Source organism: Crotalus tigris, unplaced genomic scaffold (assembly GCF_016545835.1).
Source record: "Crotalus tigris isolate CLP2741 ecotype Arizona unplaced genomic scaffold, ASM1654583v1 scf7180000018838.1047803, whole genome shotgun sequence".
NCBI classification, from domain to species: domain Eukaryota; kingdom Metazoa; phylum Chordata; class Lepidosauria; order Squamata; family Viperidae; genus Crotalus; species Crotalus tigris.
The window spans coordinates 1-288,358 of NW_024097227.1; the positions used below are offsets into that span (position 1 = coordinate 1).

At 37.2% G+C, this 288,358-nt stretch overlaps 3 protein-coding genes across 16 annotated transcripts in view; all 3 read right to left on the reverse strand.

Moving 5' to 3' along the window:
* Positions 1-2,275: 2,275 nt before the first annotated feature.
* Positions 2,276-125,439, reverse strand: LOC120314142 (synaptotagmin-6-like; the record flags this gene model as incomplete). The annotated part of the gene is made up of 4 exons (XM_039356928.1): positions 125,009-125,439; positions 56,651-56,987; positions 50,729-51,287; positions 2,276-2,396 (listed from the first exon to the last, which is right to left on the reverse strand). Coding segments are annotated over exons 1-4 (1,162 nt in total), but the record flags the coding sequence as incomplete, so codon positions are not given.
* Positions 125,440-175,696: 50,257 nt separating this feature from the next.
* Positions 175,697-277,063, reverse strand: TRIM33 (tripartite motif containing 33). Of its 13 annotated transcripts, none has more exons than XM_039356940.1 (21): positions 276,529-277,063; positions 256,403-256,521; positions 256,118-256,265; positions 254,999-255,131; positions 252,684-252,800; positions 247,979-248,093; positions 242,074-242,220; positions 231,551-231,668; positions 228,113-228,360; positions 227,745-227,915; positions 227,084-227,284; positions 225,445-225,577; positions 224,406-224,469; positions 220,119-220,278; positions 219,257-219,603; positions 216,908-217,031; positions 215,883-215,957; positions 215,363-215,515; positions 213,339-213,389; positions 213,048-213,256; positions 175,697-175,745 (listed from the first exon to the last, which is right to left on the reverse strand). In XM_039356940.1, the coding sequence occupies exons 1-21, from the start codon at positions 277,046-277,048 to the stop codon at positions 175,727-175,729; spliced, it is 3,372 nt and encodes a 1,123-aa protein (XP_039212874.1). In that variant the 5' UTR covers positions 277,049-277,063; the 3' UTR covers positions 175,697-175,726. The 13 variants fall into 13 exon arrangements, with proteins under 13 accessions (XP_039212874.1, XP_039212873.1, XP_039212879.1 ...); XM_039356939.1 differs by lacking the exon at positions 175,697-175,745 and adding an exon at positions 181,863-182,888; XM_039356937.1 differs by lacking the exon at positions 175,697-175,745 and adding an exon at positions 202,479-204,555 and having other exon boundaries at positions 227,754-227,915; positions 254,999-255,128.
* An 8,724-nt stretch (positions 277,064-285,787) lies between these two features.
* BCAS2 (BCAS2 pre-mRNA processing factor) overlaps positions 285,788-288,358 on the reverse strand; it is a 7,041-nt gene continuing 4,470 nt past the window's right edge. For both annotated transcript variants that reach the window (XM_039356925.1, XM_039356924.1), the window contains 2 exons: positions 286,873-286,953; positions 285,788-286,558 (listed from right to left, as the gene is read on the reverse strand). In XM_039356925.1, the coding sequence (XP_039212859.1) occupies positions 286,432-286,558; positions 286,873-286,953 (208 nt within the window). In that variant the 3' untranslated portion in view covers positions 285,788-286,431. The remainder of the gene's footprint in view (positions 286,559-286,872; positions 286,954-288,358) is intronic.

Here is a 288,358-nt window from a genome sequence, read left to right on the forward strand (position 1 = left end):
CATTTGTAATCAGCACAACTGCGAATGTCCCCATTTGCCTTTAGAGGCGTGACAATGGGGGTCTCCCACGGGCTGGAATCAACAGGTTATAGGATTCCCTGTTGGATTAGTTTGTCTAGTTCAGTGTCAATCTTACTTTTTAAAGCAAAAGGGACCCTTCTTGCTTTAATCCTAATGGGAGTGACAGTGGGGTCTAGCTTAAGGACACAGGTGGTCCTTTGAATGTGCCCAGCTGGGGGCTGAAAACATCTGCAAATTCTTTGCAGACTTCCTGTAGGTCGAGTGTTTGTAAACTGTTGAGTCCTGTGACGTGTATCCCCAGGGCCTCAAACCAATCGAGTCCTATGAGACTCGTTCGTTCACCCACTACTACTAATAAGTCTAGTGGACCTTCAAAACTCTTGTATTGCACGTTAAGGGTGGCCTCCCCCTTAACACACACTCTTGAATTTTGAAAATCTGTTAACACAATGGCAGAAGGCCTTAACGTTGGTCTGAGTTTCCCACTACCGGAACAATCTTCCTAAATGTATGCAAGGAGAATGATTGAAAAGGCATAACCCTGGTCGATTCCTGATACTGGAACCCCCTTGTAGCTTCACGTTGAGTGACAGCTTTTTCTTCCTGGGCTTGTGTGTGCCTGTTCTACAGATGCTTCGTCGCGAAGCGCAAAACCCTACCCTATTCGGGCTGGGGAATCTGGTACCTTTCAGGCGTTCTTCTTGGGGTTGTGCCTTTCGTCGGCTCAGACACACAGCTGCAATATGCCCTTGTTTGCCGCATGCCCGGCAGGTAGCGGAGCGGAACTTGCAGTCGGTTCTCCTGTGGCGACCTCCAAGCGATTGCACTTGGCGGAGCTGAAGAGCTTCCTTCTGATTTTCTTCCTTCGTGTGGTGAGGACGGTCGACTTCCCCTTGTCCGGATCCTCCTCGATTTCCTTTGGATGTCTTCCCTGGTGCACGGATGCAACCTCTGGACTGTTTCTGATCGGGCCGGCGGCCGCTGTTCTTGACAGCGTCGCCTGCTGCTTCTTCTGCGGTGACTTCCCTTAAGGCTCTTGGTAGGTACATTCTTCTTTAGCGAAAAGTCTCTGTTTGTAGATCTCGATGCCTTAACCCCGCACAGCGAATCGGTCCCTCAGTCGTTCTTCGAGGTCTTTGAACTCGCAGTGCTTGGCGGCCTTCCGTAATGCGGCGATGAATTCTTTGGCCGACTCGCCGGGCCGTTGATCCCTCTGCTCAAAGGTATGGTGCCATGCGATGACGGACATTTTGGGGTGGAAGTGCTCCTTCAGTAGCTTCTTCAGATCTGCGTAGCTGACAGACTCTACTGGAACAGGTGCTGCAAGGTTTTCTGCGATGTTGAAGGCGTCTTGACCGCAAACACAAAGCAGGGTGGCAGCCTTCAAGCTCTCTTCCCTCACTTGGTTTGCCTTGAAATAGTTCTCCACCCTGGCTACGTATGACTCCCACCGCTCTGGATGTGAGACGTCGAACTCCGAAAGCCTTCCGATTTTCGCCATCTTCAGGAGACGGGTCTATCAGCCAGCCTACCCCCGACTGCGCACTGGATTGGCGGGTAGCTGCCGAGTCGACGCCGTTCCGCTGCTCAGGACTCACTTGGGTAAGCTTACACTTCTTCCTTTCCAGGCGATGTAAGGCAATCCCACCCTCGTCGCCAGTGTTGAGTCCTTGGCGCAAAACAGACACGAGAAGCAGTTGGAGTTCTCAGTTTTCTTTATTCTGCGTTCAGCTTACAAGTAGATGGCTTCAAGGCTTCCCAAACGCTCGCAGCCTCTTATATAGGCAACTCCCGGGGAATTGTGTTACTTTTCCCGCGCCAGCACCCGCGCATGCGCATGGCGCTGGCGACAGCCTGTCTGGTCCCGGGCAGCTTTGCACCTGCCCGGGACTGCCTGCAAACGCCCGAGCCGTTTGCAAGGCTCGGACATAACACTAAGGAAATTTGTTTGATTAATAAGTGTGTATGTGTGTATGATAAAATTTAAATCAGGTCTTTTTTTCTTAGACTTTTATGGAAAATATTTGATTTCCAATCAAATAGCACTAAGTAGCCTATTTATGCATACCACTATTTTCTGCATATTTCTGGAAAATATTTATATTAACCCAGGAATAATCTCATCAGAATCAAACAAATCAATCCATATAGTAATATATAGGACATTCCCTTGAGTCTTAAAGGAATAATAGTGTCACAGAAACATCACAGATATCAAATACAACCACCTTGTTCGGAGAAAGGAAGCACCTACCTGAGTATCCAGTTATGTCCATTGCTTTGAGATTCCTGCATTTAATGACTGTTAGAGTGAGGCGACCTGCAGTTGGCAGGTAACAAAGCGAAAACATGATCTCTCCCAGGTCCACACTTTCCTTTAATAAAAGAGAAAACATAAAGCATTAGAAATAGAAAATAATTTCTTCTCACTTGCATTTTTTGCCTAGACTTTCTACAGCTCCTTGGTTTTCTTTACCTCCTTGGTTTTCTTTACCTCCTATCTTCTTGAGGCAACACCAAGACTTTGTTATTTAATAACCTTTGACAATGTTTCATATGTTGATAAGCAAAGATGCTGAGATAACTATTTATGTGCCAGAAAATACATATGTAAAGTCTGCAGCAGATCTCTGAGCAATATTCGGATCACCTTGGAAAAGTCCTTCAATGATAGACAGCTTCCCAATCCATACTCACTGGAGTTTGGTTTCATTGTAGATTTTTGGAGTCATATCCAAACTTAACCATGAATTCTTCAGGTGAATCAGGAAAGCTGGCCTTTGAGACCTTTTATCCCCTGTTTGTAAAATGAGATAAATTATGCTCTGCTTCATAGGATTGTAAGAGTGGCAGAGAAAAGAAAATCAGCTTGTTTATGATATATAAATATTCAATATATAAAACTTGTAGTCTTCAGAGCTACCTACCCCCGTTGTGCTACCTGGAAATGTAGCCTGAAGCCACTGAAAGCAGCGAAGAGCATGATCTTAAATAAATGGGAAAACAGGAATAGGTTGCTAATTGGCAAATTAGAGAGGGCAGAATTTGATCCTCATGCCATGCACTGAGCAGGATGCAGAAGCAGAAGATCACATATAGCCCTATAAGATGCAGCCCACAATGTTCAGAGGATTTACCAAATGAATAACAATTTAAGGAGCTGCAGAGTTAGGAAACAGAAGGTTCTGTGCTATGAATTGCTTTCCACTCATAGAATATTAAAATTCGGAGAAATCAAAAGGAACTGAATATTTAGCTGTGGGTTCAGCAGCACTACATATTGTATTTTTGTTCAGGAGTGTGTTCCACTGCATTTAATGATGCTTATTCTGAGTCTCAGGTACATGAAGACTTAGCCTCAGAGCCTTAGGCTGAAAGGCAAGCATATGGGAATATGTTCCACTGAATTTGATGGGATTTATTGTTGAGCAAACAAACAGCAGTTGGTTGTATAGCTGTCAACGCTGCTAACATCGGATGTTCTTGCTTTGACAACAGATGGAAATGCAGCCATTTTCCTCTATTGCTTTTAGAGTTAGTTGATGCTGGGAGGGAGAATGTGGATGAGACTCCAGCTAGTCATAACAATAATAACTCAGCCGGGGAACCCAAGGTCATTGGGCCCAGTGTTGATAGAGTTTTAGGGGGCTGAAGAGCTGGGGAGAAAGCCGGCTGGGGAACGTGATTTATGACTGTTCATTGGAAAAGGGAATTATGCTTTGTTACTTTCTATCCAGGGGAGGGGAAATTAGTTTTTGGTTTCAACTATGTAGTGCCAATACTTTGTTTCTTGAATAAAAGATTCTTTAAGGTCTTTTGAAGAGTTTCATCTGTTGGAACCATGACAATAGCAGTTTTTACTCTTGTTAAACATGAAAGCAGCACAATTCTCATATGAGTTTAGATAAATGAAAGGACTTTAAGGAGTTCTAGTATATAGAGAACAATGGAAATCCTACTATATACCAGACAGTTCAAGTTATATGTCAACAAGGTAATTCAAAAAACATATGAACTATACATAACATAGACCTGAGCTAATAGGAGTTCCATTTTGCCTGCTTATCTTTACTTGTTTTAGAAGAAACTCAGTGCAGTGCATGATTAGTGGTGTACCTGATGTATTTTGCAATCAACAGTGGACAATCTTCCTTGTCCTCTACTTATTGCTCACCTACAGTATTAATCTGTCAAGCCTCTACTAGATCTGCCTCCAAAGCAACAAAGGCCTTTACGGATGTTTTGGCCTCTTCAAATGACTTATTTTATCTCTTCATTTTCTGGTAATGGAACAGTAGAAAATGTCTGCTGAAATGAGGCTTAAACTAACCAGGGTTAATTAATGTGCTTCAGTGTGAACACTTACTAGTCAACATGACTTTTGGGGAAAAACCTTTTAGAAAATACTGACAAGTTTAAAATTGCTAAATTGTGTTGTGACCTGACTTAACAAGCTTTCCAGGGTCTGATAGGTCATTTGAACGGTTTTTACTTTACTTTAACCTGTGATTTCTTGTAAAACTCACCATTGTGACATCTTAATGTTAAGAGGTTGCTTTTCTTTTGATCAAATAAAAATTAGTTAAGGTATCTATGCTATAACATAGAAACAATAAAAAGACCTATACTCATATTTCTATTTTGCCAAGTGTCAGCCAATGCTAGGTGTCAGACAACTAAATCTAACTGGTCCTTTGAAGATCCAGAGATAATAAACACACCAATGAGTAAGGAGAGTTCAAGCAATGGAGATACTCCAAGACTCTGGGTATAAATTGCTGCTGAGCACTCAAGCCTGTGCTGAGAGGCTCCCAATCTTGCAATGTTTATAGATCAGAAACCACTGCCTGGTACCTGGCCAGAACCTGACACTTGGTAAAACAATTTGTTTCTTCAAACTTTTCATTATTTCATGAAACCTTTTTCTGAAGACAAGGCATTCCACTAGAGCTATCTATTGTATTTATATTAATCCTTAAATTTAAATCTAACTCTAAAGGGAAAAAAATTCAAGGTCTTTTGCATAACCCTAGGTGGCGCCCTGTAACCTTGCTGAGATAGGTGGCATCTCTACTGATAACTTTAAAATGAGACAGAATGGAGGCCTGTTGATTGCTGCCCAATTAAGTGTTAACTTGATAAATACATTTATTTTACTACCAATATCTCACATTAATTGCTTCACAAATAAAATTTATCAAGGATCATAGAGAAATTTCATAAAGATACTTTACTGTTTTCATTTTATAATGACAGCGCTAACTCTTATCTAGCAAGGATTTCAGTTGTCCAGCATGATAAATTTGCATTTATATAAAATTTATGTACGTTGCATTAAATCCTTTATTTACAGAATATTTACATCTGGATTGCAATATGTTCCTTGACACTGAATTAGTAAGCAAAGTTTTTTTCCTCTCAGTTTTAAAATATCAAATGTAGGATGTAATAGAAAGGGGAAAAAAACTCTGTCCTTGGAATGTGTCCTGATATATCAGTGCTACCAGCTCACTAACTTGAATCTTGCTGTCAGAATCCAGTATAAATATTGACTATATCATAGAAAAAATATTAATTCAACTGAGAATATATAATCCTATCTCACAATACTGTATTTATAGATCACAAGCACAGCACACAAAGGATAACCTGATCAATCACAGCATATTCTTAAGATGATCTTTTAGGAAAGGGCTGTTAGAGTGAAAGCTAGAGCATCATATATCCCTGTGCCCTCCAATTGTTGATGTATGGCTGGAGCGATTAACATAAGATATATTCACACATGAGATTAAAACCAGTTTTTAATCAGTCAGTTCATAATGCATATCTAAAATTCTGCATTGCCTAGAATATTCCTTAGGCTTTTATTTGCTGCATCAGCAGCTATCAAATATTGTTACTTCAAAAGTAGTTTTAAACAAGCTTTACATATATAGATTTCTATGTGCAGAAATCACCTCATGTTTCTCTTCAGTTAGAGCCAAATGGTTATACAATATTATTGGCAGAAAGTTCTACTTCATCTAGAGGGAATGTTCTTTTCAGAGTAACTAGGTTGTGCGGACATACTAGTTACAACATGCTCAGATAGCTTTCATTTACAGCATCGGATATAATGAGCCTGGCTGACCAGCATGTGGCTGAACTGAGACAACCATTATATATTTCTAGTATATTCTAATGAGAAATATTTGAGCTTAATTGAGATTAATATGCTAAAATTTTGCTTTAGAAGAACTGAATCCCTTCTCATTACTTAGTGGTGACAGCTGCCAAAGCAGTTCAACTTTAATCTGGGTTGCAGTCAGTTGAACATTACATATTTACTTCCAGATAAACTTTTGGAAGCCTACACAATGTGGCTGACTCATCATTTGATTTATGTTCATACTACTCCATCTTCTTTTCCTAGCACTAAGCCCAATGAGATTCAGTTCATTTAACAGTAGAAAAGAAAATGTTGCTGAGGAGTCTGTAGAGCTTTATACATTGGATGTCAGTGAGAACAAAGTTTGAGCTAACTATTTTTGTCTGATCATTATGCAGAAGTGATAAAACGGCAGTATGTAACAATAGAACTATTGTAAAGTGATAAGTTAGCTCATCTCAGGCTTAGTGAACAAAGGATGCGATTGAACTGAAAAGGGTATTTATGCTTTACCCTTTTCAAAGATTATTCCCAGTTCATCCATGACATTTTATGTCCATTAACTTCTCAGACACTTCTAAAAAAGCCACCTTGATACCCTATTAGTTAATAGAATTATCATAGTTGCTTTTCATTTTAACTTATATTTTTATGTTCCCTCCTTCTTACACTTCAAGAAAAAATGAAAAGATTTGGCACAAGAATACCAAAATTATTGGATCTCAAGCTATATCACCAGCAATGTGTGGTTTGATTACCTCACCAGATTTTTTAGCATGTTTTAATTTTGACATTCAGTACAGACCATCCATATTAGCCTCACAGAGCATCTGTGGTCCCTGGACTGCATCTTGGACCCAATGAACTATTAATGAGCTGTTTATCTGGAGTTTCCAGCAGCTAATTCCCATTGCCATTAATAGTAAAAAGAAAGAGAAAGGGCAGAAATGAAATACCTTTTTTCCTCTAGGCAACAGCATTATATTACTTTACATATTGCATCTTGGGAAGTCCAGAAAACAGAATGGAGTAGAAATCCATAGCAGACCTTGCTGAAAACATGTTTGGACATTAGTTTGCAACCTTCGCTATTGTTCAAGAGAAATCCTGCTTAATGATCATGGTTTTCAATGTAGAAACTGAGGTGAGATAATAATTTTTGAAGAAAATGGATGTGATCCAGACAGATTTAATTGTAGTAAGATCATTCTGATTCAAAAGAGATTTAAGAGAATTCTTCCAATAAAGGTTTTCATGACCTGATTCTAAATATTCAGAAGTCCAATTGCAATTAAATGCGATTACTTTTTATTTTAAGATGGCAGTTATAGAGATACATAATGCTTTCTTATTATTGTCTTTTCTTTACTCTTGCTTTTAAAAGAATGAGAAAGAGGCCAAAGATCAAGAAAGCTGATTTCAAAATAATTCCTAGAATCTTAATGTATCAGAAATATATAGTCTAAATGTTTCCTGCATAGTATTTCTGAATGTAGCCTGTATGTTTGTTTTCTATATATTTAGAGCAGTCTTTCTCAAATATTTTACCCTGAAAGAAGTCCTGAAATAATTTTCCCTGAATCCTTGAAATAATGTCAGGAAACATTTGTACAAAACTGACAAATAAATATGAAAACTTCAAAATGCAATTTAATTCTAACCTACACGATCCATGTTTCACAACATTTACAATGGCAAAATGGCAAATTGGCAGCCAGGTCACAGATTCTTAGCACGGCAAGTGCTAGCATTGTGCAATGAGCAAAGTAAAGAAAATATTTTTACTATACTATCTAGATCATCAGCTTTAATTTGTACCAGCAAATTAAAGAGTTAAGTTCATTCTACCATCTCTTTTCTCCTATGAAATTTGCCCTATATTGACGCTTCCTTCCAATTAATATGTGGATCTCATTGTTCTCTCTCTCCTACAATTGCATGCTGGACAACATCATCAGTATCAACAAAGGAGAATTATTTGTAGCTCAGGGTTGCCATGAGGGGTCCTTAGAGCTTCTGAGGTTGGTGTTTTTTGAAGATGTTTCATTACTCAAACTACATAACATCATCAGTGCTAGTCTGGTGATGTTATAATCCTGTCTGATGATGTTCTAGCATACCTAGCACTGATGATGTTACCTAATGTGGTAATGAAACATCTGCAAGAAAAACAAGCAAGCTCAGAGAGCACCAAGAACCCCTCAACATCATCAGTAGTGGTGATCAGTTGTGTCCATTGTTTGTTTATTACTACAACTTATATGTTGTTCTTTTTTGAGAGACTCTGAGCACTTTATAGTGTTGAAACAATGATTAAAAACAAAACTCAACAAATAATCAATTCATCATTTAGGAGTAGCACGGTCTTATTGGTCTTTAAATGCATTTATGAAGAGCCATGTTTTTATGGCAACAGTTTTTCAATAGTTAAGAGTTATGCCAAACTGGGAAATAACAGTAATTAGCTAAAAAAACTACCTCTGAATAGGGCTATTTGTTTGGATGATTAGCTGGTTGGTTGGTTGAGTTTTTTAAAAGTGAAGAATTCAGTGCTATAGCAATTTTAAATCATCAAAACAATTAAAAAATAAAAATTAGAATATTTTAGACATGTGATGCGACACCCAGAAAAATATGGCATACTCCATTTAATCCTCCAGGGAAAGATTGAAGGCAAACGAGGTCCAGGCAGAGGAAGAACATCATGGCTTCAAAATCTAAGGGATTGGTTTGGACAAAACTCAGCAGCACTTTTTCGTGCAGCTGCTGATAAAAACAGGATCGACAACATGATCGCCAACGTCCGATAACGGATATGGCACAAGAAGAAGAAGAAGCAATTTTAAATAGGAAAGCATTTAAATTTCTGTTCTCTGGAAGGAAAGAGTCACCTAACATGTTAGGACTGCTAAGGGATACATGGATCCCTTACATGGATAACATTTATGTCAGCAGTATAAAATGTATTATTGCCGGAAGTAGTGTGCTCACAGATTTGGAGCCTAGCATTTTTTTAAAATTAACATTCTTTTAATTTTAAAAATAAATAAATAGGAAATACTCTTATAGCCAATAGGTGGTCTGAAATCCCAGTCCTAGTCCACTGGTCCAGAAAATAAACACAAATTTAAGCTAGTGTGATAGGAAGCATCCTGGGGGACTAACCACCTTTATCATTTTTCTCTATTGTAAACCTGCCTCCATTTATGAGAACCATTACTTGTTCTCTGCTACAAAAGAATGCCATCATTTTCCTTTTCACTTTCTGCCTTCTTAAACAAATTAATTCTGCTGGCATGAAAGGAACATTGATGGTATATTTGGAATTAGTGCTACCATAGATTGATTTGGAATTTGTGTGACATACTCATCCCAATCTGTGTTTTCTTTTTCTACTCCTACTCTTTGTCTGCAGAGAGGGGTTGTAAATCAAAACAAAGACTGGAGTTCATTTCAACTATAGACTTGGAACCCAGGCTTGGTTAACCCAGATAAGTTTGCTTAATTTCAAAGAGGACTGGATCAATTTGGATCTAAATCTAAACATTTCTGAATTGATTGGCAATTAATTAATTTTGTTGTTTGCCTGACATGTTTAACTTTCCCAACAGTTAAGCATGTTGTACAAATAGAGCCAGAAAGTATTAGTAAATCCAGCAAGTAGACCTGATTTGGCAAGATTTGGCTATACAACATGGATAAAATGCTGAATTAGTTAATCCTGTATTAACTACAAAAAGGACATAATCCAAATGGAAGCCCAGTAAATACATGCAATAATATCCTTGTTTTGCTTTCAATAAACCTGCCCTTTAGAGAAGGGCCATAGTTCAGAAGATAGTTTGGCAGTAAATAGAGCTGCTGTGAGTTGTTGCCAAGCCTGTTATTTGCAACTCTAAGAAATAAATGTCTTTGGTTCACTTTCTATTTTTAGGGGGAAAAGAAAAGAGCTACAAAGAACACTACTGTGAATAATACTCTTGTTTAGCAGTTGCTTGGCTTCCTGGGACTTTTAAACTAGTGTTTAAAAAAATAAACCTGGAAATCTTTATGTTAAACCATAACAAAAATGTACAGCCACATAACATCATTTTTCTTTAGTCACTTGCGTAAAAAATATATTTGTTCTACCTAACTCTATTAATTGACTTGAAATTATAGGAACTGATTTGGCTTCCAATTCTGAAAAGCTTAAATGAATCTGTGCCTTGCAAAATTTCCACGGAAAGGTAACTTTTTGAGAGATGGGGGGTTCTGAATGAACAGAGCGCTTTCTCCCAAGGGTACCAAAATATAATTTAAACAGTGAAACTGAACTTTAATTGTAATATGAAGAAAAGGTTAGGTTTGAAAGCACATCTGCAAAGCTGATAAAAACCTGACAGGAATTTCAAGAATCATGAAACACATTACCTTCCTTTATTAACTATTAGTTAATCAAGACACATTATGCTATTGGAAGCCATCAAAAGGCCAGGCTGCTGCCAGAGCTTCAAATATCAGCACTCATATTATCTTACGAAAGGATTTGATGACAAGACTTCATTGTATAGGTAAATCAACAAGAAAAGAAATCCCATGAGAGGAGAAAATGAGCAAAGAAGGTAGGTTGAGGATTATGCATTTTTGCTTCTTCACGGTTATTTTTTTTTAAAAAAAACTTCAGGAAAGAAGGAAGGAAGGAAGGAAGGAAGGAAGGAAGGAAGGAAGGAAGGAAGGAAGGAAGGAAGGAAGGAAAACTATCATTTAAGCATAGTATACTTAAGTTTAAGATGCTGTTGAAATAAAGGAATTTCTATAATAAATGCTATTATCCAATTTTTAAAAAAGCATTGTTAAAGTGCCAACAGATCTAAATACTATTACACATAGTAATATTGAACATTATACTACATTCCATTGCTAAATTTTGCTCTAACTTATTCTCATATCCTAAAACAAGATAACCTTTTCATTTCAAGCATTTGTATGCTGTTCTCTTCCCCTCTATTCTAACCTCTGAAGGCAGGGACATGTTTGAGGTCATAGAATGATCTATCCTGGCAAAAGAGATGCTTCAGATACATCGATCCCAGGCTGCATGGCTCTGTAAGTCAAAACCAGCATTTCAACTTGATTCTAAGAACACTCTGAAAATAATGTGCCTCCTTGAGCAACAACAAAGAATATGTTCAATACATTTATCTGTGTTTTGTTTAGGTTGGCTTTAATGGTGAGTTCCTGATAAATGCCTCCGTTACTCACCAGGAGCCAGAACAAATCACAGAACACAGTAAAACCTGAAGTGGTGGCAGCATAACTTTGCCTTGCACTGATACAAGCACATCATTTGGAAATGAGAACACTTTTAGGGAGATAGACTGGCTCTATTTAGTGCATAAATAAAAGGCAGTATCATGAATAGAAAGAAAAGAAATAATATGTTTCCAGAAAAGGGAACGAAAAAGTTTAATTTAGTCAAATGCATTTCAATAGGTTTAATGTAATAATAAGGTTTGGTGATCAGTGCTGTAAAAGAAAGAATACACTATTTTAAAGGAGTTTTCTGACCTTCTGATATTTAAAATTGAGTCTTGAGTTTGCAGATTTTAGATGAGAGAGAGAGAACACAGGTATCATTAATGTAAAATGCTTGATCCTATATAGTCCTTCTAAGAAACTGAGAATGTACAACATTTTTGGATTGAAAGTTTTACTTGGCTTTTGAGTGATTTACCAGAGCCAAGAATCTGGTGGGAAACATACAAAAACGATATGTAATTTTATTTAAATCATATATACAGTATGATTGTTCCCCACATTTTTACTGTACTCTCCTTTCATTATATTAAAAATTAAAATCCAATGGAAACTTTTGGAAATACTCTGGGGGCTACGAATAAGGCTTCGGAAGGTCTTGTGTTGCTTTAGGGTTTGTGTGCATGAGACTTGCACATGCATGCTGCTGGGAGGCTTAATACTGAAGTAAATAAATAGTGCAGAAGAAAATACTTTGGCTTTTTGAAATAAAGTAATTCCATAGTGAGGGCAAAAGACTGCTGACTGCCTTCATTCATCTATGGGAAGACTGAGAGCTAAAACTTTCTTGATGATACCAATGTCATCAAGAGACTTACTATGTTTGATATTTTCTCATGCAACTTAGTTATGATTTTTATTTATTGATTGGATCTGTATATCTGCCTATTTCATCAAAACAACTGTCAGATAAAACCAACAAATACAAAAAAACTACCTTAAGAAACAAATAGTATAAAAAAACAAATATATAAACTCATAGGCAAAGAGAAATTATAGTATAATACTTCTGTAAAACCTGAAGTACTCAATGTTCCATTGTCAAATGCAATTTAACTTATGTATCAGTGTTAACTAATATCATCTTATCTAAAGGACTGAGATGCTGATTTTTAACAATGAGTACCATTTAAATTTAATATTTTATTTTATCATGCAATCTCATGTACAGCTTAAACAGAGAGGCAGAACTTATATGTCTACAGAAAAGGTGTTTGCTACTTGAGATTTTATCTAAAAGATCTGCCCATGTGGGATTCTCAAAATACCAATTAAATTTGAAATCACTATTCGTGTATAAAATATCTTTTACCTATATTTGTGAAATGAGGCCAAATGGAAAAAAATGGTTTATTTCTATATAAAACTAAAACATTTGTGTGTGATATTTTGTAGCCTTAAATTAGGTGAAACACCACATCATAGGGCAACAAAGGTACCTCAAGTGGCTAACATACGGAATACCAGGACATATTATTCCTGAGGAAATGAAATTTGGGAAGGAGGGAGAGAGCCACTGACCTGCCTGCTGGGAAGGGAAGGGAAGGGAAGGGAAGGGAAGGGAAGGGAAGGGAAGGAAGGAAGGAAGGAAGGAAGGAAGGAAGGAAGGAAGGAAGGAAGGAAGGAAGGAAGGAAGGAAGGAAGGAAGGAAGGAAGGAAGGAAGGGACTGCCGTCTTCCTATAAAGAAAGTCAATGGGAATAACAATAGAATGTCAGAAGTTGCTCTCGCTTCTACTGATATTTTGTCTGCCCATGATCATTCTGACTTTCATTTTAGGGAGGGAAATATCTCTGAAATGATGACCTACAGTTCAAGGTTGTCTAGTATATACATATAAAATGGCTATCAAAAGCATTATCTCTATATAGTAATCAGAAATTACATCTCTGCAATCCTCTTTAGGTATGAATTTAGCTGTCAAAAACCAGGCTTTTCATATGCTTATTTATGGTTCCCTAGCTGACATTAAATTAGCATTTATCACTTTTGTTAACTCATGTGTTTATATTACAAATGAAATGTTTTATGTAAATCTGACATTTGTAGAGTAAACAGAAAAAACAGAAAGATCAGAATCTCATTCTAGATTGTCTGTTGAACACATGTTCAATGGATACATATTTATTTCAAAAGATGTAACTATAGATTGGCCAATCTTAAAACATAACCACAACAATGGCTGCATAAACTTGAACCATGGGTGTAATGTGACATCCCTGTTTCCTTCCTCTCCACCTCTATTAATATTTTCTATTGTCTTCATTCTTCTCCTTGGATGTCAGATCATCATATAAATTCAACCTGCTGGAAAGAAATTCACTTTACCAATTTTTTTTCCTTTTTATTTAGCAACATCAATCTTCTCAAGTTGTGCCATCCCTGATCCTTCTTTTCTCCATTTTACAATTCTATTCTATAGTAACTAAGGATTCAAATCCCTTTTTTTATCATTTTATATATTTCTAATTCAACCTATTTTTCTTCAAAGTAACATGCCCACGAAAACATGCAGCACATCTACAACCATTTTGTGCCCCCTAAGTACACCCTAGACTCGCAAGGGCCCTAAATTTAAGCCATTTCAGCATTTTGGTAAGGAAGGAGTTAAGGTTTAGAATATATAGTTTTTCAAATCTTAAAACCTCTCCCAAACAGATCTTAGACATATCAATTTTTGCAGTGTGACTCTTGATCTGCTGTGCAAAGGTTGATGGGGCTCTCATGTAAGTGGTGTTAGAACATTGGGTTAATATAGTTTTAAAGATGAAAAAAAGACAAAAATACAAAAAAATGAAGACTATTCCATGACCCCACTCATATTATATTACAGTTCTTCCCTCATTCGTGCTGCACGAACCTTGTAGTCCAAGCCATCTAGTTTACATTTTAGGCTTATTCAATAAATCATGGACTGATGTATAAAACAATGTTTTAGAATTATTCTAACCTTGGCTGAAGAACAATATGCAAGGTCTTTTTATTTACATGCTTGAAGTTTGTATAGCTTATTCTTCTTGTGCCTTCATTTCTTTTTCTTTCATGCAATATTGTTCATTTCCTAGTTTTATTCAATTTTATAACTGTTCTTCTCTCCTTTGTTATATTTGTATTCTGCTTGAACTTGCTACTCCATTCTTTCTTTAATTTTTTTTCTTCTAGACACCTACTATCAGTTAAGGATATTAAGTGATCCATAATGCTAAAGTAGGAATATTCAAAATTATATTAATGTAAGGTCCTGGAAGATGTTGTAAGCTGCTAAAAATCCCTTGATTGCTGTGGATGACAAAGTAAATAAATAAATGTCAACCTTATCAGCATCTCATTCTGTAATGAATTTGATTAATCCTGATTAGCTTTCCAGTATTAGCTTCCTTCCAAAGTCCTCAGGACATGTTGAAAGTGAAGATCATATGACTGCAACTGCAGCTTTCATTTTAAAGAACATAGATTCTATTTCGGGTAGCTACTCCATCTTTCAAATAGGTGTGAACTAATAATTCTCTAGATCCTGTGGCACTAGCCTTATGTGGTTGCAAAAATCCAGATAAGTAGAAAACTCAACTTTTGCTATCATCTAAAGTTTATTCTGACTTTTTCCAGCCCAGATATTGTTATCGTGGAATAAGAACATACCACACATACATACACACCCACACACAGAGAGAAAAAAATTGATTCTGCTGCAAATTTAACATAAATCAGAACTGTGATCTTCACTTAATTTGATATGTGAAAAGTGATTTGTAGTGAATTGTCTTAGCACTGAAGCTGGCCAAAAATTTCACAATAAAACTTCACAAAGAGCTGTTTTATATTGCTCTAGGAATAGACACTGTTTACTGGAAAATAATTGACTGCGATAAATTGATTATGCCACAATGAATTAGATAGTAAAACCATCATGTTACAATTTTGTTCTGAAATGTGCATGACAAAATGCTGCTTGCCTCTTCCCCCTCTCTTTATTTTGTGTTAAGTTAGCCTTATCTGTTCAGTCTGAGAGGGGTACTTCTAAAGCAAAAACTGAAATCCTCTATTATAGAACCAGTGACAAGTTTTGACAGCCAAAAATAAACCTCCCTAACATTGATTGCCTGCTACAACCAACCATGCCCCTTACCGCCTTGTCTGTATTTCTGGAAAATGGGCTCATATGAGATTTCTCTTTGCCTTCCTCAAAATCATGGTTTATGACTCAGTTAAAATAATTTTGTGCTGCTAGAGCCACTTGTAAGGATCTATGTCCATATGAATGTATGAGTATGTTATGAATATTGTATGAATATGACTAATATGTTATTATTTTCAAAAAACATAGTTTAAATAAGTAAGACACAATATCTTTACAGATGCTTGGAAAGAAACAGTACATATCATCATCAGACTTGGATGCCAGCCAATCTGGCCAAGTGAGGTGACAGAAGTACCAACATGCAAAATTAGCTATGATCAGTTTCAGCTTATGAGTCCAGAGGAAGTGAATCCTATAAACTGATTACCTATGTATTGCATCATTTTCTCTCCTGGCTGGTAAAAATAGGAAAAGTCCTGCGAGTCCTTTGGACTGCAAGGCGTTCAAACCAGTCAGTCCTGGAAGAGATCAACCCTGACTGCTCTTTAGAAGGCCAGATCCTGAAGTTGAAACTCAAATACTTTGGTGACCTAATGAGAAGGAAGGACTCACTGGAGAAGGGCCTAATGCTGGGAAAGATTGAGGGCAACAGAAGAAGGGAATGACAGAGAATGAGGTGGCTGGATGAAGTCACTGAAGCAGTAGGCGTGAGCTTAAATGGACTCCAGAAGATGGTAGAGGACAGGAAGAACTGGAGGAATGTTGTCCATGGGGTCACGATGGGTCAGACATGACTTCACAATTAACAACAACAACAATGAGAGTGTAGGTCAATACATCCCTAAGAATAGGGCATTTACACTCAGCCTTGGAAAAAGTGATGGTACATCACTTCCTCAAGAAACCATCATTTGACCCAGCTATTTTAAACAATATTCTTCTGGATTTGCTGGATTTGTCAGAAACCTTTAATACCATTAACCATGTTTTCCTTTGGGAATATGTTATGAGGGTTGGGAATGGGACATTATATTATAGTGTTTTTCTTCCTTCCTGAGCACCAAATACCAATCAGTGGTAGGAGAGAGGTCAAGCTCTCAGATGTTCTGAATTACTGAAAGGCTTGTCCATTTCCCCTACTATTCAACATCTATAGGAAGCTACTCAGTGAATAATTCATTGATACTGGGTGAGGTATCAGCAATGAGCTGATATTCTTCATCTCTATCCTGGGATGGTAAAAGTCTTGAACAGATGCTTGGAGATGGCTAGGTTCTGATGAGGAAAAGAGTAATAGATTGAACCATGGCAAGATGTAGTGGTTGCAGATACAAAAGTCTTCTGAATCCAGATGTTCTATCTATATCTTGGATTGAGTTATGCTCCTCTATCTGGAGCTGGTTCACAATCTTGGAGTTTTGGACTTGTGGCTCCTGCTTAGATACCATGTGGAGGCCAAGCAGGAGAGTCTTTGTATAACTACATCTAGTGTGCCAGTTGCTTTGTTTTCTGGATCAGAAGGCACTGCGCACAGTAATAGATGGACTATCACTCTATACAAGGCTGTCCTTGAAGACAGCTCATTGTCACATCCTTCAGCTTTCCAAGTAGTTATGTAGGTGATCTAAATTTGGCCAAGTAATACCTCTGCTTCAAGAGCTGCAATGTCTGCTAGCCAATTACCAGATTACAATTTAAGATGCTGATTATCAGCAAAACCCTACAGGGTTGACAGCTGGGATATTTTCAAGACCACCTTCTTAAAAGTGGATCAGCCCATTCAGTGAAATCAGGAAAAACTTGATGTCAACACTGCTAATATTGAATATTCTTGCTTTGATAAAATATGCAGAACTGTCTGGTATTTTTAGAGTTAATTCAGATGACAGAGAAAAGGGAGGGGAAATAACAAAAGCCACTGAAAAGGAACGGAAGTGAGTCTCTGCCCTCTGGGCTAATTGGAAGATGTGACTTGTGACTGCAAGATAACGGAGGGGGTTAGCAAGAAAAGTTAGATGCCAGCAAGAGGAATTCAGATTCTGGCATAAACCTCCACGATGTGCCGTCAATTTGTAACACTGGTAATAAAGGCTTTAGGATAAACATGCCTGGAAGTTCTTTGAAGTGTTTCATTAGTCGGAACCATGACACTTGTTAAATTAACTGTTCCCGAGGCAATTCTAACCGATCCTTTTTAATGGAAGGAACAAGTTGCTCTTGCACAAATGGACACCATCTCTCTGCTGAGTTTCTGCAGAGCTGATAAAACAACTCTTTTTGACACAGCACCTGGGAGAGATATGATTTGACTTGATCTTTATATATAGTGCTGTTATTATAATTCTGTGGTATTCTTAATCCCTTTTCTAAGGATTGAAGCTGCCTACAGGAATGGAGTAACATCAGGTACTGCTACTTAATACATTAATAAATTTAAAGCTCAATCTGAATTAAAAATTCATGTGCAAGTAATTTTCTTACCCACCTAAAGTTTTTTACTGAACTGACACTGGTATACAACTTTGGAATTTGACATCATTAATCGCAATTTGCTAACAAACTTTGCCTAAATTCTACCACATATAGAATTATTCCTTCTATATATAATACAAATATTCCATTACACATTCAAAAAGATTCCCATGTTGTTATTTTATTCTCAGTCATTCTGTTTTCTTTTATACAGAACTTCTCACTTCCAAGAAAAAAATGTAAAATGAAATCCTAAATGAAAGCGATTATGAAATTCTATGCTGCCTATCCATCCAATTAAAAATTGTATCTTCCTTTGCTAAGCACATGTCATATCCACTTTGATGTCAATGACAGAGTACACATGGAAGATAACATCTGACATGAAAAAAGGGCATTACGTAGTTAATGTTGACCTTATTTCAATGATATTTTTAATTGGATCATGGGGAAGCATTAACATGTTGTGCATAGAGAAAACCCAGGTTAATGGGACCATTTAATTACCCCTAAAGTAATTAAATTTAGCCCCAGCTTAAACAAAGTCTATGTTGTTTGAGCAGCTAACTGGAGGGTTTGTTTATTCATGTATAACAAGTATTTGAATACTGCTTACTCTAAGAATTCTAAGTGACTTACACAAAGGTGGGATCAACATGATTTCAGGAGGCTGCCTGTTCCAAAGTAAGGGGTCTACCTTTGAGAAAATTATTCTCCCTGATCACTTGTACATTTTGTATTTATTTTATATATTAAAGCTATTATGACCACCCATTCCAAAAGACTCTGGGTGTGTTGCAATATACAATTAAGACAGTTAAAAAGCATGGACATCTGGAGAATCCAGTCCCTGCTAGTCCATGTTGGATGGGTGTATTCTATGTCAACTCAATTCAGACTTGATTTAACTTTTGACCATGCTGATACTTTTAAACATGTTCTTTGAGGAATTTTCAAACCTCAGAGTTCTGCTTTATTTGTCTGTTGGAACCATGACATTCTACCAGGAGAGGCCCAGCTTTTGCTTCATAACAGCAGCTGTTTCTGTTTTTACTCTCTACAACTACACAAAGCATGAAAAGGTGACAAAAATGGTTAAGGGTGGATATGGGTCCCTGACTTGTCTGTATTCATATCAGTGTGGATTCCTGCCTTGCTTCTGTTCTTTCCATTTCCTCTAATCAAACATGCAAGCATGCAATTCTACAGAAAGCAGAGAGAAAAATGCTTCCTTCCCTGCCTTCTTTGTAGCAGCCAGAAGACTAGAATCTCAGCCAATGGATGACTAGTTGGAACATGATCCATGTATTTAAGTAACAGGGGAAGAGGATTCTTGGGGACCTGTTTCATTTAAACATACTTTCCTGGTCTTATTTTTCTTGAAACACCTTTAATGATGGAAAGTAAACACATTTTGTTTAGTGTGAAAATTGTTAGCTAATATTTATAAAACAGTCAGCACATTTTAAAGCTGCTGATACAATATAAACAAAAAATACATGCCCTCAGTGTCAGATATTAATGTCTGTACTGTTTACATTGCTAGAGCTGAGTTACAGGATATGTAAAGTAATAAAGGAAAATACTCCAATGTATATTCAACAATGAGTACAACAAGGCAAATAGAATTCTCCTAAACTCTTAAAACAAAAGTATGGGATTTCCAGTAGGGCTCTAAGGCAGGCTTAAAGAGCCCTCATGGGAGAACTCTTAAAAAGCAGAACTTAACAAAGAATACTTATAAAAGACTGGTGTTGCTGCAAATTAATTCTACTGGTGCTGTTTGAAATGGAAAGTTTTATAAAAGCTTGCTAGGCAAAGCAGCAATGGGACAGCTCCCTTTGGAAATATAAGAATTGGCCGCAGGCTCACAGGTTTCCTGCAAGGAAGAGAAGTATATTTGTACTAAAGGGTAAAGACACCCTTTAGAAGAGCTCCACCTTTTCTTTAGGCATGAGCTTGGCCGTGTTAGGAAGGTGCAGGTGCATCAGCCACAGCCTTAACTGAACTTGAAGCCTGCGTCACAGTGACTCTGCTTTCAGCACTACAAATTGAAGAGCACTGTTAATATTTCCAAACAACCTGAAAAATACTGTTGGTATAAAATGCCGTATAAGGTAATGCTAATTTAACAGCCAGTGCATGGATTACCACTAGAATTTCAGTTCCAGTTCAATGTGTGATTTTTAACCTATAAAGTCCTCTGCAGCTTTTAAAAAAAAGTTTTTAAAAAAGATAAAAACTTTTTTAAAAATTTGAAGTTCTGTGTTGGTGTTTTGGCCAAAAAGGAATTGATTATGATTGTTTCATCCTTTTGAATGATATCTGCTCCACAGAAAACAACTTTAATCTAATCTATGCTCTTACATCTGGAATAGAATGCTTTTAAATGTCAACAGCTATGATGAATATTAAAAGATTCATTCAGCTGGAAGAAATAAATAAAATTGATTCTTTACATAAACTCACAGCAATGAGAAAAAAGTACATTTGTCCTTCAAATAACAGTTTTTGTGGCCTGGATCTCATCTATTCCTACCTACTCTTCTATTTAAGCAATCCTGAGGCTAGCTGACATGTAGCAGCAGCCTTTGTAAGCAGACAATAGCAAGTCAATAGAATTTTTAATAGAAATAAAACTGTCTGTTTATCTAAGAATATTAAACATACCGATTTACCCCCTAGACACAATCCTGAAATAAATCTTAGATCTCAATATAGTTCACTGGGAAAAATAAAGAAGAGAGGGGCATAATAGTTCTTAGGGCAATCTTAATAAGATAAAGCTCTGCAGAGTTTAATAAAATGTGGATTAAAATGTGATAAAACTATTGAATGTTTAAAGACTGCAGTATAAGCTCTAAGACATTTGATAAAGCCTGAAACCAAGGTTTTATGGTCACATATGTGTAGAACTATATACATATAATAAGTATATGACTGAGGATTATTGACCTTGAATCTGGCACATCTGGAAGGCATTATTTGGACACATTTAATCTTAATGTATTACAGGCTTGAGTAACTTGAGTAACTGCACACTACCAAACTACATTTCTCAACAACATCAGATTGCTAGCCAATAATGCTATTTACAGGTCTGCTTTTGAGGAACATGGTTCCCTGGAAAGTATAAAATCATAAAAAATATATGCACATGTTTACAATTTCAACAATGGCCCGTTATTCAAGCAACTATTGAATCTGGCCAGATACAGAACAATCATTGACAGAGATCTAATTGAGAATCCTCTTATTCACTTTATTAACAGAAAGTTAGATAGAAATTCTGAATTTATTTTTTTTATTTATTTTTAAAATTTATAAGCCGCCCCACTCCCGAAGGACTCTGGGCGGCTAACAATAAAAAACACATAAAACATAACAAACAACAATACAAAAACAATCATCCAGGGGTAAGGTTTTATAAACCCCAGGCCTGCCGGAAAAGCCAGGTCTTAAGTAGCTTACGGAAGACCAACAGGGTGGGAGCGGTCCTAATCTCCGGGGGGAGCTGATTCCAAAGCGTGGGCGTGGGCGCTGATTCCAAAGCGTGGGCACCATCACAGAGAAGGCCCTCCTCCGCGGCCCCGCCAAATGGCACTGCTTGGCCGACGGGGCCCGAAGGAGGCCCAGCCTGTGGGATCTAACCGGACATAGGGAACTATGAGGTAGTAGGCAGTCTTGCAAATAGCCTGGCCCTGAGCCATATAGGGCTTTAAAGGTAATGACCAACACCTTGAATTGGACCCGGAGACCAATAGGCAACCAGTGCAGCTCACAGAGGATAGGTGTAACGTGGGTGTATCGAGGAGCACCCATTATCACTCGCGCGGCTGCATTCTGGACCAACTGTAGTCCCCATGTAGAGCGCATTGCAGTAGTTCATAGTGTTTCCATCTGTTCTTGCATCCTGCCTTATCTCATTCAATTCTTGGCTTTAAGTGTCTACCACAAGCTATTTCTGAGCAATTTGGGAAGAAGAAGCTTGACATTACCTGTAAGTGTGGTTCATAGTGCTTTGAGTAAGTACACAGTTTGGGACAAAATATTGACAAGAATACTGTATTAAACTTGTGCTGCATTTAATATTTTAAATTAATTCCTCTCAAATGTAGTCTTACTTTCCCTGTGCTTATGCCCCTTGGTAGCCTTAAAAAAGGAGATTAAAAGTGCAGGCTTTGCCTGCAAAAAGATTGTCTGCTTTGATATATTACCATAATATATGTGGTTTAATGTGGCAAATGGTTGAAGTGTCAGATAACAGCTAAGTTCTGCAAGTAGAACAGAAATGTATTAATTTACAAAAAACAATAATGATAACAGCTCAGTATTATAATACGTATATATAAGTAAGTTCAAAAATGGATTTAGATATGGCTTATAAGAATGACAAAACAGAACAGAAGCATCAAGATTGGAATGGAATAAGAAAGGCTCATGATGCAACTCGAAATGAAGCATAATTGGACTCAGGACTTAAAAGCTCAAGAAGTTAGTGAAACAAGGATGTAATAACAAGGAGAACACCTACATTGCCAATTCCTCAACATCAGTGATACTCATTCCTAAATTGATTGCAGACAAGAATGAATAATGAAATAGCCAAGGTTAGAATACATCACATTTTCCAGGATAGAAAAATACCAATTAAACTACAAAAAGTTCTATGAAGATCTCTTAATAATAGATAATAAGAGAGACATAGGAAAACATTCTTTTTTAAGTTTAGTCTTCTTTTAACATTCTTATTTTCTAGTGGGATTTAAATTGACAATATTTAGGCATAGAGCTCAGCTAGCTATATGGGAAATACTTGAAAAACTAATCATCTGTGCCCCAGTTCAACAATGGCTGCACATTTCTTCTAAATATATGTTAAAGACAATCTTTCCATTTATTTCTAACAGGAAGAACTTTCTTTCTTCATTTCGATCTCTTGCAAATAACTCCTTTTACACTTATATTGTTTTCCTGTAGTTAAGAATGAAATCAAGGAATCACATTTGTCACACCAATTCAGAAGAGTAGAGAACAATTGCCCAGGTGACAGTAGTTCTCTGCCACACTAGTAATTATGTAGTTCAGTAATAGCATCTTTTTTCCCCATTAGGTGCTGAATCAGACCCATTGTATTCCTTGGAAGGGAGATGTTAATCAGCTATTAGATGCAGCACTTTTAGCAAGTAATAAAGTATTGGTTAAGCTGAACACAAAAGCAGTATAAAGTGTTTGAATTGTCTTTTCTCATTTCACTTAATGTGCATTATTTGTAGGGAAGGATGGAGCTGTCAATTTTAGATTATGTCTGAGGATTTTCCCCATCTTTCTTCATCAGGTGGTAAATTTGCCAGTTCTTTTGCAAAACAAAAACAAAAATCCAAATTTGAGTGAGGTTTGTAAACAGAGACCTTAGAATCATTTTTAGGGACCAATGAATGGGATGCCATGGGTTCATCATTTTCATCACTGTCAACTCTGAGAATTGCACTTGTTTCACCCCAAGAGTGTCTTTGCTGCTACCTGCTGTGCAGTTTCCTGAACTGACCAGCTGTCCTTCCCCCTGACTATTTGGGAAGTGTAAAAATTGACCTTCCAGTCGGTAACAAGCTCTCCTGCCCTTTCTTTCCTTTTTCATTTGCTTTGCATCATAAGAGGGTAAGGAACAGCAGCAAAGTACCTCCACATGGGAGAAGGGGGAAATCTGAGAAGCCATGGCCTGGCTTTTCTAGCAAATGTGAAACTCACCTCTGGCATTCCAGAAGAAATATTGCAATATTGCCTTTGCAAGCTTTTCTCTGGGGTAAATTTCCTCAGTCTCCCATTTTCCAATGTTTTGTTTTTACATTTTAAAAAGAGTTTGCATAAACATATTCATTCATATTTGCTAACATTTCTCCTAATGTGAATTTTAGTCTTTAATTTTGCATAATATCTGTATTCATACAAGCAAATTTCAGAAATAATTCTTTTTAATGTTTACTAATACTTTTCCATATATTTCCCCAGATATTTTAAACATGAACCACATGAATTTTCATTCAACCATGAATCTTAAGCAAAAAAAAAAAAAAGTATATAAAATCACTATACTATAATCAACAACACAAAGCACATTCTTTTATGCCGGTCTTATGTGTGACCCTTGTATACAGCCTCCGGAGCTTCTCTAAAAGCTTGTGCTAAGCATTAAATTTTAATGTAATATAATTGGAAATTATTAACTATATGTGGAGTTATACTAACAATATATGACTGTTTTAAATATATTCTACAAAATGAATATTAAATTAATAATAAATGGGGAACATTTAGCATACATCATTGCTCACCTGTTGGCAGAAAGAAAGAAAGAAAGAAAGAAAGAAAGAAAGAAAGAAAGAAAGAAAGAAAGAAAGAAAGAAAGAAATTATCAAAACGTCAGTGACTTGCCATCTGTCTCCAAGCATACAATAATAGTTCTATTTATACAGTCATAAAAAGAGACACCATTTCTAAATTTTTAACAATCTCTACATATCTAATCAGGTTTGCATGGGATTATTGCAAGTAAGAATTTACAATGATGCAGCCTCTTCTATCTTTTATAAATGCATACCAATAGAAGCTTGAATAGTTTAGAAGTCATCTAATAGTTCTATGTCTATGTTTGTCCTCTTATAACAAACTTCACTGGATTCTGTAAGATTTAGTCCCAAGATGCAACCTGAACAGCATACAGAATGAGCAACTCCTTAGTAAAAGGGATACAAAATCAGAAACAGACTTTCATTTGTATTCCTTAGTACAACTACCAGGTTGAACTAGATAGAAACTGGGTACTTGCAATATTATTTTATATTAAAATAAAAGATGAATTGCATACCATAAATCTGAAAACTTATCTACCTTACACTGCGGATGATGAAAATCATTCACAGTCATACTCCTTGAATTCTATGCATTATTATATCAGCAGCACATATTTATTGACTTCTTATCCCACAGTATTTTTAATTTTTCTTTCTGAATTATGAGTTCAGTGCTTTTGCAAACTGATTATATACCATTCTGGTATACTAAAAAAAAAAGACCTAAGCAGGGAAAGTTTTATTCTCAGGGCACCATCTTAGTGCACAACAAAGATCCCATTAAAATTCAAGCTTTTTTTTTTCTTGTCCTGTACCAGCAAAATATTTTGCTAACAAAATATTTATAGTAAGAAGTTGGCAATGACAGGAATGGAATACCCCAGTGAAAAATATGAGTCACTTAATAGGTCATAATATATGTGTAGATTCCCCACATTTTTATGTGATATATAACACAATTCAAAATAGAAAGAGATATTAAATGGAAAAAATGAAAAGTGGTAATTTGGAACTTCTGAAGTCTAGCTGTCTTATACTTGGGAAATACAGGAAGGAAAGAGTTTTTCTTCTGGGCCTCAATTTCTTCCTCTGTAGATCTTGATAATTATTTTAGGTGAAAATGAGCCATACCAGCCATAAGGTTAGAAACATAACCAGTTTCTCCCTAGCTCAAAACCTGGCCCTGTACTTAAAGTTGGCAGGCAGCAAAACTGGCCTAGGATATAGTGGCAGACCGTCCATTCTACTTATCCTCTATCAATCTGTCTGTCATTCTGAAAGCAATCATGATTTGCATTTTCTTGCTTCCTGTTCAAAAATACGTTTTCCTCCTTATGTCAACTTACATTCTCCTATTTTGGGGGACCAATGTGTTTCATTTTTTCTTTAGTTTAGCCTCAGGAGAGATCTGGCTACCTCTTTGCAGAGGAAGACCATCTCTTCAACTAAGCGAGTACTTTGCATTAGTTCTAATACCTTTTACATCTCTCCTGCTATCGTCATTGCTATAATATAAGAATCAGGAAAGCTTCTGTCTTGTAACCCAAATGTTACTGTTTTAAAAATCAGTAGGGACTTGTTTTATTTTAAATTACTTTTTCCTTTCTTTCTGAGCTTCCTTTTCCACTGCCTTTACTTATTTATTGTTTCTAGTAGTCTAGTTTCATTATGTCACCAAATTTCCAATCACCTGAGGTAGAATGCTGTTACCATCAGCTTTCAAGTAATCCAAATAACCCACTGGCAGTTTGAAAACTAGGACAAATTCTCTGTACTTTTGATAATTTAAATTTATAAATATAAATTTAATTTAACATTTGATTGCACTTGTATGTGAATCTCAGGTTAGGGACAGATAGATTTTCATGGAGAAAATCTGTATGGTCACTAAGACTTAACACCAACTTGATCTCTCTCTCTCTCTCTCTCTCTCTTTCTCTCTCTCTCCATATAAAACAAGGGTTGAATGAAAGCATATAAATATTATATAAATATGAAGCAAGGGTTCAATGAAAAGTAATACTTCCATCTCCACAATTTCCACATCCATAACTTTAGTTTAAATAGGAATATTCTAATAAACAAAACAGGACACTGGTCCTTGAAATAAGCTTTTTTCTTACCTGTATTTACCTCTCCATGTAATCACTATCATTTACTATATTTCTGCCAATAACAGGCAAGTTTATTAAATCCATCACAAAAGAACTCCACATTTTGATTCTTCAACAAAGCCCTGGTAGTCTTTTCTACTACTTCATTTGAGTTAAATGTGTATTCTTTCCATTTTGGGAAAAGATGGAAGTGGCATAGATCCAAATCTGGAAAATGTGGTAGATGGAGTAAGACAATGAAATCCAAGTGTACGACTATTTCTTGGACGGCTTAGAGAAATTTTAATTGTCATGTTGGTACATTTCAATTTGCTTCCAAATTCTGCCTAATTATTTTTTCAAAGTACTGAATATTATAACGAGCTCATGTTTCATCAGCAATCATGAAGTTATGAAGAAATCCCTTAACTTCATTTTCATAACATTTGTTATGAAAATTGTTGTTAGGACAACAATTGTTGGCAAATTTCAGTTCTTGAAGCTTTTGTCTCTGCCATAAGCATGTGGGAACCTATTTTGCACAAACCTTCTGATATTGAAAAACATCAGTAATGTGACCCATACATTCCTATGAAATGCTAAAGCTGACAGCAATTTCCCTCTGAGAGATCCATCAATTGTCCTTGATCAATTCATCAGCCTTTATAAAACTGATTGGTAGTTTGTCACAAGTTGCCTGCATCATTCTTAATTATATGAATCTGTTCTTTTGGTTCATCACCTTTACATTTTTTGGCCCAATTATGCACATTACTTACATCAACACTGTCATCTTACAACAATCTGAATTTGGCATTGAGTTTCAATTGGAGGGAGTACTTCAGCAGTCAAAAAACCTCAATTACAGTGCATTTATTGAAGCATGCTGATGAATACTCACTGCAGGCTTCCATTAACAATAAACAACCTTTTTCAGGCAACTTCCCACCAATTGAAAGAACAGATATTAATTAACAGAGCATCTAGCTTGTCAGTACTGCCATCTGTTGATGACTTCTAACTAGAGCATTCTTTTTCATTCAGTCCATATATGTACATATGGATTGTGTGTGTGTGTGCATACATGCAAATGTTAAAAAAGCTAAAATGAAGAAATAAACTATGGTTGATAAATGATAAGAACAACAATCAAGCAATTCAGTTATGTTCAAAATAAAAGAGAGACAATACAATTTCTGCAAAAAGAAACTGGCAAAAAAGAACTTTCAATTCTCATGTTGGTTCACCTTTTTCTAACAAAAGAACATGTTTTGCCCCAGGAAATTGTGAAGAGCAGAATAGAAGAGCAGGTGGAGGCTTAAGAAACTATTTCCTGAGTTAAATCTCCAGAGCAAGATAAATTTCATTGCAGAATGTGAAAGAACATGCTCACAGCCCAGCCTAAGGTGTATATATCTTTGGATGGCCATTGGATAGATGGGTAGATTTTGTCCTCATCTTCTCAAAGAGGAACAATGAAGTTTCAGCAAACTACTGACCAAATTGACAATACTACAAAGCTTCTACAACAAATCACAGAGCACATGTAAATAAGCAAGCTGCAAACAATATATTTATTACCCCAAATTTAGATGGATTGATCAAGAAAAAGACTTGCCAACTAAACTTGTTTCTTTTTTTTGGATTTGTCCAAAAAGGATAAGAAGGGTAAGGGTTTTTGAGACATAATATATACATTAATTTCAACATTAATTTGACAAAGAATTTCATGACGTTTCAATTGATATTTTACTTAATTGAACTTGGGAAGGGGCATCATAATTAAGTCAATACCCAATTAACTCAAAAAATATACTAAAATGTGTAATAGCCTCAATAGTTCTGCCTTTTGCTGGATATCAAGTAGAGTATCATAATAGAAGAATATAGAATGTAGGATGGAATAACGTTTAATGCTTTCAATTTCCACAAGCATGGACTCCAGAAAGAATCTTTGGGGATGTGTCAGGATATGTTGCATTTGAAGGGCACCAGGAGTTTATGTTGGTTTTTTTTTTTCATTTTTGTTTTCCTTTGTGAGCCTCCGAAGGTTATGTTACATAAGTTGGGCAAATATATAAATCCTTTATAATATGAAGAATATAATATAAATATAAAGTGAATGCTTCTTAAATGTTTAGATTACACAAAATTGGATGGGACAGCTAATATCCTAGAAGACAGAAATAAATTCAAAACAACCTGGAGAGGTTAGAAAAACAAATAATCAAAAATAACAGTATTATATTCCACAGAATATGAACAAAATGTAATTTTCCCCACTTAAAAAACAGAAATCAAATACACAGAGGGCTTTGGGGAACATTCATTATGGACTAGACACCTCTGAAGAAGCAGAGTATTGCTGTGATGACTGGATGTCAGTCAATGTCAAATTCTCTCTGGTAGAGCCACTCTGGACAAGGAGAGACTGAAGATCACCAGATGGCGGCTCCTTATAAGTAGGCTGTAGGTACCAAAGGTTCATGTGGTTGACTCATGAGTCAAGATAGGAGTCAGGGAAGAACTACAGTGCAGCCTTTTTAGAATACTGGGCTTGCTCAAAGCCTCAATTTCTTAGTTACTTTTGGCTGTACTCAATTTACAGTTAAAGAGATCTTCAGAACAGGAAGAAAAAAAGGAACATCTGGTGAATTAGCCTTCATTCCAGATTGAAGAAAGAAAAAAGAAAATAATAATTTAAATAATTTTAAATTAACAGCAAAAAAAAAAAAAACCCTAATAAGATTCTGACCTAAGAAAATTACAAAGATATAAAGGGGACACTTTAAATTTGAAAAAATAATATTTTGGAGAAAGTGCTTTTCTTACTATTTGGATATAATTAGACCATCCTTTTGTGAAAATGGAATGCTGATTATGTAACATCAAAGGAGAAAGACAATTGGTAGAGTTTATGAAACAAAGTGGTAAATGTAATTTGAGAAAGACAGTGTGACCAAAAGTATGGATAGCCAGATTGGACTAAGGACATATAAGAGGCAAAAGAGAGGGGGGGGGGGAGAAAGGGAGGGAAAGAGAGAGGGAGACAGAGAGAGATTTGATAATTTGAAATGGAGTTTTTGTTTAAAGTTCTTGAAGACATGGACTTTGGAGAGAACTTTATTAAATGGGGGAAATTGATTTATATTTTACAAAAGATACAAATAATTGTTAACAGAGTTAACAAAACCCTATGCAATACAAAAAAAGGACAAGACAGGAATGTCTTAATTCTCACTTTTGTTTATTCTAGCTCTTGAACTATTAAACAGAAATAATTGCTGGAAGGATTAAAATAAATATATAAACAAAGGGTGTTTATTAATAACTTGGTGGTAATTTTGGGAAACCCTCTGGAGGGAATAGAAATATTACTAAAAAAATTAAAGGATTTTGGTGTGCTAACTGGACTTAAAATTAATAATGAGATAATAAAGATCAGCAAAAATATGAGGCTGGAACTGTAAAGCAAATTGATGAGATAAACTGGTTTTCAGATGGAGAAAAAAATAAAATACTTGAAATAGCTATGATTGATATGAATTTCATGTTGTTTCAAAATAATTATGTTATCAAGGTACAGAATAAAATTTATGGTTCATTTATCAAGGTATAGAATGAAATTAAGAAGAATATGTTAAGAAAGGAAAAATTATAGTTGTCATTATAGGGGGAGAATTTCTGTGAATGAATGTTTTATCAACAATGATGTTTTCATTTCAAAGAATATCTATTTTGACAACTGGTGTTTCATTTAAGCAATGGCAGAATTACATAGTTTTATATAGGATTTGGGAGCAATTTAGGTTAATGTTGATTTTAAAAATTATTATCTTTGAAGTATCATATTGAAAATACAGAATAAATACATATCCACAAAACTCCTTTGTGGATCTGAGCAGAAGAAGAATTTTATAGAAAAGAAATAGCAGACAAAGAGAAAAAATGTTGACATATTAAGATTTATTAAAACAAGAAAATGGAGAATATAAAGTGAAGTTAAAAGAGCAATTGACTGCAGGGGAATTTAGTTTTCAATGGTTTTCATATGTATGGTTAAGAGAAAGATTTAATGTAGATAAAAGAACAACATAAGACAGAATTTGAAACTGAATTCTGTGCAAATGATGAACATGTAATTGCTAAAATCTATATTCTTTCACTGAAATTTGAAACTGAAGAACAGGTTAAAAATTTTATAATAAAATAAGTTGATCACAGATGGATCAATGGGGAAACACGTGGCTGAAAAGACTGAAATTTATATTATGTTAAATTTTAAAAGAGAACTTTTATAAAATGATGTACCATTAGTATATGGCACCAGAAAAACTTTCTGGAATGTATAAAGGGACTTCAAATCTATGTTGAAACTGTGGAAAAGATGAAAGTGATTTTGACATGCTTGGTAGACTTCTAAAAAAGCTTTTAAAATTGGTTTCAAATATACACATTGGATACAAATAATTTAAAGATTAGCTGAATCTGAAATGGCCCATTTCAGAAATATTTCTTACTGTACGTAAACAGAAAAACAGAATGGCCAGAGGTGTGCAAAAGAGCAGTGGGAGAAAGAGTGGTTTCTGAGTTCCTGCCAGCTTCCCTACTGAATTTCCTTGTGAAATCTGCCATGGAGCATCAGAAATTTCCCTTCCTTTCTCTTCCCCTTTCCTTCACAGCAGGCAGGTAAGTGACTTCTGCTGTGTGAGGGAGGGAGTAAGGCATTATGAGACTGACTGGGAAACTGTCATGGAACATTGAAAGTGAAGATCAGATGACCTGAAAAGCAGCAGCCAATCTCACTGAAGCAGCCACAAGTTTTTCCAAACTTCATTCCCTTGGGAGTCATGGATCCCAGATTTCAGAGACATTCTGTAAATTAGCACATTTGAGGTACATTGGTTCAAAACTTGTTGCCCTGTGATGCACCATTTTGTCCAGTTAGCGGTTACGAAAAGTTTTAGAAGTACACAGACATTCAATTAGGACCAGAGGTTTTCTTATTAGGACTAATGCACAGACAATTAAAAAAGATTTATGGATGACTGTTTTTCTAAATAGTAACTAAAGTGAAATTATTGTATTCACAAAGATGGAAAACTTTGAAATACCCACAACAGAGGAATTTGCAAACATAGCAAAACTGACTTGCTTGATTAGAGAAAAGACAGTAACTACATTTGTCAGTGACTGGAAATCCCTTATGGGCTTTTTGCTAAAAACAGAAATACACACACACACACACACACACATATATATATACACACACACACTTGGGACTTATGGATTTGATGATTAGTAAGGGTGGAATATGGAAATAAGAGGGGCATGATATAACCTTAGAGAAGATAAAATATAAATGTAGTTATAATTACTGTAGAGAAACCATTTTAATATCTTTTTTCTTTTCTTCCCTTTTCTTTTTTTAAATTTTCTTTTCTACTTATGGTTAACTTTTCTTCTTTACTTTCCTTTAAATTTGTGTAATTTTTACTGTGTAAAAAATTCTTTCATAAAAATTAATTAAAAAGGATACACAGACATAAGAGGTGAGATACCTACTTAATAATAGGTTTGCTCTAGGATCAAGATAAAATCTACTTATTTTATTTTCAGTTCGGTTATCAAATCTCTGCCAATAAAATCCAGTTTATTGTTCAGCCTCATCATCCAAATTCAGTCTTAGATGACGCAGAATGGTTTCCCCCTTCCAACTGATCTGCTGGGATTTCCATCTGTATGTGTTCCCACTGCTTTAAATTAAATCTGGACAAAAGTGAACTTGTTGTTTTTCATCCTAACTGTTGTTTCCTGAGCCTGCTGAAGCATTCAGCAGGCTCAGAAATGTTGCAAATGGTCCTGGGCAGACCAAAAGCTGCCCGGGACCAGACTGGCTGTCGCCAGCCTTGTGCGCACGCGCAAGGCATGAAAACAGCCAGATTCCTATTGGCTGATGCTGTTTGGGTTCAGGACAGTATAAAAGGCCTGCATGCCTTTTAGGTGTTAGTTGGTTATAAGGAGGAGTCAATAAAGAAAGCTTGATGTTCACCATGTGTCTTCGTTTAATGCCTGCGACCCGAAAACATAAAACTGGCGATGAAGGTGGGATCGCTGCAGGCAAGCGGAAGATTTACAACTGAATCGAGGACTCACAGAAGGTCCTGAAGCGTGGGAAGTCGGCGTCCAGCTCTACAACTCAGCCTGCCAGTACAGCATCGCTGGAGGTGAGCTTGGCAAATGGACCCCTTCCCCCCAGTAAGACGAGCCTTGCAATGAAAGGCATTAATGAAGCCTGTGAAGACTTAAGATGTCGAAGATTGGCCGCTTATTTGACTTTGATGTCTCCCACCCAGAGCGCTGGAATTCATACGTGGCGTGGATGGAGAACTTCTTTAGAGTCAATCAGATAAGGGAAGACGGTCTTAAAGCAGCAACCCTGCTGTGTTTTGTGGACAGGAAACGTTCGACATAGCAGAGAACCTGGTGGCCCCTGCGCTTTTAGAGTCAATAACTTATACTGACTTGAAGAAAATGCTTAAAGAACATTTCCAGCCTAAACTTTCTGTAATTGCTTGGAGGCACGCATTCGAGCAGAGAGACCAGAGGCCGGGTTAGTCTTTATTGCTGCCTTAAGACAAGTAGCCAGGCCTTGTGAATTCAAGGACCTGGAAGAGAGGCTGCAAGATTGTTTCATTTGTGGCCTACGAAGTAGGGAGCTGCAACAGAAAATCTTGCCAAGGAAGAAGTTTCATTCCAAGATGCATTGAGAGAGGTTGCAGCTGAAGAAGCAGCGGGCGGAGCTGTGAAGGCTTTGCAGCTCACCAGAAACCCTCCAGCCATCGTGACCGTCCATCAAGAGGTCATTAGAGAAGATCTAGAAATGGATCCTGAAGAGGAGGTGGATAGGCTACACCAGCCAGCTGAGAGAAGGCCGAAGGAGGGTCCAGACAAGGCTTCAGCATCTCCTCAGTGCTTTGGAGGCACAAGTGAGCTGACTGCAGATTCCGCTCCGCCATTTGCAGGGCATGTGGCAGGCAAGGCCACATTGCCTCCATCTGTTTGGGTCGCCAGACGGTCCAACTTGGGAAGAGTTGCTTCAGAAAGTTACCAGGGTCCCCAGCCAAAACAGGGTGGGTTTCTGCACATCGTGTAGGAGTATGCTGAGGACAGGGACACACAAGCCCCTTAAGAAAAAACTTTGCATTGACGTGAAGTTGCAAGGGGTTCCCTTATCGATGGAGTTGGACACAGGGTCCGCTCTATCAATCATTTCACTTGACACTTTCAAAAGGATTTGCAGCAGTAGTGGCCTTCGAGTGAAACTCAGGCCATCAAACTTAATCCTCAGTGACTTCCAGAATTCCAGAGTCAGTGTGAAGGGGGAGGCCACGCTCAAGGTGCAGTGTAAGGCTTTTAAGGGCCTCCTAGATATGGTGATAGTTGGGGGTGAACGCACAAGTCTTATTGGACTCGATTGGTTCGAGGATCTTGTAATCCAAGTGACTGGGCTTCACAGCCTGCAAACGTTGGCCCTTGCAGAAGTCTGCAAGGAGTTTGCTGATGTTTTTAGTTCAGAGCTTGGCTCCTACAAGGGGCATCCCATTGCATTACTTTTAGACCCAACTATCACGCCCATCAGGATCAAGCCTAGAAGGGTGCTTTTTGCCCTCAAAAGCAAGATAGATGCAGAGCTGGACAAGCTGCTCCAGCAGGGCATCTTAGAACCTGTGGACTCTAGTCCATGGGAAACCCCCATTGTAACACCTTTAAAGGCTAATGGAGAAGTCCGCATATGTGCAGACTATAAGTGCACACTGAATAAAGCATTGCAACAGGACGCATATCCAGTGCCTGTGGTAAGCCACATTCTGGCCTCCCTCAAAGGGGGGCACCTTTTTGCAAAACTTGATTTGGCAAAGGCCTATCAACAGCTACCTGTTGATGAGGCAACTGCAGAGGCCCAAACGATTGTAACACATAGAGGGACCTTTAAGGTTAAAAGACTGCAGTTTGGGGTTAATGTAGCCCCTGGCATATTTCAAAGTGTCATGGAGCACACACTTCGTGGTATTCCTGGGGTCTGTCCCTATTTCGATGACGTCCTCATTGCTGGGGAGTCATCTCTAAACTTAGCTGAGAGATTAAGGGCTGTCTTGCTTCATTTCCGCCAAGCGGGTCTAAAACTGAAGCAAGAAAAGTGTAAGATTGGAGTCACTTCCACTGAATTCTTAGGTTTCAGAATTGATGCTCAAGGCATCCATCCTGCTGAATCGAAGCTTCAAGCGATTCAGCAGGCCCCAAGCCCCAAGTCCAAAAGCGAGCTGCAAGCTTTCTTGGGGCTCTTAAATTTCTATCACACATTTCTTCCACACAAGATTGCAGTGGCAGAGCCATTACACCGGCTCTTAGATAAACAAGCTCCATGGCAGTGGACTAAAGTCCATGAAAGGCGTTTCAATGAGGTTAAGGCCTTGCTCTCTTCAAATGCTGTATTAGTGCATTTCAATGAGCAACTGCCTGTATGCATCGCATGCGATGCATCTCCTTATAGGGTGGGAGCAATACTTAGCCATCTGAAGGCTGATGGGACACAAGTCCCTGTGGCCTACTACTCAAGGACTCTGTCATCTGCAGAGTGGAATTACGCTCAGATTGACAGAGAAGCCTTGGCCATAGTGGCTGGCATAAATTCCATGATTTCTTATATGGCCTCCACTTCATGGTCTACACAGACCATAAGCCTCTGCTGGGTTTGTTTACTACTAACAAACAGACACCACACATTATTTCTCCATGTATGCTGAGGCGGTCCATTTTCCTCTCAGCATATGACTACACTCTAATTCACAAACCTGGAAAAGAGATGGGCCGTGCAGATGGCCTCAGCAGATTACCTCTTAAACAGATAGAGGCACATCCTGCTCCTGCTATTAATATTCTTTCCATTCAAGAGTTGCCTGAATCTCCCCTCAATGCTAGGGACGTGGCTGCTGAAACTGCCACTGATCACACGCTCACACACGTGCTGACATGGGTGTTGTCAGGATGGCCTGACATGTGTCCAGACATGTAGTTTCAAAACTTCTGGCAAAGGAAGCATGAACTTTCCACTTTCAAAGGGTGCCTGTTATGGGGTAGTAGGGTAGTCATCCCAGCCTCATTGAGGTCTAGAATCTTGCTCTCTCTGCATGAGGAGCATCCCGGCATAGTAAGGATGAAAGCGCTTGCGCACAGCCATCTCTGGTGGCCTGGGCTCACTAAAGCCATCGAGGCTCAGGTGCACGGGTGCCAAGTGTGCCAACATTCAAGGCCTGAAATGCCTCAGGCCCCAGTACATAGGTGGGAGGAAACACAAACCCCGTGGTCAAGGGTACATATAGATTACGCTGGGCCCTTTCAGGGGCAATTCTTCCTTCTCCTCATTGACAGCCATTCCAAATGGCTAGAGGTTGTTCCTGTTTCCTCCACTACTACTGCCAGGACCATCCAGGTGTTGAGAGCAAATAAATGAAAATATCATCTTGGAATGGTAGATGATTACAATCAACAATGAGTCAGCAGTGTGATCTGGATCCAAAAGGCTGAATTAAATGTTAGGCTGAGCTGAGCATGACTGGTGTCTGAATCACGGTAAGTAATGACACTTTATTCTGTATTGTTAGATTAGATTCCAGTTCTGTTTCCAGTTCTCTGTCCATATTTTAAGGCTAACTTTAACATACTTAAAGACATACTTTAAGAGAAACTGAATGTGATTCAGAGAAATCAGAGCAGATGATCAAAGGATTAAAAGCTAAGCGCTATGATGTGAAAAGAGAGTAAAGCATCCAGGAATGTTTAGCCTTGAAAAGAGAAGACTGTGGGGGCACATGATAGTACTCTTTAACTACTTGAAAGGATGTCAGGCAGAAAAAGGTCAAGACTTGTTCTTTATTACTCCACAGAGCAAGACATGGAATAATGGATTTAGGTCACAGGCCATCAGATTTGGACTGAATTTTTAAGGAAGAGGAATTCAACAATCAAGGCAATTGCCTTTATTGAAAGAGTTCTAGTACTAGCTAAATAGCCATATGTCAGGGCTGCTTCAGTCTGAGTTTTTGCCATGAGCAAGGACAAAATGGCTTAAATATCCATTTCTATCTCTATAATACTATGATTTTTTCCCCAAAGGTTGGATGTCATGACTTTTATTTATTTGGATGTACATTCCAATGTAAAAAAATCCAGTTGCCTTAATAATGGGAACTTGCTCCTTTTTCCACTCTCCCATTTTCTTTCACTCCTTAGTTAAGGGTTTCAGTCATTATGGGAAGCTCAGATATCATTGCTTTTTTATTCTTGTTAGGTACAATCATTGGAAGAAGGAAGTGGCTCACACCATAAAGTAGTGGTAAGCCACATAAAAATAAAATTCCTAGAAACCCAAAGACTGCATTGAAATTCATACATTGTTAGAACAGAGGTTTAGAACAGAGAGGAAAAATTTGCCATGAATTTCACTGGAAACAACTTGTAGATTTCCCAATACAGCAAATACAAACATGCATCAAATGTCCAAAACCTACAGAAAAAGTGTCTGAAAAAGGTGTTCTCCTGCAAGTTATGTACAAATACTAAAATGCATCATAGACATTTATGAAAATTGGAATCAAGTGATTTATTTTTTAAAATAAAATATTTAAATTTATAGTAAATATATACTTTGTGAAGGTGCATAGAGGTTTCCTCATATTGAAATACCGCAAAAGTAAATGGTTAGTGTTGAGTCCTCGGCTAATGGCAATGACGACGCGAGACATTCTTGATGTTCAGTAACCTTCTTTATTTCTCTTCAGCAGCCCCATTACAACTCAAGGCAGCATGGACTTCTCAGCCTCTCTTAAGGATCTTTTTCCCCGGGCCAAAAGGCAACATTTAGGCATGCGAAGCGCCTCGCGCATGCGCGTGAGCGCTGGCGCCAACCAGTCTGGTCCCGGGCAACTTGCAGCTGCCCGGAACCGTTGCAACGTCCCGAGCCTGCCCTTTTGCAGGCTCAGGACATAACAGCCCTTCCCCCCCAGGCTAAGACTACATGACAATTTTAACGCGACCTCAACACGAGCGTGGTGTACACTCTTGTTAAATGGTACCACGCTATAGTGCTGGGGATTAACTCCAGTTTTCCCATTTCTGGCTTCCACAGAATGCACTTAAGTCTTCTGCCTGGCCAGTAAGGTTATAAAATCTTCAATATATTTGGGAGACCTCTTATCTCTCTGTGACCTACGTAGGTCTGGATTATTTACAAGTACACCTTGTCCTGTGGAGGTTATAGGTTCACCCCCCTTCTCAGACCCTGGTGGCCCCCGTGGACTATGCCCTGATGCCTGGCCTGCTTGCTTGCCCACCGGGCTCATCAGGCCAGGACCTTGCTCTCTCTCTAACCTGGTTGACCTGCCTAGTTGCAGGTGATCTGACCCTTCTGTTAAGTTGCCATTGTTGGGTAGCTCTGACTGGCCTCTCAAGCCCACACTGGACCTAACGGGAGGCTGGCTTCCTCCACTCCCCAGTTCCATAGCAGGATTGTCTGTTATTTCAGTATAGTCCCAAAACTCAGTTCCCCCCTCCGTTGAACCAGAGGGTCCACTGTCTAAAATTGGCTCTTCTCCCACTTCCCTGTGGCAGTGTCCTTCTCTGGGGACTGTGGCTGTGTTGGGCCGATTGTATTGATTGTGTGCCAGCTCTCTTGCAATGTTTGAGTTATTAGGATGCTCCCGGTTATTCTCCCTGACTGGAGTGCTGAAAGGTGTACGTGTGTAATGATTATGCCCCCGGGGTGACTCCCTGGCTGGAGTCTGCGCTGTAGCTTGTGCGCTAACTGGTTCCCTTGAATTCCTGTTTGGAACACTCGCGGAATCATGCGACAGGCCATCTGTGGCCTCACTGTGAGAGTCTGAATGCTGCCAACACCCTTCCCTTTGCCCGTAAGGGTCCCCCTCCCCCCCTGGAAAAGAACCAGGAGTCTCTGCAGGTGAGTCTAGCCTTGTACGCAGCTGGTCAATATGCCTTTGCAGGATGCGGCCGTCTTCCAAGGAGACCTCATAAGACAAAGGGCCTGTAACCTTGCAAACAGCGGCAGGAACCCATAAATGGCCTGGCCCATAGTTACGGGTCCATACAGGGGCACCCACTTGCAATTGCCGCGGTGCCCTGGGCTGTGAACCCCTAGACGGCAGTCTGTCTGGATGCAACCGGTCAAGTTTAGTAATCAGTTTGCGCCCCCAATGAAGTTCAGCTGGGCTCCTCCCGGTAGAAATGGAAGATGTAGTGCGGTAGGAAAGGAGGAAGTCAGCCAACCTGTGATGCCAGTCCCCATAGGTAAATCTCTTTAGAGCATCCTTGGTGATGCGGACTATCCGTTCAGCCATCCCGTTGGTGGAAGGGTGGAAGGGAGCAGAAGTGGCATGACGAATCATGTTGGCCTGTAAGAAAGCTTGGAATTCGGAAGAAGTGAATTGCGGGCCATTGTCAGACACCAAAACATCCGGAAGCCCATGTGCAGCAAAAATTCCCCGCAGTACTTGGATACTCTTTGCAGTGGTGGTGGACGAGACAGGTACAACCTCAAGCCATTTTGAATAGCTATCAACCAGGACCAAGAAGAATTGACCCTGAAAGGGCCCAGCGTAGTCAATGTGCACCCTAGACCATGGGGACTGTGTTTCCTCCCACCTATGTACGGGAGCCTGAGGCATTTCTGGGCGTGAGCATTGACAAAGGTGACAAGCATGCACCTTAGCCTCAATTTCCTTGTCTAACCCAGGCCACCACAAGTGGCTGCGCGCAAGCGCCTTCATTCGAACAATGCCAGGATGACCCTCGTGAAGGGACCCTAAGACTCTAGACCTCATTGAGGTAGGAATGACAACTCTGCTACCCCACAGCAGACAGCCCTGGAAGGTGGACAACTCGTTCCTTTTTAACCAGAAACTCTGAAACTCAGTACCTGGACAACTCTCTGGCCATCCAGACAAAACCCAGGTTAAGACTCGAGAGAGTGTAAGATCCGTGGCTGATTCAGCAGCCACATCCCTGGCGTTAAGGGGTGACTCAGGCAGTGCTTGAATTGAAAGAATATTGATTGCCGGGGCAGGGTCAGCCTCAACTACCTGTAAGGGTAATCTACTGAGGCCATCAGCATGGCCCATTTCTTTGCCCGGTTTGTGAATTAAAGAAAAATCATAAGCTGACAGGAAGATTGACCATCTGAGCATCCTGGGAGAGATAATGTGAGGGGTCTGTTTGTTAGTTGTAAACAATCCCAACAAAGGCTTATGGTCAGTGTAGACCGTGAAATGTCTGCCATATAAAAAATCATGGAATTTTTTGATTCCAGCAACAACAGCTAAGGCCTCCCTGTCTATCTGGGCATAATTCCTCTCAGCAGAGGATAAAGTTCTGGAGTAATATGCAACAGGAACCTGAGTTCCATCAGGTGTGAGATGGCTGAGTACAGCTCCTACGCCATAAGGGGAAGCATCACAAGCAATGCACACAGGGAGTGTTTCATTAAAATGTGCAAGCACATTGTTAGATGTTAGCAAGGCCTTAACCTTATTGAAGCTTGCTTCGTGTGCTTGTGACCATTCCCACACAGCTTGTTTGTCAAGAAGCCTATGAAGTGGTTCAGCTACATCAGCCTTGTTAGGAATAAATGAATTGTAGAAATTCAAAAGTCCCAGAAAAGCTTGCAGTTCAGCTTTGGACTTAGGTCTGGGAGCTTGTGTGATAGCTTTTAATTTGGACTCAGCAGGATGAATCCCATTGGCATCAATTCTGAACCCCAGAAAATCTGTAGAAGACACCCCAATTTTACATTTGTCCTTTTTGAGTTTGAGTTCTGTTTTCCAAAACCTCAGCAGGACAGCCCTCAATCTTTCAGCCAGATTTTGGATAGACTCTCCAGCAATTAAGACATCATCAAAATAGGGGCAAACCCCTGGAATAGCCCTCAAGGTATTTTCCATTACTCTTTGGAAAATTCCAGGAGCTACGTTTACTCCAAATTGCAGTCTCTTGACCTTGAATGCCCCCCTATGAGTTACAATGGTTTGTGCCACAGCAACAGCTTCGTCCACAGGCAACTGTTGGTAAGCCTGAGCTAAATCAAGCTTTGCAAAAATACGCCCCCCTTTGAGGGAAGCCAGAATGTGGCTGACAATAGGCACAGGATAGGCGTGTTGTTGTAATGTCTTATTGAGCGTGCATTTGTAATCTGCACAAATGCGAATATCCCCATTAGCCTTAAGAGGCGTTACTATGGGAGTTTCCCATGGACTGGAGTCAACAGGTTCTAAGACTCCTTGCTGAATCAATTTGTCCAATTCAGCATCATTTTTCCCTTTTAAGGCAAAAGGTACCCTTCTTGCCTTTACTCTGATAGGAGTGACAGTTGGGTCTAATTTCAAAGACACTGGGGGACTCTTGTATGTGCCCAACTGAGGGCTGAATACATCTGCAAATTCCTTGCAGACTTCCTGTAAGTCTAACGTTTGCAAGCTGTTGAGCCCTGTAACTTGTATTCCCAGGGCCTCAAACCAATCGAGTCCTATGAGACTCGTACGATCACCCCCCCCCACTACCAATACATCTAATGGACCTCCAAAATCCTTATACTGCACGTTAAGGGTGGCCTCCCCCTTAACACACACTTTGGAGTTTTGAAAGTCTGTTAGTACTATGTTAGAAGGCCTATTCTTGGCCTGGAAACCACTGCCAGAACAAATCTTTCTGAATGTGTGAATGGAGATGATTGAAAGTGCAGACCCAGTGTCTAGTTCCATGACCAATGGAACTCCTTGCAATTTCACCCTAAGTGACAGCTTCTTTTTAAGTGGTCTGTGTGTGCCTGTCTTAAAAATGCTTCTTCGTGAATCACAGAAACCCACCCTGTTTTGGCTGGGGACCCTGGTACCTTTCAGGCGCAATTCTTCTTGGGGTTGTACCTTCTGTCGGCCCAGACACACAGCTGCTATGTGGCCTTGCTTCCCACATGCTCTACAGATTGCAGAACGGAACTTGCAGTCGGTCCTCTTGTGGCAACCTCCACACCCGAAGCACTTGGGTACAGGTGAACACTTTTCTTTGCCTTCCCTCTGCTTTCTTTCTTTGGTTGGGTAGAGATGATCTATTTCTTCATCAGGCTCCTCTTCTGAGCTTCCTTGAACTCCCTCGTGATGCACGGAAACAGCTTCTGGAAAGCTTTTGATGGGCCTCATATTCTTGATTGCCCCACTTGCTGCCTCTTCTGCAGTAACCTCTTTCAAGGCATCTTGGAATGATATGTCCTCTTTGGCAAAAAGCCTTTGTTGTACATCTCTGCTTCTCAGTCCACATACAAATCTGTCTCTCAGTCTTTCCTCTAAGTCTTTAAATTCACAATGCTTAGCTGCCCTTCTTAATGCAGCAATGTACTCTTTAGCTGATTCACCAGCCCATTGATCCTGCTGTTCAAAATTATGTCTCCAAGCAATAACAGACAACTTGGGTTGAAAATGCTCTTTCAGTAATTTCTTAAGATCTGTGTAGGTAACAGATTCAAGAGGTGCAGGGGCTACTAAGTTTTCAGCAATTTCAAATGCATCTTGACCACAAACGCAGAGTAGGGTGGCGGCCTTTAAGCCCTCTTCTCTTACTTGATTAACTCTGAAATAATTTTCTGCTCGGGCCACGTAAGATTCCCATCTTTCGGGATGTGTAATATCAAACTCTGAAAGTTTTCCAATCTTTGCCATTTTAGTAAAGCAGGAAGGGTCTATCAGCCAGCTTACCTCCAACGAAGCTGTATTGGCAGGCAGTTGCTGAATTTAATGCCGTTTCCTCACTGTGCTGGACTCCAGGGTAAGCTTACAATTGTTTCCATAATTGCAAGGCCATCCCACCTTCGTTACCAGTGTTGAGTCCTCGGCTAATGGCAATGACGACGCAAGACATTCTTGATGTTCAGTAACCTTCTTTATTTCTCTTCAGCAGCCCCGTTACAACTCAAGGCAGCATGGACTTCTCAGCCTCTCTTAAGGACCTTTTTCCCCGGGCCAAAAGGCAACATTTAGGCGCGCGAAGCGCCTCGCGCATGCGCGCGAGCGCTGGCACCAACCAGTCTGGTCCCGGGCAACTTGCAGCTGCCCGGAACCATTGCAACGTTCCAAGCCTGCCCTTTTGCAGGCTCAGAACATTAAATAAAACCACAGCAAGGGGGGTAGAGACAGATTGAAATGCTACTTAGCTGATCCATTCCATAGGATCAGCAAGATTGTTAGCAATTTATGTATTCAAAGCAGCACCAGCATTCTTGAAGAAACACTATTTGACTCGCAAGGAGTTAATCTTGCTTCTATTTCTCTCAGTTCTGTATCCTCATGAATCATAAACAACCTCATAACAAACTTTCCAGGACATTTCAGCCTAACTGCCAGACTCTCATTGCCAATATTCAGTAATGTGATAAGGGAAAACAGCAGCATTGCTCAATATTTTTAGTGCCCATTCTTTGTACTTGCTGATGAGTCCCCAAGGAGCTGTGATGCCTGGTTTCAATGAATATTAATAAGATACCACATTAAAGTATCTGAGAGACACTGTGCATATCATTTGGAGCCTTTGCAAATTCTGGGTCCTACATGAATTCCAGCTAATCCTATTTGTCAAGATGGAGCCGTCAGATAGCTTAGAAGTAATAGTTGTTTTAGAGGCAAGCTGCAGGTCTCTGAGATAGATGTGAACGTAAAATATTGCAGCATAAGCACTTAGGAGCACAAAAACATGTTGATCATTCCTGTTCCAGATCCTTCCTGATATGAATATTATCTACTGAAGCAGCTGAGCTGATATTTGGCTTAAGCTTTCTGTCCTCCCTCAATATTTATATCATTACTGTACAATTTAACAGCACTTCGAACACTCTCCTAAATAGGCTATCTGTGGTTACACTTCTGCATTAATTATATTTTGGAAGAATTACTTGTTACTGTAATATCCACAGATTCACAAGATGATGAAAATCTGATGCTGTTACACACTCATCTTTGTGACTGTTCCTGTTCCATTATTAATAAACCAGAATATACACATTTACTTCTTTAGCTAGTGCTTCACAGCTGAGCTTGGGCTTACTTAACTGCTGAAATGGGAGTAGAGGATAAGTTTTTATTCATGTTTTTATTCCTTATGACAGCCTCTATTCCATGGTAACTGATAAAAAGATGTATGGTGGAAAAGCAGGGATCATCCAGTGCCAATCCTAAACATGAGTAGTTAAAATTCCATAGAGTTGAGGACAAAGAGCTACAAAAAGCAAATGTAGCATGACAATAAAAATGCAGCTGTGGCAACTCTGTGTTGTTTACTTGTCCTTCTTACTAATACAGACACAAAAATGCCAGCTATCATTCTGTTGTTTAGTATTCAGCCAATGTCAAGAGAGTGAGGGCAAGGAAATGTATTTTGTAATGATGTGCAGTGTATTACATTATGTTGTACATTAGCTTTAACCAGCCTAGTTAATGTATGTGGCACATTAGCCATACTGGGTGGGTATTCTGAGTGATGAACTTCAGAACAGTGAGAGAGCAAAGCTGCTGGAAACTGCTTTATTGTAATTACAAATTCACATTTACTTCCATCCAACAATAGTGAGAAAGGGAGAGCCACAGCTCCCATTAGCCAATTCTATTCCATGACACCTATTGTGAAATAAGCAATTCAAATAGTTAATAGTCTTCTCTTATCTTCTCTATATCTGAGTTTAGCTATTACAGATTTTTTTATCAGTGTTGCACAAATATATCTGAGTTAGGTACAGATAGTCCTTGACTTACAACTGTTCATTTAGTGACCATTCGAAGTAGAACGGAACTGAAAAAAATGACTTATGACCATTTTTCACACGACCACATGATCAAAATTTGGACTCTTGGCAACTGTCTCAAACCTATGATAGTTGCAGTGTCCTAGGGTCATGTGATAACCTTTTGAGACCTTCTGTCAAGCAAAGTCAATGGGCAAGCCAGATCACATAATGACCATATTTCTTATTTGAACCTAAGCTTCCCAATATATAGGCATAATAAGAAGAGTGTAGTTTTTACAAAGAAATATTTCACCGGTGAGATGAAGATAGGTTGATCCTAATGGATCAGTATGAGGATAACTCTGAATGCAGATTTTACATAAATGAGCATCATTTTTTTCAATGTGACTCATTAGTAGTTTTTTAAAAGCATGGCAAGTTTCAGAATATCCGCTAGAATTTCAAAAGCAGAAGGGATAACATTACACCTCACCAATCAAATATTGATTTCACTGTTGATTGGAAGTCAGTGCTTTAGTAGTCATTCCATTACACCTGAAAGCAAGTGATTAGATACCATTATATATTAGTAGTACTTATATACTACTATGCCATATCCATCTAGTAGAATTATACAATATACAAAATTATGAATGTCAAATTATGAAATATCCATAAAATGCAGCATAGTTCTAATATTGTTAGACAACATTTTCGTACCTTTATAAAGTTGGCAACATCTTGCAAAAACAACCATCTGGCTAGTCAAGACACAGCCAATCCTATACTGAATGGTGAGCAGGATGACTTTCTGAAAGATAACTGGAGACTTTCCAAACAATAAAATCTAGAAGTGCAATATTGGCTTATTCTGGTCCATAGAGGGTAGTTGTCTATTCTCAGAAATTGAAGAAAATTTGCTAGGAAACAAATCTATCAGAAGCAGAATTAAGTTTTAAAGATTTTTTCCTCTGGAGAAGTTGAATAAGCAGCTAGTACAACATATTCTTAGCAGCTTTTCACACTTAGGACATTGAAGAAATTAAACTTACCATAGGCAATTTATTTTATATCATAGTATTATCATAATCGATTTATTCCAAGATATCCAACTGACCAGTTGACAATGAAGAAACATGAAATAAGATCTGATTAAAATGGCAACCAAGCCAGCAGATTTCATGAAAACTTTGCTTGCTGTAACCTGGAAGTGCTTATCATAGTAAAAACTGGCAATATAACTTTGCAGAAAACAAAAGCCTGCACACAATATCTGATTATCTTGATGAAATTATGACAGTAGAAGGGAAAGAGCATTTTAAAATATTCCTCCCTGAATATTGGTGATGCAAGATTAATGTTCATTTGTCTATTTCTTTGGGACTCTCTTAATAAAGGTATCCATTATGCTGTATCTTTACTTTACATGTTCCAGAAATGTTGCTCCCAATGATATGTATGAAATTTCTGTAATTTATGGTACTTCTTAGAGGTATCACTATGCTGGCATTTTTTCCTAGATACAATTGTTGCTAGGTGAGCACCACTTAATTAATGAGTGTAATATCTTCTGGGTTTATAACACAATCAAGTGCCATATGCTAATACATAGGGTTGCAATAGCAGGAAAACTAGACTGAGTTTAATCACATGTGCTTTATCATTCATACTGACATCCCAGACTGTTGCCTTTTTAAAAGTCTATGCTATGAAGATGCACAGAAGTGCAGTTTTAAAATAAAGATGTATAACCTGGTTGCTGCATAAGTACAAAATGAAAAAGACCCATGGAGTTATCTTTCTACCTGCCCAAGGTCAAAAGAAACAATGTTTCCATACTGGTTTTGCATACTAGCATCGTTACTAACATCACTAACAAAACATTTAAAGCCCCAAGATGTAACTAGTTTGGTGCACTCAAAATTGTTTTTGCAATTGTTATTGCCATTGCAAGAAATTGTATTAATATAAAAAGTTGTAATGACATAACAACTTGGTAAGCATTGTTTTAAGGGAATAAAAGCACCAGTAGAACGGAATGATGCCATGGGCTATATAAAAGATTTTAGGACAATGTATCCTGATGGTACAGACGCTAAACATTTCTCTTAAATAAGCATGAGTTCAAAACTATGCCTTTTGTTTTAAATGTAAGTTTCCTAATAACATAGAAGGCTGTGGAAAAGCAGCAGATGTTAGGGAAAATAAGTAAAAAATAGAGAAAGTTTTTGAAGTACTGATTATATCTCTAGAACCAATGAGGAAACATGACTACACCAAATGCAATATAAATGAATATTATGGTCACAGCTGACCTTTGTCATCAAGCCTATCTAGTAAATAGTGACTGGAAGGATTGAATCTGTCAATGCAGTCCATCAGAACCTCTTTTTTTTAATCCCAGAAGGCTTCACTCCTTGAAACAATATGGTGAACATAGTATATTCAGGTGAATATATATTCACATTACATTATTCAGGATGCAATGATCAGAGCTCTTTCTAGCCAAAAGCCTCTAAAATATGTTTTCCAGTCAAATACCTTTCATATAGGTTAGAAATATAAGTCTCTGAATTCTTAGAGTTGTACTTTCTGCACATATAAAGAGCACCAGGTTGTAGAAAACGGGGCTAAGATATGTCATGTCTATATTTAATTTTTCTTTTCTTTTCACCTACTTCCTCTTTTAATTATTTTCCCCTTTACTCCCTATTAATTTTCTGTCCTTTGCACCAGAACATTGCTTATCCCGAAAGGAGCTGTGTGATAGCTATATATGTGTATATCAAAAGTATGTGTTCTGTTTCATTATCTGCACTTTCAAGAACTGTTTCGGACTTTAACGGTATGAAAAGGCAAATTTTCAGGGATAGATGATTCAAATTTTACAAAATATAAATACTGATTGTAGGTCAGAAACAAGCCTCATTATAGTAGATGGGAATCAACAGAAATTGGAGCAATGATACAAACAAGTGGACTCTGTTGTATACATAAGCAGGGTCAGGAGGTATGATTCTTTGATAGTGGGTTTCTTGGTTTAAAAATTATATTCATGCATTAGAAAGACTTTAAATAATTATTGTCATCTTGCCAGAAAGAGTCATTGGCAGGAGAGCTCTAACTGGTGCAAAAAAGTGGCTTAAACCATTCATGTGGCCTCAGTTGCTAACCTCTGTTTAGCCATAGAAATAATACATTAATTGCATACTTTAATTCGGTGATTATCAATCTCAATTTCTTCTTCTATAGTATTACTCTAGTAATGTCTGACTACTTAATATTGTCAACGATGAACTATACCAATGCCAACGTAAACTTTCAACATCAATCTGATACAGGTTAAGAATGTAATTTTTGGTCTCTAAATGCAGGGGAGATGATATTTGCTAGAAAGATCAAAGATAATTTCAATGAGGAGAGGCAAAAATTAGAAATCTTCACAGATTCTTTCCACTTAGGAAAACCTTTCACTTTGGTTTATTAATGCCAATTTTCTCCCTATAGTGAGTCCTAAAATGACTGTTAAATTGGAGATCTGGGATATGGTGAAAACTATTTATTAGTAAGCACTATACATTTCCATAGGTGGAAACAAAATCATTTGGAAAGATCAAAATAGGGGAAAATAATTTATTCAAAGAATAGTATAGAATAAAAATGAAAATCTACATATAAGATTGTCCTTTTCAAAGTCATCTTGCAATTGAAGAAAAAAAAGCTTTTATATATCCATCCTTAAATATTGGTATTTTCACAGGGGATAATATCTCTGCATCAGCATTATGAAAAATGAGTTTTCACTTTCTTAGCCACAGTAATATTCTAACTTGGAGTGATTAAGAACTTCATTAGGGGCAAGCAGAAACATCCTTGGGTGAAGTCTGGCTAAGACATAATGCATATTTATGATGTCAATTAGAGAAGCTAGGCTACTCTCTGAAACCAAGCGAACTTGTAAAATTAGCTGCATCTGTACCGGAACTTTCTGTTTCCTGAGCTGTTAGCAATCACTACAGCATTACAACAGTTGTTTGCTAACCTGTGTGACAGTTATACTAATAGAATGAAAAATGGTAAGATTTACATAGGAATAACGAGGCTCTGCTCTTGGAGCACAGCAATTGGCATGCTCCTTCTGCTTTCTGCTTCTTCTTAGAGAAGAAAAGGTTCACAGGGCAGGAATATAAGAAAAGCCTTCAAGTAATATGGCTTTTCCAAGACTAATTACCTGCTCAGAATCTGGACAGATATGCTGCCACGGCACGATCATTTCCTTCTGCCTGAACTATTAAAATTTTCCCAGGCAGCCACCTTAAAGCTCAAGTCAATGTGTTTACCGGGCTCAGTACCTCTCCAAGAGGAAAATCAATTGGCAAATTCTGTGTCTCTTCATTTAATACAAATTTGGTCAAGCTCTGTTAAAGAAGATTTGATAAGACACATTCACTTAAATAATGTGAATTGTTTTCAAAGTCAGGCTTCAAAGCAAGTTGATCAGCTTCCTTCTAGGAGAATATGCAAAGATTAGATAGAAAAGTCTAGGTAAAGGCAGAAGAAAATCAAATGGTCTCATTATATTGGGGAAAGCAATTTATTTCTCTGTAATAGTTGAAATCCAAGAGAACTAACAGGATTCCAGGTTATTTCTTGGGGTTACACTATAGAAAGATGGGAGACATGAAAGCAACAACTTCCTGAGACCATGCTAGAGAAAAGAATAAACTGTTGGAGGTCAAAATCAACAGTCTGTATTTTTCTCAAGATCGCTCTATCAGTCTAGAACAGTTTGAATGTATCTTATCTCCTATTCTGATGTAAAATGAATAAATATAACATTAAAGTTTTTTGGTTTTATATTGATTTCTCTCTCATTATCATCTCTTATTTTCCTACTGTGATTTCCATGAAAATGTGCCTCCTGGAGCAGCTACTTGCTGTAGAAAAGAGGCCTCCAATAGGAACTTTCCTCTTTCCCTAAATTAATAGTGGTTTTGGCACGGGTGAATATATTGTGTGTTTATCATCAGGTCTCTGGGGGTTGAATTACTCCAGCCCAATGAACTGTGATCCTGATGAAAATTGGAGGAGTCCACTCTCAATAATATTAGCAGCTAATTTGGCTCTCAAGACGGATTCTATAATATTTTTCTCAGAAAAAGAAGTGCATTGCCAAAAAGAGGACAAAAGAAAGTAGATCATTCATATCTTAAACCAGCTATTGTTATGTGGTGGGTAAGGTATATATCTATCACTTAGGAGTTTCAGGTCCAGTTCACTCCCGTCTGTGGTTATCACAGGATGACTATGGTCCAGTAGTCACTCAGTCTCAGCCTAACCTACTTCATATGTTGTTGTTTGTTGTGAGGATATTATGAAGGGATTTCCCCATGGGAACTGACTTGAGAGCCTAGAGAAAAGGTGGGGTATAAATCTAACAAACAGTAAATAAATAAATAAAATAAAAATACAATAAATAAAAATACAATATATTTCACTAGAATGAGAGAAAATTCTTGTAAATAAAAATACAATATATTTCACTAGAATGAGGGAAAACTCTGGTCAGATCTTCCAAGTTTAATTTAAAGATCCATTAAATAAAAGTAAGATCTTACTTTCATTTCTTATTTTTATTTAATGGCTCTTTAAATTAGATTTGTAATGGAAATCTTGAAATAGAGAATGACATCTGTAAAGTAGGACACAGGACTACCCAACCAAAGAGGTTCTGGTCAAAATGAATCAGGATCATAGATTAATTTGAATAGAATCACACTGCCTATCCTGAATAAGGTAGTCAGTTTAGAACTGTTCCTTGAGCCATCTTCGTAATAGGACCTTCAGAAGAACAGGATCTTTCTCCATTCGGAGAAAAAGGACTTGGTTTGTGTGCCACATGCCTTAGTTTCCTCAAAATGAAACTGAAGTTCAGCCTTATTGTTACAGTTTTATTATTCTGCTTATACACAGAGTCAGAATGTAACAATAGAGTATAATATTTATATTTAAAAAATCTAAACTGCCCAAATTATGGTGGTAAGTATAATGAGCCTCTCATTTGTGTATTTGCTTTTTAATCCAAACAGTTATGAGAATGTAAAATACACTCCAAGATGTGGAACCCAAGATAAATTTGATACATGTATTATTTCCATGCAGAAATAAATCTTGATAAATCAACTTCCATCATAAATAATATTACAGATTATAAAATGTGCAAAACTTTCTAAATTATGCTAGTTTAGTGGAAGCCTTCTGGCTGCTTAAACAAATTAATAGAAGGACAACAAAATGTCAACCTCCAAAAAACCATTGGTTCATCTGCTTCTGACAAATCTTATTACTTTTGTGTAACATAGAACTACATCAACCCATTCACAACGGTGGTCTGCATTTGCTTTCTACATTACTAGTAACAACAGATACTCACAGTTGTAGCATACTGAATATCCTTCCAGATGGAGGTCTCCCGAGAGAGATCTGAGGCTTCAAAGAGGTTCTCTAGGATCACCTCCCCAATCATGTCATGCCGGGAAAACCTGTCGAAGTCAAAGACACTAAGATGGAGCTTTCTATTGGCCAGCTCTTCATAGGGTACAGGAAATTGAAAGCATTCATCAAAGGTGGGATTGAGAGTCTTCCTGTGCACTCGTGTTTGGAACTTGCGCTTTCTGTCAGGCAAGAGGTAGATCTTAACATAGGGGTCAGAACTGCCACAGAGATCCTTAGCAGGCAAGTCAAAAGCCTTGAGGATCCGCACAATCAGAGTCTCATTTTCATAGTCGTATTTCAAAGCAAAATTTATTTTCCCACAGGTTTTTTCAGCCTCTTTCTTGGGGTCCTCAGAGTCCACTGATTTCTGTTTGTACAACTCAGGCTTGATCCGGCCAATGCAAGTGGGCTGCTCTGCTGCAAGTGGTAGATCTGTGCCATAGTCCACACTGGAAACGTGCATCTGTCTGGGCAGGTGCCTCTTGAAAGAAATGTGCCTGCAAGAGTTAAAAGGAAGAGAACATATTGCATGCCTGGAAATAAATGGCATTCATTGTATGAACCACTGTGAGAATATCAAATTAGATCATGCACAGACCAGAAATAGAGAGCCAGTCCTCTCCCATCTTCAGATTTTGAGATTAATCACTATTTCCTGGTTAAAGAAAGATGAACGTCTGATGTTAGCAAATGTCTACAAATTTATCTTACATAGATTCGAACTATTAAAATAATTATCATCCAAATAACAGCTTACAAGAACCAGAATGTTTGAAAAAAATGTTTTAATCTCATCCATCCTCCCTATGTAGTTTTAAATTTCAGTTCAGCAGTTGAACAACCTCTGGAGAGCTGTATTTCATTCATTTACTTTTAAGGAGAAATCACTGTACTTTCACTGTACTTAAAAGATAACAATTTTTAATTAATTTTCAGAAAAGAGAATTTTAAATCTCTTACAACTTATTTTTTTTTTCTCCAAGAAAAACTACTATGATTTGAATCTCCTGGGAAATGAGGCAGGTCATCACTTGTTCCTTTTGCTCCCTAATTTGTCCCACTAAACATGCTCCAGAGAGCAGGGTGATTTATTAAACATGTCATAATTTGTTGTATCATGAAAGAGGAAGGAGGAAAGGGAAGGGATTGTTATAATATATATCTAAGGGCTCTTCCTCATGCACACTCCTTCAGTCCTTGAAGTGACAGAAAACTACAGTGACATAAATTGTGTCACCCCAACATCCAACACCTATTCTGTTTCAGTGCAACAGATGCTGTCCTTGCAGTTTAAAAGCAGACAAATTAAGGGCAGTGATTAGTGGATTCTCCTAGTTGTGTTTTCTCTTCCACTAATGTCACCTGCCAGAAAGAAAAGTAACTACCACTTTCCTTAAAATGTGATGGGGAAGACTTAAGTTCCTGTGGGTGGCGTCTAAGATGGAGGCTTAAGTTGCCCAAGTGACAGGTGAGTAGCAGGGATGATGGAGATATCTGGTGTTTTTTTGGAAATTCCCTTCCTGCTTCATCTCTTATCTTTCCTATCCTCCACTCACTTGTCAGTGCAACTATTTTCTAATACAGGTTTTATACATTTTCAGAAGAGCAATAGAGCCTTATTCAAAAGTAGCCTGAGTAAGAGGTCACTGGTGCAGTGAAGATACTAATGCCAGGGGCATTGGATTATTTCCTTTTCACTTCATTCAAGATAATAATACTGCAACAGCTGTAAAATAATCAAAATGGCACTGCCCCCAAAGTAATGAAAACTGTAGAAACTTCAGTTTCATGAATTCCCTTGTGGGCAGAAGCAGTAGAAAAACAGTTCTGCCCTAATTTGAAACAAAACCGACAAAACTCAGCTGGCAGAATGTGGCTTTCTTTCCTAATTAAATCCCACTCTTTCAAGTTAGTTAACAAGCAGGTCTAGCAGTAAATCTTGTGCTGTTTTCAAAGTACCAATCACGTATTAGCCAGGTGTCTGGTCACTTTCTGCAGTCTGAGCTAAAATGGCCATTAGGCAGTGCCCAACAATTGGTAGAAAGGGATGGAGATGGGGCAAAACAGTTTCAAGTAGCCAACAGGACCTGCACAAGTTCAAATCTCTGACTTTGTAATCATCAATATTGTCAATGAAGTTTCATAAATCCATACAGCAAGATTTGTGTCAGGAGAAGAGCAATTACAACAGCTAAAGACATTGTAAGGTGTCTCAACAATGGGCAGGGCACGAAAGAAAGGAAATAACACAGAGATAGGTCCCTTAAAAATGGTCTGCCTGCATTTTTGTGTCATGATTAGTAGAATGTAAGAATGAACTCTAAGGAAAGTATTCACTCTCCTTCCTTCCCAACTACTGAATCAGAACTTATGAGAATTATAATAAAAGGGAAAGGAAAGAAGATAGCCACCATATATTTACCATATTCTATTTATTTATTTCCAGTACTTGTTGACCATCCCATTCATGCAACTTTGCTGGTGTACAAGATCAGAATTGCTATTAAAACAAGCAATACCAAGCAGTTCATAAGATCAGTTAAGGTCAAAAGCATAAGAGAGTAAAAGTTTAAATAGTTTGTGGAATTCAAGAAGGAGGATACTTTGTGTACCTCTTGGAAACCAGGTTGCTGAGCACATGGGTCACTACAAGAAAGGCCTGCTGCCTGATGCAGGACTTGTCCACTTCCCATGGAGAAAAATCTCTTAGCAAGCCTCTTGAAAAATTGAGACTGGTTGGGCAGCATAACTTTGGCAAGGCAGTGTAACATCATATATGTTTTTAAGTAATTGCATGTTTTTTTTTAATTGAGCTTAGCAACATCGGAGTAACCACTGCAGCAACCTGAAAAGTACTGTTTATCTGCAGAGGCAGAGTTGACCTGTCAGTGGTCTGGACATATGTTCTGGATCAGTTGCAGCATCTGAGATTCTCCAAAAGCCTACAGTCAAATCATATAGGGTGCAGAGCAGTAGGCTAATCTTGAGATAGTCAAAGTATGAACAAAAGCCTTCTGGCTGCTACTTGTTTAAACAGAAGCATTGGGCCCAGGAAGACCTCTAACTTGCAAACCCTCTTTGTCTACAGTCAGTATTCTAGCATACAGCTTAGTGCATTGAGGTGGGAAGATGCACTAATCATATTTCTTTCTATATCTTATATAATTGGTTCCCAGGGGAATTTTTCTAATTGAATTTCTTAATGTGTTTCCCTTTCTGTTTTCAGTTAATGAACTTAATGGACATGAATAAGAAAATCTTAAACTAAGAATGGCAGGCAAATATCTACCAAAGGGACAATATTTACTACCTTGTTCAGCCTCTCCTACCAAGACTTTATAGATTTGCATCCCTGACAATATGCTTGGTTAATATTCCAGAGAAAGAGCATCACTGTATTTCCTATGAGTCCTTTTATGTCTGTGCTTAATTTGTCCATTACACCATATCTTTCTTCTTGTTTTTTTTTTTTTTTGATATGGGAGTCACATTTATATTATTACAATCACTTGGACTTTTTCTTTGGTCACTACATATTTTAATATGAGGTTATGAATTATTTGCTGATACTATAATCTCATTCTGAATCCAAAGAGTCTGGAAAAAATATTATTTTTACTGTTTGGGTTATGCCACCAGTGTACAAGTACTTTCAAAATATAAAAACTGCTTCCTGCCTCAAGAAATTTCAATTCAACACATGGAAGCCACAAAGGAATTGGAAACAAAGGAAGTAGAACTAAATAATCCCATTGCAGTCCTTTCATTTCTCAACAATCAATCTCAATTTAATAACCATCACACCACCCTATGCACTGAGCTGGAGGATATTATATGTACTTCCTATTTGAATGCATTCTTAATAGCGGGACCAACTTGCACTGTGAGGTTAAAGTAGACACTCAATTAAAATGCTCATTGTCTAAGCTGAGACATAAAATTAGTATCAAAGAATGAGCTTATAGAAACAAAGATGTTGCCTTGAGATTAAGGTAACATCCATAATTGAGCTATATGCCATCTCCAAAAATCTCCAATGTATTCCAATGACAGCCTTCTGCTTATCTCTAGTATATTATCTCCCATAAAAGGAAATAAAAACAATTATATTTTTGTTGCAAGTAGAATTTTAAAAAATCAGACCAATTTCTCCTCACTGTGTGGAATAAGCAAACCTTGGAAAAAATTCAGAGAAGAGCAACTAAGATGATCAAAGGCCTGGAGACTAAAACATACGCAGAACGGCTACGGGACTTGGGTTTGGCTTGTCTAAAGAAAAGAAGAAATAAGGGAGACATGAAAGCAGTGTTCCAGTATCTGAGGGGCTGCCACAGGACAGAGTGGGCCAGGTTGTTCACCAAAGCACCAGAGGGAAGGACAAGAAACAATACTGGAAACTGATCAAAGAAAGAAGCAACCTGGAACTAAGGAGAAACTTCCTGACAGTGAGGACAATCAACCAGTGGAACAACTTACCCCCAGAAATCATGGGCACTCCATCACTGGAGAGTTTTAAGAGGAGACTGGTCATTCACCTGTCTTGAGATGGTGTAGGTTCTCCTGCTTGAGCAGGAGGCTGGACTAGAAGATTGCCAAGGTCCCTTTCAGCTCTATTCTATTCTATTCATGATTAGGCCTATCCACTGAAGAAATATAGATCTATAAATGTATTCATGTGGTTGATGCATGTATATGTGGGAGGAAAAAACTGTGTGTATATATTTATGTACATTCTGGCTAATACAAGATATGAATGCAAAAGCCCAGAAAGAGCATCATTAGGCTGTAAAAGACTGCATACTCAGGGAAAGCTGAGAAAGGGAGACCAATATGTAGAAGAGCCATTCCCAAAAGCAGCTATAGGATCTACAGGTTCAAAAGTATCTCTGTGTGATATTTCCTGCCTGAGTAGAATAAGGAGAGGACATCAACCAAAGAAATGGAAAATAAAATAGACAGACAATAGATGTTCCTTTATAGATATTGCTGGCTGAAAGTGCCACTGTTCTTCACTATTAACCATCATACTTAGAAGTGATGGAAATTCAGTGCCTCACTTCTATGGGAGAAACTGATAGACACCTGAATTAATTTACTATATATCCAACAACCACATTAGTGCAATCATTCAACATCTCAGCTGAGAAGATTATATGGGTGAGATATGAGTATCAGTGGCCTCTGGGCAAAAAAGTTTCAGATTGTCCTCAGCATTCAGTTTTCTATACCCTTCCTTTCTTTGTAATGAATCTTCACGCATGGATTATTCCTCCATTTAAGACTAGAGTGACCCTAAGGCAGTAGCTCATCTTAAACACTAGAATGTAGCTTCCTCTAAGCCAATGCAGTGAGTGATATGTCAAGTCCGTTTATCTAATTATTGTTGCTTGAGCCACACAAGCAAGAAAAAGTGCAAAAGGCTGTAATTCCATCTGACAGTATGCCATGTCACTGATACATCTCCTTGACTCCCTAAGTTCTAACAAAATTAAAGTAGCCACAAACATATTGACAATTTGACACAATGAGGTCAAGTCACAATAATAAGGTTTGAATCTTTTAGTTCAGATTAACAGCCCTCAGGGAGTTTAGTGTAATACCTGAACTGGTTTATTATCAAGTCAACCTTTGGCAAAGACCAACATTAAATAAAGACTTTCCTTCAGTTCAGATCTAGGTGGTTCACGTCAGCCAAAAGTTCAGTTTAATCACCTTTTTGCTTAGTGATTTTTAAGTGTCAAGAATATATTTAAAAGAAAAAAGTTGCTACTTCAGATAATGGATATGGCAGAATTAATTTGAATCTGGAGACCACAACTTAAAGAAATGCAATAGATAACAGTCCAAGAATTGCTCTTACCTGGTGGAAGATGCAGGTTCTGTTGTTTGTCTCTGCATTCGTGTGCGTCGCATTAGATGATCTTTCATGGACATCTGAACTTCTGCTGGGATATCTGGTGAAGTGCGACTGATTTTTACTGCTGCTTCCAAGAATCCAAGAGTCCCAGTATCCTTTAGTTTGTCAGCCATATTGTCTTTGTCGTTCTCTGCCAAAGTCTGAGCGGTGGGGGTATTAGTTGAAATAGATTTGTTCCTCCAAGGAACCCAAAACAGCTTCCAAAAAAGGAATAGAAAAACTGCCACCAGAGCCAGTCCACATACAATTACTATCACTGCAAGAAGACTGATGGAGAGTTCTGAAGGACAAGAAATGGGGGGGCCAACAGGGCAGGGGAAAAGGGAAAGGGGGGAATGGTAGGAAAGAAAGAACAAACAAAACAATTTGATGAGAAAGATGAAAGAACAAGAACAAATTCCCAAATGGTGTGTCCCATTATACCTGCACATGTATTACATTTACGAAGGTAATAGATTTCTTTCTTTCCATGTTTCAAGTCCTTTCAATGCAACTTTCAAGGATGTTTTGCAAAGGAAAATCACAGTTAAGGCACCATGTATCTCCTGCTTTAAATAAGAGTACATTCTATACTATCCTTCATCAATCTTAAATAAAAGAAATAAATTTTATGCTATCCTTTGCTCTCCAGATGTGTTGGATTTCAACTGCTATAGCAGATTAAAATTAGTCTGTGATAATTTGTAAAAGTAGAACATACATTTTAACACAGCCACTAAATAGTACTTCAGTTATGAGGAGGCTTTCAATCCAGAGATTATTCATAATTTCTCTTCTCTATTAATCCTTTGTAAAATTTGCATCTTTAGAATGCCCCTGGGCTTTTGTGCTTCTTTCGTGAACTGAGCTAGCAGTTATCTATTTGTCAACAACTTAACATTCATCAGAAAGAAAATCCACTTTTCTATGTTCCACCTTAATCATAAGCAATATTAATTTTAAATTTATCATAAAGGTTGCTATATATCAGACATGTCAAACACAAAGCCCGGGAGCCAGATGCGGCCCGCGAGGTGGTTTCATGTGGCCCGCAAGCCATCCTGGAAACAGTGAGGGAATGGCCACTTCTGCCTTGACCCTGGCCCAGGCCTCCTGGGAGCCAATGTACAATTTTGTGGTGGCCATCTATGCTGAAGCGCATTCAATTTTAGCTCCACAAAGCCATCTGGAAACAGCAAGGGACCGGCCCCTGCCGCATTAGCCCCACCCGGTGGGTGCATGCTGGGGAGGTGTCACCCTTCGTGAAGAATGAAGAAATGCACCATTGCCTGGAAGTGGCCAGCAAATGGCCTTCACCTACTTCACATATCCGACAATGGGCTCCAGCAGAAGGGTTTCTGCAGGCAATGGGGCGCTGTCCTCACAGTGCCAAGAGCTGAGCTGGGTGGCGCGAATCTGATGAGAAGTGCAATGCTGCCTAGTCCCCAGCCTGCCCAATTTCAGCAGGCAGCAAGTTGCAAAGCTGGCGAGCTTCGCATTGCCCAGCTCAGCCTCTCGGCATTGTGAGGAGAACGCCTCGCTGCCTGCCGAAACCAGGCAGGCTGGGGGCTGGACGGCATTGCACAGGTAAGGTCAACCCTCATGTTGCTCATGGCATCCCCTCCCCCAAAGCCCACTAAACCCGATATGTGAAGTAGGCGAGGGCCATGTGCTGGCCACTTCCAGGGGATGGTACATTTCTTCATTCCTCATGAAGGGTGATCTCCCCAGCTGCGTTTCTTGCCTGTTTTTCTCCCTCCCTCATCTCAAATATTTTTCCACCACTCTGTTGTTAGGAAGGAAGGAAGGAAGGAAGGAAGGAAGGAAGGAAGGAAGGAAGGAAGGAAGGAAGGAAGGAAGGAAGTCCTGCCTTAGTCCTGCCCTGCTGCCCTTTCACCATCCCCTTGCCCCCTCCTCCTGGCCTATCTTGGGGGTCTTGCATCCTATTGCTAAGGCAGCCTCCATCTGACTTTGCCCTCATGCCCATCATGAGCAACCTGGCTAAGGAGAGCAAGCACAGCAGCAGCAGCCTTGAGGAGGAGGTAAGTGCAGCTGGGCACCCCCTTGGGGTAGTGGGGCTGGGCTTGGTGCCTCTGGTGCTTGAGGGCCAGGCTGAGCATTTGACCTCTGTTGCCCAGGGCTCCGGGAAGGCCGTGGCACCATCCAGCCCCCCCTCACATGGCCTGAGAGGAACAGTGAGGCTCTTCCATTGGACCATGCCTTGACGCTTGCCCTGGTCCCACCCCCTTCTTCCAGAGACCTTCAGATTAGTCCTACTCCTGCCCAGGCCCCCACAGATACCCTTGACATGAACGATGAACTGCTGGCCATGCCCACTCAGTAGGACACACCCACTCCAGCCACACCTACCCAGTAGACCATGCCCACCCTGGCCACACCTACCCAGCTCCCCGAGGACAACTGCAATGCTGATGCGGCCCTCAGTGAAATTGAGTTTGACACCGCTGCTATATATGTAATTGAAGGATGCTGAGCTACATCTTAGATATTTTATCAGCACATGTTCTATGCACATGTGCTGTAAGGGAGATATATTTAGATGGGATTTAGTATTTGAGCATTCCTTTAAGATTCAGTCAGGGCTGCTGTCATTTATTATTTGTGTGAGTCTTATTGAGTAGATCCATAATAAGCAAATGCTTAATATACAGTATAATGCAAAATACATATATGTATATACTATGCTAGAAAAACAGCATTTTCAGTTCAGGTATACATCTTAATATGTTTATACTATTTGATATTCTCACACTGCATCTATTTCTTAAGCTGGAGTCTGGGTCCAAGATTACAGTCAAAGGACAGTTAGTAAGGTAAAAATCTTTCCTACAAGAAGACTGAAACCACTGAAAAGAATGCCAAAGTTTAGTCTTATAAGATCAAAACATCAAATCTGGTGATAATGAAGGCTGTCAAATGATGCAGGAGATCCAGCAAGCCTAATGCTCCCCCTGCCTAGATTATCCAGAGAAGCAAAGGACGCTCAGTTCTAATGCTGCTCACTTCACTTCATGAGTGCAGATTTAAATCAAATCTGAATTAGGATCCAGATCTAGCCAGAGTGATTTCTGTCTCTTCCTGACAACTCCTCCTTAAAAGAAAAAAAATTGGATTCTTTAAGAAGCAGCTGACAGGTAGAGAGAGATAAAAGCAAGCACCTTATCCACTTTATATCTAATCATTTACAAATAAACATTTCAATTGTGCATACAAAGTTGGAAACTACAGCTTATTTTGATTATCTTCATACACACATACTTGTGCTAAGTGCAATGTGTGTGTCTGCAGAAAGACACACACACACACACACACATTCCTCACCCTCGTGGGTGGTCTGTATCTTCTTCAAACTCGGGTCTTCTTATAAGGTATGGAGTTTGAGGGTTGGGTATCTTAAATGTTCCTAGCACTTCCCTCTTCTGGACAGATATCATTGGAGCCATTCTTCCAGCTTAGGAGTCACTGTCACCTCTTTAGCCTTTACTTTCCACTTTCTCTTCAGTTCCTTCTTCAGGAAGTGCTTCTCCAGTTTTTCATACTCCTTCCTGATGTCACTGTCACTTGGCATTGTTACATATATCACTACTGCTGTCTTTTGGTCCTTGTCTACTACCACAGTATCTGGTTGATTGGCCAGTACCTGCTTGTCTGTCTGGATCTGGAAGTCCCATAGGAGTTTAGCTTTCTTATTCTCAATCTTTTGTGGGATATGGTATGCTACAAAAAGGGAGTAACATGGTCTTTCTGTTCAGCTATACTTCTTAATGTGTTTATGAAATTTAGTATACTAATGTGTGTGGGATGGGTGGGTTGTATTTTGGATTGTAAATGAAACCTTCTGATAACTGGGGTGAAGCAGCAGAGTTTGAACAAATGAATTGTGACACAATCCTTTCTTTAGATAATTATTGAGGGGGAAAAAAACTACTCTTAATGTTGGGTACAAGTCACCTTTCAAAATACTCCACCAGATATTGGCAGTTATTTTTTCCAAAGAAATTGCATAATAATTTCTCAAAAGTAGGGCTTCTTTAACAGTGGTGGAACTACTAAGTCCATGGGGAGGAGGGGGAATGGTGTCTTCCCTTGAGATATATTTGAAGTAGGGAAGCTACAGTCAACTGGAAAAATTATTATATAATGAAAGACAGGATATTCATATGTGCCCATTGGTCATGTCACAACTAAGAGCAAAATGCACTGTGATGAACCAAGGAGACTTATTTTGAGTGACCTCGTGGCTATCTAAAGTCTCTTAAAGACTCTCTAAACATAGTAACTGTCTCTCTAAGGAGCACCAGTGGGTGGAATTCAGGGGAAGAGGAAATTGGGAGCTTATTTGGCTGATATTTTCTGCAATAAAAAATATTCTTAGTAGTTTATCAAATTTCCATAAAACTAATACAAAATGTCAATAGTATAACTACAAAAATAACAAAATAAAAATCAACCCATCATAAAGTACACATAAAATCATACATAACCGATGTCACTGTTTTGTGAATGAATGTCTCTAAGTCAGTTTTTAGTAACTTATGGAAAGCCAATTGGGTGGGGCTGCCTGAATTATGTGAAGACTCTGTTCTGAAAAGCAGGCCCACTTACAACAGATCTGAACCTCTACCCTACTGCATAACACAGAACTGGGGAATTGCAAACAGGTTCTTCTGGGATATATGAGTCAGTAGGTCAAAAGCAGTTCTACAAGCACTCCAGTGCCAAATCATGTATGGCTTTAGAGCTAAAAAGCAACATTCTTATTTATGGTTGGAAGCTAACAGGAATCCAGTGTTAGTAGTGTCTGAGGAGAAGATTTACTATGCTGATGTTTGCAGGTACTTGTCAATAATGAAACTATTGGGTCCTGAATCAGTTGAAGCTCAGGATGGGCTTCAAAGGCAGCCCCAGGTAGAATTTGTTGCAGGGGTGATGAGAGCATGAAATAGGATTATCATGCTCTAGGTGAGCCTGGAACCTGCACACCAGCTGAATCTGGATAAAGTACCCCTGTTCAGTGGCTCCACTTGCTCAGCTATGACTGCCACAGTCCAGATATATACCACAAGCCACAGGCTCTTTCTACCTGCCAAAGCAACACCAAAAATATCAAGATACTTAAACTGATTCCCCAGTGTAAAAAGGCAGTGAAGAAAGGATAAAAGGACCATAAGGAAGCAGCCGTTTGGCCAGTCTATACCCCCACCACCCAAAATGTCATAAATAGTGGAATAATTGCAAAACAACGCCTCCAAATTTTAAATCATGTGAGGGTTTCAAGATACCATGAAAACTACAATAAGGATGCAGTAGCCCCATTTAGATCCACACAAAGGTCATCAACAAACATGACTAATGCCTAGGTCTGAATCCTGACTGAAATGGTTTAGATAATCTGCTTCCTCTAAGGTACTGATACACTGATTAATAATAACCTTTTCCCAGAATGAGAGCTTAGAAACATGGCAATAGTTGTCAGATACAGAAAGTTCCAAGAAAAGCTTCTTAAGAGGAATATATTACAATCTTTCTCAAGGCTGCCAGCCTTAGTCCTTTCAAAGAGGTCTAGATCACCTCACAAATCCAATATGTCCCACTTTCTCCAAACTACTTAAGGATCAAGAGAGGGAAGAGATCAAACCCAGGGACAGCTGAGATTAAGCATTCTATTTACTTTATCAGAGTCACAAATGTGGCAAGACATTGCCTCAGTTACCATGGTTGACTCCACCCCATTAAGAGTCAAAACTTTGGAAAATGTGAGTGATTTATTGGCAATCGTTGTGCTAACTGGTCACAGCAATCAGGTACGAGATTTATTTCTTGCCCTTTCACTAATATAAAATTGCCCACCTTAAATCAAGGTCATTGAATGATAAACTATCAATGCTTTACCTCTCTTATTGCCACAGTATAAGCTCAGACTTGATTCATACCTGTGCCCAGTAAGATTCACTTTTCGTTTTCCTTCCACTGGCTCCCTAAGCATCTTTTCTACTGTTTCATTTCCTGGAGGTCCTCAGCAAACCAATTAACAAGCCAGGATCAGTCAACAAGGAGAAACTGCTCAACGGAAATCAATTAATGTTCTCCAATCTGGAGTTCTTAAGATGTATTGTATTTGATAATTTATAAAAACTCTGGTCAATATGGATGTTCCAATTCAATACTTCTGGAAGAGACCCAAATGAGAAAGAACATGCCTTCTATCTGTGTACAAAACTCAGCCATATTTTCGGTACAGGTTTCTCCATTGCACCTTTGGAACTGCTTTAGAGAGCATAGGGCAGGCAAAACCAGTTTTAGTAATTTCTTCTATAAATGAAATTACTAACACTTCTATAAAATGTTGGTCACAATCCACTAGCAATAAGACATTTGATTTCTCAATTCTCTCTTTTTACCAAACCACAATATTTATTATAATCTTTATTATAATAGTAGAAATTATTATTTGTTTGGTCAACAAACAAAAACACACAACTGTTGCTTGGCTTACGCCTCTGCTGATTATGTACTTAAATTAATTAGCAGCTTTCTTTGTGTAGAAGAATAGTGAAAAAGAATAAATCCTAACCACACTTTTTATGAAATGTATCCTTTGGCATAGTAATGAATTTTACTTTTTCTGTACTGTTCGTATTTCCTACTCTTTTATAAGCCATGTGGGACTGCTGATAAAATATTGAAGGCTGGGATATTTAGAATGCAATTAATCTAAAGGTTATGACTAGTGTGTGTAACTATACATCCTCTTGAAGCATAGTTGATCAAATTATGATACTCGGAGGATTCACCTGGAGGACCCTAAGCTATTTGTTGACAGATAGCCATCTGGAAATGGTAATTAAGAAGCACTTTTAGGATTGTAATGCTATATGAAGAGGATATTTTCCTTAATGTATTTATTCTCAAACTATTAATACAATTTTACAACATCTGTTAGCAACATGTATGGATTTTACTCAATCAAAAAAGCTTCCTTGAACTCTGATATAGTTCTTAGGACAAATTTAAAGAATCCTTATCAGATAGCTAAGCTTGATCAGCTATCTAGACAACTCACATCAGTTCTTTATTAGAGTTGCAATGAAGAGATTCCATAAAATGCAACCCCCCTTTAAAGGAAAGCCCTCTATATCAGGCTTCAAAGCCCTCTCAGGAACTTTGATTTCACTTCAGGCCTATACATCATTAGGAAGGGAAAGAGAAAGAAGACATGACATAAACTTAAGACATGACATTCATACACCTATTGCAGAGAAGTGGCAGAGAACTTGCTTTGATTGCTTTCATCTAGCAGAATTAACCAACACAAATAATGTAAACATGGAGAGGGAACTTAAAACCACCTGGTTCAAAATGTGACCCTGGCATAAACCAGTTTGAAAAGGGAAGGAAGGAAGGAAGGAAGGAAGGAAGGAAGGGAGGGAGGGAGGGAGGGAGGGAGGGAGGGAGGGAGGAAGGAAGGAAGAAGGAAGGAAGGAAGGAAGGAAGGAAGGAAGGAAGGAAGGAAGGAAGGAAGGAATTAATTCCACCCAGTTCATCTATGATCTGTTAAATGCTCTATGGTAGATACCAAGTAATGTGTTATTTGCTTTTATCGTGTTTGGAACCCAGCAAATGTTCATCTGTCACTCCCAGCAACTAAAGCCAGCATGTCCAATGGCGAAGCATCTGCTGAAGGCATACAGGATCCCTGCTAACAATGAGAGACTGAATTTGATTGGCCCCTCTGTAGCTGATCAGTTGTACTTTGCCTACAGAAATGCTTTAGTATTAAACCACCCATCTATTGTGGGTCAATGAGGGAAAAGGGTTTTGTTGTCTTATTTAATAATGAATTAGGCTGCACAAGATAAACAATAAAAGTCCTGAGAGATTTGACTAATTGCATTCTCAGCATAGCAGAGGCATGACTTTGTAGTATAGAAAGCTAGCTCTGGAAAGCTTCCCAGTATTCTTTGTATCAAAGCTTCACAAAATCTTGGCAGAGCAGGTTGTTTCCCTTATTTTCCCCTGCAAAACATCATTTGCAATTGGGATGTGTTTCTCTTTGTCAAAAGTATATGCTTCTAATGCCAGAGGAGGAGGCAGGCACGTTCTGGGCCCCTCCCAGAAAGCATATTTATCCTCTTGCAATTAGCCATATGAATTGTGAATGAGAAACAAACACACATACACACACACAAAAATAGAAGTCTGAAGGGGTAAACATTAGATATTTAGCCACTGATGCAAATATCAGTACTGAGGCTAAGTAACTCTATCAGCCTAGAAGCATAAGAAGGAATGACTGATTTTGTCCTCTTAAATCTCATCCCCCTGGGCTAGATTCCCAATAGGAAGTCAGTTTTAGTCACTTGCATAAGACTTAATTAGTCAACCACATTGCCTTATCAACTTAACTGATCACCCAGATCAGTGTTGAAGAATGCATAATGCATAGTACCGTAGACCTACACTTTGTTCAGATGTTTGTCTGAACATGAGAAGGGCTTAACATGGAGAGAAAATGGGGATTTTCATGCATTCTGCCCAACTCTCCTCAATCTCCATATATTTAGTCAAGACATGAAGGGAGTTTCACTTGTATTAGCTTGAATGTGAAAATAACTAAATATCTCTAATGCATTTTCAAGAGATACAATGAATATTGATATGTTTCTCCAGGAAATGGCTGAGAAACACATTAATTCCTTAACCAGTGACTCACATAGTGCTGGTGCTCCATATCCATGCAGCCAAACAGCTAGAATATAGATACAGTCGATTTTATTATACTTTTGGACTATTCATGAAAGCATCAGAGTATTCCTGCATTTGGAATATAGTTAAGTCTCTGAGAAAGTAGACCAAGACTGTTGTGTCCTGAGCCTGCAAAAGCAGGCTTGGGACGTTGCATTGGTCCCAGCCATTCCAAAAGCTGCCTGGGACCAGACAGAGTGGTGCCAGCCTTGTGCACATGCGCAAGGCGCGAAAATGCTCTATTCCATTGGTTGACGTTGTCCAGGTTTCTGGCCATATAAAAAGGCCTGTGTGCCTTTTGTTGTTGTTGGGGTGTTGTTAGAAGAAGAATAAAGAGCTGTTTAACATCGCCATGTGTCTTCATCATTTGCACACGAACGAAGTACTTAACAAAGACTATCCCTTTTTTTTTTTAACTTACAATAGTTTCACAGAGTGGTGTCTTCCAGTAATGTTAGACTATGGAACAAAACTGTTTAGGAATAGTGTGGATTTAACTCAATGTATCTACAATACAGACAGCTAAATTGTGAAAACATTTGACTGTTTATGTAACTGTCAGTAATTATTTTTAAAACCATACCTAATTAGATTGATTCAAACTCAGGAAATATGCAAAAGCACTGGCAGCAGTGGTTTCTTTAAATCTCTCTAAAATATAAAAGTGATATGTGAAACGTACAAATGTATATGTAAGTGCTTCTATTGCCTCTATCCTATATTTTGTTCTATCACTATTTCTATACTACTATACTACTATTATAACAATCACTATACTACCTAATATTATTGTTGCAATATATTCTCTATACCATACTTTATAAATTACTATTCTATTACAATTACAGCTGCTTGATCACCTAGGCTAATCACCACTTTTGGGAATGCTTTGGGTGGGTTGACTTTAAGCCTCCATAAGAAGTAGGGGGGTAAGATGATAGAGAAATCTTAGACTGTGTTTTGTTCAATGGGAAATGTACTTCTGCCTATTGTCTAATAGCACACATTTCTCCCAGTCTTGTCATGTTTGTCCAGTTGGTGGTTTACCAGGTGTGATTGTTCAAAATTAAAATTAATAGAGATAATCATTGGTTTCCATCATCAGGTTGACCCTTAGGTTCCCAATTTCATTCATGATTACACTTCATTAAAATTGTTATCTTTATCCAGCATCTGATGATACTTTTTTGTCTTATTGGATAAGCAGGTGAACTAATTCTTTTAGTTCCATTGTAAAAATTCATCTTAGTTGACTACAAAGTTTGGTTTGTAAATATTTGCATGCGATATGCATCTTTTTAAGAGAAAGTAGTCTGAGATGACACACACTGTATGTGTATGTTCATTTTGGTTGTATTAAAAAGAATTCAGGCTGAATCAGTTCAACTTCCTGATTATGTTTGCTTATATTTGGTAACCACAAATTCTACATGTTTTTCTTTAATACACTTTATCATGCCTATAATTTAACATGTTTAAAAATAGGGTTTTTTTTTTTTTTTTTTTTTTTGTTATTTTGCCAATCTGTGTGTGGTAACGATTAATGGATTACAAAGTTCAGGCCTTCAGAGATATATGCTGCTGTGTCTTATCTCTTCCAGCAGTAAACACAAGGCTACCCTGTCAGAATACTAATCAGAGCTTTGGCTCAACTCATATATCAACTACACTGTGTGTTTTTTCTAGGAATGTGTCTTTAATGATTTCACATTTCACATGAAGAGTTCCTGCACTCTTCTTTGCATTTCTTTATCTGTTTTAAAGCAGTGCTTCTGTGGTTGGTTAACGTATACTGTATGCACACTCAAATTGTCTTTTAATCAACATGCTGTGTAAGCTTTTATGTAAATATTTGGATCTTGCTCTTTGCTCATTTGGTTACAACAAACCAGTAACTTATTGCAACCTGCTAGTTTTGGATCTGAAAAAAGGGATTATATAAATAATCAATAACTGTTTCTTTTGGGATGAGATTTCCATTTCAAAATAGGGAGGTTCTGAGTCTTTGTTTTATTGCAGACTAAAAAATTGAAACATTAATGTAGAATCTATCATTCAATGAGCAAGTTGCTATGTTGTATGATTTTTTTTGCTAAGATTTTATTTTTCCCCATTTTTTTCCATTTATGTCACTGAATTATGTATTATACCAAAATGCACGATCATAACTTTAATAAAAAAACATTCAGCTGTGATCTCAGTGAATTATGAACAGTATAATATATTCACTTTTGTAAATAATAATAATTGAACACGTCCCTAAGTATTCAGTATTCTTTGATAAATTCTCCTATCGTAATATTTCATATGGCAATGGGAAATTATATAGGGGCAATCTTGTTTGAAGGAGATTCAATCAAATCCCCCCTTCAAATTGAATCTTCATATATTAAGTCAAAGATATGGACTTAAACTGGGACCCTTCAGATGCTTTGAAGAGATTCAAGGGTTATTTGATGGCCCATTCCACACAGTTGCCAGGACATGTTTATGTACATTGTAGTACTCAAGCATCCTCATCTCTCCCTCTTCCCCTACACCAATCTGCCAGAGCTCGTTTCAGCAAGCCAATAATGGAGCACTAGTCCTTGTTTTCCCCTCACATGTTTTACTACATTGTGAGGGAAAACAAAACACTAGAAATCCATTGGGAGCAAAAACAGCAAAGCTATTTCTCAGAGTAGCCAGAAACAATAGAATGTGATCAAGGCATTTTCACCTCAGGACGGGAAAGTAAATTCCAGGCCCAGAGGGGAGACATACATTTCAATCAGAGTAAAACTGTCCATCTTAGAGGTTCAAAGGAAAGAGCCAATGTACCTTTGCTGCATTTCCTCTGAAGCAGAAGGTAAAGCATGAAGTTCAATAATGTCAGGAAAACATGCAAATCAGTTGCCAATACTGCATATGGGACACTCCAAATATTAACTAGGCTTTCTGGCTTGTAAAATCTCCAGCATTGTGACAACATTCCTTCTAGACATGGATTAAACTAAGGAGAGGGTTTAGGTTTATAATGGGTTCACTAATATTGATGTGAATCAATACACTTTCTTGCTCTACCATCTTCATGAAAATATTTGGATGTATGCTGTTCTACTGTTTGTCTCTCATTCTTGTGCCAAGATTTGTTTAAGCACATTTGCTAGTGGAAGAAAAAAGGGGGGAAAAACCTCAAGAGTTATTATCCCTTCTTTTTTTTTAAATCTGATTTGACTTTTCTTGATCTTCTATCTCTTTTAAAAAAATTATAAATCTTTATCCTTCTCAGTCAGAAGTCAGTATTTTCTCTTTTCACTGGACCAGTGGTTTGTCTTAACATCAAAGATACAGACAAAGAGCATGATTCAGCAAAGAATTAGCCAGACAAAATTACTTCAGTGGCAAAACAGGTTACTTTTGAGTACTGGAGATTTATAGCAGGCAAGCAAAGGGCAGGGTAGAAGCTCAGGCAAGCTATGTGATCTAGCAAGTTAAGATGGCAGACATACTCATTCCCCAAATTTTCTCATACTAATTTTATAAAGTAAGATGGACTTGAGACACAAAATCACTGAAGGAGCTTCCAAAAATATGGGCCTAGACTAACATTTTGATTATTTATTTTTGAGCCATTATAATAATAATAATAAAGTTGGAAGGGACCTTGGAGGTCATCTAGTCCAATCCCCTGCTCAGGCAGGAAACCCTATAATATTTCAGACAAATGGCTGTCCTTCTTAAAAACTTCCAGTGTTGGAGCATTCACCACTTTTGAAGGCAGGTTGTTCCACTGGTTAATTGTTCTAACTGTCAGGAAATTTCTCCTTAGTTCTAGGTTGCTTCTCTCTTTGGTTAGTTTCCATCCGTCGCTTCTTGTCCTGCCTTCAGGAGCTTTGAAAATAGCTTGACTCCCTCTTTTTTGTGGCAGCCCCTGAGATATTGGAACACTGCTATCATCTCCCCCCCTTGTCCTTCATTTAACTAGACATACCCTATTCCAGCAACCGTTCCTTATATGTTTTAGCCTCCAGTCCCCTGATCATCTTTGTTGCTCTTCTCTGTACTCTTTCTAGAGTTGAACCATTGTTGGTTCAAATCCAACTTCTGATTTTGAGCCTGTCCTATGGAAGGTAGACTAAAGTCTACTAACTCATCTGACCCCAAAACCCTTTGCAATGTTCAACTTTTATTTATAAACAAATGCTTGTGATTATGCTGGAAATGCAATCATTTGTATTATTTGTTTTTGTCTTGGAGGGATTGTGCATAAAACTAAGGTCCTTTAAGGATATATTTTAACTGCAGAATAGTTTATCCCTATGACATTAAACTACATGGGATTTTTTTTCAAATAATGAATTTGAGAACCATCAAAGCAAAAGGGAAAAAGAAAAGGAGAAGGGGATTAAAAAAAAAAAACAGTTTTGAGGCATATTGCTGTAAAACAAGAAGCAACTTGATACTGAGGGAAAGAATGGCCTCTGCTGTCACTATGCATTGCAAACCTTATGAGAACAGCTGATTTTAAAAAGGTTCAGTTTTATTTCACATTAGGTGAAAATTCAGAAGAATATAATAAAAATTCTGGATTCTTCCCCTATAAGACTTCATGCTGCTACCTATGTTTGAGTAACCTATAGAGATAATTAGGTAAATTGAAACAGAGAATGAATTAATGCCCCTGAGAATGCTGTGCTTTTGATGGGCTGTTTGCCATCCAGCAATACTATGCTAATTATGGTAGCATTGGTTTTTATTACTAAGCAATGTTCACAGTCATTAAAAAGATTCATAGATAACACTGACCCATTGTAGAGAGCACTGTTTAATAGATCAAAATATCATTTTCCTCCAGAGATCACTTTAAATGTTCACACAATGCAGTAGCATCTCAGAGTCACTTAAATATAAATTTAAAAATCAGTTTTAAAATCAGAATTAAAATAAAATCAGTTTTAAAAACATTTTAAAATCATTTTTAATCAAAATATATTTTAAAATCAGAATACAGGGACAAAAATGGGAATCTAATTACTTTCCTTTTCCTCTTTTGCTAGCTGTAAGTATGTCCTGATATAGTAGACTAAGAATAAAAAACTTTTGGAATGCTGAAAGTACATTGTAGCACTTTGATAAAATGCTTACTGTGGGACAGGTTTCTGCATTCACAAAATGTCTGCTACAACTAAGTACACCACTACACTAAAACACCCAGTGTTCTGGATTGGATCATGTAACCCTGACTAGAGTATGTAGATCTGTATGTTAGAATGTTTGGCATTTATTGGGTTAAGTGCTGTCTCCTTAAGAAATGGCTTATGGGTAATGTAGTTTTAGCTAGTCAACTATACCATGTTAACAGGTCAGTAGGAGGAGGAGCCTCTAAGCTCATCTCAGGATATCTTGGCTACATGCCAGTTTGGAATGTCCTTGTCTGAGTTAAGCATGGGATCAACGGAGGACACAGACGTGCTTCTCATTCGCGCTAGAAGTTTGATGTGGAGAAATTAATGATTTTACCTAATCAAGATGGACAGATATGCGATACCCAGAAGAAACCCCAACAATTGCAAATATTTCCTTCTGAATCTGTTTTGGAATCATCTTTGTTTGAGTTATCTGTCGTGATTGAATTATAAAGGCATCTTGATTCACGTCACAGAACACCCAGTTAGCCTTAATAAAAGTAGTCCTTGCTTACCGACTACCTCGTTTAGCAACCGTTCTATGTTACAACAAAGTAAAAAAATGTTCAACCATTGTAGCATCCCACAGTTATGTGATCGCTATTTTGGGTGCTTCACAACTGGCGTGTACTTATGACCATCACAGCATCGCATGATCACATGATTGGTACTTATGTGTTTCTCAACCAGCCTGTGATCAACAAAATTAATGGGGAACAAAGAAGTAAAATCATAAGTCGTGGTCATGAGATGTTTTACTTAACAACCACAGTGGTTTACTTAATGACCAAATGGAAAGTGAGTCTGCTGCAAGTCTGTTGTGGTCGTATGATTTTCTGCTTAATGATGTGGTACTTAGTGACAGAGTTTCCAGTTGCTAAGTGAGAACTATTTGTAATTCTACCAGGATTTTCTATTGTCTTTTTTTTTTTCCCTGGGCAGGCAAGCATGCTTCCAGACAATACTTCAGCCATCTGCCATTTTTATTTTTTAAGAATTCCTGAAGGAGCTACACAAGGCCCATAGTTGTTTTTGAAAGTGGGCTGGGACCTTGGGGAAAGGATTCAGATTCCTATATCTTATAGCAAACAATGCTAGAATGGACCACTTTAATACACATGATTGCTTTAATGGAGTGCTTGTCAAACTAAGCAAATTTATATGTTTTGACTTCAACTACCAGAATTTGCCAGCCAGCATGCCCATGATGGATTACCATATTTATATTATTAAGCAAAAAGTGAACTAAGTCCAGTGAGGGTGAAAAGGAATAAGCTTCAATATTTACCATTGTTAATGTAACAAGTCAGGAAATAAATAGATTGAGCTTTCTTTTGTGAGACATGATATCATTTTGTGATCCAGATAGGCATGGCATTTTGTGTCATGACAGGTAATCTCCAACTTACAACAGCTTGTTTGGTGACCATTCAAAGTCACAACAGCACAAAATGGCTTATGACTGTTTTTCACACTTATGACCATTGCAGCATCTCTATGATCAAAATTCAGACGCTTGGCAAATGGCTAATATTTATGTCCCGGAGTCATGTGATCACCTTTTGTAACCTTCTGACAAGCAAAGTCAATGGGGAAACCAGGTTCACTGAACAACTGTGTTACTAACTTAACAGCTCTCGTGATTCACTTAACAACTGTTGCAAGAAAGGTCACAAAATGGGATAAAACTCATTTAACAAATGTCTCACTTAACAACAGAAATTTTGGGCTCAGTTGCGGTTGTAAGGGTAAGGACTACCTGTAATGAAGAAATGCAGATTATCTCATCTAAATGCAATAGATAATGTGCAGTAGAAGTAACATGCAGAAGCATTTCAACCCAACATGCACATTTTTGGTTCTGGGAGTTGGGTTAGATAAGATTTTTTTTATTTTATTTTTTGGTGTCTTTGAGTCAGTTTTTGACTCTGGATAACTGCCTGAACTAATCCCCGCAGTTTTCTTGGAAAGGGTTTTTTGGGGGAAATGGTTTGCTATTGCCTGCTTCCTACAACTGAGAGAGAGTCACTGGCTCAAGGTCACCCAGCTGGCTTTCCATCTAAAGCAGGACTATGTATTCTAGCTAACTCTCTAACTCTCCAGGTTTCTAGCCTGACACCTTAATTACTACGTCAAGTGGCTCTACAGACAAGATATACGTTGCATTTATATAATTAATATGCACATTTCTGCTATATCAAGTATCAAGAAGGCTAAGAATCCTCATGTGTGGGTGAGTTTTTTTATTTATTGTTTGCCATCATTCTAACAAATATTGCCTTTTTGAAGCTATGATTTGCTATGAACTGATGGAAACTTGATTTGAAATGGAATTAGTAACCTTTGAAAGGAAATATAGAAGAAAAATAGCAAATTTAATTTGTCTTTCTCCCTGGTCTTTGGGTTGCATAATACATAGCCCTGCTACGAATATAAAAATATTCAGGAACATAATGCATAGTCACACCACCAGCACTTCCAGGTCTCCTCCTATTCCACAAAGCAGTTCTAAAGCAGTCTATGATTCTACTCAAGACAACCTTGAAAGTTCTGTAACAATGGAGATAAGATTATGAACAATTTACTGATCTTCTTGAATTGACCAACAGAATATTTATCAATGTCTAATGCCCTGAGTGTCCCATGTGCTGACTTTACCACAGATCCTGGAGCAAGACAAGACATTAGTAAAATAAATTGTTAATGCCCCATGTATATTAAAAAAAACACAATAATATGCCTTTTAAATCAGAATAAAAGAAACTGCTATGTGAATTATTTTGTTGCTAATTCTGCAAAAATTAATTCTGCTACATTTAAAAGCCTCTTCCAAGCTGTGGTGCTAAAATTATAGCATGTCATCAATTTTTCAACCAGGCACTTTTCCCCAAGACCTTAAGCATGGTTGCATGTTTTACAACAACTATTAATTTATTCTTTGACTTACACCCCAACATTCCTGCCTGGATGAGCACTCAAAGTTTCTAACAAAATACACTGCACTTTTAAAAACAAAAAAACAAAAAAGTACTAAAATATATTAACTATTAAAAGCCTGGCAACGAAATATGTCTCCAGATAACTGTGATAGCCAAATTCAGCTATTGAAGAAGTAGATAGTATAAAACTGAAACCACAAGAGAAAGTCCCTGTTTCTGACAGTAGGGTGAGGAAATATTTTCAGTTGGGGCTCTCATATAGGTCTGTAAAGGAAGAGGCAGTCAGACCTTAAATTGTTTAGGTTTTTTTAAAATATAGATAGTCCTCGATTTACAACCATTCATTTAGTGACTGTTCAAAGTTACTACATGACTTATGCCTGTTTTTCACACTTGGGACCGTTACAGCACCCCTATAGTCATGTGATCAAAATTTTGATGCTTGACAGCTAATATATATTTATGACGGTTGCAGTCATGCCAGGGTCATGTGATCACCTTTTGCGAACTTCTGACAAGCAAAGTCAATGGGGAAGCCAGATTCACTTAATAACCATGTTACTAACTTAACTGTAGTGATTCACTTAACAACTTGGCAGGAAAGATTGTAAAGTGGGGCACTAAACAACTGTCTTGCTTAGCAACAGAAATTTTGGACTCAACTGTGATCGTTAAGTCAAGGACTGCTTGTACAAACTTACTAAGTAATTGGGAATCAGGGCAAATCTTTCTGTCCGGAGAATACATGATCCCAGTGCCTCCTCTAGTTAGAAACTCAGCTCCATTTTTTGTGTCAACTGATATTTTCAAAGATCTCACATATAACATGTTACTGTGGTTAAGATGAGATGTAACCAAATCATACATAATTAATTCAACATAATCAGGAAGAATCACAACTGGAATCACAAGAGTTAGAACTTGCTTTTCCAGGGATGTGCACCCCAACAAAAGCATGTAAAATCTGCTTCCCAATTCCAGTTTTTACTTACCCAAAGAATCTTTATCTTAACTGGATTAATTTCAGCTTTTGCATCCAGCCTAGTGGTGGGATTCAACCAGTTTGTACCACTTCAGCAGAACCGGTAGCTAATTTTTTGTTGCCCAGGCCCAGAATGGACTTCCGGAAGCAGCATCCACACAGAGAACTGGTTGTTCACATATTTGAATCCCATCACTGATCCAGCCAATTATCAAGTGTAAGCAAGATTCAAAGCTATTGATTGGAAGCCCACACTCAATTTCCAGCCTACAGTTAAGTACATAGCAGTATTCTACCTCATCCAGATGTCCATCTGAAATGGGTCCGAACAATCAGTACAATTTAAATATCTCTGAGCCTCCTAGACATTCTCAACAATCTATGTCTATGGAGATTCTCAGTCATCCAGGTCATAGTTATCCCAAAAAGTCCCTTTTCACAAGGCAACTGGACTTTCTTGTTTTTCTTTGAAGATCTTTCACTTCTCATCCAAGAAGCTTCTTCAGCTCTTCAAAGAAAAACAAGAAAGTCCAGTTGCCTTGTGAAAAAGCAGTTTTGGGATTCTCAACAATCCCTACCAAGGACAGGAGACTTATTTATTTATTTTATTTTCAAATATTTATATGCCGCCCAATCCCAAAGGACTCAGGGCGGCGTACAAAGTTAAAACAATGATAAAACAATAAAATAAAACAGTCATACCGTGAGTCCGATCATATCCCGGCCCCCCGGGGACATCAGCCCCAGGCCTGCCGGAACAGGAGGGTTTTAACGGCCTTCTTAAAGGCCGGCAGGGTGGGAGTAGTTCGAACCTCGGGGGGAAGTTGATTCCACCAGGTCGGAGCCACCACAGAAAAGGCCCTTCCCCGAGGGCCCGCCAGCCGACATTGTCTGGCCGACGGGACCTGAAGGAGGCCCAATCTATGGGACCTCACCGGTCTCTGGGAACTGTGCGGCAGTATGCGGTCCTGTAAGTAACCTGGCCCTATGCCATGAAGGGCTTTAAAGGTGATAACCAACACCTTGAATTGCGTCCAGAGACCCACAGGAAGCCAGTGCAGCTCGCGGAGGATAGGTGACACGTGGGCGTACCTTGGCGCGCCCACAATCGCTCTCGCGGCTGCGTTCTGAACCAACTGCAGCCTCCAAACGCTCTTCAAGGGTAGCCCCATGAGTGACTGTGAGTAAAGCCTCCCGGTCCAAATAAGGCCGCAACTGGTGCACTAGGCGAACCTGTGCAAAGGTCCCCCTGGCCACAGCCGATAGATGTTGTTCCAGATTTAGCTGTGAGTCCAGGAGGACACCCAAGTTGCGTGCCTGCACTGAGGGAGGTAAATTTGCCCCCCCCAGGACTAAAGATGGACCATCCAGTTGGCCTTTGGGAGGCAAGACCCAGAGCCACTCGGTCTTGTCAGGGTTGAGTCTAAGCCTGTTCACCCCCATCCAGACCCTCACATCTTCCAGGCACCGGCACATCACGTCGACTGCTTCACTGAAAGGACACGGGGTGGAGATATATAATTGGGTATCATCCGCGTACTGATGATACCTCACCCCGTGTCGCCGAATGATCTCACCCAGCGTTTCATGTAGATGTTAAAAAGGAGGGGGGACAGGACCGAGCCCTGAGGCACCCCATGATCGAGGCGCCTAGGGGTCGATCTCTGTCCGCCCGCCAACACCGACTGCGACCTGTCAGAGAGGTAGGAGGAGAACCACCGCAATATGGTGCCGCCCACCCCCACCTCTCCGAGACGACGCAGAAGGATACCATGGTCGATGGTATCGAAAGCCGCTGAGAGGTCAAGAAGCACCAGGATAGAGGAATGACCCCTATCCCGGGCTCGCCAGAGGTCATCGGTCAGTGCGACCAAAGCAGTCTCAGTGCTGTAGCCGGGCCTGAAACCAGATTGAAAAGGGTCCAGATAATTGGTTTCATTCAAGGATCGCAAGAGTTGAGACGCCACCACCTTCTCTACAACCTTCCCCACAAAGGGGAGGTTGGAGACGGGATGAAAGTTCTTCAAAACAGCTGGGTCCAGGGAAGGCTTCTTGAGAAGGGGCCTCACCACCGCTTCCTTTAAAGGTTGCGGGAAAGACCTCTCCATCAAGGAAGCATTGATTATCGCCTGGAGCCAGCCTCGTGTCACCTCCCTACTGGCAGAAACCAGCCAGGAGGGGCACGGGTCCAATAAACAGGTGGCGGCATTCATTGCCCTCACGGCCTTGTCCACTTCATCAGGGGTCACAGGCTCAAACTCGCTCCAGATAACATGACTAAGACCAGCCCCTGGCAACTCGGCTGGCACTGCCCAGTCGGAGTCCAGGTCTCTCTGAATCTGAGCGATTTTGTCCGAAAGAAACTGAACAAACTCCTCAGCTCTCCCCTGCAAGGGTTCCTCCGCCTCCTCCACTTTAAGAAGGGAGCGGGTCATCCTAAACAAGGTGGCCGGGCGAGATTCTACGGACGCAATAAGTGCGGAAAAGTGAACACGCTTTGCCGCCCTTATCGCCACTAAATAAGTCCTAAGATAGGCTCTTAATAGTGATCGGTCAGATTCAGAGTTACTGGCCCTCCAACGTCGCTCTAGACGTCTCTTGTGGCACTTCATCTCCCGGAGCTCCTCAGTAAACCAAGGCGCCCTCCGGGGACCACCACCACAGAGAGGTCGCAAAGGCGCAATTCGATCCAGGGCCCCAGATGCCGCCTCATTCCAGGCCGCAACCAGGGACCCGGACGAGTTCTGGACAAGGGAGTCAGGTATTTCCCCAAGCTCCTCCTGGAACCGATCTGGGTCCATTAGGCACCTGGGGCAGAACCACCTAGTCGGCTCCCTCTCCCTGCGATGGGGGAGTGATGCTCTGAAGTCCAGCCTCAATAGGAAATGATCTGTCCATGACAAGGGCGAGATCTCTATTCCCCTTAATTCCAGATCATGTCTCCATTGCCCCGAGAGAAACACAAGGTCAAGTGTGTGACCACCCCTATGGGTCGGATCCTGAATTACCTGGGTCAGGTCCATGGTTGCCATGGAAACCATGAACTCCTGCGCCACCTCTGAGCGATCGCCGAGTGATGGTAGGTTAAAGTCCCCCAGTACTATAAGTCTGGGGAACTCCATCACCAACCTGGCTACTGACTCCAGCAACGCAGGCAGGGCTGTTGCAATGCAGCTGGCAGGTAGGTACGTCAGCAGCAAGCCCAACTGAACCCGTGAACCCAACTTCAATAAGAGGGACTCACACCCAACAACCTCCGGGGCAGGAATCCCACGAGGGATTCCGAGCGATGACTGCCACTCCCCCACCCCTGCCCTGATGTCGAGGCTGATGAAGCACCACAAACCCGTCCGGGCACATCTCCGAGAGGGAAACACCCCCCTCAGGGCCCAGCCAGGTTTCGGTTATACATGCCAGGTCCGCCCCGCTGTCCAATATTAAATCACGGACAAGGGGGGCTTTGCTGACAACGGACCTGGCATTAAGCAACAGCAGCCTACAATTAGGGCCCTGTACTCCCCTGTCACCAGTACTACAGGATGAGCCTTTTGAGGGACCGGAACAAGGAATCGCTCTAACATAGCAAGTCCTCGTTCCCCAAAGATGGCCTGCCCCTCGGCTCCCGCCATATCTGCCCATCCCAGTCATGACCGGGATGCTCTGACCTTCTCCCCTCCCCGGAGTACCCCCACCCTCACCAGCCTTCTCCCTTCCTGACCGGACTCGCTTTCCATACAGACCAAGCCCAAGGGTAAGTCCTGCCCCCCTACTTTTGCTATTGCACTCAGCAGAGGGGGTACCAGGCTCCACCCCCGACTCCACCATTCTCATACCCCAAACACTCAATACACATTCACACTCAATTTATATACATAGAGAATAAAAATATTCACATTCATATGCCCTAAATACAATAATAAAATTTATACATAACAGGGCCACCATTCATCTACATGCATACTCACACCCACAACATTCTCTAAAAATTAGTATTAGACTGACATTGTGAAGGGGGAACAGTGGGAGAGTGGGGAGATGATAATGGCTTCTTTGAGCACAAGAGCCAGGGGATGCTGTTCACACCAATGAAAAAATGATACACTCACAAGTTTAGCAAATCTGTAGCATTACAAAGGGAATGTTGTTCAAGTTGGAAATAAACTGAGCACTCACAAATAAGTCAACTTTATTTCCCATACTGTGAGATTAGTTATGTCCAGAATTGCTTTTGTATAGAAGTGTCTTATGGTATGTTCATGGCTTTTGCTTTCCTCCTCTTGAATAAAAAAAAGGACTATATAAATTCAGTCATGTAAATGACAAGAATTACAACCTGGAAGAAAAGTCTAATTTCACATAGTCCTCAATACCTTCCAGCTTTCTGTCTGCTGTGGACCCATTCTTCTTCTCTGAATTCACCTTAGGCAAAAGTCTTCCTTTTCTGCTTTTATGTTCATTGGTGTATGAGGCAAAGAAGAAAGAAAGTGGTAGCATAGAGACATACTTCTGATTACCAGCCTTTTTGATTCCCAACCCTTCTGAATCCAATTTTAAATATCTTCAACACTGGTGCAAGACATTGACTATTTTTGGATCTTTTCAGACTTCAGGATTTGCAAGTCTAGAGCTTGCAAAAAAATCACCAGCTGGTCATTGCTTCTCTTTACTGATCAACAACTGAGTATAGAGAACTGTCAGTCAATGCTTGCTAGTACTTCATTCTGTCCCTTGGGTTTGGTCTAAACCTATATCCCTTCATCCTTTTAGAAAAATAAAACAGAATAGTTGCTAATAACTTTCCATATTTCTCTACTTGCCATCATGTTAACCCATCATTGCCTTCTAAACTCCTAATGTTGGTATGCTGACAATTCTATACTAGGGTTCCCTGCTTTAACTATGCCTGCAAAATGGTTCAATTAAATACTAAGCGACAGGCAGTGGAGCAAGTCAAGCATCCATTCCAATCTCCTTGTCCCCTTTCTAAAATAGGTAGTGATACATTGCTGTTTCAGAAAGACCATTTGTTGCTTTGAAATACCCATGAATACAATGTAATAGGCCCAGGAATACAGATAGTCCTGGACTTACAATCACTTACAACCAGAACTTCATCGCTAAGTGATGGAGTCACTAAGTGAGTTGTGTCGAACTTTACTATCGTATATACCGGCGTATAAGACGAATTCCGGAAGCACTAAACTCGGCGCCAAAGATGGGGGTCTTATACGCCGAGTCGTCTTATACGCCAGAAATACTGGTAGTTTCCGGCGTATAAGACGACGTTCTAGGAAGGCGACTTGGCGATAAAGACGGGGGTCGTCTTATACGCCGGGTCGCCTAATACGCCAGCATATACGGTACCTTTTTTCACTGTGGTCATTAAACAAATCACAGTTGTTACATGAGTCTGGATTCCCTCATTGACCTTGTTTATTGGAAGACCCTTAAGAAGGTTGCAAATGAAAATCACATGACCCTGAGATGCTGCAACCATTGTAAATACTTGCTGGTTGCCAAGAACCTGAATTCGGATAATCTGATCACAGGGATGCTGCAATACCTGTAAGTGCTTATAAGTTTCTATTTTCTTTTTGTAACTTTGAATAGTCATTAAATGAATGGTTGTAAGTTGAGGACTGCCTGTATATTGATTTTGATCACAATTGCAAACTACCAGTTATGAGATCATTTGATTAGTGTCCCACTTAGAAGGTGACAAGATGATACACAGTACTGCTGTTCTAACTTCCCATTAACTGTCTGGTTCAGCTCTGTAAGAATGGAAAGAGGGGGGAAAAAACTCATTACATGTACATCTATTGAGAAGCTGGTTTTTAAACAGCTACATATTAATTATATAGCAAGGAATAATTTCACCTTGAATAAAGTGAAATGTATTGACAATATATATACCTAAAATAGAGGGATATGAAAATAAGGTATTATTTTTAATTGTATTATTGTTGCAAAACTATGACATGGTGCTGCACATTTTAATTTGATAATTGCTGCACTTACCCTGTTGCTTAGAATTGAGTTGTCCACAGAGAAATAATTGAAGTGTTTCACATCTGACACATCAGAGAACCATTTCAATGGGCTAACTATAAAGTGGAGGATTAGAACTTCATATGCATCTTTGGACAAAAAGACTTTTTGATAACGCTGACTGAGTTTATTTGGAATATTTGAATATATACATATATCTCTAACTTATACATAATTCCAAATTTTAATTTAATATGAATACGTAGATAGAGTTACAATAATGTTGCTTCCCTATTTACTCTTAGCTTCACCACCTTGTACCACTTCCCATGAGTTAAGGGCAATTCATAGAGATAGGGTTATCAATTCCTAAACCATTATGATTTAGGAGAGCCTTTTCTGCTGCTGCATCCACCCCATATCACATCATCCTCCCCCCCCCCCGAGGTCAGACTGGCTTGATAACTTTCTGGAAGGGCCTGAGGCATTGCCTCTGGCCTGAGATCAGAGAATAATGGGGAGCCCCTAAAATGGCTGTTTTCTTCCAGGGATTGTACTGAATATCTTTAATTCTTTAATTGTTTTTATATTTGTAGTATTTGAATGGCTGTTTATGTTTTCATTGTAAACCGGGATATAAATTTCAGCAACATCTAGATTACTGGGTTGTATTATAAACAGAAAAATTACTCAGGGCCTAAGACATATTCTTCATTTTTACCATTGTCAGTTCCACTTTTCCTCTACCTCCACAGTGATGTGTGTGTGTATGTAATTCTGTAAAACGGGAGACAGTTTGGTCTAGTAATTAAGGCACCATGCTAGAAATTGGGAGATCAAGAGTTCTAGTCTCACCTTAGGGACAAAGCCAGATGGGTGACCTTGGGCTAGGTCTTCTCTCTCAAACCAGGAAGAAAGTAATGACAAATCCTTACAAAAACCTTGTCAAGAAAACTGCAGGGACTAGTCAAGGCAGTTGCCAGGAGTCAACACTGATTCAAGAGAACAAAGCAAGAACATGTATAAAATACATTAATATTATTCATTCACTTACTCTCTTGGGTTATATGCACTTTACCAGTGATGACTGACTAAGTGACTTGCAGAGAAAGGAAAGATAACGGCAACATAAAATAAATGTTTCAGTAATAGGATAATAATAGTAATAGTAGTAATAATAATAATAATAATAATAAAATCCTGCATAGTTATGGACATGAATTATGTAATCTATTCAAGTCAAATCCAAGCTGGTAAATAAAGACTATAATTCCACCAATATTTGTATGAGGATGTGGTATGAGTGAACTGAGGGAGAATTTTTCCTACTTCCCATTATTACCATCACTATAAAATGTTGAACTCCAGATTGGTAGGCAAAAGGCTTAATTAAATAGCCACCTATTAAAAATATAATTGGCCACTAAACCAAGGCTCCTACAAGGGCAGTGTTTCCTAGAATACAAAGCTTCCACTTCAAAAGCAGGGATAAGTTTGAGTATTTTGAAATTTACAGTAGACAACTCAACCAGGAAAACTGCTGTCTGTTCACAACAGCGAGCTCAGTGGGAGCAACAGCATGATCCTTCCACCACATGCCCCAGTGTTGTCCAAAGAAGACAAAATAGTGCCGGTAAGTGGAAATTATCCTTCAGCTCAGAGGAAGAGACAGATCTTTAGCTCCTGGGATGATCAGAAGTATTTTCACATTCATGATTCATGAAACCCTTCCGGAGCATCTACATAGCATAATATTAAAAGGAAATTGGAAAAAAAAAACTTCACACAAACTCTCAGAACTTCATCAGTTTACAAAAGGGGATTCATTATTCATGGCTCATGGCTAGAACTGAATGTTAATTGATTCATTCTCCTGGCTATTTGTCCAACTGCACAATATTTTGTTGGCTATTTTTCTTCTAAATTAAGCCTATTCTTCCAATAGGAGACACGTTGCTTGTTACTTAATTTAGCCAGCACATTACAAAAGTACTGCACAAAGAAATAAGTGCCAGCCATTAAAATCTGGAGATTCTTTTAAAGTCCACTCTAATTAGAATCAACATTCCTACCACATTTTATTAACATCAGTAGAATACACATACTCATCTTCTTGGGACAAATACATAAAGGGATATGGAGCAGTCTATTTATTTACTTGCAGGTGTTCTGTGGTAAAATCAAGCTAGAAGAAGTTTATAAGAATCAAATGAAAAAGAACATGTTTTCATAAATGTATATATTATGCAAGTAAAGTTTAAAATGATTCTAATACAAATACTGAGAATATGGTCATAGAAATAATAAGAGCAGCTACATGCACATTTTATTTGGAAATAATTCATACTATATTCATTGATGGTTTGCAGATAATAGAAGTGCAAGTATCTCCAGATTTGCCATAGAGGAAAAAAGACTTGCAGTACTGAAAAATTAACCTCCGCTTGTTCCTGCCCAGTTCTACTCCATCTTGATAAGCGACTTGAAAAGGACTTGAAAAAATTCACTGGACAATCTTTTTAGCAGACTGCAGCCTTCCTGACTTCCCATACAGTATTTCAATGGATGAGGCCAGGAGTGAATTCATCCTATGGAGCTTCCACAGAGAAGGAAGCCTGGGCAAGCCAGAGAACCTGCAGAGTTATGAAAAGTCACGGAACTGAAAACATCACCACCAGCAACAATATAAGCTCAAAAATGTCAAGAGAACAAATGTCAAGAGAGAATAAAATGTTTTATAGATGGCACCTTGACCCACAAAAAATGTCTTTCATGTACCCGGACTTACAGCCTAAATGTTGGAGATGTGGTTGCTTGGATGCCACCTATTACCACATTTGGTGGTCGTGCAGAGAGATAAAAGCATTTTGGATTAAGATATGGTGGAATATTCAGAGAATTTTCAGAAGGAGGGTAAAATTTACTCCGCAGTTATTTTTGTTGGGTATAGTTACTGATTGTGATACAAAGGAGGTTATATTGATGTTAAATTTGATTACAGCCGCAAGGCTGTTAGTAGGACAATATTGGAAGAAGGAATCCTTGCCTACACTGCAGGAATGGTTTTTTAAAGTGTCCCATTTGGCGGAAATGGCAAAGATTTCGGCTTTCTTAAAGGAACAAACGCAAGAGAAATTTCTTGCTGTTTGGGATAAATGGATAGAATTTATACAATTTAAATTGGATATAAAAAAATATCATATTGCTTTTTCATAATTTTTATTTCTATATACATATACATATATTTCAGTCTTAATTTTTTTTCTTTTTTATATATAATTTTTTTTAATTCTTTTTTAATTAAGCCTATATTCTGCTCTGGGAAGCTCAGGGGGGGGGAAGGGGGGTGTTTTTTTTGGGGGGGGATGGGGAAGGGGATGTTATGTTTAGTTTCTTGTATATGTTGTTTTCTGTTTTTGTATTGTTGTATTTTTTTCTGTTTTTTTGTAAAAACTTATAAAAATTTTCAATTAAAAAAAAATGTCAAGAGAAATCATTTAAACCATTCTAAAACACCCTGAGAATAAAGTAGAAAAATGGAAACCTCCTTCTTCAAAAGGAAGAAAAGGTTTAAGAAGTTGGTGGAATCTGGCATAGCTTTATTTACATTAAGCTTTCTTGCCTGAAAATCGTCCCCATATCCAATGATGCTATATACGTGCTTTTAAAAACCTGCATGCTCAGTGCAGTGATGCATTAATAATGAATACAATACTCATTCAGATGAGGAGCACTAGTGAAAGCAAGGAATTGTTGATTTCTTGTGTTGTGTTGATTAACATGATGATACTTCATTGTTTAATATTTTATATTTGTCTCATTCTTTCTATTAAAGGCACAAATCCAGAGCACAAAACTTTGGCAGTGTGCTAGCTATGAAAAACCTATACTTAAAATGCCTCAGGACCTCATATTATCTGAAGGAAACTGTAAGTATTTTACCATACTGTTTCCATAGATGATTGCATTAGGAAAGGTTAATGAAGCTTTCCAAACAGAGCATTACTAATAGAATGAATTAAAAAGCAATAAAAAGGCTGTTCTTCAGAAGCTCGTTGCAGCCTGGATATGACAGGAAGAAAGTAAGTAAGCCTAAAGACATTGTTTATATAAAGAAGCAACCATGCAACTCTTCAGGAAAGAAATACTTGAAAACTACAGCAGGCAGCAGCAAAACTCAAAGGTAGCTTAGGAATAGGAACTGGTCAGAAATAAAAGTATCTTTATGGAGAAAGTAGATCACTAAAGTAGCTGATAGAGCCATTAAATGACAGGGTTAAGGTGATACCATTTAAGAGCTTGACAAACTTTAATATACTATAGAACTGCTAAATGGTAAACAAAACAACTATTGTGCTATTCTAAAGGTAGCACTATTTATCAAGCCCCTTGTTAGGTTCGTCCTGAATGCTGCTTTGTCCCAACCTCCCATGATGTTAACTTTGCAGATAAACAGTTAAAGACACATTTTGCATGTTTAATACCTTGAGACAAAAAGGGCAATAGCAATAAAACATATACTGCTTCATAATGCTTTACACCACTCTCTAAGTAGTTTATACTGTCAGCATATTGCCCCCAACAATCTGGGTCCTCATTTTACTGTCCTCGGAAGGATGGAAGGCTGAGTCAACCTTGAGCTGGTCAGGATTGAACTCCTGACAGTAGGCAGAGTTAGCCTGCAATATTGCATTCTAACCACTGCACCACCATTATTATTTTTTTTGAAGCATTATTTTTATCTCATTTCTCAAGCACAGTTTGTTCAAGTTGAGGTTTCTGATAAAAATGTCACAGATTTATTAGACTGTACATTTTTATCTCTACATGAATGGGTCAATAGGGGTGGGGATGAACTTGAACCCAGCTCTTCCTGATCCTGATACTTTAATGAAGTTTTCCTATAAAAGTATAACAACTCAGTGGCCTGTTTTCTGGTCTGCCTTTTTATAAAGATCTGGTGCCAATGTTCAATTTATTAAGGCAAATTTTGGATTATAGAAGCATTACTGGCAGCACATTTTGTCATAATGAATGATTTTCAGAGTAACCAATATATAAAAAGCCATTATCATGAACCTATCAAAAAAGGAGAGAGATTGGAACTTTCCAATTATCACTGTTTCCTACTTGCAACCAAGAAGCTTTCTGATAGGGTCGTACATATTAATGTAAATCAGGTTCTTTTACTACAAGACTTCAACTCTGGCAGCTTTATGTTTAGAGTTTTAATAAAATATTCCAATATAAATGTAATGGAAAGGGAAAGGGTAATACTTTCTTTTTAAAAATTTGAGAGTTAAACCTTTTTTTCCCCTTTCTTTTTATAAAAACACTCTTTTCATCCAGAGTGGTAGTGGGTCCTCTCCACAGAAGCTACAATATTTTGAGCACTCCTGGATGGACTTTGTGACCACACAATATTCAATGCCTTTTTTTTAACAACAACAAGAACAAATTAAATGTAAGTGGCAATTAGATGATAAGAATATAAGGCAGTCTGGGTTTATAAGTATTAGAACTAATATTTCCATTGAGACCAACAGCCACATCCTCCTTGAAAACTACACTTCATTTATTTTTTCTAATTAATGCAGTTATGGTTCAGATAATAATATAATGGCTCATTGTGTTCTGTATACAATATACACTCAAATCATTAAGAAAAATTAAGATAGGGTTTTTTAAAATACAATCTTAAGATCAAGACACTTCTAAGGAAAAAACAAGCTACTGTATATAAATGGGATAAACTCATTCTCCCTCAGATTGATGATATTACCTAGTTGGGTAATGAAATACCTGCAAGCAAACAACCAAGCTCAGAGAGCACCAAGGACTCCACAGTCAGAGTTTGAACAATAGTAGATTGTTGAGAGGCAGGTCTATGTTATGAATAGTGCCTCTGGTATACAATGACATTTGGCTTGGCTTGGCTTAGCTTGTTCATATTCTTTGGTGAACAAACAAGCTTCATTTTTCAACAGGCTTCAAGATTACAATGTGGTAATCAAAACTATATATTTCATGGAACAAAGGATTAATATAGATAGAATTCCTTAGCTGAACTAACTGTTCATCACCTAAATTTTCAAACATTGCAATGTTCAGTAAACTAAATTGTGTTTATTACTTCCCCACCAGTAAAAGCAAGATTAGCTGATAATTCTGACACTTTATCCCAATCATCTAGATATGTGACTACTTTTAATAAATTTGATGGTGCATAATGACATCCAAAGAATCTTGCATTATTTTTATTTTAAAAGATATTTAATAATGTTTATAATTATATCAATCATGCTTGCTACTTGAGTTGAATCTTTAGGGATAAATCAAAAGGCTCCCAAAACAAAACAGATATTAAAAATAAAAAGGAGGGAATAGTTGATAACAGCTGGGACAGGCTGAATGAAACATCTGCCTTCTCTTCGCTCGAGTAATTTTTGGCAAGAAGTGGATTTTGAGAAAGATACAAACATTTTGAATTGTTGTAGTATCTCTAAAAAGTATTCAAAATACTTGTTGAATTGTTATAATATCTCTAAAAAGCATTAGAGATATTAGCAAACAAGTGATACTAGAAGACATTTATTCATAAATTTACAGAAACTATCATAGCATATTTCATTACCAATCAATATCATTCAGAGCTCGGTAAAGATTCAGAACACACTTCCTAGTTATCCCACATAGCTGTCTTATAGAGATAAAGATAAAAGAGAAGAATACAGATTTATTTCTTCATACTGAGCTTCTGAAACAGGCAAACATTTAAGCATTATGTCTTGATCTGCATCCCTGGCTCTTCTTTCAAAACCAAGAGAATTGATAGAACTTTTTCAAACTTGCAATGGGGTAAACAGAAATGAAATCAGTTGAACCAAATTATGGTTATGCAATTTGAGAGTTATTATGAAAAAAAGCATTTTTTAAAACAGCACTTAAAGGCTCTGCCTTTGTCATATTCTTACAATCATCAAGAATAAGTCATGTGGTTATCTTTCTCCTGCCCTGAATCTTTCCTTACAGTGGAGGGGAGGGGAGAGGAGGAAAGATGTCTATATTGTTCAAGTTACTAGCTGTGAAAAGATGATCTGTTGCAGAAACAACAGGAGAGTATATTTTGCTGGTTTAAAGATTAATCATGTATTAAAGCTAAACATTTGTGGATTATAGTAAATCCTAGGACAGGCATGAGAAAAATTCTTGTGTGGGGGGAGGTAGGGTGGCTATTATATTGTTGTTGCGGCTGCTGTTGTTATCAGAAGTTGTGGATCAGACAGTGAGGTTCTACAAGATTTTTTTGTTTTGATTTGTTGAATTTTCAGAGTTTTCATGTATTTGCTGTTTTAATCTGAAGCTTCAGCATATTTTACTTCTTTAATTTTCTATAGGAAAAAGACAAGATGTGTAATTTTTCCAGTTTGCTTCTAGATTTAATATTTTGATGGTATAATTCTGGGGGGCAGTTTGGATGGATGAAAAAAGGGGAATTGGGAACCATATCTTGTATATTGTCTGCAATTACTACTCCTATAATATAGACCATGCATTTAATATGATCTGCAAAAGGTTATACAATTCAATCTATTCCATATTTTCCCAAACATGACCCTTTTCTTATTCTATTACAATTAATAACTGTTTTAATGAAAACATTAAAAATGTATGAGTTAGGTATAAAGTTAGTTCATATAATAAATGTGACATAAAGGTCACATGATGAAATTATTGTGTTATGTGTTACAGCATTACTATGAAACTGAGTCAAATGTATTCTACTTCTAAGAGATGTTTTTACAATGCTGAAAAAAAGATAATAACCCTTTTCAGCACTCTTCCCTTACACATTTATATTGTTATCACTTGCTTTAGTTACAGTTCTTTTCACCTGACTTTGAAATAACTGAAGTTTTTTTTCTTTTTTAGATTACTTTAAAAAAATGTTGAAAAGGAAATCAAGAACAGAGTTCTTTGTGAAGACTTGTGTCCTTCCTTTGATCTGCATATTTTCAGATGAAACAAATTGCTATGTTTAACCCACAATTGAAATAAAAATAGAAATGGTGACTTTTCAGTACAATTCTAGTATTAGTTCTTCAAAGCTTTTCAAAGGCTATTTACCACACACAATTATTTCAATCCACACCAGCAATCTTGTAATTTTACTTCACTACTATCACAACAAGTTGATCTATGAATCATCCCAGTTGCCAGAGTGCATTCAATGGTATATTATAAAAACTCCTTTATAGTATAACAGAGTTTCTAATCTAAAAAATTGTAGGAGAAAGATGTAGCCAAATATTAGGAGTCTGGTTGCATATTTCAGACCAACAATTTTTTGTTAACCTTTCACAAACTAAAGCTCATTTCATTGTTTAATGAGCAATTGTAAGCAGTTAATATTGATAAATCTTTATGAGATTGATCCTTGAAGGCAAGAGATTTTACAGGCTATTTGTGGAAAACGTTTTCCCATATAAAATATTCTCAAATTCAGTTATCCCAGCAAGAGTCCATGTTCCCAGGCAATATGATCATGAGATTGGAATTATAGACATGGAGGTCAGCACTGGCACATTTCTGACTCTTTGTATATGAATGCATGTAATCCTATATGTATAATCAGAGTAATTTCTTGGAATATATTCTTTTTAGGGGAAATCTAACTTAACATCTACATGAAATTACTCAGTGAGCTTATCCATCAGAAAGAGAAAAAGTATATCCAATATATTGATTATACTCAGTTGTATATCTCTATCCTGGGCTGTTCACATGATGGTCAAAGTGCTTCTCCAGTGCCTGGAGGCTGGATGGGTATGGATGAAGAAGAATCAGCCTAGTATCTGTGGGTTTTAGTCCCCCCTCTCCACTATCCATATCTAGTGATATTCCATTGAATGGGATTATATATCCCAAGCAGTCTGAGGAACCTCCTGGGCTCATGGCTGCTGCTTGAGAAACAGGTGGCAGACATGGCCAGGAAATGCTTTGCACAAATATATATGCAATATATTCACCAGTTGTGCCCTTTCCTAGATTGGGTGGTACTGTTCATGACCACTCACTTTTAATTACCTTTCAATGGACAACTGCAATACAGACTACAAAGGGCTGTCCTGGAAAACCACGTGGAAGCTTCAGAATGAAATGGTACATGCCGTGTACAATTAAAGGTGCTGGTTATCACTTTCAAGGACCAACTTGGCATGGGGCCAGAATGTGTGCAGGACTATCTATCCTTGAAGGTTTCCACCTTCCCACCAGATCTGAAACAATGCACATATGGAATAGCTTCCTCCCAGCCAGCCCCAACATTACTGAACTTTTAGAAGGCCATTCGGGTCACAGTATTAATTAATCATGAGGATTTGGCATGGGTGCATGCACATTATATATGAGCTAAGAGTTAAGGGATCCCAACTTAGATTTATGGGTTGGGGGTTGGTTTTATTCTGTTTTATGCCCAGAGTTTCACTGCATAGATGGCAGCCATGTAACATTCAACAAACATTCTTGAATGTTTAGTGAAGCTAAACCATGAACTTTGTGTAATTCCATTTCACTTGTGAAGTTCAATCCTGGATATCAGTGAGAATTTTTGCTTCAGAATCATTCCTGTGGCTTTGGATGTGCTGGAATTAAAGCTCTTAATTTCTGATGTTAACTAAATGTTAACTTATTATCTGAAAGGGACAAAAGGGGAAGGAAAAAGAGAGGAAAAATCAAGGCCATTTTCTGTTGTAGATTCTTGTAATCTATGTAGTCGCTAGGAGCTGAAAATAATTTGATGGAACCACATCATTATCAATTTTAAAAAGAAAAATGGCATCCTACAGAGTGAAGATATATTTTCAAAGGATGTTTTTGACTGCATAGAGTCCTTTTGCATATTTTTTAGGTGTCTGCAGCCTAATGTTTTACTCTCTTTAACCAGAAAAAAGATAAATAAAGCTCTAATGCTGAAAACAGTGGAAGGATGGAAAAGAAGAATGCAATGAGTGCATCATTAGAAGACCTGAAAGACTCAGTTAGGAATAGATCATCTTAGGGAAAAAAAATTCTATGTGGTTGCTAGGAGTTGAAAATGACTTGTTGGCATATAATCGATCAAACTTGTGGTAAGTATCCTGGCAGTCAACAGTGGACATGATAGGGAATGTTACCATTGTGTTTTCTGGAAAATGGTGATTAACCATATCGGAGTACCCACCATGTACTTTCAAAATTTGAAGACATTCAAGTGGCCAAAACAGTCTGGATATGGAAAGGGGCAGAATCTCTAACATAAAGCTCTACGGCTCTGTTTTCTGTCAAAACAAGCATTTCTAAAAAATATTGTTTGGAATAATTAAGAAAACAAATAATCAAATCTATTTTCTATATTTTAGTTATCATGAACCATTTTACAACTGTGATGCAAATTTCATTCTGATACACATTAAAGTGCTATCCAAGTATGGAATTTTGTGTGTAGTGGGGTGCCCCAGGACTCGGTTCTGGGCCCAGTGCTCTTCAACATCTTCATCAACAATTTGGACGAAGGGATAGATGGGGAACTCATCAAATTTGCAGATGACACCAAGCTGGCAGGAATAGCCAACACTCCAGAAGACAGGCTTAAGATACAGAAGGATTTGGACAGACTTGAACACTGGGCACTATCTAACAAAATGAAATTCAATGGTGAAAAAAGCAAGGTTCTACATTTAGGCAAGAAAAACCAAATGCACAAGTACAGCATAGGTGGCACCTTGCTCAATAGTAGTAACTGTGAGAGGGACCTCGGAGTCCTAGTAGACAAGCACCTAATATGAGCCAGCAGTGTGCTGCAGCTGCCAAAAAGGCCAACACAGTGCTAGGCTGCATTAACAGAGGGATAGAATCAAGATCACGTGAATTATTAATACCACTTTACAATCCTTGGTAAGGCCACACTTAGAATACTGCATCCAGGTTTGGACACCACGATGTAAAAAAGATGTTGAGACTCTAGAAAGAGTACAGAGAAGAGCAACAAAGATGATTAGGGGACTGGAGGCTAAAACATATAAGGAACAGTTGCTAGAATTGGGTATGTCTAGTTTAACGAAGAGAAGGACAAGTGGGGACATGATAGCAGTATTCCAATATCTCAGGGGCTGCCATAAAGAAGAGGGAATTAAGCTATTCTCCAAAGCACCTGAAGGCAGGACAAGAAGCAATGGGTGGAAACTAATCAAGGAGAGAAGCAAACTAGAACTAAGGAGAAACTTCCTGACAGTTAGAACAATTAACCAGTGGAACAACCTGCCTCCAGAAGCGGTGAATGCTCCAACACTGGAAGTTTTTAAGAAGAGACTGGACAGCCATTTGTCTGAAATGGTATAGGGTTTCTTGCCTGAGCAGGGGGTTGGACTAGATGACCTCCAAGGTCCCTTACAACTTTATTATTATTATTATTATCGATCATCGCACAGTCAGCCAGATGTTCAGACTGGATTTGGCATTTTGTCTACCTATCGAGTCCTTACCCAGGACCTGGGATAGGCAGATGTATTGTTGTTGTTGTTGTTGTTGTTGTTGTTATTATTATTATTATTATTATTATTATTATTATTATTATATAATCTTATAATAGTGACTATACACAGCTAATATATAAAGTTGTAAAAAATGAATGAATTGCTTTTATTAAATACTTCACTGCCATTAAAATAATAATAAGTATCAAAATTTATGTTTACAGTATTTCTATTTATGATGTGTTCAATTGTCACTAAATATTTCCAGGCAGCTGTTACTGCTGAAGCTATGTTAGTTTCAACTGTTTGGTCACAATGAAATACGTTAGTCTGTCAAAATATATGATGCATTTTGCATACTTATTTTAAAAAGTGCATTAGCAGCACTGTGGTGTCACTAGCAAATCAAGAATGAATAATGTTTATCTGTTTTGTTCTAACACCACAGCAGATTCTAAAGCCATTGAAAAGCTCAAATTAGTATCATAGTCCTGTTATGGATTTATAAAAATATCATATTGAAATTATGACCAAGTATTTATAAATGTAATGTTAGAAATATAGTACCCTCAACTTATTTTGTGCTATATCCTGCAGTTTCTATCTCTTAATGCAATATTACGCTTTTTTTTCTTCCTGTTTAATCGTCTCTCAGAGACTGTAGAGACTAAGTCCCTATAATTTTCTTAGCAAGGTTTTTCAGAAGTGATTTGTCATTGCCTTCTTTCTAGGATTGAAAGAAATGACTGGCCCAAGGGCAAATCTGTGCTTAGGGCAAGACTAGAACTCACTGTCTCCCAGTTTCTAGTCTGATGCTTTAACCACTACATCAAACTGGTTCCATTATACCAAACTGGTTCAGTATTGTACTACTTCCTGCCAAATGGCAACAACTATAGTGTTATATTTTGAATGTAAAATCTAAGCATAGAGCAAGTATGTTCCTTGGCCCATGGATATCTACAAAAGTATTAAGAAAACCTTAAGGGACTTAATCCATGCAATTGGTAAATGTAAGAAGACTGGCAAAATGCTTTTCTATATCCTTATAATGGGACTCTTCATTTTGTTTATCCATAGTGAATCCTTCTTGCTATGTTAACTGCTCTTGCTGACATGACATGAACATGTAAATTCTAGTTCTGTTTCTGGCAATGGAAACACATAAGCAACTCCTTTGCTATTAAAATTTGTCCTACACAGGTAGTCCTTGACTTATAACCATTCATTTAATGACCATTTGAAGTGCTGAAAAAAAAATAAAATGTTGGCTTTGTTGTGGATTCAAATTAAATCAGAAAGTGCTCCAAAAACATCGACTCTGTTCCACAAAAAAAAAAAAAAAAAAAACAAGGACATAAGAATCTGGAGCAAACTCTAATATGAAATAGCCATGGAAAAATATATTAAACAAGGTTCTATGTGGACTCACAAGAAATCTGCGAATTAAATAAATTTTGAAGCTTACTTTTGGAAAATCACAACAGCATTTTTGCTTCCTTTGCTTGGTCTAGATTTTTGGCTCAATATATATATATATAACTGTTGGCAAGAAGCAAAAGTAGACAGATTTTCAGTACCTTTCCCAATGTAAATAAATAGCAATTCCAATTAAATACTTTTAAAATATCTTCTCCACAAGAGTTATTGAAAAATGTAAGAAAACTGCCTTCCTTTGCATGTTGTCCACTTTCTTGCACCTCTGAGGAAAACATTCAGTAGGTATAGGAGATATTTTGGATGCTTCAATCAATCAGCCGTTCTTCTCCAATATATTACAAAGATAGTGAAAGTTCACTATTTTTAACATTTTTAAGGGAAAAAATATTCTGTTATAGTAGCTGTGAGATAAGGAAGCTAGAAGCAATGGAATACATTTGCAAGCATCTTTTTGGGATATATTGGCTGAAGTAACTGTGTTCAGTCTGCGCTTGTACACACATGCACAGGGATGAATTCTCTAGAACCCGTAGGACTCTCAAGATTTTCCACCTACGATCTTTTACAGTATTCTCCCACTTTTCTGGGGATATCTTGTTTAAAAACACTGCTACAATCCACGATATTCCAGAACAAATCCCTTTGATTCACTTTGTAAAGGTTATATAATGGCTGATCTCCTCTATTTTTTATCAATAGCTTGACCTAACAGGAAGAAAGAGTGTGCTACAATAAATACTTTCCAAATAAGTAGGATGATCTAATAAAGAAATTCAAGAGTCAGTCTATGTGAAAGTTAGAGAATTAATGGGAATTAAAAACAAGGGAAGAAAATAAAACAAAAAGGGAAACTGAATTAATTCAAATAACTTTCTCTCAGCCAATTGTTTCACCCCCCCCCAGTCAGAAATACACAAAAAAACTATAAATAAAGGCACCAGAATTAAGATTGTTTTCTAAAAAAAACCACAAAGCTAATTTCTAATTTTGCATCTAATTTTCCACCTACAGTTCTTAAATTACTATTTTTCTCCCGATCTCCAGTCCAGGATTTTGGATTAATATAGTATAAATTCATCTTTGGGAGATATCCTTCTTGCTCCATGAGGGAAGCACAAGACAAAGAAAAAATAAAGTTATGCCACCCTCTTTCTAAAACTCATATGAGAGGAGTGTTTTCCAGCTGTATATTGAGTTTCAGCTTTTGATTTTTCCAGGAACTGATGATTTTTGACCTTTATCTAGACCAGGCATGTCAAACTGCTGGCCCATGGGCCGGATGCATCACACTGAAACTGCATCCACCCATTGCTGGCAATGGGGAAAAAGTCGCAATATGTCATGCGACATCACATGACGTTGAGAGTTTGACATGCCTGATCTAGACTGAAAGGTTGGTTTGACTGACAAGTTATATATTTTTTCTTAATTTTTTGGTGTCAAAACTTCTTGGGTTGGGATCTGTCTCTATCCAGTCAAGTTTAACCACTGCAAATACTATCTGTAATTTAACCAGACAAAAATAAATGAAATTATTTAGTTTAAAAGCATGCCATTACAGCTTATAATTGCAGGTTTTAATGACATAATTCTATTGCAAGAATTGGGCCTCTAAAGAAAGGAAAGCAAAACAAAAAACAAAAAACAAAGCAGTGCAAATTTTTTCACTCGATACAGGACTATCTGTGAAACCCAAGTGTCATAAGATGTTAATAATCACTGTTAAAATTCAGAGAGGAGAAGAGTATCAATGACAATTGTCAAGATAGCCCAAAGGTACAGTTTTTCATCATTACAGAACCCCAGGAGGCTAATGTGTACATTTACCACTATCATCTAGTATTAAGAAGTACTCAGCCAAAAATAAGAGAGGCTGTTAATCGCTTCTTGTATAAAAATGTGCAGATTGATTTGAACTCGTAAAATTGAGCTTATATATCATTCAGGTTTGCACAGCTGTTATGAAGCAGATCTATATGAACAACTTAAAGAAAGTAATAACACATCTCTCTGCATAAATGTATGCATGTCTGCTCTTATTAGGAAGGGTCAGAGGTCTTTAGGCAGACTAAAAAGAAATGTACATTCTTACAGGTTAATGATGTCATTTCGAATGAAGAAAGTTATTGCTGTGAGAAGGTTATGTATATGCCATCCACCACTAGTAAAAAGAAATTTGAAGATTCATACAGAGCACTTTGCAAACAGGGAGTCAGATTATTTCTTTAGCAGTTTAGTGTACCAAGCTAAGCCTGCTTGATATTATTTCTGCTAGTCCTAGCATTATTATATCACCTACCAGGCTATTATCACCAGTGCCTTCCCATCTCATTCCTGCTATTCTTTGAAGAATAAAAAAAGGCAAATGAAAAAAAAAAGAAGCTGCATTCTCTTTGGTATGAATTTCATGTTCCTGCTGTCGCAAACTTAACTGTCTGGCTGCACCATCCTTTTCTCTGTTATCTCTTTAGACATTGTAAATGCACCACAGCCTGAGGGGGGTTATTGCTACTCAACCTCCTATTCAGACTTTTGTATTGAGACTTTGAAAACATTGACAATATCTCCTCTATCATATGCTAGGAGGCAGCATAAAGGTGGAGTAAGGTCTGTGGTAGCTAATTCATTCTAATGGCAAATTAGTCATTCACCACACTAACCTAGAAATGCAGATAGAAATATCAACCTCCTATATTGTATATGGAACACAGCCAAGTACACAAAACACAGCTGATTGAGTAAGCTGCTATTTGCCCCCAACTACCATCAGCACATGATCACCGATGTCTGGGTGAAATGGATAGTAACCTAGTTTACTGTAGCTTCTTCCTCAGTGTCACAGAGAACCTTTGCTCTCATTTTACCATGAAACAATATCATCAAAAATGCTTTTAAAATTTGCACTTGGCCAATTTGGTTAGCACCACACAGAAGAAAATAGGGAACGGGGGGGGGGCCTTTCCATCCTGAATCTTCTCTGCTTTCATTCTTTTAAATCTAAATGGAAATAGGTTGGAGGGGAGAAGAATGAAAGGGTGGCATTGAGAAACCCATTTATCTGCAGGACCGGTTTATTTTTCCATTCCAGCAGCAGTTGACTTGGTTGACTTGACCTAGGGCAATTTGGAGCTAGAACTACCCTCTACCCTTTTTATATAGCAAATCACACACAAACTAACCCCCACCCCTCCAAGCAGTTAAGCCTGTCATCTAATAATGCCACTGGCTTCTCAGACTGCACAGGCAAATGACAACTGAAGAATCTTGAAAAACAGAAAAACAAATCCAGATAATATTGTTCTCTGGCTCTGGTTATGTATGAACTTTTGTAATTTTCAGTGAAGGCAAAGTGTGTGCAGTCAGGAGATTCATGGCTATCTGGGGAAGGTACTCTCTCCTTTGTCCAATAAAATTAATATAATCTAAAATAGTAGTACCACTTTTACATTCACTGCCTCCATTTTGGGATTATCTTGAAATTACAAATCTCATTGGTTTTAATTTCCAACCTATGCTTTTAATGCCATTTTCCCTCAAGTCTCCCAGATTTTGTATAACACCAGAGCTGATGAGTCTGAAGAACTAAGAAATGTTAATACCTTCCTGCACTAATTTTATGAGATGTAATAATGGGATTCTGGATTTTTCCCCCACTGCATATCACTCTGTTATTGTTTTTGTAATGATATGATAGTCTTAATATATATTAAATTATATATAATTCTTGATTCAGCAAGATATTTAAACTTGTAGTTTAATTCATAAAAGTTGTTCTGTATTTTCTTCTGTATCATTTTAGTTTCATTTCAGAAACCCAAAACTAGATGTAACTCAAAAAAAGTGTGGCTTTGATCTCCAAAGCAGTTGTTTTTCATTTTATCAAATAAATGCAGACTATGTATGCATTTTTGTGATATAAAATTAAAATTTAAAAAGTAAAACATCTAGATCCTATTATAAATGAAATAATTCCAGATTTGATCATCTGGATTGAAAGCATCTTCCTTGTCTTACTGCTGAAAAAATATGAAAGGTAGTCCTTGACCTAAAACCATTCATTCAGTGACCATTCAGTTACAATGGTGCTAAATGAGAGGGACTTATGAAGGGTCCTCAGAGTTCTGGCCATGGTCATATGATTGCGATTTGGGTGCTTGATGCCTGGCTCATAACTGTGATGTAACAGTGTCCTGTGATCACATGATCACAATTTCTAAAGTTCCCTGCCAGTTTCCCCCAAGCTAAGTCAATGGGGAAGCCAGCGGGAAGTCAGAAGTCAGGATCATTTGAGGTGCTCACTTAATAACCATTAAGCAGTCCTTGCTTAATGATGGCAACCAAGGACTGTTGTAACTACCATTGCCAAGTGGGCCAGTTATATGACACTGTGCTTTATGACGTGTCACTTAGCAATAGCAGTTCTGGTCCCCATTGTCATCTTAACTCGAGGACTACCTATAATTCAAATGTTAACAAAGAACATATATCAACAATTCATCACTGGTCAGTCATCTGTTGTATACTATTTGCACAAAGAATCTACATTTCTTGCTGTCCTGATCAATCCAAAATTTTGGAAATGTTTCAGATCAGAACATTCACCGTGGAATGGAAGGCATGTAAACTGAACTTTAATAAATGTGTGCCATCCATTTTTAATAAGGAAACACCACAAGTAGTTAGGAATATCAAGCCTGTGGTGACTGGTGCATATAATTTTATGCTTGCCTTTAAAAAAAAAGATTTTTTTTCCGATATTCATAGTTTTGCTTAGAGAACAAATTTCCATTAATCCTATAAAAATGCAGCTCCAGGTAAGAAATTTATGCTATTCTTAATGAATAATACTTGCATATATGCTATTAACTTTGTACTTTTTATAGATTTTTCTATTAGAATTATCATGTTTAAAAAGATTGTACTGAATAATCATGTTGTTTTTTGAGTTTAAACCCCTGCATTAGCAATACAGATTTTTTTTAAAAAAGATTTATAAATATTTGTAAAAAAAATGTAAATACTTATTTTCAGGTTTTGTTCACCATCCCTTTTCTGGAGATTGACATTGGGCCAGTTGCTCTCTCTCAGCCCAACTCACCTCACAGGGTTGTTTGTGGGTAAAAACAGAAGGAGGAAAATATGCTGAATATGTTTCCCGCTTTTATTTTTTGAAAAATAATAAAGGCAGGATACAAATAAATAAATAGTTGAATAATTAACTAATTTATATCAATTAATATCCTGAATTAAAAATAGGAGTGTTCTATCCAAATCATACAAGTTAGACTGATTATGTAATAATGCTGTGCTTAATAGCTGGATGTCAACAAATGAAAGTAGGGTTAATATAATCACCCTTATTTATTTAAAGAATGCACATTCCAACTGAATGTTAGAAAAAGAAAAGTTCCTAACAGTAAGAACATTTCAACAGTAGAACCAACTCCCAGAAAGATGGTGGACATCCCTCCACTGTATATTTGAAAGTGAAAGCTAGAGAGCCATCTGCCTAGGAAGCTTTAATTTTAATTCTTGCATTGCATAGCAGGATAGATTTAATACCCATAAAAATCCCCTTCCTATCACTGTGTGAATCCCATTATTCTATGTGGGTTTTTCCTTTCTCCAGTACCAACCCTAGTTGGGTTTAGCCCATGAAATCCCATAATCTGATTGTATAACTGGAGATCAAACAACTGATCTGATCTGAGATTATAGTCAATCAGATGTCACTAGGTGATGCTAGATGAAATGTTTAAAAGCAACAGGGAGCAAATGCATGGAATGGCAATTTAATACAATAAATACATAAACATTTTCACATGAAAGTTGGAAAGTGACTCCAATTTTTGAAATGGAAAATACCTCGCTTCTACAACATAAAATAAAAAATTATGTTTAATCCTAAAATATACAAGGCACGTGTATATAATAGGCATATACTGCATAAAATTATTTTTAATAAAATAGATTTGGCTATTCTCAGACTTTGCTGAATAATTTCAATCAGAGTGGGAAATCTATGTAAAACTGTTTCAGTCTTTCTAATTTTGTGTTTCATTGTTCAGAATGATTTTATCCTTACTTGTCCATGTAGTGTAAACATTAAAGTGCAGTAACTGGAACTTTTGTCATGACACAGCTTGGTACAAAATGGGGATGATTCTTGGTTCGGCTCTCATTTCAAAGCCATGACTGTGCTTTCTTTTACTTCTGTATCTTGGCATAATATCCCTGGCAGGCAGCGTAACTTAATGTGGGAAGATTAAAGTCTGTATCAAATCAATGGCTAAGAAAGAAAGGATAAGGAAAACCAAAGCAATATTCAGAGAAAAAAATTCAGGTAAACCTGCCATCCCAGCTCTCAACTCAGTACAAAGTTTTTAAAAATAAGGAAAGCATAAATAAAATGATAAAATAAATCATTTATCAATTTTCCAGCATAGATTTTGGGTGGAAAAATATCACAGTATATACCAAGGCTCATACTTTATATCAAAGTCAAAAAAATTTTTAATCTGAGGCTGAGAGAGCATCATAGCCCTCAATTTACTTGTTAATGTCTTTTCTCAAATAGTCATTATAATATACATATACATATGCATATGCATATACATATATGTGCATATATATATATGTACAGTATAATATTGATTCAGAGAGAAACTATTACTTGTCAGGCATAAACATGAAATAGACATTAATTTTAAGCAAGTTGTTATCTTTATTATAACTTGTGAAACAGAGGTGTCCACAAGGTATGGTTAAAAATAGTCAACATAGTGGCCATGATGGTGTGCTCAAAATGCAAAACACAATGCATTTTATGTGCATTGCGCATAAGCAACAGGTAGAGCTTTTATCATACCATCATGGTCTTGTCTTAACTTTTTTAACCATAATCTACAGACACCTCTGCTATAAAGAGCTCTGCAAACTTTTTATCTTCTAGTTTATAATGGAAAACTTCTTCCTCAGGATGTGTGCATGCAACTCCTCCAGTTCTCTCAAAGAAGAACAGCCCCTCAGGATCCATAAACATGGAATCAAATTGCCATGCTCTGCTTACCTCTTCCAACATTCTCTTCTCTCTTTATAGGAAAAAAACAGAAGTGGGACTAGATGGGACTACACAAATAGAGATCACCCCAGTGTCTCAGCTGCATCCTTTCCCTTATATTTTTCCCACTGAGGTGAATACTTAACACAAGACATGGAAACTTTCCTTGACCCTGAATAACACGACACTTACTGACAAGAAGTGTCAGGTATCTCTATACACAGAGAGAATATCATATTAACAGCTTCCCTCAGTAATCTGCAATACATGAGTCTTTCTTACACAGAGATACAAAAGCCATCCATCCCAACAATAGGCATTTTGCTAGGAATTAATAATAAAGTGTAATTAATAATTAACCAATCAAGTTATGTAAAGATGTCAATTGGTCATCCCATCCCTTTTAAGCAAAGTTGGGATTTGATTCTATGTTTTTGCATTCCACATTGTACTTGTGACCACATGTACTTTCTCGTGTGATAACATTTCAAATGTTTCTATACAGAGATTGTCTCACAACAAAACAAACAGATTAAAAAAAAACATGTTTGTTATGCTCCTTGGGCTTAACTTTGATGGTGTCTCTTTTGCCTTGCAATTCTCCAAGAGGTTTTGTGTTTCGCCGGAAGCGAAAGTCCTAGTTTAGCCTAAAAAAGCAGGGCAGCAGAAATCCATCTGCCCATAAGAATGCACACTTTCCTTGTGATAATCAGAATGCTTTGTGGTTTGCTTAACTAGCTCTTTGGAGCATTATAAATGTGGCAGTAACAGTTGTCAATATTTTATGCTTAACAGATGACAATCTAATAAGCTATTATAAGCCATGCTGATATAATTATAGCATGTGGATGTGCAGTAACCTCCTGACATTTCGCTATAATGTATTGTAGCAACATCTGTAAATGACTCAGTAATTATGAATAGCATACACAAGGCAGGAGTTAGATAGATGCTACTAAATGACTCACTATTTGCCAGCACCTTTTTCAGCCTAGAAATCTTTGCACCAACTATTGCCTGCAGATCCTGATGTGCAGCATTGACCCACCCTCTTGCCATCCAGTCCAATCAGTGATTCATACAGCTGTCATTGCTGGGACCGGCTTGCTGTTGAGAACTTCAGTGGGGAAACTAGAGACTATTTTTCCAGCCTCTTAGGTTTTACTGCAGGAAAGAACTGCACGCAATTCCATGCTTTGGGCTTCGCAAAAGGTATTAGACAAAGTCTCTGATGTACAAATTGGCATGAAAGTAATAAAGAGCGCATGTGTGTGATCCTCAGTATGAGGGCGAGGGGAGTTAGGCTTTTGCTTTCTTTCTCATACTGTGTTAGAGAATACAAGCCAGGCAGTCATCCACGAACTTGAGGATAATGGTACGATGTTAGCCACAATGTTAGACCTGAAGCCAGCTGCAATCTGGGCAGTATGTCAGGGATGACCTCTCTGGATAAATTCTTCTAGATGCCTGAATTGAATTGTCACTTTCTGTCCCCTTCCAGCCCCATAAATTGGGTGCCGTGACTGAGGCTTATAACTGTAGTGAAGCCTATTTCTCTACTGCAGTGGGGCTTTTTGTCAAAAAGAAACTCCTATTTCTTAACCATAAATCCTCCTGCACCATTTAGTAGCCTTTTCCCATCTAATGCACCTTGTGTACTGTGATGGGAGGGGATGCCTGAAGTACCCCACCTTCAGGTTCCATGAGATCCTACCATAGTGGAATACAGCAGAGTTAACCTGAACAAAATCCTTGTCATGGAGCATAAGAAAAGCATATCATCATACTGGCCACACAAATACCAGCAAGTTTAATATTTTTACTTTCTTTTTAATAAAATGGAAGGAAAGTTTGAGTAAAAATTGAATAGATGGGAGGGGATACTCATGATTGGCTGGCAACCAATCCTAGGCAAGTAAGGGTTCACTAATAGTTCTCAATGCTCAACTATTAGCTGGGGAAAGCAAACGTTGATTGGCTGTCAGATCTCAGTGTGCTCTATAAACTCACTGACATAATGATCCCTTTTCTCTCAGCATTCTAACACAGGTGTCAAACTCGCTGCGTCACATGATGTGTTGCAACATATCACAGCTTTTTTTTTGCATTGCCAGAGCTGAAATGGGCATGGCCTCCGTATGATGCAACCGGTCAGCGGGCCGGCAGATTGACCCCCCCCCTGTTCTAATAGATGTAGAAATAGGACAGCCTAGATATGATGAAATATAGGAATTGTATAATAGAAAGGTTGGAACAATATAATAAAATATCGCAAGCAGTTGAAAAAGCAATAAACAGTCTGGACAAATAACAGTGTTTAATATGTTACCTTAAGGAATGCATTACAGGAAAGATCCTGTACATTTTGTATAAGCATAATATATTGTGGACCTTATAAAAGGACTTAAAAAGACTCTTTAAATCCAAATAAAATACATTCTGGGAAATAATTTGATTGAAACATATAGTTGTTTATTTTCTTTTTAAAAAAATCCCTGAAACATTTTCCAGACTTGCTATTCAGCATTTCAGATTCTGAGATTATTTGGGTCCTCAAAAGTTTTTCTGGGATAGTAGAATAGTCAGGAATACCAGACTTACATATGGTCTATTCTACCATCCATCCAATAGTCAAAAAGTTTAGTTTCCCTTCTAATGCAAAAATTTCAATCTTCCTTTTGTGGGGCATAACTTGGACAACCACTTGCCAATTTTCTTGCAATAAATAAGATTTGGAGAGATTTTTTTCCCTTCATTTTATATTTTATTGATGTTTCTGTATTTGTGTTTTATTATTCTGGGGCCGCAAATAAATAAATAAAAAATTAATGTGTAAAAGGAAATGTTTCATGCGAATGAAGCTTTTCATATCATATATAACTGTTTAAAGAGCAAACAGCTCTTGTACATTGTCATTCACTCTAAGGATCCGTTTCAGAATTATTTGCACTGCCAGTCCATTGGAAACAAACAATGAGCACAATACCCTTATAAGGGCTTTCCTTGATCCCTTGTGAAGTCTGAAGTGAAGATTTAGTAGTGATACTGTATTTGACTACAAACTGGAACTGGAACTGACACATGTACTCAATTAAATAAGTACATGTCTCTCCTGTGAGGGTTTTTTTTTTTTTTCGTTTTTTGAGAGGAAGGCAGGGAGTGGAGCTGTTACTGCTATTGTATCTATTATGGTCAAGCTTGCATTGAATAAAGAGGTCTCACACTTGGAATGTAATATACAGCAACCATTTTCGGAGGCAAAACTGAACATTTGATTCCAGAGATTTTCCAGGAAAATGGCAATAAATGTCTCTCACTGTCTCCTGTCACTAATACTGAAGACCCAAGCCACCATAAAATTCCATTAAAACGAACAGCTATAGTTACGAGGTTCAATGCCCAGGTCAGGTAATTTCTCATTGTAAATTTGACGCAAGAGCTGCACAGCTCAACAGGGGGGAAACTACATTTAAAAAATGCACTTGATGGACTGCTTATTGATTCAACCCAAAAACCCATTTGCTCCTCCTTTTTAAGTTTACAAAGAAAGACAGGCATGATTTCACACGGTCCAATTTGGAAGCACTTAGACGTAGCAGATTTTTTTTTTCCTGCACTTCACCCTGAGGAATAAGATCTCTTGGATTCTATCCAAAGCATCATTTGGAGGGCCAGTTATACTCAAGAGCTGAGCTCCTGGCACCCAGCCTGCAGTGCCGGCTGCTCAGTTTTCAGCAGTGTTGTCAAACACAAACATGTTGTAGCATAACAAATGGAACTTGGTTTCGAGGTAGCACCAATCAACATCCACAAGCTCTGATACATCTAAAATGCTCAAGAGAGTTATCTCCAGCCCATATGAAATGTCTTTTATTATAGCTTGACATCAGTCCCCCCCTACACACACACACACACACACACACACACACAAAAACACACAAACATACAAACAAACATACCATTGTCAGTCCCAACAGGACAGGATTTTGCAGTGTTTAACTATAATTAAGGGGACAGTAGGACACAAGCAACTGTCTTTCCTTTACACGATTTATAATAATTATTATTAGCAATTATATCACAGAGTTCAACAAAGCAAAATTATTAGGCTTGTTAGATAAACAAATTGACGATTTCCACACCCAGAAACAATATTGATTGTAATCCCTGTTGTGGAACTGGAAAGGGAAAATTGTAATAAAACAGATAATTAAAGCTATGTGACAGTATGAGAAGGCACACAGAAAAGCATGGGGAGGGGAGGTGGGTAGCAAAACAGCATGGTCTTACATAGAAAGTTAAATGAAGAATAGTAATAGAAGATTAGGAGGCACACAGGTGCACATAAAATATTTGAAGGGAGGGATTGCACACTCTGCACTGATAATAGTTCAGCAAAAAAAATGCAAAGAAATGCAAAGAAGGGGAGGGGGGAAAAAAACCACCCAGCAGCTTGTAAATTGCATTCTGCAAAGCAATGGAGAAAGCTTTGTAGTTCGGGAGAAGCAGTAAGCACATGCTGAATTTTCTCAGAACAAGATCTCAGAAAGCACTATCCACATCACAGTCCTGAACCTGCATTACCATCTAAGGATACAGTCAGCTAAGAGAAGAATTGTTTTTAATGAAACACAAACAAAGAGAGCAACTTTGTGATCATTAACTTACCAGACAGGCTTCTGTTCGGGAGTCCAGCTGCCCTGCTCAGTCCTCAGCCTGCCCCCCAAACACAAGTAACGGCAGGAAGGGAGACAGTGTGTTTCTATGGAGTTGGAGCTTCACTTCCTTGCCTATGCATAAGGTGACTGCAGCTACACAGAAATAAGCTCAGAGGTCCACATGCACCAAAAAGGGGGGGCTACAATTCTGATCTCAGCCCCTGGATACTCCTTAGACAGGGTTGCAGTCAGTGAGCTTTTAATCCACATCCCGGCATAAAATGTTTATGCTCACACACATGAACACAGATAAACACACATTTCACTGTGTGCAAATGATTCATATAAGTCCACAACCGGTTTCAAGCTTATTCTGTCCTAATGTCTACATAAAGAGATAATACAAGGGCTGCTGCAGCAAAAGATAGTATGTTAGATTATGTGAAGCTGTGCTACCATAATATTCCTTTGGGAAACTTTGAGGTTCTGAAGATAGCCTTCAGAGATATGCTGGTCAAATTAGAAGGATTCTAATTACTTTTTTTCTATAAATATTCCCTAAACCCAGCCTTTCTCAATCTAATACCATCTAGATGTATTGGGTTTACACCTCCACAAAATTAGAATTGTGTAATATTATCTCAACACATTTGGAGGGTACCAGGTAGGTTAATTTCATGGGTAAATTATTTATTTATTTATTTATTTGATTGATTGATTGATTTTTATCCAACTTTATTATTTTTTAAGTAATTCATGGCAATGAAAATACATTATACTTCTTTATCAGCCTGTTTTCCCTTCAACAACCCTGTGAGGTGGGTTGGGCTGACACACAGTAACTGGTCCAAAGTAAGCCAGCCAGCTTTCATGCCTAAGCAGAACTAGAACTCACAATCTCCTGCTTTCTAACCATCACCTTAACCACTAAATCAAACTAATCAAATTAGTTAGATAACACCCCACAATTACATCCATTTAGATCTAAAATTAAATCAATACCTTTATTGTTTTGCTTTATAATTTTACTAAAGATAAAAAAAATTAATAGCATGATTTGACAGACTGTAATCTCCAACTGAAGCTGTCCATATAAAATGAATTCAGACTGCCAAAATAAAAGCAAGGCTGAGCAAAATAGCCCTTTGAAATTATCCATCAAATTTGTAGCTGGAGAATTTGAGTAGACATTTTCTCTGAATATCTTTAGGGAAAGGAGAAATTCCTCAGCTTGTCTCAAAAACAAGCTTCCTCTATGCTGATAAAAATGGCACTGCAAATACCAAAGAAAATAATTCAATCATTTTATTATTCCTTGGAATTGAACTGATGTGTGGGAAACCAGGAAATCTCCATATAATAAGAATGTAAGCATAATAGATCAGGCCAGAGCCTCTGGGTTGCTCACAGGAAGGAGCCAGAGATATATCCCACTTTTATAGCCGTTTGTTTGCAGTTGGTATTTGCAGATTATTGTGCAACAAAAAACAAAATATTCATACAAAAGACATGGCCACCTCATAATCAAGTAAGTACATCACACCTGACCAAGATGAATTCTCCTTTGACAGAAGGATATTAACTGATATTAACTGAGGCATTTGGCTGAATTCATGTGAGGGATAGTAAATAAGTAGGAATATACAGAGAAGCTTTTGAAATCAGGCTAACACAATATGAAGCAGCAGATGCTTGGGATGGGTTGGCTCTTCAAGCTGACTGTTGCTCTCAGTTTTTTGGTTAAAACAGCCAAACAAGAAATGTTGGCTGGTTGGCTGGTTTGTCAAGTCTGCTTTTCCCAATTCATTACAGTATATACTATTCAGAGCAAGCAAGCCAAGAAATAGACAGCTTACCTAAAGTTCTAAGTTGTTTTAGAATTTTAATATTAGTGTCTTTTGGAATCTCCTCCGTAAATATGTCTTATTTAGGAATCAGCATAATGATGTTTCCAAGTAGATAAAGTGAATACTTGTTCAGCTCATCACCTTAGTACAGTGGTTCCCAAACTTTTCTATACCCTGCACCCCTAGAATGCTTCTGATATATTCTCGTACAACTTACAAAAGTTCAAAATAACGGCAACGAATTATGTATATACACTATAATTTTGAAAACCCAAGTTTTCACACCCCCAGGAATATCATCTCTCACCCCCAGGGGGTGCGAGCACCCCTGGTTGGGAACCTCTGCCTTAGTATATACTATATGTTTTTAAAAAATGAAAGAATGCTCTGGTAAGCTATGTCAAACTATGATGGTTCCAGTCTACCAACCTGTGAATTATGGCTCTCCTTGGCTGTTGATCCTGGATTTGAGCCTTGGGATCCATTGCACACATTCTCCAGGGACTATTTATGGGGTATATTGTGCTTTACTCACATATGTATACTGGCACAAGAACTGCATTGCAGTATTTTATGAGTAAGCAGTATAAAGAGAAGTAAGCAACTGGCAGTAGCATTAGGGGAGTCAGGTTTGCCCTCTGTCCCTGAAGCTAACCAGCTGCCTTCAACAGCTGTTCCTCTTAATTGTATTTGGAATAAGACCTATCTTGTCTTCTCCAGAAGCAACTATTTATCTAGGATTGGTCCAGCTGCAGAAGTTCTTAGATGTGCACTATATGTTTTCAAACATGGAGCATCAGCATAATTTTAAACATGTTTTTATTCGGTACACACATAAACCAGTTTTTCATAGATCACTAATGAGGCCAGCAGGTTACAACTAAATTACCAGAAAATCAGAAATGGCTAAGTGTCCATTACATTTAATATAGCTTTCCTCCAATTGCAGATACATACACACCTAGTTCGAAAAAGTAGACCAGATTTAATAGGAAAGAAATGGCTCTCTGGGTGCTACATAATAAAAAGACTACATATAGTTCTTTTCTTCTGAACCCAGTAAAGATGGATTTCCCATTGAATCATTTAGAGGGAAACCTACTGTAGCCATATAATCCCACATTGGGTTTCATTACATACTAATCCTGGAATAGCTTTCACAATCTTAATAGCCAGGCTAACTGGGGAGTTTGCAAGCTGAACACCAATATATCTGAAAAAATATGTTGAAGAAAGCTGTGTGGGGGAATATTAAGTAGATGGACCTCAAAAGACACAAAATGTAGTATACTTAGACTTCAATAAGGCATTTGATAAAGTAGATCACAACCTATTCCTTGGTAAGTTAGAAAAAGATGAAATAGACAACATCACCACCAGATGGATCTGTAGCTGGCTGGCAAACCAAACTCAAAGAGTAGTCCTCAATGGCACTACATCCACATGGAGAGAAGTAAGCAGTGGGGTACCACAAGGTTCTGTCCTATGCCCAGTACTCTTCAATATCTTCATCAATGACTTAGATGAGGGAATTGAAAGGGAACACATCAAATTTGCAGATGACACCAAACTGGCAGGAGTAGCCAACACCCCAGAAGACAAACTAAGGATCCAAAAAGATCTTGACAAACTTGAGCAATGGGCCCTATCCAACAAAATGGGTTTCAAGGTGGAGAAAAGCAAAGTTTTACATTTAGGCAGGAAAAATCAAATGTACAAGTACAGATTGGGCAAGACCTGGCTTAAAAACAGTAACTGTGAGAGGGACCTTGGAATCCTAGTAGACGGTCACTTAACCATGAGCCAGCAGTATGCAGCAGCAGCCAAAAAAGCTAATACAATCCTGGGTTGTACAAACAGAGGCATAGAATCAAGATCACACAAAGTATTAGTACCGCTTTATAAAACCCTAGTAAGACCACACTTGGAATACTGCAGCCAAATTTGGTCACCATATCACCCAAAAAATGTTGAGAGTTTGGAAAAAATTCAGAGAAGAGCAACTAAGATGATCCAAGGCCTGGAGACTAAAACATACAAAGAAGGCTGCAGGACTTGGGTTTGGCTAATCTAAAGAAAAAAAGAAATAGAGGAGACATGATAGCAGTATTTCAGTATTTGAGGGGCTACCACAAAGAAGAGGGGGTCATGTTATTCACCAAAGCACCAGAGGGCACGACAAGAAACAATGGATGGAAACTGATCAAAGAGAGAAGCAACCTGGAATTAAGGAGAAACTTCCTGACAGTGAGGACAATTAACCAGTGGAATAGCTTGCCCCCAGAAATTGGGCATGCTCCATCATTGGAGATTTTTAAAAAGAGGCTAGACAATCACTTGTCTGAGATGGTATAGGTTCTCCTGCTTGAGCAGGGGGCTGGAGTAGAAGACCTCCAAAGTCCCTTACAGCTCTATTGTATTCTAAAACTGAATTTTACTTTTACTTATGATTTTATTATGTCAATTTAGCCTTGAATGGAAACATGTTTTAAATTGACACAATCTTTAGAAATAGAGGCTTGAAGCTGAAATCCCACTAGATTTTTATTTTATTTTATTTTATTTATCAAATTTAGATACTGCCATCTCACTCTCAGAGTGAATAAATAAGACATTATCACTGAGTCATTATTCAGTTCAGTCCATCCATGTGGATGAAGTGGCAGCCTGGCTGTGCAAATAAGCTGATTTGCTTTTAATTCTACAAAGTTAATTTTCTATCATAGGCCCGAATAAACCATTCATGCTGCTTTCATTTTTGTAGTATTTCCTAAAAATGCCTGCACTGGTCTCAAGAAAAGTAAAATTGAAATACGACATGATCAAAGCTTATATCACACTGCCTTGAGTTGTGAGAAAGAGACAGACAGGCAAACAGACAGACAGCATTACTACATAGATATTTGTGGAATAAAAATTATTTCAAAGCCAGTTAATGATACCAAACGAATGTTGAGAATGTACAGCAATCACAACAATGTTGAATGTTAAGAAAGGAATACTTATGCATTTGTTTACAAATGAATTCAAAATTAAAGTACTAATGAGTATTTAGAAAATAGTTGACTTTCTGTTCAGGCTGCAGCAAGTTCACACTGTTTCTTGATAATTTGTTTATACAATACACAGTGCAAGTCTCGCTACAACACGTATGGAAGCATTCCGTATAATGTTTCATCATTCTGGCACACATATGTGCAAATATTACTGAAGTGCAATCAAACTGAGTATGTTACATTAACTGTGTAGCATCTGGCACTGGAAGGGCCTATGATGTATTCTAATCCTATCTTGATGCTATTTTCCCCTCAATATTTCATTTTTATTCCAGATGGTTCTTTTGAATAACCATATTTTCCACATTTTATATTTTCCACAAAGAATTTTATTTTAATAATGTGATATAAAGTACTTCTTTACTAGGTGAAGGAGTTTCAGCATCTGGTTTAGTGGATCTGCCACCTATATAATGAATGCAGGAGAGATAGATTCACATATATACAACTGTCAATTCTTTTTAAAAAAAGTCTGCAGGGCAACAGATAGTAAAATATATGTGGCCTTCCAAACACCTTCTCCAGCTTTTATAGTACTTCTTGTATGCTAATAGTATACTACAATTATTTGGATGGCAAATATCAAACAGAAATAGACATTACAACATAAATACAGAGTGGCCCAAAAAACAACACGTCAGGAATGTTAATACAGCCAAGCAATGAGTCCTTTCACACATCTGGGGCCCCAGAATTACAATAGAGTGCTTATTGTAAATACAGTGGATACTGCACTGCACTATTATATGTCACTTTGCCACAAATATGTAACAATTCATAAACTGAGTGCTAATATTTCATTCTAAGACAGAATAGGCTAAATACTGAGCATTCACTGAAGTGCTCACTACTTAAAAGATATACAAATACTTATAGTGAGTCTACTTTTATACAAGACACCTACACTGCAGGGACAATCAGCAATAAAATGTGAACTCAGTAGACAATTATTGTCAGTATAGCAGTCTGTAAATTCATGGTGCCACTTTGACCCTCAATTATAATAATTATAATAATAATAATAAAGTTGGAAGGGAACTTGGAGGTCATCTAATCCAACTCCCTGCTCAGGCAGGAAACCCTAACCATTTAAGACAAATGGCTGTCCAGTCTAAATGCAATGGAGGTCCAATTAGCAGGGCCTCAGCTACTTTCCTCTCCACCCTGCTCCTTCTTAACTCACAGACTGTAGCTCTTCCCAGCAAACTCTGGGCAGTTTAAAAGCAATGGAGGTCCAATCAGCAGGGGCTCAGCTACTTTCTTCTTCCACCCTTTTCCTTCTTAAACCTCCAAGGATGAAATAGTTCATTATTTAGACTAGAATTAGGGAAGTAATTGAAATATAGGAACCAATATGCTGATCAACCAACACTTCCCATCACAACCATTGCAAATGCCTCAGGAAACCATTTTCATATTTCACTGAAACTACATGCAACTTGTTGTTGTTGTTAAATGCGAAGTCGTGTCCGACCCATCGCGACCCCATGGACAACGTTCCTCCAGGTCTTCCTGTCCATGCAACTTATGACAATCAAAATAAAGAAGCCTGGCTTTTTAAATAGACTTCAAGTAATTGGTGAAACATAAACAGGACAAGGAGAGTTGCTTCAGATGAAGTAAATTAATGGATAGTTGAAATATTAGGTTAGATTACACCTTTGATTTATGTAGATAATAGCTGAGAGATTATGACACTTGGGGTCCAGCACATTTGGCGAGCAGTAGATCAGGAAAAGCTGCACTTATGTATCTTTATATCAAAGCAGCCAATATTTTAAATGTCTGCAGTGTTCAGTCTCTACAATAGATCATTGTATCCAGAAAATAAATGGGCAAAAGTAAGCATTAACTGAGACCTTAACTATTTAAACCTGCAAATTGCCTACATTTGCTTACCTGACAGCTCTGTCAATATTTGCATTTTTCCATTCCACCTTGTTGAAATCAGTTCCAAAGCATGTTAGAAAGTATTAAAAAGAAGACTACAATTCACAATGATATTTTATAATTACAGTTAATAATTCAGTTTTGAAAACTCTTAGAATTACATATAAAAGCATGAATTCCTTAAGCCCCTGTCACAGGACAAAAATACCATAGCAGAATTCAAAGGAATAGCAGAATCAATTGTATATGATTCCAGAATTGGCTGTGTCTCCAACAGCTACAGCTTTCTACTGAATATTCAGCAACTATCCCTAGACAATTGTTCCTAACCACTGTTGTATATATCAAGCTTTTTTATTTTTAGTTTGAAGGAAGATGTAACTGATAAACAATATCATATCTGTCATTCTGCATTTTATAAGAAATTATTTTTTCTAGATAAACACAGGTTTACATTTCTTTACATGATTATGGGTAAGTAGGTAGGTAGGTAGACAGAGATAGATAGATAGATAGATAGATAGATAGATAGATAGATAGATAGATAGATAGATAGATAGATAGATAGATAGATACTAAGGGAAATTATAATTGTTCAGATTTAAGCTGTAATAACAAGAGTTGTGCATCAACTCTTCCTTGATTTGAATTTCTTTGTTTTTTATACTAGCTTAAATATCATTGTTATCCTGAACAACTAAGAAAATAGTTGCTTTCTGAATTCCTTTCTAGCAATTAATTGGTTTTTAGACATACCCTTCTCTTTCTGCAGAAAAGCATTCTCTGGGGCTTGATTAGGAATCAAAGTAGTCGCACAGATTTCAAGATTATTTAGACCTATGATGGTATAATACAAGGTATCGGAATGCAAGCTTACAACTTTTTTACAGGTATAGACCATTATTCTGAACTAGTAATTGGTGCCACATTATCTTAAGTAGTTTTTGAAATACAGCTTTTGCATTAGTCAAGGAGCTTCTGTTACAGACTTGCTGAAATGTTTGTATCAATAACTTTCTTCCACTAAATACCTTAATTCACTAATGGATTTAATTATCTGCTTAGAATAGCTAGCAACAGCTTGGTGCATACCTAATGGAAATGTTGCTGCTGTAGAATCCACTAAAAATACTGCAGCAAACAAAGTAGAACAGGCAAATCAAATAAGATCTGCAGTAGCAATTTTCATAGCATTATACAAACTTATGATGAAGCATGATTTTTAAAAAAAAATCACACACACATATCAAATCAAATCAAATCTTTATTACAATGGTAGAAATATATTTTTATAAGACTGTGCTTTGCTCTGACTGCTTAGGCCAGACATGTCAAACTTGCGACGTCACGTTATGTTGCGCGACGTATTGGAACTTTTTCCCCATTGCCGGCTATGGGGTGGGTGCGGTTTCCTCGTGATGCGTCTGGTCCATGGGCCTGCAGTTTGACACCCCTGGGGTTTTTTGCAGCAGTTTTACATTTCAGGTGAAGCTAGAAGTAACATAGAAGGTCTGGTTTACTGGTCCATTTTTGTTTTATTATGAGTTTCTGCATTGCCAGATTCTAAACATATCCCTTAAGTAAACTCTATTGCATCCTCCATCCCAAATTTGTGCCCCAGTAATTCAATGCATACTCTATATCACAGCATCAGAAAATCCAAAAGTACAGGTAATGTTAAAATTGAACGACTTGCACTGATACTTCCTGCTCAATTTATTCTTTATTCAGAAAGACCAGTTCAGCACTTTAAATTTCTGTGATGAGTCTGATGAGGCTTATAAATTCTTAAAATGGATAGATCAATATGTTCAGAAACTGAAGAATTTTTTTGATTATCCCTTAGTTAATAGATTTGCCCCAAATATATCAAACTCTGGGAGTGAAACGGCCCAATACTTATTGTTATTAGAGATGGACTCAATCTTATCTTCACTCCAATATGTAGCCCATTAGGCAGAGACCTGATAGAGGCTGCTGCTCTATTAGAGCATTAACTCTTTTTAAAGAAAACTTACAGTCCAAAGTTTATTATTGGCTGGAAACTTTGCAAGATTCCATGAAATAGTGAAGTCCAACTCATTTTACTCACAAACTGACTGTTATCTGAATTACTGACAAATACCTATGTGTGAACTTAAACAAACCCAACTGCTACAATTTCCACTGCAAATTATAAACTGCACAATTGTTCAATAAAGCAGGAATACATAGCAATTTGATTTTTTGTGCAGGTAAGAGATCATGACTGTCTTAAAACTTGTCTAATAGAATTGCCAAGTCATAAAAAAAAAGATGAGAGAAGGGAAGGATATTACACTCAAGCCATTATTTTTCAGCCATGGATCTAATAATACATTTTCTATCCTTTCTTCTGTAAAATGGGAATACTTTGCATGAAGTTTGGATGGTGGGAAAAGCAATAGGAATGGTTAGATTTTTCAGATGCTATTATCTGGATATATACGTGTATTTATATTTAGGCTTTATGCTATCAGATTTATGTGACATGGGCTGGCTTATGTGTGAATTGCATTTTAATGGGAAAACCAAAATAAATAAATAGTAATAGTGCTAGCAACTTTATTATGCAAAAATAATACCAAAAGCAGATGAACACTGTTACAAATATTCCTTCTAATCTGCCAGTAGCTGGTATGGTTTGAAAAGCAAAGAAAAAAGTATGTACTTTTTAGAAAATCAGTTATTTTAAATATTACATTATACTTATAAAGAGACCAAAGATGAATAAGCATCTGTTCTCATATCTCAAATACCTTTCCCTACATGAATGAAAAAATGCTATCTAACCCAAGTAAATACTGTTGTGTCCATTAAATGGCATAATTAAGCACACTGTGCTGATAACTGATCACCAGGATGCATCTCCCATTTGTCTTTTTGGCAGCCTGACATCAGAGGTGTCTTGTTATTCCTGACAGAGGCATCTTGGCAAGCCATGCTTGTTACTTCCTAGTGTTTTTGGTCTTTCTGATTATATGTCAGTGGATGCCATAATATAGCAGTATGGATTTAGCTCAGCACTTCTTGCTGTAACATTCCCAATGGACGCCCTTTGCTTTTTGTGTTTTAACAAACAGTAGACTGAATTTCTTCACCTGCATTGCAGCAAAGGCATTTTAACATGTTTTCCTCTTATCTTTTCCTTGAATTGAATGATTCAAGTAACTACAGTTTCCAGTGTTTGATCCTTGGCACCGTTTCATCTTCTCACTTGCTCTTAGAACAGGGTTAGCAGAGGAGAGGAGACTCAAGTTGGTGGCTAAAATTACATCAGCCTTTTTTAGTGTTCCATGTATGACATGTGTAAAAAAGGAGTGGGACTTTGGTTACCTAGTCACAGTATGTCATAGTCATAGACATGTCTTCACATTTTGAGCCTTCAAGTGGAAACTCTCCAGAGTTATAATCTTTTAAGCTTCAGTGTCACACTCGGCCTTTGAGTGTTGCTTTCCCATATCTAAGAGCAAGGGGGGGGGACAAAGAAATGGATGGTGCCAGATCAACATTAAAATTTAATCAAATTGAATATGAATTTAAGGGATTAAGGAGAGTTACAGCAATTATTTCCCATGTGCTACTTGGCAGCAACATTTGGAGAAGCTCTAGAAACCATAGCCAATGCTTGGAAGTCTATTAAGCTCTTGAATACATGGTACTGAAATAGCCTTTTGTATTTTTTTCCACTATCTATGATTTAGCATCAGGTAACACACCCCTGAAAGTTGCTCAGTCAGGGAGGTGGGATATCTAAAGAGATAGAGTTCATTTGTCTGAAATGGTATAGGATTTCCTGCCTGAGCAGGGGGCTTGGACTAGATGACCTCCAAGATCCCTTCCAACATGATGATGATGATGATGATGATGATGATGATGATGATGATGCAACAGAGGTTGAAAAAAGGGGGAGTAGCATCAATCACAGTCTCACTAACTTTCCCCTTTCTTTGTGCAATCCTTTTGTTCAATCTTTTTTTTGTCTGTTTATGGCCTACATTTGCCTGCTCACAATCGGTATCCACCAATTTCTCCTGACCTATCTGTGCTATGTATTCTATAGGGTTTCTAATACTAGCATCTCTAAAGATCATCTATTTGTGGCAGTTGCAGTTTGCATCTGTTCATTTGCAACTCTGATATCATCCTAATATTGGACAATCTAGTTCTATAGATGTAAATTTATAAATCTATAAATCCTCTTTCACTTATGTTTCTAATATATTTATCACATACTGTATAGAAATTCACATAAGAGAAATCTCAAGAATAAATATAAAAAATGAATAATCTAGAAAACGGAAGTGGTAAATAGGCAATAATCTTTTTAATCTCAATGGATAAAAACAAAAGGAGAATGAAAATGGTTAAGCAGACACAATAATTGAACAGGGAGATGACTAAGGAATTCAGTCTTTGTGAATCTTGGCATAGAATGAATTGATTTCTTATTAATATGTAAATTATAGAATTTGGCTATTCTCCTAATTTTGCACTTTTCCAAATATTATAAGTGCCATGGCTTTAAATTTGCAAATGTTTTAGAAATATTTATTTACATGGTAAAGTCATATTTAAATATTGATTTTATTATTTTTCCCCAAATTATTTGACAATGAAAGAACAACTTTTGTATTAAAAAATGAGAGAATGAGAGTGAAATATCTCAAACTTGTTATAGTAGAAGCAGAAAGTTGGCTAGAGTCATATCACAATTTTTAGTGCTGCACCAAATGCTCTTATTTGCATTTTTTAAAAAACTACATTTTATCAAATTTGTAGTACTTCTTTTTGAAAATAGATTGCATGTTGAAAACAGCAATTTGATACAACAGGGAGTAGGAGGAAGAGGAAGAGGAGAGTGTCATTTAATAACCATACATTCACCATCACAACCTTAGATCCATACCGCCCCTTCCAGGGACCTTCAGTCACCTAAGCCTAGCTTTCATCCTTTCTTGTGCAGAACATTTTACCATATTTCAAACTTTCTGAGTTGCTCTGCTCTAGTTTGCTTCACTTTCTGCTTTATTACGCTGGCAGCCAATGCAAACTTATGACTGAATGCCTGCCAGCTGTTCTACGTGTAAATTGCTGGTGGGAAATATGCGATGTGCAGGCTCAGATAACATAGGAAAGCATTAGACCTTCATGGAAGGAAGCCTCTTATCATCACAGCAAAAGTGCCAAGAAATTTCCATTGATTGCATTTGGCTCATTATACAAATATTCTCATTCTGCCCTGCTGGCTCAGTTGTGTAGCCAGGCATTCTAAGATCATCAATATTCACCTGTGGGATTCTCCCTGTGTTCTTCTTAGCCTGGGGCCAGATTATCAGCAACTGGAAAGAAGAAAATAGGCTAGCCGAGTTATCCAACTGTATGTATCAACCTTTTTAGTTCAATGGCCCCTGGAGACTCAAGTGTATTTTCACTTCTGTTCAAAAGGATGCAAAGGTTTTCTTACTCTGTAGACCATGCATCGGAACACTTGATAAGGCAGGATTTATATATTTTAGATAAGAAAGTCATTTTATAATACTTATAAGTTTATTTCTAATGGAAACCCATGCTAGGAAATCCGAAATTATAATATCTTATTCAATCCCAGCTTTATATATTTGAGGCTAACTAATAGACATCTTTACAGAATATGAACTTAGATACTTTTTACAAATAACTTCAAAAGTATGTATTACTATGCTTCCAGTGAACATTTCGGTAACTTTTAAAATATTAATATACAATATGTTTATAGTAGGTTAGTAGGCTAATATTTAGCAGGTTAATATTTGAACTATGAAACTCCTACCTCAATTGATATCTTATAAATATAAAATCATAAAGAAATAATTGGGGGGAAGGAAATTAATTTTATTTGCAGTCCATCTAGAAAAAATATTTCAACATAGGATTGAACCTCATTTTATTTTTTGGAAACAGCCTGATATTAGTGATAATAGTGACCATTATCTACTTAGTGACCATTTAAAGTTACAATGATCCTCCTCAGGGCTACTTAAGATATGGATTTGCAGTCTCATGATCATATTTTGGGCGCTCAGCAACTGACCTGCATTTACAGCTGTTTGCAGCACCCAATGTCACATGACTGCAATTTACTTCTCTTTTTTTTTTTTTTGCCCCAAACTGGCTTTTGTTTCTGGTTTCTGACAAAAAAAAAACCTAATGCAGACAATGGACTCACTTAACAACCACTGCAATAAAGGTCGTAATATTGGATGTTGTCATGTTTTGACCTGTTTAAAAACTGTCAAGATTCTGGGCTCGATTACAGTTGTCATTTGATGTCTACTTGTATACACTACAGTATGTACTGTTTTATAGATGAAATACTATAAATATATTTTAAAAGCACAATGATCAGCTGTGGAAGAAAATAGTTGTTATCTGAATACATTTGGTGTTTTCATTTAGGTGTGGATTTAAAGGAATAGGAATAAGGGGCTTAATTTTCTTTCAGTGAAAACAGAGGAAGGTTCCAATTTATGCTGGAGTTAAAAGTTTCAGAGTATAGAAGAGAACTTTACCTACTAAGGATTAATGAAGAAATGGCTGTGTTTGTTTCTATGATGAAAACCTTTAGTACTGTTGAAACATAGGTGAAAAGCAATTAGGGAGAAGTGGAATTAAATTTATATTAAGGGCTCCCTTTCCAGTCCTGCTAGGTTGTCTCATTTTGGCGACAGTACAAGGTGGTCATCAACTTACAACCATTCACCATAAGCCCTGGTGGCACAATGGTTAGAATGCAATATTGCAGGCTACTTCTGCTGACTGCCAGCCACCAGTGGTTCGATTCTCATGGACTCATGGTTGACCCATCTGCGGTTGGTAAAATGACAACCCAGATTTTTGGGGACCATATGCTGACTCTGCAAATGGCTTAGAGAGGGCTGTAAAACACTGTGAAGCGGTATATAAGTCTAAATGCTATTGCTATTCATTTAGTGACCATATGAAGTCACAAAAAAGTGATGTATGACCGTTTTTCACACGTATGACTGTTGCAGTATCCCCATGGTCACATGATCAAAATCCAGGCACTTAGCAACTGGTGTGTGTTTATGACCATTTGATTGTTGTTCTGCAGTCACATGATCACCATTTGTAAGCTTCCCAGGTGGCCTCTGATAAGCAACGTCAATAGGAGAAATCAGATTCACTCAACAACCGCATGATTCATTTAAAAACTGCAGTGATTTGCTTAACAACTGTGCCTAAAAAGATTGTAAAATGAAGTGCATTTAACACCTGCATGGCTTAGAAAGGGAAATTTGGGGCTCAGTTGTGGTGTAAGTCAAAATTACCTGTGGCGGGAAGGATTCTGGGAAATACTTAGGGAGTGTATCCCAAGAATTAATATTCCTAGCAAAGTCATCCAAGCCACGAAGATCATCCCAAGAGACCCCTTTAAAGCAAGGAAGCACCTATGTCAGGCAGCAACAATATAAAAAGATGTAACTTTAGTGATAATTTTGTACTGCCTGGAAAAAGGTAATGATAAAACATTCCTGTATTTTACTAAGAAAAGCATAGGGATAAACAATGTAAAGTGACAGAGGATATAATGCCTGATGATGGCACTCTCCGATCAGATGGCATTCAATGTGCTGCTGAGGAAGAAATCAGGGTCTTTCTGAGTACAGCAATAATGGTGTTTATGAATAGCTAGATTAAAGATATTGGGATGTGTGTTGCTGATGTTGCTGTGCAGGAAAAGAAAATTTGAAGCTACAAAGCTGGAATTACATGGGAACATGAAATAAAAGAAGCACGAACCTGGGGAGATTCAACATAGTGAAAAGTACAATAAATCTGCTCTACTTCGACACCTCAGGCTTCAGGAAATGGAAATAGATGAATTAGACACTTTCATTCAGAAGATTACATGGACTGCTACTCAGAACATGAGTAATAAAGAATATGAAAATAAAAAACAAAGAAGGAACAGCTTTGCTTTCATAGTCAGGAAGCATACAGCAGTGACAGTACTTATGTACAGTGCAATCACTGCCTATATAATTTTAATAAGTCTTCACAATCTTGAAGTCTTTAATATGACAATTTTTCAAGTTTACACGCCAACCACTTATACAGATGATGAGGGGGCTGCCAAGTTTTATGGTCAAGCTCAGTCTGCAGTTGACAGAACATGCACCAAAATGTGCTACTTGTGATCAAAGATTGGAATACCAAGATTGGAAATATTAAGAATGAATAGTTACAGTCCATAATTGAACTGTATGGTCTAGGAAGCAAAAATTCACCAAGAGAAGGACATCAGTTTTTGCCAGTCCAGTGTCTTTTCACTGCTAACAAAGTATTCAAACAACAAAACCAATACACATCAATGACTCCTGCAATGGAATATGCAGGAATCAAATTGATTAAATTATTGTATAAGGAGGTGGAAGAATTTGGATTTAACAGCAAAGATGTGAGTAAGGATTGACTGTAGAATAGATTACAAACTGTTCGTATTTGAGACAACTCAAGCTAAAGCAGAAGAACAAAGCCACTAGTTTCCACAGTATGATCATGACCATATGCCCACCATTTTCAAGGAGAATATCAGGAATCATATTGAATTCCTTAACAGGGAACTAGAATAACTTGGAATGAAATCAGAAAAGTGTTGCATTAATGTGAAAAGGTATTACCAAACCAAAAAAACCAAACAAACAGATTAAAGCAAACTGGATGACAGAACAAATTATAAATTGCCCCAAAAAGGAAGAAAATGCAAGATGAAAGAAAGACAAAGGTATAAGCAAGTTTAATAAAGAATTCCAGAGAGCTGTTAGAAGAGACAAAAATCAGTATAGTATTAAAGTGACACTTGTGAAGACATCAGTGATTAAAACAGATATGGAACAAGGAAAGTCTTTCAAAAGATTTCCAAGCTCAGAAAAAGATTCTAATTTTGAATTACCAAGTTAAACAAGTATTCCCATTTACAATAGAAGATAAAGTTAGATCAACATTATGGTCATTACCAAATTGGAACTACAGGATGTGATGGAATATCCATAGAAAGCAATAGAAGAAGAAAAAGTAAAGGTTGCAGCCAAACTACAGCAACAAATCTGGAAAGCACTACAATGGCCAATAGACTGGAAGAGGCAATCTGAATGCTTATATTAAAGAAAGGAAAATCAACAGAATGTGCAATATCCTTGATTTTGCACACTAACAAAATACACCTTAAGAGCACCCAATGCAGATTAGAATCCCATATGGAAGTCAAATGTCTATGGAGATTTTAATCATCCAGGTCATTCAAACTGATATCGGAAAATGTGGAGGACAAAACAACATTATCACTAATGCATACTGGTAATTAAGAAAGCCAAAGAACACCCAAAAGAAATCAATTTGCGCTACATTGATCATAGAAAAGTCTTTGATTATGTCAACCATATCAAGCTGAGGAAAGTACTTAGGAAAATGGAAATCCCAGAACATCTTATTGTCCTTATTCAAAAACTATACACAAAATGGAAAACCACAGTTTAGATGGAACATGGTGAAAGTGATTGGTTCTAGGTTGGCAAAGGAGTGAGACAAACTGTATACTTTCTCTTTCTTTATTCAGTTTATATGCTGAATATATAACAAGGATTAGAAGATGGATGTAATTTTAATGGATGAGAGAATAACTTCAGTAATTAATTGTTGAACCCTACTTATTTCCAGTTGCTTCTGCCCATCAAGTTCAACCCAGTATACTGGGCTTGGTTTCTGTCAATTAAATAATGTCATCTTGTGCAACTCACACTTACTCTGTTACAAGTTGCATTTTTTCTATTAGTTGGTGTTTTTGTTGATGTATTTATTTTTGAATTGCTCATCTCCTTCAGAGTTTCAAGTCACCCAGAGTCATTTAGGAGTCAGGGGTCTTAAAAATAAATTTTAAAATAAATATTTCTGTGAGCCATGTAATTCCTGCTTCTTTTTATTATAGTCCATCACACAATCAGACAGATGTTCAGACTGGCTTTGGCATTTTTGTCCACCTATCAAGTCCTTTCCAAGGACCTAGAATACGCAGATCCTAGTATGTTTGATGGTATTAAAGATACCATTGCAGAAAGTAAGCTGTTCTCATTAAAGCTGTTTTTTTTGCAATTGACTGATGGTGAATTTGTCAATGCCAATGGTGTTCAAGTGATGCTCCAGTTGTTTTGGGATTGCACCAAAGGCATCTATTACTATTGTACTATCTTTGTTTTCTTTCGTCACAGTTGTTCTGTTTCTGTTTTCAGGTCTTTGTATTTTGTTATCTTCTCCAGTTCTTTCTTTCTGTTCTGCTGTCTCCAAGTACTGCCGCACCCACAATCCAAACTTTTTTGGTTTGTTATCGACAATTGTTAAGTCTGGGTTGTTATTATGTATTTGAATTCTAAAGTCAGTTATTATTCTTATTATTTATAGTGCTGGGCAGGTATACTGAATACTGAACCATAGAGCATGGAGAGTGTAAGGTTTAAGTCTCTCTGATTCAATCAGTGGTCTTAATCCCTAGCATTATGCATTAACATAAAATACCTTAGTATCTCTGGAGATTAGGCTGATACCGTTTCAACAATCCAGGCACCAGAGAATATTGCTGCAATTCAGGTAAGGTTTGAATGAAGGCAAGGAGTTGAGGCAAATTCTGTTAGAAGGAGTTCATAAGCTTACAGAAATGTAAAAAAGTATAGAAACCTTATCATTCTCCAATGATGCCACTGGGAATATAGCAGGGATAACTGAACTGGACTCTAAAAATATGAGGTAATTTGTTGTGCAAATCCCTGATTTCTCCAAGGAAAGTAAATTACTTTTAATATTCTGTGAAGGTCTCCATACCACCCAGCTTTCACAAGTTTCATTTTCAGATAAATTATACATGACACAAGCATTTTTTCATAGCAGAACTGACTCCTCCCCAACTTATTGAGACTTCTATCCTTCTATATTCTGCAATAACACAGATTTGATGTTTTTGTTCATGAGCACTAGGCTAATTCATCTTGGTTCAGTTTATAATTCTTTGAGATATAAAGGACTCTTCTCCAGAATATACTATAGAAGTGGTATAGACTTAGTACATGGAAGAGCTCAGATATCAGTATTCAAGGACAGGTTGATATTCTTAGAAATCATCATTAAAATCAAGGTAGTTTGTGATATGCTGGGAACAGCAGAATGAATGCTGGCTATACAGCAAAAGCTATCGCCAGTATAAACCTCAGCAATCATATTATTCCTGCTGAAATCACACATCTATCTATCCTATTGAGCAATTGGCTTGAAATTATGTTGAAAAAAATGGGATTAGGTGAGCAGTTCTGAAATAAAAAGTTTATGAACTTTTTCTAGAAAATCTTTAGTGTGGAAAATTTGTTCAGAAAACACTTGTTACAGAAATGTCTTTTATTTTATACCATGGCATGAGTGTTTTGAATGCCAAATTCACATTTGTTATTACTTTACATAGTATGACACAGAAAAAAACCAGTATCAGTGAACTACAAATATATCACTAGAGAATAAAATATAGTTAAAGTGATCCTGAATACCTGGAGCCTGAAAAAGGTGTGAGCACCCCTGTCTAAGAAATTAATCTTCATTCCTGAAATCATAGGAACTTGTGTCTAGTAAAAGCTAGGACCAATTTGTTGAGGAAAAATAGAATAAACCATAAAGTGGAATAAAGATTTCCAGTTCATGAAATCAGCCTTGTTGCCCTCCAGTCTATAACAGCTTATTTTGAAACCAATTTTTCCTAAGGGCACATCAAAGGCAATTTTAACAAGAAATTCTGATTCAGATCTATGTGCCAGTGCTGTGACAACAAATACTTCAACAGGCTAAACCCTTCCAGCTATAGCTGTAAATGGTACTGAAATTTCATGGGGTAAATGGGCACTAGTAATCACTTTTATATACAATTTTCAAGACAAGAAAGGAAAATGTTGCTTCAAGAACTGAAGGCAGCTCTTCCAGATGAAGTTAACTGATTCAGACTGTAGTAGTAGTTAGATTCCTTCGGGAAACATCATAAACAGAATCTGCTATGAAGATATTAGCTTTCATGGTTTGTCTAAATACTCCAGGAATGAAAAATATAGCTATCTTCTAAAATATTCTTTAGCTATCATGGCTAATAGCTTTTAATAGATATAGCCTCCTATGTCATTCCATGTAACTTTAAAGCTATCTTAATAAGAAGGTTTCTATATCTGGGGAACAACCATGTTAAGAATACGACAGTCTGGCATGAGAAGAAAAAGAAAGCTTTGATTGTTTTAACTTGCCATCATGTTTGGAAAGTCAACTCAGCTCCAATCTCCCAGTTTAAAACTTTGGTGTTAATTAGTTTTTAGAAGCAATGCCACAACACCTTCTTCTTAGTTCAGTTTAAGGGGTAAATTATTATTTTTTTCTTATTTAATCATGGAGGAGTCGAATCATTGATCGATTATGTTTTTCTGAGATGTACATTTTAAAAATTTACTCTTTTCTTCTCATTTTTCAGCAGGCTAGCGCTATATCTATATCTATTTTCCCATCCTACTCCAGTTTTTTTTAATATTACTTTATTCTTGGCAACAAAGGTCAAAGGTGTTTTGCTTGCTTGCTTGCTTTTTGTTTGTTATGGTGCAGCTTTGCTGCCAGAAAGAATGTTTATTTCCCCAACATGACCATTTGAAATCCTGCTCATATCACATACTCTCCCTTTCCCCTCCTCTCTTACTTAGAGAACTTGCTTTCAACAGGTCTCTTCCGACTCCCTGGTAATACATCTCTGCAAGAAACAGCACCTGCCTGCTTTTGGAGACAAATGGCTGGCATAAAGTGGCAAACAGGACAGTGGCATAAGGCTCACGTTATTGGGGTGGGGGAGGAAAACTTCTCCCAGATTATAACTGAATGCAAGTCAAAGAGATAAAAGTCCTTCCCTGTGGAACAGGGGGTACTGTACCTGGCTCTGGGCCATTCAGATCGGGAAAGAGGAGAAATTCTTTGCAGGTTTCCAGGTCCAGCTGGGGCAGACTCTTCTGGCGACATAGGTCAGTGACAATTCGTGCAGCCGTCTGACACTGGGTTTCCTGCTTAGCAGCAGTCATTTCCAAACTGCATCTCCCTTTGCCTGCTCTCTGAGTGATTAGCAAAGACGACAGTGGGATGGCAGAATCACAGCAACAGGGTCACATATCCCAGGACACCACTAGCCTACCGGTGCCATTGCAGTGCCTCCCTATCCAGAGTCAACTCAAGGGATGCTGGTTTGGTCAGTGGCCAGTGATCTGCCCACTGCCTTCCGACTGTCTCCTTTCATCGGAGAGCTGAGAGTCGTACTTACTGACAAGGCGTGTGCTGTACAAGTAATTCTCCTCCCCAATTCAGTCTGATTTCCTCCCTGCATATTTCAGAGAAGCTTTTTTAACCCCTTTAGTGCTGTGCTTTTCAGGTAGCGGAGGAGGTACTTCCAGGGACCTGATGTAAAAAAAGTGCAGCTCTCTGAGGTGATGGGGAGGGGGGGGTTGGCAAAGAAATCTTACAGCACAGCAGAACGGCTTGTCACAATCCCCAAGCTGAAGCTGAGCTATATCAATGGTTGCTACACCGGCTGCTTTCAGAACAAGGGAGAAAACAAGTTTTATTTATTGGCTTATTGCAGCCCTAAACACTCTAAACTGCATATTGTTAATAGGGTGCCAACCCTGTTTTGTGTTCAGTAATTAGATCATTGTTTTAATTTATAGTACCACTTCTGGGTTCCCACCATCAGAGCAGGCTGTGCAACTAATCTACCCGTAGAGAAAGCATCAATTGTCAGGGATGAACAAAGATCACATAATGGGCAATTAAAACAATACTCGGTAGAAATGAACTCTGGAGTAGGAGAAGAGGAGGAAGCCAATCTAACAAGGAATGTACAATGTGCCAAGGGGTTTATAGCTCTTTTTGTCACAGATCATAAAAAAAGTGGGTGTTTGGAACAATGCCACTGCACTTATGCTGTCATATAATTACCTGTTAACACAACTCTGTATAGAAGCAGTGCAAAGACAAATTTCTGCAAATGATCCTGCAAATTCAGTGTGTTATGTCCTGAAATAATAGCCTATTTTAATTCCAGATACATAGAATTCAGATATCCTTTTGTTCATCAAACAGAATCATACACAGATGAACAAAGTTTGTTATGGCTGACAATTCCATTTTATTTATTAGGGGAGGGCACATATACTCTTTTCTTCTCTTACAGCTCATCCCTTAATTTGACATCCATGGCAACATCATAGTAAAAGAGCATTACTACATCCCTAGAATTCCATGCAATTTAAAAGTTTCTAGTATCATATAACTGTTCATGTTGATGGGAATTTCAGAATACGAGAAACATCATAATATGGATCCTATATTGCAGATTTTTCAGTCTGATGCTGGACTGGAAATATGAGAAGTGTTCCAATGTTCCTGGATGCTGATGGGCTCACTTAGCCTTTCTTAGCTCTGCCTTGAAGTGTGCATAGGGAGGATTATGTTTTTGAAGTTAACTCTTCCCCAAATTTTGGTTGCTTATTTTCAAAAGAATATTCTGGCACTGGACAAGGTGCAGACAATGGAAAGCAGGACAACCAATGTGTTTGAGCCCCTTCCTTTCTCACCCTCATTTCTTTTGGAAAAATGTTCAAGTACTTAAGACTTTTGCTTAGATGGAAAACGATTATCAAACCAAAGCATAACAGAAATGTGTGGACTTCTATATCAGTTGGTGAAAAGAGAATGGGAAGAAACTTTATCTCTGCTTCTTACTAGAACTAGCCAATCACTGAAAATGATTGCCTAAAGAATTAGGCAGCTAGCAGAAGCAAGAAAATCTTCACATATGGCATATTTTAAGTCTTTCATGCCACAAGGTAGTTTTAAAAGGAGATGACAAAAATCATCAAAGATATGGCTATCTGTGGCTATTAGCCATAACAGCTAAATAAAGCCTTCATAGCCTAAGGTAGTATTGTAGTGAACCCTGCTGATAGGCAACAACAGGGTTTTATTTATTTGATAATGTTTCTTTGTCATTTTAAGAGTCACCGATGATAAATATACTTATTGGAGCCCTCAGAAATATCTGATTGGCCATTGTGAAAAAGTGGATGCTACACTTGAACTCTGAAAAGAGAAAAACTGATGCTTAAAGCTCACATTTGAGGTTCTAGTGCTTTTTAAAGGAAACATATTTTTTTCTTACATCAACCAATAGGGAGAAACAATACATTTTTCATCTCCACCTGCATGAAAGATAAAGAAGTTTGACTTAGGAGCTGCTTGGAATCAAACCAGCATCAGGGCACAGGAAAAACTCCATGTGCACAATTCTTTAAATAGATACAAATCATGATGTTGCTCAATTTTAAAGACCAATCTACAATTCAGATTCAGATATGCTAGAGGCAATAGGAAAAATGTAATGGGAAATGAGTAGATGATCTTTATTCAGCGACCCAGACTGAATAAAAGCCATTAAATAAAACCTAAAAATTAGAACTACAAGGTAGAATATACAGAGTAAAAATATACAAGATTGATCTGTAGACCTATTTGCACTATTTTGCTGCCAGCAACATTCAAGTTTCACAAGCTGTGAAAGCAAACTTTGCAAAATTTAAAATTGTTTTTCTTACTCAACAACACAGAGGGTTCAGCCTTCATGTAGAAAAAGTGGACTGGCAAACTATTCCTAATACAAATTAATTCTTCAGTGTGTATGTGTTTTTAAAAAGGTCAATCTTCCAATTATTATCACATTTCATTTCCAAATATACTTTATTTCTTTTTTTTAATGTTTTCCAATAAATTGAATAAATGAAGCCAAATGTCTAGGTATAGTAATACCAATTAAGCCAGCACTTTAATATATCAATGTTACTGCTTCCTTAATTCCATCATATATTTTCCCAAGCCTGGGCAGGTAACATTGAAAACCAGGAAACAACACATCCTCTTTAAGAAGTTATCATCAGGACTTGCATAAATGCCCATGCTGGATCTAAATACTGTACAACTCTACATAGGTATTGTTGTGTCCTGAGCCTGCAAAAGCAGGCTTGGGACGTTGCATTGGTCCTGGGCATTCCAAAAGCTGCCCAGGACCAGACAGAGCTGCGCCAGCCTTGTGCGCATGCGCAAGGCGCGAAAATGCTCTGTTCCTATTGGTTGACACTGTCCAGGCTTCTGGCCATATAAAAAGGCCTGCGTGCCTTTTGCAGTTGCTTGGTTGTTGTAGAAGGAGAATAAAGTGTTTGTTCATCATCGCCATGTGTCTTCATCATTTGCACGCAAACGAAGTATTTAACACTGGCGATGAAGGTGGGATTATTTGCAAGCTGAAATAAAAGATTTAAGGACTTACACAGGAAGTCCTGAAGAGGGGAAGACAGCGTCTGAATCAGCGTCACAGCCTGCCAGTACAGCATCGCTGGAGGGTGAGCTCAACTAAAGGACCCTTTCCCCAAACAGCAGCTTGCAGAGGAAGCAATTGGTGAAGTTCGTAAAGTTTATGATGTCTAAGATTGGCCGCTTGTCTGATTTCAATGTTTCCCACCCAGAGAGATGGAATTCCTACGTAGCACGGGTGGAGAACTACTTCAGAGTAAATCAGATAAGAGAAGACGGCCTGAAGGCAGCAACTCTTTTGTGTGTCTGTGGACAAGAAGCTTTTGACATTGCAGAAAATCTGGTGGCCCCTGCACCTCTGGAGTCAGTAATATATACTGACTTGAAGAAAATGTTAAAGGAACACTTCCAGCCGAAGTTATCCGTCATTGCTTCCCAGTGCACAACGTACCTGTGCATACGCGAAGTATGTTCCATCTAGGGGGGAGGGGTGTTGTGTCCTGAGCCTGTAAAAGCAGGCTCAGGGTGTTGCATTGGTCCCAGGCATTCCAAAAGCTGCCCGGGACCAGACATGCGCAAGACGCGAAAACGCTCTGTTCCTATTGGTTGACAGTGTCCGGGCTTCTGGCCATATAAAAAGGCCTGTGTGCCTTTTGCAGTTGCTTGGTTGTTGTAGAAGGAGAATAAAGTGTTTGTTCATCATCGCCATATGTCTTCATCATTCGCACGCAAACAAAGTATTTAATAGGTATCTACACAGCAATTTTACCATGCAGGTTTTAAAATAAAAAATTGCAAATATATTAAAAGCAGCACAGCTGCATATGTCCACATTAATAATAATACTAAATGATGAAGATGATTGATGATGATGATGATGATGATGGTGATGATGATAACATCTACGATTAAATTCACAGTCTATGATTGGTGGAAACTTAATAATTCAAGTCCTAACCAAGGACCTAAGAATTATTAAGGTAAAGTCTGAGAATGTAAATAGTTACAAACCGAGTATTTTTTTTTAAAAAAAAAAACTAGCGTGTTCAGAACCAACACATTCAAAAATTTTAAATAGAAAAGTTCTTTAGATGTTCTTCAAAGGCTCAAGTCATATTGGTATAACAGCCAAAATGTTATATCAAGTTTGATCTGCAAGTTCCAGTAGTTTCTAATTTTTTTTTTTTACAGAGCTATGTGTCTTATCAACAAAACGATTGGGTCGATCTACTTGTATTTGCAGAGGTTGCCTACCATAATGCGGTACACAGTAGCACTGGTTATGCCCCATTCTGTGTGGTATCTGGTAGAGATTTTGTTCCCATACCTGAATGTCAACAATTTGAGTCACATCCATGCTTACCCAAGAATTGGACACAGAAAATTAGTGAGTATGGAATACTGTAAAGAAAGCATTAACAAGGACCAGTGAAAAAATGAAAGAGCAAGCGGATAAAAAATGACGACCAGTCAAACCATTTACTGTAGGGCAACTGGTGTATTTATCAACAAAGTATATAAGAATGAAAGTCCCATTTGCCACGCATGCGCAGTGAGGCAAGATCACGGACACAATCATAAGCGGCTAGAACGGTGTAGGGAAAAGCCACGCATGCACAGAAGGGCCTTTCAGCCCAACTCGCTATCCGAGCATGCGTGGACACTGATCCAAAGCAGAGCGTCAAAACTGAGGACAGCAGCTGATCAGAGGAAACACCTGGAAGCGTTAAACCGGATGGTAGCTTGTAGGGAACAGGGTGGGGGAAGGAACACGGGGGGGTGACGTATGGGTGACGGATTGGGTGTGGTTTGGGTGTGGTGAAAGGGATTGTATAAAAGCATACTTGGGAGAACTGATCCCTAGTGCTAACTTTGTGCGGCTTTCGTGAAGAAAAATTAAAGCATTGTTCCTCGTACCTGGCAGAGTGGTTATTTGATGGTAGCTGGATCTTTTGAGTCAGGATGTTGTAACACTTGCTTTTTCTCAATCCTAGTATTATCTGATATAGCAACATCAACAAACTTTTCAATTAGCATTATATCAGGTATGTTATGAACAAGATGCCTGTCTGTTTAGATCTTAAAATCCCACAAGATTTAACCCGCTTATTTTCCAAAACCTTCTCAACTTAATGGTCACAGTAGTTTTTGCTACAACCAGATACAAACCACTGGCAAAATTTCCAGTGAACAATTCTTGCAGTTCAATTTATAGTATTATTAATGTTCCAACCATGCTATTGATATTTAGGAAGCAACAATATATTTTAAGCTTATGCAAAAATACCAGAATGTGAATGCAGCACTTGTCTACAGCTCATAACCATCCTTGAGTCAGAAAGCAGAGGTGGCATTTTTAGTAAGTCACAAATAGATGTTAAATTTGCACTTATATATGTTCCAAAACATCTGAAGCACTGCATAGCCCTTATATCTTTACATGGTATTAGAAGCAAATTTGCTGATAGTTGGCTGGTAAGTCTAATTTTCAGAAAATATTGCATCAAATCTTTTTTTAAAAAAGATATCTGCGGGATATTAATTATGTGGCAAAGTTTGAGAAATTCTATTACTGAAAGTAATGAGATATTTGAAAAATGTATCAGCTATCAGAAAGATAAAAAGACTTTTAGAATGTTCCTCAGAGATATAAGAGCTAAAATTCAGTTTGCTATTATGGGCATTGGAAAATTCTTGAATTAGAGAATAAGTTGTTCTGAATATTTTGGATGCTGGTTTATAGATAGCTATTAGAAAATCTTAAATTAACTGTGGATAGAGTTTTAAGAATGTATCCTTCTGTAGATGTAAATCAATGGTATTTTACAGTTAAGAAAATATATATACTAGGAGATTTCTGAAAACTTTAATAAATGTAAAGATAATGGAACACTGCAGAGAAAGTTCCAGCTCTCCAGTACCTCTTTTTCTTGCCAATTTTTGTAACAAAACATAGTCTAAGTAATTGTTTAGTATATGTTATCTCCTGGTTTTCCTGCAAAGGGAAAATGTCATTGTACAAAGAACTACAAGAAAAGAACAGAAAAAATATACAGCTCATGACTTAATGTTGAAGGCATTATTTTATGCATGAAATTTTATATACACACACAGAGGGAGAGAGTGATATACACATTATTATAGTCACACATACAGAAAGACACACACAAACATCACATACTGATGTTAGATATGGCAAGAATTTTGCTGCAGCAAAACTGATCATAAGCAGCTGGTTAGTATTAAAAACAAAATTGTGCAGATGCACCTTCCACACTTACAAATATTCTTTCTTCAGTTACAAAATGAGATGTTACATAGATGTAGGGCTGTTTAGGCTATTGAATTCAACTTCCTGCTCTGTACAAAATGAAAATTAAGATGAAGACCTTTTTAATTAAAATTAAGATCTGGATTCCATTTGAATACATCACATTCAGTGAAAGGGAGCCTATCACTTCTCTAGGTAATTGGTTCTATTATGAAACTGCTTTTATTGTTAGGAAGTTTCTTTTTAATATTCAATCATAATATGCCTTTGTATAATTTTAACCCCTATTTCTTGTCCTGCACTTTGGAATGACAGAAAACAGATTTTCTCCTCATTCTGCATGACATCCTCTTAAGCATTTAAAGAGTGCTATTATAGCCCCAGTTGAAACTCAAATACTTTGGCCACCTAATGAGAAGGAAGGACTCACTGGAGAAGGGCCTAATGCTGGGAAAGATTGAGGGCAATAGAAGAAGGGGACGACAGAGAATGAGATGGCTGGATGGAGTCACTGAAGCAGTAGGTGTGAACTTAAATGGACTCCAGAATATGGTAGAGGACAGGAAGACAGGAGGAACATTGTCCATGGGGTCGCGATGGGTTGGACACGACTTTGCAATTAACAACAACAACAAATTATAGCCCCATCTCCACCCCAACCCTTTTTAAGTTTAAACATACACAGCAACTTCAATCCTTCTTCCTAGGCATACCTTCTAAACTCCTAATCATCTTTGTTTTTCTCTTCAGAAACACTTTAGGTTTCTTTAAGTCTTGTGAGGCCATACTGCCTACACTTAGCTAAATTGCTAATCAGGATTTGAGGTATGTTTGTCAAATAGTTTATTGAAGTCAAAGTACCTTATAGCCAATAAGATATAAGATATAAGCCAATAAGATAGACTAGAAAATGGGAGAGAGTGAATTATAGTACTCCTTAGGGACAGAAACTGTCTAGGTGACTTCTAGTGATTCTCTCTTAGCCAACTTGCTTCAGAGGGTTGTTGTTGGAAAAATAGGAGGAAGAGCTCTTATATGTACTGCCTCAAGCTGGGTAAAATAATGGGATATAAAAAAATAGTATGACTACAGTATTTTCTATTAAGAAAGTTATTAAATTAATATGTAAGATAAGATTATAGTACAGTAGTCTTGCGAGGTCCATTCTTCACAAATCCATGATGAATTCTGATAATTACCACATTTTAATAGTGTTTACAAATCTGCTGTCTATATAATCTTCTGTAGAAACTCATCAGGTATTGATATCAGTCAGATCTACTGATCTATCAGTATGCAGGAGCTTCCTACTTTTTAAAGATGGGGCATTTGCTTTCTTCCAGTCCTCTAGCATTTTACCAGCTCTCCAAGATTTTTCATAGATAATAGAGAAGCATCTGGTCAGAACCCTAGGCAGTATCTTCAGTATCCAAGCATGAATTAATCTGGTGATTTAAATATATTCGATGTAAATGGGTATTTTCTAAGCTTATTTCAGTCCTACCTGACATTCATTACAATCATTTCGCAGATAGAGACATGATTCTGAAAAAGGTTAATAATGATTTGAAGTTGTGTCCAACATCAAAATAGCTATAGTTACTAATGTTGATAAAATTTTGCACAGTATACTAGCAGTATGTATTGGAGTCTACCTGATTTAAGTTCATGTACATCTTATGCACAAGAGATGGTTTACTTTTTTATAAAAAAACAACAACTCTAGAGCAGTATTTCCTGTTTTGAGATATGAGATGTTATATCACATTTATGAAGAATTTACTTCTTCATAAGAAACAACTTAGTTGTTCAAAAATGTAAATAACATACTCATGACCGACATTAATTAAGAGATATATAATAGATATTTAAATTATGTTAAAACTGAGTTTCTCAGACTCGAAATATAGATAATGTCAAAACACATTTAGAATAAGATGGGAGATTAATACAAGTTTATTCTTACTCCATGGAAAAACTTGTGGTCTTTTATATATATAATTTTATTAAAAGTTGAAAAAGTAGAAAAACCAATATAAACTAATATAAAGTAAGAAAGAAAAAGAATTCAAAGAGAAAACTAAAAGTGCAAAAAAGTAAAAAAATAGAAAAGAAAAAACAATTAAAGAAGTAGCTTTCAATCTTCTATATAACAGTTATAAGTACAGTTATAAATTTCTCTCTCTCTAAAGTTACAATATGTCTGTCTTCTTTCTAAAATCTATCCTATCTAATCATCAAAACCATAAATTGCTCTGTTGAAAACTTTAGAAAATGCCAAATTTTAATCCCAGAGGATATAAAGCACAGCATTAGCTTTAACTGTCAGAGACTATCAACTGTTGTAAAAGGCCTTATGTTCAGATGTCCTAATAGAGATTAAGTTCAAACTAGCCATGTTGAATTACTGGCAAGTGTCAGACTAGTTCACACCTGCTAAGGGAACCTAACAGAGACAGACCACTCTATGCAGTGTATCAGAAATACTGTGCTTTTAAACAGTCAGTGACCATGAAAGAAATCTAGTTAACCAGACTGCATGGGGAGGATGGTGATTTTCAAAGTCCATTTAGGACAGACCTATCAAAGAGATGCAATAGGGTTTACTGGAAGCCAAAGGCAAGTGACCACCTAAAAAATCCAGTTATGGATAGTGAGTGGCAGCTTTTGAAGTGACTGAAACTAATTGGAACAGCTTTCTGGAAGAAGGCAGTAGGACTTGATTTGATGGAGATTACATCCTTGCTTGGCTTGTAGAGTGATTCAGTCCCACAAACTATTTAGTCAGCTCCCACAGAACCTTAGTGGTTCATTGATGAACTAGAACTTACTATTGTAAACCGAAGCAGGAAGGAAGGCAGCAGAAGCTTAGATTCCTTGGAAAGCAGCTTGGAAAGAAAATGATGCTACTCTCCTGCAATTAAACTGGCTGATAGGATTTGTCAGTAATTTGTCATAATTTGTCGCAATTATTTATTGGTTTTAGGTTGTTATTCTTTTTATCAAAAAATTTGTAAGTTGAACATTTAAATCCTATCACATTACTGATAGAATGGTAGCTATTTTTCCCATGATATAACATTCTATTCTATTCATATAATGGATTTAATAATTTGAAATTTGCTTTCTTTTATGAATTTAGCCGTGTTATGTTAAAACCAGGATATCTGCAAGCACATGGATTGATTAAGTAAACATTTCTGTAAGTATGTTACAGAAAACTAAAGAGAGAAAAAAAGATATTTGTTTAACAGTATTGAATTACAAAGAATAAGTTCCTATGCCGGCAGTGTTACTTTTCAGTTGAACATGTCATATCAGATTGTCACAGTTGTCTGGGTCATGCTCAGATCAACCAGTTAAACTATAAAATGCCATGTAAGAAGAAAATATACGGTGACAAGGGAGCAAAATTGTTCTCATAGTTGAATATTTATGATAAATTGAAAGTATTTAATGTCAATTGTTGGAATAAAGAAACAAACAGAAATGTGTGTGTATGTGTGCTGGATTCTTTAAACTTTAAATGTGATAACTGAGTTTAATATATTAGATATTGAAGGAAATATAACATTATATTCAAAGAGTCCAAATCTGAGTCATCCCTTCATTAGCACTGCCATCAGATTTGAAGAATTTTGACCAACAGCAAGGAGACTTGTTACAAAAACAAAACACTGATTTAAGAAGCTCTGCAAGTGAAAGAGTACAAAAAAAATGACTAGATGAGTAATATTAATGAGTAATAATCATGGATTTTTTTTAAAAAAAATAACTTGCTATTTGAAAAAGAAAAGATAATGATATAAGTTTTACTTTTTCTTTAAAGACTTGAAATTCTGACTTAAGGCAGGATGAGATAGAAATGAACTATTGACTGATGCTTAAGAGATGAACTGCTGTAAGTAATAGTTTTATTACTTATTAATAAATGGTATTATAACCTTTTAAACTATCCTATTCATCTTCATAAACTGTAAAGGCACAAGTAGGATTACTAAATTACCACTATACTGGCAAATACGTATGTTAGCATTGTATAGAAAATATAATAAATCTAAAAATATGCAGGGGTTGAACACTGAAAGTAAATATTATCAGGAAAACTATTGACTACTGGTGCCTATAGATCTCTGAATATGGTACAGCTATTGTGAGATTAATAATCAGTTTTGCCACTCTTCTTGTTACAGTAGTTTCAAGCCATTGTGATAAAATGGAATGAGTTTTCTCCATTCTACAGGCCTTCACTGGTTAAGTGAAGACCTATAGAATGATAATACCAGAATTATTTCTATTTCCTCTTTTTCTATTGTATTGATACGTAGTATTGGAAAGTGGTAGTTTTAATTTTTCTGGATGCTTCCAAATGCCTAGCATGCCCAAAGATGAGTGTTCACTGCCCATTTTAAGTAAACACATAAAAACATAATAAAAAAGGTTTAGCAGAAGACCAGGAATTTGATAAAGAAAAAAAAATCACAATTGCTTTGTCCTTAGAATGTATCTTACACTGAACCAATCATTTAATGTTCTGTGTAATTAATAAAACAGTCACTGTTCTGAAAATAATTGTTTACATTGCATTATAATAGACTGGGAATAGGGAGAATACAACATCACCCATTCCTATACTCAGGGATTGGTGAGTAGCTTGTACTGGCAGTGTTCTCGATTGGCTATTAATTGCTGAGTTTTTGACATGACACAATGTCAGTGGATTTCCTAAATCATAGAAACAACAAAGGAAGGAATGGCAAGAAACAGGCAGGACTTATTAGGTCACGTAGTGATTGTAATAGCCAGCCCACTGCAATTCAAACTGGGATTTCTGAAGCTGAGCAAGAGATTATATGGGTATAAAAGATGAGAGAAGTGGTCTAAGCTGCACTATAAAGTTATCCTCAGACTCTTCTTACACATTTTACACTTCCGACATAATGTTATTGACCAATTTTCTAAACCATTATCTGAAGTGTACAGTAAGCATGAAAAAATATTGTTGAATTATTCTTACATAATAAGAAATACTTAATATTCCATTATCTATTACCTTTATTATCTGTTATTATAAGGTGACCAACCGTCCTCCTTTTGGGAGGACAGTCCTCCTTTTTTGAGTTCTGTCCTCCCTCAAAAAGTGTCCTCCTAAATGTCCTCCTTTTCCATATACTGTCCTCCTTTTGGGAGGACAGTCCTCTTGTTGTGAGTTCTGTCCTTCCTCGAAAATGTCCTCCTAAATGTCCTCTTTTTCTATATTTGAACACTTATCTTCAGGGCTTTTTTTCCCTCATAGAACGCTCAGAAGGCATTCCGGGATCTTTTTTGATGTTTTTTTTTCAACTTTTGCCTGAGCTGTGCTACTCCCCCTATTGGCTTTCGAAAGCCAATAGGAATTGCTGCTGAGCGCGCCAAAACACCCGGACGGCAAACTTTGCACATGCAAGTTGCAGGAACTTTACACCCCTCACTGCTAACCAATTACACCATCTCCTACTTAGTTCTGCAGATAGCTGGAGGAGACTGGAGTAGTAAGTTTCTCTTGATCTTCCCTGTTCGGTTCTACACAGGGATGCACAGGGTAGGCGGTGGTGCTGGGGGGGGGGCTGGGGGGTGGCTGCAGGGCTGGAGCCAGCGCAGCTGGTGCTTTGCAAGCTGCAGGGCCAGCTCTACGGGGATGCGCAGGGTGGGCAGTGGTGCTGGGTGGCGGCTGGGGGGTGGCTGCAGGGCCAGAGCCAGCATGGCTGGTGCTTTACCTTTGCAAGCCACGGGGCCGGCTCTACAGGGATGTGCAGGGTGAGCGGTGGTGCTGGGGGACGGCTAGGGGGGCTGCAGGGCCGGAGATGGCACGGCTGGTGCTTTGCCTTTGCAAGCTGCGTAGCCGGCTCTATGGGGATGTGCAGGGTGGGCAGTGGTGCTAGGGGGTGGCTGGGGGGATGGCTGCAGGGCTGGAGCCGGTGCAGCTGGTGCTTTGCCTTTGCGAGCTGCGGGGCCAGCTCTACGGGAATGCGCAGGGTGGGTGGTGCTGGGGGACGGCTGGAAGGCTGGAGCTGGCTCGGCTGGTGCTTTGCGAGCCGCGGGGCCAGCTCTCTATGGCAGGGCAGCGGTGCTGGCGGGGTGGCTATGGGCGGGGGTGCAGCGGGCAGTTGACCTTCCAGGGGCTGTGCCAGCTGGTGGTCTACACAGTGCTGACCTGCGCTGCCACCACCTCACCCTGTGCACCTACATGGCCGTCCTGGAGCGCCTGGCTCACAGCACCTGCCTCCACCGCCCACCCCCGCGCAATCCAGCCGTGTAGATTTTTGGACAAGTAAGAAATCGAGATTGAATGTTGATACTCTAGCTGCAGCACTTGCCGTAGAATTCAATATGAAGGATATTTCTTGTTCAGATATTTCTAATATATTGTTAGAAGATGATACATTGACAAAAAACATTCATTCAATGGAAAAGTACTCATTTAAATAATTAATAGGCATGTAAGCATAATTACAATATAAAATGTTATTGTTACAAAGGGTTTTTATTATGCATTTATCATATTATAGTGTATTCTATATTATTGTTGCAATAAATACAATGTTTCTTTTATTTACAATATTTTTTTCTTCAATTTATTCGTGTCCTCCTTTTTGTTGTAAAAAAGTTGGTCACCTTAGTTATTATCTACTGTTCTATTGCTAGGTTAATCTGAGATATTCTATTTCAGAGTTCTTGTAAATCATTAAAAATGTTCTAATTGTTTATTTAAAAGATAGAGGACATTCAGATTAATCCAAAACTTGTCCCAATTTGGATAGTAATTCTGGAATTTCAGATGCTGTTAATGCAGCTATAATCAATTGTGACATTAACTAATATTTAATCCAATATACTCCATTTGCAATCTAATTTATTTTAACAATAATTTATTTATTGACAAAAAGATGATCTAAAATATCAATATCTCAACTTCTAATCATAGAATCAGAAAATAGAAGGGCTGAAATGGATGTCAATTATCATCTAGTCTAAACTCTTGTCCAGTGCAGGAACCTACTACTACAGAATCTGCTCTGTTTAAACATCTCCAGTGAAAGAGAGTCTATCACTTCCCAAGGCCAACAGCTCCACTGTTGAATAGATCTTACTATTGAGCATTTTTTCCTGATATCCAAGTGAAATCTGCTTCTTTGTCATTATTTCTTCTTTGAACAATTCAACTTGTATATGACAGCCCTTTAGATAGCTACCATGTCTCTTTACAACATTCTCTTTTTTCAGGTTAAATATATGCAGTGCCTCTAATCATTCCCAAGATTTTTTTTCCTAGGCCCATTATTACTTTGGTAATAATTACCGCCCTAAAATATGACAGAGAGGAACAATTACTTTGAATCTTAATACTTAACACCTGACTCCCAGAAAGAAATATTTACCCATTTTCAAATTTTGTCTTATTCAGCACTCATCTCAGGTTCAGTTTCTAAATCTCCTGTTAAGTCTTAAAATAAATTCCTCTACTGGTTTCATCTATCTCAATTTTTCCTCTACATGGATGCTTGCTCCAATAACTAGTATTTGGCTTCTTCCCATCAAAGTATGTCACAGTGTACATTTTGACCATTTCCATAGCAACATCTAGGATTCTGTACCATCTTTTGCATATCCAGCAAGTATTCTTTCATCATATTTATACCTAGTTTCATTCTGTTCCCTCCTGGGGTTTTAGTCTTCATGAGTCTACAGTATCACTGCAAATCATCTCTAGGAGACTCTGTCTTTCTTTCATTATCTAGAAAAACAGCTAAATTAATTTTGTTTGTCTGTACATAATCTATACAATGTGGAGATCTATCTTTAACAAAAGGATACTCCAAGTCTATGATCTGACCACAAATGCAGGGGAAGTAAATATAGAATAGTTCTATGGCAATTTATAACAGTTTATCAAGTTAACTTGAAGAAAAGAAGAAAAGGTGCTCTAATTACAGGAGACCAAAACAGTATACCTGGAAGTAAAACAACATCCGAATAACAAGAAAATTTGGCCTTAGAATAAATGAAGCAGGAAACAGACTAATAGGGTTCTGCCAAGAAAATCAAATATTTATAACATATATGTTTTTTCAGAACTCATTGGATGGGCAACACCAAAAACAAATTGATTATAATCTTGATATGTTTATGTGTCTATTTGTGCATATATGCATATACTCTCTCTCATACACACACACACACATGTACTGTATTTATTGCACAGTGGTTAGAAAGCAACATTGCAGGTTAACTCTGCCCACTGCCAGGAGTTCGATTCCGCCTTTCATCCTTCCAAGGTCAGTAAAAAGAAAAACTATTGGGGGCAATATGTCGACTCTGTAAACACTTTCTACAACTTAGAGAGTGCTATAAAGCACTATGAAGTGGTATATAAGTCTATGTGCTATTGCTATTGTGTATCTGCACACATATACACTTTACAAGCAAAGTTGGTAACAGTTATTAAATTAGCATTATGCTGACCATAATTAAAAGTACAAAGTTGTTGTGTTTTTTTGAAAAATACAACACGGGCTAAGGAAAACAAATGAAATTATCAAGCTAGAAAGATAGTTCAGCACTATTCTATATAAATATGTGATAAAGTTAGACAATAGATTTGATAAATTAAATTTAATAAAGTGCCTGAAGTGTTATGCATTGTAATTCATAGCATCATAAAAATATCTCAATATGCAAAAACAAAACAAGGTAAAATGACTGCTTACTGATTTTCTAAAAATAACAGATAAAGAAGAAAATGTACCCAACCAAATGCCAAATGCTAAATTCCAGAGAAGATCAAGAAAAGATTAGGAGTTATAGCTTAATACAAAGAATGCTAAGAAATTGAGGATAACAAATGAGAAGGTTAAGCTATCTATTTAAGGAAATTACTGACAGCAAGGGAATCTTTTATACAAAGATTGGCATGATAAAAGACAAATAAGGTAAAGATTTACAGGAGAAAGAAAGCATTAAATATATATGATCCAAATTTACAGAACAATTATACAAAAAGATCCCAAAATTGTTGATACATATGATGGTTGATGCCCTAAACAGAAGCTACACACTTTGGAAAGTGAAGTTAAATGGGTCCTAGAACATATTGCTAGAAACAATTGTACCATGCCTAAAATCGTTCTGCAAGTGAGAGGGTGATTTCCAGATTTGATATATGTATATAAACAAAGCTGAAATTGCTGAAGAAAAGCCACAAAATTGTTTAAAAATTTGCAAAATAATTTAGTTCAAATTCTATCGTTATTTGCAAGTGGGAATGACGAACACAACAGCGGCCAAGAGAATGGAAAAAATGAATTCATAATCCAATTCCTAAAAGCAACAAAGGTGAAGAATAGTCATAATGCTGGACAGTGCTTTTATATGTTTTACTAATAAGATAATGCTCAAGATTTAGCAATCCAGATATCAACAATATATGAAATGAAAACTGCCAGGGGTACTAATTGGATTTAATCCAATAGGAGTCAGAAGAATAAGATCTCATTACTAACAACTGACAGATAATGCAAAAGGCAAGAAAAATCCAAACACCTATCAATTTTTGCTTTATTGATTAGAAAAGCTTTTGGTTGCTTTAATATATTGTGGATAAATTCTATATATGCAGTTGTATTGCCCTACTTCATCTATCTTTTAAAGACTTTGTATGATGATCAGGAAACACTGCGACAAAAGAATGTGCCTAATTTATTTAATTAGCTTATATGCAGATGATATCATGAAGAATGTTGGACTAGACAAAAAAAGAAAATGTAGTGAAAATTGCTGGGAGGGAATATCAGCAACTTTTAAAATGCTGATGATACCACTTCGAGGGTAAAGAGTTAAGGAATCTCTTAACAAAAGCGTAAAAAAAGAGTGTGAAACAGATAATACCAAAACAGTGCAAATAGACAGAAAAGTTAATAGTGTCAAATTTTATCTTCAGAAATTCATAGTGAAGGTGAGTATAGTCATGAAAAAAGAGCATCTCCTACTTAGCAAAAAGAGTATGAAAGAAACTGACAAATAATAACATGCAGAGATACAAAGGTACATACTATCAACTGGTTTTCTTAGTCCTACCATACTTGTGAAAGTTGGACTATTAGAAAGGCTAAATGAAGAAAAATTGATACTTCTGAAATGTTGGATTGGAGAAACTTGTTCAAAATACAAGCTGAGATAGCAAGAATAGCAAAGTATTCAATAGTAATTAAAATAAAACAAAACCACTCACTAGAACTATTAATAATGAACCTAAAAGTGAATAATTTTGGACATAGAGTATAATATGAAGAGTCACGGAAAAAATAGAAAATGATTAAAACAGGTCAGATGGCTAAGTACTAGCACTGATTTTAGGAGAAAGAAGCATTTACTGACAGATAATCCTGGTGAAAGGATGTGGTGAGAGATAATGGGGTGGCTGAGAAAGAACTGGAAGGAGAACAGACAAAAACAAAGATGTTCTGCTTGAAAGAAGTCACTGTAAATGAGGCTTAGAAATTTGTCTTACAATATTCAAGACTCTATGTTTACTACAAGACCAGCATTACTGAAATCTGTCTTGTTCGTGCCTCCTAGATTTTGCCCAATTGTGTTGAGTTTAAAAATGTCCACTAGGTCAAAAAGAGTTTAAAGTGATAAAATCAGGGTGCCCATATAGTATGGTCCCAAAAGTAATGATGGCAGCCCAGCATGTTACTGATGCTCTATCTAGGTTTTATGTGCATCATGTGTACATGTGACACAAATAAAAACCAGGTGGAGCTTCAATCACATCATTGTAGTGACTTTTTTTTACTGTACTTTGCAGACACCTTTGGCCCTAAACAATAACTTATTTGAATAGAACCAAGTCTCCTAAGGTATCAGAGACAGACTGAGAGAAATAAAAGAGGTAGTATATTTCTTCTATAAGAAGCAGTCTGAGGAGAGAATACAAATTTTAAAATCAAGTGAAAATAAAAAGAAAGTCCCTAATTTGTTATCTCTATCCCTCAGTGGTCATTTGAATAATAATGTTGCATTTTCAAAATTCAGACTCCACATCAAAATATGATATCAAAGAAGCAACAATGGAACGTCATCTACAAAGGAAAAGAACTGTTGGTCAAAAATGCCTCTCAAGACTAAAATAAGATACATAATAATGTTTAAGAATGACACTTGGTAAATAAATTGTCAGAAAAATATATATACCAGAAATGACAGCCATAACAGATGGGCATTCCTTTGTCATTCAGGTTTATATGTGGCATTGGTAAAGATCTCATATTATTTGGTAAATCAACACACATCTTTCATTTTTAATATGATATTTAATCCAGCTGTAGTGAAAAACCTGGTGATTTTTTTTTCATTATTCAAAGCAACATATTCATCCAGTCTTTGTCTCTAATGTCTAGTCTTGAAAATGCCGGGTCTGCTATTGGTCTATATCATTGTCCCAAAGCAAATGAGGATGTTTCTCCTGTGCTAAACGAGGTCCACAGGAATGATAAATAGTCAATTGATTAACACACTCTCAATTCTATATATATCTTCTCAAAAGTAAGTCTCTTTGAATTCACTTAATGTTACTGTAAAATAAATGACTGTTCAGATTCTAGCCTAAGTTTATAATATTAATTTGAATAAAGACTATAGCTATCTTGAGATTAGATGCTGGATCTAATATATTAGTACTATATATGTGGACTTCAGAAAACATGCAAATCTAAAAGCAATGTGACTTTCCTGATGAAGCGCTAATGCTTCCTGGTAATTCTAATCTGGATTCAAGGATTTGCAAGAAATCTAAAATGGACTGAGCATTATTATATTTAATAATGTTAAAAAATTAAAATTGTGCTCTGTTTAAGAGTAGGGCTTGCTCTCCCTTCTGTCTGTAGAACTTGTTAAACTGCATTGTAGCAGATTCTCAGCACTGCTTATACTATTTTATTGCCCATGAATTGTTCCGGTACTTATTCCAGTCGAGTCTGCAATTGCAGATTATATTGCATGGATTGTGGGGTCTAAAGCTAATTAAAAAGTTGAGTTTTTAGAAACTAATCATAGGGTACTGGTATCTTACTGAAAGGATTCAATCATGTTGTCATAGCAACTGGAATTTTGTTATATAAAAGGTATTTGCTCCATAATGCAAATTTGCTGTGTAGCTCTTTAATAACATATTGGGGTGACCTATATCAATAAGAAGCAAAAAGTATTAAGAAACTTCATATTCTATTCTCCCACTTAAATCTGTAATACATGGATAAAATAGTGAAGAGACCTTTTCCATAGTTTCTTATGCATCTCTTATTTCAGCAAAAAATGAAGAATTGCTGTAAAAAAAAAAAAACACTCATTCAGTCTCATCACTAGCAACACTAGAAAATTATGGCCTAACATGGTGATCACTACTTGAACTTCCACTATTAGTAAAACAACTTTGCACTCTCTTTATGAAAATAGCCTTGTTTACAGATGGAATTGCTTCCAGTAGTAGTAACTACCTAGCTGTTTTCAGTTTGATTGCATTCCCACAAAACATTCAGTCAGAGGTTTTAAATTTTAGATTGCTAAGCAAAACATTATGTTAAACTAAGGTGACCAACTTTTTTACAACAAAAAGGAGGACACGAATAAATTGAAGAAAAAAATATTGTAAATAAAAGAAACATTGTATTTATTGCAACAATAATACAGAATACACTATAATATGATAAATGCATAATAAAAACCCTTTGTAACAATAACATTTTATATTGTAATTATGCTTACATGCCTATTAATTATTTAAATGAGTACTTTTCCATTGAATGAATGTTTTTTGTCAATGTATCATCTTCTAACAATATATTGGAAATATCTGAACAAGAAATATCCTTCATATTGAATTCTACGGCAAGTGCTGCAGCTAGAGTATCAACATTCAATCTCGATTTCTTACTTGTCCAAAAATCTACACGGCTAGATTGCGCGGGGGTGGGCGGTGGAGGCAGGTGCTGTGAGCCAGGCGCTCCAGGACGGCCATGTAGGTGCGCAGGGTGAGGTGGTGGCAGCGCAGGTCAGCACTGTGTAGACCACCAGCTGGCGCAGCCCATGGAAGGTCAACTGCCCGCTGCACCCCCGCCCATAGCCGCCCCGCCAGCACCGCTGCCCTGTCATAGAGAGCCGGCCCCACGGCTCGCAAAGCACCAGCCGAGCCAGCTCCGGCCTTGCAGCCATCCCCCAGCACCACCGCCCACCCTGCGCATCCCCGTAGAGCCGGCCCTGCAGCTCGCAAAGGCAAAGCACCAGCTGCGCCGGCTCCAGCCCTGCAGCCACCACCCCAGCCACCCCCTAGCACCACTGCCCACCCTGCACATCCCCATAGAGCCGGCTACGCAGCTTGCAAAGGCAAAGCACCAGCCGTGCCGTCTCCGGCCCTGCAGCCCCCCCAGCCATCCCCCAGCACCACCGCTCACCCTGCGCATCCCTGTAGAGCCGGCCCCGTGGCTTGCAAAGGTAAAGCACCAGCCATGCTGGCTCTGGCCCTGCACCACCCCCCAGCCGCCCCCCAGCACCACTGCCCAGCCACCCCCCAGCCGCCCCCCAGCACCACTGCCCACCCTGCGCATCCCCGTAGAGCTGGCCCTGTGGCTCGCAAAGCACCAGCTGCACTGGCTCCGGCCCTGCAGCCACCCCCCAGCCGCCACCCAGCACCACCGCCTATCCTGTGCATCTCTGTGTAGAACCGAACAGGGAAGATCAAGAGAAACTTACCACTCTAGTCTCCTCCAGCTATCTGCAGAACTAAGTAGGAGATGGTGTAATTGGTTAGCAGTGAGGGGTGTAAAGTTCCTGCAACTTGCATGTGCAAAGTTTGCTGCCCGGGTGTTTTGGCGCGCTCAGCAGCAATTCCTATTGGCTTTCGAAAGCCAATAGGGGGAGTAGCACAGCTCAGGCAAAAGTTGAAAAAAACCATCAAAAAAAGATCCCGGAACGCCTTCTGAGCATTCTATGAGGGAAAAAAAGCCCTGCAGATAAGTGTTCAAATATAGAAAAAGAGGACATTTAGGAGGACATTTTCGAGGAAGGACAGAACTCAAAAAAGGAGGACTGTCCTCCCAAAAGGAGGACAGTTGGTCACCTTAGTTAAACCAAAATGGGTAGATTAGTAAATTATGCTTACTTTAAATTAATCATCAAAGTACTAAGTGAAGCCAACCAAATGACTGTTCCTGCTAACAAATGGTAAATATTTTCCTCTCTGGAGGCAGGAAACTCAGCTAGGTACATTTAAGTTAGTATCTCCTTTTTTTTCAAAGCCTCCCAATCTCAAGGAAGTGGTTTCCCAAGTAAGTCAAAGACTATAAACCATTGAAGTGCTTTTGAGTAAAGTCGACATTCAGGTGTTAGCTATGATAAAAGTGTAGACCAGTAAGCAATATACAAGATGGATCTAGGAGAGGGGGAAAGGCATAAAATAAAGATATTCCAAGAAAAAAATATCTGAGATCTGGATGCAATAGCCTGTAAATATTGGATATTATACCTTGTATTCTCTGTTCACAGATCAACTGAGATTATCAAGAGAGTTGCAGGTGTGTTTTATTTTTTAAAAAAGCATTATTATATAGTAGTGATTTCAATCTCAAAGAAATATTCATTTAGGAGTGGTTTCATGGGTTTGCACTTTCTGCATTTGGAAGTCCCTACAGCTGATTCTCCCTTTGTATATGGTAGCCTCTGGGCAGTGTGCGATGCGGCCGATGCCCACTTGCAGATTTCAGAAGTTGTAGAATGCAGCTTCTGCACACTGCCCAGAGGCTACTGCAAAGCAATTTGGTCCCTCATGTATATTGCCGCTAGAATTGTAGGACGTCTTTTGCAAAAGTGTCAGAGAAATGTAACCAAAATTTAGGCAGTTAAATACCATTGTATGTATGTATGCATGCATGCATGTATGTATGTATGTCTTTTAAAATATTAAAAATATGAATCCTGGGCATTATGTTAACCAAATAAAAGAAAAAACAAACACCAGGATATAATAAACCAGACTGTTTAATATAAACAAGCCTGTGGTTAAGAAGTCACTAAGCTTTCGTCCGGCCAAAAACTGCTGGCGTCATCAGAGTTAGAATAGAAGGAGATCGGGAAGGCAGCTCATATAGCCTCCTGCCTCTGCGCCTGGCTCCTTGAGATCTTTTGCCTGCTTACCAGACTTTTATGAGATGGGAAAAACAGTGCCATGGCCTGCTGAGAAGACATTTAACTCTTCCTTGGCAGGATTGGGGTGGTAGAATGATGGATGAGATGGGCACGATCTCTAAGGAAGACGATGACAGATTTTGCATAATTGGGATGATGGCTCTATAGGTGAGATGACTACAACTCCCATGGACCGAGATGATGGACCAAACGGCCCTAAGCCAGGGACGGATACGCTGAGGTGATCTAGAAGGAGGGGGAAGGAGGAGGAAAACAGAGAGCAGGAATGCCGGAACAGCTGCTTGAGAACAGCCTTAGGGGTGGGGGAGGATATGGCCCTGGGAGGGAGGGAGACTGGGTACAGGGACGGTTTGACAGCCACCCTCCAAGTGCTTGCACACACTCTAAAAGAGCACTTGAGGATCGTAAAACAACCAGTGAAGCCAAGGACAGTTTGCCTGATACGGAACAACTCTGCGCGATACGGATTAATACAATCAACAGGCCGATGATGCACTCAAGGAGCCGGACGCAGAGGCAGAAGGCTATATGAGCTGCCTTCCTGATCTCCTTCTATTCTAACTCTGATGACGCCAGCAGTTTTTGACCGGACGAAAGCTTAGTGACTCTTCTTAACGACAGGCTTGTTTATATTAAACAGTCTGGTTTATTATATCCTGGTGTTCTTTTTTTCTTTTATTTGGTTAATGTATGTATGTATATATGTATATATGTTCAGCAGTGGCACATGCATTTTGCATGCCAAAGTTCCCAAGTTCCCTCTTTAGCATCAGCAGTTAAAAATAATGTACCACTGCTACATCTATGAGGTTACATTTACAGATATATAAGACTCACACTATATGGAATTTAATATTTCATGTGATTAGCTTGCCTCTGGTCATTTTCCACTAATGTCTTATAGCAGCTTCTAGAGTCATCCAACCACTGTTAGGCCAAAATAACTGCAATGAATATAATCAGTGACAGTTGTGTGATGCTATGAGATTGCTGTAAGTCACTAACAAGGAAATGGTATTTGAAAATCATCACCTCCTCCGGGGAACCTCAACATTTCTGTAGTTTTAAGGCACTAGTTCAAAAATCACATTTTCCTGTTTCTGGAAAACAAATTTAGTGGGGGGTTGCTTTGTTTTATAACTAGTTTTCCATTGTACTCACATACTAGAAATACAGGTTGCAAACTTGGAAAGCTAAATTTATATGACAATTTCTGTCTATAATGTGAAGATTACAACTTCAAATTTACATCTTCTTTTTTTAAAAGAACTAGACTTCTGGGAAATGAAGATCATTCCAGCTCAGTGTCATGTTAAAAAGCTCACCACCTGGCACACACTGTTTGCCTTCTCTCAGCAGCTGATAACATATTCAATGTGTCCAAGTTCCAAAATGACAAGTACATAATTTAGTGTAGTGACAGTAAGAGCCACCAGGCAAGCACCCACTGAAGACATGCCACTTTGGCATCTGTTACACTATGTACGTGCATCAGATGCTCAATGCATAGTCTAGACAATATTTTATTTCCTGGCAAAAATTCTTCCTCAGAGCAGATACCACAGCGTGGACTTGGTGCATCCTTTTTCCTCAAATAATAGCAATTCTGTTAGTGAGAAAACAAAGGCATAAATGGAATCACTTTTTAGTAGTGTTTCGTTACAAGAAAGTTCTGAGTTTCATGGACTGTTATTTAGATTCAAATTTCCTCCAAAAAGAGAAGGAATGGGTTCCAGAAAAACTGCTGCAAAACTTGAATGAAGAGTTTGTAACAGGGAAGAATGCAATAGCTACATTTTGGAAATATGAGACATTAATTTATTTTCAAATTTTATAGCAGGTAGTTTAGAGTGCTTTACTGCCTTTCCACGCAGCTTCAGAACTCTTCAGGTTACCCAAAGGATAGCAGCAATACAGTGATTATACACCAAGATTTGTTGCTGTGGGCTACAAAAATGAAAGAGGACAAATTTGGCTTGCAGCTCCATCTCTCTTGTCCTTATGACTTAATATAAAAAGAATATAAGCACAGAGCAAAAACTATAAAATACAGGTACAAACATAGCTACCCACTTTCCAGTAGTTTTTCAAGACATGGCTTCTTCTATTTTTGTACGCATATGTGGTTGTATGGCTACAAATTCTTCTAGAAAGAACTGCTATTAAAAATACTGCAATCTTGAAACCTAAGCAAGAGGTCACCTATTCATGAACTTCAGCAAACTATTCATCAAAACCAGGAGCTATTTACAGGCCAACATACTTTACAAAAATAAACATTATTCAACATTTTAGATAAGTAAACTAGTTCTAAATAATTTCTGCTCTATCTTCATTTCTAGCTGACAGTAAAATTATTGATTTTGGGGAATATTTTGAATATTACCTGTATCCAGGATTCCAACATGACTGTGTACAAAAAACCCACATAAGCTTTGTTTAATTAACAAAGATATAAAAGAGTTATTGTACTCTTGTAGACTGTACTATGTGATTATGATGAGTGAGCAGGTCCCTCCAAAAGTACAATTAATTTCCTTCATTTTATATGCAGGAAACTAGAATGAGCCCAGGAGAGTACATATGAAGATAAAGGTGATGAATTCTTCCCATTCCTAATAAGAGTAATGTGTGAGGTGGGTTTCACCACAAATTTTTAGTCACATTTCTATGTAACATTTTATATACAGATTACAATTTAAAAGCACTTACAGCTAGTGTATTTTGGCAGCTGTCAATGTTGCTTACGAGGCGTAGGTCTCTTTATCCAGAACACTGTATGCTGCATTATAGTCTTCAAAATGGAAGTCCTTGAATTTTCCTATTGTAGGCATTATCATTTTTTCTGCAGCTTTCCAATAAACATTTACAGCAGGTCTTAGAAGTAAAAGTCAAAGGATCATCATCTCGCTGAGAACTTCAAAGAAAGGGAATGAATAGCAATGAAGACTGAACATGGAGAGACTGATGATAGAATACAACTCCGCCTGCTCTAATTGTTAAATTAGGACATCAGGCACACTGATAATGGATATTTTAAAAATATGCAAAGTATGCACACTGCAGTAAAATGTGATAACTTGAAAGTGAGTGTTAATTCTAAGTCATGTGACTCCTTAGGCAAAGTATTTCTTAACTTATCTCAGTCCTTTACATTACTATGAAAAGATGCTAGAAACTTGGATTAAGACAACTGCATGGACATGGAGTCCTAATTATTCTAAAGCACCCATTTATGTAGGTACTATCTACATGTTCCCACCTAGAAATTTCCTTGTATACAATTTTTATTAAGAATTTTGGCTATAATATTATGACAAATTAAAGAAAAAATAGAGAAAAAGAGTAACAAGTACAGGAAAAAGAGAGAAAGAGAACGTAAAAAGTAAGAATATAATAAAGAAAAGAAAAACTTCCAACCTTAATCACAAATATAAACAAATTTAGTAATTCTTCACCCTCCCTCTAGTTACAAACATTTACCCTAGCCCTTCTTTTATCCCTAAAACATCTTCTTTTCAGTCCTGGTAACAGCAGAAAGTCAAAAAATTGTATCCAGAAGTAAAAAAATAATAAAATCTTATTTTAATGATCAAATAAATCAATGTTATATTCCTTCCTTTTATTTCTAACATTTTTAATCTTTAGTTTATTCAAACATTGTTGTAGAATTTGATTTCTTTTCATTTTATCACATGGAGTTCTTCAAAGCTTTAAAAAGCCTCTAGGAAATTCATAGGAAAAAGTTATCCTGATCATTCTTTTGGTTTATCATTTGTATTTCCTTTCTACATTTAAAATCTCAGCCAATTTCTCTTTTACATCCAGTGAAACATATTTTTCTAAATCATTATCTTGGCCTGTCAATTGTAAATTCACTTTTGATACTATCTCTATTTTGTCAAATAAAATTTGTTCTACAGCTGACATTTCTCCAATAAAATCTTCTGGTCATAGTCTATTCATAGAAGCAGACATCATTACTGACATTGTTGATATTTTCTGATTCCATTCTTCAAAAGTCTTCTTCAGCATTTTTGTTGCTATAACCATATTGCAGGCCTGTATATATTACCTCTACCTAAAAACTTTAGTCCCCTTTAGTGTCAGTTTTTGAAATCTTGAAATTATTTATGTATATTGTAGCTTATACATGATCTCTTTCCCATAAGAAGCTGTTTGCATTTTGTAATTAAATCTAAAATTTTATTGTAAATGTTTCAATATTCCAATTTTATCTTGACTCTTAGTCCATTTATAACCTTCTAAGATCAAAATCTTATTTAGGTTTTTGCTCTTTGTTTCAGGTTTTTGAAACTTAAGGGTTTTTTTCATTCAAGATTAAAGGCAGACTCCCACCTAACATTTTCACACTGGTTAAAAGTGCAGCCAGAAGAAAGAATGATTTATGGTAGAGTTGGCTAGACAACATAGACTCATTACTTATATTTGGAAAACATGAGATGATTTTTCTGAAATTCATTGTTGTCACTTTTGATCAGACAAGGAATGAAGAAAAGCTATACTGTATGTGTGTGAGCGGAATGAAAACATTCTCACATCATGACAATTTTATGAAGGAGAACACTAACCTTTTTTTGGCCTTGCTCCTTATCCTGTGCTTTGTCATATAACTTAAATGTAGGACAAACATGTCAAGCTATTGAAAACTGCCCATATATTGGATGGGGAGCATCTATCTCTAACTCAATCCCATCAAAACAAGTGGCTGGATATTTGGACTGCCCAGAACTCGGGAAATGTTAAAGCTTGGATGGGATAGCACTTCTCCATTCAAGGGTGGCGCACAGTTTTTGGGTCTCTCTGGACTCAGCTCTTGCTTAATGAAGAGATGGCAACTGTAGTCAGGAATGCCCTTTTACAGCTTCTTTTGGTTGCACCCTTTACTAGATTAGAGGACCCTTCAAAGATTCATTCATGCCCTGGTCACATCACAGCTTAACTACTGCAATATGCTCTGCATGGGGCTATCCTTGAAGACTACTCAAATACTTCAATTGGTCCAGAATGGCATGGGGCCTAATTACATGAGGGACCAACTATCTCCTATATTATCTGCCTAGCTGGGCTGATCTGGCAGAGTTGATGTGCTCTGTGTTCCTTTAATTAAGCAATGTGAGCTATCTGGAACTCAGAAGTACATCTCTGTAGCAGCACCTGTTCTCTGGAAGGAGATTTCCCTCCCAAGATTCAAACAACTCTCACCCTACTGTTTTATAGAAGATGCTTGAAATCTGCCCTATACTCAGGCCTTTTGCAAGCAGAAGTGAAGCGTTCTTTTTTCTTTTTCTGTGCTTTCATCTGGATTAGTTATCTTCACTTTGACTTTGCTCTTTTTTGTGTTATGATGTTGTCTTGTTTTTTAACATTTTGTAAACTGCCCAGAGTCATTGGCAAATGGGCGGCATATAAATTTAATTAATAAACTGTTATGCTTTCTTTCACTTCAGAATGTTTATGGTTGTTGACAAACATCCCTTTTTAAATGGTCTTTCTCAAGTTCAAAATCAGCCTCCTCAACTCAACTTTGACATGTTTAGGTAGAGAAGAAAAGTTTTGCTACTGACATCTGCAATGTAGTAACAAATATGATATAAAGGCATGCTGAGCAAAAATTTCATTATTGCTAATATATCATTTAGTTCATACTTCAGTCTACCTTTCTGCACAACCAATGCCCCACTGAAATCACAGAAAGTGCAAAATACTACCTAGGCAGCCGAATATTTAAAAAAAACTGAGCAACAGCATAAAAAGGGTAGCAATCTTTTAAATATAAAGCAGAATTAGAGTAACCCAAAGAATCTGAATGTTAATCTAAAAAGGGCAGAAAAAAGCAACCACAGTCCATCTTACTGGAGAGAGAGTCAACAAAGTGGATGCTACCAATAAAAATTTTAGAACATAAAATGCTTATTTCGTTTTATTCATTTATGAAAAATAATCTAAGCTAAATAAAGAACATTCCCTATAATATCATGTTATGCAGTATATATTTGCACTTTTGCCCCTGAGCTGCTTATGAAAAACCAAGTATTTATTATATATAACACATGTAATCACACACACACACACACACACACATATATATATATATATATATATATATATATATATATATATATATATATATAATTTCTTACTAATGCAAAATATTCTGTTTTATCTTATTATGGGTGGAGGTTTCTGACAGCTTTAACGTTTAGATGTAAACTGGCAGCATTTGTTTATTCCTATTCTAATGAACACTATCACATTGTTTATTCATTCAATTAATATGGTAATTGGACGTAGCTCAAATTATTCGTAGCTTTATTTAGGGGAAAATCACAGTGATCTGGGGTTTGGACTACATCAGTGTGGCAGCTGTGTATATATTTAATAGGAAATGTTCTGCACTTACAGAAATTACTTTGATGTGCAAGTGGCCTTTGATGGATATTGTCTATGCAGCAAGAAAAGAAGCAGCAGCATTTTTATTCTTAGCTATCTATATTCATGTAACCAGAAAACACTTTACATCTGTGGGAAACAAATATCCCATTTGTGTTCTAGATCTATATTCATATTATACATCTGTCAACTGTGCCAAATATTCTCCCATTCCAATTTTCAAGTCAAAATAATAACAAAAAAGATATTCCAGAAAGAAATCTCCCACCTATTGTTGCCTTATATCCATTCTTCCCTATAATTACTCCTTTCCTCCTTCTCACTTACTCTCTTGGGTCATCCAATCGAGTTGATATGTCACGATGCTTCAAGCACATCAAATTTAACTTTGTGATAAAATAATGATGGGTAAGCTATTGAATCAATTGAAAAAGAGAAATCTGGGTAATAGACAAACTCAGGATCCAAAAAGATCTTGACAAACTTGAACAATGAGCCCTATCCACAAAATGAGTTTCAATGTGGAAAAACGCAAAGTCTTATATTTAGGCAGGAAAAATCAAAGGTGCAATACAGATTAGGCGAGACCTGGCTCAAAAACAGTAACTGTGAGAGGGACTTGGGAGTCCTAGTAGGCGATCACTTAAACACGAGCCAGCAGCGTGTAGCAGCAGCCAAAAAAGCTAATACAATCCTGGGTTGTATAAACAGAGGCATAGAATCAAGAACACGCAAAGTATTAGTACCGCTTTATAAAACAGGGGTGTCAAACTCGCAATGTCACGTGATGTGTCACAATGTATCATGATTTTTTTCCATTGCTGGCAAGGGGGGGGTGCAGTTTTGCCATGGCGCATCCAGCCCACGGGCCGGCAGTTTGACACCCCTGCCCTAGTAAGACCATACCTGGAATACTGCAACCAATTTTGGTCACCATATCACAAAAAATGTGTTGAGAGTCTGGAAAAATTCAGAGAAGAGCAACTAAGATGATCAAAGGCTTGGAAACCAAAACATACAAAAAATGGCTGCAGGACTTGGGTTTGGCTAGTCTAAAGAAAAGAAGAAATGGATGAGACATAATAGCAGTGTCCCAGTATTTGTGGGGCTGCCACAAATAAGAGGGGGTCATGTTATTCACCAAAGCACCAGAGGGCAGGACAAATAACAGTTGGAAACTGATCAAAGAGAAAAGCAACCTGGAATTAAGGAGAAACTTCCTGACAGTGAGGACAATTAACCAGTGGAACAGCTTGCCTCCAGAAATCGTGGGCACTCCATTACTGGAGATTTTTAAGAAGAGGCTAGACAGTCACTTGTCTGAGATGGTATAGGTTCTCCTGCTGGACTAGAAGACTAGAAGACCTCCAAGGTCCCTTTCAGCTCTCTTCTCTTCTCTTCTCTTCTATTATATTATATTATATTATATTATATTATATTATATTATATTATATTATATTATATTATATTATATTATATTATATTTGAATTTACTTTTATTTCAGGCTATAATAAGTATATGCAGAATTAGTTAGCAGGAATCATTTTAAAACCAGTTTTTCAGATTTAAAAAATATCACACAGATAGTCTTTGACTTACAACAGTTCATTTAGTGACCATTCAAAGTTACAACAGCACTGAAAAAACTGACTTATGAATGTTTTTAACACTTATGACCATTGCAGCATCCTCATGGTCACGTGATCAAAATGCAGATGCTTGGCAACTGATTCCTATTTATGAGAGTTGCTGTGTCCCAGGGTCAGGCAATCCCATTTTGCAACCTTCTGACGATCAAAGTCAACAGTGAAGCCAGATTCACTTGACAACAGTGTAACTAATTTAACAGCTGCATTGATTCACTTAACAATTGTGGCAAGAAAAGTCATAAAATGGGGCAAAGCTCACTTAACAAATGTCTCACTTAGAAACAAAAATTCGTAAGTTGAGGACTACCTGTACTTCAAGCAAAGAAACTCTGAAAAGAACCACCTTTATTTTCTAAAACAGAAAAATAAAGCAGTGTTACCCAAGTTCCACAACAGAAGGCTTTAGACCTAGTCTGCTTCCATATCTCATAAAAGTTCACAAATTCCTTTGGGAAACTATGAATGAATGGGCAAGTTAGAAATATGTCATCAAAAAGAGTGGAAAGGCTTTTGATAGCAAAGAAAAATATGATTGAAAAGTAGCCATTACTTGTATTTATTGTGCTCTCCATTTCCCTAAGCAGAGAGATTAATAAGTAGATCCTGTGACAGAGTCTTACGTTTTTTGCATATGCAAATGGAGAGGTGGTGGCATTTTTGGCAATAGGATGCTCTCATTTCAGATTAGATGCACACAAATCTGGATATCGCCACCAAGCAGCAGATGAAGATCCTGGAAAGTTATAAAACATGGTTTTTTCCTCTCTTTTCTTAGGAGCAGCTGCAGCAGCAGCAGCAACAGGCTTAGTTCCATAGGCTGGGATGAGGAGGGAGGGAGCACACCTTCTTTGAAATTTATTTCCCCCCCCCTCCTAGAGTTTGTCCTATCCTGTGTTCAGTTTCTTTGGCTTTAGTGCTTTCACCTGAGTTAACACATCAACCTGTAAATGTGACTTCTCATTTATTTGTGATAGCTGTAACCTAAAGTGGCTGCACCCAGAGCATGCTGTGAGCAAACTGTTGGATGTAAACTTGCTAGATAAATATCTTATTTATCTTTCCTAGAAAAGCATAGAGCAGAGGTGTCAAACTGCCAGACTGCAGGCTGGTTTCATCATACCGAAGCCGTGCCCATCCCATTTGCCAGCAATGCAAAAGGAGTCATGATACATCCCGAGATGTCACGTGACATGGCGAGTTTGACACCCATGACATAGAGAAATTCTGTGGCAAACAGAATGGCCCAGATTCAGGCCAAACAGCAGGAAGTGCTTTTTACAAAATTTCATTTTTATATGGGAGGGAAAGAGAATTTTTCCTTGCATTCATGGTCTGCAGTACAACACAAAAATGTTAAAAGGCAAACCCAAGAATTTAATTTGTGCAAGGATGAATTCCTCAGAATGCATTCCTAAGTCTTACATTGAACATGAGAGCTATAATAGAGGTAATGAGACACTACTTTAAGATCTTTGCACTGTTACTTGTCTGGACTTTCTATTGGTGTGTGTTTTTATTGTTTGGGGAGGTTTTATAAGTCATCCAGAGTCTAATAAAGTGGAGTGCCATAGAAAAGTTAAGTAAAATAATTAAAAATTATAAAAACCTTGCTTTAAAAAATCAATTGTCAGCAGCTCTGAATTGCTTAGTACTTATTTCAACAGATGTCACTGGACCAATTTTTTTAATGCAGATTTAAACCCTATATGTTCATCCTGAATGGTCTCAACACACAAAGTTATTCTAAATTCTAAAGTTCAGAGAAAAAACAAATTGAGAGTGTCTCTGAAAATACAAAAATACATAGTTCAATCTCTAGAAGTAAGTCCCTATGTATCTGGGATCAAATGAAAAGTATTCCAGATTGTTGTGAACACTAGTACTTTCTGAAAAAGATGAATCTACCAAATCAACAAAGAATTTCAATTTAGAAGATTTGTTTCCTCAATTAAAGCGGATTCAAAATCAACTTCATCTGAGTCTTTATACCACTTCAAATGTCTTGATTTCCTTATGAAGAAGGAAATTATACAATGGAGAGTTGCTGGCTACTTGCCACTCTAGAAATGTTGAAATTTGTTTCAGGAAGCTGAAATTTTATTCTTTCACATACATTCCCATAGAGAATATTTCTCCTTTCCTTATAGAAGCCAGATTCCTTGAATGGGATAGTCAGTGGCATCTGCACGTAATGAGAAGTCTCATTATATGAGATAGACTGCTGCTGAATGGCACATAAAATTGGTAGAAAAGGGACATCTTTTCCAAATTTTCAAAAATCATTCTATGTACTGACACACATGAATTTGCAAATAAGCAATACCATGATCTCAAAGATGATTCACTAGGCTAGACTACATAATTTAGAACCTAAGCAATCTGAATGCAGCCCATCAACTGTGTGAAGTATGAAAAAGTTATACATAGTTCTTTTCTTTTTCTGGGAAAAAATCATGAAAGAACCTAGAATTCTGATTCTGTGAAAAAGAAATGGATCAGTGAATAGAACAAGTTCTATAAAACTTAATCTCCTGCCTACTACTTTACCTCTGTAAAAATCAAGTTGAAATTGCTATTAGCTGAAAACAATTTGAATAAATGGAATTAATTGCTGTCATTCCTTCCTTGTCAAGACTAAGAACATGCTTTTTTGGCTTATAAAAAGGTTGAGCACATCACTGTGACTAAGCACAGGTAAAATTGCAGAAAACTCTTGTAATTCCAGTTGAAGTGAGCAAGGAAAAGCCAAAAACAAGTGAGTCAAACAGTGGATTATATACAACATGATGGCCCTTTCTATGCTTTTGAGGGATCAGAGTTAAAAAACAAATATTGTATCTCAAGGATAGAGGCATAATAGTGTGCAAAGACCCCCAATTCAATCATTTTTTAAAATCTTTAATGTATTTTTGAGGACACTAATTTGAGTCATAGTCTTATAGTTATCTGGTTGGTTGACTAATTACTACCACAGTCACATGAACAATTATGTTCTGCTTATTTTGCATCCATTTGAAGCACCGTTCTCTTTTTCTTGGGGCCTTCCAAACTTCTGAATCTATTGCTTTTGTCCAGAAAAAAAAATAGAACTTTGAGCTAAGGTATCAAGATAATAGCCAGAAAGCCAGGCAGTCTAAAATCCTATTTGATATTTCTATTTTGTCTCCCAAAGCCCTACAATCTAAGATTTTGATGATGATTGAAATCTGTTGCATTCTCCTCTTACTTTTGAGTATTGGTAACCTCTCTGAATCAAAAGTTGGAATTAAGATTGTCGGGAGAAATATCAACAACCTAAGATATGCAGATGATACCACTCTAATGGCAGAAAGTGAAGAGGAACTAAAGAGCCTCTTGATGCGGGTGAAGAAGGAGAGTGCAAAAGTTGGCTTGAAACTCAACATTAAGAAAACCAAAATCATGGCATCCGGCCCTCTCAATTCCTGGCAAACTACCTCCGGGGAAGAAATGGAGGTAGTGACAGATTTTATTTTTCTAGGCTCCAAGATCACCTCAGATGGGGACTGCAGCCAAGAAATTAAAAGACGCTTGCTCCTGGGGAGGAAAGCCATGGCAAACCTAGACAGCATTCTAAAAAGCAGAGACATCACCCTGCCAACAAAAGTGCGTATAGTCAAGGCCATGGTTTTCCCAGTTGCAATGTATAGATGTGAAAGTTGGAGCATACGAAAGGCTGAGCGCAAAAGAACTGAGGCCTTTGAACTATGGTGCTGGAGAAGACTCCTGCGAGTCCCTTGGACTGCAAGGCATTCAAACCAGTCAGTCCTAGAGGAGATCAACCCCGACTGCTCTTTAGAAGGCCAGATCCTGAAGTTGAAACTCAAGTACTTTGGCCATCTAATGAGAAGGAAGGATTCACTGGAGAAGAGCCTAATGCTGGGAAAGATTGAGGGCAATAGAAGAAGGAGACGACAGAGAATGAGATGGCTGGATGGAGTCACTGAAGCAGTCCATTTAAATGGACTCCAGAAGATGGTAGAGGACAGGAAGACCTGGAGGAACGTTGTCCATGGGGTCGCGATGGGTCGGACACGACTTCGCAATTAACAACAACAAACCTCTCTTATTTTACTTTACAATAAAAGATCTTGTTCAACTTTATTTGGATTTTACTTCTTCCTTAATCATATTTTTTTGATTAAGCTGTAATGCAAGGAAAATGAAGCAGAAGAAATTTATGAAGGATGCTATTTAGTATGGCTTATCCTGGCCTGAAGCAATATTTATGACATGGTTCCTGATAAAGAAGTTTGAAAAGAACAGACCACAATTTGAAATAAAGAAACAAAGATGTAGCTAAGGCTTTTGGCCTAGTAATTAATCAATATCCAATTAGTCTCTAATCAAAGTGAAGATTCTTGATTCAGGTATTAAACAACAATTATAATTCAGAAAAAATATTCATGTTTTGAATAAGTGCATGTGTGCATATTAGATCATTTGATTAGACTTAGGAGCTGTCTATATGCTTTATTCTTAAGAAGACTTGATCTAAATCTGATCCTCCTCAATGTTAATTTGGGAAAAGACGTATAGATATATATATCAAAAGTAGGTACATTTGTATATTTGCCTCATATCTCCATAGAAGAAAAACTCCAGGATGAAGGGTAGAATGAAGAAAAGTAGGATGTTATGATTGTCAGATCTAATTTATAATAATAGAAACTAGATTTACTAGAATTCTCCAATCTGAAGTTGAAAAAGTAATATATTGCAGGACTATGCTATATTCAGTGCTCTATTCTAGATCATTGTCCTATAAGAAGTAATAGTAAAAGAATTTTGGCAGAACTGGTGAAACTGAGAGTCTCTTCAGATTTTTTTTCTCTTTTTCTCTTGGCCACTCTTTACATCCATTCTTTCTTTTCATTGTACTTGTGTTACTTTTCATACTGAAATTTTATAGGTTTCTTATCTAAAGCATGATATCTTCATAGAAATAGTCGACAGAGACAAACAATCTCAGATATTCAATTTTCACAAAAAATATTGCAGCAATTTTGGAACCAATTGGAAACAAACTGAGGATTCACTAACAGCTCTTTGGAGTAGGTGTTATACAGCCCATACACGGTATATTTAGGTTGTAGTCCTGCGATCTTGGTGAAAAATCCCAGATTTTTCTGAGCTTCCATTAAGGCTGAGGTCCTCACCCTCAGATGCTAACAGCCCTCCAGGAAAACTTTTATAGTCCTTATCATCTCACTTTGCCAAGAGAGCTGTAAAAGGGCAAAGAAATGGGAAGATTCCTTTGGACTGTGAAGAAAGATATAAATCTGCTAAATCCACTATTTCTTTGTGTCCTTGACCTGTTCAAAAATGGGCAAAAATGGTATCTCAATGTTGCTTATGAAATGTTCATTTCCCTACATTTTTCAGACAGAGAAATATAACATTAAAAAAGTCCATCTGTCATTTTTTTTCCAGCATTAATGTTCCCTGTGTGAACTAGTAAAATTACTGCTAGAATATCTGGGAAATTTCAGTGCTTTCGAACAACTAATTGTGTCAATTTGTTAAATTGTGTGTATTTGTGCTTTGCATCTCTCCATTCACTTCTAGTAAGAGAAGCATCATTAATAGAATGAAGGTTTCTCCACAACAAAGCCACTCCTGTATTTGAGCAATATTAAGCTACTATATCACTTCTTATCTTAAGGGAAAGTCCCAAAATGGAATTTTTTGGGGAAATGATGATGGAGATCTGAAACTGTTGCTATGCCTCAATACAGGACCATCAGCTGCGTGAATGGAAACAGATACAAGTCAGCAAAAGTTGAAATATACTGTAAGATCTGCTATATCGCTTTTCCATAGCTCTGTTTGGTCTGTTTCATTGATTATTTAAAAACACTGGAAATTTACATTACAAGATTCACATTGGGCAGAGTGATAAAAGCCTAACTTAAATGTCAATATTTGATCTTTGATGTGCTTTACACAAATTACAATTTACCATCATCTTCTCAGAAAGGAGTATGGTGTCATTAAAGAGCATAATTACCAATTTTAGGTTTAATTCATCTTACTATCTCCTGGGTGTTTATTAAAATTTCTTTTCAGAAGAGTATTTCTTTGTGTATTATTAATTCATTGATTATAATGTGCCATTGAGCCAGTATCAATTTTTAGTGATTACATAGGCAGATTTTCTCCAGAAGGATCTCTTTCTTATCAGGTCCTTCAGGTCTTCCGACAGTGTATCATTGCTGCTATAATTGAATCCATCCATCTTGATGCTAATCTTCCTCTTCTTTTTTGCCCCCTTCCATCTTTTGCAGCATTATAGACTTCTCCAGAGAGTTAGGTCTTTCCATAGTGTATCTGAAGTATGATATTTGCACCTGGTCAGTTGTGTCTGGAATGACAACTTTTGGGCTGATTTATTGAATGATTCGTTAGTTTGTTTTGTTGGCTGTGTATGGTATTCTCAGAAGTCATCTCCAACACAAATGTTCAAAAGCACTAATTCTCTTTCTATCCTCCTTCAAAGTCTAATTTTCAGGTCCATAGAGTATCACAGGAAAAGTATTGCCTGCATTTATTCTCTCAACATTTTTAGATATAGATATGTGCAGCATCTGAAGATCTTTTCCTAGGAAAATCCTAGGAAGGAGGAGGATAGAAAGAGAATAGAAAGATCTTCATGAGCAGTCAGAAAGTTGTTACATATTTCTTAATTGTTGATTCCTTCACTGTTGATAGTAAAAGATGCCCCTTCAATATCTTCACTGTGTTTTCTAAGACTAGATGCTGTACCTATGGTCATTAATTAGATTTTCTTTATATTTAATCCTAGTCCTCTTTTATATTGTATTCCTTACCTTTGCATTTTCAGCTGTCATTGTCTATTAGAATCTAGATTTAAGTCTGTGGCACTGTAAAGACTAACAAATACATTATGACACAAGCTTTGTCACAAACATGAACACTAACTCATACAATACAGAGACTGGATGCTTTTCTGTTATACTTATGTTTAGTGTGATGGGGTCCTCAAGGATTTCCTATTAAAATTATGTAAGGATTTGGAAGAATGTGCTTTGGAACACACAGGAACACATGCAAGTCATTATTTTTTCTCAGGAAGAGATGCAAACCGTCAAAAGCATCTTCAAAAATGTCATTTGGGATTGGGGAAAAAAACAGAGGTTGCTTTTAACAATTTGAAAAGAGGGGCTTCTGCTCATTCCAAAGTGAATTCTTCTCTTTCTCAGGTTTGCACAGCTCTACTTGCCATGTGTTCTGCACATTCTTAGCAACATTTTGTACAACCTGGGTCTTGTCATGCCAGAAACCTGGTCACTTTTAAGTATGCCAAATCTCCCCTTGTACATGGGACACTCAGGCAAAGCTTGGCCATCTGTGCATGCCATGCTTTCTATGTCTGTTCAGGAAACAGTAGCAGCCAGAAAAGATTGGAAGATGAAGATGCTACATTCCTGTGGGATTAGCTTGGACTTTGAATCATAATCTTTTTTAGTCAACTAGAAGACACAAATGGAATATATTTAATTAGCTAGGGTCAAGTTGCTCTGTGCAAAATAGGAGTGATTTTCTTTGCCATTTTTTAAAATCTTTCACGTTTTTGGTATTTTGTTCTGTTGTTACAAGTGAATGCAGTGGATAGAGATAACTGTTATAATTACTGAAAAATAAAATGAATATTCATAGCTTTCTTCTATCAAAAGGGAATAAAGCATTTACTACTGAGAATGAAAGGTTATCTGTCAAGATATTTTACATAAGCTCCAAGAAAAATCTGTAATAATATGATTAGTTGTAATCTAATGTAATCATGTTCTCATCTATTTCCCTAGGGTTATAGTGTGTAAGAGAGCTAAACCCAAATGACAGCTCTTCTTCTAGCTGTCAGCTTCATATTGGGAATTTATTATCAATAGGAAGATGATCTCCCATGCCAATATATATGTTCTCATCGTCAAAGAAAGATATTTACTTATTTAGCCACCTATCTCGTATAAAGCAACTCTGAGTGGCTAACCCAATAAAAACACCTATGCAATAATAAAATGCAAGAAATAAAAAGTCAGAAAGCAAAAGAAATATAGCTGCTAATTCAACTCATTATTGCAAGAGAACTTTATACTTCCTCTTCTAGTAGGAGGAATACAGGTACAGACTGCAGCTAAATCAGTTTTCACTTTAGAGAAGTGTCCTATGTGGTAGAATGGTTCATCAAAATTCAAGGTTAATTTTTAATTCAACCATTTTGGCTTATGAGCCATATACAATCCCTAAAGGATAGTTACAACAAGAACTTTTCTGATCTCATGTTATTGCTTTTCCATCTTCCTGAGACACATCAATAGGTTGAGGAAAACCATATTGTTAGCCTAATGATATAGAACATAAATATTCACCAGTATAAACACAATAATAGAGATGCTTTCCCAATGTCTGGATGCTGGAAGGGTATGAATGGGGAAGACTTGGCTTTGGCACAATCTCAACCAGACTGAGTAACTATAAATTTTAGGGTCCTATTGTGACCTGTTTATTTCTGGTTGGACTAACATTCCTCCAATCAGAGCTAATGCACAATCTGAGACTTGTCCTAAATTCTTGGCTTCTATTTAAAGAGCAGGTAGCAGCAGTGTTCAGGATGTTCTGTGCACAAATGCATAAGATGCAACAGTTATTCTCTTTCCTATTGGAGGAGACACTGTTCATGGTCATTCTACTGCAATGTGCTTTATATGAGGTTGCCCTTGAAGAACATTGGGAACCTACAACTAGTCCAGAATAAATCAGCATGAGTACTATGCGTGCATCTCAGTATGTTCATATAACAATCCTGGAGCTACACTGGCTCCAGTAGGCTTTGGGGTATAATCCAAGGTACTGATTGTCATCTTTAAACTCTACATGGCATTGAGCCAGGTTAGTTGTGGAACTACTTATCCCTGAGGGTTTCTGCCTGCCCTATTAGATTGGTCATGCTTGGTATCCCCAAGGTGAATCAATGCTATCTGTTGGGGCCTCAGAAGTATGCCTCCTCTGTCATGGTGCCTGCTTTATGTAATAGCATTCCCCAATCCTCTTGATCTTCAGGAAAATGGTGAAAACCTGGGTTTTCCTCCAGAACCAAGATGTTGACAGAACAGGGATATATCAATTGTGACAACAGAAGAGTGGATGGAAAAAGTGGTGGAGCTAGCAGAAATGGCAAGATGAACTGCTTTAATTAGATAAAAGAACATTTCCAGCTTTGATTCTACTTGGAAACCCTTCTGGAATTTGTGCTAAAAAAATGAACTCTTGACTTTCATTTTTGCTGATTAGACTAGTTTGTTGCTACAGAAATGGCTGGTAACTATCTAAAAATAAAAAGTTGAGGTTGTAATTTTATTTTGTATCTTACTGGGCTGAAAAAAGTTAGAAGTTAATGCTTTTTTTTCTTTTCCCCTTTATCCTGTACTTCTCTTCTTTTATTATCCTTTCCCTTTTCTGTATTATCTTAACTTTCATTTGTACTTTATACTATTATAATTTCAATAAAATTTATTTTTTTAAAAAGTTGGCATGGGGTGATTGGTGGATAGATATGAATTTTTATCAACATAGTTTGTAGTTCAAAATTGTTGCACTATTTTATTATATTTAATTTTTATTTTATTTGCTGCCAAGAGATAGTTTTTTTGGTAGATCGGTGGCCATATAAGTAATCATTTAAAAATACTAAAACATTCATGGTAGTCATAACCAACTGATTATGAGTTTATTACAAAGCTTGTCAGTGCAGTATTCTTGAAAACAGCACCTTGGGGGTTTCAGAAATTCTTTTATGAAGGTACTTGCAAAAGCTCTTAAAATATCCACTGTTTTGTTTTGTGAAATGAGCAGCTCTATATAAATCTGAATAAATAAATAAATCTTTTGGGGCTTCAGGTAGGAACTGACATTGACTTAGCAGCTAGCTAGTTGAAGTATTTTAATGTGTTGTGTAGTGACAATTTCCTATTTATAAAAGGAAAAATTGAATGGATCACAGTTGACAGTATAGAATTATCATCATTCACATATACAATTTTAAGACTAGGGATTATTTTACACCAGGAAATACTTACATAAAATTAATTAATCAGTCTGAGGATTCTAAGCTTCTGGAATCCAAAGTTACTACTTACATTAACAAGTACCCTCAAGTACAAATCTTACCCTCTAGTTCTCATAAACATATTCAATTCATCTCTTATCACCTGTTAAATGCTATATTAAAACAATATTTCAAATTGTAAAATTAGGAATAATAAAGCAGTGTGTATAGGCTAGATTTATCCAGATAATTGGTGAAGAAACTTTTATGCTGAAAATAAGAATAAATTTTTCAAAGGTGGCAAAGTAAACATTTTATGCAATAATAATATTAACAATAATACTAGATTGCTTTTATTAGCATATGATCTCAAACCTCTTTTTTATTATTATTAAATCTTCCTTCCAAAGATGATATGGCTTATTCTCTCAATATTTGTAGCCTTGTTGAGGAAGGCTTTGGGGTGTAATTTTTTTTGTAGTGCTTCATGCACTTTTAGTTGGCACCCAATATTGGAATGGTTTTATTTGTGCAGTAATTTACATGGTTTAGAATTATTTCTTATATTTTTATTGCAGAATTAACAGTTAGACATGTTTTTTTTTCAAAACTTCAATCTTAAAGCTAGTCCTGCACTTTGAAAAGTTAATAAACAAGGTCTGAGATGAAAGTAAACATCTATTTTTTGAAATGGGTACTTGCTTTTTCATATTTTGGACCCCTAATTCACCAAAACAACTACTCTGGAGGACCTCCTTTTGTGTATGGAAGGAAAACTCAGTACTACAGGGTGGAGAATATTGTCATCCAAATAATGGTATTCTGTTTGTAGAGGATCATCCCTGCATACAATTCTGCCTCTGCTGATTTTCCTTGCATCAGACAGGATTCACAATGGCTGCTGAACCAATAATTAAAAGATGTATAAAATATCATTTTAACCTTGTTCCAAGGTCATCTCTTTGAGGAAAGAATCTTGTCCCCTTCACTAAAAAGATTTTTTAAAAATATTAAAAATGGTTTTAATTTTATCTTATTGACTTTCTTGCATTAAGGCAGTGGTTCTCAACCTTTTTAATGCCACGACTCCCAACCGGTCGTAAGTCGAGGACTACCCAACCGGTCGTAAGTTGAGGACTTTCCCTGCCCAGGAGCGCTGCGCATGCGTGGTGCCGCCCCCTGTGCCGGCCAAGGCGTAGCTGGCAAGGGGCAGCAACGGCGCAGGGCAACCATCAGCTGGGCTACCAGCTGGCCCAGCCCAGGCAGGTAAGGCACCCGCCGGGCCCAACATGCGCCAGCAACCCTCCCTGTGCCTGCCGCTGCCCCGCTAGCCTTACCTTGGCCACCGCCCATTCAGGGCAGCAGCAGGCAGGCCCAGGCACTCCTGGGCGGCCACAGCAAGCGGCAGCGATGGCGCAGGCTGACCACCAGATGGGCCACCAGCTGGCCCAGCCCAAGGCAGGTAAGGCACCCACCGGGCCCCACGTGTGCCAGCAACCCTCCCTGCGCCCATTGCTGCCCTGCTAGCCTTACCTTGGCCACTGCCCATTCAGGGCAGCAGCAGGCAGGCCCAGGCGCTCCTGGGCGGCCACGGCAAGCGGCAGCGACGGCGCAGGGCAACCACTGGCTAGGCCACCAGCTGGCCCAGCCCAGGCAGGTAAGGCACCCACTGGGCCCCATGCACGCCAGCAACCATCCCTGCACTCGCCAGCCTCCCACGTCCCACCCCTGGCCCTCTTTTACTTACTTTTAGTAGTTGCTCAGCAGGGAGGGAAGCTTTCCTTGCAGCTCCTTTTGCAGACTGGGGCTTTTGGCGGTCTCAGCAAGGCAGAGACAGCCTGGACAATTCCTATTGGCTTTTTAAAGCCAATAGAATTAGACTCTATTCAAGAGAGTCTATTCTATTGGCTTTCGAAAACCAATAGATTCTATTGGCTTTTGAACGCCAATAGAATAGAGTCTCTTGAATAGAGTCTATTCTATTGGCTTTCAAAAGCCAATAGAATAAGAGGGAGTAGCACAGCTAAAGAAAAGGCAAAAAAAATGGCGGACAGCCTTGTTTGGCAACTCCCGTAAAATGGTCGTTCGACCCCAAATGGGGTCGCGACCCACAGGTTGAGAACCGCTGCATTAAGGCATATATTGGTCTTCTCTTCACTAGCTTCACTAAGCTATTAATTGTTCGGGGGGGGGGAGAAAAGTTTATGTCCTCAATGACTCAAAACTATATTTTTAATGAATATTTATTAACTAAAAATAGGAGAAAACTATTTCACAGCACACAATAAAAAATGTTAATACATCATGAGCTTCATCAATGTCAAGATCTTACTTTATAAACATTTCTAATCTAAAACATTACCTACCAAGTTTAGAACATTTTAAAAATAGCACCTAAGATTTCCATATTTCAGTATAATTCAAACCTCTTTTTCAGTAACACAGAGGAATGACATATTTCATAAGCAAATTCTACACTTTGTGCCTTTGCACCACTCATTCAGACTCAGGATAAATTAAAATTTCAAACTGTTATTGGAGTTATCATACAGCAAATCATCACAAACAGTTCTTCCAGACAATTCATTTTGTTCTAAACAATAAACTTGTTTAGAAATAATAGTTTTAAGATTACCGCAAAGTACATATAGTCATTTTTTAGTACTGTCCATGGGGTTTTCATGGGAAAGATACTGGAGTGGTCCGACTGCTCTTTAGAAGGCCATATCCTGAAGTTGAAACTCAAATACTTTGGCCACCTAATAAGAAGGAAGGACTCACTGGAGAAGGGCCTAATGCTGGGAAAGATTGAGGACAATAGAAGAAGGGGACGACAGAGAATGAGATGGCTGGATGGAGTCACTGAAGCAGTAGGTGTGAACTTAAATGGACTCCAGAAGATGGTAGAGGACAGGAAGACCTGGAGGAACGTTGTTCATGGGGTTGCAATGGGTTGGACATGACTTCGCAATTAACAACAACAATAACATATAATCAAGGCCATGGTTTTCCCAGTTACAATGTATGGCTGTGAAAGTTGGACCATAAGAAAGGCTGGGTGCAAAAGAATTGAGGCCTTTGAACTATGGTGCTGGAGAAGACTCCTGCGAGTCCCTTGGACTGCAAGGCAATCAAACTGGTCAGTCCTAGAGGAGATCAACCCTGACTGCTCTTTAGAAGGCCAGATCCTGAAGTTGAAACTTAAGTACTTTGGCCACCTAATGAGAAGGAAGGACTTGCCGGAGAAGAGCCTAATGCTGGGAAAGATTGAGGGCAATAGAAGAAAGGGACGACAGAGAATGAGATGGCTGGATGGAGTCACTGAAGCAGTAGGCGTGAACTTAAATGGACTCCAGAAGATGGTAGAGGACAGGAAGACCTGGAGGAATATTGTCCATGGGGTTGCAATGGGTTGGACATGACTTCGCAACTAACAACAACAACAACCTTACACAAAGTTGGACAGTTAATTCAGTACTGATTGTTATCCAGCTTTACCTGGAGTTAGTCTCACACCTTCTGCCAATGAGCTATCTTCCAGTTTTCTGTGGCAGTAACTTATTACAATGGGAATGGATACCACTTAGTGATTATGTTCACATGACTATCATGTACCATCTTTCAATTTAAAAGCATCCACAGGAAAGTCTCAAAGTTTGCAAGAGGGCAGCCATAATATTGCACACACATCCCAAAGGGGCAAGGCTTTGGTTGCCATGCCATAGCTCCGATCTTGCAGATTTTAGCACCACCATCCATAACCATTCCTGCTCCAACTTCTCAGGGAATAGTTGGTTCATCCATGGCCATAGCATGGATATTTCACTGATGGTTAAGTATCTGATTAAATATTATATGGTATGTCATCCCCTCACAAACATTCAAAGTTATATGTATATTAAAACAATCTTTGGAACAAACTGTGACTTATGAAGTCTTAATGGGGAATTTGAAAACTTTGATTGGTTGCCTCCTTTCTTTAATAGTACAGACTAACTGATGGAGGATAGTATATAATTCTACAGGATTAATAAATTAACCATCCAGGCCATGGTGTGCAGACCTAGATCCATTTTAAGCTGTGATATTATTTGGACAATATCAGTCTGGAACCCTAAAATGGAACTAAATAAACCTGAAAAATAAAATCAGGGGAAATGGCTTTCACTTATGCTTCAGAAAGAAATAGAATTAAATGAATGTTCAGTAATAAAGTATTTCACAAAATGAAAGCAGATACTTAAAATATCTAGCTTTTGTCACAATATTATCCTGGCTTTATTCAGACTGTCAAGTACCAACTGATTTAGACAAATTGGATGAGGAGATTATTTGGGAAATGATGCTGTTGCAAATAACAGCTGGACATTAGCTCTGTTTGGAACGTGGCTGAATCTCAGAGGAAGCTCAAGGAGCATCCCTATCTGCCTCTGAGAGCCGCTGATAAGGATTCCAGCCATTCTCTCTGTGTCCTGTAGCTAGAAGAATCTGGAACAACTCCAGGAACATAAGAATATGCATGTTGACAGTAAGAAACGAAACCTTCGCATCCAGTTTAAGAAAAATAATTAGTAACATTGAAGGCAGAATTTCTTAGAATCGGGGAGAAACTATTGAACACTAAAGTATATAAAAGCAAATTATGGGCTGAATCATCATCATTCTTTTGTTTCTATTGCTCTGTTATCTGATTTCCTCAGACTTCTTCGTTTGGCTTGCAATACTAATTTACAACTTGGCTTGAGTTTTCTTTCAGCTCTTGCAAATAATTCCCCAAGACTTCACCTCTCACTGTTCATTAACTTCCATATACACTCTTGCTACCTCCTGACTACAAAACTATGCCAGAATAAAGTAGCTTCAGGCAGAATAGGTGACACAGAGGGGATTCTCTTGTTTGAGTCTCTTATGGAACAAGAAGATTTATGTAGCAGTAGGTGCTCTTTCAGGCCAGATCCTGAAGTTGAAACTCAAATACTTTGGCCACCTAATGAGAAGGACTCACTGGAGAAGAGCCTAATGCTGGGAAAGATTGAGGGCAATAGAAGAATGGGACGACAGAGAATGAGGTGGCTGGATGGAGTCACTGAAGCAATAGGAGTGATCTTAAATGGACTCCAGAAGATGGTAGAAGCCAGGAAGGCCTGGAGGAACGTTGTCCATAGGGTCACGATGGGTCGAACTCAACTTCGCAACTAATAACAACAGGTGCTCTTTTAGCTACTTTTTCTAGGATGTTTAGGATTGTAAAGATATAAGCAACAGACTGAATTACATCCAGAAATAATTTTATAATAATGATCAATAAGCAATAATATGTAGATATTTTTTATTCCTTTTTCAAACCAAGCTACATGTCATTATTTTATAGGAAAGCTTCTAGAAGACATGCAGATTCCATTCTTAAATTCATGACACCACTGTGCCAAACTATTAGCTGACATAAACATCACACTTGCATCTTGGCCTTTGTTGGCTATCTTGTTGGCTTTATGTTCTGTTTACCATGAAAATTGACTGTAGGATAGAACTGATTAAAAGGTTCGCTATTTTTCATTACAGGGAGAAGTGTGAATCAGGTATTACACATCAGTCATTCAAGAACAGAAAGGCATCCAAAAAGAGAAGCTACCTTCTGGTAGATGATTCAATTATAAGGGATGTAAATTTAGGAAAGGACACAGAGGCTTTGAAAGAGGTCAGGTGTCTTCCAGGTGCTACTGCCAGTAGGGACAAGAAGCATATTTCTAAAATAATCAAGAATGGCAGCAAGGACTGTGATGTGGAGACTATCGTACATCTTGGCACAAATGATCTGTCCCAAAAAGATGTACTCTCTGTGCAGAACAATTTCCAGAGCTTAGGGAAGGAACTTAGCAGAATAGGCTGTAGGCTTACTTTCCCAGAGGTTTTACCAGTGTATAAGTAGCAAAATGGAAAAGGCCAACGCATAGCACAATTCAATATGTGGCTAAAGGAGTGGTGTAAAGGGGAAGTCTTTGGATATATTAGTCTAGATGTCTGTAGCTAGTCCAATGAAAAGATGTACAAAAGAGATGGTTTGCATCCATCAAAGAAAGGAACTGAGTTACTTGGCTATAAATTCACAGATTTTCTGGAGGAAAATTTAAACTAAACAGCGGGGACAGTGAGTTAATTGATACAGAACAACGCTATCCACAGCAATCTAAAAATTATAGGGCTATCAGTACATGTAACATAGATCTGTGTGTGGACAAGAATACCAACCTTGCTGTCAAGCAATATCAAGCCTCTAATAGCAAGTGCCACACAAAGTGCACTAACCAAATAGGTGATAAGACAATAGGGGAACTTAAGTACCACACAGGTTATGTAGAAAGTAAACACAAAGCCAGTCATAAAAGACTCAAATGTCTATTCACCAATGCACAGAGTATGAACAGCAAATAGGTGAACTAGAAATTCAGGTTAATGAGGACAGATATGATATTGTTGCCATTATGGAAACATGATGGGATGAAACCCACACATGGAACACACAGCTAGAGGGATTTAAGTTATTTAAAAGGAACGGACCAAATAAAAGAGGAGGTGGAGTTGCTCTCTATATAAGAAATAACTACATCTCTACAGAAATAGAGCACAACAATGATAAAAACTGTCTTGAATGCATTTGGGTCAATATAAAAGGGGGAAAAAATGACATTGCCATAGGTGTATACTACAAGCCACCCAACCAAACAGAGGAAATAGATGAACTTTTTGCTATTCAGCTAACTAAGGTATGTAGGAAGCACATCACAATAGTAATGGGGGACTTTAACTCTGACATCAACTGGGAGACAAACTCTGCACCAAGTGGAAGATCAAACAGGTTCCTGGCAAACCTAACAAATAACTTTGTCTCCCAAAAAGTAGAGAAGGGAACTAGGGGATTAGCCATTTTGGATCTAATTCTCACTAACAGAAGATGTTGAAGCCATAGGAACCCTGGGAGGAAGTGATCATGCAATATTGGAATTCAACATTATGGAAGCACAATCAATAGAACACAGTCAAACTAGAGTCTTGGACTTCAAGAGAGCTAATTTCAATAAACTTAGAGAGGGCTTGGGAAGGATTCCATGGATGAGAATCCTCAAGGGGAAAACAACTCAAGAGGCTTGGGAAATTTTGAAAAATGAGATAATAAAAACCCAGTCTAGCACAATACCAACAAAGAGGGAAAATAACAGCTATCAAAAAAACCAGCATGGCTGCATAAAGAACTCTCTAACAAATTGAAAGATAAAAAGGACAAGTATAGAAAGTGGAAAGGGACACATAACTAAGTCAGAATATCAGCAAATAGCCCAAGCCTCCAAAGATGAAGTGAGGAAAGCCAAGGCTCAAAATGAACTAAGGCTTACGACCAAAGTCAAAAATAACAAAAAAGAGCTTCTTTCAACAAAAAACAAGAAAAAAGTGAAAGAAATGATTGGTCCATTAGTGGGTGAAAGTGGCAAGAAGGTGACAAGAAACAGGGAGAAAGCAGAACTATTTAACTCATTTTTTGCATCTGTCTTTATACAAAGGGAAAAAACAGATCAACCTATCAAAAATAGTGCCATAAAAAACAGAATAGAAACACAAGTTAAGATAGGCAAGAAAATGGTAAGTGAGCACCTGTCCAGTCTAGACAGGTTCAATTCGCCAGGACCAGATGGATTACACACCAAGGTTCTCAAGGAACTGGCAGATATGATCTCGGAACCACTGAACTATATTTTTCAAAGATCCTGGAGCACAGGGGAACCACCAGAGTTCTGGAAAAGAGCTGATGTAGTTCCCATCTTCAAAAAAGAGAAAAAATTGGACCCAGGAAATTACAGACCTATCAGCCTGATCTTAATACCTAGGAAGATCCTGGAAAAGATAATCAAACAACGAAGCAGCGAATACCTAGAGGCAAACAAAGTCATTACTAAAAGCCAACATGGGTTTGTCAAAAATAGATCAAACCAGACAAATCTTATTGCATTCTTTGACCAAGTGACAAAATTAGTGGATCAGAGGAATTCTATAGACATAATTTACTTGGTAAGGCATTTGATGGAGTAGATCACAACCTAGTACTTGACAATATAGAAAAATGTGGGGTAGACAGAATCACCACCAGATGGATCCATAGCTGGCTGACTGGCCGTACTCAGTGAGTGGTCCTCAATGGAACTGCATCTATATGGAGGGAAGTGTGTAGTGGGGTGCCCCAGGGCTCTGTTCTGGGTCCAGTGCTCTTCAACATCTTCATCAACGATTTGGACGAAGGGATAGATGGGGAACTCATCAAATTTGCAGACGACACCAAGCTGGCAGGAATAGCCAACACTCCAGAAGACAGGCTTAAGATAAAGAAGGATCTGGACAGACTTGAACACTGGGCACTAACTAACCAAATTCAATGGTGAAAAAAGGAAGGTTCTACATTTAGGCAAGAAAAACCAAATGCACAGATATAGTGTAGGGGGTACCTTACTCAATAGTAGTAACTGTGAGAGGGACCTAGTGGACAATCACCTAAATATGAGCCAGCAGTGTGCTGCAGCTGCCAAAAAGGCCAACACAGTGCTAGGCTGCATTAACAGAGGAATAGAATCAAGATCACATGAAGTATTAATACCACTTTACAATGCCTTGGTAAGGCCACACTTGGAATACTGCATCCAGTTTTGGTCACCGCAATGTAAAAAAGATGTTGAGACTCTAGAAAAAGTACAGAGAAGAGCAACAAAGATGATTAGGGAACTGGAGGCTAAAACATATAAGGAACGGCTGCTGGAATTGGGTATATCTAATTTAATGAAGAGAAAGACGAGGGGGGACATGATAGCAGTGTTCCAATATCTCAGGGGCTACTACAAAGAAGAGGGTGTCAAGCTATTTTCCAAGGCGCCTGAAGGCAGGACAAGAAGCAATGGGTGGAAACTAAGCAAGAGAGAAGCAACCTAGAACTAAGGAGAAACTTCCTGACAGTTAGAACAATTAACCAGTGGAACAACCTGCCTCCAGAAGCAGTGAATGCTCCAACATTGGAGGTTTTTAAGAAGAGACTGGACAGCCATTTGTCTGAAATGGTATAGGGTTTCCTGCCTGAGCAGGGGGTTGGACTAGATGACCTCCAAGATCCCTTCCAACTTTACTATTATTATTATTATTATAAACCATCATTGTGGTGATGACTAGCAACAACACATCTAAAATATACTTACTTAAGATTAGACTAAGAATCAAGAAGCAAACAATACCCAATCAAGGAACTGCAAACAAACAGTGAACAACAGCCCAATCAAGGAACCACTAAGACCACTCAGATATAAAAGGGTTGATGACTTGCATGTTTTCTACAGCATTAAATGAGGCTGTACAATAACCGATTAATTTAACCAGAGCTGGCAAAGAGCATGTTTGCTTTCTCAGGGCTTTTAGTGACCTGGCTGCAATCCAATGGGTTTCTTCATGGGTAGAAACTTGGAGAAAGATACTGTATTTTTCAAAGTTGTTCTGCTTAGTCCAGTATACATACATTAAAAAACAGTCCAACCAATATTTGACCTCAGCTTTTGCATGTTCTGTAGCACTATGATTCAAAGTTTTTTTTTAAAAAAAAAAACTACTAAACTGAATCAGATATAAAATAAAATCATCAGAAATAATAAAAAGTAATATAGAGTTTTTCTGTATATGAAGCTATTTATTGTGGAATGTTGAATTTTTCAGCATTCTGCTCTTGATATGGTCAAAAATCAGGATGAAGCCACTGATGAACCAGTTGTTGAACAAAACAATATCAACGTTATTTTCTTTTTTTAAAAGTCTACTACCCAATAACTAGGAAAATCCATATCTACATTAGTTCACTGAGAACTAAAGAAAATCAAACAATGACCCCGTGGCTGATTTTTTAAAACTGGGATTTCTGATCCCAGATCCCCATATCACATCTATTAATTATTTGATCAAATTTAGAAAGCTAACCATGTCTCAAATGGCTCCTGGCCTCTACAAATTTTAAAAGGGGAGGAACAAATAAAAAAAGAAAAGTATATTCCAACAAACACACATTGCATTATGAAAACCCACCAAGGGCTCAATATCTTAAAGATCTCTGGTAGGATTTTACTTTAAGTGCCATGTGAAAAAAAAACCCACAACACTCTCACCAAATCCCGTTATATTAAACCACAGGCATTGACATAGTTTCTGGGAAGACCAAAGACATTATACTGGGTTTTCTCTTCTCTTCCATTTAAAAAAAAACCTATATACAATCAATCTGAACATTATATGAGTCCGTGGCATGAACCTGAGGTTTCCCAGGGCCATGTGTATTTGAGTATAAAAACACTCCTACTGTGAGTACTGTTCAAAAAGGGCATCCAGATGACAATGGAGAGAAACCTCTATAGAAAGACCTTCCTATCTTTCTTTGGATCCTTCTATTGCTGTTGCTTTTCAGAAACATCAAAATTTCTCACCTCACTAAAACAAAGTCTTCATCCCCAAAATCAAAAGGAACTTCATGCTTAAATTAGAACTTCAATAACAGCATTGTTATGGCCACTTAAAAGGGCCATAGTTGTCATCCATAGATTTTCTTCTCTCTCTCTTCTTTTATCTGATCATGAAATTTGCTTCCACCTGAAAAGAGGCCAAATCAGATAGGGTGATTATTATTAGGCAGCAGATTAAGTTGATTAATCTATTATGCTAACTCCTTATAATTAAATTTGGGGGTAAAGGAAATGATAAGAAACCCAGCAGAAACAGAATTATACTATTTAGGGCACCCACAAAGACAGCAAGAGAATTGATTTCCAGTGGCAAAAATTGAAGCTTATCCTAAGAACTCCCATTGTAATCTAGAATGTATATTCAGATATCAACTTCTTTCATAAATATTTTCCTTGTAAAACAATAAATATTACAGATTATTAACATTTATTTTAATGTTGAAGCCAACATATACTGTAAACCACCAGTATTCCACACTTTTTGCCTTCTTCGTGTTATATTCCAGCAGGATAAGTATGCTCCAGATCCTCTTGATTAAATAGTGTTGGGACCCAGGAAGCATGCTTTTTCTGAAGCAGTACTTGTCCTCTGGAATGAGATTCCCCCACCCCCAAAGATCCATGCAGTTTCCATGGCATTCTGGAAGTTTCCTTGAAAACCTAGCTATGCTCCATGGTTAGAGTGGACAGGATTTTCTTCTTGATGATGTTCTATATTTTAATATGTTGTCAGAATTGTCCTTTGGCAATTATTTTGGAGCCAGGTTTTTTTCTTTTTTGGAGGGGGTCTAATTTAATGTATTTTTTTTTTCTACATTGCTCTTTATTTTTGTGCCCAGAGTCAGCTGGAGTCAGGCAGCACTGAAACTGAATAAATACATTTAATTAATTAAATTTTCATGGAGCAACATGTAATGTGGATCCGTATTGTTATTCTTCCCAGTGAGATTGGAGTTTATATGTCTCATTTTTATGAGAAAGAAATCTTGTTGTTGTTAAACTATATGACATATGACAGAATCTCTTTAAAGTTTTTGAAAACTCTGAGAAAATGATTTGAGGTTTCAACTTCATGGATCTCATTAGAACTTTTTATGACATAGAATTCCTTTTAAACCAATTTCAGTAACTTCTCAGGATTCAGATAAAAAAATTAAGTCATAGGTTGGTAAAATTGCTAAGAGAAATTACATGTTGCTAAAAATAGAAAGTATGATCTTTCTAGATTGTTTTGATAGCATATGAACAAATTGACATATATTACAATCTCTGATAGAAGGTCCCCATTAACCAATCCTTTTCACTGAAAATTTTGAGAAAATCATCTAACAGTATTTTATAATGAATCTTTCTGTTGATTTATTGCCCTTATTTTCTAAGACTTGTAAGTCAATGCCACATTGATTCAGCTTCTCTTGTTAATTTCCATGTTTGTTATCATAAAAACATGGAAAATTAAAAATACAATTGTTTTTGCATCATATGTATTGAAAAATATGGAAAATTGCTTTCACTAAATATTTATTACAAAGAAAAGAATCTTTAAAAAATCTTCAGTGAAAGCTAAATTTACTCATATTATCTCACCATTTACGAACAAGGTTTTTTCTTATTAGAGTGCTTTCATCTGTACAAATGTCACTCTAAACAGAAATATTGAATAGGTGGGTATATGTCTAATAGACATTAGACATAGATGTCATATTTTTCAAAAAATGCCTAACCTTGTTTATTACCACAATAGTTCTTGTATTAAGCGATACAATGGTTCTTCTTTTAGTCTTTTTTTATTTTGATGTCATGTATATAATCCCAATCACTCTCAATGGGATACAAATTATAATACAAGAGACATATTACTGTAAAAAATTAAAGGTATATGAGTATAAAAGGCATTAATATTGTTTAAATAATGTTCCCATACTGTACTGTAGGTTAAACTAAATTATACAAATAAGATATTATTTATTATTTCTGTTAAGTATCTTGCTCTTCTTAATGTTTTCATTATAAAAACAGTTCATAAGGGAACTCTTAAATATTCCCTAAAGTAATGATTTGGATCTGAACCAAACTTAGTAAGGCATAAACATTTGAGTATGATATCATCATGAACCTGTCATTTTGAAGTATTATAAATGTAGATCAAGTCTGCATAAAGAAATTATACATAATAAGCTCTTCCTGGACTTAGATATAATAAGTAAACATTCTGCCTACAGTATGTCTGATTTTTGAAATTCATCAACTTAAATTCTCATCTACTTTACTAAGTTCAGCAAAAAGCACAGATTGTTGGAGCCATCATTAGGAAAATGCAAAGGGCAACCCATTTATCACTATTATTTAGTGTCTCTTTGTGCAACCAGGATCACCAGTTTCTTTCTCTGCCTGAAATGCATGAGCAGTTGAGATTTTATGCCCACTAGCCAATGAAAAGGTAAGGGCCTCAAGTTCCAACATCAGTTGGAATTTTAATTGCTGTTTTTAGTGGAACAACAAATAAAAGAAGGCAAAGCATCTGCCCAGCATGGCAGGAAGAATGTCCATTGAACACAAAATACTCTCTCCAGTAGCTTGGGTTAGTTTGACAGAGTGCCATCTTTTGCAATTGCTTTCTTGGCAATTGAGGGGCTCAAATAAGGGTAAATATAAGGTGACAATATCCCAACAGGCATTCAAAACAACTCAACGTCATTTGAATACTTCAGCCTTGCAACAGGTACAAAAAGGGTAGAACACAACATACTAGTTATAGCTAGTTAGATAGCTAGAGCAGATTTCCTGCACTAACAGACAACTAAACCCAACAAGCTTTAAGTATCCTTCTATACAATTAGTAAAAATCCTTATTTAGCTTTCTGGAGTTTTGAATACCTTTCCATGAAATGTGATCAGAATTTCACCTGGGTTCTAGTGATATATAAAGAGTCCAAATAAACAAAGTTATTGTTTAGTATTTGATTTTTTTTGTTTCATGTAAAAAAGTAGTCATTCCCCAAATTCAACTAGTTTAGTTAAAGGTTTAACTAGGGCCAGTTGTGTGGACATTTCATCAGGGCTGCTTTAGTTCAGCTGGGCCCATATATACATTTTTATAAACAGAAGATCCCCTCATCATAGCAAAGTTATCAGTACTCAGATTCTAGAGCAGTGGTTCTCAACCTTTCTAATGCCGCGACCTCATAATATATTTCCCCATATTGTGGTGACCCCCCAACCACTTATACATCACCGGGTGCCAGGGGCGTGGCCAAAGAAAAGGGGGAAAATGGTGGACAGCCTTGTTTGGCGACCCCCGTGAAATGGTCGTTCGACCCCAAATGGGGTCCCGACCCACAGGTTGAGAACCACTGTTTTAGAGGAACATAATGCATGCTCAAAAATTCTGTTAAAATATCATTGATGCTTACCAGTCTGAAAAAAGTTACAAAGTCTTATCTTAAACTCTGAGGCTGTCTCAATCCACAGTGAGACTCATTCACAGAGCAAAGGTGATGTTCTTTCTTCCCATCCTGGAGAGGAAAGTGCTACTCTACAAGCTTACAATTTCCCATGACCCAGCAACAAAGCCGGTACATTCTCTTCAGGCCAGTGAATGTTTCTCCTTTTCCAAGGTTGGGAAAAAAATGCAGCTCTATGTTTAATAGAGTTCACTGGGAAAGCACTTAATTCCTTCTGAGTGCCAGAAATCACATTGTGGTTAACCTTGGGATAATTTCCAGCATCTGTAAGAAGAGTAGTGTCATTGCAATGAAAGTAATCACTAGTACGTGAAGTTCTTTCCCGTACATGTTGCATTAGCTGAGGAATTTAATTGGTATCAACAATCATAGACAGTAGCTAGATTTATTTTTGCATAACAATAACAATAACAAAACAATAACAATAGAGTTGGAAGGAACCTTGGCAGTGGTGGGATTCAGCCAGTTCGTACCAGTTCGGCAGAAGCGGTAGCTAATTTTTTGTTGCCCAGGCCCAGAATGGACTTTCTGAAGTGGCATCCACACAGAGAACTAGTTGTTCACATATTTGAATATCACCACTGGACCTTGGAGGTCTTCTAGTAGAACCGCCTGCTCAGGCAGGAAACCCTATACCATTTCAGACAAATCATTGTCCAGTCTCTTCTTAAAAACTTCCAGTGTTGGAGCATTCACAGCTTCTGGAAGTAGATTGTTCCACTGATTAATTGTTCTGTCAGGAAATTTTTTCTTAGTTCTAGATTGTTTCTCTCTTTGATTAGTTTCCATCCATTGTTTCTTGTCCTGCCTTCTGATGCTTTGGAGAATACCTTGACACCCTCTTCTTTGTGGCAACCTCTGAGATATTGGAACACTACTATCATGTCACCCCTAGCCTTTCTCTTCATTAAACTAGACATACCCAATTCCATCAACTGCTCTTTATATGTTTAGCCCCCAGTCCCCTAATCATCTTTGTTATTCTTCTCTGTACTCTTTATAAAGTCTCAACATCTTTTTTACATCGTGGTGACCAAAACTGGATGCAGTATTCCATGTGTGGCCTTATCAAGGCATTATAAAATGGTATTAACACTTCACATGATCTTGATTCTATCCCTCTGTTAATGCAGCCTAGCACTGTGTTGGCCTTTTTGGCAGCTGCAACACATTGCTGGCTCATATTTAAGTGATTGTCCACTAGGACTCCAAGATCCCTCTCACAGTTACTACTATGAGCAAGGGACTGTACCTGTGCATTTGATTTTTCTTGCCTAAATGTAGAACCTTACTTTTTTCACCATTGAATTTCATTTTGTTAGATAGCGCCCAATGTTCAAGTTTGTCAAGATCCTTCTGTATCTTAAGCCTGTCTTCTGGAGTGTTGGCTATTCCTGCCAGCTTGGTGTCGTCTGCAAATTTGATGAGTTCCCCATCTATCCCTTCATCCAAAATGGAAGCAAAGATTGGGCTGGAACAAGATGGAGGTTCCATTGAGAAGGGATGCCTCAGCATTCAGTTAACAGAGTACCTTCATGCCAAGGTAACCTGACATTTAGATCTAGTCATTGAAGTGGTACAACCAATTACTGAATCTAAGGAGGCAATTATTTTTCACACTGGCACATCTCATGTTAGATGACTTTGTTTATGAAATAAATGATATTAGGAACAGACTTCGTTACCTATTCATTCAGACTTCTATATTAGTCAGCCTCATATGAACTTCAGGGAGCATTACGCAAAAATGAGGACATACTTTTTCATACAACTGCAGATATAATATTTTATTTCCATAGAAGTTATTTATGAAATAAAATATCTAAAAACAGCATGATGCATGCAAAGATCAGGGCAAAAATATGATTAATGAATCAGGCTTCATTAATTTTCTAGAATCTCATATTACATGGTAGAAATAAGTCTGCTTCTTTTGTACTTAATGCAAATCATAAACAAACAAATAAATAAATAGCCAGCAAAATACCCTTCACTTTTTGAAGTTGGGACATGTTGATAATCCCAATTTTCACATCCAGAATAATTTAATTATCTAGTTCAAACCACAGTTTAAAATACCTATTACAAATACAGGTACGGTACTCATTTAGTGGGTACAACTGGAACTAGCAATCAGGTCATTAAGCAACGCAGAAAGCATACTTATGATGTTACTTCAGTTTTCCTTTGCCTTACAGACCTTGTAATTTTGTAATTTGAAACCAATCAGTTAATAGTATTTCTATATGCTTTCATCACAGGAAAGATTTTAGAAGCCAATGTGAGACAAATTAACATATGTGCCAGAAAACCTGGTCCCAAATTATTCTACTTTTCATGACTAATTTTTTTCTTTACTATTTTATGTTTTTATTTTGTTTTTAATAATTGGTAGCTGCTCAGACTCATGTATTTGAGATGGCTGACCTACAAATTGAATAAACATAATAAAATCAGCATCTTAAAGTTGACTAGAAATGAATAAAAAAGACATTATCTACACTATCTTTAAACACAAGTTCACATAGCACATATGCCATCTAAATTTTGGCAGCATAATTAAGAAATTGAATAGTGACACTGGCTATCTTTATCTTAATGCTAATTGTAGAATGATAATGGTAATGATAACATATTACACCATGTTTCCATCAATTTCTACATGCCAAGCCAAATCTTTGTCCTGAGCAGACACTCCTATAAATACCTTGTATTAGCAATTAACCACAGTAAACAACTAACATAAATTTCTAACCATCTTTATTAGCATACTGGGAATCTTTCTCAAAGAATCACAGAAAGAAACATAAAGGGAACACAAGCAGCATCTAGTGGACAAGACTTGGCACAAATGTCTTGTTCACAGAGCTGAACAGAGAAGTTTCATTAGGGTAGCCCACACTTTCCAACATGGTGATACCCAAAACTCAGCATTGCAATTCCAGTAATACATTGTTAGCATAGCTAGTGATTATTTGGCACTGACCTCCAAACAGAGGAGGGAAAAAGGGAGGAGAAAAAATCAGCACCACCGCTTAATATCTGTCCCCCAATTGCCTCATTTGCAATATATATCTAGATGGTTAATAATAGGTTATACAATTTAATATAAAACTTAATAGATAACTACTTCCAGTTCTCCATTTGAGCATAAGTGAAATTTGCTTTTCTATGACTTCAGGTTTCCATGACTTCACCTTTATTTAGTTGATTTTTCATTTCAATGTTTGCCAAAATAATGGCACAACTTAAAACTGGGTCTGCACCAGGGTTGTAACCACCCCCTGGACGATTGAGCAAAGACCTCTAGTATTAATCAAGTAAGATTACATACTGTTTTCCATCATTTGGTCCACATTATAAAAGAAAGGAGGCAGATCTTTTGAATATTTTTTTATTTTATTCTCTGGTTAGGTTTATTCGTGCATGACTAAGTCCTACTCATATAAGGGACGGAGAAGTCCCAATTCTCTAGATGTGTTGATACTATAGCTTCTAGAACTCCTAAACAGCATAAGGAAGAATGTAATTCAAACAGACTGCTTGATGTGAATCAGACTGTAGTTCATTAAATATATACATCCATTCCTGTTCCAATAAGCCAACTAAACCTTATATTGAGAGATAATTTCTTCATATAGAATTTCTTATTCTATTCCTTTAGACATGAAGAGACACAAAGGGGTCCATTTGAAGGATTTGCATGTTGCCAGAATTCATACTTTTCTTCTTGGATAAGTTACAAAGACCCCCATTTTCTCTTCCTACCACTTGTCAATGGGGGAATAGTAAGACCTTGGCAAAATCTAGGAAAGAACACAAAGGCATATTAGAAAAAATGGAAATTTTCACCATGAAAAAATACTTGCCTGGGATCATCCATGTCCTGAAAATATATCTTTAAAATGTATAATATTCTTCACTAGGAAAAGATTTAACTGCAGTTCCTTAAATGCAGTCATAAAATATATATTAATACTTGTTCTTTCGGGCTTATGTCCACTTCAAAGATTTACTATGTCTGCATGAATTTAAAATATCTTATGAAAGTTTCCTCAGAATAAATTCTACTGTATCTAAATGTGCTTACTTGGCTCTAAAAGACTAAAAGAGCCCAGATCTTTCCTAGCATAAAATGCTTTAAATTCCATAATAACCTCTCTCAACATGTAAGATATATTAAAACTCCAAACCTGAATATATCAAACTATCATCTACTTCCAACTGGAAGATACCAGACTGAGAAAATCTGCTCTAAAATCACATTTCTATCAGACTTACAATTTGATTTTAAAAACTTTTTTAAAAACAGTAAATACCATGCTTATCTGAAAGGTATATAACATGGAATTCTACCTCCCAAATAAGATTGGACAGATATAGTTTTCCAGTATCTCAACAAATATAAAGATCACCCTCTCATTTCAAATTATTACGTTATTGGGGGAAAATAGTCTTTTTTCAGACAAATAGAATTACTAATATCAGATTATTAAGTAAAGAGGCCAATAAAACAGGCCTTGAAGGAATCATGAAAATGTACAGCTTTTGCCACTAAAATGGACATGTTTGTGTGATTTTTAAAAAAGTATTAATATTTATAAACCAATGATTCTTGGCATGTGTAAAGAAGATTCTCATGTAACAATAATCTTCAAAATATACAATATAGTGGTATCAGATGGTCACCTCTCATCCTGAGTAGGCATCAGAACCATCCATAAACTTATCTACAAGGGAAGGTCTTTATAAATTTCTTAAATATCAAGATTGAGGGAACCAAATGTTTATCCAGGGCCACCATATTTTATGGCCTGTCATAGAAAAGATGTGTCTTTTAGTCCACTGACCTCTCGTTTTCCATGCAGTTGGGACATTAAGCTAGACTTTCTCCAGAATCATTTGGACAAGATGGAGTACTGTAAGACTTTAAAAGTAATAACTAACCTTAAATCTAAATTGGGCCTGGAAGAACATAGTGATTATAAATGCTATTTAATGGTAGAGTCTCCTTGCCAACAATCTGGACATTGCATTCTGGATCAGTTGTGGCTTCCAAATCATCCAACTGCAAGCAAGAGTCACTGTCACCATTGCTCTGATCCAGACAGGGCAATGACTGATATAACTGGCAAAAAACAAACAAACCCTAATCTCTGTCCTACCTGCTTATACAGAAGAATCTCCAAGTCATGAAATAGGGGAAGTAGGATCCTGTCTAGAACCATAACTAGAACAGGTATTTCTAAACAGGTTGGGATGTTTATGAACAAACAGCACCTACCTTTTGCTAAAGTTTAGTTTTGTTTCGGAAGGACTCACTGGAGAAGAGCCTAGTACTGGGAAAGATTGAGGACAATAGAAGAAGGGGATGACAGAGAATGAGGTGGCTGGATGGAGTCACTGAAGCAGTAGGAGTGAGCTTAAATGGACTCCAGAAGATGGTAGAGGACAGGAAGGCCTGGAGGAACGTTGTCTATGGGGTTGCAATGGGTTGGACACGACTTCTCAACTAACAACAACAACAACAACAACTCCCTATTGAGTACCTGACAACCTCAAGAAGCCCACAATATTATCCGGAGTTGGGATGTACCCTGTACCAAAGAGTAGCCTCTGTTTCATATAACTATTAAATAACACAGGGAAGAGAACCTTAGTACATTCATATTCTTGAATGTGACAGATAAATAAAAATGAAAAACTGTAAAATGGATATATTCAGTCCTCCCTATCCTACATTTGTAGTTTATTAAATTTATGTATCACCCACTCACTCTGAAAAACTTGTAAGCTTTGGGCAACTTATAATTAAAAGTGAAGTGATGGTTTCTAGTTTGGATGAAGTATTTCATGTTTGAATGAGCTCATCTTTACCATGTTGCAATCACCTTAGTTTGTTATACTTTTTTTCCCATTCCCCAGTTGCAGGGAACCCAGAAGGAGCAGTAACTGGGGATGGTACCAAACAAGAGGAACAGGAAGAGGAACAGCCATGAGCTGGTATGAGCACATCTCTGATACTGATCTCACTTATCTATGCATAACTTTTGAGTTTACAAAGAAAGAATCAAGTTAAGTAGGTTAAGGGAGGGGATATTATTTGCAAGTTTTCTCCTTCTTCATTGTATCCAGCAGGAAATATCATAACGTTTCAGAAGGACAGTAGAAATGTTGAGTTCAACAGAATTGAAATAAAATAATTAAAAGTAAGGAAAAGTTACTTTTATATATATAGGGCCTTAGGTAAGTTCCATAATTTATCATGCCAAGCATGTCATTTTTGTTTAATTTCTTTATTAAAGATTTCCCATAATACAGTATTTCAAAGCCAAAATGGTTAATTTAAAAGCCTGAAAAAATAAAAATGCCAACAGTGGCTTATACAATTTATACTGCCACATAAAATGATTCATAATAATGTCAAAGTATGGGATAAAAAAAGCAAATTAAAGACAACATAAATAACAAGAGGTGTTTGCCCTTTTTTGATATATGTGGCATTACAACATGAGACAGTAGTACAAGTGAAAAACAAATACCAACATATGGGAACCGTATTCCTAAGAGCTATAAATTTAAGCATGACTAGGGAATCAAAAGAAACACAGGAGAAGAAAAGGAAAAAAAACAGAAGCAAATGAAGCTAACAATATTTTCTCAAATCAACCTCATCAATGAATTCTCAAATTATTCTTATCCTAATTGTTTTGCATACACACACACACATACACAAATGCATATATGTCCAAAATGGTCACTTCATCATAACCATCTTTTCCCACAAAGAAAGCCCTTCAAACTAAAAAAAAGTGACTTTTTAATTCTGAACAAAAATGAAAATACTTCACAATGGCCCTATTAAGAAAATGGCCTAGGGTTCAAACATTGTCCCTAAGTAATGTTTCTTATTTATAGTCATACACAAGGAGATTATTAGATAGATAGATAGATAGATAGATAGATAGATAGATAGATAGATAGATAACCTTTATTGCCATTTTTTTTACTGTGGGCACATTGTCAAGTTGATCCAATTCAGACATAACAAATTAGAGTTAGTTCAAACAAGGAAGGTGCAAAAGAAACTGGATTCTCCAATCTAGTCTTCTACCAATAGTTAATACATAAAATTCTAAGACAAATCCATTTTATTAATCATAAAGACATTTATGGCTCCCTCCCAAGGCTCCCTACAATGCAACTAAGTTGGCCTCAAAGTCTCAACTGCAGTAAGGGATGTAATTACCAGACAAAGACAACTTACTGTAATTTAATTCAATACACTCACTAAAGTTGAATGGGTGGCAGAGCATTTCCTCACCTGATAAAATTCAAGCTAGCTCAAGCTATGTTGTTTACATCGGCAGTCATTTTATGTTTTTAAAGGCAATTTGATAAACCAGTTCTCAGCTTGTTATTCCAAATCCCCAACTCCTTATCTATGTCCTAAATAGATATTAGCTCTGAAGGGATTTCTATCATGTGAATGCCTCCCTCCTGATAATGATTTAATAGGGGCAGGCACAAAGCTAGAACATTTTGTGTTTCAGGGTCAGAACAAAATAGCTTCGTTTAGAACATTCCAGGCTGGTTGCATTCCAGCAGAATAAAACTGGAGGCTGCCAAAATAATTAGTGTAGCAATAGAACAAATATCAAAGCATTTCTTATATTCTGGCCATAGGAAGCAATGGCATTTACCTGGTTTGGTGGAATTCTGTTTTCTGTTGCCCCTGGGTCACCATTATTAGCTGATGACTCAGATTCAGGACAAGAAACCATTAAAGTGTTGCTAACTCTAAAGCACCCTCACTCTTTTGCTTGTGTTAGAAAAGCAGCTTTTGCCTAGCAATTGGCTCTGCCTCGACTTCACTAGCCACAATGACACAAGCCGAGAAGTCCACATACTATCAATGTTGAGTCTTCCCATCATATCAGCATCCCAGCACCATAGATCTTGCCCTAGCCCTTTCTCTGACTAAATCAATGGCCCCTTCCCAGTCATGGAGTCTAAATCTGGACTTTTATAGGGTGGAAAAGGTGGGTATAACCTGAACGGGGAAGTGATAAAGTCCAGTTTGGATTTAAAGTGAAAAGAGCTCTTTCCATGTCCCTCTGTAACTTAGCATTAATTTATTAGTGTTTTCCCCCCAAATAAGCATACAGGCCTCACTGGGAAGTGGTGCTGGGAAATTTGGAGGAGGGGGAAATGTAATGGGAATGAATTAAAAAGTGGGGGTGGTAGAATTGGGAGAGGTGATTAAAGGAAGTAGACAAGATTCACCGTAAGGAAAGATGAAATGGCAACTTGTTTTTTAACTGGGTTAGAGTTCTCCCAACTTTCCCTTTGTAGTCCAACTGAAAAAGAGAAAATATAGTCCATTTTTCCCTCAAATGATCTTAAAAAACATGCCAACAGAATGGAAAGAAATTGGGGATGGGGAAAGGAAACTGCAAAAAAAATAACAATCAGGGGCCATGTTAACTGCATCCTAGAGAGAACACTGAGCCATCACTTCTTGAATACTTGCTCTTACAAACCAGGTTTGTGATATCTAAGATAGAAAATCACCTAATCATGAGCTTCTTGCCTATACCAGAGGAATCTCCCTGCAATGAATTAGGGATCATCCTCAGTTCATGGGATACCGTTTCTTCTATTCCTGAAAGATTCCATTCAGGATAATGTTAGGGTTTTCTACAATGGATGCAGTAAAAGTGCTACCCTCAATTTGCCAGCAAACTTGGAAAACTCAATAGTGGCCACAGGATTGGAAAAGGTCAGTTTACATTCCAATTCCAAAGAAAGGCAATGCCAGAGAATGTTCAAACTATCGCACCATTGCACTCATTTCACATGCAAGTAAAATTATGCTTAAAATCCTACAAACTAGACTCCAGCAGTATGTGGATCGAGAACTTCCAGAAGTACAGGCAGGATTTCGAAGAGGCAGAGGAACTAGAGATCAAATTGCCAACATACACTGGATCATGGAGAAAGCTAGGGAGTTCCAGAGAAACATCTACTTCTGCTTCATTGACTATGCTAAAGCCTTTGATTGTGTGGATCACAACAAATTGTAGCAAGTTCTTAAAGAAATGGGAGTACCAGACCATCTTATTTGTCTCTTGAGAAACCTATATTCGGGTCAAGAAGCAACAGTGAGAACTGGACACCAAACCAGTGATTGGTTCAAAATTGGGAAAGGAGTCCGGCAAGTCTGTAATCTGAATCAAAAGTTGGAATTAAGATTGCCGGGAAATATATCAACAACCTAAGATATGCAGATGATACCATTCTAATGGCAGAAAGTGAAGAGGAACTAAAGAGCCTCTTGATGCAGGTGAAGAAAGAGAGCACAAAGTTGGCTTGAAACTCAACATTAAGAAAACCAAGATCATGGCATCCGGTCCTCTCAATTCCTGGCAAATAGAAGGGGAAGAAATGGAGGGAGTGACAGATTTTATCTTCCTGGGCTCCAAGATCACAACAGATGGGGATTGCAGCCAAGAAATTAAAAGACGCTTGCTCCTGGGGAGAAAAACTGTGGCAAATCTAGACAGCATACTTAAAAGCAGAGACATCATCCTGCCAACAAAAGTATGTATAGTCAAGGCCATGGTTTTCCCAGTTGCAATGTATGGCTGTGAAGTTGGACCATAAGAAAAGCTGAGCGCCAAAGAATTGAGGCTTTTGAACTATGGTGCTAGAGAAGACTCCTGGGAGTCCCCTGGACTGCAAAGTGATCAAACTGGTCAATCCTAGAGGAGATCAACCCTGACTGCTCTTTAGAAGGCCAGATCCTGAAGTTGAAACTCAAGTACTTTGGTCACCTAATGAGAAGGAAGGACCCACTGGAGAAGCGCCTAATGCTGGGAAAGATTGAGGGCAATAGAAGAAGGGGATGACAGAGAATGAGGTGTCTGGATGGAGTCACTGAAGCAGTAGGCGTGAGCTTAAATGGACTCCAGAAGATGGTAGAGGACAGGAAGGCCTGGAGGAATGTTGTCCATTGGGTCTCGATGGGTTGGACAAGACTTTGCAACTAACGACAACAACAACTTTGTTGTATTTTATTTTATTATTGAAATTTTTTAAAAGACAAACTTTCACTCACTGAGCTACAGTTCACTAAAGCTAATGTTTTAAAATAAAATTTGTTAGTCTAAAAATGTGCTTTCCGATTCCAATTTTTGGTTTTCATACACTTTCATGGCCATCTATCTACAATGAGATACAGTATGTAGTATCATGACAGATTTTAAAATCACAGGTATAAATTGTTTGGAATCTATACTTAATAAACAAGCACATTGTAATATTATACTAACAAGAACATATAATACTGTATCTTTGGACCAAAACAAGTTTTAATAATTTTTAAGCTGAAAAGTCATCATAGAGATGTAAGATACATTAGGCAATTATATTTCTCCAGCTCAATCCAAATTTCTTCTTAGCAGAGAGATGGCAAATTTAATTAGAGGAGGATTAAATATAACATGCTAAATATAATGCTAAATACTGTAAAGTAAATTCAAATAGCTTTACTATCCTTATAAAATTGTAAAGCATTTGGTTGAGAGAAAAGTAATTTTGTTTGTTAAAAATGTTATGAAAAGGGGGTTGGATATGTTCAGTATTATAATTAATCAGATAATTATAAATCTTGCAAACTTGTAATGTTTGAATATGTTTTGCCAAACAAATCCCAAACACAACTACCAACATGATTTCAAACAAGTCAGGTAAATCATTCCTTTAACAAAATACATTGCTTGTATCACTTAAGTCAATTAAGAATATTTAAAGAACAGTATGCGTCTCTTCCATTTACTAGTAAGACATCAATATCATATAAATGTGTTATATTAAACACAACAGTTTCCTTTGATACTCTCAATATACTTTGAACAGTAAGCTTGATAAATCTCATTGGTTTTTTTCCTGACACAGAATTCAGAATGTTGTCAAAAATTTCTACTGAAATTATACTGTTAACAGATATAACTCTTCTAGAATGTGTGGATATGCAAACAGACATGTATAGAAAATCTGTAGTGATAAAACCCAGTAAGTCAAATATTTTTAAAGAAACTGGAGAAATCATAACGTGATATCCAAATGAATCATAGAGTTATTTGCCTACTGTATTTCTTAATGCATTTCTTAATGCAGCTTAAGGTATTATTCTATCTTATTATCAGCAACTAGGTTTATTACTGGAAAACACTGGAAACAAAACTGTGAGAAAATGCTTTGGTTCAAACATTAATACAAACAGACTGGAAAATTTTATCATCTAGACACATTCAAGCCATTTATTTACTATTGAATAACTATAATATTTAAAAGGTTACCTTTGTCTGCACAAATTATGTTTTAGACATAATTGGATCTTTAAATGTTTGCAGCTCTCCTTAGGAAAACATCAATAGCTATATACTCCAAATTAAGGGTTTATTTTTTTTTTCTTTTCAATTCGCTCTTAAGTAAGCTTTGGGTTCCTATACTTTGTACTGGTATTTTTTTTTTCAACCATTGTTTTTTATTTTAAAGTTAAAAATAAGACAATAAGAAATTTTGAATTCAAAGAACTACATTTCTGTCTATTTTAAATATATATTCTATCAATCAATTAAGTAAAATTTACCCCTCCAACTATTTATCATCTTTAATACCAAATATTATTACAAAAAATATCCTTTTACAGAATCATCTATTTCATTTGTTATTAAAACAATCCAAGTGTCAACAACCTTTTTAACCCATTCAGTGGAATTTTAAACCACATTTTTAAACCTAACTCTAGTTTTCTTTCTATGCCAAACCGGTTTCCAAGATATCTGATATCTGGACTGATATCTTTATTTTAATCAAGATAACTATTTTGTAATAGAGGGAGAAGAGGAGATATTTGTGATAAGAGAAATAAAAGTATTAATAAATGATGTATTAGTTTAAGCAATAGGCTATATTTAAAAAAAATGTAAGGATGTTGCTTTTTGGGATAATATATTTATTTTAGATAGAATCATCATGATAGAGAAAAGAGAAATGAGGGATGTCCAAAGTGTTAATATGTCTACATAAGCTTAATTGGAATGTGGTAATTTCTAAAATAATAAAGCTTAAAAACAGGATTTGGATTCTTATAATTGAAATGTGATTGATGACCAATTGAATTGATTGAGCTTGTTTTTATATAAATGTAATAATTTTAATTGGTAAAATAATATGTGGGAAATAGAGAGGGAACTTTTAAGGAATTAATTTTATTCTTGGATAATTGATAGCCCAGTCACCACGTTGTTTCTTAAGCACTTTTATGAAAAATGAAAAAAACAATAAAATTTCTTCAAAAAAAAAAGAAATTTTGAATTGTTTGAATGTTGAATTAAAAATTTCAATTTAAAATGCAAATTAAAATGCCTTGAAAATATTGAAGAATAATATTTGAACATTTACCAAACTTCAGAAATGTATAAGCCACATTTGGTTCCAGCATCAAAGAGTGAATCCATACAAGGATCTCATCATAGTCCTATCTTTCAGTGTTGAAGCATTTATTTCAGCTAATTCTATATGAATTCTATTTTCCAGATGCCAGAAAATGAGACAGCTTTGATTTCTCACATGTCTTCCTCTCTTTCACACATTTCTTCAAATCTCTAGTTGGAAATATGAGAGATTAAATTCAAAAACCACACAAACTAAATATGCCCATCCATTATTAAATAGAACCACCACAACACAATACCATCTAAATGAAATTCAGACTGGTTTTCATGGTACAATTCATGACATTGCAAAGAAAATCAACTTCGCTTATATCAGTTCCAACTGAGATCATCCCACAGAGCATTTAGAATAACCTTGATAGCAAAACCATAGCTGGTACCCAATTACAGATGGCAAAGTCATCTTTGCTGGTACCCAATTACAGATGGCAAAGTCATCTGAAAACAAAATAGCTTTATTCAGAAATAATAGCACTTTCTGTCCTACTTAAAAGCTTAGAATCATTGCCTTCTTAATTTCTGGAATTAATTTACTCCCACAATCTGCTAGAGATCACCTTCCCTGCTAGAGATAGCAAGGCGTGAGGAACAGGGATCAAGTAAGTGCTTGATAGTATAAACAGTATTAAGACCTTATCTATATTCTCAAGACTCACATATTAAGTTATCCAACAGTATAAGATGTGGATGATGTTCCGTACATACTCGTGGACTGACCCATGTAGAATATGTAGAATATAAGTGATGACAAATGCACTTGAGCTATATTTCTCTTTTCTCTTGGTTCATCTACAAAACTAGCAGCTCTTGACTGCTGTTTGGAATTGAAAAAATAAAACATAACTTGAAAAGTACATTTCAATGCTACAAGCTATTATTTCTTCCTTTGTCTCATGTGTTCACATTTCCTTCTCAGATACAATTATTGAAATTATGCCAAGGAAATTATATAGCTATGTGTCTCATTCTGTAATATCAGATACATCTATTTAGATTTTTAAATCCAATTGCTATTCAGGTTCACATGAGATATTTACCTTATTTCCTTTCCACCTACTTGCTTAATGGATGCAAATAGAGAGCATTAAGTGATATTTAGTGTTAACCCTACTGATATTTGGGTCTATTGAAAAGAAATCACCTGGCTACCACAGGTGTATTTTTCAACATCAAAGCTTCAGCAGTTCATTTTATGGGATTATCTGGAGGGTGTCTTATAAATTATAGATACTTAACCTTTCTAAGTTTAGTGACAATTCCAGATATAGTCTGGAAGTTTACTGCTAATAGTTTCATTTTCATCATAGATATATTAAGTGAATGGAGGTATTATGAAACTGAGGAACTGAGATAGTATAGCTTGGGCTAGACAAGTAGATTTGACAACTGTCATATCTGTGATAACTCTGTGTCTAAAATAGCATGCAGATTCTAATTGTTCACGCCATTGCTTTTTAAATGGCAGGCTATCTTTGTTCTAGCACAACTAAGTAACAACTTCACATATAAGAAGAGGATATAGAATTATAGAATGCATCCGTTGGATGAAAATGTATCTGTTGGGTTTAAATAACTAGAGCCAAATTCAACATTAAACTATGTTATCAAAGCTAAAAAATATAGATGGCATTCATAATTGGAAGGGTTGAAAAAAATGTTCCCAAATAATATAAATAAAATTATATACATAATAAATGATAAGCACATTTTTAGCTAGGAGAATTTTCTGAAATCTCCTATACATGTAAATATATACATTTACATATATGCATCCAAAATTTTTATTTTATTGTATTTATTTAATTATCAAATTTATATACCACCCATCTCACTATCTAAGTAACTACTGCTGTAGCTATATGAATACCCATTTCACTGCTTGTTCATTTCTCCCCCCAAAAAACAAAATATGTGGGAGTGGAAAACAGAATCTGGAGAAAGGGGGAGACGTATTTCGAAGTCAGGAAAATGTAATAAATTAAAGATTAATAAAATGTCATTGCCACACAGATCAATGCATCTATTATGCTTCTCTAATGTTTCTTTTCTCCCTCTCTTTTTTATTTAATTTTATTTTTTAGGGGGGTTGTATAACTATACTTGTGCTTGAGTTACACAGCTGGATCGCTGTCATCCTGAAAGGAATACCAGGTAGTCCTTGACTTACGACCACAACTGAGATCAGAATTTACGTCATAAGTCATTGGAGTCTTCAGTCAAGTCAGACCCAATTTTACAAATATTTCAGGGTGGTTGTTAAGTCACTCGTGCAATTGTTAAGTGAACCACAAAATTGTTAAGAAGATACAGCTTCTCCAGTGCGGTTTATGCAGAAATTGGCAAAAAATTTCAAATCTCATGATCATGTGATTGCAGGATGCTACAACTAGTCATGATTATCAAGTACTCCACTTGCAATCAAGTGATCACAGGGATGATGTGACACCATAAGTGCAAGTACAGATCATTAGTTACTTTTTCTAAGGCCATTGTAATTTTGAACCATTAAACAAATGGAAGAAAATTAAGGATTACCTGGAATATGTTTTTTTATATATTAAACCAACTTTAAAACAGAGGGAAAGAAAAAGAAAAATGCTTGAGGCATTGTGAACGGATTATGTGATACATAATCACCAATGTTCAAATACAAAACTATAATAGTATAAGCACAAAATGTATGTGTGTAACTGCTCTCTGCAGCACTATTCCAAATTCTTGAGGAAAACTTTATGGTATCTCTCTCTGAGATAGATGATATTCCCTCCAAACTCTGCCTGTGGACTTTCTATAGTCATCTAGATGTCCAGTCATTTAGAACAGATACCTTGGACTAATCTCACATGAAAGGTACATCCCCATGAATTACTCCAGAGTGTTGGTTGATATGCCAGGGAGCATATGCTTGCAGGGAATTAAAGGAGGGATAAAGAAAAAAGGAGATAGGGTCAAAACAAAAGTGAAGACAATTCCACGGGTGAAGAAGTACTGTGACTCAGGTTCTGATTGTTCCTTTGTCTACTTTTAACAATCAGGGGATCTTTAATCAGCTGCCCAAGAATTTAAAAAAGAAGATAATTCACTCTCATAAAAAAACAGGCTATTAAAAAGTATCTTAATCCTTTCAACTAGAAATTTCAAATATGAAAAAAAATAAATAGAAGTTTGTGGAACCTTGTGGAAAGCAAGATCTGGAAGACTGACAAAAATGTCCACTACATTTCAAATCTGCAAAACAGAACCAACCGATCACTGTAAAGCACTTGCTAAAATATTTTGCTGGGGGTGGAATGGTCATTTATAGGTCCATTATACAGTATTACAAATAGTCCTTGTTTAGTGACCTCAACTAGGACTGTCATTAAGCAAAGCAATCATTAAGTGGGATGTTTCATGACCATGACTGTGCTTTTCTTTTTCCCACTTCCCTCACCTTTGAAATGCTCATCCCAATGCTGGAATACTTAGCAAGAAGGAAATTTATGTTTATAATAACATTAATTGGAGAAGAAAGGATGATAAGAATGGGAATACACATCTATGAAGAGAGTATGTTACACTATCAAAATTGTACATTCCCCATTGCTTACTCTCTTGTAATCCCTTCCTCTCAAAACTCTCCATGCTTTGGGGTGGGGGAAGAGAAATAAAAGCTATTTCTGTAGGTAATCTGCATCTAACCTGTTCATCTCCACAACAAATGGGATCCTGCCAAATATCACAATCATAGAATTTCTATCAGCAAAGCCAAAAACATACAGGCATGCTTTGTAAAAAGAAGAATCAATGCTAATGATAAAGCATCTTACATAAGCAGTGCTAACTGCGATAAGTGCTACAAATCAATCAAGTAAGTCTCCTCACTTTCTTCACTCACATAATACTGCACCCTCCTTCCCCTTTCATTCACTCACATCATGATCGCTCTCCTTCCCTGCCTCCCTGAATTCATACCCATGCACACGTGTTTTCCACCCCTTCTTTTAGTAGCAATCTTTCACAGATTAGCAGATTAGGAGGGACCAAGCCATGGTCTCAAGATATAGAAAAAAATTCCCTTACAAAGTCAGTTTACCCCAAATGCTGAAAACCTTCAGAAGCAAGTGAAGATAAAATTCTTTCTGAGGGCTACTTTTCATTTAGATGACAGCATCTTGAATCATTTCTTATGTAGATCTATTTTTACACTGTGTGGTGCTTGAGTTTGATTGAGTTTTTGTTGTTATTTTTGTGCCGTGGATATTTGTTTGTTGTATACCACCAAGAGTCTTTTGTTCGTGGCACTTGGGGAAGGGGAAGTAGTCTGCCTTGGACTAGTCCCTGCAGTTTTCTTGGCAAGATTTAAAAGTGGTTTACTATCGCCTCTTATTTAGAGCTGTGAAAGAGTGACTAGACCAAAGTAACCACTACACCAAATTGACTCTCTGTGGCACTATAAGCATATAACAAATAAATAATCTCAAGATTATATTTAGCTCTGCTACTGCGTGATGCACACTATAAATATGAATAAAATCTATCTAAATTCTAATCATTTTTTTCTTTGCTGTGAAAAAAAAATAAGAACTGACCACAAATTTCTGGAGCTCTGCAGCTTCTCTAGGAAGAATGATATATATTCAGTTTATGAAAATTTCATGATCTTCCATGGTCCCATCCATTCAACATTCTTCTCAGATAACATCTATGGCAAAATTAATGCAGCAAGAATGAAGTCTAAAACATTAATCTTTTTCTTTTGAAAATCCAAGGAGATACTATGTTAAAATGAATGAGATAACCAACTTTGTATGATTGCATGATATTCCTAGAAACGCTCCATTGGAACATCAGGTTTGCTGGGAATGTATAAAGTTAAAGATTAAACAATCAGTCCCAGTCCCAAGCATGGTAACTAAACATTAAAAAATGAAGACAAAAGAACCTGACAATAAGGATACTATAATTAAATCCATTTTTATAAATGTTTAATTTAAAAAATTTTACAAATATTTTCCACTTCAAATATCTGCCCTGGGGAGAAAAATGATTAAATATCATAGAAGAATTGGCATTAAAATGGCAAACAGAATTCCATATATGCAATTGTAAAATGACTCTGGGCTCTCACCTAAAAAGAATCTGCACCTATTGAATTTCTGCTTTTTATATACCCATTAAATAGAAAGAGGCTCTGCCAGAAAAATGTTGCTGATTTCACCCACCAATGATGTGCCCACAATGACTCTGGAACAAGCAACATGTGTACTAGATGGCCCCAGGGAACAGAAGATGTGCTGAACTACAGCTGGTTATTTGCTGAAAAGAAGAATCCACTATGAATTACTTGTTTTCCTGGTGGAATCCATCTTTTTATAATGAACGAAGCTGTATAAGAAATTATCAAAATAGTGCTATTAAATTTTAATTTAAGCAGCTAAGGGAGCAGTGAAACAGAAGTAAATGCCAGGCAGGCTGCTGAAAAGTTCTAGCAATGAGTAAAGCATATAACTTTCCAATCTATCATTCATGTATCATCCTTTAGAATTTCAACAATGTATTTGTATAATGCAAAGGAATTATTTGCAGAAGAGGATTCACACCAGCTCCACATATTGCTTCCATCTTTTGCCTATTAAGAATGTAAAACTGAACACTGAGAAATGTATAAATGATAGTTTGGAGTCCCAAGCTTAATATTATTTCTGGGAATTTGTTTCAATTTCAGTCAGGAACTTTAGAATCAGATCAGGGACACTATTTGGTTCAATAATCACAGCACTGGGTTAGTAGCAGCATGCTGATATACTAGTTTTCCACAAGACAGTTTTCAGCTCTTGAGTCAGATGTTGAACACTGCTGAAGCAAAAGTTCAAGCATCTTGAATATATTGGAGGCTGGTGGGTCAGAGTCATTACAAAAACCAAGAGAACTCATTCCAAATCATGATTAATTTTTAAAATGAAATCTTTCCTGTTTTTATCTGCTTATCTCATCACTGGATTTTAGGAAGGGACGTTGTTTCAACTTTATCCTTTTTGTATACTTGGGCTGTGCTTTGACTAGGTAGGAACCTAGAATGAGGTAATTGACGTTGACATTAAACATTTATTTGCAACCAGAGGTTTTAGCTAAATTCATATAAAATAACAATAATTAGTTCAATACATCCCTTCTAATATTGCTATACTATTTGTCAGCAAGTGCTTTAGTATGTTCCTTGAACCCATTGCAAATAGTGCAACTTGTTTCATTAGATGTTCATCTTCATCAGACAGCAGAAACTATTTTTTTCCTTCTAAGCTAGACTCCTCCAGTTGGTTTAACAAGGGCATAATGAATCTAGCTCTAGCTTCTTGACAAAATTTGCAATGTAATAAGTAATGGGTTAAATCTTCCACCTGTAAATTACAAATGCATAAATGGTGTTATAGTTAATAATCCTTTATATCTTCCCACCAAATACGGTGTTTAGCATTGTTTGAAAGCAAAATTCTATAAAAGCTTGTCTCAGGGAATGGGATGTAAGACATTGTATAAAATATGACATTCGTTGTCCTTCTTTAAAATATTGATACCCCTTAGTCAATTTAAGATTAAGTTGCTCCCCATCTTGTTCAAAATCTTTAAAAAACATAAGTAGTCCCTCAGTAGTGGGGGACTAGTGTATTAGTGTAATAGTGATAATTTATGTCACTCAGCAGATCTAAGGAGAATTGTGAGAGTAATTTTAGACACAAATTGGTCTTTTAGCAAATACTACTATCATAGTTTTGGAACAATTTATCTGTAAGCATTCTTTCCTAGAATAAATGCCTAATTCTGACATTTGAATAGATTATTTCCATTTCAATTAATATTGTCAACATGTATACCATATCATCTACATACAATAATATAGGAATTTTTCTTCTTTCAATTGATGGGATATAAATGAAGGATTATTAAGCTCTTCTACAACATTGTTTATATAAAAATTAAACATAAAAGGGGCCATTATACAGCCTTGGCAGGCACTTTTTGTAATTTTTACTGCTTTGTTAGGGAGCTGCTTTGTTTTATCTGTACTTGCATGTAAGTGTCTTCATATAATCTATATATTAAAGTAATATATTGTGCATTGATTTTGAAGATCCATTTGAGGTTATTTGGGGGGTCCATTTATTGATTTGTGAATCAGATATTGTAAAGTAGAACACTGATCTACAGTTCCATGTCCTTTCTGATGCCTGTTTGTTCTTCTGTTAATCTGCCTAGTATCCTTTCAATGAATCAGCCTGTTTAAAAGTTACCTTGTATATAGCTTACACCCTATGTCAAGTATAGGGCAAAAGTTAGCAGGTTTGTGAAATCTCCCTTTTTAAATATTGGTATGACCACACTGTTTTTCTAACCCAGAGGATTTTGCCCAGTGGCATTGATATAAATAAACAAGGAAGTTAGCATAGCTGACAGGCAATGCCTTAAAAGTTTCTGGTGGTAACATATCCTGTCCTGGGGGCTTTGCCAGCTGTCTGTTTTGAAATTATTCTTTTAGCTTCTGCTGCACTTAATGGGGGCAATTTTAATGATGATTTTAATAAATCTTTATCCATTAACTGTTGGTATAGTTTGATATTTTAATATCCTCAAATTTATTTTTAAAATAAATAAGCTCATAAAAGTTATTTAGAAGTAATCATTGGAATGTGCTAAATCAGATATTGCATAAGAGAATGCAAAATAAAACAGAATAAAACTGCAATCCATTCCCAGTCAGTTACACAATAATCTAATGAATTCATTTTTGTTCCTTTATGTGAAAAACAAGGCTAAAGGGCTAAATGTGTTAGATTCTGTTCACCGATGATGCCAAAAGATAAAAAATTATTATGTAGAAATTCTATCAATTGTCCCCCACATAATACATACATAAATTCAACAATAGCCTCCATTCAGATTAAACTATAGCATATAGCACCATCTGGTGTGTACTATCACCAATACAGTCTGCATTCTGATCAGTGGGAGATAGACTTCTGAAGAAACAGAATTACGTGTATTGGCATTTAAAGTTCAACAGTTTACAAAAGCAGAAAACCATTCTCAATGCTATTTTCCAGTAGTAGTCACATAATGTATATGATATACATAGATATATTACAATCTAAATTGTTAAATAGTTTTCCCTTCTTTATATATTATTTAAATGTTTCTTTGTGTATTATGTTAGGTTAACAGAGACAAAATGACAGTGACTGAATTGTGTTCCAAGTAAAATGAAATGTTTTGCTGATAAAGTATATTAGTGAACACAAGTGGCAAAAGTCTATGACATTTCCAAGTCAGAAACTTCCCTGGATTCATTCAAACACCAATTTAGGCTGTCTTTTGCTTCTCTTAATTCAGGCATTACAAGCAAATATGGCTGGCTGACAATGGCTGTCCTAATTTCTCTTTGTGAATTTTTTTCTGGTCTCAGGAGCATTCTGGGGCTAGAATATGAAATAGAAATGCAATACAAACAAAACTATGAGTGGATTCTTGCATTGAGAAAAGAAATCTTTACAACTACTATGGATAACTCTTAGCAACTCAGATAAATGCTATCTAATCATATCAAGGACCTGCCTTCTCTAAGATTTTGTTCTCATAATGCCCAATAGTCAACTATGAGAAGCCTATGAACTTCCAGAAGTAATTTAATTGACTGATTGGGATCTGTTTTATTGTCCAGAGTGATTAGGATAATAGTATCACTTCTAAGATTATTCACACTCTGAATCAGCATGGCAAACATTTGTTTGTCAACTGCTGAGGACAATGGGAATGATTGACTTATCACACAATTCCATTCACACCATACCAAGAGATGCCTCTTGGATCCACCGTAGATCTAAAGAAAACTAAAGGCAGTTGCCAGTTTTCACTTTTTCTGAAATACTCATCATAATTAGGCTGTTAAACCTAAATCCCTTATATCTATATATAAACTTATATCTTACTGGGCATCTACTAGTCAGAAAGAATTACAGATATGCTGGAAATAATTGCTTATACAATTAGTATTTGCAACAAGCAGATGCTTCAATGATCAACAGAAATGGAACTTCTAGCTATAATATCCAATAAATCAGTAGCTCAGATCTTAGGGACATAAAATATGTGCAGATAAGCATTTGGCACATTGTAGCTTTGTGCTGCACAAATTAGAGAAATCCCAATAAAACAGAAGGGGTAAAAACCAAATAATTTTCATTAAGAGCCCAACAGGAGGAAATAGCATAGTAGAATAAGCTTTAATTCTCAGGTTCCAGAGTCTGGAAATTTCCATCCTCATTATAGCAGATATAAGCACAATTCTGAGCTCCATTATTTTCATCAGATATGTGATTCAGATGATTTGTATGAAAATTTCACATGGGAACATTATTAGTTCCCAGACAAAGCATTGTCTTAAAACCCAAGAGAGGGGATTTAATATGAGGTGTATCCAAAATGCAGCTTCATTGCAAACAGCGTTTTCTGATCAGTGTTCACGATATTTACAACTTCAAACTAGTTTTATAAACAATCTTTCACCAAAATACAGGTGTAAACAACTGCAAAAATTAATAGCATGTATTTTTAAATAAATAAAATATAGAGACTAAGCTTTAAGCTCCACAAAATTTAATGTTCAGGTTTTTTTTATTATAATTGGACAAAAATCCAAGAAATCTTGCCAAAAAGGTAGTTACTTATCAATGGTTTAAAGTGTTGAAAAATGTGTAGACCTACATCCCTGATTATGCATATGAATTGTTGGTATGGAAAAGAGAAACAAAATACAGGAGATGAAGATAGCATTCATTTTTCCTGGGGCTTAGTAATTAAGGCAAGGTTTATATGCAGCCACTGAACTTCTAACTGGCACATGAATATATCTTTGCAGCAAAAAGACTTGGAAAACTCACTTTGCTGCTGTGCATTGGTCATCTGTATTTTTTCAGTCCAGATGTGATATTTTCTACGTCAATGTTATTAAACTCCCATTATTAACTTGGTGCTGAATACCTGTTTCTTAGAGCTATTAACTTGATATGCAAAAATCTAATGATCTCTAAATAAAATTAGAGATATTTAAACCTCTAATTACTAATTGGTGATTATTAGATAGCTCTATTTTTTTTAAATTGAATTTATACAAATATAATCAAACAAATCTTCAAAACTCCCAACTGCTAAATCAATATTTCTGTTGGATGCCCCTTGAGAATGCCCAGTTGTTTCCTATTCTCCAGGGGTCAGTATCTTTCTGAGTCACTTTATTTAGAAATAAATAGTGGAAACCATCCTTTCTCCTGCTATTTATACTATTATAGGGCATGTCAGTGCTTTTGACCCTGGTTTACTTCCTTCAGAATCAGGCTCTGATGTTCTTACAGACAGTTAATTAAATTTGTAGTTATTAACTATAGTTAGATATAGCTAACTCCATGGCCTTGCCCACTCAATTTGTGTGTGAGTAGTGGAGGAGAAGTGTAGCGTGTAGCTTTTGATAATGTCGAGGAATATAGAAATAATTTTAAAGAAAGAATACAAGAGCACTTACATAAAGCGTTAGATCTGAAAGAGAGGCAAGGGTAAGAGAGAAATTCAGAGCTGCCCCATCTTGATTATCTTTAGTATAAGAGAGGAAGAGATAAACTCTACCAGGCTTCCAAGATTCTATTATTATATCCTATAACAATAAAGTTCCAGTGTTTCTTGTATTTGTTTCCTGATCCTTTCAGGATGTATGTGTATGTGTATGCACACATATGAACAAACATGTCATGTGCACATATTTATCTGGGAGTGCAATTTTCAGGATTACTTTCAGCTATTATTTGCATCACTAAATTGATAAAGTAGAAAAGTTGCACAGGATCTTTAAACCTCCGAAAAAGACAGGAAACAATATTTTTCAACTATCATTTAGGTAGAAACAAATGTTATGCTAACACTAAATTTAGAATGTAAGCGCACATATACACACAAAGATGCGCAAAGTCTCTGTGGCTAAGAATCTGGTTTTGTTTTTTGTTTTTTTATAAAGATGGACCTGGAGAAAATTCAAATGAAGACAAGGGACAATTGATTCTTCCCATAAAAGTAAACAGACCAGATATAAGTCTGGCATTTTCTAGCATGTCAATAAACACTAAGGTTAAAAGAGACACAATGTATATAGGTCATTCCTGATTGAAGACCTTTTCTTTGGTATATAAGTAGATTTATATTCTAATCCAGAGGTCCCCAACCTTTTGAGCAGCAGGGACCGGTTCTGTGGAGATTTTTTCCACGGACCAGAGGGGGTGTAGTTTCACGTGCTGCCTGCATCCAGCGGATAGGGTTTCACTTGTTCTTGTAGATTATACTTAATCTTTGTAGCTTTGAAGTCACCAAGCCAGTGTTTCTCAATCTTGAAGACTTTAAAATGTAATCCTGAACTCCCAGCCAGCATGGGCGATAGTTCAGTATTTTTTTCTCACTCACAACAAAAAGCCATATGTCTTTGCTTGACCAGCATTCTTCTATTATTAGATAGGGAATTTCCATACATCAGAGCAACATCTTCCTGTTCTAGCAACCCTATGTGCAGAAATTTATCTGCTTATGTTTGTAGATCATGAATACTTGTGAAGGTTTAAATTCACCTTTCCTATGTTTCCAAGTCAATCCTTCTGTTTTCAATTAGAGATGAAGAAGCATCTTGGATGAGAAATGAAATGTTTTCAAAGAAAAAAACCAAGGAAGTCTGGTTGCATTTTGGAAAATGCCCCTTTGGGACTTCCCCATTTAATTAATGAACTTCAAGAGCAATCATGTAACATCTCATATCCCTACAAGTTTCCCACCCTTCATGCTAGATTTACCTTCTCCCCAAGGCCTTGCATTAAAGGAAATGCATAAAGTGATGCACTGAACCAGTGGGAAAAAAGGGCTTGCAGGCATTCGGAATCAAATTTTGTAACCTTAATGAATTGACAAATGTACTAATTTCAAAAAATTAGTCTTAAGCACTACATTGCTCAAATGTATTTTCGTCCTTGCCTCATATTCTGCATACAGTGAAAGCATTTTCTCCATTTTTTTCTATAGATTAATTTCTCATATCTAATGGAAAATAAAGAGACACAATGCGTCACAGCACTACAAAATATATTGGCACTATTTGTTATATTGAAAACAGTAAATTCACCCAGGTTAAAAACATATTCCAGGATTGAGGCTCCTTTATTAACTTTGATGCAATGTAACCTATCCAACTTTGATTCTAATTTTAGCAAGGTTTTTTTTCCTATTAATTTTGGGTAAAGGGGTTGTAAAAGATGTCAATGGCCATTTTGATTCCATAGTAAATGTAGTAAGTATTCCACATGTAGAAGTAACTGAGAAAAGACATAGCCAGAACAACTGAACAACAACATGGTAAATGCATGAGTGAGGGCTTTTGTGGGAAAATATTCAAATAATTTTGATGGGAAGTCTTGGCATGTTTCTAGACCTTTGATGCAAAGTAGCTATGCTGGCAAAAAATTCCAAATGAGATTTTTTTTTCATAATAAAGTGAATTCCTGGACAAAAACAATCCTTTCATAATAGTAAATTCACATAATAGTGAATTCCTATAGTTATTCTCATTGTCTCTTTCTTGAATTTATCTTTTTAACGACTTCCAAAAATTAAACATTTCCATTTCCCAATCTTGCCACAGTGAAGAAGTATCTTCATTCTTCCCCTCTCATAAAGACTTTGGCTGATTCTCTAATAAATAAAATGTGGCTGGAAGGAATGATCCTTTGTTTAAAAAAAGTGTTCAGCATCTATGTCAAATGTGTTTTAAACCAGACTAACACCAGGATAAGCTATATGATTTACTACAGAATAAAACAGTAAAATAAGAACACTAAAAACAAGAAATTGTTTCTCAGAAAACAGTTCAATTTCTTTATCTTCAGACCTGCTTAAAAAAAAGAGAAAGGAGAAGAAAAGGTCAGCATCTTACTTCAGATCCAAAAGAACCTGACATGTCACATCAATTTCTTGAATTTGTATCACATACCTCAAATACAAGAAATAAAGATACAAAAGCAAAATTTTGACTGAGATAGCCACAATTGCAAACTTCAAAAAGAGATTTAAAATTTCAAGTGGTTTGATAACTTAAATGGTTTATTATAGGCTGAAGAGGAAATCTTATTTGTTGTGAAAAAAGGGAGGAACAATCAAAATATTAAGATAGATCAGAATAAAGCCAAAAGTTTATAAAACATTGGGTTTTTTTTTTCTCTATGCATGTTCTTGGTCTGTCATTATTTATAAATGCAAAAAACAACTTCTTGATTTGGTTGGTAAGCTTGTTCTTGCGCTATTATTGCATTCTATGTATTACTCTGTATTTTAAAAATGCCCCCCATGCTTTTGATTGGTTAGTGCGGAATTTGGTTTTTATATTATTATTGTGCTTTGTGTATATTCTTGATTTCAGTCTACAAGATATAATGGGCCTAAATATTTTTGCCAGGTCCATTTCTGTTACATGCTATAAGAGGCATGTATATGCCTTACATACGTAGATAAATTTATGTCCCTGTGTTAGCTTACTGAAGATGAGTCAGTTGCACTAGATATTTTTTCTAGAGGGATACAAAAGAGAGAGATCCCACTCCCCAAATCCTATTTATCTTTACTCACTGAAAATATTGTACTTATTTAACCTCTTCAAAGCTATTTGCTTTCCTGGATCTGGTTGAAACCTGTGTTCTCCATATCTTGTGGAAGTATAGTTCTATGATCCTTCACTATTGGCCATACTTCTTGTTGGGGCTACTTCAAGATGCAACTCAGTAAAGACCACAGATCCCTCACTCATATTAGATGATACGATGCATGCATCTTATACATTAATAATACATATTTGTCTCTCTTATTCATGTCTGTAGTCTGCTTATATTCACCAACATATAGTTTATCACATATTAACAGTTGTGAAGTACACATATTAACTGTTGAATGATATTAACATTCAGTGTTTCTCACTTATTATAATTTCTCACAATAGATACCATATAATCAGTCTGGATTAATTGTACATTACATTTTTAATATTTTAAAGTTCAAGAGCAACTGAGCTGTTGCTCTGTAGTTGAGGGAAAGTAATAACATTTATGGTATTTATTCTTCAACCTCATTTTCTTAAAAAAATGATAGCTATAACAAAACTTAGTAAGTAATTATGAATTGTTCAGAAAAAACTGTTGGAGGAAGAAAACAAATAGTAAAAGATTAATCATCCCACATTCGTTTTCATATTTTAAAACTGTTATTTAGGGGAGTTTATAATTGCTTCATATTTCTCTCATTCACTTTGCTTTAGAACAGCAGAACGTATCATCATACAACTCTATTGCACATTATTAATGTTCATCTTATTAGGAACCACCCAAAAGGGAATCCTGCAAACAGCCAAAGCTTAAATACTATAGTATTCATAATAGCAAACTATTGCTCATTTTCAGAATTATCTTGTGTTTTGAAAGCTCCAACATACTATAAAGCATTCTTACATACCACTCTTCCTAATTGATCCAAATAGTAGTACTATTGTCGCAAACTAAAGGAATCCCTGCAGATTTTACTCCATTAGTAGTTGCTGATTATAGGGGGAGTGCTCATCTCTTTCAAGGCCCATTGAACCAGCCTTGTTTGAAGACATTTCCATGGTCATGTGGTCAACCTGATGTCACAAAGCACTGTTATCTTCCAAGTGAAGTGGTACCTATTTATCTACTTTCAAACTGCTAGGTTGTCAGGAGCTAGGGCAAGGACGGGAGTTCACCCAATCATATACAATGCTCAAGTTTTGAACCCAAACTATTGGCTTTCCAGCTAATAAGTCCAGTGTCTTAACTGCTGAGCTACCATATTGTAATCTAATATAACATTTATAAAAGTAAAGGTTTTCCCTGTCCAGTCGTTTCTGATTCTAGGGGTGGTGCTCATCTCCAATACTTAGCCAAGGGAGCCAATATTGTTCAGACTCTTTCCATGGTCTTCAGTACAGAGTATTTATGGAACTAATCATGCAATGTAATTTTCCACCTCCCTTCTAATGTTTAAACAACTGTAGATTCATTTCAGAAAGTTTTTCAGTGTGCCTTATTCAAAGAAATCTGGGGAAAGGTCCCATTATGTTATAGCATACTTACTGTTGCAGAATATTTAGAGATGTGGCTAATACTAATAGATTTTTAATCTCATCAGCTACAACTCTTACCTCCTCTCTAATGTTTAGCAATGTGTTAATTGTATTATATGTTTGTTAGGGAGTTTACAGGCTTTAAATGCAGCTACAAAATATTATAAAGATATTCCTACACTTCAGTAGACGCTTATAGTTTCTTCAGTTATACAATTATTGATGTTTTAACAAATATGATGGGGAGAATGGCCTCCAGCAATCTTCTTTGCTTTTAATATATGCCAGTAATTCAAACCTTATTTCCCAATTCATAGTTTAAATGTAAATACTTTTTCTCAGAATGTTCCCCTTTCCATGAATATAATTATCTTCTTCCACCACAACAGATGCCAAAACTGAAGTATCATCCTAATAAATAATATTATATTATTTCTATCCTATGTTTCCACTTGCAGGGCTCTCAATATGTTAAGTCAAAAACCAACAAGGTATATTGTTTGCTGGTATGTACCATTTGTGGAATATGAACACATACAACTCACTAGCAGTAAAAAGAGACTAGGTGAAGAGTATCCAAAGGAAAAAAATACTATAAATTCCAAAGATGAACATTCAAACTTCTCCATACAAAATTACAAGAGGTGCATGACTTTTCAAAAGGTTAAACTGAGACAATGCAAGAGGATGAAAGCACTAAATCCAACACACCAAGATAGCTAAGAATACCAGGGCAAGACAGAGAGCAGATGGGCTGGCAAGAAATAAACCCTGTCCTTGCTTCTCAAAGGGAAGAATGGATTGCACTTCCCATCTGAGCCACTCATAACACTATGTATTTGTCCCAGAAACTTCTTCAGGGATAACAGCATGGTAGTTAATTTGATAGTGAAGCCTGGATCTTGGATTTATGGATTCCAGATAGGAGCTAACTATACAAAACCAATATTGTTCACACTTCACAGTGACTAAGCGCATATTAATTTGTGAGAACAGACCTTCCAAACAAAAACAAGCAAAAATCTATATGTCATGAGGTAACAAGCTCTTCACATTTCATTCAGCAGTGCTACAATATTGCTTAGTTTCTATAAAGGTTCCATTCTTATCATCTATAGCCTCTGTAGTAATCATAATTAAATGAAATCCACAAATATCCTTCCACATCAGTTCATCTATTTACATTCAGATACAAAACTGTTGAATAAAACACAGGACAGTTAATAGAAAGATGAAAAATATGTTTTTTTCTTAATAACTGAGACAATGTTATCTCTTCAGTCTCATTATTTTGCAAAATAAAACACCATAGTGTGTACACTGAGGATTTATTTCTGTATGTGTGTTTAAATTGATGTTTAGATGAGTTATATCCATCATATAGAGATCTTGTAAAACAGAGGTCTCAACCTTTTAAGCATCACAGTCCGGTTCCGTGGAGAAAGATTTTTCCGTGGACCAGAGGGGGTGTGGTTTCATGTGCTGCCTGCATCCAGCGGATGGGTCTTTGCTTGTTTATACAAACTGGTTGCTGGCATGCTGCGGCCCGGTACCACTCCACGGACTGGGGGTTGGGGACTCCTGTTGTAAAAGGCTTGCGTATGTATTTAATAATGTTAAATCATAACCCTTATTCTTATGTCACTGTATAGATGCTAGCCAAATTTTCATAATTTTCCCATGCTAATAATTTATCAAATAGGTCTAGGGATGCCTTTAATTTACAAAACAATACTCATTTGAAAAGTTCTTCCTTTTCTAATTTAATAGAAATAACCAAAACAAAGTGGTTTCAAAACAATGCTTTTTAAAACTGTTCTAATACAATTGCTACACCACATTCCAGAGCACTTAACAAGAAATATTTACAGGTTGCTAAATGTATTAAATAATCATGTAAAGAAAAATGCTTTTATTACACACCAGCCAAAAAACACAGGAACTGAACAATTAGAAACGTTAACTTGTTAAAAAAATTAAATATTATTCAGAGAATACAATACCACAGAAACAGCACTTTTTAAAAAGAATCTACCTATGTGCAAAAAGTACCAGTTTTAATTACCAGAAAGAAAGAATATGGGAATTGAACCCTTTGATTTGTATGTTTACATATAAAATTAAAACAGGCTTTCAATTGCACAAATCTTTATCGACCTCATATATACATGTTTAATGGCATTTTGAATTAATAAATGCCTACATTGGCAGGCCTTTAACATGCATCATTTTCCATTTCAAAATTTATGTTCACGTTAAGGGAATGCTGAAATGGGTGAGAGATCTATAAAATTCTTTCAATTTATTTATACAAAGTCACAGATCATTTTAAAAGAAAAGAGGAGCTCCCTACTTGAAAAAGAATTGAATAGAAAAGAAAAAGTTGTGTGTTATCATTGTCAATCAGCTACTGAATTAAGAAATCAAAACTTCAATTTTTGAAACTATTTTGATTAGGATGCATTTTAAAAGTAGACTAGCAAATAGGTGATCACAAAAACCTACTATGAGTGGAATTACTGCACATGCATCATTGAAGCAAAGAAGTGGTGGCCATATCCAAAAATCACAATCTTATGAATTACTTTGAAATAGGTCTATGTAAATTGTGGCATATAAAGTTTTAAAAAAGTACCTTCATTATTTACTGAAACACCTACTTCTTAAAAAAATATGTTAACTTTCCCCAATTTTTAAAATAAAATGCCACACTATAACTGCACACTTTGTTAAAAGCTAGACTTGGGTGATACACATACAAAAACTTTCCTATAAAACCACTACCCAAGGGAAATGGATACTGCCATGCTAAACAGGCAACAGACAAAGCAGTTTTATTGCTTTTTTGCTAAGGAGAGATGGAAAAAGAAAGAGAGAAAGCCTACATCCAACAGTAACATTTTCAACTTCAAGGTAGTGTTGCCATAACTTTCACGTAAATGGGACTGGCTAATAAAACTACATTATACAACAGAATGGCAAATTGGGGTGATTTGTTAAAAAATACTACTTTGATGCAGTGGCTCACAGAAATGTTTATAAAACATTCTGTTCTTTTATCCAGTGTTGAGTATGCCGACACTCAATGCCACCTCAAATATTATTAATGGGAATTTTTCTCATGAAAAAGGCTATCTACTTTATACAGCATACAGTATCTACTTTAAAAGCTAGGGGCAAAGCCACCCTTTTTGGATAGTAACTCAGCCTTAATAGTATATGATAGGACACTTAATTGCAGGGCACAGTTAAGTAAAAACCTGAACATACTTAGCTGGTTAAACTTACACTAATCACTAGTAATTTACAAGGCAGGGGACCTGCTGAGGTAATTGAGAAGTCCACAATCAGCACGCTGTACACTTGTTAGCCTTCTTGTTTCAAAGCAAGTTGCCTTTTTTTTCTTTGGATTAACTTAAATGTTTGGAACCTATACAACGAGGGAAAGAATTTTTTGTTTTGTTTTTAGCAAGAGTATTTGAAGTCAAATTATATGACAAAATATTTGGGTACCATATCAGATACAAGTTACATTGTAATTTATGAAGCCCAGGTAAATCCATTTCACATGCAAGGAAAGTCCCATTATCCACTAGAAAGCAGACATATGAAAAACATACTCCCCAAAAATCTATGTTTTCAAACCCAGTATAGCTCAATAATTGCACAGGTGCTTGTAATATGCCAAACACAGGCTTCTTTTCAGCTGAACAGGTGGCAGAAATCCTTTTGCGATGTACTTTTTACATCACTGGGAAAAGCTCGTCAAGACTGCAAAGCATTTCCATCTATGAATATATTCTTCAAGAAATGACTCTTATATAGAGTCTATGCAGAATGTTATTATCCACTATGTTTCAGATAGCAGATAATCAATTTAATGTCTCAGATTATGTTATTGCAAAAAAGTAAAAGATATTCATACAATTTTAATACACTAAAATCTGAATATATTACTTTTCCATTGCCATTTCAAGGAAGGGGAAAAATCTAAATTAGCTCAATAAAAATTATCTTTTGCAGAAAGGAATCTGCATATATTTAATTAAGAAATAGATTCATTATAAATTGAGATACGAAGAACTGTAGTATACATAAGAAGTACTATTTCATCCAATAGATATTTAGCATTTTGTTCTTTAATCTGATGCTAGCAATAAGTGCATAGATTGATATTTTGTGGGAACTTGTTGGAGAGTGAACACATTGAGAAGGAACACCCTCCCATTCACCCTCATATTTTTATCTGCAAATAAAAAGTGACATTCAAACTAGGCTATGCTGATTGCCTACATGTTAGAACTCTCAAGTTGAATAATCTCACCACAACATTTGGAGAAAAGGATAATCAGTGACACTATATATAGAAAACATCACAGAGTCCAGTTAGAATGTTGCTTTTTATATGTGGAAATGACAGCTACGATTATGAAACTTTCTTCCAATCTCCCTGAACTGACTTCTCTAAATTTAATTTGGTCATAATATAGACTAATATATATTCATAAAACAGACAATTTAGAATTGATTTGTTAAATAAAACCTTTTGTGAAAATAAATCCTGGACTCCTTTCATTTTGAATATATTGTTTATCTAAGAAAGTGAATTAAAGTCATAAGTATCTTTAATTACTTTCATGTTAGAGAACCATCCTGTCTGCCTCTTTGTCTTACAGGGAACATGAACTCAGGCATTTGAATAAAAACTCTTTAGGGAATCACTGGGAATACATTGTACAATAGAAATTATTCAACTCTATGTATAGATCAATTCTTCATATACTGTGGACTGTTGGCCATAATGAATTACACTCAATGTCACAGTAAAGCCTATATTTTGGTTACCTCAATATAGTTTGCTTTTTTGAAACAGCCATAAAAATATTCTATATAAGGGTTTGAAATAGTTTTATAGTTCAATACAAACCTACGCCGAGCATATAAGGATTTTTACCTGTTCAACACTGAATTACAATAATGCGGGGGGGGGGGTTGTCTCAAAGTTGCTATCAAGGCGAATTGAAGAGCTTACTTATGCACAGACAACTGCTTATTATTATTCATCTAGTTACTTGTCTGATATGCTGGTCCATTTTCTAGATTTAAGAATAGACAAGTAACTTAGCCTGAAAGGGCACATTATTCTCTTCAATATTTTGTTTAAGCTGCTTCTGAAGAAAAACTGAATAAATCTAACAAAATAATACAGAACGTCAAATTATGAACTGTTTAAGAAATAAAGAGCATATTACAAATCTGTTCTTGATTAGGAACATTAGTAAGAATACATATTAGCTTAAAAACAGTCCAGCAAATGTTGCTGCCTGAAAGAATTTACAGTACCATTATTTACAAATAAGACAGAGTGAATACAGGAAATTTTACACATTTGGTAGTTGACAAAGTTATAGTTTGCTGATAGCAGTCTATCAGGAACTGTTAGTAGGGAAGACTGGACAGTTACTGACATCATAGGCTAGTTCTGAAAGTACTAAAATCTATATTTTAGTTGGTTTTGCAGCCAACATCCTGCCTTAAAAGGGGAAAGAAATAGACAAAATACAAAAAAATGGTGCTGAGGTGTACTGTGCGTGGGACTTCCATTTAATATGATGAATCCTACTTAAAAACATGAATTGCAACTTAAGTCAATAAAGCACATATGAAGAACTCGCACTCTTGCATTCTCAAATTCAAGATGATTTAATGATGTTATTATGATACTTCTATACATAATAAAAGACTGCAGAGCCTGGCTATTTGATCCAACAATGTATGATACTTGCATTGTCATTTGGATGAGATGTTGATTTTCAAAAATAAAAAAAAGAAAATCACACAACCAGTTCTGGTTGCGTGAAGAGAAAGGATGCTTCGAATTTAAACCGCAACCCGGCATGAAAGTGAAATATGGTTTGTCTTGGTCCAAACCTACAGAAATAGTTTGTTCATACAAATGTCATCATATAAAAACTTATTTCTTATATGAATGTTAATAATCTCAAACTTCTGTAAATGAAGGAGTGAAAAGGTGAAATAAAAATCCAGCACTAAACACACACACACACACACACACACGAACAATAACAGAAGTTGAAAGCTTTTCCCCTTAGACAAGCATGTTTCTGTACAAATGCTTTTTGTAATCTAATACTGTCTGAACACTATCAATAAAATGGCCACTAAAGCCATGATAATATCCCAGGAACATTTAAATATGTTTTTCTTTACAATAGTAGTCCATTTAATTAGTTTACTTTATATGCACCGGCCTTTCATCTGATTTTAGACGTTTTCTACGTGGCTGTATAAAATCTTCATCTGAATCATCAGTTATTTCAGCATCATCTTCTTCTTGCTCGAATTCAGGTAAAGGCTGGAAGATCCTGCCTGGGTATATCTCTGTAAGTTTATCTTCAAAGTATAATGCAACTGCTTTCCCTGCCTGTGCTACTTCTGAATCAACCTGCAAAGTAAAAAAGATAGTAACATTCACCAATTGGTAATGCACATCTCTTCAGCAAGTGTGCATGGTCTGAAAAGCTTACCTTCAAATTAATCTCTTGTGTTTCTGCATAAACTTGAACAACTTTCATCATCTAAAAAGGATACCAGAGTCAAAACAAAGGAAATTATAATCCCTTCTAAAGTTATGATACTGTACAGGAATGGATGATGAAACTCAGCCATGATGGCAATTTATTTCTAAAAGTGGTGACACAGAGGTGACACTTCATAAGGTCACATTGCTAAATTTTGGGTATATGATCCATTAACAAATGATCAGTTTTGTAAAACTGATACCAAGCACAGAAATCCAAAATTGAGCTGTACAGTAAATAGGATAATTGTGTTATAAATGGTTGGCAGTAATTTCTTCCATCAGGATTCCTTTGTCATTTCTTCTTAAGTGCTAACCTACTATCTTCCAGTTCAGTTCTTCTTGTCATGATATAAATGTGGCAACTGCAGTACGAAAAAAGGGCAAGTTTCTTTTTTTAGTCTGTACTAACTGCATTTATCTGCCCATGAAAATTTCTTTTCATCGTATGTTCATTTTTCTTAAAATTAATTTATTTTGAAAAATACAATTATTTGGCCTCACCTATTACAATCCAAGTTTAAATTAAAGTTCCAACTGCTTAAGGCAACTCAATACTTTAAAAACTTTTACATTTTGAGATTTTACTATTAGAATTTTATATGCAGGTATTAATATCAACTTTTACATTATGAGATTTTAGTATTACAGTTTATAAGCAAGTATTAATATCAAACCAGTACAAAGATTATAACCCACTTTAATTGAAACTGAGGTTCTCAAATTGTCCTATAGAAAATTCAAGATTCTTTTTCAAGAGTCTCTGAGCATATTTAAATAAAAATATCTAATCAATGGGAGACAGAATAATGATTTTAGATAATATAGATAATAAAGACTGGATCCAAGTCTTTTCTATAGATGATAGCAACTCTAATTTAAGTATGATTAAATGTGGCCAATTTTCCTGGAGTCAAAAAATATCTTAGGTACCTATTATTTCTTTTCCCACAAATATTGTGTATTAATTGAGGTTCACATGCCATATTTTTGATGTTTCAAAAACCCCATATTATGTCAGCATTCCTTTTTATACCCACATGGCCTTCTAAGTATTTTTTTCTACATATCTGAAATTATCAATAATGATTGCTTTTATTTTAAGACTTTGTTATCTGAATTGCACAAACTAGAATTGCACAAGATAACTTTCAATTAATAAGGAATCTAACTAACTGACTGCCTTGCAGAATGGTTTCCAAACTTTTAAAACATGCTATTTAAGCATCACAGTGTCTATTTTTAAACAACAGCTATTTGGTTATCATTAGAAGGCCAGGTATTCTACAGCTATTTCCATCACAAATTCTGTCTTTTTATAAGTCATTTAGCAACTGATAATCATGTCTCCTTGCATTTGTTTAAATCTTGCTTTATTATTTATTTACATCAAAATCTTCATGTAATCTTGGATTTAAGATTACAACTTTTCAAAACTATTTATCGTTCACAAAATGCTCTAGATTTAAAGATAATCTATGAATACACCATGTATTTAATTGTAGAATTATTTATTAATGACCTATCTTGTTTTCTATTGCTTTCAATGCCTTTTACATATCAACTAAATCATTCACACAGAGGATTTCTGCTTTTCTGCTGCTTGGACTAGGTAACAATGTGCTATTAAAAAGAAAATGTCTCCACAAAATGGAGGCATTAAAAAGCTTGTGCACATACATGAATGCAACCCACCATTTAATTGGTTCACTATTAAAATCAGTAAAGAAACTAGAAGATCATGCATGACCTCAGGATCCAATTTACATTATTTCTGTATATAATAAGAGACTGTATAAGAGGCTCAATCTGTGCCCAGTCATATCTTTGTACAGCTCACATGTGGAACACTAATCTATTTCCATCCAACATTCAGAATTTGGAAACACGTGTAATTAACATCGATGTGAAGACACAGAAGAAAGTTTTTTCATCAGTCAAAACAATTCTACAAGTTGGAAGTTAACATACTTCATTAAACCTTTCACAGTTCTTGAAGATCAGCCGAACATCTGCCACAAAATCTTCAGGTGTCTGATAATGTTGTGAATGTTTCTTCTGGAGTTTTTTCTTTACCGTAGATAGATCCATGGGTTTCTTTATTATTTTATAGTAATTTGGTATCTGTTCAGAAAAAAATGCAGTCACATTAGAAGAGAGAAAATTTAAGAAACATATTTTTACTGTAGAATATTTTTCTATGTGAAGCATTCTCATTTTTAAAACCAGACTCAAACATTTAGAAAACATACTATAAATGTGAAATTTTGGTATTATTTTCAAATGTGGAAATTCTACTTCATAGCTCTTCAACATTGCTAATCCAAGGATTTTGTAAACAGATACTTTTTTTAAAAAAGTACATACTGCAAAATACCATTCATAACATAATAACAACTATGACTGTCAAATGTTGATCATCAATTTCAGACTCCTAAAAGTAAACATCTGCATTTTATCATCTCAAGATAATGTGTATGAAAGCACTCACCGAGGCTGGAACTGGCTCTTGGAATTCAATACTCAGCTCATGGCAATATAGATAAAGTAGGAGGCGTTCACATTTCTTGTAGAGGAAAAACAAATTCAATTAAAATTGCTTCATTCTTAAAAGACTGAATTTTTTTAACTAGTTATAGCAATAGCACTTAGACTTATATACACCGCTTCTCAGTGCTTTACAGCCCTCTCTAAGCGATTTACAGAATCGGCATATTGCCCCACAATCTGGGTCCTCATTTTACCAACCTCGGAAAGATGGAAGGCTGAGTCAACCTTGAGCTGGTGAGACTCAAACTGCCAAACTGCTTGCAGTTGGGAGTCAGCAGAAGTAGCCTGCAGTGCTGCATTCTAACCACTGCACCACCAGGGGCATGATATGTGCTTATCCTACAGTTTTCAGAAGAATAAGATTCTCAAAGCCTAATTCAGTCTGCAAAAACCTACGAATAACTAAACTATCTGGAATAAACAGACATAAGTTATACATATTTTAATATCCATGCAACTAATTCCTTTTGCCTTCACAGCTTTGAATCTAAACAAAGTCATAAGGAAGTAACTTTCAGGATTGTAAACTATTTCAAAATCTATTTATGATCTGGGGTTTTTTTACATTCAAAAACTTGGCATTTTAACAGGAGGTGTGTAGACTTTCTATATTCACTTAAGTCTAAAACAAGAAGAAAGACATAGGCAGAAACCTCCCTAATTTACATGAATATTTGAGGAGAGGGAGGGAGGGAGGGGGAGGAGAAGGGGAGAGGGAGAGGGAGGGAGGGAGAGAGAGAGAAGCAAGTACAGAAAAATTTGCAAGATTATGTTACTATAGTCAATATTAATAAAGGTAATTTTAATCTTCATACAGAGTTGGTTTCTTGATTTGGTTTACATAATGCAATGGCAGTTGCTGACTATATAAAATAAAATATAACTTAAATAAAGGAACATATAATAGGCAAGATAATTGGGTTAAATTGATCTGAGAACAAGATACCTAAATTATGAGACACCTACCCTTTGGTCCATAGGACTCAATCCTTGTGCAGTTTTCCCCTTCTTGGTGTGCTGCAAATTATCGCAATCATATTCTACCTCAGGTTTGAGAAGATCTCGACAAAATGTACATATCCATTCTCCACTAGAAAAGAAAAAATACATCCAGAAATTTAGATAACATATTATAAATCTTCTAAATACATAAATACAAATCTCCAATTAATCAAATCATGTGTTTGTGTGTGTGTGTGTGTGTGTGTGTGCGCGCGCACGCACGCATGCTAGTCAGTCAATTCCTGTCACAACCAACAGATCAACATTTGGTTGATCTGAAAATAGTGGACCCTGCACCTGCAGAAAAAGTGCTGTTCGAATGGCTGGAAAAATAACTTTACAACTAGGTCTTACAACCATCACAGCATCTCTGTAATCACATGATCAACATTCAGGCACTTCACAATGGATGTGTGTTTACGGCTGTCACAACATCCCATAGTCAGGACTGTCATTTAAGCATTTGATAACTGGCTTTTTAACAAACAAAGCTGACAGTACAATTGCAAGTTGATGTCCTGTAATGCCTCACTTGTGACCCACAATGACTCACTGTGGAAAGTGATGTCGTGAGTCCCTCAGAGTCACATGATATTTTGCTTAGCTATGGAATTATTGGTCCCAGTTGTGTTTGCTAAGGAAGAGCTATCTATATTATAATCAGTAACGGCCTCGCAAAAAAATTGAGGATTTTGTAGAAAAAATATAGAAATAAAATGCAAATTATGTCTAATATTTTTCACTAGAATAACAAACAGAAATTCACCTGTCACAGTTAGTTACTGTAATGACATAAGAGTTTGCCTACATTTTTTTAAACCAAGTGCCTTGTATATGTATGATTATGAGGACCAACTCTCCCCAAAGCATATAAGAGGTAATGGAATACTTTTTCCTGTGCACTGTTTAATATGAAACAAAGCATAATTGTTTCACACAGATCATGGCTGTTGGCTAATAGCAAAATCTCATTTTAAATATGTAACTGCTATAATGTGATTGTATTTAGTAGTAGTAGTAGTAGTAGTAGTAGTAGTAGTAGTAGTAGTAAAGTTGGAAGGGACCTTGGAAGTCATCGAGTCCAACCGCCTGCTCAGGCAGGAAACCCTATACCCTTTCGGACAAATGGCTGTCCAGTTTCTTCTTAAAAACTTCCAGTGTTGGAGCATTCACCGCTTCTGGAGGCAGGTTGTTCCACTGGTTAATTGTTCTAACTGTCAGGAAGTTTCTCCTTAGTTCTAGGTTGCTTCTCTCCTTGATTAGTTTCCACCCGTTGCTTCTTGTCTGCCTTCAGGCGCTTTGGAAAATAGCTTGACTCCCTCTTCTTTGTGGCAGCCCCTGAGATATTGGAACACTGCTATCATGTCCCCCCCGTCCTTCTCTTCGTTAAACTAGACATACCCAATTCCAGCAACCGTTCCTTATATGTTTTAGCCTCCAGTCCCCTAATCATCTTTGTTGCTCTTCTCTGTACTCTTTCTAGAGTCTCAACATCTTTTTTACATCATGGTGATCAAAACCGGATGCAGTATTCCAAGTGTGGCCTTACCAAGGCATTGTAAAGTGGTATTAATACTTCACGTGATCTTGATTCTATCCCTCTATTAATGCAGCCTAGCACTGTGTTGGCTTTTTTGGCAGCTGCAGCACACTGCTGGCTCATATTTAAATGATTGTCCACTAGGACTCCGAGATCCCTCTCACAGTTCTACTATTGAGCAAGGTACCCCCTATACTATACATGTACATTTGGTTTTTCTTGCCTAAATGCAGAACCTTTATTTTTTTCACTATTGAATTTCATTTTGTTAGATAGCACCCAGCGTTCAAGTCTGTCCAGATCCTCCTATATTCTAAGTCTTTTCTTCTGGAGTGTTGGCTATTCCTGCCAGCTTGGTGTCGTCTGCAAATTTGATGAGTTCCCCATCTATCCCCTTGTCCAGATCATTGATGAAGATGTTGAAGAGCACTGGGCCCAGAACAGAGCACTGGGGCACCCCACTACACACTTCCCTCCATGCAGATGTGGTTCCATTGAGGACCACACACTGAGTACGGCCGGTCAGCCAACTACGGATGCATCTGGTGGTGATGCTGTATTTAGTATTTATTACACATTTTAGGTCATTTTAAAACAATATTAAAAACTACCAATACTAATAACACTCCAAGAATACATCATTCCAATATAGTAACAACCTGTAGAGGGACCATCTCCACCTCAATATTATACTTTTAATATTCAATATTATACCTTACTACAAATAATCACACTAAGCTCTTGCAGGATGTAACGTAATAGTATTTTCATACCTTGGAAAGCTGAGAAGAGTAGGTACATGACATGTCAGATGGAAAACCTTAGGACACTTTTCACAACATAATAGATCTCCCCCATTTTGGCAAACAGCACACCAGTCTTCATTTGGATCATCATCTTTATTGTTGCCTTCTCCTCCAGCCCTGGCAGACCGGTGCATGAGGCTACGTACTGGAGATTTGCCATTTACAAGACCATGTCCAGACTGTTTACAGCTTTCATTCAATTCTGTTGATTCAGTTTTTACATGGTTGTCTATACTTCCCAGTGCTTCTAATTCACTTTCCAGATGTAAGTTTGTAGAAAGTGGGGGCGTCAAACTGCTCTCAGGACTGCTAAGCTAAAATTAAGGCACAAGTTAAAAGACTAATAAAGTTTCATTAGGTGTCTCTTCCCCCCCTCCCATTTATTTTAGTAAGCTATTCTAAACATGAATATCAATAAAGGAGAATATTTGTAGCTCAGGATTGTAATGGGGGATTCTTTAGTGCTCTAAGAGCTTGGTTGAATACATGAATAAAAATGGATTCAGTTCCATGTTCTAAGACATATCATGCTGTCAAAGTCTAACCATGGTTTATTAAACTAACAATAGTTTGCTCATATTGAGCCAAGCACCTTAGTTTGCCCTTTGACTTAGTTTGATTTATGAGCCAAAGCAACTTGGTTATCTAATTATCTAATCAAGGACAGGCTCAAGGAAAACAAAACATGGTATTAAAACAGAAATGTTAAATATTTCTAGCACTTCGTGGAAAGAGCAACTACTCTGAAGAAAGTAACAAATATCTTCACTTCCCCCAACTACTTAGAAATCCTGTATTAAAATGGTATAACACAGAAATAGAATTTTACCATGCAGGCACTTCTCCTGCCATCTTCTGTTTTTTCTTGCTTCACAGGTCCTGAAAAACCACACACCTCTTCTTCTGTGCCAGGCTCTTGTTTAACTTTTACATGATCAGATTTAAAGCTAATATTGTTCTTCTCCACGGTTCTGCCTGATGAGCCACAACTGAAAAGTACATAAGTTATACAAATTAAACATCCCTCTGCTAAAATTCTGAGAAATAAACATTCCCTAATCTAATAAAATCCTTCCTCCAAAGTGTAAGGAACATAATTATGCAATAATAAAATTAACAGAAGTAACTCTGCAATTAATATTTTTGTTAAATTTGTAAAAATTCTTCATTTTTAATATACAAATGTATACATTAATTTATGAAAGCATGATTTCTACTTAATCAGGGCTGTAGAATCGTAAAAATCATATCTAAAACAACTATCGAGAAAACAACTTGCACTTTAAACATTCTGCCTGGAATAGTAAAGTTTATTTTCAACTATTTTTTTCTGCAAATAGCTTCAAATGTGTGTTTTAGCAATAGAAATTTTCAAAAGTAAATTATAGCACTGAATCATTCTTTTCATTAGTTTGTTTTGTGCTTTAAAGTCAGGTTTATTTTAAAAAGTTGTTTCAGATCTTCTTTATAAAGGCATTCGTCTATGTAATTAATTAAAATTCTCTCAAAATTATACAAGCAGCAAAAAATCATGGCATCATTTTCCACAGTAAAAATACAATACAGTTTCACATACAGTACACTGTTAGTTTCCAGTTTAGATACAATATATCTGTATTTTATCTTGATCTTTTAGTTTTCTATAAATCAGAGGCAAAAATGAAGAAACAATCGCCACAGAAGCAATAGTCACTACATGAAAAGACTGACACATATTAACAGTGATAATTAAGCATAAAACCAATATGTTAAAATGCAAATATAGTACACCAAACTGAAGGAATTCCAGCAGTGCTATAGGTTGATAGCATAAAGCAGAAGGACAAGAAGACACAGGTATATATATAAAGGTCTGCAACACAAGACCTTATTTTAGGAATCTTTCAAGTTACATAAATTATTACAGAAATGATGATATCCAAAGATTTATCACAACTGTAATCCTCTTATGATTTAAGTCGTGTGTGTGTGTGTGTGTGTGTGTGTGTGTGTGTGTGTAGACACTGCCAATCTCTGAGTCTAAAGCCTAAAAGACATGCCAATACAACTGGATATTGACTGGATACTGGAAAAAAAAAAACTTCTTTCCCTGTCCATTATGCTGAGGTACTCAGTATAATAGGCCATTATGTTTCTTACTATAGGGAATAAAAAATGATAACAATCCAGTTGGCATGTATGCTCCCACTTTCCAAAGCAAAGGAAAAACCTGAAAGAACTTACCGTACAACCATTATTGTATGGATCTCATGAAATACACCTTACCCTTTTACAGGGCCCTGCCCCTATGGGTCAAAATATACATTATAGTTTCTTTTCTATATGTCTGTTAATGGAGTGGGTTTTTTTTTTTTAGTATTAATGTGAATGTTGCATTGAAAAAGAAAAAATCCAGAGAGAAAATCTAGTCTGAGAAGGACCTTAAATGTCTTTGTCTTGAACATGTACAGTAGAATGAGGCTACAAATATCATTTTTGTATTTTTACTATTATATTTTCCTAGGAAATCTAACCGGTTTTCCCCAAATAATTACTAGTGAATTAAATTGGAGAAAAGCAATTATATATTCCATGTTAAGAATAGAAGCTGTCTAGCTATCCGCTAGAGAGAGGAAATATCCTAATAAATGAAATAGAAAAATATGGGATAGTGGCAGGACTAAAAATTAATAAGGAAAAGACTAAAATGTTAGTAAAAAATTTAACTGAAAGACAAAAAAGGAAATTAGAAGAAAATTTGGGACTGCAAATTGTAAAAAAGATTAAATATTTAGGAATTTGGCTTATTATAAGATGTTCTTCAATAAAAGAAGACAATTATAAAAAATTGATATTACAAATGAAAAATGATTTAGAGACTTGGGGAAAATTACAATTATCACTGTTAGGAAGGATTTATGTGATCCAAATGAATATTCTATCAAAATTATTATATCTATTTCAGACAATTCCAATAAAATTAGAGAAAAATCTTTGAGGAATTAACTAAAATGAGTAATAAATTTATATGATTGGGTAAAAAAGCATGAATAAATGTTAAAGTGTTACAGGACAGTAGAAGTAGAGGTGGCCTTGGGTTCCCAAAATGGGAAACTTACTACTAAACAGTGGGATTACTTTGGATTAGGGATTGGATAAATTTAGAAAATAAAAGTGTTTTAACAATTGAAGGACATGATTTACAGGCTGGTTGGCATGCCTTTCTATGGGGAAAATATAAGAAGTCACACACATATTTTTACCGGCACCAGATAAGAGATGCGCTGATTTGGACGTGGGAAAAGGTTAAAAAGAAATACTATACGAAAATACCAAATTGGGCCTCACCGATGGAGGCAATGATCCACCCAAATACACTGGACAAAAAAAAAGATGACAAGATACAAAGAACTATTAGATAATCAAGGAAAGCTCAGATCAAGGGAGGAATTAAAAGAACAGGGAATAATTATTGATTGGTGGCCATACTTACTGATACAATCAAAATATAGCAAAGATATGGAAGAATATGGAATAAGTCGGGTACCACAGCAATTGGACAAAATATTGAAAGGTAAGGAAGGAAAATTTTTAACAAAAACCTACAAACATTTATTAGAAGTAGAATTAGAAGAAGAAATAGTAAAAGGTCCAATGACAGCATGGGCAAGGAATATAGGTAGAAACATAGAATTAGAAGAATGGGAAAGGGTATGGAACATAAATTGCAAACTAACACTGTCAACTGCATATAAAGAAAAGCAATATAAAATGTTCTACAGATGGCATTTAACACCAGCGAGATTGGCCAAGATATATAAAAATATGAATCCGGACTGTTGGAAATGTAAAAACAAAGAGGGAACATTCTATCACATGTGGTGGCAATGCCCCAAAGCAAAGATTTTATTGGGAGCAGATAAGGAGATGGATACAGGAAATAACAAAAGAATGAATCGAACTTAAACCCGAATTATTCTTATTAGGTATAATTAACCCAAAAATGAAAAAACAACTTCAACACATCATTGTACATATAATAACAGCGGCACACATTGTATGTGCGCAATGCTGGAAAGGGGAAAAAATACCAACAAATGATATGATTATTTACAAGATACTAGAATGTGCTGAGATGTACAAACTTACTCTGGAAATCAAAGACAAAGAAGCTACAGAATTTTATGAGATATGGGACAAGTGTTACAACTGGTTAGAATTGAGGAATAAAAAAGTATGAGAAGTGATGTAAATAATTGTAAATAAATGTAAATAAATGTAAGAGATATAGGATACAGTACTGTTAAGGAAAAAAACATATTTTGTTTTTTGTAAAGTGAAAAAGGGAAAAAAAATAAAAAAAGAATAGAAGCTGTTGAAAATAAAGATATGTACGAGGTTAAAAAAAGGCTGCAGACCAGACTGCTGCAAAATATGGATGCCTTTCTAGATAACTATTGCTTGGGAGATTTATCTATTTATTTTATTCATCACATTTCTACCTCATCTACAGTATTTCATCTAAGTAAAGGGATTCTATTTAATTCTTTCTGTAACATCTAAATAGAGCATATATTTTCTCTCCGTTCAGTTACCTGTTCCCTTCACCTTATCTCCATCCAATTTTTTCCCTTCTTCCATTTCTTACTTCTTTTCCTATACAATTGTCCATTTCCTTTAACTCATCTCCATCTCTTTACCTGATTACTTTCTGCTGGGAGAGGGAGGAATTTATATGAACAAGTGTGTACAACGGGAAGAGAAATAGCGGGCACATGAAGTTAAATGGAAACATAAATGGAAGGGAAGAGACCTCTTCTCAGTCAGAGAACTGTGGCCATCCGTTTTATTTTAGCTCTGTCTATTGAAGCAAATGCAACAACCCTATTTTCAAGGTTCTCTCTTCCCTTATAAGTATATATTTAATTTGCAAATGAGCACCATAAAAACATTAGAGAATTATGTTACTTCTTATATGATGCAGAAATTAAAAATAATGTATAATTATGTCTTCCATGTCTTTTAATGTATAAATAAATTGTACAGCCCCAACCTTTGTCTTAAATTAGAATTTATGTTCCTAGCTATGTACTCAATTCTTTGGAAACTTCAACATGCATTTAGCCAGTTAACTCACCTGCCTCTACTGCCTGTGCTAGATGTACTGGGTGGCCTCACAGGAGTATGAGAATTGGATAAACCTAAGGAAGGGAGGATGAGTTTATAACAACAGCATATCACAGAGAACATTTCTAGCAGTGCAGTTTCAGCAGGTCATACTTTAAAAATCAGTGTTATATTTTTTTAATCCCAGCTATTATGAAGCTTACCAGCATTCAAACTTTACAGCCGTCTCAATCTAATTCAGCTGTCATGCTCATTTAACAAATGGAATCTATATTCATTATTTTGCAAAACCAGAGATTTATCATTTACCATATAAAGTATTATAATAACAACATATAAAATATTATAATTTACCATATAAGTATAAAATATTATACTTTACCATTCACCATATAAAGTATTCCCATTTAAAAGGAAAACAATGGTGTTACATTAATGACATTTATTTTGAAAATGTTTTTGCACATTCATTGAAGACAACAGCTCAGAGATAAAAGATCCTGGTATAAATTTAAAAGTTATGACATTTTATTTCTTATGGCTTTCCATTTTTAGCTCTTTTTGACTGCACTAGCTAAACCAGTGGTTCTCAACCTTTCTAATGCCGTGACCCCATAATACAGTTCCCCATGTTGTGGTGACCCCCCAAGTGGGTGTGGCCACCAATAAGAGGGAGTAGGACAGCTAGGGAAAAGGGAAAAAAATGGCGGACAGCATGGTTTGGCGACCCCCATGAAATGGTCGTTTGACCCCAAATGGGGTCCCGACCCACAGGTTGAGAACCACTGAGCTAAACCTTTTCTTCTATTGAGAATGAAGTTATAAAATTATTTTAGTCTTTTCATACATATGCTATTATATAAGGAAAAAAATCTGCCTACTCATGGAAAAAACTACTTTAAATTTAACTAAACAGTTATAATATAGAAAGTCCATACATTGAAGCAAGAAACATTCAGTGACTTTACTATGCAAAATTTCAAAATAAGTATTGATTGTTTTAAATACAGAAATTAAAATGTCTTTCATGTCTTTCTTTCTCAGCTTACCTGATGAGCCTGGAGATAGTGCTGAGGGTCCAGGAGAGGGATTCATACTGCTTATGGGTTGAGGGGGTAGATGGCTCCCTGCGATATATCTACTTAGTAAATTATCTAAATTACTGGAACCAGCATCTTCTAGCTGAAATAAAAGATAGTCATACAGTGAATTTACCAAGTCTAAATGCAATATGCTAGAAATGATTGCTTGAAACTGTCTGCATTTTTTCTGAAGAATATAAAAAAAAAAAAAACCCTAAAGCCAGCAATATAATAGGACAATGTCCTGGAAACCGGCAGTAGAACATAAAGTGGCTTCATATAGCCTCTTTCCACTATTTTAAAAATAATTTGTTGTTGTTGTTGTTAGTTGCGAAGTCGTGTCCGACCCATCGAGACCCCATGGACAATGTTCCTCCAGGTCTTCCTGTCCTCTACCATCTTGTGGAGTCCATTTAAGCTCACTCCTACTGCTTCAGTGACTCCATCCAACCACCACATTTTCTGTCATTCCCTTTTTACAATTAATTATTCAAAAAATAACGGATGTGGGATTCCAGATTGAAGTTAAGAGGCTTCACAACATGCCAGAATTTGTTAAATCTAATTTTCCCTAAGCTAAGAATCACATCCTTTAAAGCTAGATTTAATATTCTTCCATCTGCACTTCTTCAAGGCACATATAATAACATTTCTATCACTCAGTGTATTTGTCCATGCAGGGACAAGAAAGTTGGAATCATCTCACACCCATTAGTAGGCTGTAAATTTTAGAGACATTAGGTCAATCTACCTTGTACCTCTAATTGATAAATTCCATGAGAGGCCAGATAAATGTTATAGCAGACAAAGGAACCATATATTTCCAAACTGTTAAAAAAGAAATTAAAATCCTTCCCCACTCCCTAGAACAATTAACAAAAAGAAACAATTTGTAAATACTTAATTTTCAATCAAGTCTCTCTTTTAAAATACTCAGGAGACAGCACAGTTGTTAGTTTCAGTCCAAAATTAATGCAGCAACTAAGAGCCGAACCCAATGCTATGCAATCAGATATGCATTCACATTCTGGAGACATTTTTAAGGCTGTGCATCAGGAGTTTATGGGGGGAAATCTCATCTCCTGTTTTGATGGAAATGTAAATCAGTGGGAAAAGACCCTGGGTATGCTTTAAAACCATTTATACCAAAGAGGGCAAAATCCAAATTATCAAAATATAGGGAACACATAGCTTATTGTTTGCTTATTAAATTTTTATGCTACCCATTTCCCTACAAGGTGACTCTGGGCGGCATTTGCACTTTTGTATACATACATACATACATACATTCATACATACATACATACATACACACACACACACGTATGTATGTATGTATGTATATCTTCTGGAGATATCCTTGATCATGAGAGATATTAACCTTGAATTTGTGCAATAAATTCCAAGATTGAGTGAAGACTTAAACACAAATCTTGTTAATCATTCTTAGTCTCCAGTGCAAAAAGAGACATTCTGATAAAGACATCCTATAGATTGGATTTTATCTTTTTAATACAAATTATAAAACATTTTACCCAAGCGTAAGTGTTAAATGCTAACTTCAGTAACAATTAACTTTCATTCTTTTTTTATCTAACATGCTTACCTGTATGGGAGGAATATCTGGCAAGGAAGGTAGATTTTCTGGGTTGGTTACAGATGGAATAAGCTCTATTGCTGCTACGGATGGGCTTGTTGGACCACGATTAGCATTTGCCATGGTGGCTGTTGTTGGGCTTGTTGGATTGATAGTATTATTATGTACTGAAACAACTGGGAAGGGACCTGCATGTCCTGGATTTGAATGCTAGGAAGAGGGGAAAGAAAAAAATAGAAATTATCATCAAGTTAGTTAAACAGAAGGGCAATATTAATTTTTAACCTGTTATTTTTAATAAATCAAATTAACATTTTCTTGATCATAACTTAATGCTGATGTTTTTTGGACACTTACAACTTTTCCTTTTTATCAGAGAACAAATCCTTATGGATTAATAAATCTGTAACAGCCAACAATCAAAGCAATAAAAAATTGTGGTAAACTAATACCCATGAATATTGCATGCCTTGTGCATGAAAACTATGTTTGTATCTAATTTCAGATTCTTATAACAAAATTTGAATCCGTTTCCTTAAATAGCAAGCAGTACCAGAATAGAAACGATGCTTTTAATTTTGAAAGCATTTTCATAGCTAAATTATACTGATATAAAAAACAAGCTGATTCACTTTTCTAAAATGAAAGGTGGGAAACAAAATGTGCACACAGCATATACTTGTCTTTGTAAGTGTGGCTGCATCATAGAATACTGGGGCCCGTTGTGGCGTGGTATCCCTGGGAGACGAGCTGCATTCTGAGCCATTCTCATCTGATGAGCTTGGAAAGCACCGCAATTCATACCCCTCTGCATGGTCTGCATACTTATCAACCGTGGAGGCTACAAAATATAATGAATTTTATAAAACACTAGTCTCTTTTCCCATGTTTTTCCTCTTCTTCCTAAGGGAATAAACTGCATTGCACTGATATTAGAATTAACAAAACGTAGCCCTATTAAACTTTAAATGTGTGTAATTTTACCCTGAAAACTATCTTGGAGATTATATGAGTATCTGAAAGAGTCTAGAGACTTGCCTGTTGCTGAAGCATCTGTGGACCTGCTTGGCGCGTAATTTGCCCTGCAGGCTGCCCCATCCTCATCTGCTGTAACTGCTGGTGTTTTTGTTGCGCAAACACCTGCTGTTGCATGTGCTGGAGTCGAAGCTGTGCAAGATTAATTTGCCCTGGAGGTTTGCTGATATGATTTGTTCCTGGAGGAACTTGTCCCACTACTACATTAGGAGTGTAACCTTGTGTTGGTTTATTTTCAATAACAAGATTACCTAGACAATAGGAGAAAGTATGATTAACTACAAAGCTTTTACTTTAAATAAAATTTAACAGTGAAATCTTTGTGATTAGTATACATTAGCTTCACATTAAGGGATGAAGCTTTAAAAATACACAATTAGCGTATCTTCTAGTATACTAGAACAGATGTCCCCAACCTTTGGGGCACCAGGGACTGGTACGGTGGAGAGAGGTTTTTCTGCAGACCAGAGGGTGTGTGGTTTTGTGTGCTGCCTGCATCTCACAGATGGGGCTTTGCTTGTTTGTGCAGCCTGGTTGCTGGCATGTCACAGCCCAGTACTGGTCCTCGGACCACTGGTTGGGGACCTCTGCACTAGAAGACAAAGCATGCAGCTTGGGTTGAACTATGGAGTCCCTGATGCTTTCTTAACCTGGTTATTTGCTTTCAGGTATTTCATTACCCAACTAAATGACATTATTAATGTTACCTAGTTGAGTAATTGAAGTTGAAACTCAAATACTTTGGCTACCTAATGAGAAGGAAGGACTCACTGGAAAAGGGCCTAATGCTGGGAAAGATTGAGGGCAATAGAAGGGGACGACAGAGAATGAGATGGCTGGACGGAGTCACTGAAGCAGTAGGTGTGAACTTAAATGGACTCCAGAAGATGGTAGAGGACAGGAAGACCTGGAGGAACGTTGTCCATGGGGTCGCGATGGGTCGGACACGACTTCGCAATTAACAACAACAACAACAACAGTTGAGTAATGAAATGTCTGCAAGCAAACAACCAAGCTCAGAGAGCAAAAAAGACTTCATATTTTTTTAATGTTAAAAGATTCAGTCATATTTTTACTTAATGAATATATAAGATGTGGATTTTAATGTCTCTGCATTATTTATTTTGATCAAACCAAGTTTAATGGAACATTTTCCTCAAAAAGTAGCACCTAATTTCAATATACATGTGATTTCCCATACATTTTGATCCATAGCTGCAGAAAAAAAATTACCTCTTCTATAATATGTAATTAGATTTTTTTTCACTTAAATCCTAACAGATATTTATTACTGGAAAAATTAAAAAATAAAATTATGGATGTAGTTTTAATTATAATAGCAAAATCTCATTAACACTTGTAGTCACTGACATAAAGCATGATCTCTTGAGTTATTCTCAGGATTATTCAATATATGAAAACCCCTAGTTTGAATATTCTTTGATGAACCATTTTTTCTTCTTCTTGCTATTCTGATATATTTTAATATTATCAGTATTTCAATTTGATTACAAAAAGATACTTCCCTGCAACTCTTTATAGCAGCTGCATCTTTCCCAGGATTGCATGGCTTCCCCTACAGTTGAGCTAAATCTGATTTATTGCACAGCCCTATGTAGTACTAGTATAAAATAAGAAATATTCTTTTCTCCAGAACAGTGGCCATAATTCTTTTAAAAAATACTCTATTCTTGCTCTTTACTACCAATGATCAAAATGGAAGATTCTGTTCCTTCTCTAAAAGATTATTGTTGCTTAAGAATCTGACAATGATATCCAATGTCATCTCAGTTTTAACCCAAGCATTTTATTGTCATGTATATTTATCAAAAATTGTACTTAAATATTTATTTTAATAAAATAAAATACAGTTTAATCATTTCTGCACCCTCTCGGATCTTTTCAAACAGTTTTATAATATTTCATTTGCAATACCTTTTCAGTTCCCAATGTACATTCCCATTCCAAAGGACCATATGATGAGCTCTGCACATGTAACAGGGAGTTTGGGTATCTCCCCCTTTCCAGAAGCATCCTCTCACACTACCCTGAAGTTTGGGAACCTCAAAAGTGGCCTCCAACAGAGTAAGAGGTGCTGCTGGTGGAGAAGAACATGGGAAAAACCTGGTATGGACATGTAAGCCTTTGTACATATCCACAAGGCTGTTTCTAATTTAGATGTTGACTATTCGTTCTTACTTATTAAAACTAAATGTATTCTCAATGGGATCTATTTCACTATAAGAAATAGAAATATATTATTTGATACATGTTGAAAAGATATAAATGAAATACATGGACCAATGTGTTTTTATTTTTATTTTTTATTTTTGTTTACATATAGAAAAATGCAAGGGCTATAATGGAAGGCAAGACTTTTGATTTCCCCTGGATTTTTCTTTTCACTGGAAATTACAATGTCTCTATGCCAACAATCTCATACTTTCTGCTCAATCACAATTTATTGAAGGAATATTTTTAAGAGTCTCCACCCCATTACTCCAGAGTTTACACTGGACACACAAGGGTTGCAAAGAAAGGAACAATAAAGAAAATTCGTTTTGAAAGAGAGAGCATCTGCTCCTGTAAACCTTGCATTTTATATCCTTGTTTGGTGGTGGGAAGGGGGGAGACAAGAAAGGAAGACAAAGTTTCTGCCTGTACCAAGTAAAATAGTTTGGGGTTATTTTGAATCTGACTTTTGATTATTTTTTAGAATATGAAGGCTCTTGATACATTTGTAGGTAGCCCCATTGTTACGCTTCTGAGTTTTCCCGCTTCTGAGTTTTCCAACTGTAATTGATATTCTAAAAGTTAAGTTGGATCAAATCCAAATTACTTTCCTATAATTAAACACTTGTCTTTTTAATATTCTTAGAAGTAAAAGACACTGCCACACAATTATGTAATACACCACTCCGTATAGAATAATTTTTCCAAATAACATGTCTGTACTCACTCTCTTCTTTTACAATTGTAATGACCCCTTGCCACTACTATATATCTCATTTCACAGTGCATTTCTCTGAAAAACACTGCTACCTATTATTAAGAAGGGTCAATTACCACATGAATGAAGATTTATTATAAAGAAAAGTATTCTTGTAACAAGAAATTACATGAAGAAAAGCAAGCAAACAGGGTAGAAAAAAACATATCTGGGTTGTGATTGCATTTGTATCGCTAGTTTAAATCCAGACCTACATAAATAAGTTACACTTCATCATGTGTATATCAACTGTCATCGTGCAGAGAACCTTTGAACATTCTCCCGGAGGATAGCTTCGGTCTTAAAGAAGGCATATTGGTCCCCATATGAACAGCTCCAGTAATAAACCTTATTTTACTGGAAGTCTCCTATAAGGAACATTATAAATAACATGCCATTTATAATTACAATTTTTTACACATTAAATCTGTCAGAAATATGAAATGCTCTACCTAGGTTGACTACATTCTTTGCCCAAAATGTGGGATCACAATGGAAGCGAACTGCTCCATTAGCAGCTGGAACAGGATCACACCGTGCTTTCAAAATATGTCGCAGTTGGAAAGTGATCTGCAAAGCAAACAATCTCACATTACTGTTATGCAAAGCATAAAAAAGAAATTAAAAGTAAGCTATTTGAAACGAGTGACATTGAAAAATTCACTCTTTTCTTATTTATATTGTAAGATAAGCTAAATTTCCACTTTATATACTCTGATAAAAGGATTTCTTGATTTATCACAAGAAAATAAATATCCATAATGTTAAAGAATACAGATAAGAGGATTTAGTTTCAAACAATAACTTTCACATGCTTTTTAAATTAATAAAATATTTTTAAAAATATTTTGTAAAACTTGAATTGTACCCATGTTCAAAAATAGATAATCAATGAAACTAAACTACTTTGTATCAAAAATAATCAGGTAATTTTGAATAGATTATCCCATGAAAAATCCTGGATGAGCAAAAAAATATGCTCAGTACATATGCTATACTTTACTCTTATTTTTAATTAATAACTATGAGAGATGACTTTAAAAAAAGGCAGGTAGTGTGTTTTTAAAAACCACCCTTTCATTGCAACAAGTTAGTTCCATTCATCATCAATACTATTATTCTCTTCTTGAATAAGCAACATTATATAAGTGTATGTGGGGGGAAGCAGTGATTAGAAAAATAAATTAAAGGCCAAAGATAATAAAAACTGATTCTAATTAAATCTAGATTATACTAACACTATTCGCTGTTCTTCTCCATACCTTTCTATCCTTATAAACCAGCTTGCTTCCATACAGTTTTTATACTCCTTTTTCATACTTCTTACTCTTTCTTTTTTTGAGAATCTCATAAATTCTAAACAGCTACCTGTTTCTCCATTTTCCCTTCCCTTCCAACCTACTCATTTTTTGTTCATATGTTTGTTCTGAGATTCAATCTTCCTTCTCTTGTATAAGAAACAAACCACTCTGCTCATTTTTGTACTAAATCGATGTTTATTCTTCATTCATACATTCCTGTTTCTTCTTGTTTTACCACATAGGCCACTTAAGTAACTCATTCCCACTGCATTCAACTCACTTATATATTTCATCTGATGTACCCAACTTTTACTTGGAATGGATGAAGTGGATGAATGTGCATTCCTACACACAAATATTTTCACTTATATTAAAAGAAGCCAAGCCACCCTACTATCGTTCTACCTGCGTTTGCACATCTTAAAACTTCCCCATCCATTTTCTTATCCTTAGTAAACATTCTACCAATTTCAATTATTTGCTCCCATTTTTATCCGGCAAGCTTAAAAAATTAATCCATAAACACTGCACCATTGCTACCTCTCCCTTTCTGTAAGGGAATAACAGCACTCTTTCAGGTGCCATGCATAGATGAATTTTCTCACACATGCTACACAATTCAGACAACTGTTCCCTAAGTTTTTTTCCATTTATACAGTATATCCCTGAAACCTTAACACAATTTAATATCTCAGTAATGAAAATCATCTTAAAAACTAGAATAATTAGACCAGAGCTTTTCAACCTTTTCACAGATACCACTTATAGGACATGACAATATTCAAGTACCACCAGTGCTTAGCAAAGTGTCAAAAATTTGATGACTAAAAAAAAAGGGGGGGGTTACTGATTAGATTGATTTGATGTTATAGAAATGGCTAGTTTATACTATTATGGAAAAGTAAAAAGTCGAGGTTCGATGTTAATGCTTCATTCTACTGCAGCAGAGGAAATCGGAAGTCAATGCCTTTTTTTCCCCTTCTCCCCTTCACTTTTTTTCCCTTTTTCCTCCCCACTGTGTCCTACTATTTGCTTTTGTATTTTTGTATTTTATTCTATAATCTAATAAAATGTTATGAACCATAAAAAAGGGGAAAAGTACCGGTTTTAATTTCTTTGGTGGTGGTTCCTTTGCTGAATCCCTTTCCCTTTGCATTGACAATTTATCCAGTTATTAATATGCACCAGTACCTTGGTGGTCAGCAGGCTGGTTGGCCCTTCTTCCTCTCCTCACTTTTTTCCCTCCCTGCTTGCTGGGATCTCCTTCCACAGCCTCTTCTCCACTCTCTCTTTTTTCTCCCTGCCTGCTGGACTCTCCTTCCACAGCTTCTTCGCCCCTCTTTTTCCTCCCTGTCTGCTGGACTCTCCTTCCATAGTTTCTTCTCCTCACTCTCTTTTTCCTCCCTGCCTGCTGGACTCTCCTTTCACAGCTTCTTCAACCCTCTTTTTCCTCCCTGCCTTCTGGGCTCTCCTTCCACAGCCTCTTCTCCATCAATGAGGAGCTAAACAAATTAGGCATAAACAGAAAATCCCATTTACATTGGAATTCTTTTTGGAAACAAAGCAAAGATAATCATTATCTTTGATATACCACTTTTAGTCTCATAAGAGACTAAAAGGGGCATTCGTCTTACCTGAATGCCTTTTCTCAGCATGACGATGGAGAATCCATCAATGGATTTTCTTCGTCTTCTGCCCGTAGACTAGTCGTCCAATTTTGCTCCGCCTCTCCTCCTGGGACCTCTCTTCCCCAGTCTCGATGAAGCAAAAGCTATTTGGCTATGTTTTCTTGTGTTGACTCCATCCTCTCTCCTCACAGGACCTGACTGGCCTCAAGGGTGGGAGTGGATTCTCCATCGTCATGCTGAGAAAAGGTGTTCAGGTAAGACCAACGCCCCTTCTCCAGAATGACAAGTGGAGAATCCACCAATGGGACATACCAAAGCCTCACTGTCCTTGTGGGTGGGATGCCATTTGGGCCTGTGTCTCACTCTCTGATACTACGCCCTGCAGAGGCTTCTGCAGATGAGAATCTGTCTAATTTGTAGTGTCTTATAAAAGGGGAAGGCGACATCCACATCGCCGCTCTACATATTTCCTCAATCAAAGCCTGAGTTGCCCATGCTGCTGAGGTTGCAGCACTGCGCGTGAAATGTGCAGCGATTCGTCTGGGGACCGTCAAGAACTGTCCCCTGTATGCCTCCACTACACACCTTCTAATCCATCTACTGATTGTAGATGCACTGACCCTCTGACCTCTTCTGTGAGAATGGAAGGAGACACACAGTGCTTCTGATTTACAGAAGGATGCCGTTCGCTTGATGTAATGTTTTAAAACTCTGCGAACATTTAAGGTGTGCCACTTGCGCTCCAGTGCATGGGACGGCTCGGGGCAAAGGTTTGTAGCACCACCTCCTGTGTTCTGTGGAATAGGGAATTGACCTTTGGAATGAAAGAGGGGTCCAAACGTAACACCACCCTGTCCATGTGGAAGGTACAAAGGTCCTCCCTCACTGACAGGGCTGCTAGTTCTGAGATGCGCCTTGCTGAGGTAACAGCGACTAAGAAGGCAACCTAAGAAGGTCAGGTACTGTAGGTCACAGATCCAGACAGGCTCAAATGGAGGTAAGGTGATGGCCTGTAGGACCTTAGGTGGATTCCAGGAGGGGTATCTGTGTATCACAGGTAGCCTACTGTTAGATGCGCCCTTTACGAAGGATCGCACCACTGGGTGTCTGGCTAGAGTTTCGGAGTTGCCATAGGTAAGAATGGTTGATAGGGTGGCCACTTGTCTACGAATTGTGTTGGGTGCTAACTCCCTATCGAGACCTTCTGCTAGGTAGTCTAAGATATCTGGGATAGAGATGTTGCATGGGTCCAGTTGTTGCCTGTTGCACCAACTGCAATAATTTTTTCAAGTGGAATCATAGATCCTGTTAGTTGTAGGCCTTCTAGAGGCCTGGAGAGTCTTAATGACTCTTTGTGAGAAGTTGTCTCGCTCTAGGAGACTCCACTCAAGCACCAGGTGGTCAATTGGAGCCACTGTGGGTCTGGATGTAGCAGGGACCCCTGGTTGAGAGAGATTTGGTCGTGTGGAATCCTCCACGGTGGAGATGTAGATAGGTTTACGAGATCAGCAACCATGGCCGTCTTGGCCAGTGCAGTGCAATGAGTATTACCTCCGCTTGTTCCTGCAATATCTTCCTGATGGTTGCTTGTATCAGAGAAAGAGGTGGGAATGCATACAGCAGTCCTTTCGGCCAGTGGCCTCGTATGCATCCGTTCTCTGTGCTCCTAGTGTCGGAAAACGAGAGAAGAATCTCGGAAGCTGAGTATTTTTTGGACTGGCAAACAGGTCCAACACTGGATGTCCAAATCTCTCTGCTGCCTTTCTGAAGAGAGCAAGGTGCAGGCTCCACTCTGAGTGGTCTATCGTTGTCCTGCTCAGGAAGTCTGCCTGATGATTTGTTCGGCCTTGATGGAGGCTAGTTTGCTTTCTGCCCAGGTTCCCAGCGCTTGTGCTTCGGTCCTGAGGGCCCTGGATTGCGTGCCTCCTTGTTGGTTGACATGCGCTTTGGCCGTCACGTTGTCCGTATGAGCACGTGACAATGCGTCACTGTGCTGCGGAAGTGATGGGAGGGCCAGGTGTATGACTCTGAGTTCTAGCCAGTTAATGTTGTGCTTTAGGTTTTTCTTTGACCATTGACCCTGTGCTAGCTGTGATTGCAGGTGCGCTCCCCAGCCGTTGAGAGGAATTCTAGAGATAGGCCGAATCTGATGGTATTTAGGACCCAGAGGTCCATGGTGGTGGCTTGCCATTTGTGAGCAAAAAGGGCTAGTCGGCCACCAATGGAGGACACACCCCCCCGGCTCCTCGAAAGAGACGCCTTGCTTGGACCTGTTGTCTGAACCTGTCCCTGTTATTGTTTCTCTCACCTTGACAGTCCAATCTGGGCTGATAGGGACGGGAAAAGGCCCTTGTCAACGCTGCAAATATTGTATATTCTTGCTTTTGACAATATGCAGAACTGTTTGGTATTTTTAGAGTTAATTCAGAAGCCAAAAAAAAGGAACGGAAGTGAATCTCTGTCCTCTGGGCTAATTGGAAGATGTGACTTGTGACTGCAAGATAAGGGAGGGGTTTAGCAAAAAAAGTTAGATGCCAGCAAGAGGAATTCAGATTCTGGCAAAAAAACCTCCGTTGTGCCTGTGCTGGCATTTTGTAACAATAAAAGACTTTTAGGAAAATAAATGCCTGGAAGTTCTTTGGAATGTTTCATTAGTCGGAACCATGACAGCCCCCTGATCCGTGCCTGCATCAGGTCAGAAGGACGGTCTGCGGGAATAGGAGGGAGCTCTCCATCCTCTTTGTCATTTGGGCCAGAATCTTGCGTTTGTCCTTATTTTCAATTAGATAAGGGTCAAGCGCCTCACCAAGGAGCTGGACGCCCTTACGGGGTGCCACCGCTAAACGTCACTTAGCCTTCATGTCCACCCTCCAATGCTTGAGCCACAGCAATCTGCATGCACCAGTGTTGTACGCTATTGCTGTGAAAGAGAAATTGGTTGCGTGTAAGGAGGAATCTGACATGAGCTCCGCTGCTGCCACTAATCTTTTTAAATTCTGGTGAGTTTTCTCCTCCACTGGGGAAATACTCGACTGGAGTTGGCGCAGCCAAAGAAGAGATGTCCTGGCAAAAAAGGACGTAGTGATGCCTGCCTTGATTGCCCATGCCAAGGCCTGGTGTGCCCTACGGAAGATGAAGTCCATCTTCTTGTCTTCTGATTTCAGGGCCTCTGCTGCATCCCCTGCTATCGGGGGTGGAGAAAAGAGGGTTGCAATGGGTTCATCTATTGTTGGCACTACTATTATCTCTGATAGTGCCAGATCTATGTAGAACATTTTCTTGTCTGCCCCCCCCCATTGGGACGAAGGAACCCGATGCCCCCATGTTGTTCTGAATAGAATCAAAGAAGAGAGGTGGGCAGGGAACAAAGTGTTGGGTATAGGTGGGCTGTGAAAACTTTGTTGTTTGTGACTTTACTAGTTGAGAGATTGGTGGAGGTTCCTTTCTGTGGAATCGGGGGCCTCTCGATATTTGCAGTGCCGCTGGCCTTATGTAGCAGTGTCTTGAATAAGGACGGATTAAACAGGCCTATAAATGGAGGAGGATCTGGAGATACATCCTCTTCATTGGACAGTCTCTGATCCATCAGCTCATGGTCCTCCGCAGGAGACCTCCTGCCTCTGGAGGACCTAAAGGAGGAAATAGAGTCTTGGTACACAAAGGTCTCCTCTTGAGAGATGCGGGAACCACCCCTAGAGGCCACAGATCTTGTTCTGGAACAATGGTATCTTGAGGAGGCCATGGCCTGTGCAACAGCCTGAGATATTACGAATTGAAGGTGTTCTGAAGACATTGCTCCATGATTATCTGAGCGACGGATGCCTGCTTCTGAACCCAGATCTCCAGGCCCCTCGCTTAGGGAAAATCCGTTCCCCTGTTCCGTATCGGCCTCTGTTTCCAGAGGTTACTGGCTGGGCTTCCTTGTGCCCAAAATTTCCTCCTCCCTGTAATTGGGTGGCTCTAATTCGTTTCAGTAGAGTTATGCCTCCTTTCGACTCGGGAGGCCTTTTGGCCGATATTGCCTTGGCCTTGATCTTCCCAGACACCTCCTGCTTGGATGATCTCTGTCTTTTACAAGCAGGGGGGCTGGTGGTGGCAGGTTCCTGCGCTGTTTTAACTGTGCTGGTATCTGCCATTCTTAACTGGAATGATTTACAATTTCAGTCTGGTTCAGGGTAATTGTGAGCTGATCTATGTCTTGTGCTCTTCAATTATTGCTATTATTATTACTATTATCATTTTATTTTATTTTTATCTTTTTTATTATTATTATTATTATTTTATTTTTTATTATTATTATTCCTATGTGGCTAGGAAGAAGGATTGAGCTTGGGTGGAGTTGAGGTTGTTATTGGCCGAACTCAATCTCTCTCGTGCCTGCCTCAGCTGGATTTCCTGGAGGTTGCCCAAGAAAAAACAACTGTGCTTGTATTTGGTGGAATATGGTCAGCATGATCTGCAAGGAAGCCACAGAGCTGCAGGGAAACTCTGGAAGGGAGCTGCGGAGTCTAAAAGCCCTCCGCCCACCAGCTAATCCCCGGCTTCAGGCAATGGAAACAGCAGGAGCCTTCGAGGTATTTAGCTGATTTAGGGTAAGAGCCTTCGAGAGCTGTGATATTCCTCTGCAGCTCACCAGCTTCGCACATGTCCTATTGTTCCCATGCGGTTCTCCGGCTTCCGTATGATCCGCAGGAGGTTTAAATTGCCCGCTGATCAGCTGTGCTAATGAATTCCGAATTTGCTTCAGCTATCCGGCTAGCCCTATGGGAGAATTGGGTTGGGGGGGAAGGAGATTGTCTCTGCCTTTGTTCAGGGTCAAACTTGGTGACTGGAAAATGGTGACTGGTTCCTTGTTTGTCCGGCGATCAGCTGGGCTCAGGCCAGCCTTGTGGTTGAGCTGCCATCCGGCAGCAGAAAGGGCTCAAACAAACAGCCGTTTTTTCTTTGCAGTTCCTCCCCCCCCCCTCGGATTGACCAAAATATCAGAAATATACGACCTTAAAGAAGAATCACTTCAGGAGTCAAGAATTCAGTCTAATTGGGCTCAAGACTAGTCGAGACTGGGGAAGGGAGGTCCCAGGAGGAGAGGTGGAGCAAAATTAGACGACTAGTCTATGGGCAGAAGACGAAGAAAACCCATTGGTGGATTCTCTACTCGTCATGCTGGAGAATACTCCATCTAGCATTTCCAAACTTGGTTTCATGCCAAATCATTTAATTCTGTTCATCCTGCTGAAGAACCTTGTTCAGTCCTTTTCACCTACTTCCAAACCAATTTTTATTTCAATCAAGACCATTCTTCATTTTCCAACTCTTTTAATCATAATTATTCTATGCTATCTTTAATTATACTTTACAGTCATCTTTTTTCTCTATGCCCATAATTCAGTATCTTTCTCTCATTATTTGCAGCTGTCTTTCTCTTATAAAAATTTCCTCATTCATAACCTTTTTCACTGCATTATCTCATGCTTCCTATTAGTGTAACTACAGCATTTCTGTGGCACTTTATAACATAATGTATTGTCAAATAATGTAAATAAAATTCCTAATTTTACTTTCCTAACTCTAACCTTCCTTACACTCTATTTTTTTCTTTTTTACATTATACTGATAAAAATAGCCTTCCTATATCAGAAGATTTCAGCAACCTTGTATCCTTTATAATCTTTCATCCTAACCAACCAAATAAAGCTTTTTTTTAATTTTTCTTTGATACATTATGCACGACCAAATTCAAACTTCAACCATGTATTTGAAATTAATAGATATCTTCCTAAGCAGATACTAAATACCATTTCCATCAGTTTGGGGTTTTTGTATAGCCTAAGCATTCTTTGTATACTGTCATTCATCTCTATTCAACCATGTTACAGAAAATCTTCCTCCAGATCATTCAAAATTAAATAATTTCAATTCCATGTTTGTATTCGTCAACTTCATTTCATAAGCTCAAATTGCCATTAAACCCCATTACATGCTCCCTAGAGTTTTACAAAGATGTAACATATATGTATTTTTATTTCTTTTCAATAATTAATTCATGCTCATTATCATATATTCTCTTCATATTCAAAGGTGCCATATTCCAAACAACATGGTAGTCGACATATAACCTACAGATATTGACCTCTCATGGCCCATATGGCTTCAGTCAGCTGAGGCATTCATAAAACATATTTTAGGATGATAAAGAATGAGCAAAGTATGCAACATTTCTTAACAATACCAATTAACATGGGCTCATTTTTGCTAGCGAGCCACAAGCTTAATCAAGAGTCAATTTTACCCAATTATTTTAACATACTATTTGCAAACTAGGATCTCTAAGAATACCTTGTAAACCATCACCGTGATGCACACATATAATTGAGCAGAATGTTCAATCAAATACTAATACATTCCAGATTAATAAAGGAGAATATTTGTAGCTCAAGGTTGAAATGAGAGGTCCTTGGTGCTCTCTGAGCTTGGTTGTTTTCTTACAGATGGTTCATTACTCAAACTAGATAACATCATCAGGGCCAAAGCTAATAACAATAATGTTGTAAGGGACCTTGGAGGTCATCTAGTCCAACCTCCTGCTTAGGCAGGAAACCCTATACCATTTCAGACAAATGGTTGTCCAATCTGTTCTTAAAAACTTCCAGTGTTGGAGCCTTCATCACTTCTGGAGGCAGTGACTAGTACTGATGATGTTATCTAGTTTGGGTAATGAAACTCTGTAAGACAACACCAAGGACCCCTCCCATTCTAGATTCACAGATGTATCTTTCTATCAAGAGATACTACTGATAAACCACCATCCATTCTGTAACTCTCTATGCACCTTCAAATCTAATTCAGATAGTGAAAGAAAATTTGTTCTGCAAGTATCGTGTTTCCTCAAAAATAAGACCAGGTTTCTTTTTTTTTTTTTTTTTTTGCCTCCAAAAGAGGTACCAAGTCTTATTTTAGGGGGGGAGGGGTTTTTTATACTCATCTCCAGCACCGACAGCCCTGCTCAGTCGGCCCACTTCTTTTGTGGCCAAAGGAGCAGCTTCATTCTGCAAGTGGGAATGGACTCTGGCCTGCATTTTGCAGTCAGGCCTTGCCGGAAGGCCACTGCAGCTGAGTACCGAGCTATGGATTCAATCCATAGCTCAGTTCTCAGCTTCAGAGAGCTTGCAAAACTGAGCTATGGACTGAATCCATAGCTCGGTTGTCAGTTGCAGGGGCCTTCCGGAAAGGCGTGTGACTAAGAAATGCAGGTCTGGCTGCAGAAGACACTGCAGAAGAAATAGGCCAGCGAGAGGCCTGGCTGCAAGGTAAGTGGGTGTGGGGCGCATGAGGCAGCTCCACACCCCCACCCCAGCTTGATTTTTAGGTGTGTGCTTTGCCCCAAAACTAGGGCTTATTTGCGGGATAGGGTTTATATTAGCCCCCCCCCAAATCAAGCTAGGGCTTATTTTCAGAGTAAGCCTTATTTTCAGGGAAACACGGTATCTGTGTAACTCTGGATTTATAATGGCATTTTTCTTGTCTTTAGTAAACTTCCAGTCTCACTATTTAATCTGAGAATAATGAAATAATACAATTTTTTTTCTGTTCTGAAAACAATACTGACATTTTATGTATATTGGTTTTTTTCAGTTTCTTTACCATTACTGAAAGCTCCATTACAAAATAAATGTTAAATAAAACATATCACCTGACCAATATACCATTTGGCTATCCTGTATTAATAATCTGGCATATTAATTCTTGAATTGCTTTGGGAATAGGTTACAGATGAGAAAATATAATTGTTAGAAAGAGAATATCATCCTATTTCAGCATTTAAAACCTCTAACATCCTGGATTATGATTTTACCGTTTGGCTTTGATAAACCAAATATATCAACAATTGAAATACAAAGTAATATGTTAAAAAAATGTGAAAAACAAACCATTTTTTTAAAGACTAGAGAATAAGAAAAATACAGACTTTCATAATAAAGATTGTTGCTTTATTGCAATAATAGAATTTATAGCCAAACTGCAAATATAAAATCTTATTTTTCTTACCAGTCGCTTGCTATACAGCAATGCAGTGCTGCTGCCACTTGCAATGGCCCAATTAGTGAATGTCATCACATGCTTCACCTGTCTTGATAAACCACTGATATCATTCTGTTGTTGTATTAACTTCATCTGTCTCTCCTTTGTCACAGTCTGAACAGAAAGAATGCATACATATTGAATCAATTAAAAATACACAATAGCAATAATAAAGCCTCTTATCACAATGTTGATATCTAGCCAAGCACTGCGAGATTATGTGTTCTAATAATAATAATACAAAGCTTTTTTAAAAAGTATTGCAGCATGGAAATTTATGTTATGTGCAATTTAACAATTATGCTTTCCAAAGGCAATAGTCCTAAATTAGATTCATCTGCAAGACCAGGTTGTAATTGTAATTGAGTTAAAATTGTGGCTTTGTGTGCCTTAATGTTATTTATTGCACTTATAGCCACTTTCTTTTAAAACCAACCTCAAACTAAGCCACCTTCCATCCAAATACTGGTCAAATTTAGATAAGCTCCATTCCATCTGTCTTCTGATTATGCAGTTTTCACTTATTTCAAAAATAATGTTATCCAAACATTACTGTGGGTCTCAGAGATTTCAACTTTCTTTAAACAGCAAATCCCATTGTTATATCATTTCAAAATATTTTGATAGACCACTAATAAATCAAGTCCACCAGGCAAACTCCCACAGATAGTAACAGTGACACAAGTGAAACAATTAAGCCCCAACTCTAAAATCTGGAGGTAATAATATTAATTTTATGCAACAAAATACAGCTGTTCTTTTTATTTTAGTTACAAATACCCACTCTTTCTCATCAGTCTCATTATCTAATAACACCATCTACTTACAGCTCTACTGTTTTATATTTGAAATGTATATAGTTCTGCCACCTAATAAATGCTCAAAGTATATTAAAGATTATTACACTATGAATTTCATTATAGGTACTTATTCTGCTTTAGGAAAATGCTTTTTTAGGGCTAAACCTGTATTTTGACAGAATTTGAATAAATTTTGTACATGTCAATTGCTAAATTTTATACGTATCAATAAAACAAGCATCCTCAAGTGATTATAATATCGTACTTAAAAACAAGTTCAGTAATTGTTTTATAGGCTTTATAATGATATTTCTTAATTAAAACAGAAAATCATGTTAAAATTAAAAAAGGAATTGGGTACACCATGTGTTTGGGAAATACAATGGTAGATACCATGGAACAGAAATATGATTTCTTAATGGAAAGAGTAAGTTACTTTTGTGACATCAAAATCCTACAAATCTCAATATTTTCTCATGAAACTCAAACCCAATGACACCACGGTATGAAAAATCATAACTGTGACTGTTACTCTACCCGTCTCTAAAAGTATTTATCATTCAGCATAATATTAACCATGCTTTCTTTCTCATTTATCTTCTGCTCAATATTTGTTTTCTAAAATTATTTTACTAATGTATTGAAAGAGATTTTATTCAAAATGATCTAGTCTAGTTTCTGATCCTGTCTAAGTATTATAGTTTTCTATTAGAATTCCAGAACTTGTGATCCAACACATTAGGGTATTAGATTGAAGGAAAGAAATGTAGTACAAAGTACAAAGATTAATGCACTAATAGATGGCCTTCTAGCTTCAACTTTAAAATTCTACTGACAGAATATGGTTATAGAATAAATTACTATAAACTTAGCACATCATTTCTAACATTGCTCTAATCCAGTGGTTCTCAACCTTTCTAATGCCACGACCCCATAATACAGTTCCCCATGTTGTGATGACCCCCAACCACTTATACATCACCGGGTGCCAGGGGCGTGGCCAAAGAAAAGGGGAAAAAATGGCAGACAGCCTTGTTTGGCGACCCCTGTGAAATGGTCCTTCGACCCCAAATGGGATCCCGACCCACAGGTTGAGAACCACTGCTCTAATCTATCTTTCAATATTGCAGAAGATTTTTCAACCAGACTGGGGGGGGAGAGCGAGGTTGCATGAGCAGCTTTAAAAATAAGAGAAGATATAATCAGAAAACATCAATCCAAAAAAGCAAAATATTACTAGTAAGAGATCTGAAATGAATCATATTGCACGTAACACAAGCAAAGATTTTAATAAAATTTCACAAGAAAGAAGCAACATTAGAGTTACAGTCAAGTGGCTTCTGCAACTGGTTCCTTTACTTTCTTTTAGTATGAATGTTTACAATTATGTAAACAGTTTTAGATAGGAAAATCAGGTTGCTTACCTGTAAGCAACCTGATGGGTTTTTGATTACACATTGTTTTATTCAGTTAGGGTTCTACATCAAACCGCAAGAAGAAACACTGTACAGTTAAGTATATTTGGCAGGCCCTCGTTGAGAAATTTCAGAAACTGTGCCAACTGACACTAACAACAAGAAAAGAACAGATTACTACAACTGCAGCTGCAAGTAAGTAACCTGTCCCAATGATTTCTGTGTTACATACATGAGTGGTCAGCAAGCTGATTCAACAAATGGTAAGGAAATGGATTTTTTTTTTAAAGTATTTTTCATAAGATTTAAATCTGGTCAAAGCACTCTTTTGTGGAATTTTATATATCATCAATACACAAAATATAAAGTTTGTCAGGCTGATGTGATTGTCACTAAGAAAGATAAAAGTGAGAGGTCATTTAAAAGTTCAAGTAAAAATGAAAATTCTGCAAGAATCATTGATAAATTTCAACTAAGTTTGGGAACCTGAATTGATGGGGGAAGTTTCCCAAGAGCTTTCAATAGTTTTTATGTTAACATGCATAAGAATGTAAAAATGCTATCAATGAGAAGTGTGGTCTGGTATGATTGCTATTTAACTGAAGATAAACAATTTTTAAAATACATTATAATAAATATCTTAGCAGGTGGCAACACTTAGTTGATTTTGACTTGAAACCTACATAGGGCTGGGCTTAGTTCAGTGGTTCTCAACCTTTCTAATGCCGTGACCCCATAATACAGTTCCCCATGTTGTGGTGACCCCCAAGTGGGTGTGGCCACCAATAAGAGGGAGTAGGACAGCTAGGGAAAAGGAAAAAAAATGGCGGACAGCGTGGTTTGGCGACCCCCGTGAAATGGTCGTTTGACCCCAAATGGGGTCCCGACCCACAGGTTGAGAACCACTGGCTTAGTTAGTTCCTAGATGGGACACTGCCAGGAATTTCAAAGCTACAGCAGACATGACTAGGAAGCTGAAAAGATATTCCAGAAGCAGCAGTGGCAAAGCATCTTATTGCCAAGAAAACTGAATAAATGTATCCCTAAGGTCATCAGGAGCTAGGATTGACTTAAAAGCAACTTTATTTCTGATAAATAAACAAGACTTCAGCATGCATGACGACAGAATATTTGCTTTCAAGGTAATAAAAATTCTGACATCCTGAAGACTTAACATGACACATCACTTTTTGGAGAAAAGTGAAAAGTTAAAGAACTGTACCACTTAATCACAATAACCCTCCTCTATCACTCCTTTGCACAGTAGAGCAGAGATGTCTTCCAAAAGAGGAAGAAAGGTCCAATTGTCTAAGAAGTTTCCAGACAACTTCAAAAATCCAAGAATCAGCAGAAGTATTTGTATGAATCACCAAAGGTGTTAAGCGGCTAAGACACTAGCGACAGAAAAAAAAATGACATGAAGCCCCCTTTAATTCTACCTTTCTATTAAATTGTAATATTTAAAATGGAATAATATGAAAATTATTAATCATATAGGGAGAAATCATATTTTAAATTTAAATCAAATCAGCTAAATCCGATGTTAGTAATTGTTCTGGTTTTGCCCTTTTTTCCCTGTCTCTGCTATGCCTTTCAAAGGCCAAATGCACTCCCAGTAGTTCACAAAATGCCTTGAAGTTCAAAAAAGGATGTCAGAAGAAACAGTATCAAGAAGTTAGAGTACTTTAGAAATATTTGTTCCAGGACCTGAATTATTATTTATTCATTAAATTTATATGCTGCCCGCTCTGCATTAATTTGTTGCTTAATAGACGTCATGGCATTACTTTACAAAAACCTTAACATAGCACTTTGCTTTCTGGAAATGCTCATTCCCGGTTCATTTTCTCTAACAGAAATGCTGATATTAGAAAAATAAATAAATTAGTAGGGATGTAGCAATGAACATATCTTTAATTTAATTCCTGCCTTTTTTCACCTTTTTTTTAATTGAGCAAATTCAGTAATGAAGGAGTTGAGATCAAATGATTAAAAATATACTTCATAATTATTTCTCTGAATTCAGACATTGTCTCCAATTTCTTGGAAGTCAAAGATATGGATAATAGGGTTTTACCACAACGTTTTATGATAGTAGCAATCTGGAGCCTTGTCTTATACTAAGATCAGCAGCCCCCTTAATCTAGATTCATTTATCAATAACATAGTGACAAGGGATCTGGCAATTAGTGAAACAATGAGACCAGACCAGACAAGATGAGGTCCTGTATAAGTTTATTAACTGCAATTTATTTAACATTGAGTAAACATAGTAAATGTATAAATGCTTGCACTGACAACTGTCACATTCACATCTTAAAATATTCCTCAAACATATGAAGTCTGGGCAATATGTTATAATAAGGCTATTCTAAAAAAACCTAGCAAAAACAACAGGAATCACCTTTGTAACAATCCTTGCCTTGTAAGGGGCAATGTATTCTCACAATAATAGATTTTCTATGTGTGGCCCCTGAAGTCACAGTCAAGACTAAGAATATACATAGAAGATAAAAAAATGAAACGTAACATAAATACATAGACCATAATGAAGAAGAAATTGAACTTTATGTTAAATCTGAGTAAAAATTAAACGAAAAAGAGCTCAGTACAATCACATTCAAAAAGAGAAAGTAAAAATATTCTGAATAAGGCAACTGCTATAGTGGATAGAGCAAATGGATTGGTGGTGTAACTCTTCAACGCCCGCATTAGTGTACAGTTCCAACCAATAGTTTTAGATAGCTTGTTCCTGAATAAGGCTCAGCAGATATAGAAACAGGATAGCTAATGAATGAAGACTACTTCCATATTGAGAAAGGGAGACATCCGAACTACACTAAGGAAGAGGTTAATATTATGTGTTATGTTATATATCATATTACTACATTTAACTATGTTTTTTTAATGTTACAACTAGATGGGTTCATATAATGTTCTTGTCAGATTCCTACAAAGACTATGAGAATCACAACCAGCAGCAGTTTCTGAGTAAATGGGAATGGTAGTTTAGAATTTTTATCTAGGCAGATCTCAAACCTTTCCCAATATTGTCCAGCTCCATCCTCTTTAAAGAAGGAAAATGGATTTCCTCCTGTCTTTAGCCCTTCTAGTGTTGACTGACAATAGATGCATGTTTATATTCTTTGCATTCCTACTCTCATATTCAGTTAAGTTCACCAAGTTAGCCTGAACTTTTCTGGCTGCTAACTATGCCCAAATGATACTAAACCAAAACTAAAGCTACCAAGCTATGATTTAGATCAAGAGTAGTTATTTGTCAGAACCCCTTTTGTGGATTTCAGAGCATGTATTCCACTAGATAGACTAACATTTTCAACCTTAGGGTGGAGACTGAATCTTAAGGGGAAAAACAAATATCTTAAACCTTGCATAGATTGAATTAAACTACTGTTTATATGCTACACTTATAAACTAATTTAACTGTAAACTTCTTTGGAGAAACTACAGACTAAATTAAAGTGAAAATAGATGCTTCTGGTCGTCCTATGACCAGATTAAAATGGAAAGAAATAAAAACTGAAAGTGTGTTGCAATGACAGGGTATCAAGGAAAGAGCTATTAAAAGCTCATTTAAATCAAAATAATAATACACATCAACACCCACATTATGTTCACTTTTAAATTTAATTGTACCTCAAGCTGTTGTAAGAGAGATTTTCCCTTTTTATTGATTTCATTAATGAGGGTAAAAATAGCCACTTTGATTTCCTGTTCTACTCGTTTGTTAGTTTCATTCACTTCTTTTATCCTGAAAAGAGAGAAATCTGTCATCAGGCACTTACATTACAACATCTTCAACATAATTTTTTCTCCCACACAAATGAAAACTCAATATTTAAACTGATGCAGATTCATACAAAATATCATTATCTTAAATAAAGATAGCATTAAACATCACAACTATTAATTATAATTTTAAGGTTCTTTTTACTACACTATAAAGCATTTTTCTGAATTTAAATCTGCTCCTGGATTTTAAAAAAAGTATTTTACATGTTGTAAAGGATAGTACTTCTGTTGATTTCCAACATTAGTAAGAAAACAGTAAAACTCAACTAAAAATCATTTATCACTATAAAATCCCCAGCTATTTCACCTAGCTAGCTGTTCTTACTTTCCTGTCACAACAGGTAACTGTTCTCCTATAGCTGCCTATCCTGCTATTATCGCCATAGCGATCCTATAGAAATTGCAATATAGAGTACTGTGACGACTGCCATCATGGTATACATACTGTAATTTAGGATAGGAAAGGGGTTATAGTTAACATTCCTCTAAGAGATAAGAAAAACTCCTTATCAAACCTGTAAATGGAAAGGATTTAGGATGCCACCAAAGTACCATGATTACATCATATAATATGATTAGATTTAGAGACTAAGAAACACCTTAAATATAAATGTGTACAGTGGTTCATGAATTTTCTCCTGGAATTAACAAAGAAAGAGACAAAGAAAATTGATGTATTTTGAGGAATTGTCCGCTCAACTGTTTGGGGTGAAACATTCCTTTTCTGAATCATTATAAACTGCTGGAATTAGGAACTGAGAGGTACTGACTGGTTGTTATGCACGATTGAATGCCTCCTACTGATTAAGGTGAGGTTGCTGCAAAGCCTGTCAGAGAAATATAAGTCAACCAATTTCTAGAGAGTAAACTAAGCAAGCAAGTTAATGTAAGTTTGCCATTTTGAATTTAACAAGAATTGATTCTAATAATTCCTCCCATAAATTAACAATGTATAATTAGAAAGTTTGAGAGAATGGAATAAGAATTAAAAGTGCTTATACTCTTTAAAAAAGGTGAAAATGAAAGACAGTATTGCAGCCATGACCAGCAATCCTTCTTACATGTTTGTATTCCTTCTTGAAAAGATCTAGGTCCATTAAAGGAAAATATTTGTTGCTCAGGGTTGTAATGAGGGGTGCTTGGTGCCATCTGAACTTGGTTGTTTTCTTGCAGACGTTTCATTATCCAAACTAGGTAACATCATCAGTGCTAGTAGGTAGGGTGGTTTGCTCTCTCTTTATATTCTGGTGGCATGCCCCGTCAGTGTTGATGGGGGTGGTCTTAGAGGTTCTTTGTTTGGGCTGTTTACTGTTGGCTTGTTTGGTAGTTCCTTGATTGGGGTATTGCTTACCAGATATCAGATCATTGGTCTGGTGTTAATCTTGGAGTTAATCAATGCTCATCTGAGTGCTGATTGCTGATAGGGAGATGTTTGGTCTTTTTGTTCACTTTTTGGCGTTGACTGTCTCTTTTGCATAGTATGTAATTATTGTTTATATCTATGTGTCTACTGCTGGCTAATATGTCAGAGTGCCAGGTTTCTAGAAATTCCCTAGCATTTTTGGACTTGGCTTGATCTAGAATGGTCATAGCTTCCCAGTTGAAACAATGATTAAGTCTGTCCATGTGTTGTGAAATTAAAGAGTTTAGATCATGTATTCTGACTGTTATTTGGTGCTCGTGGTGCATTTGTCCTATGTAGGACTAACAACCTTCTGCCTGTTTGTTCTATATAGTAGCTGTTGCAGTCATTACACTGTGTGTTATAGACAATTCCTGTTTTTCTTTCTGGGGCTGCTGAATCTCTAAACTGAGAGCAAAACCCGACTCCTTTCTAGCACTGATGATGTTATCTAGTTTGGGTAATGAAATATCTGCAAGAACACAACCAAGTTCGGAGAGCACCAAGGACCCAGCATCCAGGTCCATGTTTGCAGCAAATGCAAGCTTGTAGCAAAGCTTGAATAAAACAACTAAGGATTGGAACAGAAAATGGCAACTCTGTGTGATAACAAGATAAAGATTACTCTCATAAAAGAATCTGAGAGAAAAAGTAAATCTTCAGAAGAAAGATCAACCAAAGAAATGTACTTAATAGGTGAGAATGGCACAGAAATAAAATACATAGAAAATATTCTTTACTACTGAAATTCAGATACAGTTTTGTTACCTCAAAAAATGCATTGAGCCTTCAAAATAAGAAAAAGACTCTGTGGAACAGAATACAGAGCAGTGGATCCCTGAAGGGATTCGGGTATGGCCTGAAAAATGATTAAAATGAAAAGTTCTGGTAGCTGGTAACTCAGCTATGAACAGCCAAAATAAACTTGTCCCTGGTGGACTATACGAAATATAGAAAAAGAACATGTCAAAATAACTTCCACAGATTATTATATTTACTGACAATTACACACACACACACGCACACACACACACCGGTAATCTATGTAAGCACAAATGAGAGTCCCAAAAGCAGTTACAGCCTTATCAGTCTGGATTCTGAAGGAGGATCAAGAATCTGGAGCTCAAGTGATATTATCCATTCTTTCAATTCATGGCAGAGCATCAGAAAAGGAAACAAGAATATTGTAGGTGAAAAGGCTTTAAATATGGGAGATGTGTTCCTAGAGCTACAGCCTGAGTTAATTTAGAAGCAATATTGCCTTGTTCTTAGTCTGTTGTCCCAGATACAGGAAGTGAAGATGAAGAAATTCTTAATACAGCAAGACAAATATGATTTAAGAGTTATAAAAAAGCAGTATTGTAAAATTATCCTGGTCAGCATTTCATTCTGTGCTGTTGTTAGAACTGATTCTGTCATGCTTAACTTCAGGATCCTAACTGGGTATTTAGTCATAACGAATTGTTGCATGTGCATAGGAAGTATTGAAGAGTACTGGGAAGCAACGTAAAGATTTGATCTGAAAGAAAGGCAAGGAATACAATCCTTTGCACGGGATACTAAACAGAAGCCAAGAATGAGAATTGATGTGATTGGGTTTTATTAAAAGTAATGCACAAGTAAATGAACTACAAATAGAAAAAGGAATGGATCCTGTCATAAATAACAAAATATTCCTTTTATTTGTTTATTTTATCTTCCTTTATTTATGTTCCTTTATTTATTTATAAATGTTCCTTTATTTATTTGGTAAATGAAATTCTGATCTGAAAAAACAAGTTACAAACACACAGAGAATTCAAACTATATGAATCTCAAATGCACAAATCAATAACAAAAATGTAACAGAGGGTGCTATGTTATAGTTTCTAAGCTGTAGTAACTTAAATGTGAATTATATATCCATAAAGTTAGAACATCCAAAAATAAAACTGCCATTATGTGATTAGTTTGCTTCCCCAATCTTCATCCTGCAATAAACTCCAGCTAGCTGATTTTGAGACTCTTGATAAAATAAAAAATCAATTTTGGACTCCCTCATCTTATTATTCCTTTCTCTGTCTATTCATTTCCACCATCTGGAGCAGGGAGAGGGGAATTGTATCAGAACAGAATTGTATGTCAATTATGTCTGGATATTAATAGATGTGTTAGTATCATAAGGAGGTAAAATTAGGACGTTCAATGAGATTTTTGTCTAAAATAAGAATCAAATATAAACAAAGGTACACAATGACTATCTATTGAGATTCTCAATCATCCTTATAATAATTGCCCCAAAGGTGCTTTTTCCAAAAGACTTTCTTGCTTTTTTCTTTGAAAATATTTTGAAGAACTAAAGAAGCTTCTTGGATGAGAAGTGAAACGTTTTCAAAGAAAAAACCAAGTAAGTCCAGATGAAAAAAGCATACTGCGCTTTATGCAAATTGCAATTATTCTCACCCTGGCAGATTATCACAAAATCACTTCTATAGGAATCTCATGGACAATGCTTATACATTGGTTAATTCTTTCCCACAGGCTGCAACAAACTAAAGAATATCTAGATGGATTTTCTATGGCAGACTTTGATCATAAGAAGGCCACTGACATCCAACAAGAACAAACTACAAAAAAGATAAAGATCAAACAAGGCAGGAGGATATGTATTTAGTATACTATGCTTACTAGATGTGTTAAATATAATAAAATGTTTAATATTTTAATGGCATTTATGGATCTCTTGATCTGCTATACAGATCATGGCAAGCAGACGTACCATATTTTCACTGCCTCAAGAAAACTCTGACAAGTAAAATTTTAAATGGCTGTTAAGTGAGCCAACATTTCTTGACTCCTCTTTGCAATGCCTTACAATGACTTTTAAAATGAAGGAAAAAAGCACTAAATTATTTCACCTGAGATTGAAACATCAAAATAGTTAAATATCCCTAAAAATAAACATTTGTGCAAAAGCTTCTACATGATCATTTGTGTTCTTTTATGCAGCTGGTATAGTGGATCCACTATAGAAATTTCTCTTCATCGAAACTGGTTATCACTGTTACCAGCTGCTTAACTTTTAAGGAAAGCCATATGATATTGAAATTTTAATAATTCACTCAATTTAAATAAAAGATCAGCTCTTTTAATGAAACTGTTACTTACCTATTTTGTACTTGAGTAGCTGCAAAATTAACATAATTCTTCTTTTCAAGGAGTTTGGCTAGGAGATTCTCAATAACACCTTTTTGATTTTGAAATGCCTCTTCCAAAAACTGATACCTTCCAAAACCAGAAAACACAACACACATACTATGAAGGGTAAGAGTATTATTACATTTTATTCATAAAAAGGTATACTGCAACATACATAGAGGTATTTAAAAAAACCTTTTAAATTTAGACATTACCAACAAATTTTTATTGTGTATGAACAGATGCATCTCTAAGTCATCAGAATCATACACTAGCTTGTCTGGTGTCTCAAAATAGTTTATCTCCAAGAGATTAAGTTTCTAAACAATGTGATAACTTTATTGTATTCTGGCATTTTATCAAAACAATTCATATATGAGAACCAGAGGCAGACCTATGAAAATAGATATGCTTTTGCAGACTGATGATAATCTTGTCTGCTTCTAATACATTGAGATAATTTTTATACACATTTAATTGGGAAAGATAAGTAAGAACTCTGAAGAAGACACATTGTCTCCTTTTATCATCAGAATACACACCACACAAATCTTTCTATTGTGCTCATCCAGATTATAATCGGTATCTGATAAGCAGCTGTACTATTGCCAATAGTCTATCAAAAAGAAATCCACTATATTTTCCCTATTGTTATTTCAACTTTACTAATGGTATTTAAATATTCTAGATAAACTAAGTTAATTTAGTTTAAGATAGATTACTTAATATGGTACATATCTATTATTTACGCTATGCTAAAGCCACATTGCCGAAGTATTTTAATGACAGACAATATATTATTTTAAAAACATATGGGAATTAAAATAATTTAATGTCTTTAACCATTTTAGGTAATAAAGAAAGAAAAACAGAAAGATATAGCATGGATGTAAACCATTAAAGATATTTTCATATATAAACATATAAGAATATATTGTATTTACATCTTTACTAGTGCTAGTAACTACCCAACACAAGTTAAGAAAGGGGGAGAAGGAAGAATGCTTCCCATATTTTTATGCTATCTTTCATTTATACACAGACATCCCGGACAAAAAAACTGATAAAGTACATAAGACTTCCAAATCTGCAATTCAAACAGAATTTACCTTGGTTTTTTCACAAGACTTGAACACAGTTTCTACACAAAAGTTATATTCTGTCCATTCAACAAAATTGAACTTGTTAGAATAATAATTACCACTATATCTCTCTTTAAAACAGTTTTAAAAACAATTAAAAAGTAACCTTTGCTATAATCTATGTACTGAATTCAAAGATTAGTTCAACTGTTGTTAAAATATCAGCAGTATCATTGCTGATTCCAATAGCAACTTAGCAGGTAATAATTCAGCATTTATGAAATGTAACTTCTTCCAGCAATTTTCTTAATCAGTTCAAGATCATACTGGAGCTGTACTTCTGTTTTGAATGAGGAAGATGCCTCAGAGTGTAGGTGCTCACAAAGGATCTGTCAGCAACAATTAAAGCATCTATTCCTGGCACAGTGCTGCTAACCTCCAAAGTTCAGAATGAATCCAGGGAAAATACATATTTGATTTAAAAAGTTACTACAGGTGCATACCTATATGTATTCCAAAATACATTTTTCCCTCAGGATCCAATGTGCTCGACAGACCTAAATCATATAATGAAAGTTTTGTAGCTAAACTACCATTAAAATTTGTTGTTATCCTTATTTTATTCAATTTATTAATGCTGGTCTAAAAAATGACAATGCAAAAGAAACTACAAACATCTCTGAAGTTTAGTATTGCAATTTTAGTGATGCAACTTTAAACTATTTATGAAATTCTGATATGTTAAAAAACTTCTGGTTAATTAGGCAATATAGTTTAGAAAAAAATATTTTTTAGACAAGTGTACTTACAAGAACCAAAAGCACTGGTACTAACTTAGAAGAGACATTTCCTTCCTTCCTCCCACCCACCACCTCCATACCGGAGGGAATGTTTCTTTCTAAAATGGCACCTGCTTCAGGTATCATCTAAAATCAAAGAACATTGCTTTACTAATGTACAAGCATATATAAAGTTAACAATTAAAAGTCATTACATTGACAAAGACTTTTTTATTTAGATCCCTACTTATTTTTAATTGTCATATAATCTAACTATATCAGGATTAGAAACAAAAGGCTGAATTACTACAAGCCTATTTGGCACAAAAGCAAAAGGAAAGAAGACTTTAAATATATTTGAGGATTATTTTACAAAGTTATCTATATAAGAAAAGGTTCATTAGGAAGACACAGACAACTATACCTATGTTCTTTGTGTTCCAGTAACTGACAATCTCTGCACGTCAGCCTGTCACAGGTTTCACAGAAAAGTTTTAACTGTTCTTGTTTGTGCACAGGACAAAAAACAGGACGTTGACCAGATGCTCCAACAGCTTCTGTGTTGAAAGAGACAGACTATCCAAATCATTGCACAAACCAAAATTCCAATAAATCCCATATAACTAGTAATGCAGACAACAAAAGCTAGCTAAAGACTGTTGTTTTACCATTATTTCTGACTGAAATGCTTCATTGACCTCCATTTAATATTACAAGAACCATCTTGTTAAGCTGTTTGCTTCTCTCAGGAAATATACTAGCACTAACTAATATCTCTTCAGCAAAACAGTATCTAAATTAAAGGACAGCTTAGTTGCAATAACCCATGGCTAGCTATTTAATTACTTAGCCAGCCAAAGCAACTGTAATAAAGGGGACAAAGAGAGTCTTCACATTTATTTGTATACCTAAGAAAAAGATACGGTGATAATTTTTTGCTATAAATAGGCAAGTATTACTCATATTTACGAAACTAACAAACCTTGTCTCATCTTGCCACTACAACTTTTTCTCTTTTTGAGATAATCCTCAACTTATGACAACTTTGGTCACTATGCAATGCAGTAGTTAAAGCATCTTCATATGACCAGATCCAATTTTATGAGCATTTATTTTTACTGTGGTGGTGAAGTGAATCCCTGTGGTTATTAAGTGAAATACATGATTGTTGAGCAAAGCTGAATTGACTCTGCTTGTCAAAAGCTCAAATTCCGATTACAAGGAGGGATAGTAAGTTTCCAAGTAACTTCAAACCAACATTAAACAGTCATAAATCAAGAAGTAGCTGTAATTCTTTGTCTCCACAGCATTAAAAAACTGGCATAAAATATCGATATAAATGAAATTATAAGATAGTAATTGCAATTTATACTATGCTCTCTAAACATTCCAGCTGAAGAAAACCATCCACAGTATAAACATTCAATAGTATTTTAAAGTTGATTACATACAAGTTCCTCAATCTTTTTATGAAAATGACATCATGGATTTTCATTACTTTAGGCAAATGACATGTCTCAATCAATATTTTTAAAATTTTCACCTGAAGAAACATCTTCTTTTTTTCTGATCATATGGTCCTTTGTAAATTTTACACGTTGATGAGCTTCTATACAGGTTTTGCAAAGCCATTCTCCACATTCCACACAGAACCCAACAGCACTAGAATTGTCATCACAGCTGGTGCATACCTAGAATCAAGAAAAATGTTATCTTCAAATGTTTACATCTTGACATATTCTAAAAATTACCAAATGCACAACATATTACCCCACATAGAATATAAATCAAACTATGTTGCAAAGAGGAAAAGCTGGAAGTGACATACCTGTTCAGTTTTCTCATCAGAGCTGCTTGGTGCTTCAGATGTATCTTTGACAAAGTAGTTATCTACCAAATCGATTTGTCTGCATTCCTGGCGACAAATTGGGCATCTGATCACACCAACTGCAACCAAAAGAGGATATTTCTTATTTTTTTCTAGATTTTTATTTTCTAGATTTTTTATTAAACTGAAGATTGATCATATTTATAAATATATGTCCCAAAGATAAAAATGTAAGGGTACCGTAAATGCCGGCGTATAAGACGACTTCTGTGAGGGCTGAAATCGGCGCCAAAGACGGGGGTCGTCTTATACGCCGAGTCGTCTTATATGCCGGAAATACTGGTAGTTTCCGGCGTATAAGACGACGTTCTAGGAATGCGGCCCGGCTATAAAGACGGGGGTCGTCTTATACGCCGGGTCGCCTTGTACACCGGAATTTACGGTACTTTCTGATTCAGTAGTCTTCTATGTTAATAAAGGCCAAACAAAAAATATTTCAAATTCCCTGACAGAATTTGGGCCCAGTGCTCTTCAACATCTTCATCAACGATTTGGACAAAGGGATAGATGGGGAACTCATCAAATTTGCAGATGACACCAAGCTGGCAGGAATAGCCAACACTCCAGAAGACAGGCATAAGATACAGAAGGATCTGGACAGACTTGAACACTGGGCATTAACTAACAAAATGAAATTCAATGGTGAAAAAAGCAAGGTTCTACATTTAGGCAAGAAAAACCAAATGCACAAGTACAGCATAGGTGGCACCATGCTCAATAGTAGTAACTGTGAGAGAGACCTCGGAGTCCTAGTAGACAATCATCAAAATATGAGCCAGCAGCGTGCTGCAGCTGCCAAAAAGGCCAACACAGTGCTAGGCTGCATTAACAGAGGGATAGAATCAAGATCACGTGAAGTATTAATACCACTCTTCAATGCCTTGGTAAGGCCACACTTGGAATACTGCATCCAGTTTTGGTCACCACGATGTAAAAAAGATGTTGAGACTCTAGAAAGAGTACAGAGAAGAGCAACAAAGATGATTAGGGGACTGGAGGCTAAAACATATAAGGAACGGTTGCTAGAATTGGGTATGTCTAGTTTAACGAAGAGAAGGACAAGGGGGGACATGATAGCAGTATTCCAATATCTCAGGGGCTGCCATAAAGAAGAGGGAATCAAGCTATTTTCCAAAGCACCTGAAGGAGGACAAGAAGCAACGGGTGGAAACTAATCAAGGAGAGAAGCAACCTAGAACTAAGGAGAAACTTCCTGACAGTGAGAACAATTAATCAGTGGAACAGCCTGCCTCCAGAAGCAGTAAATGCTCCAACACTGGAAGTTTTTAAGAAGACACTGGACAGCCATTTGTCCGAAATGGTGTAGGGTTTCCTGCCTGAGCAGGCGGTTGGACTAGATGACCTCCAAGGTCCCTTCCAACTTTACTACTACTATTATTATTATAAACACCTTTTAAAGTATGTGTGTAACAAGGCAACTAAGTTTTTGAAGTGCAGCAAGCATTCTCTAATTTGTGCATAATCATTTTCATAAAGTAACCCGTGTTATAAGACATAGATAGGTAAACTGCAACTTCTGAATTTGATAGGATTTTGGTTCTCAACATTTCTAGACATTGACCATGCTGACTTTGATCTGAACAAAACTATGAGTCCAATATCACCCAGATAGCCACAAGTAACTCATCTTTATTGTACAAAAGAATAGCTATTTCTGTTGTCAGGTCACCTCTGGCAGAGATGGGGAGCTTAAAAGTTTAATAAATAAATAAAATAAAATAATTAAATTTATTTTTCAAAAAATAAATTTTCAATCAATACTGATAGGGTCACTTGTATATTATACATATAAAGAAATGTGTTTATTCACTGTGGCTTTTATATCACTCTGTTCCATAAAACTGTGCAGCTTACCTTCTGTAAAAGAATCAAAAACATCAAAAGGATTTTTTTAAAAAAGCAAATAAAGTACTAACACAATAAACTCTATTTCAAAAGACTAAACAAACATCAAGCACATAATTTAGCACATACTTTCCTCTTTGTGACACTTATGCATTCAAAGACCCTTACAAAAGCTCAGTTTCCAGAAAGTTACTACCAGTAGGAAGGGAACTAATTTAATTTTGGGGAGGGGGAGGGAAGAGATCCGTACAGATGACATTGTCTAAAAGAAGTGACCTAAGAGAAGCTACTCTCTCAAACCCTATTGGCTCAGTGGAAACCACTAGAACAGACATCCAGATCCTAGGGCATTAAAGCTTTATAGGTAACAATCAGCTCTTTCAGCTGCACTCAGAAAAGAACTGCAGCTTCTAAAGTGTTACATGGAATCCAACATTATTTGGACTAATACAATCTTTTTGTGATTTCTGCAAGGGTTTAAATGAGTGGTGATTAAGTATCTTACTGCTAAATAGGGCCTCTGGGTCAATAGCAGGCAATACGCAGCTGACTTGCCCCGATCTGCTCAAACCAACCAACTCAAAGCGGGACAACTTGACGCAGGACAATTTGATGCAGAATGCCTCAACATGAGAAAACTGTACTGTTATCTACCACTGTTTAATTATTCTATTCCACCATCTGATAATATTAAAGAAATGTTGGAAAAGAATAATTAAATAAAGTATGCTAAAGGAGGGACAAAATGAAATGTGAATGACAAAAATTAAAGTAACAGTGGCAGATAACAGTACAGTTATCTTGTATTGAGTTATCCCACATTGAATTGTCCCATGGCGAGCTGTCACGGTGAGATGGTTGGGAGAAGATGCCGTGGTGAGATGGTTGCAACAAAATGGCTGCAGAGAGTTGTTCCATTTTGAAGGAAATGACCAGCAAATCACCTACAGGGCTGCTGTGAAAAATATTCTAGGCCCGTGGTGGTGAACCTATGGCATGCGTGTCACAGGTGGCACTCAGAGCCCTCTCTGTGGGCACGTGTGCTGTTGCCCCAGTCCTAGGCCTTCAGCTGGGTTTTATAAAACCTTTTCGCTTTAGGCTTCCGACGCTGTGTGCAAAACAAAAAGGTTCAATCAATCAATTTCAACTCGCAGGGAAAAAAAAGATCTCGCAAAGTTGGAATTGATTGAACTTTTTAGTCCTACCCAGTCTGCCATTACCACAGCAGCCATGCCCACCCAATGGGCCACACCCACCCGGCACCCAACAATACATAAGTGGGGTTTGGGTTGCAATTTGGGCCCTTGGTCTCTAAAAGGTTCACCATCACTGTTCTAGGCATCTGGAAGATAAAGTTACTGAAAGTTTTATTGAATGATAGACGCATGTCTCATGTAGTTAAATGAGATGACTCTGAACCTGTAATGCCTAAGGAAGTGTACAGGTTCATGTGGACTAAGTGGGATTGTACTATTCCATAATGGATTTATAAACTTGGACTTACAGCTTCTGTTCAAGGAGCAGAAGGGCTGGACAGATTCATTTTTTTTTATTGAAAATTTTTAAAATTTTACAAGACAAATCCCCTCCCCAAACCCCCCCACCCTCCCATGCCCTCCCCCAACTCCCCAAACCTCCCTAACCCTCCCCTGGACCTCCCAGAGTTGATTACAGGCTTGTCCAAAATGTATTGGAAAAAAAAAGAAAAGAAAAACTTAAAACACATATAAAACTTAAAACACATATAAATCCTAAACAAATCTAAATACCTTAAATTAAATAGATTATCTCTAAAAAATAATAATCATTAAACACATTATAATATACTCTAAAGATCTTCTAATCATGCTTATGATGTTATCCATCATTCTATATAAATTCCTTCCAAAACACAATTTTAAGCACTACTTTCTTTGAACATCTATAACTACAATATAAAATCTAGTATAAATCATAAACAAATCTAAATACATTTAGTTAAACAAGTTATACTCTCTCCAAAACACAAATTTAAACATTACTTAAAACTTAAAACATTGGGATAAACAAGTTATACTCACTCGAAAACACGGATTTAAACATTACTTAAAACTTAAAACATTAAAATCCCCTTGTACACATTTAATCAAATTCCATCTTAAAAATAGTAATAATAATAATTAGAAAAAAAAAACCAAACACTGAACACATTATAGTATACTCCAAACCTTCTAATATCATACTAATATTATTATCATTTTTATAAACTCCCCCAAAACGCAAATTTAAACATTATTTAAAACTTAAAAAAATCCCTTATACACATTTAAATCTTTATCAATAACAAATTCCATCCACAATAAACACATTAAACATTTAAATCTTCACCAATAACAAGTTCCATCCACAAAAAACACAGTCCTTATCAGTCTCAATTGTTCATTTTCATTCTCCATCCATTATCATACTGATATTATTATTATCGATCTCGATTGTCCATTTTCATTCTCCATCCTTATCATTCTCTAATTTTCAGTCTCCATCTTTGACCTTATCAAACTCGAAAAAAATGCTTTGGGATCTGCCTTTAAAAATTGCTCCAGAATTCCTGAATCTCCCAACGATTCAAAAGCCAACACATGTGGGAATTCCTTAAACTCCTTATTCTATTGGTCTTTTTCTTTACAATTATATGTTGCACGGGTTTTCCTCTGCCCATTCCTCTCAGCTTGTTGAGACCCCTCAGGCTGGGATTTCCCATTTTTCATCTCAGACAATAATTCCATCCTTGAAGATTGCTCCAAAGGGTTTATAAGTCTTGCTTCTCCCACAGATTCAGAAACCACTAGATGTGAAGCTTCCTTAATCTTCTTCTGTTGCTGCTTTTCTTTACAGTTTTGTGCTACACAAGTTATCTTCTGCTCCTCAATCTGAATGTGTTGAGATCTCTTAGACAAAGGTTCCCCAATATTGGAGTCTTCAAACTGTAATTCTACATTCTTCTCTTCCAAAGTTTTAAACTTAATAGATGGCGATGAATATACCCCCAGAACCGAAGTATAAAAATCTTTTGCTTGAGAGACAGTATTAAGTCTATAACATATCCCCAGGTAATTCACCACCATTCCAATCGGAACATCCCATCTGAACGATATTCGTCTCTTTTTAAGTTCATTTGCTAAAAAAGCAAACTCCTTTCTTCTTAAAATTTTGGATGGGATCTCCTTTAAGATTATAACATCTTGTGAAGCAATTTGAAATCTCTTCTTATAAAAAGCTTGTATAATTTCATTGCGTAGAGATCTTTTCCCAAAGTAAATTACCACATCTCTTGGCAAATTCTTTTGCACTGCCACCACAGAATTAACTCTAAATAATTTTTCAATTTCACTAAGTATTTCCTCTTTTTCTTTATTCAAAATCACAGCAAAGTCCTTTGCAACCATCTCTTTCAGATCTCCTTGCAAGGACTCTCCCAAACCTCTAATTCTTAAGGCATATTCCATTTGTCCATATTGAAGCATAAGAATCTCATTTTCCATTTCTTTTTCCATACTTTCAATTTTTCCCTCCATTAATTCCACTTTTTCAGCTACTTCTTCCACACGGGAATTCAACTTTTCAAGAACAGAAGCAACTCCTTTTAAAGCCAAAACTATATCTTGCCTCAAAATCTTGTTATTTTCCTCTAAAATCTTTTTCATTTCTGCCCTAATTTGAATTGTAAAATTTCCCATCATTTCTTGCAAATCCTTCACAATTGTTGGCTGGACCACAGAAGAGGGTGGAACTATTGATTTAGGAACTGTAAAAGTCCCTGGACGCTTTGGAGCCATCTTAAAAAAAAAAAAAAAACTTTATTCCTTTTTAAGAATTACAAAAATTCCTTCAAAAGAAAATCATAACTCCCTCAAAGGAAAATCTTTATAATAATAAAATAAAAAAGGGGGGGAGTTAAAAAAGAAGAAAAAAGAAAAAAGTAAAGTCACAACAGCATGGAAAAAAGTGATCTATGACCGTTTTCACACTTGTGACCGTTGCTGCATCCCTGTGTTCACATGATCAAAATTTGGACACTGGGCAACTGGGTATATTTATGACGATTGTAGTGCCCTGGGGTCAGGTGAACACCTTTTGCTACCTTCTGACAAGTAAAGTTAATGGGGAAGCCAGATTCACTTAACAACCATGTTACTAACTTAACAACTGCAGTGATTCACTTAACAACTGTGACAAGAAAGGTTGTAAAATGGGGCACAACTCACTTAACAAGTGTCTTACTTAGCAATGGAAATTTTGAGCTCAATTGTGGTCATAAGTTGAAGACTATAATCCAAGAGCTGCATTAAGTGCATGTGACACCATTTCTGGAGCCTCCCATTTTTTAGGTAGGGCTGCAACTGACACACCAGCAGAGCTCGGCAAAGGCACTCCTGTGCAAGCTTCTATCTAAAAGAAGCCATGAGTCCAAAATGATTCCAACATCATTAAAGTGCTCTTCACAAGGAACGCCCCAATCTTCACGGACTAGTTCAAGACTTCAGTGCAACTCTCTCTTGGCACAGGATAAAAATGTATAGTCAAACTTCATCAACACACTAATTATTCTCCCAGTGGTTTCATACAAATGTTAACAGCAGAATGGAAATAATAAAATCTGAAGGATTGTACAGGACCATCAGCCAGCCTCTCCTCTCCCACTTTCACTGACTAATGCTATCCACTCAACAGCAGCACTTTTCAAAATCTCTGTACTACCATTCTGTATTGGTTTCTTTTTGACAAGCAAGATCAACACTGAATTCCACGAGGATGAAAAGCTTTCACAGCAGGATATAGAATCTAGAACTTTTCTAAAATGATAAAATTGATCCAGAAAAACAATGAAATAAATATTTTATAACTGTAAGAATGAAGGATGCGGTATTATGTTACTGCATGATCTTGAGCACACAGCTTCTGTAATTTCAAAATAAAAATTTTAAGGAACTGAGTCTTTTAAAAGAAAGACTATCATCTTATGCTTCACACCATACACCTTACAGTACCCACATAATTAACCCCAGTGGAAATTCATACATAATTGAGAAAAAGATGAGGGACAATTAAAAATATTTTATAATAAATCTTCTAATTAATTTCAATGCTAGAAAAAAAACACATTGTTCTCAGTATAAAACTGCCCTGTGAATTAGAAAATAAAATTATACAAAGAACAATCACATTAACTATTTTGAAATGGGGAAAAAAACAATCATTTTATTGGTACAGTCAAAAATAAAAGTAATAATTTTTCAGAATACACAGATTTAATAAAAGTTTTTTTCGAATATTGAGTTTAAGAGAATTGTTCCTATTAAAAAAGGGAAAAGGAGATGATGGGAACATTTAAAAATACTGGATCAAAGCAGGTTGGTCAGAATTCTGCTTTCAAAAAGAACCATCTAAGTGCCTTCATAAAGCTTCACAGGAATATAAAAATGAAATAGAACTCTCATCTGTTTGTTCTGCAACAAGTGATATTCATAAAAATCATAGAATGTATGAATTTCAGGAGACTTTTAGGTCACCTAGTGTAAACACCTGCAAGACAGGATTTACATTACAATTCAATATGAAAATGAAACCTATCAGTTGCCTGATCTTTTCATTAATTTATCATATAAATCCAACAGAGGGACATTCCCATATCATGCAGCAGCAAATATTAAATGTTAATTACATGGTGTGAAATGTTAATCTTTTAATGAGGTGCTAGTACTAAGAGCCTAAATATTTTGTTCACACCTGCCTAAATGTACAAATCGCTAACAAAACACAAAAAAAATCAGAAAGGTTGAAACAGAAATGGAAGGGCTAGAAGGGGCGTTGGTCTTACCTGAACAATTTTTCTCAGCATGACGATGTAGAATCCACCAATGGATTTTCCTCATCTTCTTCCCATAGACTAGTTGGCCAATTTTGCTCCGCCTCTCCTCTTGAGACCTCCCCTCCCCAGTCTCGACGAGGCGAAAGCTCTTGGCTACGTTTCCTTGTGTTGACTCCATCCTCTCCCCTTACAGGACCTGATGGCCTCAAGGGTGGGAGTGGATTCTCCATTGTCATGCTGAGAAAAGGCGTTCAGGTAAGACCAACGCCCCTTCTCCAGCATGACGAGTGGAGAATCCACCAATGGGACATACCAAAGCCTCATTGTCCTTGTGGGTGGTAGGCGTCTGGGCCTGTGTCCCACTCTCTGATACTACGCATTGGAGCACCCTCCTGCCAAAGGAGGCCTCCACAGATGCGAATCTATCTAATTTGTAGTGTCTTATAAAGGGGTAAGGCGAAGCCCAGGTCGTCGCTCTACATATTTCTTCAATCGAAGCCTGAGTTGCCCATGCTGCTGAGGTGGCAGCACTGCACGTGGAGTGTGTGGTGATTTGTCTGGGGGCCGTCAAGGACTGTCCCCAGTATGCCTCTGCTATGCACTCCCTAATCCAGACATGTCAAACACAAGGCCCGGGGGCAGGATGCGGCCTGCAAATTGGTTTCATGTGGCCCGTGAAGCCATCCTGGAAACAGTGAGGGAACGGCCCCCGCTGCCTTGGTCCTGGCCCAGGCCAGCTGGGAACCAATGTACAATTTTGTGGTGGCCATCTACAGTATGCTGAAACGCATTCAGTCTTAACTCCACAAGGCCATCTGAAAACAGTGAGGAACCGGCCCCTGCCGTGTCGCCCCCGCCCCCTGGGTGCATACTGGGGAGGTGTAACCCTTTGTGAGGAATGAAGAAATGCACTATCACCTGGAAGTGGCCAGCAAATGGCCTCACCTACTTCATATATCCAGCGTGATATGTAGAGCCACATATCCAGCGTGATCCAGTAGGCCACACCCACTCCATCCACGCCCACCCAGTAGGCTGCACCCACCGTAGCTACACCCACCCACCCCTCCTGAGGCCAACCGCAATGCTGATGCGGCCCTCAATGAAATTGAGTTTGACAGCCCTGCCCTAATCCATCTGCCGATTGTGGATGCAGTGACACTTCGGCTTCTTGTGTGAGAGTAGAAGGAGACAAATAGTGCTTCCGATCTGCGGAAGGGTGCCGTTCACTTTATGTATTGTTTTAAAACTCTGCAAACATCTAGGGTGTGTGATTTGCACTCCAATTCATGGGAAGGCTTGGGGCAAAAGTTTGATAGTACCACCTCCTGTGCTCTGTGGAATAGGGAATTGACCTTTGGAACGAAGGAAGAGTCCAAACGTAATACCACCCTGTCTGTGTGAAAGGTACAAAGATCCTCCGTCACTGACAGTGCTGCTAACTCTGAGATGCACCTTGCTAAGGTAACAGCAACTAAAAAGGCGGCCGAATCTCTCTGATGCCTTCCTGAAGAGAGCAGGGTGCAGGTTCCACTGAGTGGTCTATCGTCGCCCTGCTCAGGGAGTCTGCCTGATGATTTGCTTCTCCTGAAATGTGTTCGGCCTAGATGGAAGCTAGGTTGCTCTCTACCCAGATTCCTAGCACTTGTGCTTCGGTCATGAGAACCAAGGATCACGTGCCTGTCAGTTGACATATCCCTTGGCCGCCACATTGTTCGTGAGTATCAGAATGTGTCGATGTGCCACTGTGCTGCGAAAGTGGCGAAGGGCTAGGTGTATATAGCTCTGAGTTCCAGCCAGTTTATGTTGTGTCTTAGATCTTTCTTTGACCATTGGCCCTGTGCTAGCAGTGATTGTAGGTGCGCTCCCCAACCGAATAGGCTGGCATCCATTGTCAGGGTGATTTGGTTGACTTCCCTGAACAAGAGTCTCTTTCTTACCGTTGGGGAAGACCACCACTGGAGCGACCTTAGGACCTTTGGTGGCACCCTTACCTTTCGATTTGAGTAGCCTATCTCCTTTTTTTGAAATGGGAGTAGGAACCACTGCAGATCCCTGGAGTGTAGTCGTGCCCAAGGCATGATTGCGAGGCATGACACCATCTTCCCTAGCAACTGCGAGAGTGTGGCCAGTGTCATGGTTCATTTCCTTCGGATGAGTCTGACCATGGTTTGAATGCTGCGTTGCCGGTCTTGAGAAAGATGGACTGTGCATTTTTGTGTGTCTATGACCGCTCCCAGATGAAGGATGTAGGTCAAAGGAACAGTCTGACTCTTTTGGAAATTTACTGAGAAGCCGTGCTCTTGAAGGGTTGTCAGAGTCAGTGTCAGGTCTGACTGTGCTGTCTGGACTGACAAGGATTGGATGAGAATGTCGTTCATGTAGCATTGGAGGCACACCAGAATTGTTCTCAGGTACGCAACGAGTGCTATCAGTATCTTTGTGAACACCCTGGGAGCTGAGGAAAGTCTAAAAGGCAGGGCCCTGTATTGGAAATGTTGTCCCGTGTGGTAAAACCTCAGGAACCTCCGGTGTTCCAGAAGTATGGGAATGTGAAGGTAGGCCTCCGTCAGATCTATGGATGTCAGAAAGTCTCCCTTTCTGATGCTTGCTAATATTGATTGGAGGGATTGCATTTTGAACTTTCTGTATTCCAGGTGCCTGTTCAGACTTTTTAGGTCTAGTATTGCTCTCCACCCTCCACCCCCCGAACTCTTTGGGACTATGAATAAGATGGAATAGAAACCTTGTCCCCACTGATCGCTTTCTACCGGTTCTGTGGCCTGAATGTCCAGGAGATGCTGGATGGCCTCCTTGATGAGGATCCTTTTGATCAGGTCCCTTGGAGATGGGCAAGGGATGAACCGGTTCAGGGGTGTTGAGAGTAATTCCAGTGATAGGCCGAATCTGATGGTATTTAGGACCCAAAGATCCGTGGTGATGGCTTGCCATTTGTAAGCAAAAAGGGCTAGCTGGCCACCAATGGGGGGAGCCCCCCACCGTCACTTGGATATGTGGTAGGGACGCCCCCCCCCCAGCTCTTCGAAAGGGCCCCTTTGCTTGGAACTGTTGTCGGAACTTGTCCCTGTTACTGCTTCTCTCACTCTGCCGGTCCAATCTGGGCTGATAGAGAAGGGAAAAGGCCCCGTTTCGTCCCTGCATCAGATCAAAAAAACGGTCTCCGGGAATAGGAAGGAGCTCTCCTCTCCGTTCTCTTTGTCAGGTGGGTCAGAATCTTGCGTTTGTTCTTGTTTTGTATTAGATAAGGGTCAAGCGCCTCGCCAAGGAGCCAGACACCCTTATAGGGTGCTGCTGCTAAACGCCACTTAGCCTTCATGTCCACTCTCCAATGCTTGAGCCACAGCAATCTGCATGCACCAGTGTTGTACGCTATTGCTCTGGCAGAGAAACTGGTTGCGTGTAAGGAGGAATCTGACATGAGCTCCGCTGCTGCCACTAATCTTCTTAAATTCTGGTGAGTTTTCTCCTCCACTGGGGGAATATTCGACTGGAGTTGGCGCAGCCAAAGAAGAGATGTCCTGGTGAAAAAGGACGTAGTGATGTCTGCCTTGATTGCCCACGCCAAGGCCTGGTGTGCCCTACAGAAGATGAGGTCCATCTTCTTATCTTCTGATTTCAGGGCCTCCGCTGCATCCCCGGCTATCGGGGGTGGAGAAAAGAGGGTTGCAATGGGTTCATCTATTGTTGGCACTTCTACTATCTCTGATAGTGCCAGATCTATGTTGAACATTTTGTCTGCCCCCCCCCCTCCATTAAGAGGAAGGAACCCGATGCCCCCATGTTGTTCTGAATAGAATCAAAGAAGAGAGGTGGGCAGGGAACAAAGTGTTGGGTATAGGTGGGCTGTGAAAACACTTCATTATTTGTAACCTTACTAGTTGAGGGATTGGTGGAGGTTCCTTTCTGCGGAATTGCGGGCCTCTCGATATTTGCAGTGCCGCTGGCCTTATGTAGCAGCGTCTTGAATAAGGATGGATTAAACAGGCCTACAAACGGAGGAGGATCTGGAGATACATCCTCTTCGTCGGACAATCTCTGATCCGTCAGCTGATGGTCCTCCGCAGGAAACCTCCTGCCTCTGGAGGACCTAGAGGAGGAAATAGAGTCTTGGTACACAGAGGCCTCCTCTTGAGAGAGGCGGGAGCTGCCCCTTGAAGCCACAGACCGTGTTCTGGAACAATGGTGCCTTGAGGAGGCCATGGCCTGTGCGACAGCCTGAGATATCAGGGATTGTAGGTGCTCTGAAGACATTGCTCCATGATTATCTGAGCGACGGGTGCCTGGTTCTGAACCCAGATCTCCAGGCCCCTCGCTTAGGGTAGATCCATTCCCCTGTTCCGTATCGGCCTCTGCTTCCAGAGGGTCCTGACTAGGCTTCCTTGGCCCAATATTTCTTCCTCCCTGTAATTGGGTGGCTCTAATTTGTCCTCAGTGGAATTTTGCCTCCTTTCAGCTCGAGAAAATTGTTTCTCTAGAGCCTGGTGTCGTCACTTAGCCTCTCTATCCGCAGCTTTGGAAGGCCTTTTTGCAGAGATTACCTTGGCTTTGATCTTGCCAGCCACTTCCTGTTTGAAGGATCTGTGACTCTTACAAGCAGGAGGGCTGCTGATGGAAGGTTCCTGCGCTGTTTGGGCTGTGTTTGTATATGCCATTTATAAGAGAAGGGGATTCTCAGTTTAGACTAATTCAGGATTAATTGATAATTGATTTAACTCTTTATCAATTTCATTATTATTGTTATTATTGTTATTATTGTTGTTTTGTTGTTGTTGTTGTTGTTGTTGTTGTTATTATTATTATTATTATTATTGTGGATCATCGCACAGTCAGCCAGATGTTCAGACTGGATTTGGCATTTTGTCTACCTATCGAGTCCTTACCCAGGACCTGGGATAGGCAGATGTGGATGTTTGATGGTATTACAGATATCGTCGCAGGATGGAAGCAGTTCCTAATAAGGCCGCCTTTTGCAATTGACTAATAGCGAATTTGTCAATGCCAATGTGTTCAAGTGGTGCTCCAGTTGTTTTGGGATTGCACCCAAGGAGCCTATGACTATTGGTACTACCCTTGCTTGCTTTTGCCACAGTCTTTCTATTTCTATTTGTAGGTCTTTGTATTTTATTATCTTCTCCAGTTCTTTCTCTTCTATTCTGCTATCTCCAGGCACTGCCACGTCCACTATCCAGACTTTTTTGTATTTATTATTATTATTATTATCGATCATCGCACAGTCAGCCAGATGTTCAGACTGGATTTGGCATTTTGTCTACCTTATTATTATTATTATTATTATTATTATTATTATTATTATTAGCATGGCTAGGAAGAAAGAAGGAAGTCTGACTCCGATTTCCTGGCCTCAGACCATGTGGAGGTAGCTATTCTACCTGTGCAGCTCAGCCAGGCTCCCTGGAGACTGCTGAACTCCGTTGTGTATTCTACCTGTGCAGCTTAGCAGGGCTCCGATTCCCTGGCCTCAGACCACGTGGAGGTAGCTATTCTGCCTGTGCAGCTCAGCCGGGCTCCCTGGAGGCTGCTGAACTCCATTTGTGTATTCTGCCTGTGCAGCTCAGCAGGACTCCCTGGAGACTGCTGAATTCCGTTTGCGTTCGCGCCTGAGAACAGAGCCAAATCAGGTAACTTTTGAAGACTAGCTCTCTACCGGATGGAGGAGCTTCCATTAAGCCACGGAGCTGCAACTCTCCCCTGGATCAGCTGATCTTCGGGAGAGAGTCGCAGAGTTTAAAGGCTCTCTGCAGACCAGCTGATCCTTGGATGATTCGACTAGTTTCAGAAGAAAAGCCTGCGAGTGCTCTGTTAGCCCTCCGCGGCTCACAGGCTGCCGTAGGAACCGCGGGAGGTTTAAATTTAGTCACAGATCAGCTGGCTAGTGGGAAGCTTTCCTCTTGTGGCTAGAAATCTCTATGAGAGGGGTGAAATGGAAGGAGAAGGAGGAATGCTTCCCCCTTTTGCCCAGGGTCACACTTAGTGACCGGGAAATGGCATCCACTCTTTGTCTGTCTGGCTACTGGCTGGACGCAAGCCAACCTTGTGGCTGTGCTGCAATCGGCCAATTAGGCAGCAGAAAGGGAAAGGAAAGCGAATAGCCGTTCGTTTTCTAGCGATTCACCCCCCTTCAAATTAGTCAGAATAACAAGAAATATCAAGAGATACAACCTTATCTTCAGGAGTCAATGAAATTCAGTCTAATCGGGCTCAAGACTAGTCGAAACTGCAAGGAGAGGTCTCAAGAAGAAAGGCGGAGTAAAATTGGCCGACTAGTCTATGGGCAGAAGACGATTGGTGGATTCTCCACTCGACATGCTGGAGAACAGGGGTCCTCAATCCCCAGTCTGTGGACCAGTAGTGAGCCACGGCATGTCAGCAACCGGTCCACACAAATAAGCAAAGCCCCATCCGCGGGATGCAGTCAGCACAAAAAACCACACACCCTCTGGTCCGTGGAAAAACCTCTCTCCATGGAAATGGTCCCTGATGCCCAACAGGTTGGGGACGTCTGGGCTAGAAGACAAGGAAATCAGACTAGTCTCTGAAAATGTTTGCAAAGCTCCTATAAATTTAGTTAACCAATGTGTATGTTATTTTTGAGAAATATTTTCAGAATTGTAATTATAAAGACTACAAATAGTTGCAACTGACAAATTGTTATCTTTCACTAGAGCAAATGATAACTCAGTATTATCATCACTAGTTGATCTAATGTAAAAATTCCAGCATCTACCCAAATCTTCCATAAAAGTCTACTACCCCATACCATTAATTACAGAAAATTGGAGAAAAGGGATCAAAAAACATTTCTCCAGAAAATATATGCCAGTTTTGAATCAGTTTAGTTATAGGAAATGTAGTAAAGTTACTTACTATGTACTCAAAACAGTCCAGTTAACAAAAAATTATATCTGTGTATTTCAAAAAAGGCCTAGGGAGGAAAATTTACAGCAACTAATTGAATTCAGTCGTTGAAAACATTTCAGAAGCTATCTCCTGCAGTATGTAATACATCAAATTCTTACTTCCTTACTTCCTTAAGGATGCAGGTTTCAAATTTTTGCACCAGGTTAAGTTAAGGTTAGTTTCACAACTGAAAAGTTTTCTGCTATACCATTAGTCCTTGGTTAACAACAGCAATTGGGAGCAGAATTTCCACTGATAAGCAATACAGTCATAAAGCGCAATGTCATGTGACCACATCACTTAGCAATCCCAGCAATCTCTGTTGCCAACATTAACTGAATTCCACCCATCCCATGGGTAAGGACCCAACCTGATTCAAGCCATTCCCAGCTTAATTCCTCCCAATTCTAAACCTTGATTAGGAACTGTTTCCTCTTCAACTTCCCCCATCTGCCCCCATCTCTCCCTTTTGGCTGCCTACCAACCCGTTATTGCCAGTCCCCCGCCTCCCTGCCCTGCTGGTCACTACCATGCCACTGCACTCTACTACTACATACTCCTACTGTACCAACTGGGGTCTTCTCTTATACACCAGCCTCCATTCACACCCCACCCAGGCTCCTTCTTTCCTGCTAGACTTATTTGGTAAAAAAAAAGACTCTGGGTGAGATGCAAAGAGCGTCCAGTCTGTACATTTTTCAAGTAGATTGCTCTTTTTATAAGACTAAAATAAACAACTAATAGCATTTTCTACTATCTTATATTTATCAAAATATCATGTAACACTCTAACAGGTGTCCAGAAACAATACTTATATTGCAACAAAAAGTAAATATATTTCATTTTACGGATACAAAGTAAATATGAAAAAGATTTTATAAGAATCAAACTGTGTTTGATAAGATATAATAATAATAATAATAATAATAATAATAATAATAATAATAATAATAATAATAATAATAATAATAATGACCTTGGAGGTCATCTAGTCCAACCCCCTGCTCAGGCAGGAAACCCTATATCATTTCAGACAAATGGCTGTCTAGTTTCTTCTTAAAAACTTTCAATGTTGGAGCATTCACTGCTTCTGGAGGCAGGTTGTTCCACTGGTTAATTGTTCTAACTGTCAGGAAGTTTCTCCTTAGTTCTAGGTTGTTTCTCTCTTTGGTTAGTTTCCACCCATTGCTTCTTGTCCTGCCTTCAGGCGCTCCCTCTTCTTTGTGGCAGCCCCTGAGATATTGGAACACTGCTATCATGTCCCCCCTCATCCTTCTCTTCGTTAAACTAGACATACTCAATTCCAGCAACCGTTCCTTATATGTTTTAGCCTCCAGTCCCCAATCATCTTTGTTGCTCTTCTCGTACTCTTTCTAGAGTCTCAACATCTTAACTTCAGATGAGAAATTAATTAAGAAAATGTATAATTTTTTGTTAATTTTGGAAATGGAAAGCGAACAAGTGAAAGAAACAATGATAAGATGGGCAAATAAATTTGGCTATAATATAGAATTAGAAAAATGGCAAATGTTATGGGAGAGAAATTACAAACTAACAATGTCAACTTCATATAAAGAAAACTTGTATAAAATGTTTTATAGATGGCATCTGCCACCAGCAAGATTAGCAAAAATGTTTAAAAGCATGTCATATAGATGTTGGAAATGTAAACATAATATAGGCACGTACTACCACATTTGGTGGACATGTGGCAAGGCTAAGGCTTATTGGAGAAAGATACAAACATGGTTAGAAAAAATATTGGGTGAACAAGTTGATTTTAAGCCTGAACTTTTTTTACTAGGTATAATGTCTGAAAAGATTAATAAGCAGAGTCTTTATTTAATCTTACACATCACCACAGCAGCGAGAATAATTTTTGCACAATACTGGAAGAATGAAGGATTGCCATCAGAAGAAGAAATAATCAGGAAAATACTGGAATGTGCAGAGATGGACAGATTAAATATGAGACTGAAAGATAAAGAAGACACAGACTACTATCAAATTTGGGATTTATTTTATTGTTGGTTAGAGGAAAGAATGAAGGATTAGGAATTGAATATGTATTAGCATAGCTAATCCCAGAAAACTCGTTGATTGGAAAAATTAACATATGCTTATGAAAAAAAAACCAATAAAATCTTTATTTTAAAAAAAAGTCCATCTGAGGAGGCAGAATATAAAAACATATTAACTGATAAAAGGACTAGATAAGAAAATGAGGCTACAGTCCCAAGGCCATAAGATTGGTTAGCTCCCCCTCAAATGTTAGCAACAAGTCTCCGACCTTGGAGAACATAACTGGATATTAGAATTAGCCTCCATCATTGGCCTTTCTCAAATCACAAACCATGATTTCAAGAAGCCCTTAAAAGTGAAGAATGATTGAAAACAGGATTCAGAACATTAATTTGGCAGATGCAAATAAACTGCTTTCCTTTAAAGGTGTATTTATTTATCAGATTTATATAGCCATTCATTCACCAAAGATGGTTCTGGTGGAGAGCAACAATCAGACAAAGAAAAGGAAAAAAAGCAAATAAGGCAAAATATAAGAATAGTGATTACTATCCCTTCCACCTTGGAACATTGAGGGCTCTGAGTTGCCATTAAGACTGCCATTTCTATCCCCAAAAGTCCAGCTTACATACTACCTGTCATTAGGACAGTTAACGGCCTTAAGTCACTCTATCTCCCAGCTACAATGTAGAGACAATACAGATTACTGAAGTAATTTATATGAGTTAATATTATATATCATATATATCATATAATTAGTTGATAATTATTTTGTTAAGAACTTGTACCGGTATCATTCCAACAGAGAATAACACCAGAGATTTTGAATAATCTCAGAAAGCTCAAAATTAATTTTTGTAAATTCCTTTTATTTTCGGGGGGGGGGGAATTGCATAGATGAAATTAGAAAAACCATAAGTATGGCATTATAAGTCTGGATTAACTGAGCATCATAGGCAGTTCATGGATACTAGTGCAATGAGATTTTCTCAGAATTTTTTTTAAATGTATAGCAATTCATGGAAACTGCATATATAATTATTAAAGTTGTGTGTGTATGTATACATTCACGTGTGCACATATCTCATCACAAATGATGTTTATTTGTTCAATTTTTGTACCTGCCCATCTCAATCAATGACTTAGTTGAAAGAAAGTAATAGTAAATCCAGTCGCAAAAAGCTCACGGAGTATGATCACTCCTTTTGACTTACATGATGGTTTAAAACATTTTCCCAAATGATACTGCTTTCATAAAGAAGGTTTGAAAAAATTCTGGAGGAAAGGTGAGCCACAATATATAATGTGATGTCTGATAGTATGCTGGGCACAGTTATCTGAAGATCTATTTAATTTATATCTTCCAAAGTTGCAAAAAAATGCTCATGTAAAACACACTTCAGAGAATCTGGATTGAGGAAAAGGTATCCTAGAGTGAAATTCCCAAAAAGAAAAGCAACATTAGAGAAAGTCTAGAAGTACTTGACATGCATTTCATTTACTCTCAATAATAATGTAATAATACTGTCTAGAACAAAACACTATCCAGTATTATTTTCAGGCCAAAGTGAGTATCAACACTGATTTCCTAAAGGCTTCCAGCATCTGTAATGTGGATAGTAGCTACTAAAAGGCAGACAAAAAGTGCTGGACAATCCTTAAAATGTATTTTATTTTTCCTAAATACTGTTAGCCAATAAAATGCAAAGATCTGAGGATGAACGGAGGGAATATTTGAATTTGATCTCTAAAAGGTGTTACCATGTTTCCCCAAAAATAAGACCTGGTCCTTTTTTTTTTTTTTTTGCCTCCAAAAGAAGCACCAGGTCTTATTTTCAGGGGGTGTCTTTTGCAAAGTCTCACCTCACCACTGCGGCACCAACAGCCCCACCCAGTCTGCCCACTACTTCTGCGGCCGCTCACCGTTACCGCCGCACACGTCGCCCTCCTGCCTTCATTTCACTGTCAAGGGCCTTCAGAAAATGCTTCTGTATCTAAGCATGGAGCTTCAGACTGGCGCACACAGCGCTCCCCCCCAGCCTCCAGCTAGGTCTTATTTTTGGGGTGGGTCTTATTTTCAGGGAAACACGGTGTGAAGAGTGAATATAGAATCTCTATGCAACCCTTTAGAAAAACTACATTTTTCCCAGGATCACACAACAACTGCAAAGAAAAGCCAAGCAATCCTAAGAAAGGAACTGCACAGATCTGAACTGTGGAATAAGAGGGAGGGAGGAGTCTGTTAGAATGGAATGTTGGAAAGAGTTATAATTTGTCAGTTAGGATTTGACATGATGGAATGCTTAAACAAGAATTGTATTGATACCTAAAAGTTTACTCTTATCATGCAAAAAAATTCTCACTCAACAATATATTACTCATACAACGTATTAGAAGAATGTGTGTAGAAGTGCTCAAATAAACACACATTTCTGAGTTCAGAATTATTTAATTCTAAGTATAACCTCTTTTGTAACAGGTGCAAATTAACAAACTCCACAATATTAATATAATTAAATGCAAATGAACTAATAAAAACAAGTTCTTCAAAGCCTAGTGCAGTGGTTCTCAACCTTTCTAATACCGTGACCCCATAATACAGTTCCCCATGTTGTGGTGACCCCCAAGTGGGTGTGGCCATCAATAAGAGGGAGTAGGACAGCTAGGGAAAAGGGAAAAAAATGGCGGACAGCGTGGTTTGGCGACCCCCGTGAAATGGTCATTCGACCCCAAATGGGGTCCCGACCCACAGGTTGAGAATCACTGGCCTAGTGTCTACTGACTACTGACGGCAAGTGATGACATACTGCACTGTGTTTGAAGGTGACTGAAGAGAAGAAAATAAGACTTATCAGAGTTGGACCACCCACCCTAAAGTTTGGTTCTTTGTTTTATATTCACCAATTAGTAACATCTATTAAGTATTACTGACAGTCACCTGTAGAAATCCATATGGTTTAAGTATCTACTTCAAAGCAATGTAATCTAATATGGCCTCTCTGCAATTGACCAATTAGACACAGAGAGATTCTCCAAGGTCAGCTTGATGCTGTATAGCAACAAATGTACCAAATTCTACACCAAGGATCTGTTCCAGACCAATTCCATCCTATCACCATTATTCAACATTTATGTACGCACCTAGCAATTGACACAAGCAATTCAGTCCTGGAATTCCTTTTCTAACCCATCCTGTATCGCTGCATCATACAGGGTTATTGATCTGGTCAAAATGGTGCCAGTTAATCACAAGCACTCTAATAACCCACTCTGTTCCTCCATTCGTTCATCTTGTTCAGAGCCCCTTCCCTTAGGCACACACCTTAGCAGGGCTGCCTCCCCAGTCAAACGTCTGTCACCGGCACCAAACACCCACAACCTTCGCACTCACCCTGCTGAATATCCCCATTGGCACCGCCGGGCACCGGCACGCTGAGTTGGCGTTCAGGTTCCGGCAGGCAGCGGCGGCAAAAGGAATGAAGGCAAGGCAGCAGCTTCGGTTCGGCCTCCCGGCTTTGCAGGCTTTGCGCGCACACTGCGCAGGTGTCTAAGAGCGACAGCGGGCCCGGCGCAGCGCTGGACAGAGCGGAGGGAGCAGGGCTGGGGCCCAGAGGTGCCGGGAAAGAGATGGAGGTTGAGGCTACGCTTAACACAACCGGCGCCGCGGCCTCCGCCTCCCCTGGGCCCTTGTCCGCTGCCGCAGCCAGGATCGCCGCGGCGGGGCTTTCCCTTTCCTCGGGCTGGGTAGGGGCCGGAGGAGACTGAGATGCAATTGCCGCCGCAGAGGTGACAACAACAGCCGACGCCGCAGCGGCAGGCTCGGGACCACCCCCCGTCGGCCCGGCCTCTCCAGCCCCCTCCCCGCCACCGCCGCCGCCGCCTCCGCCTCCTCCTCCTTTGTTTTCCGCCATATTTCCTCCTTTGAACCCGACTCCCCGCTTTGCTCACGCATCGGACAGCGCATGCGTCCGCACGCACGCCATCAGGTTGCGCGCGCGCCTCCGACACTCTTCTGGAACGTGGACTGCGGAGATTGAGGGGGCGAGAGGAGAACGAACGGGCGAGCCTGCGCGTTCTAAGAGGGGAAAAAAAGGTGGAGGTGGTTAGCAACCTTTAAAATGTATAAAACGAACGGAGTGAACGTAGAGGGGAGCGCAGGCGCGCAACTCTTGGGGACCTGTAAGGAAACAGCGCACGCGCATCAGTGTTTTATACGTGGATATCTAGATAATTTTTGGCGGCTAGAGATTGGAAGAAAATTAGAGTCATGTGATACTATTTGAAGCATCGGAAATAAACGCCTTTGCAGATTCTCAGTCATCAAAATCATAGTAGTCCCAAAGATATTTTTCCAAAAGGCAACAGGACTTTCTTGGTTTTTTTCCTTGAACACGTTTAGCTTCTCATCCAAGAAGCTTCTTAGATGAGAAGCGAAACGTGTTCAAAGAAAAAAAAACCTTGGCTCCTGCAAAACCAAGTAAATCCAGTTACCTTTTGGAAAAGCACCTTTGGGACATCCGAACTGAAACCAGGTGGCTAAATCGCAGATGCTACGATGAAAAACAATATAATTTGCTTCCAAAGGACTTGATTTTCGGAGATGTCTAATGCTAGACTAGATGCAAATAATGAAAGCAGTGCTGCACTTTTAATAATTAATTGTTAATGTTAATTGTTTAATAATTCCAGCAGGTGTGTTTGCATGGCAACCTCTGTGCATCCGAATTTGTCTGCACAAATTTCTATTTTTTTAAAAAAAAAATATTTAAATTTTCAATACATATAATACTTTCCATACATTATATAAGAAAAAAAAAATAAAAGAGAAAAATACCTTTAAAAGTCCTTTGGGATTGGGTGGCATATAAATAAAATTAAAAAATAAATAAAATAGAACTTTAGGTGTCGCTCGTCTATCTCCCCCTGACTGCATCCGCCCTCTCAACCTTCCTTACTTCCCTATTCCCTCTCTCCTCTCATCTCTCCCCTCATCCCTTCCTCCCAACCAACTTCCTTCCATCCTTCCTCTTTTGGAAGGATGGTGGGTTCCTCTTATTTGACTGAGTTCTTATGTTCTTCAAGAACCAACATCTTCCCTGGTCCAACACCTTAAAATCACAGGACATGAAATTGACTTTAAAAAGACCAGAACTATTGCCAAAACTGAACACTTTAATAACAGAATAATCAGAGAAGCCATCGAGATAGAAAAACGCCCACACAGCATGAACAAACGAGATGATACTTCCCGCCTACCAGCCATTTGGAAACCCGCCCTTATTGACAAACGAGTCCCTAGCACAAAGAATGACACCAGACCCACACTCATGAAAGCCACACAAGATGTCACCACCACACGTCCACGCAAAAAGCAAACCCAAACCCACACCGATAATGAGGCACGACCACAAAACAGAAGCCAGACCACAGCTGCATCATTAGCCACTTTAAACCCCTCCAATCCATACATGAAGCAAACTGACACCCACTATGAAGATGGGGCACAGCCACGGACGCGAAGCCAAGCAATGGCAATGCTCACCATCTCACATCCCCCTGCAACTCAGATTAACCTGAGCACAACAAAGCCCCCACCCAAATAGAACATTCCCCCAACCAATCAGAGTACAGCCAAGCTCCTAACCAATCAGAACACACCTCCATCCAATCAGAACACAGCCAAGCTCTCATCCAATCAGTTCATACCCCCACTGGCAGTTAAAAGGAAGAAACAGCTACGATCGCACATTGCTCCTAGAAGCACGAAGCCGAAAGCACCAGCCTGAAGATGACGAATGAGACTTCGTCGAAACGTCGCCAAGACACTTCCAATTTGACGCGGGAGAAAACCCGAATAACCAAAGACCTACATACAAACACCCAGGAAAACCGTTAGGCATGCAGATGTCAGCTATTCCATTAATTTAATCTATTCATATAATATCTTAGAACCAAACGGAAGATTCACAAACAGCTTTCAAGATTAAAACATCAATCAAATTGAAAACAAGAAGCAGCATAATAAAACAATAAACTTCCATAGCTATATTTATAGCATCCACTATCATGAAAAGCACAAGCAAAAGCATGATGATCTAGTCAACATGTTTTCTCCCTGTTTCCAGAAATTTTCAAAATCAGTTGTAGAACATAGTGGAATTAATGTAGGTGTTAGGAAGAAAAGAGTAATTGCAGAGAGGTTGCTTAAAATGGTGATATTTTGCTGCCTTACATCTGTCTAAGAAAATATGTGGATTCTTAATACGAAAATTAGTTGTGAGATAACAAGCTGGAGAAATTTAGTTTTTATCTAAACTACATAATTAAATTATTGGAATTGTTTTCATACTAATAAAGATGTGATTTTAAGTATTACCTCATCCAATCCTCATAATTCCTTTGACAATGCATTACTTAAACTGAGGTTGAAAATGGTACTTCCCCTGTTAGAGAAGAGACCAGGTACAATTCAAATCTCTGATGAAGCTATAACAATCTAGTATCAAAACTTCTATGTATTCCTACATAGAAATGATGTGATGGTTTTTGATAAAGGTATAAGCTAATTCTGAGAATCAAAAATAACTTCAGTAGGTTTGGATAAATTAAAGTATCTTGGATTCTGATTTCTCAATCTCAGATTATTGCTCTTATAGCCTCCAGCAATAACCGTTTGTGGCTTAGAATATTTTGTACACTCGGCAAACTGACTTGTTTAAATCATGGTTTTGTACATTGTATGAAATCATTTTTTGACTATGTTCAAATTTTATTTTTATTTTTTAAATTTATCAAATTTATATGCCACTCATTTTGTGGTTTAAGACAACTCTGAGTGGCATACAACATAATATAGCATATGGATGTAAAAGCAATTATAAGTTTAAAAACAGATCAAAATTACAAAAGATTAAAAGAAACTTTAAAAACCACATGACATGTTATGCTTAAAATGGGAATGTGGAAAGAACAAAGGAATGTCATTCTTACTTTCTCTCTAAACAAAATTCCCTTTTATAAACTCAAAGTTTTAAAACTCACTTGACGCTTCTTTTTGTTTGAAAATGATTCCAGAAATACAATGGTTACTCTGATTTGTAAATTCTAGCCATCAGGGTAAGGTTGGCATAATCAGAGAGCAATTTTAGGAGATCCAAAATGAATTAGTAACAAAATAATGCAATGAAAATATGTAAGTAAAATTGTGTGTTGAGTTATAAACTATGTATAATCTGGTGAGGTAAGTGAGAAGAAAGAAAAGTTGCTTAGAAGTGTGCTGATCCTTACTTAAAATTCAAATCAGATTTTTGTCCCTAATAATACTAAGCAGAATTAATTTCCAATGATTAATACTTCATGTTCTTTGTTCATTTCTCAAAGTCCAGCTATTTCCTTCTGATGGACTGTCCTCACACAAACTGACTGAAAGATGGATTCTTATGGAATTCATCAAAGGACTATTACAGTTCACAGGGATTTTTTCCCCTTTCCTTGCTTATAATAGAGATTATTTTGCACCATCCTCTCTTACCTCCCTCACCGTAGTTCAGATAGTCTTCAACTGACAATCACAGTTGGGATTAGATTTTCTGTTGCTAAGGGATTCATGCCTGATTTTACGACCTTTTTGCCATGATGGCTAAGCGAATTGCACAGTTGTTAAATAAATCATACGGTCATTAAGCAAATCGGGCTTCCCACATTTGACTTTGCTTGTTGGAAGCTGGCTAGAAAAGTTGCAGATGGCATTCACATGACCCAGGATATTGCAACCATTGTAAATATATGTCAGTTGTTGAGCACTTGCATTTTGATCATGAGATTCTGGGAATGCTGCAAACAGTTGTAAGTGCAAAAACCAGTTGTAACTTCTTTTAGTGCTGTTGTAACTTCAGCCACTAAACAAACGCTTGTAAGCATTTTAGAACTTCATTTATCCTCAATGTATACCTTTTCTCACTTTGTCTTCTAATGCAGCAGTGATTCTTAAATATTTGTAGACCTCTGATGATCTTTGTAGATCCATAGAGTGGTATACTGCAACTTTTCAGCAATCAGTTGGCCAGTTCACAACCCCCTGCATCACTTCCTCCATTCTCCATTCTCACCAAAAACGGATACTAATTTTTTTCCCTAAGGAGATGAAGCAAAGTTTGTCTGCTTCATCTTCTTAGGGGAAAAAAAGAATTAGTATCTGAAAATGCATATTCTGTAATATAGAACAGAAATAAGGAACATCTTTCCTCTCCGATAGCTAACAAATGCTGATTCTGATTTACAACTTCCCATGAAATATCTTATCTAGGAATAACAATGCTATATTGCTCAAAAGCTTGTTTCTGATATAATCAATTGTGGACCAAGCTAAAAATACATTTCTTTGCTATTTAAATTGTCCAGCAAATGGATACATCAGCCACTTTGTTCATAATAGTCTCCAGCCAAGATAAGTGGACAGGGTTGGAAAACTAGGGAGAATTTTGAAAATAACCAAAAATATTACACTTTTATTATTGATAAAAGGAAATCAGTCATTCATTAGTTGATTGTGTATCAACTTTTGGACAATTTTAAAAAATAATTCTCTATCTTTACAATCTGAAGTTCAGCTTTGTATGGTCTTGCAATATATTGTCTGCCAGGTGTGATTGTCTGAGATTGTTGCAGAAGAGTATTTATTTATTTATTTATTTATTTATTTATTTATTTATTTATGAGACTTATATACCGCTTTAAGTGCAAGCACTCTCTAAGCAGTGTACACCAGTAAGCAATGTATATATATATATATACATTGCCCCCAACAATCTGGGTCCTCATTTCAAAAGTCCTTCCAGAAATGTTTCACCAAAAGGTGGAAGAAGACAACAAAAACAGCTACCATCCCCCTTATAGGGCAAGACACTTAGTCTAACGATGCAATGGAACTCCCTTGAATGAGAAACAGACATTAAGTGAACTGCTGACTAGAAAAGAAGCAAATAAATTATTTTCCATAAATCTTTAGCATTTATCATCTGTGTGCAGCAAATTAGTTTGGTCAGGAATAAAAGTGGGTACATTCATAATTTTGGCAATACAGGAATAGGTCAAGAAATCTCTGAGGCCAAAGAATTAAAACAAAAACCCTCAGTTGCATTATTGTTGGTATCACAATACAGCATTCTGGCCCCCTATGTTCATCTCCAAGACCTGGAGTTTGTTGTCTCTGGATTGTGGCTGCTGCTGCTTAACTGCAGTTTGGCCTGTAATAACGTCACTCTGACAGAACCAACCAAGCCTTCGTAACTGATTGGGCATTGAGAAAAATGCCCTCCTGGGTTTTGGATGTGGTATCAACCACAATTTCCAGGCTGGGGAATAGTTGTTATTATTGATCTAGTCAGTGGCTTTTAACATCCCTGCCCCAAATATCAGTGAATGTGAGACCCTCTTTATGAGCCTGGGCCTTAGGGATCATTGAGAATTGCTGCTCACTTGCCTTCCTCCCTGCAATGAAGTGGCATCCCTGCCTATGCTTCTAGACTCTGTAGCCAAATAGGTAGTATAGTTTCCCAGTCTTTTGGTTCTGGATAACTTTAACCTGCCTTCCCTGGGCCCAGGATCATAGGTAGCCCAGGACTTCATGGCCACTATAGTAATCATGGACTTGATCCAACTTATTTATGGTCCAACTCACACAAGATTAGACAATGACATCAGCTATGCTCTGGATCCATGTCCCTACTGGTTATTAAAGCCTGCAGGAAGTGCTATGTGATTGGGTCCAAGTGGAAGAGATGGTACTACTTGCATTGAAGGAGGAGTGGGGCATTCAGTTTTCAAGAAGAGAATAGGGTGGAATTGGCAATGGATGAAACCGAAGTTTTTTGGAAGTTTCATTGAAAACTTTACCTGTGATGTTAGGTCTTTTTCATTTTTGTTGTATTGTTTTTATTTCAATGACGGTATGCATTGTTTTATCCTTGAGCTGTGAACCACAACTCAAGGATAAAATGGGCAGCCATACAAATGTTTTAAAGAAATAAATAAAAGGAAAGAACTTTTCCAAGATTTTAATACTATGGGCCAAATAAATAAAATATAGTTCCAGCATTACTTGTAGTAGCCATTTCCTTATTTGGTCTTGAAGGATTGCCTGCAAATTATTCCCTCTATTAAATTAACTAATTAGAAACTACAGCTTTGTAATATTAGCTATAGAACATATTTTTTGAACTTAGGATAGACATATCACCCATTTATAACCACATAACCCATCACCTTCAAATGGAAGTACTTTGATGTTCACCTTGAACTCCAGAATGAAATTGAAGGGCCTCAACCAAGCATAGCACCTCAATGCAGCAGAGAGTGTTGCATAATGCTTTCAAGCCCATCTGAACAAGATAAACATAAATAATAGTTACCTCTGTCTTTGTAAGATTGAAAAGGCTCCTTTACAATCCTATCTGGGGCTTTTGTCAGGACTGAGAATAGCGATAGAAAGTAGGTGAAGAATGAGTCTTGCACGTCAGAGAAAAAAAATTCCATAGCATTAAAAATGTTAGCAATATAGCATGCTGAATGTATGACTGAGCATCCCTGCTTGACAATGAATGGTGTAGAGAAAATAATTATTAGGCAGATTAATTTTCTAATCTCATTCTCCAAAATAGATCATCTTCACCACAGGTGAGGACGTCTGATCTTAGACAACCTTTTTATGGCTATCGGAATATGCCTAAGATGGTAGAACTGAAATCATGACAAATCCCATTTGGCTTTGTGGACTGTTCACCCTTAATAACTTTAAAAAGAGAGTGCTTGTCAGGGGATCTGGAAAGTTGCAATGTGAAGAACAAAATAAATCTCATGGCAAAGCAGTACTATAATTACCCAATTTGAAATACAGCAATAATGTCTTATTTTTCCTATTGTACTTGAAGCAATTTATTAACTAGATGTTGCAGATCAATTGGTATTAATATTTTAAGGCTGATCAGTTGTATTCTTGCAAAATGGCTATGTGGTATTTCTGTACTTGTCAGCTCACAAATGGCTATCACGGGGACATGACCAATTGCAAAGCACACCTTATGAGAACCCTCAATTGCCACTTTTTGTAGCTATTTCAGAGGATTCTTCTGTTACCACCAGCTTACAGATCTTTTTTTCTGGGCAGATATGTGCACTTCCCGATTATACTGCAGTTATTCACCCTTCACATTTTCTAACAAAGCTTAAGACACATTTGGGTTCCAGGGACATATTGTAAATAAAGTAATATTGTTACACCTCACTATGCAATATGGTATCACTTCTTTCATGACTTAATCCTAATTTTCCACTTTGTGCTAAATGGCACATGCACAAACATCTGCAACTTATACTCCTGCTTGCAGAAGTGTGGCTGAGGTTTGGATTGTCGAAGCATTAGCCTTAAGAAAGTGAAATCCAGATCTGCTGCTGACGCAGGCAGTGCTGATGGAGAATTAAAATTCCTCAAGCTCTTAAGAAAGCCCTGGAAAATAAACTGTGAAAAGACGGCTTGTCACTGGTTAGGTGATTAAGCTACTAATGTAGCTAAGTGGATTTTAATAGATGAAAAAATACAACATCAGCAAGATCCTAGAAGCAAGGACAAAAATGAACTAGAATGAACATTCCCAACCACCTGTTTTTTTATTCCTCCACTTTGTTTTCTTAATTTCTCAAGATTTTCCTTTCATTGACCACTGTAATTGGGAATATTTTTCATCAATCAGTACTCTTTTGTTTTATTCCATTTATCCTTTCTTCTTGCCTACATTCTGATTGCTTCTTAATTATAATTATAACTGCTTCTATATAAGAGTTCTGAAGAAATTATTCTTTCTGTAGTAGCCTGTGCTCCATCTCTTAGTCAGAAGGATGAAAGGGGATAAAGAAAATTCACATCCTGTTGCCCCAACTGTTATAAGAGAAATAAGTGCTTTGGAATAGAATTCCACTTCCAGTTTAAAAACAATATTGCTACTCATATTTAATAAACAGGTACTGTACTCCTGCAGAAGCTGCAAATGAATCTCAATTGAACATTACTCTAAAAGAAAACTACAAATTTTGTAATCAAGCAAAGAAAGACAATAGATTATGACAGTATATTATGACTCTAAAGCAAAAAATTACCAGAAACATATTTAGTCATCTTGGATACTTTTTCCTACAGGTAACTAGAATGAATGATATCCTGATTTGCCACAAGTCACCTGCATTCATTAAGCACAATACAACTGAATAGAATCTTCTGAAAATTTCACCTTCTGGAAACTTTACTCTATTTCTGAATCCAAAAATTACCTAGAAGCATTATCAAGAATTTGCCATTAATAATATGTGCAGCAGTTACTATGCTAGGAAGTTTTTCAATTTTTAAGTATTGTGGGGGATATAAATTAGTTATGTCAATTTGCATCATATCCATAATTATATAAATGAGTTATTTGCAGCAAAATCTTAATTTAAAAGACCACTGGTTATCTGGTAAGTGTATTATAATGTACATCATTTATGTAAATATATAACTGATATAAGTATCATTTGCAGTGAAGCCTAAACTTTGATTAGTCCACTAAATAGAGTCCAAACACAAAATGTATTCATTGCATCTGAAGTCTGTAAAACCAAGCTCTATTAAACCAATAGTTTTATTTGTATTTCAAATATGAAACAGTATTTCAAATTAAATAACAAAGCAATGTCGCACATCTTCTAAATAACCATACATAAAAAAATCCCATTATACCATTTGGATTAATCCAATATATTGTTTTGACACTTAGAACAAAGGTATTTGCTGCCACCATGCATATTTGTATTTAATACAGACATACTATATAATCCATTTTTTGCCTAAGAGCAAATGTAAAATGTAAGTAAATTATTCCATCTTTTAGATCTTGCTAACCACTTTGTGATATTTGAAAGAATTTTGACATTCACTGGGAATACAAATTTTGCCACAGGATTTTTCAACTACAATGCTTTGTTGTTGCTAGACAATTACATTGGTATTTATTTTTGTATTGTTTGAAAAAAAGATACAATCTTTTCAAAAAATAAATCCCTCCATGACCCTGCTAAAAATCTGAAAAGTTAATAAATCTTCTGAAGAAGTTTGGACTTTGCAATCAATTTATTAAACTAAAATTCATGAAACTATTAACACAGATGATTGCTTCTGTATCATTATATACATAGAGAAATCAACATCTTCACTTATGCACAAGCTTCAGGCAATGTTGATTTGAGCAACAATAGACTAAAGCAAGACTCAGAAGTCTTGCTGGATGTTTTCTTTATTTGCCTCTCCATGTTGTTGCTTAATTTGAGAAATTTCATTTTCCAACTGCACAATAGTTCGTTCAATCTCATAATTTTTACTGACAAGGGACACCCATCTAGAAAAAAAAGAAAGAAAAAAACATTGTAAATGAAGGCACTAATTTCAGCAATATTCCTTGCTAATAGAAGGAATATTCATCGAGGTGTGCAATACCATAGTATCTTATTTCTTAAGCTGTTTTTTTTCAATATGAAGAAGTGACTATTGAGAAATAAAAACAATCTTGCAATTGCTAACTTCTACTTCTATTTCTACATATGGAAATGTTTTATAAGCTAAATACGCCATTACATCTTAACAGATTAACTCAGCAGTTCGGCAGAAATTGTTTTAAAAGTAGGTGAAATACTAGTGACAAAAACTACTCACGTAGATTCCATTTCACGAAGTTTAGCACCAGCTGTGAGTTGCATGTTCTTCCGCTGCCAGTTAAGGTCTTGGATGTGTTTCCTGGAAGAAAGAAAATGGCATAATAAATTATATAGTTATTCTGAAGTCCAGTATCTTAAGATAATAATCCTTAAGAGTTACAAACACTCATAATACAGGTCTTTAAAATGACATCATAATACTGAAACAGCTTACTCTTACATCTCCCAATGCTCACAGTGAGAAAAGCAGGATAGTTTTAGATTCTAGATGTGTTAACCAGAAGGAAATGGCAGTCATCCTGGACTATCATTGTGTAGATATGCCTCAGAAATCCAACAGAATGCAGATTCATATTATATAAACCCTGATGCAGAACACCTAAGATTTATTTTAATTTTATATAAATTATTTTAAATATTTATAAATTCTATTTATTATTTATGAGGCCACTGAGTGAGGCAATCTGTTGGTTTGGGGTGAGGAATCCTTAATATAAAGATGACATCCAGCTTTATATCTCCATCCCAGTTTCTCTGAGTGATGTGGTCAATGACCTGTCAGGGTATGGATAGAATGCAATGGGCTTCAGGAGAGACTTAATGGGTGGCAGTATTGCTGCCAAAGATAACCCAATGTACAAGAAGGGAGTTCTCATGCTTGGAGAGCAGGTGGCAGCTCATGCTTGGCTCATGCTTGAAGAGCAGGTGGCAGCTGTAACTAGGAGATCCCCATTCCTGGACCAGGGGGCTCTGCTCAGTCAGCCATGCTCCCGTAACTTCTCATTTGGATTGCAACATGCTCTATATAGGGCTGTCCTTGAAGAACATTTGGTGCTTCAACTGGTATGGATAGTAAATAATATTGGATATGCAACATGTGTAACACCACTACTGAATGAGCTGCATTGGTTACTGGCATTTCCAGGTGTGATTCAAGGTTCTAGTTGTTACCTTTAAAGCCCTAAATGGCTTGGGACCAGATTACCTAAGGGACCATCTTTTCCCAATAGCTTCTATCCATCCAACTCAATAGAGCAGTTTGGACAATGTTGTGAGTCCTGCCAGGCAAGAAATGAAGGCTGGCAAGGACCAGAAGACATGTTTTGTCTACGTTGGTCCCTGTTCTTTGGAATATCCTTCCTTCAAAGCCAGAATGGCCCTGACTCAGTTGGCTTTTTGCTTTAAAAACCTGGCTATGTGCCCACCCCTGGGGCTCCTAATGTGTTAAGGGTGCTATTTCTTGATTACACTGACAATTATTATGACAGTTTTCTCAGATGCTGTATAAATTTTGGTATTTTTAATTATTTTTAAATTCATTTTACTGCCTAGAGTCACTAGGATGAGATGGCCAGCTATAGAAAATAATAGTTTTCATATAAATGTGTATTCCTTACATAAATAGAACTCTGGTGGAATCTGTGGCCAAGAAAACTTTTGCTCAGCTTAAACTAATTGACCAATGAGGATCTTTGTTCTAGAGT

Coding starts and splice junctions, on each gene's coding strand:
- TRIM33 (XM_039356932.1), bottom strand. CDS start 277,048: ATGGCGGAAAACAAAGGAGGAGGAGGCGGAGGCGGCGGCGGCGGTGGC. Junction 228,361..231,550: donor AAAGAATGTAGTCAACCTAG/GTAGAGCATTTC, acceptor CCTATTGTCTAG/GTAATCTTGTTATTGAAAAT. Junction 227,916..228,112: donor CACAGATGCTTCAGCAACAG/GCAAGTCTCTAG, acceptor TATATTTTGTAG/CCTCCACGGTTGATAAGTAT.